The sequence below is a fragment of the Castor canadensis genome, chromosome 7, assembly GCF_047511655.1.
Source record: "Castor canadensis chromosome 7, mCasCan1.hap1v2, whole genome shotgun sequence".
Taxonomy (NCBI): Eukaryota; Metazoa; Chordata; class Mammalia; order Rodentia; family Castoridae; genus Castor; species Castor canadensis.
In genome coordinates, this window is record NC_133392.1 from 136,150,458 (window position 1) to 136,438,815 (window position 288,358).

The 288,358-nt window shown below is 38.7% G+C and overlaps 4 protein-coding genes, 3 non-coding genes and 1 pseudogene across 16 annotated transcripts in view; 2 read left to right on the forward strand and 6 right to left on the reverse strand.

Moving 5' to 3' along the window:
• Positions 1-11,271: 11,271 nt before the first annotated feature.
• Ago3 (argonaute RISC catalytic component 3) lies at positions 11,272-153,142 on the reverse strand. Of its 8 annotated transcripts, none has more exons than XM_074080587.1 (19): positions 153,012-153,142; positions 128,492-128,663; positions 100,700-100,820; positions 95,719-95,927; positions 94,731-94,867; positions 67,165-67,299; positions 62,422-62,509; positions 62,146-62,293; positions 61,615-61,734; positions 57,403-57,525; positions 56,939-57,072; positions 51,905-52,089; positions 47,346-47,505; positions 39,921-40,011; positions 37,383-37,577; positions 36,833-36,967; positions 26,246-26,347; positions 21,429-21,628; positions 11,272-20,283 (listed from the first exon to the last, which is right to left on the reverse strand). In XM_074080587.1, exons 2-19 carry the CDS (start codon positions 128,635-128,637, stop codon positions 20,175-20,177), a joined length of 2,538 nt encoding a protein of 845 aa, XP_073936688.1. In that variant the 5' UTR covers positions 128,638-128,663; positions 153,012-153,142; the 3' UTR covers positions 11,272-20,174. The 8 variants fall into 8 exon arrangements, with proteins under 8 accessions (XP_073936688.1, XP_073936686.1, XP_073936687.1 ...); XM_074080585.1 differs by lacking the exon at positions 153,012-153,142 and adding an exon at positions 146,947-147,820; XM_074080586.1 differs by lacking the exon at positions 153,012-153,142 and adding an exon at positions 141,683-142,013.
• On the reverse strand, positions 20,634-20,797 carry LOC141425063 (U1 spliceosomal RNA). Its single transcript, XR_012450173.1, has one exon. It is a non-coding gene; the product is annotated as a U1 spliceosomal RNA (small nuclear RNA).
• LOC109683639 (ubiquitin-conjugating enzyme E2 C pseudogene) lies at positions 21,643-24,999 on the forward strand (annotated as a pseudogene).
• Positions 60,808-60,992, reverse strand: LOC141425102 (U2 spliceosomal RNA). The gene has a single exon (XR_012450207.1). It is a non-coding gene; the product is annotated as a U2 spliceosomal RNA (small nuclear RNA).
• On the reverse strand, positions 68,916-69,053 carry LOC141425122 (U4 spliceosomal RNA). The gene has a single exon (XR_012450215.1). It is a non-coding gene; the product is annotated as a U4 spliceosomal RNA (small nuclear RNA).
• Positions 148,706-183,779, reverse strand: LOC109683668 (argonaute RISC component 1). Of its 2 annotated transcripts, none has more exons than XM_020159652.2 (19): positions 183,588-183,779; positions 178,517-178,700; positions 175,719-175,839; positions 175,143-175,324; positions 174,609-174,745; positions 174,248-174,382; positions 174,025-174,112; positions 173,240-173,387; positions 169,113-169,232; positions 168,648-168,779; positions 168,391-168,524; positions 164,494-164,678; positions 158,417-158,576; positions 158,149-158,239; positions 156,947-157,141; positions 155,107-155,241; positions 154,476-154,577; positions 153,715-153,914; positions 148,706-153,496 (listed from the first exon to the last, which is right to left on the reverse strand). In XM_020159652.2, the coding sequence occupies exons 1-19, from the start codon at positions 183,610-183,612 to the stop codon at positions 153,388-153,390; spliced, it is 2,583 nt and encodes an 860-aa protein (XP_020015241.1). In that variant the 5' UTR covers positions 183,613-183,779; the 3' UTR covers positions 148,706-153,387. The 2 variants fall into 2 exon arrangements, with proteins under 2 accessions (XP_020015241.1, XP_020015242.1); XM_020159653.2 differs by having other exon boundaries at positions 168,657-168,779; positions 183,588-183,778.
• A 19,007-nt stretch (positions 183,780-202,786) lies between these two features.
• LOC109683640 (protein argonaute-4) lies at positions 202,787-241,859 on the reverse strand. Its single transcript, XM_074080594.1, has 18 exons — positions 241,755-241,859; positions 234,103-234,268; positions 228,003-228,123; positions 226,823-227,004; positions 226,505-226,641; positions 226,273-226,407; positions 224,623-224,710; positions 222,138-222,285; positions 221,789-221,908; positions 221,539-221,667; positions 221,171-221,304; positions 219,705-219,889; positions 218,363-218,522; positions 216,553-216,868; positions 216,278-216,412; positions 209,414-209,515; positions 208,949-209,148; positions 202,787-206,693 (listed from the first exon to the last, which is right to left on the reverse strand). The coding sequence occupies exons 1-18, from the start codon at positions 241,771-241,773 to the stop codon at positions 206,585-206,587; spliced, it is 2,586 nt and encodes an 861-aa protein (XP_073936695.1). The 5' UTR covers positions 241,774-241,859; the 3' UTR covers positions 202,787-206,584.
• Positions 241,860-268,044: 26,185 nt separating this feature from the next.
• Clspn (claspin) overlaps positions 268,045-288,358 on the forward strand; it is a 29,217-nt gene continuing 8,903 nt past the window's right edge. Inside the window, exons 1-16 of one of the 2 annotated variants that reach the window (XM_020159612.2) lie at positions 268,045-268,216; positions 270,609-270,711; positions 271,260-271,708; positions 272,970-273,131; positions 273,817-273,894; positions 274,219-274,291; positions 275,377-275,485; positions 275,772-276,352; positions 280,149-280,340; positions 281,981-282,219; positions 283,129-283,307; positions 283,409-283,467; positions 284,032-284,231; positions 284,570-284,724; positions 285,419-285,645; positions 286,201-286,312. In XM_020159612.2, coding sequence (XP_020015201.1) covers positions 268,193-268,216; positions 270,609-270,711; positions 271,260-271,708; positions 272,970-273,131; positions 273,817-273,894; positions 274,219-274,291; positions 275,377-275,485; positions 275,772-276,352; positions 280,149-280,340; positions 281,981-282,219; positions 283,129-283,307; positions 283,409-283,467; positions 284,032-284,231; positions 284,570-284,724; positions 285,419-285,645; positions 286,201-286,312 — 2,942 coding nt within the window. In that variant the 5' untranslated portion in view covers positions 268,045-268,192. Of the gene's footprint in view, positions 268,217-268,366; positions 268,546-270,608; positions 270,712-271,259; positions 271,709-272,969; positions 273,132-273,816; positions 273,895-274,218; positions 274,292-275,376; positions 275,486-275,771; positions 276,353-280,148; positions 280,341-281,980; positions 282,220-283,128; positions 283,308-283,408; positions 283,468-284,031; positions 284,232-284,569; positions 284,725-285,418; positions 285,646-286,200; positions 286,313-288,358 lie in introns of those variants that run through there. The other variant, XM_074080595.1, reaches the window with a different exon arrangement.

Genomic DNA, 288,358 nt, shown 5'->3' on the forward strand with positions numbered 1-288,358 from the left:
GGTTGGAGGGAGGTGCTGGAGGGAGGCGATCGAGAGCAGGGGCCGGGGTGAGGGGGGAGGGCGGTTCAGGGGGACTCAGACTGAACGCGAATATAGACCAACGCTACGCATCGTTGGGAATAAAAAGTGAACAGCGCATAGGAAGAGTGAACGTCTCTCGCTCGCCTCACACCCCTTCCAGGTCTTCCAGACATGGATGTATATTTGACATCATTATAGAAATGCATATGATATATATTGGGCATCTATTTAACGCATACCTTCCATCCGGTCTTGCCCAGCAGGGATGCTGGAAGGCATACAAGAAGGAAGCGCGATGGGAACAGCACAACCCGGGAGAAAGAGCAGTATTAGAAGCACCGCCCCCAAACCAATAATTTCTTTACAAAAAGAAAATAAGAGAAGAAGGAGGAGGAGGAGGTAGAAGGGAGGGAAGGAGGGAGAGAGAGGGAGAGAGAGACAGAGAGAGAGAGAGAGAGAGGGAGAGAGAAAATTCAAGTGTGCCTTGTCACCTAATTGTGTCCCAGCCTTGGAAAAATGTTCCAACAAATAGAATAGGTGAGCTAGGCATTCCCATTTTCACAGGTAAGGAGAGATGCATAATGCTTGAAGCAAGGATGGAAACCCAGATGTCATGTTCCCTGTGCCCTCTACACTGCTGCATGTAGAGAGGAAAACAGGCTGGCCCTCTGGGATCTGTCCTGAGGGCTTTGCAGAAGGATCCCATTTTCATCTTGCAGATGAGGAAACTGAGGCACAGAACAGTGAAAAGCATGCCCAGGGTCACATAGCCCAGAAGTAGTAGAGCCTGATTTACACGGCAGGCAATCTGTCCCAGGGGCCAAGGTCAGATTTGATGGCTGAAGGAAACAGAAGTGCAGGAAGAGCCCCACAGTTTTGGAACCTCAGGGTAGGCAGGATGGTGTCATTGCTAACAGAGGAGGAAAGGTGGAGACACCAGGACTTGGTGTGCGGGGAATAAGGTTGGCTTATAAGAAGTTGGAGCTGCTTGTGGGGGCACCCCTGCTGTCAGCAGGGCTAGAAATGCAGTCTCTAAGCTCATCAGAAAGACTGAGGCTGGGCTGGGCCCCCAGTGACTCATTCCTGTAATCCTAGCTATCTCAGGAGGCAGAGATCTGGAGGATTGTGGTTGGTAGCCAGCTGGGGCAAATAGTTCCCAAGACCCTATTTCAAAACAACCCTTCACAAGAAAGGGCTGATGGAGTGGCTCAAGGTGTAGGCCTTGAGTTCAAACACTCCAGTACTGGAAAAAACAAAAACAAAAACAACAAAGCACTGTTTCCCAAACTGTTATAGGATGGCTCAGAAAGAGACTGAGAGGGCACCAAACCTTTCAGGAAGCAAGTTTATTAGTAAGCTGGCAGCGACTCAGTGGACTCCAGTCCAAAGGCTGAGCACTGAGAACAAAGCGGGCTTTCCTTGTATACCATGTAGAGCAGGTTACAGAAATAGTGGGGGGGATACAGCTTGTCCCATACATAATAACATGTTATTTCATTGGGTGTTTTAACCTCGGGGGGGGGGGGCGAGGTGACCCTCCTCTGGTCTCCAGGTAGCATTCCCCAACCCTAGTTTTCCTTTGTTTTACTGTAGCACTCATTAATCTCTCTTCCCCCTCCCTGCCTTCCTGACACAAAACTTCTTTCACCATTGAGTATTTTTTTCCTTTTTTTTTGAGACAGGGTCTGACTTTGTAGCCCCGGCTAGTCTCAAACTCACAATCCTCTTCCTTCCTCAGCCTCCCCATGGCATTTTTTTTTTTTTTTTTTTGCAAACTTTTGTACCATAGTGGTGGCACTGGTGTTCATGGCTCATGGGGTTCCCACACAATCCTGGCCAAGGGAAAGAAGAAGGTGTTCTCACCAAAGGTCAACCATCTGATGGACTGGACCAGAAAGAATAGAAAGATAAGAACGAGCAACAGGCTAGGGGTGTAGTTCAGTGGCACAGTGCTTGACCAGCCTGTGCGAGGGCCTGGGTTCAATCTCCAGTACCCAGGAACTAAAGAAAGAGTGATGCCATATTGTATCATTTTGTATTAGAAACACCAAGAAACTGCTGTTATTGTGATGTTGACAACCCTCAGTGAGTTCAGATCACATGTAGTGTGTAAACATGATGAAGATTTTCTAATTTTGCCAAATTCCTGGCATACACTTGTGTACTCACTAGCAAGCTGTTTTTTGCAATGGTGGGTTATGATGAAAGCCCTGAGGTCTTTTGAATGGTCCAAGTGTTATCAGATCCAAAACTCTTCCACTTTTCTGCTAGAAGGAAATTTATACCAGATGGCATTTATCATATGAAATAAAGTGATATCATAGCTCAGTAAATGGCTGAATGGGTAGCCAGGGAGAAAAAATTCAATATAGAATCAAATGACCTGGACTGGAGGCATGGCTTAAGTGATAGAGCACTTATGTAGCAAGAATAAGGCCCTGAGTTCAAATCCTAGTACTGCCAAAAATAAAAAAAATAAAAAAGCCAGGTGCCAGTGGCTCACATCTCCTGCCTTTGCTACGTAGGAGGCAGAGATCAGGAGGATCGAGATTCAAAGCCAGTCCAGGCAAATAGTTTGTAAGACCTATCTTGAAAAAACCCATCACAAAAAAGAGCTGGTGGAATGGCTCAAGGCGTAGGCCCTGAGTTCAAACCCCAGTACCACACACACACACACACACAAAGAAATATATATATATATATATATATATATATATATATAAATATAAAAGAATCAAATGCTTACATATTATCATGGTTTCTTTTTTTGTGTGTGACAAAAAAGTCACGAAACCAAAATACGTAAAGATGTTCAAACAATCTTAATCTTTCATTTGTATAAAGTACAAGAAAATATGGTGTGGATGCTGCTGCTGACTGAAACCCTGTCTGGAGTAGTGTCAAACTATTCCTAGGCTCTGTTTTAATTTTTTTGTAACACAAGGTGCAAATTCCACCTAGCAAGATATGTGATAGTAACTGCCCTGGATTCTGCATGTGTAATCCAGCACTTAGGAGGCTGAGGTGGAAGGCTCACAAATTCAGGCCAGCTTGGGCTACATAGTGAGGCTCAAAAGAAAAATGAGATGATAGTGAAGGAACATTAATGTATATACTTCATAGTTATCAGTGCTTTTTGACTTGGGATGTTTTTAAAATCACTTAGCATAAAATCTATTAAAGTTTTGTTTTAGCTGAGAATCAAACATCATACTAGGCTTCATAATCCTAAACCACTAATGTCTGTTTTGTTTATAATTAAATATTGAATCTAGGCATTTTTCTTAAAGGAATTTTTTTTTTCTTTTTTGGTGGTACTGGGGTTTGAACTCAGGGCCTACACCTTGAGCCACTCCACCAGTCCGTTTTTTGTGATGGGTGTTTTTGAGATAGGATCTTACAAACTATTTGCCTGGTCTGGCTTCGAACTGTGATCCTCCTGATCTCTGCATCCTGAGTATCTAGGATTTACAAGGGTGAGCCACCGTGCCCGACTTTTTTTTTTTTTTTTTGATGGGATCTTACTATGTTGCTCCAGCCATTTTCCTGCCTCAACCTCCTGAGTGCTGGGACTATAGGAACATACCACCATGCCTGGTTCTGAAGGGACAGTCCCTCCTCAAAGGGGACTCTGCTTTGGTTGGAACCCTTGCCTCACCACTAAGACTCCTTCTAGTCTAGCCATGGCAAGCAAATATCATTGCTGGGTGGCTGAGGCTATGGAGCTGCCTACTTCACCCCCAGCTGGAGCTACTACTGAGTTCCCCAATAGCAGCTGTGAAATTGCCAGGTCTGTTTTTCCAAAACAGCAAAATCTGAATTTTTAAGATAATATATTTTGAACACTAAACAAAAATTATTTGCAGACTGAAATTATCTTGCTAACTTGAAACTTCTGTTTTTAGTCCAATAACTTCAACTATAAAATGAAGAAATGTGACATCCCTGAAATTATCTATCTATCTATCATCTAATCTATCTATCTCATCATCATCATCTATCTTTGTTGAAGTGTTGGGGATCAAACCCAAGGCTTTGAGCATGCTATAAGCAAGTACTATGAGTGAGATTCCCAGCCCCATTTTTTTTTAGTATATATTAATTGTACAAATGGGTTCCATTGTGATATTTCTGTACATGCATATAATTTGCTGTTCCTTTATTTTTTCTTTTACAATTTTTAATGGGTTCCATTATTCTAATCTTCATACACTCATATAAAGTACTTTGATTATTCACCCCCATCACCCTCTCCTTTCACCCTTTCCCTGTGGGTCCCCTCCCCTCAACAGTCTCCCTTTTACATTCATGTCTTTGGCAGTACTGAGGTTTGAACTCAGGATTTTGTGATTGTGAGGCAGGTGCTCTGCTGCTTGAGCCAACACCTTCAGACCGCCCCCCCCACTTTTATAAGTCTACGTTCCACATATAAGAAGAAATAAGCAAAGTGTATTTGTCTGAGTCTGACTTGTTTTCTTACCATGGATGGTCTCCAGTTCATCCATTTTCTTACAAATGACATGATTTCATTCTTCCTTATGACCAGTCCTACTTTGTAACCTCTTTCATCTTATTGGCAGAATTTCTAAGGCTGGTTTATTGCCTCCCCCTTTCCATTCCACCCAATGTTTTTAAAAATTGTTTCTATTTTTTTGCAGTACTGGAGAGTGACCCAAGGCCTTGAAGCCCTCTCCTACCATTTGTGAGCCACTGACACCTGGCTGTATTTGGTTTTGAAATAGGGTCTTCCTAACTTTGTCTGAGGTGGACTCGAATTTAAGATACTGCTGCCTCTACCTCCAGAATAGCTGGGATTACAGTCCTGGTCCAGTGTTTTTTATTTTAAGAAGGGAAGGCTAGAGGTATGGCTCAAGTGGTAGAGTGCTTGGTTAGCAAGTTCAAACCCTGAGATTAAACTTTAGTACTTCCAAAAAAACCCCCTAAAAGCCAGGTAGAATGAGTGTGAATGAGAGGTAGGAAACCTCTTTAAAACTTGAGTTTCATTTATATGCCAGCACTGCTAAATATTTTCCATATATTATCTCATTTAATGTTCCACCAGCTCTATTATTTTCATTCTTATTACAGGAAACAGAATTAGAAGCATCCAGGAACTTGTTCAGAGTGTCACAAAGTTTGGACCTAGGGTTTCATGACTCTAAAATCTAAACCTTTCCCTGTATCAGATGGGTTCCCCTTAGTGAGGTCTGAAGAGCTAGAATGATGATCACACAACAAAAAGTTTGGAGCAAAGCTTTTCTTTTTATTGCAGCTATTAGTGGAAATTACACTTCAAACTGAAGCTAAGCAACATGAAAACCATTAATCTTGTTTGAATCAAGGATTAAAAACAAATACAACAGAGAATCCTTACAGAATGGTAGAAAAAAGAGGAGTGATCCTGTTATAGGACATTTGAGTGATGGTTTGGCTCAGAAAGAATCATGACCATTTTTTAACATAAATTATTACAAGTGACCAAAGTGTTTAAACACCAGCTTCCTCCAGCTTCTCAATCTCACCCATAAGACTTTTTATAGTAATTTTTTAGGGGAAGATAGTTTGACTGAAAGCAGAAAATTTACAAACAAATTTTAGTTACTCAAAACAAGCAGTTTTGTTTGAAAACTTTATTTGCCTTCTGTTTATCGTAATTACATATTATCTTCAAGGAGTTAAAATGACAACCAATCCAAAGTCTTGCCTTCTGTTACATAGTGATAGAATTCAGCATTTGGTACTTCTAGTTAAGTGATTACACATCCATGGTACACTTGCCCTCCCATTCACTCCACACCACAAAGCTCCAATTCCTCTCAACACAGTGTAACAGCCAAATTTAGACCATCCATGTGATGTATGGTCCCTTAGCAAATTACACTCTTGGATTCCTTTCCATTTGTCTTAACTGATGTTACCGTGTAACCAAACATTTAAAAAGAAGGACAACAGATAAACATTTTGAAATTCTGCAGCCTTTAAATACTATAGTAAATTCTTCTTTCTTATGAAAAGCCAGCAAAGAAACAACAGGCCAAGCCAGGTATATGACAGAGGGAGATAAGGAAGGAGGTTACAAGACCCATCACTTTGGCAAGAAGAGTTAGTGTGGGAAAAGAGGATGGAGAAAAGGTTACTCTGAATTTATGTAAGCTTTCAGTTTCAAAACATACTATTATTAACCCCCCAAAATAGAAGTTCACATCTGCAATACGAATAGGCACGACGGTCAAGATGACTACAAAGTGAAGTCTAAAAGGCTAGTAGTCCACTTGTAGGACGTTTTGCAGGGGGCTTTCCCCTCCCCATGTCTGTCCTGTATTTCCTTTGCAGAAAAGCTCCTTTAAAAAAGAATGCCTTTTCTTCCTCCAATACAAGTAGGCTTTGAAAAAAGCAGCTATCATTTAAAGTGGGAGCAGTTAGTAATGCCTCAGGGCTGTGCATTTGTGTGTGCATTGTGTATAATAGAAACATTCTCTGGAGTGAGTTGTCAGGTTACAATGAAATGGTCATATTGCAATTTTAGTCTTCCAAACACTAAAGAAAGAACACATTATTCTATCTATATAAACTTAGTATGTATAGTGTCATAAAATATTTATATATACACACATACACACACCATTGCTTTCCATAGCCTACAAATGCATCCATATACTAGTCAACACAAATGATCTTTATTCACAGGACACAGTAATACTTTTATGGGTCTATAACTGAAGAGAGACATTAATGCTACATATCACAGCAAAAACTGTTGACTTTTTGTTTGTTTTCAAGCATGAATCTCCCCAACTCTTCATCGATACTTAAAATTCTCATTGTCGTATAAAACTAATGCCTCCTTCTTAGCAGTGAGTTGGAAAAGCCCCATTGCTTGCAACAAGGGAAGGTCAGCATCAATACAGACAATGTTGAATATATAAATGTTGAATGTATCCATACCCTGTGTACCTAAAATGCATCCTTTTTTCTCTAAAAAAAAAAAAAATCTTCTCTTGTAAAAAGGAATTGCTTGCATTTGTGGTGCTGTGCCCTTGGTGAGTTCTTAGAAATAGGATCCCCTTTCCCCACAAGGAAATGCAAAAGCCTGTAAAAATGTGAGCCCCTGCTCGTGATTCATAAGGAGAAGAGTAACTGGGGCAGATGCCTGATGTCACCTGCAGGTGCTCAGAATTAAATTAACATAAAGAAAAATTTCCCCTATATTTTAACTTCTACAGATACATGATGACTGGAATTTCTGAAGTAAAGCAAAGGTCAATTCTGCAGAGCAACAAGTGAAATAATCACACTTACCTTCTTAAAACTAGCCCTCTACGTCAAAGAAGGCACCAAAACTTGCCAAGAAACAAAGGAAAAACTACCTGCTGAACCAACAGCCTCTGAAGCCAACATGTAGCAGAAGTGCCTGAAGACAATAGGTCAAACTAATATCTGAGTATCTGATGGTTTCACTACCTTAACTCCAAGTACAACTGGAACTGCCTAGCAACACTAAAAGGAGTTTGGGGTTTTGAAAAGTTATGCTTTTGCCAAGGATATTACAAAGAAAAATCCAGCCCATGTGCTGGGTCTCTGGCAGGGAAGAAATAGAACACATGGATAAGAGAACACCAACACTACGATAAGGCCCACATTCCTTTTATATCTGTTGCATAAAATGAAACTGTGATTGAAATACTTTCACAGAGGCAAGCTGGAAAGGAACCCTCCACATCACACTCTTCTATCATTCTTGAACTAACTACTGGATAGCTTTTCCTTTGGAGAACTCAAGCACTTTCACAAACTTGTGTTTCCCCAACAATTTAGTGAGGTAGGTGATATCATCACTACCTTTTAGGGGAGACAGGTACATACAGATCAAAGAAATTGCCTAAGAACAGATAACAAATCAAGGTAGACTTGATTCCAAATTCTGACTCAATTCCAAGTGTCCGGCTCATGTTCTAGAGCCATTTCTACTCTGAAAGGCAGAAATAAGTTCTCAATAGCTTTTTGTTTTGTTTTCCTTTGGAGGTTCTGGAATTTGAACTCAGAGCCTTATGCTTGCTAAGCAGGCACTCTTATCACTTAAGCCACTCTGCCAGCCCATTTTTTGTGTTGGGCATTTTTGAGATAGGGTCTTGCTTTCTGCCTGGGCTGGCACTGAATGGAGATCCTCCTGAGGAGCTGTGATTACAGATGTGAGCCACTGGTGCCTGGCTCAATAGCTTTTTTTAGTTGTGACCTTTTAAAAGTTTCTACATGTGAAAACACCTTGTTTTCCCTTACAGCTCTGTCTTGACTAGGGAATGGGTTGAGCTAAAAAAAACCTGAAAACAAAATTTTTTGTAGACAGGGTCTTTATGTTGCCCAGGCTGACCTTGAATTTGCCATCCTCTTGAGTGCTGGAATTACAGGCATGCACCACAACTCGTTTAAAAATTTTTTTACAGGGCTGGTGGCTTCACTCAAGTGTAGAAGTGCCTGCCTAGCAAGCCTCAGGCCCTGAGTTCAAACAGCTGCCCTCTAATTTTTATAAAATAGAAAATTTCACACACTAAGAAGTCAGATGTGTGAAACTATTTCAGGAATGGGGGCAGGGGAGGATGAAGGAGAATGATGGAGGGGGTGAAATCAAGTATGATATATTTGACATATTGTAAGAACCTTTGTAAATGCTACAATGTACCCTTACCCAGCACAACAACAAAGAAGGAACTTACATAATAAAAAAAAAGTAAAAAAAGAAAAAAAGGTGGTAGATGGAGAGTACAAAAAAGATAAAGTTGGACTAATTTTCTGAGCAAAAACAAAAGTCAGATGTGAAAAATATATCTAGATCACTGAAGCTGAAATAAATATGTAAGAGGAATAGTCTGTCTCCATTCAATATAAACTTTATATGTTTAAGAAGTCATGTGTCAAAAGTCACAAACTTTCTGAAGTTTAAATTTGAGTTGATTTGTTAAAACCATAAGATAAACTAATTTTCCTTAAGAATATGGGGATCTCTGTTGCAGAAAGCTGAAATACTACTTTTAAGAATAAGTTTATCATTTTGCTACAGCACATTACTTGGATATACATTCTGTTCACATTACCACTCTATAGCTAGCAAAAATTCTATCACTAGAGATAATACCTGCAGCAGTAACACTTCAATCTTTCTTTTCCCCTTCCCCAGTGGTCCTGGAATCAAACCTAGGCCCTTGAGAACAGGTTCACTCTTAATTCTCACTTAACTGAGTTAGGATTTCTTTTCATCTATGTTAACTAGAGTTACATGCTCGTGATTCTCATTATGTCTCTTTTTCTTGTGTAAGAGTGTGTGTGTATGGGTGGGGAGAGGCAGAGAACGTGATGATTCATAAATGGCATAAAATGCTGATTGCATTACAAGTAAGAACTGTGGTAGCCAAGTAAATCAAAGGAAGCAAACCTTAGAACACAAATGCGAAAACCACGCTAAGATAGTCTTTTGATCAAGTGGTAGTTTCTGGCATGTGATCCTCCTTCCTCGAGTATTTTAAAGACTCTAATTTACCCACAGTAAAATTCTATATAAACTGCCTCTAAATCCTTTTTTTCTTTTCTTTTTTAAAGAGGGAGGAGGGGTTGTACTCTGGGCTAAGAAGTAAGAAAGTTCCTGGAAAACTTTTTGAGAATCTTGTAGGGAGGAACAAACCTTTAGAACATCAAAGTTACTGCTTGTTGTTCCTGGTGTGTGTTTTTTCAGGGGAGGGGTGGTCTTGTGTATGCTAAGCACATGCTTTACCACTGAGGTAAAGCCCCCTATGTTCCTGGGTTTTTTTTGGCAGTACTGGGGATTGACTCAGAGGTTCATGCTTGTTAGGCTAGTGCTCTACCATTTGAGTCATGTCCCTGTCCCGTTACTTGTTTTTGAATTTGAGAAAGAACACATGCAGATTTGTAGGGCTATCATCAATAGCACACTCTTGTCTGTCAAACAGGGATATTTGTGATAAATCACCATTGGAGATGAAATCTAATACTACTGAAACCAGTTTCCTCTTGCGCATCCTCTGGGACAAAGTTGTATCAGTTAAACAGATGGGACTGGCTAGCCCAAAATTCCTTCTTCATTACAGTCTACCAGTGTTTCTCCCAAATTCTTCTCCAAAAATATTTTCTTTACAGGAAAGACTCCCTTGTCTGGAAAGGTCCACCTGGTGATTTCTAAGCAAAATAGAGAACTGGAAAGCTATGATGATATACAACAATGCCAGGCTGTACTTAAGGATAAATAGTCATTTAATTGCCTTATTATAACGCAGAAGCAACTTCTAAGACCATAATTTGTTAAGAAGACATACAACTCTGGTTTGAAACCACCACCTATGGAGGTGTGGCTCAAATGGTACAGCACTTGCCTTGCTAATGCAAAGCCATGAGTTCAAACACCAGTTCCACCAAAAGAAAAAAATAAGAAAGAATCATTTGTCTAAAAAAAAAAAAGAAACCACCACTTAACATAGGTTTAGATTATAGAGATGCCCTTTTTGACCTCTTCTGTAGGCTCAAACAGCAATGGCTATGTGGCTGTGAGAATTTGGAAAATATTAAACTGTAAGGATTCTGTCCAAAGATTTCAGCAAAGAAACCTTATTATCATTTCTCCCTCGCTACATGCTCTCACAGTCCCTCTACTACTTCTTTACAAAGACCTCCTGTTCTCACAGATTTTTTTTTTTTTTTTTGGGTAGTACTGGGGTTTGAACTCAGGGTCTCATGCTTGCTAGGCAGGCCCTCTGCAGCTTGAGCCATGCCTCCAATTCATCACTGATTCTTATAATACAGGCAGTCACATATGTCACATTTTTGCAGAAAGAACTTTTCTTTTGTTTGAAAAGGACTATTAAAGGGCTAAATTCAGGGAGTTTTGTTTGTTTGTTCCTCTAATGAAATGTCAGGAAATGAAAGTTTTAGTTGTGAAATGCCAGAGTAATTTTCCTTTCTAGTTCCTGATGCAGTCTCTTCAGCTTCAAACAAAAAAGTAGAGCTGTGCATAGGTTTTGGAAAGAATAAAGCAAATGCAAAGCTCTAATGACCAACTCTCCCACCTGTTTTCTACTCACAACACTGTTACAGTTCTTTTTTGGGATGACCTATTACTTACTGCACAGACATTTCTTTTCTTTTTTTCATACTGAGGTTTGAACTCAGGGCCTCATGCTTGCAAGATACACACTCTACCACTTGAGCCACTCTGCCAGGCGCCCCCCCTCCCCCCTCCTCCCCCCGCCACCCACCATTTTGTATTGGGTATTTTCGAGATAGGGTCTTGAGAACTATTTGCCTGGGCTGGCTTTGAACTATGATCCTCCTGACTAGGATTATAGGCATGAGCCACTGGCGCCTAGCTTGCAGGGACATTTCTTACTGAAGGGGCAAACTGTAAATATAAGTAAGCTATCCAATATTTCACTATGTTAATGCAGCACTGATGCACTTGTGAAGTCAATCAGTTAAAAATAAACTCTGTACTAGGTTTCTCATGAGCTCCTAAAAGGAAAAAGAAAGCACAGGAATAGAGGCAGCCTTAAAAAATGGTGGTCTTACAAGAATTGTATGTCTGTCAATGAAGGACAATGTTGAAATATAATAAACTTAGAGTTATAAATACAATAAATACCTTTAAAGGGAACATATACTTGCAGCAAAAACAGTTAACAAATTCCTATAATCATCAGAGTACCAATCTTCAAGTACTCAGTCTTGAAGTAACTCACAATAGTATAAAGCAAATTATGTAACTGGGAAATGCAGAAAGAAATGATATGGCTAATGTCTATATGAAATCATATTGTGACTCATTTTGAATTGTAAAATTTTATATAACATGAAATAAAAATTTCCTATTTATAGTTATTTAAAAAATGGACATACAGTAAAAGATCACACATTGAGCCCCAATAATTTGGAATTTAAACCTCAAGAAGATGGTATAAAATTATCTTTTAATTTTTCGTGGAAGAAAAATTTCTCACCAAGCAAACTCACAGTGTATAAACACAATGGATATGTTATTTTCTTAAGGAAATATGCTTTTTTTCATGCACTTTTATTAAAAAAGTTAACGTGTCAATACAAATAATTTTGATCTATTTACTAGGAAATTGGAATGACTATATGTACTTGAAATTAATATTGTGTAATCATACTTTTCACTGTTTTCCAGTTTTAAATTAATAAACTATTACTATTTAAATTTTTAATTAGCTGAAATAATCTATTAAATAGTCTATATCCTTGGCTCATCCTAGCAACATAGACTCTGTTTCTTCACTGATTCTCAGGGGTTGACTCAACTAAACAATATGCTAGGAAAAAAAATCAGAGTAGCAAATCTTCCATATGATTACTGGGGGACAGGGGAAGCTCAATTTCTTAAAGTTAATTATCAACAATTTCTGGATCATTTGCTATTTGTTTTACTTTCCTATAAGAGTGACATCATAATCCTAAGGCTGAACAATATACCTAAGGCTAAAAAAAAGAAGTACAACTATTATTAATTTGACAACTTTCCCAAAACTGTGATCAAGTAAAATAAACCCAGTGTGTTAGTGTTAGTCTGTTACTAAGGAAAAGAAAGCCTAACTTATAGAAGTCCCACCTCCCTGCCACATGTAGAAATCCATCTAAAGTCTGTCTTTAATGCCAACTATATAAATACCATTGAATATTCTAAGTTAGAAAATAGCATTAATAGTTTATTAGTAAAAATCCAAACTCCATAGAATTAGTAGTTTGGTTGGTATATTAACACACCATCTTAATTTTTGTCTATATTACAAAGAAAGAAGAAAAGCTAGAAATATCTATAAAAATAAAATACCTTAAAACCAACATCTAAGCAAAATATAAAAGTTGCACACAAATTGCCAATAAATATAAACATCATAATAGAAAAATTAATCTTAAAAAAAACTCATAATTGCTATTAAGACATCATAAAAATGAAAAAGTTCAATGTGCATGTATTATTTGCAAACACAGTACACTCCAAACAATTAATGTAATATTACTATTATTATTATACAATGCAGCATACAAGGCTACTGAGGTGAGGTGCTTTTTGTTTGTTCTTATCCTATTTAACTTCTGGAGGAATGCTCACAAATTCATAATCAGCTAGATGACCATTCACTGCTGTTTACTGCTGCCTAGTACAGGGAAAGATGCTTTCTGATACATTGCTAAATTTCTAGTAAGTATGAATGCTCCTGCTATTTTGCTTTCATTTGCTTATCTAGTCCAAAGCCCAGTATCTTAAAATTTTAAATTATTTATTTATATATTTATTTACTTATTGGTGTTCAGGAAATCCAGGCCGCATGCATGCTAAGCATGTACACTACCATAAAGCTATAGTTCCAGTCCCATGTTCTATTTTTAACTAGCTGATCATGCCCTTTTAAATGCACTGCTATCATTTTTCACAGTTCCTTTATCCTTGGAGGGAATGGGTAAAGAATCATTTAAAATATTTGTGTCTAAAAAAGAAAATTTCCCTAAGACAGAGATGTAATCATTTTGCATTCGCTCTGAAACTGATCTCAGTATGACTCAGCTCTCCCTTTGTGAGCACGCTTCCTGAATGATGACTGATTGGAAAAGGTAAGGTCTGGGCAATGGATGCTGAAGAAAAAGGAAAGACAGCTTAAAATATACAATTCCTGGCAAGGTACCTTTTTCTTAGGGGCACTTGCTACTATACTCATTACTTGTTAAAAAAGTTAAGAAGATTTGCTATTTTATGTGCCCCTTTATGTGTAGCATAGACTACCTCAAACACAGCTGAGAATTAAAAGGGTTAATTAATTCTGTTAAAAAAATTTTTTTTCAAATTTACAAAATAAATTTGGTAAGCATTAACCTAGATATTTTACTGCATAAAAGCTTTCCTTGGTTCCCTTGACCAGATTCAGGACAACAAATAGCATTATTTATATGAAACTGTCATATTCTTAGAGTTCTAAAAAAATTTATCTTTAAAAACTTTAGCCTCATGCTATTTGAAAAATAAAAATCTACAGCACCATCTTCTGAAAAGGCACTTTCTAAGAACCACCCTGCTTTAAAAAATGATTTAAAAATCAAATTCAAATTCTACCCTGAAGAACACCTTTGTTTTACTGAGACCCTAACATAGACAAGACACTGGATTTTGGTTATCCAAAGAGGAAGGGAGCCGATGGCGTGGCTGATGATATGAGCAGACCCTAATTTTGCCCCATTGTTTGTTACTTGATACTTCAACAGAGTTTTTCATTGCTAAATTCTCAACTCTCCAATATTAAATTTATCATCTTTCTATTTTCATTCAAATTAAGATCTTTAACTTCCATATTATAAAAACAAAAGTTTTTTTTTTTTTTTTTCTTTTTTTGGTGGGACTGGGGTTTGAACTCAAGGCTGGGAGCTTCCTTAGAGCTTGCAAAACAGGCACTGTACTGCTTAAGCCACACCTGCATTTCAAGAACAAAAGATTAATAAGATTTAATCAACAATGTAATAATGTAGAACACTAGTTTTGATGGATAAAGTAAATTTTAACTAGTAGTAGGTATTTTTTTTCTTTTTTTTGTGGTATTGGGGTTTGAACTCAGGACTTTGTGCTTGCTCTACAGGCACCCTACCACTTGAGTCATGCCCCCAGCCCAGCAGTAGGTATTAGCAGAAGCCTTGACTATTAAAAAAAATGATGACATGGAAAATTATAAACTTAAATGTACCATTTTTAAAAGTAAAAATATTTTTATCACTTTGTGAGATATTTTTAGCTATTCAGATCTCTCCTCCCCATCCTGGGACTCAGCAGGGCTTTCACTAATTACAGTATCATTTCTAACATTGCCAAGATTTTTTGGAGAAAATTCTGTGATACCTATTTTTCTTTCCTTATTATTATTATTTTTTTTGATAAGGTCTTCCTATGTTGTTCAGACTGGCCTTGAATTTGATAGTCTGCCTCAGCCTCCAGAGTGATGGGATTATAGGCCTGTGCCATCATGCCCAACTCTCTTTCTGATTTCTGCATTGATTTTTACATATCTATTCTTGGCTTATTTTTTGACTCCTATAGAATCACAAAAGTACTTTACATGAATTATCAAATGGGAGGGAAATGAGAAAAACAAAGACACAGACTAATTCATGGTTAGGAGCCACTCAGAAAGGCCTCAGGGACGCAAACTATTGTTACTGAAGCTTTAAGATATCTACAAAGTTGCAAAGAGAATGAAAAGGACTAATGCTTCATGTGGATAAAAAACTGAAATAAATATGTCCGGTTAAGGACGTCTTTTTGCAGCCTGACTGATCCATGCAAGGTAATGAAGTACAGATTACTGGTAAGGAGCGCATTTCTCTTCAACAGGAGAACATCTAACGGGATGAGTTAAGCAAACATTTAACTCAGGTTTAACGATACTGAGTGGAAATTATGCACAGTTGTCAGCTAAACTTCTTGGTAAGACATTACTATCAAGGTTTGATATAGGAAGAGTATAAGATATTCTAGCAGTGTCCCAGTGGCTAGCTCCTTGAATTTCACAAAAATCACTGTCCTTGGCAAGTCACAGGAGCCTCTGAAAAGACCCACCTGGTTTCTTAGATAAGCCTTTATCCTGGCTTTGGATCTCTTGTTGGCCCTCTATTACTGAGATCCTCTGCCAGTCCTTTCTACTTGGCTTGGCTTTTATTTCCTTAAACATACTTTAAGTCTGTCACAGTCTAAGATCCATTAGATGACAGACATGTCAACATTAGGTGATGGCAGGTCTAACTCTAACAGAGAGCCTACCTTGGAAAACTAGTACCAGTTTTTGGAAGGGTGAGGGTCCTTCTGCTAGAAGGTAGAGATGAAGCTTATCAAGTGTCTTTTAAACTACCCAGTACACTCCTACCAGAATCCCTTCTAGACTCTCTTCTAGGAAGAAAAATAAATAGGTCCTAAACAGAAATAGTTCCAGAGACTAGTTTTTCCAAGAACCTTGTTTAAAGGAATTATTAAGACAATGGAAAGGCATCTGCCTTTCTGTGATCCTATGCCAAAAATCAGGACTAGGAGGCTGAGGTACCCTTTCTCAAAATTGTAAAAGTCAAAACCTACATTTCTAAAAACAAAGGATATCTGATACTAAACTGACATTAAAAGAGCAGCACCCTTTGTTACCTTGATATTTCATGGCCTTAATCTTGTTTAGAAAAACAACCATAAAAAGGGTCTAATGATAGCCTGGAATCCTGCTCATCTCCTTATTGTCTAGTGCAGTAACTGTCAGACTCTACTGAAATAAATATAGCAGCTACAGAATTATACATGTATGGTCCTCACTGCCAGTAACTGGATACTGTAACATAGTAACATGTATCAGCACTTTACACAGACACATTTGCCATGAAGAGAACATACATGAAACTCCCAACTCTTCTTCAAATGAAAATCAATTATACCAGTTGCTTAGATTTTTTTTTTTTTTGTGGCAGTGCTGGGGTTTGAACTTATAAGTTTTGTGCTTGCTAGGCAGGTGCTCTACAACTTGAGCCATGCCTCCAGTGCTTTGGATTGACATGTTAAAAGTCATTCTTATGAGACACACCATAAAAACAACAGGTCAAAATTTACCATATGGTTAGCAAGGGCAGGGAAGAAACACTACTGTGAGTTTCATGATGCTTAAAAACAAACCCAAAACCCACATTTTTTTTTTAAATAAAAAAGATTGGTAATTCTACCTAGAAGTGCAAAAATAATTAGCACAAATTTTACAAAGTATTTGCCACTTATCAATTTATCTTAAAATTCTAAGCACAAGGTTTCTTGTAATTAAGTATGGTATACCAATTTGTTAGTGAGCAAAATAGAAATATACTCTACATATTCTTCCAAGTTAATTTACCTTAAATTAGCAATGCTGAATAGTGTAAGAGCATTCTAAAACAAAAGAAACCATTCAAAAGGTAAAGCTTTATATTTTAGAAAATGAAATTTTCCTCTTAAGAAAGTCTTTCCAAATAGAGTTAGGTAAGGCTTTCCTTTGGTGTATGTGAGACTAAGTGAATGAAAACCAAGTAGCAAAGTGCATAAACCAAGGGTGCTCTCATCTGCTCCCTCGTTTCCCACGGGTGAGCATGTGCAGCTGCCACAGACCAAGGAAGATGGTTTGTTTATAGTCAGCAAGCACAGATCAATTAAAATGTTTCTTTCTTTTTTTTGTGGTGCTGGAGATTATGATCAGGGCTTTGAGTTTACTAGGCAAGTACTCTACCACTTGAACATGCCCCGGTCCATTTTGTTTAATTTTGTTTTTCAGATAAGGCCTTGCATTTTTGCCCAGGCAGGCTTTGGACTGCAATCCTCTCACCTTCTCTTGCCAAGTAGCTTGGATTAGAGATATGAACCACAATGCCCACCTTGTTTTTAAGATAAGATTTCACTAAGTTTTGCCTGGACTGGTCTTGAACCTTGATCCTCCTATCTGGCCTCCTAAGTAGCTGGAATTACAGATGTATACCACCACACCCAGTCACTCAGTCAAGATTTTACCATTGAGGAGTAGGATGTACTATTTTGTTCTCTTCCCCATATTTCTGACTATATTCAGTGAAATATCAATGTAAAAACACAAACATAGCCAGGCATGGTGGTATGCCCTGTAGTCCCAGTTACTGGGGAGGATGATGTGGGAAGATTGCTTGAGTCAGGAGTTTGAGGCCAGTCTGGACAACACTGTGAGACCCTGTCTTTAAAACAAACAAATAAACAATGAAAATCCTAAGCATGTTTTAAGGAATTATTTTGGAGGAAATGGGAGAATCAGGAAGAAAAAAACATATATACTATACAAATATTATCTTTTGTAAAGTGCTTTCAAACAGTGTTGTAATAAACATATCAAATACAGTACTTCCTTAGTTTTCTGGCAGAGGGACAAAAGATTTCATGCCTGTTGGAGGACATGGGCTCAGATTTTAGGCTCAAAAATACAGTAAATTGGCAATATAGTGGATTACAGGTAAAAGAGAAACTAAAGAAATTAATCCATTGGTCTTCATGTGCAGATGGAATTCTGAAAGGATAACAATGCCCACTGGTGACAATTTACAGTTTGTACTCTGAACCAGTGCTAAAACAACAACAACAAAAAAAAAAAAAAAAAAAAAAAACCCCAAACAAACAAAAAACTCAAAATGCAAGTTTTATGAGTTACAAAGTGCAAATCTCCCCTGAATCCAATATTACTGATAAACTTGATTCTGACAGCTTTATAACATTTTTAATATCTTAAAGTTATTAACTAAAGTTATTGATTAAAAAAATCAAGAAAATAAAAGGTTTGCAAAAGTTTTCCTCACATTTCAGTGTTTTAACCAACTTAACATGATCAAAGTCCTACCTGCCTTTGTCTCTATCACCTTAATTTTAAAAACAAAGTTAACACTGGTGATAAATGAGAAAACAATCTTTAAAAAATATTATCCCATAATTTTCTGATTCCTTTTAGTAAATGAAAATGGGCACCTAGCTAGTACGGTTCTTCAATAAACATGATCCATTTTCAAATAATTTCTAATCTTCAAGGTCAGATTCATTTAGTCAAATTTACTTCTTTTATTATGATTGGTAAAAGACACGCATTAAAACTGAAAATTATGAAACTTTTCTTCTGAAATTAAGGCTGTATTACTTTGCCCTTTTAAAATGATGGAGGTGCCTGTCCCTATTATCTGTAAGATATCAAACAGACACAGCTTTCCTTTAAAACTGCTTATTGCACTAAAAGATAGCAAAAACAGGTTGTCAGTTTTTAAACATGATTATATTTCTATAAAAGATGTAGCCAATACAGTTCTATAATTATTAAAGCACTATTCTAATAAATATAAAAGAAAAGGAAGCTATACTTCAAAACACATACATATATGTTTATATATACACACATACATATATATAAAAATATATATATGAAAATCACATTAAGATATGAGAGGCAGCAAACTAGCAAAAATAAAAATTAACAACGCTTTAAGCACTCCTTCTCTCTTTCCACCCAATTTCAGAGGCCTCAAACTTACAGAGTTCCAATCTTTTAAAATAGTTACCCTTTATAAAAGCTTTAAGGGAGTTCCACGTGTAACTCACAGAAATAGAAGGCTTTAGAATACATATCACCTATCAGAGAGACAGTTAAACTTCTGATAAGGTTTTATATTTATAGCAGCTTTAACAAATTCACTAAAGAAAAAGAATAATTTAGGTTGCTACTGCTACGTACACATTGCACACACAGCAAATATAAGTTCGGAGCAGGAAGGAACAGATACACACTCACACAAAGAGCAGTATCAAGAGTTGAGGACTGAGAATTGTGTATGAGACAGGAGACAGGAGTAAGGTGCGCAAACTAAAACTAGAAGTCTAGTTTGCTTTGCTTCACATTCGAATGAATCGTATATCTGAACATTTGAATGTCACTGGTAGCATCAAGGAAAAAAGTGTAGATGATGAAGGTGAGGGAGGTAGAGAGAGAAATAAAGGTGGTAGTAAGGGGGAGAATAAAAGGGAAAGAAAGTCTCCCAATGGAATGAACTACAAAATATATACACAGACACATATATATATCTACTGTCAATCCAGATCCAGATATATATGCCTATGAAGTATGCATGTATATATTTAAAAATACAGACTCCTCTTACAAGAATATATGAATGCACATTAATTTTTTGCACACATAATTGTGAACAATCACTTTGATTATTCATGGAGGTGTTTTTTTAAACCATCATTTACTTTTTCTTTACTTTTTTTTGCAAAGATAGTTGTGCTGCCAAGCAACTTGAGGTAAAGGCATTAAGAGGGTTAGACTATAAGAAGTGAAAACAAAACAATTGCCATACTTCCTACAGGGGACCGCACGAAAAAGCAGCTGGCTGGTTTCATATTGCATAATGGTGCTGCGTTCCTCCATGATGAAGTAAACAATCTTCCTTGTGTCAACAAAGGACCAGACCCCTACACAGTGTTGGCTTCTGTATGGCTGGAGGCGTCCCTACTGCACTGACACCACTGGAAACATACGCTGTATGTTGATTCATCTTTTAGCTCTTCCTCTCAGAGAACACTCTTGGACTCATTAAGCAAAGTACATCGTGCGTAAGGTATCTTGGTGAATCTGCACAGCCTTGGCAAGAGCCTGTGGATCTCTCCCATTGCTCTGTCCTGAAACGTGGCTTCCTTCAGCACTGTAAGAGAAGTGGTAATGAACACAAAAACCTTCTATTCTGAGGTAATAATTCTGAAAAATATTATTTGTAGAAAATTTCAAAAATATTAGAAAATAAAGACTCCTAATGAACTATATGTTCATCACATAGCTTCAGTAATTAACTCAAAACCAATTTTGCTTTGCTACTCTCATTTCTCTGGGATTAGTTAGAAACAAATCCCAAACCCTATCATTTGTCTACATACATACATCACTTTTATTATCACTAATAGTCTCTCCCTTGGATTAATTTGGTAAAGCAACCAAGTTACTATATCACTCTGTTATTAATAAGCCTACATAGAATATATATATATATTTTTTTTCCAGGGGAGAGCGTGAATGCAGTCCCCCACTACCACAAATTATGCAGTCGAGTTTCCCACATTTGGGGAAATCGCAGGGGTCAGCACATCCGGAGTGCAATGGATAAGCCTCGCCCTGGGAAAACCACCTTCGTGATCATGGTATCTCCCCTGCCAGGTAAGTATAGAATATATATTTTTTTAATGCTGAAGAATTTTATTGCCGTATTACTTCCAGACTTCCTCCTAATCTCTTTTTTTGGTACATTTGTAATGGGTTTCATAATGACCTTTTTACACATGTGTATAATGTACTTTGATCACTGATCATGTGTACTCCACCATTATCTTCTCTTACACCCCTTAACCCCTCCCACTGGTCCCCTTCCTCTTCCCAAATAGTTCCCCTCTTACTTTCATGTCCTTTTTAATTTTTTAAAAAATCTAGATTCTGTATGTAAAAGAAAATGTGGTATTTGTCTAAGTCTGCCTTATTTTGCTTAACATAGTGATCTCTAGTTCCATCCATTTTTCTGTAAATGACATAATCTTGTTCTTCTTTATGGCTGAAGAATATATATATATGCTACATGGCATATTCAATAGAAAACCTTACCTTTTGCAGTCAGTTCTATCAACACTTTTCATAATGGTGCACTGACTCCTCTGATAGCTTGTGAAACTTTAATTCTAAATGGTAATACTTTATGGCAAACAGAGGTACATTCTTATGGACGTGCTTAAACAAATTTTGTAAGTAAATCAGACTATATTTGGATTTGGGTGAGAATCCATATTTGTTTGGCTTTTATATTACCTGTCGTGTTCTTTGTCCACGAGATGATATCTGGCTCTGAATGCCACCAGGTGAGCATAATACGCTGGTGCAGGTATAGAAACAGATCGTGTGCAGCGAACATAAGTATGACAGAGCTGGTAAGTCAGCAGCTGAAGTTCATCAGCAGTAAAGCAGTTATCATCCCATAAAACATGATAATGGGAAGGACGGCTGGTACCCTACATAGAAGGCAATGGCATGTTCTGTTGATTTCTAAACTTTTACATAAATCTTTAGCATAAAACAAATTATATATAAAAGCTTTGCACACTGATTACAAAACATATTAAGTTTAATAATCAATTAAAAATTTAGTTTATTCTGGGAATATTCCCAAAAGGAGTAAAAGCAAGAACAGATGTTTGTATACCTGTGCTCATACAGCACTATGCACAATAACCAAAAGGAGGAAGCAACCTAAGTGTCCATCAATGGATGAATGGATAACTAAAGGCATATACGTGCAAGAACTATTATTTGACCTTGAAGATGCTATTCTAATGGAATAAATAAGTCATAAAAGGGCAAATATTATGGTATCTAGAATAGCCAAATTCATAAAGACAGAAAGTAGAATGGTGGTTGCCAGGGCCTGGGAGGGAGAAGAGAATAGGGAGTTGGTATTTAATCAGTACAACATGGTAGTTGGGGAAAATGAAAAACTTCTCAAGATAAGATGGTGTTGATGTTAACAATGTGAATTACCTGATGCTATACAACTGCTGGCTTAAAAAGGGTTAACATGGTAAATTGCCAGGCATAGTGGTGCATGTCTAAAATCCTAGCATTTGGGTGGCAGAGGTGGGGGATCCCAAGTTCAAGGCCAACCTGGGCTACATAATAAATTCAAGGCCAGCCTGAACTATATAGTGAGATTCTGTCTCAAAAAATCTCGGGCTGGCCAGGCGTCAGGGGTTCACACCTGTAATTCTAGCTACATGGGAGTCTGAGATTGTGAGGATCAAGGTTTGAGGCCAGCCTTGGCAAACAGTTTGCGAGACCCCCATCTCTAAAACAACCACAGCAAAAATGTACTTGTGGTGTGGCTCAAGTGACAAGAGCACATGCTTTGCAAGTGTGTGAAGTCTTGAATTCTAACCCTAGTCCCACCAAAACAACGACAACAACAACAACCACCACCACCAAGGTTGGGGATATGGAGATGTGGCACAATTAGAGTGCCTGCCTAGTAAGCATGAGGCCTTGAAGTCAACCCCCAGTACCACCAATCCCAGCCTCCCCCACTTCCCTAAGCCAAAACTCAGGGACTGGGCAGTCGCAGTTTTGTTCTCTGAGTTTTTGTCTTTCTGCCAGTGCTGCCCAGCTGTTCTCTCCAAACTGACCCATCTGTTGCTAGCATGGCCACCTACAAAGGAGCCAAGCTAGGAAGCAGTGCCACCCAGGACCCTGAAGGCAAGAGGCTATTGCAGGAGCTCATACTCTCATGATGTCTGGTGACAAATTCTGCCTTTCCTGAATCAGACCAACTTTTTAACTGGAGAAGAACTATCCATAAAGCATGTGGCACAGTGTATGAAGACCTGAGGTATAAGTTCTCCCTAGAATTCTTAAAATGTACCCACGATGAAGTTCCTCACACCCTGCTACCATTCCCATGTGGACATCCAAGGTAACATCTGCCTGGACATCCTCAAGGACAAGCAGTCAGCCCCGAATGATATCAGAACCATCCTGCTCCCCATCCAGAGCCTGCCAGGACAGTCCAACATTGATAGCCCTTTGAACACACATGCTGCTGAACTCTAGAAAAATCCAACAGTTTTAAAGAAGTACCTGCAAGAAACCTACTCAAAGCACATCTCCAGTCAAGTGCCGTGGCCTGGGTTGTGCAGCCTTTCCTTGTGTCCTGTGTCTTTTTATGTTTTGCTTAGATGGACTGTTTTGTCCTTAATTTCTGTACAGGACTCTGTCTTGAGTTGTGGCGTTAATTTTGTTTTGTTTCTTCTTCTTTTTTTTTCTAAATTAAGTCTCTGGTTGAGACCTTGTGTAGTTACTAAATAAACACATTTTGGTTGTTTTTGTTAAAAGCAAAGAAAAACTACCAGCCAAGGGCTGAGGATATAGCTCAGTGATAGAGCACTTGCCTGGCATGTGCAACGTTCTGGGTTTGATCCTCAGTATTGCCAAGAAAAAAAAAAAAAGGTAAATTTAAGGTTATGTATGTGTGTGTTTATTATATATAAAAAATTTGTGTTGGTAGTACTTGGGTTTGAATTCAGGGCTTCATACTTGCAAAATAGGTACTCTTGAGCCACACCTCCAGTCTATTTTGCTCTGGGGTCTCTCAAACTATTTGCCCAGGCTGGCCTCAAACCTTGATTCTTACAATCTCAGTCTCCCAAGTAGTTAGGATTACAGGACTGTGCCCAGAAAGGTTATGTATATTTTACTATATATATACATACACATATACCACTACCACCACTAAGATTGTCAAGAACTTACATATGGAATTTGACCAAAATGTTATTATAGGGTCACTGGTAAAGTTAAAAGTAGTGATTAGGAAAATAAAACTCTTATATGATTAGAAATGATTGGGTTTTTAATTTTAGCTAGTAAAAACTATGGCATTTCTTAAAAATTTCAGATTAGTTTGAAGATTTTGATAAAGCTGGGAAGATATATAAAGAACCATCTTTAGTCCCTGTGAACTAGAACAGAAGTTTCAAATTGTTGTCCCAAAGGAAAACTGTTTCTTAAAGGTTTCTGGTTAAATAAAATTGGAGAAATATTTCTGTCTTGAAGATTCACAATGACCATTTGCATATCAATGGTCTCCAAAAGTTTTAGAGTAAAAAACCTGTTAAAGCAGTGTTTCTAAAAATTATTCCAAGTTGGGTGCCAGTGGCTCATGCCTATAATCCTACCTATTTGGGAGGCTAAGATCAGGAGGATCTTGGTTCAAGGCCAGCCTGGGCAAATAGTTCAGGAGACTCCCATCTCCCAAATGACCAGAGCAAAATGGACTGGAGGTGCAGCTCAAGCAGTAGAGCACTTGCTCTAGAGCACAAAGAAAAAGTTAAAACTTATTTCAACAGAGAATCTTTTTTTCTCCCCTGTGATATTAACTAAAAAGCCACAATAGTAGTTAGTACAGGAGGAACACTAGACTAAGATATGCGTTCCAGTGACACTAGTTATATCTCCAGAAGATGCTACACAGATTTATTACAGACAATTTTGACCAAGCATGGCAAATAAATAAAGTAAAATAAAAAAAAAAATTCAAAAACAAAAATTTTTAATTTCCATGTACACATTACACAACTCAGATGATATGGAGAAGCTCAGTCAATCCTGTGTTACTATCTGTCGTGCTTGAATTATTGTGTGATCTGTTGAGTGTTTCCCTGCCATTACGTTTGTGAAAATATGCCTCCCAAAAAGCAAAGTAAAAATGTACCTAATATAAGTGGTAAAGTGAAAGTTTTAGATTGCTGAAAGGCTACATGTTTTTATTGGAAGTTGGGCAGTGTTACGGGAAAATGAATCAAGCATCCACAGCACAGTTGAACTCTGCATCTGAGCATCTGCGGCTCTTCCTCGACTGTGGTCTCCTTAGAATCACAGACCTGCAGGTTCCAAGGGTCTACCATATTAACTTTTTCCCCTTGTAACTAATTGTTACCAACTCACCCTGAAAATACACACCACTGACTGTATCCAGATCATGGATAAATGAGCATGGCAACAGTTTAAAGCTGTGAGACTGAAAGAGGTTAGTGTATGTGGAATATGCAAAGATGTAAGACTCAGGTATATCTTTTTGAAATTTCTATTTTAATAAATGGCAAGTAACCAAAAATGCTCAGATACTCTGGCAATGTGGGTTTATTCTCTGCTGCTGGAATGAATGAGAAGAACCATGAATTAAAGTTTAAATTCTACCAAGTAAAGTGAACTAATGTGAAGATTTTCTGAAAAGAATAAAAGATTTAAAATTACTTAACTGAAACTTAAAAGTGGTAATTCTACAATCATTTTACATGTTCAATATCTACTTCTAAATGTCAAAGTTTTCTTTGAAATATAATCATCAAAAAGAGGCATATCCATAAAAAAAAATCATTAAAAAAACAAAATAAAAAAGTGGCCTAAGAGACATATGGGCTTAGGGAATGGCTTAGTGGTAGAGTGCTTGCAGAGCATTCATGAGGCCATGGGTTTAATTTACAGCTCTGCAAAAAAAGGGGTATACATCAGGCCAGGAGCACTGGCTCCTGTAATCCCAGCTACTTGGGAGGCAGAAGTTGGAAGGCTAGTGGCTCAAAGCCAGCCCAGGTAAAAAGTTGATGAGATCCTGTATGTGGTCACAACTACATAGGATACTGTAGGTTAGTGGACTGCAGTCCAGGCTGGTGCCAGGAAAAAATGCGAGACCTTTTAAAACAATAATAACCTAAAGTATAAAGGGCTGGAGGAGTGGCTCAAGTGGCAGACTGCAAGTGTAAGGCCTTGAGTTCAAATCCCAGTACTGAAAAAAAAGAGGCATCAGAGGAACAATTGGCCACTTTAATTTTTTTCTAAGGTTTTGTGTTAAATTAAGGGCCTATTTTAGGGAGATTTATTATATTTAATTATATTCTGACATTTTCATAAAAATAAGTCCATCTCAAAGTAAGGGAAAAGATGAAACTTATTTATTGGAAGTTTCACATGGAAACAATTTGGAATGCAGAGAAGAGTATTTCTTTGTCCTTTTTCTGAGATTTAAAAAATACACATAAGAACTGTAGTTTTGAATTAAAACATTTCAACCAAGTTATACTTACCTGTATTCCGGCATGGCTACAGAGGTAAAAATCAAACTCATACGGATGGGTAATGTCTGTATCAACTGTTGTTCCAGCTGGGATATTGCCACTTCTTCCAACCTAGATTTTTTGTGGTCAAAGTTTAAACAAACAAGACAAAAGCAAGAAAATATATCTGAAATTATTGATTACTTGCAGCTTGACCTGTTACTTAAGCAGCCAGTACAACTAGAACATTATACAGGTCCCGGTTCCAACTGTTCTTTTTGAATTTTTTTTTTTTTACCCCAAGTCCTAAACCCCACACTACTGTCCTAGTTGTCCAAGGCCTCAGCCTAAACCCCCAGGTATGTCTGCACCCTAGCTGTTAAAGGTCCAGAGCTGACTGCTCCTGCCTGCTGCCAACCACTGCTGCTGCCTGCAAATACCCACCAAGAGCCCTAAAGAACTGCAAGAGCTCCTCCTCACCTATTCACTGTCTATGTGAGTAGAGCAGAAGGACTCCAGTCAGATGGCTTGTAACACTCCCACTACCACATACATGTACATGTGCACACACGGAGCTCACGGTTAGACTCTCGGTGTCTCCCTTTACATGTGAATGGAGACTTTAGGCTCCCAAATATCTGAGGAATGCTTCTAAGATAACAGACAAGCAAACACAAACTTTGGAAACTTGGAGCTGGAGCAGGAGAAGAACTTCTACAAGGAGCAGAAGAAAGGGAAACTAATCATTGGCCTTTGAGAGATTAGAGAGGATTTTGCAATCAAGAAACAAGAACTGAGAGCCAAGCATGGTGGTATACGTAGTCAGAAACCAAAGCAGGAAGATTTCAAGTTCGAGGCCAATCTAGGTTATATAGTCCAGGCCATTCTAAGCTACATAGCAAGACCCTGAGTCAAAAAAGAAAAGAAACAAGAAAAGGGTGCTAGTTTTAAACATTCATAGCAAGAAAGGGCTCCTGCAAATTAAACATATATATGATAGCCAAAAGGAAAAGTCAAAGAGAAGGGTTGGAGGCTGAGCTGAAAGATGAGCAAAAAGATGGAAAAAAAGGAGAAAAGCAAATGAAGTCATTATTCTAGAAGGGCCAGCATGCACACAGGAATATAGAAGGTTAAAAGACAAATGAACCAAGCAGGATGCAAAACTTTTTTAAAGTTACAGTAAAATTTCCAGAATTGAAAGCCACAGCTCTTCAGGTTAAAGACCCTCAATGGCTTGACATAGCTGTTCTAGAACCAGGTGACCCGTGGACAGCAGCATCATCCCCTCTCTAAGTGATTCTGAGGTATGAGAACCAGTGGCCTAGAACATGAAAGTACACCACCAAGTAAGTCCCGAATTTTTTTTTTTTTTTTGGCGGTACTAGGTTTGAACTCAAGGCCTCACACTTGCTAGGCAGGCGCTCTACCACTTCAGTCACTCCACCAGCCCCTGATTTTTTTTTTTTTGAGACAGCGTCTTACTATGTGACCCAGGCTGGTCTTGAACTTTCCATCCTCCTGCCTCTGCCTCCCAAGTTCTGTGATTGTAGGCATGTACCATTATGCCCAGCTCCTATTTCTGATTCTTAAATGTTGCTGAAAGTAAGTGCTAAGAAACAATGAAGGGTTATATAGTCTCTACTACTGCTTAGGTGGTAGGTGATCCCAGCATGGATGGAAGACATTTAAAAAAAATTTTTTTTAAAGTTTTTTGGTGGTACTGGGGTTTGAACTCAGGGCCTCATGCTTGCTAGGCAGACCACTTGAGTCACTCCACCAGCCCTGTTTTTTGTTGGGTTTTTTCAAGATAGGGTCTCATGAACTATTTGCCCAGGCTGGCTTTGAACTATGATCCTCCTGATCTCTGTCTTCTAAGTAGCTAGGATTATAGGTGTGAGCCACTGGAACCTGGCAACATATAAAAAATTTTTAAATTAACTTTAAGTGGTATAATTTATGGTACCTGTACACAGTAGGTACTCTTGATTTATGAAAATTAGCATTTTACTTGGAGAATACTATATATTTAGAGAAAAGAAATGCTAAGAAGGACATCAACAATGATCACCGTTTGTTAACCATTTATGTGTCAGGCACTTTAAATATATTACTTCTAAATCTTGATAACAATCTTGCAATTCACATATTAACATTTGTTTGGGGAAACTAATGCTCAAGAGTATAAAATAATTGCCCAATAGCACACAATAAGGGGCAGAACAGGGATTGCAAAAGCTCTATTCCTTTTATTTGATAGTAGCAGTTTCAATATCATGTAAGGGAACAGAGCTGGCCATTTTTTTGAGTGGCTATGATGTATCTTAAATGATTCAAAATTCCTGATAATTAAAATCTCTTAACAAAACACTCTAAAAAATATTGTACCCACTTCTACCTGCTTGTCCTCAATACATTTAAGATCAGTGACTTAAAAAAAAAGGATGATGGAGTGGCTCAAGTGCCAGAATGCATGCCTAGTAAGCATGAGGCCCTGAGGTCAAACTCCAGCATTGAACAATAAATAAATAAATAGTCATTGACTATAAGTATGGATTTACACAGCTACAAATCAGAAACTATTTTATTGACTCAGACATTATTTCTGGCATGTAAGGGAAGCACATGGTTTGAATTGTGGCTAGATGGACCAACCAGCTAGTCTTTACTAAGATCAAAACAAAGAAAACAGTTCATAATCTACTCACTTATACCTAATCTTAAAAAAAACTTAACTCTAATAAATTAGCAACATGTAACATACAAAAAGTTATATTCTGTTTGGAAGGCAGTAGAATGCCTAGATTCATATCATAGCTCTAACAGTTTCTTCTTGAAAGATCTAAGGCGTGATATTTTAATTCTGTTTTCTCAACTATAAAGAGCTCCCATCTATTATTAATAGTATTATTTACAGCAAGGGTGAAAGAAAAGTGAGCAAATCAATGAGGCCCATTACTAAGTGTCAGGTATTCTTTTTTTTTTTGCAATGCTGGGATTTGAACCCAGGGCCTACACCTTGAGCCACTCTACTAGCCCTTTTCTCATTTTTTTAAATTTATTTTTTATTTTTTTATTTTATTTTATTTTTATTATTCATATGTACATACAATGCTTGGATCATTTCTCCCCCCTGCCCCCACCCCCTCCCTACTCACTCCACCCCCTCCTTTTCCCCACAACCCCCTTGATACCCAGCAGAAACTATTTTGAGCTTATTTCTAATTTTGTTGAAGACAGAGTATAAGCAATAATAGGAAGGAACAAGGGTTTTTGCTAGTTGAGATAAGGATACCTATACAGGGAGTTGACTCACATTAATTTCCTGTGTGTGTGTGTTACCTTCTAGGTTAATTCTTTTTGATCTAACCTTTTCTCTAGGTCCTGGTCCCCTTCTCCTATTGGCCTCAGTTGCTTTTAAGGTATCTGCTTTAGTTTCTCTGTGCTGAGGGCAACAAATGCTAATTTTTTAGGTGTCTTACCTATTCTCATATCTCCCTCGTGTGCTCTCGCTTTTATCTTGTGATCAAAGTTCAATCCCCTTGTTGTGTTTGCCCTCGATCTAATGTTCACATATGAGGGAGAACATACGATTTTTGGTCTTTTGGGCCAGGCTAACCTCACTCAGAATGATGTTCTCCAATTCCATCCATTTACAGGCGAATGATAACATTTCGTTCTTCCTCATGGCTGCATAAAATTCCATTGTGTATAGACACCACATTTTCTTGATCCATTCGTCAGTAGCGGGGCATCTTGGCTGTTTCCATAACTTGGCTATTGGGAATAGTGTTGCAATAAACATGGGTGTGCAGGTGCCTCTGGAGTAACCTGTGTCACATTCTTTTGGGTATATCCCCAAGAGGGGTATTGCTGGATCAAATGGTAGATCAATGTTTAGCTTTTTAAGTAGCCTCCAAATTTTTTTCCAGACTGGTTGTACTAGTTTACATTCCCACCAGCAGTGTTAGAGGGTTTCTCCCCCCCCCCCCATCCTCGCCAACACCTGTTGTTCGTGGTGCTGCTAATGATGGCTATTTTAACAGGGGTGAGGTGGAATCTTAGTGTGGTTTTAATTTGCATTTCCTTTATTGCTAGAGATGGTGAGCATTTTTTCATGTGTTTTTTGGCCATTTGAATTTCTTCTTTTGAGAAAGTTCTGTTTAGTTCACTTGCCCATTTCTTTATTGGTTCATTAGTTTTGGGAGAATTTAGTTTTTTAGGTTCCCTATATATTCTGGTTATCAGTCCTTTGTCTGATATGTAGCTGGCAAATATTTCTCCCACTCTGTTGGTGTTCTCTTCAGTTTAGAGACCATTTCTTTTGATGAACAGAAGCTTTTTAGTTTTATGAGGTCCCATTTATCTATGCTATCTCTTAGTTGCTGGGCTGCTGGAGTTCCATTGAGAAAGTTCTTACCTATACCTACTAACTCCAGAGTATTTCCTACTCTTTCCTGTATCAAATTTAGAGTTTGTGGTCTGATATTAAGATCCTTGATCCATTTTGAGTTAATATTGATATAGGGTGATATACATGGATCTAGTTTCAGTTTTTTGCAGACTGCTAACCAGTTTTCCCAGCAGTTTTTGTTGAAGAGGCTGCTTTTTCTCCATCATATATTTTTAGCGCCTTTGTCAAAGACAAGTTGGTTATAGTTGGGTGGCTTCATATCTGGGTCCTCTATTCTGTTCCACTGGTCTTCATGTCTGTTTTTGTGCCAGTATCATGCTGTTCTTATTGTTATTGCTTTGTAATATAGTTTGAAGTCGGGTATTGTGATACCTCCAGCATTGTTCTTTCGACTGAGTATTGCCTTGGCTATTAGTGGACTCTTGTGTTTCCATATAAATATAACGGCAGATTTTTCAATCTCTTTAATGAATGTCATTGGAATTTTGATGGGAATCGCATTAAACATGTAGATTACTTTTGGGAGTATAGACATTTTTACTATGGTGATTCTACCAATCCATGAGCATGGGAGATCTCTCCACTTTCTATAGTCTTCCTCAATCTCTTTCTTCAGAAGTGTATAGTTTTCCTTGTAGAGGTCATTCACATCTTTTGTTAGGTTTACACCTAGGTATTTGATTTTTTTGAGGCTATTGTACATGGAATTGTTTTCATATAGTCTTTTTCAGTTTGTTCATTATTAGTGTATAGAAATGCTAATGATTTTTCTATGTTGATTTTATATCTTGCTACCTTGCTGTAGCTGTTGATGGTGTCTAGGAGCTTCTGAGTAAAGTTTTTTGGGTCTTTAAGGTATAGGATCATGTCATCTGCAAATAGGGATATTTTGACAGTTTCTTTACCTATTTGTATTCCTTTTATTCCTTCTTCTTGTCTAATTGCTCTGGCTAGGAATTCCAGTACTACGTTGAATAGGAGTGGAGATAGTGGACATCCTTGTCTAGTTCCTGATTTTAGAGGGAATGGTTTCAGTTTTTCTCGGTTAAGTATAATGCTGGCTGTAGGTTTGTCATATATAGCTTTTATAATGTTCAGGTACTTTCCTTCTATTCCTAGTGTTTTTAGAGCTTTTATCATGAAATGGTGTTGGATCTTATCAAAGGCTTTTTCTGCATCTATTGAGATGATCAAGTGGTTTTTGTTTTTTCTTCTGTTAATGTGGTGTATTACGTTTATTGATTTTCGTATGTTGACCCACCCCTGCATCCCTGGGATGAAGCCTACTTGGTCGTGGTGGATAATCTTTGATGTGTTGTTGAATTCGGTTTGCCGTTATTTTGTTGAAGATTTTTGCATCAATGTTGATTAAGGAGATTGCCCTATAGTTCTCCTTTTTGGGGTGTCTTTGCCTGGTTTGGGATAAGTGTAATACTGGCTTCATAAAATGTGTTAGGCAGTTTTCCTTCCCTTTCTATTTCATGGAACAGTTTAAGGAGGGTTGGTATCAGTTCTTCTTTAAAGGTCTGATAGAATTCAGCAGAGAATCCATCAGGTTCCGGGCTTTTCTTTTTGGGGAGACTCTTGATTGCTGTTTCAATTTCATTTTGTGTTATAGGTCTGTTCAGGTGATTAATTTCCTCTTGGTTCAGTTTTAGATGATCATATATATCTAGAAATCTGTTAATTTCTTAAAGATTTTCGAATTTATTTGAATATAGGTTCTCGAAGTAGTCTCTGATGATTTCCTGGACTTCCATGGTGCTTGTTGTTCTCTCCCCTTTTGTATTCCTGATTCTACTAATTTGGGTTTTTTCTCTCCTCATTTTAGTCAGGTTTGCCAGGGGTCTGTTGATCTTGTTTATTTTTTCAAACAACCAACTTTTTGTTTCATTAATTCTTTGTATGGTTTTTTGGTTTCTATTTCATTGATTTCAGCTCTTATTTTTATTATTTCTCTCCTTCTATTTGTTTTGGGATTTGCTTGTTCTTGTTTTTCTAGGAGTTTGAGATGTATCATTATGTCATTGATTTGGGATCTTTCAGTCTTTTTAATATATGCACTCATGGCTATAAACTTTCCTCTCAGGACTGCCTTTGCTGTGTCCCATAGGCTCTGGTAGGTTGTGTTTTCATTTTCATTGACTTCCAGGAACTTTTTAATTTCCTCTTTTATTGCATCAACGAGCCATTGTTCATTAAGTAATGAGTTATTCAGTTTCCAGCTGTTGGTATGTTTTTTGTCTTACTTTTGTTGTTGAGTTCTAATTTTTTGCATTGTGATCAGATAGCATACATGGTATAATTTCTATTTTCTTATATTTGCTGAGGCTTGCTTTGTGCCCTATGATATGATCTATTTTGGAGAAGGTTCCGTGGGCTGTGGAGAAGAATGTATATTGTGTAGAAGTTGGATGAAATGTTCTGTAGACATCAAGTAGGTCCATTTGATCTACTGTGTATTTTAGATTTTGAATTTCTTTATTGATTTTTTGTTTGGATGACCTATCTGTTGATGATAATGGGGTGTTAAAATCTCCCACAACCTCTGTGTTGGAGTTAATATATCCTTTTAGGTCTTTCAAGGTATGTTTGATGAAATTGAGTGCGTTGACATTGGGTGCATATAGATTGACAATAATTATTTCCTTTTTGTCTATTTCCCCTTTTACTAGTATGGAATGTCCTCCTTTATCTCGTTTGATCAATGTAGGTTTGAAGTCTACTTTGTCAGTGATTAAGTATTGCTACTCCTGCCTGTTTTCGGTGGCCATTGGCTTGGTAAATCTTCTTCCAGCCTTTCATCTTAAACCTATGCTTACTTCTGTTGGTGAGATGGGTCTCCTGTAAGCAACAAATTGTTGGATCTTCCTTTTTAATCCAGTTTGTCAAATGGTGCATTTTGATGGGTGAATTAAGTCCGTTAACATTAAGTGTTAGTACTGATAGGTATGTGGTGATTCCTGTCATTTAGTTGTCTTAGTTGTTTGAAGATTTGATTGTGTGTACCTAAGTTGAGGTTACTGTCTAATTTCTTGCTTTTTCTTTTCCTGTATTTTGGTGCTGCCTGTCCTTTCATGGTTATGTTGGGTTTCACTTTCTGTGTGCAGAATCCCTTGAAGAATCTTTTGTATTGGTGGCTTTGTGTTCACATATTGTTTTAGTTTCTGCTTATCATGGAAGACTTTTATTGCTCCATCTATTTTGAATGAATGTTTTTCTGGGTAGAGTATCCTGGGGTTGAAGTTATTTTCATTCAGTGCCCGGAAGATCTCACCCCACGTTCTTCTTGCTTTTAATGTTTCTGTTGAGAAGTCTGCTGTGATTTTGATGGGTTTACCTTTGTATGTTACTTGTTTTTTCTCTCTTACAGCCTTCAATATTCTTTCCTTAGTTTCTGAACTTGTTGTTTTAATGATGATATGTCGTGGGGTAGTTCTATTTTGATCTGGTCTGTTTGGTGTGCTGGAGGCCTCTTACATCTGTATGGGAATATTTTTCTCTAGATTTGGGAAATTTTCCGTTATTATTTTGTTGAATATATTATGCATTCCCTTTGCTTGCACCTCTTCTCCTTCTTCGATGCCCATGATTCTCAAGTTTGGTCTTTTGATGGAGTTGGTGAGTTCCTGCATTTTCTTTTCACAGGTCTCGAGTTGTTTAATTAATAGTTCTTCAGTTTTTCCTTTAATTACCATTTCACCTTCGAGTTCTGAGATTCTGTCTTCTGTTTGTCCTATTCTGCTGGATTGGCCTTCCATTTTGTTTTGCAATTCTGTTTCATTCTTTTTTCTGAGGTTTTCCTATCCTGGGTCGTTTCCTCTTTAATGTTGTCTATTTTTGTCCTGAGTTCATTTATCTCTTTATTAATCGTGTTCTCTGTTTCACTTTGTTTATACAGTGCTTCTATGGTTTCCTTTATTTCTTTTGCTTTTTCAAATTCTCTATTTTTGTTGTCTTTGAATTTCTTGAGTGTCTCCTGTACATTTTGGTTGATGATATCCAGTGTCATCTCTGTAAAATTCTCATTGAGTACCTGTAGCATTTCTTCTTTTAGATTATTTTTGTGGGCTTCATTGGGTTCTTTGGCATAGTTTATCTTCATTTTGTTGGAGTCTGGATCTGAGTATCTGTTTTCTTCATTTCCCTCTGGTTCCTGTACTAATTTTTTGCTGTGGGGAAACTGGTTTCCCTGGTTTTTCTGTCTTCCCGTCGTTGCCCTTGGTGTTGTTATTGTCCTTGTATTGTGTGCAATTAAGTATTTTCTGGCTTGTAATAATAGCACTAGTGATATTTAGAATGGAAGGGTGAGAGGGGATGGAAAGCAAAGAAGTTAAAGGAAAAGGGAAAAACAAATAAACAAGTAGAAAAACAAAACAAAACAAACAAAAAAAGTTTCAAAGATATAAACAGGGAAAGACAGTGTACTAATCAAATGTAAGCTGAAAAGGCATTAGAGAGACAGAGAAAGGATTGAAAATAAAAAATAAAAAGAATAAAGACAAGAATAAAAATAAAAAAAATAAGTAAATGAAAGAAAAAAAAAATATAAAAAAATCTCCAAGTTCAAATGCAATGAAGTTTCAGTCTTAATAATTTTGATGTTCATCCCTCAGACTCCAATCCTGGAGATGGTGCCTCAGATGTTGTTCTGTAGTTGTCTCATCAAAGGGGTAAAATAAAATAGAACAAAACAGCACAAAACAAAAAAACCCAAAAAAATCCCACAAAGTGTCCCAAGTTCAAATGCAATACAGTTTCAGTAAGTTTTTCAGCATGTAGGTGTAGTTTGGTTGTTTTCTCATCAAAGGTAGGGAGAGAGAAAAAAAAGAGTCTGGAGACAGTTCTGAGAATGGTATCTGTGGCTGTGTCTTGCCTGCCCGCTGCTGTCAGCCTGCTGTTGCTGGAGGCGTTATTTGTGCAGCTCTCTGGGGTGAGCTTAACACTCACCTGGCCCCTGCAGGCTTTGTTTACTCATTCCTGTGTGCGAGCTGCTGCTACAAGCTCTTCCCTTTCCAAGCACACTGGGGGAGGTGACATTGCACCTGCTTTCTCAGGCCTGCGTGTTTATTTACAGTTCACATGGGAAGTGGGTCTTCCCCCCTCTCCTGTGGAGTTTTCCTCCCACCAGCGCTTTTACAAGCTTTCCTGCTCCTGATTGCTGGGCATGTGCTACTGCTCCTGCCAGCCAGCGTGTTTGTTTACAGCTCACGTGGGAAGTGAGTCTTCCCACCTCTCCTGTGGAGTTTTCCTCCCTCCACCACTCTCACAAGCTTTCCCGCTCCTGGTTTCTGGGTGTGCACTGCCGCTCCCGCCCTCTCCAGCCAGGCCTGGCTTGTTTATTTACAGTTCTGTGAGGGATTTCCCCTCCCCCACTTTGGTACTCAGGGCGCCCCACCCTCTTTGCTATGTGTCTCTATTGTTCTTATTGCTTATTACTCAGTTTCTCTTTTTTTCCCTGGGTGGGCGTCGGTTAGCCCTTTTCTCATGATGGGTATTGTTGAGATAGGGTCTCGTGAAATATTTGCCCAGGACTGGCTTTGAACCGCGATCCTCCTGATTGCTGCCTCCTGAGTAACTAGGATTACATGTCTGAGCCACCAGTGCCCTGCTACTGTCGGGTATTCATAATCATTCAATCTAATTTAGGTTTTCTAGGTATAGAAATGTACCCAGTAATTTGGGGTCAAAGGCCTTTAACAATCTAGGCTGTGATAAAACTGTTACTATTGCTAGAAAGAGGTGGTATAGCCAAATTGCATTGAGTGCTACCTTTACCAGTTATTACTAGTTTTGTAACCATCTTGAAAAGTTATTTAATGTCTATGTGCAAGATGGGGATGATAACAACAATAACTCTCTCACAGTGTTTGTGAAGAAGAAATCAGTCAAACTTATACAAAATACTTAGATTGGGAATGTAGCTCAGTGGTAGAGTGCTTGCCTACAGGATGCCCTGGTTTCAATTCCCAGCACTGAGAAAAAGGAGTAGGAGTAGGGTGAGGGAGAAAATGAGAGAGGAAGAGAGGATGAAAGGTGGGGAGGAGGAAGAGAGAGAGAGAGAGAGAGAGAGAGAGAGAGAGAGAGAGAGAGAGAGAGAGAGCCAATGAGAACTAGAAGCCCTGATGGTGGCAGAGGGTACTTGTTCCATGAACTTTGTTGGATAAGCATGGCTTATAATAGTATTACGACAGATATAAGATTACCCTTTCTGTCCTATCAGCACAAAATAATCGAGTATGATGTCTCTTCTGAACTACAATGTAGGTTATTCCAGGTTGATAGTCTTTTTCCAAACTGATGCAGGCTTCTCGAATTGCTAGTAGTTCATAATATAATACCTAGAGAAGATGCAATACAAAGATTTAATACAATCAGCTGCTCTCATTTACATACTTTAAGTAAGACAATGATTTAGTGTCATGATTTCTTTCCTTTTTTTTTTTTTTGTAGTACTGGGGTTTGAACTCAGAGCCTTGTACTTGCTAAGCAAGCATTCTACTACTTAAGCCACTCTACCAGCCCATGATTTCTTAATTTTATCACTTCATAGCTCAATATACTTCTATATTTTATTTTAACTAGTAGCAGAGGCTTACATATCCATGGTGAACATTTTAAAGTGGAAAATCTACTGAAGCATCAAAATTTGACTTTAGGAACTCTCAACTTCAGGCTTTCAGCTTTAGAACTAGACACCATTATAAACATAGTACTTGCTTTAACCATAGTCTAAAAAGATCCCAGGCAACCAACCTGTCTAAACTGTCCTTCTGAAACACCATCCCGATAAAAGATGATACGAGTAGGTTTGAACCGAGTTGACTTATAAAATTGGATGAGAAGTTCCCGGACCATGGAAGCCAAGTCCTGAATGATCTCCTGTCGGGGTCTCTGAACTCTTACTGTGGCACAGTACCTGCTTGGATGGGCATCCATACTACCTACAACCTAGGTTGGAAAAAGTAAAAAAATAGAAATTAATATAAACTATAGATTTCATTTATATTTCAGTATAATCTTACCATTTACCTCTGTTTACTTTGTGAATAATTAAAAACAGATAATTCCCAGTGAAGAGCAGAATAAAAGACTCAGAACAGGGCTGGTGGAGCGGCTCAAGTGGTAGAGTGCTTGTCTAGCAAGTGTGAGGCCCTGAGTTCAAACCCCAGTACCGCAAAAAAAAAAAAAAAAAAAAAAGACTCAGAACAGGGTAAAAAATAATTTTCTTTTATGTAAGTTGCACTTTACATTTGACAATGAGATTCTAATTGTTGGTAGACCTAAAGATTAGTTAGGAAAGAAAAAAGACAAAAAGACATATGCAAAGAGAAGAGAAAGGAAGTGTGTACAAAAGAGGACCAATTCAAACCAGTGATTTCTTTTCATAGCTATTCTACTTCTGTAACCTATCCCAGAAGCCATAATTCAGCATCATCTTAAACTGTTATGCTACATAACTTTTACTTTTGTCATACTGGGGATTGAACCACATATGTTAGGCAAGTGCTCCACCACTGAGCTGCATTCCTCCCTTCACAAATTTTAAAATCATGCATTTCTCTCTCTTACTGTGAAGTCCTAGCCAGACATCCTGAATCTACAAGCAGTCTTAGTGTGCGATAGTTGTGCTCTGCATCTGGTCTTCAGAAAAGTTAATCTTAGTTTTAAGACTGGCTATCGTAAGTTTTCTCTTTCTGTATCCTGTTTAACATTGCTATGTATTTGGAGCAAAGGAGACCTCAAAACATGAACTTACAACATTATGGTGATTACAGCCTCAACTGGTCACTCTGCCTCTACACTCTCTTTCTCTTAGAGTAGTCTGTACCATGGGCATGCTTCAAAAACAGAACTTCGGCTGGATGTGTGATCTGCACTTGTAGTGCCAGCTACTTGGGGGGCTAAGGTGGGAGGATCACTTGAGCTCAGGAGTTTGAGATCAGGCTAGGCACTACAGGAAGATTCATCTCAAAAAAAAAAAAACAATTTTCTTTACTAATGAAAATAGTTTCAGGATTTTCAAGTGAAAAATTTGGCATTACTATTATTCTGAATATAAGTAAGATTTATCAGAGTTAAAAATTTAAATTTAGGTAAAGATTATAATAATAGATAACATAAGAAAATATTTTTCCAATTTTTCTTTGTTTATATTTTGACTTAGGGTCTTGTTGTATAAACCTTGAGCTCATGATCCTCCTGCCTGAGCCTCCTGAGTGCTAGGATTACACTTGTGTGCCACTGCCCAGATGCAGTTTAATTTCTGAAATTTATCAAGTATTCCTAAAATATGTTGGCATTTTCAAAATGATTCCATTTGTTAAAATCAACTTTTTTTTGCCAGTACTGGGGTTTGAACTAGGGTCTTTGCTCTTGGTAGGCAGGTGCTCAGCCATTTGAGCTACACCCCTAGCCTTTTTGCTTTAGTTATTTTTTGGATAGGGTCTCTTGTTTTTGAGCAGGCAGGCCTGAGACTGCAATACCTGCCTCCTGAGTACCTGGGATTATAGGCATATACCACCATACCTGGCCAAAATTAAGTCATTTTCAATATAAGAAAAATATTGTCAGGCTTTTTGAAGTTTATAAGAAATATTCCAGCAGACACAAAAAAATTATAATTACAAAGGCTTCTTTTTTGGAGGGTTTGAACTCAGGGCCTCACGCTTGCTAGGCAGGTCTACCACTTGACCCATGTTCCCAGTTCCAAGACTATAATTATAGAAGTGAGCAAAGACAGAATAGGCAGGTGTCGAAAGTTGGAGTGACAGTGATAAACAAATAATTCTGGTACAAAGTACTGAATTGGGTGAAAGCAGAACATATTTTATATTGAAAAATGTAATCAACTTAGTTTATATGTGATGCATCTTTCTGTAGCAAAGACAATACTGAAATATATAAACAAGTTCTTTGAACCATAAAGAGTAACTGAAAATACAATTATAGAGAGAACAAATAGACAAATTAAAAGAGCATATAAAGAGATTTGAGTAATAAAACTGACAAATTCAATAGATATATATGGAATTTATACCCTGAAACCAGAATAATCACTCTTTGCAAAAACCCAAAGAACATTTATGAAAGTTGGTTACAAAGAAAATATCATTAAAATTCAAAAAGTTGAAACCAAAATGTTGATATTGGTCTAGACTTCTTTTTCTCTGGCAGTCCTGGAGTTTGAACTCAGGGCCTCGTGCTTGCTAAGCATGTGTTCTACCACTTGAGCCATGCCCTCTATCCTTGGTCTAAACTTTAGATGAGATAAACCCGACTAAGGAAACTCACAGCAGCTATAGAAGGCTTCTTTCCATCACCAGCAGGTGGATGAGTGACATCTGCTCCCAAAAAGATCACTGGTTGCTGGAACACAGAAGGTCTTAAACACAATTTTTAAAAGGGTTAGATAATTCATTTTTTTTTCAGCATCCATTTATCTGTTTCAAGTGATTCAACATAGCTGCAAGCCATTGACAGCACAGAGGAAGTTCTATGAAGACAGCTTTACATACTGTCTGCTTTATCCTCCAGTCAATGAAGTAAAAGCTGTCTCAACAGGTCTCTGAGATATCTTGCTGATAGCAATTTTTTGTCTTAAACAGTGGGGTTGGGGTTGCAAAGGACAAACTGGTTGCTAGTGTTCTTCGTAATAGGATCAGAATAACAAATTTCTTCATATTAACCCACCAATTTTATCAATTTAAAAAAATTACTTATACTTTAAACCTATGTAATCTCTCAAGGAGAAGAATCATTTAAACTTTAGACTCAAAGGGATTACGACAGTGTACTACTTCTTACTCCTTGGCCAAAGAATAAGTTTTAGTAATATATATTAAACAGTCACAAAGTAGCTAGCATTTCCTTTTATTTTAAAATTATATGCTTTTAAATTCAAAAGATCCAAAGGGAAAAATAAAAGAAAAAAATTCAAAGGACTGTTTCTTAGTTCTTGGACTTGTTGATAAAATTATATATCTCATTTATGAATCTCATCTCACATTTAACAAAGATAGGAAGATAGAGGACAGCATAGAAAAACAGTCAAAAGAGCTTTTATGTCAAATACACATGGGTTAATCTTTGTTCTAAGGCTTGTGTTCATGCTAATCAAGATACTTAACTCTTTTGAGCCTTAGTTGCCTCAATTATTAAAAGTGAACCTGTTGTTAAATGTCCAAATCAGGAGGATTCCAAGATGGCGGTTAGAGGTAGGAAGCAGAAAGCGACCCTCCTATAGTGAAATCTTGGAGAGACGCAGGAGACACACTTTGCAGGCATAATCACCGAGAAAAGGCATAACTTTGACCCCTCCACATCTCCAGCCGGTGCAGAGAATCTCCACCTCACGTTAAACGGAGAAACGAGGAGGGCCCCCGGGGCCACCAGTGGCCGGTGCCCATACGGCTTGGGAAGACGCGGACCAGCTTACTGTCGATTAGTACACTAACACTCCCTGTTTATACCTTTGAAACTCTCTTGTCTGATACCTTGTTCTGCTTTCTCCCTCTTGTCTGTATATTTGTTTTCCCTTTTTCTTTAACTTCTTGCTTTCCATCTCAGCTCACTCTTCCATTCTAAATATTACCATTGTTATTATTACAAGCTAGAAAATACTTAATTACACACAGTACAGGGACAGTAACAACACCAAGGACAATGACGGGAAGACAGAAAAAAACAGGGAAACCAGTTTCCCCACAGCAAAAAATTAGTACAAGAACCAGAGGGGAATGAAGAGAACAGAAACTCAGATCCAGACTCCAACCAAATGAAGATAAACTATGCCAAAGGACCCAATGAAGCCCACAAGAATAATTTAAAAGAAGACATACTACAAGTACTCAATGAGAATTTTATAGAGATGATACTGGATAGGGTCAACCAAAATGTACAGGAGACACTCAAGAAATTCCAAGACAATAAAAATAAAGAATTTGAAAAAGCAAAAGAAGAAATAAAGGAAACACAGAAGCACTGTATAAACACCAAAGTGAAAGAGAGAACACAATGAATAAATGGATAAATGAACTCAGGACAAAAATAGACAACAATAAAGAAGAAAACTGCCAGGATATGCAAAACCTCAGAAAAAAGAATGAAACAGAACTGCAAAACAAAACAGAAGGCCAATCCAGCAGAATAGAACAAACAGAAGACAGAAATCTCAGAACTTGAAGATGAAATGGTAATTAAAGGAAAAACCGAAGAACTATCAATTAAACAACTCAAGACCTGTGAAAAGAAAATGCAAGAACTCACTGACTCCATCAAAAGACCAAACTTGAGAATCATGGGCATCGAAGAAGGAGAAGAGGTGCAAGCAAAGGGAATGCGTAATATATTCAACAAAATAATAACGGAAAATTTGCCATATCTAGAGAAAGATATTCCCATACAAATGCAAGAGGCCTCCAGGACACCAAACAGACCAGATCAAAATAGAACTACTCCACGACATATCATCGTTAAAACAACAAGCTCAGAAACTAAGGAAAGAATATTGAAGGCTGTAAGAGAGAAAAAACAAGTAACATACAAAGGTAAACCCATCAAAATCACAGCAGACTTCTCAACAGAAACATTAAAAGCAAGAAGAGCGTGGGGTGAGATCTTCCGGGCACTGAATGAAAATAACTTCAACCCCAGGATACTCTACCCAGCAAAGCTATCATTCAAAATAGATGGAGCAATAAAAGTCTTCCATGATAAGCAGAAACTAAAACAATATGTGACCACAAAGCCACCATTACAAAAGATTCTTCAAGGGATCCTGCACACAGAAAGTGACACCCAACTTAACCATGAAAGGACAGGCAGCACCAAAATACAGGAAAAGAAAAAGCAAGACAGTAGAGAGTAACCTCAACTTAGGTACACACACAATCAAACCTTCAAACAACTAAGACAACAAAATGGCAGGAATCACCACATACCTATCAGTACTAACGCTTAATGTTAATGGACTTAATTCACCCATCAAAAGACACCGTTTGACAAAATGGATTAAAAAAGAAGATCCAACAATTTGTTGCTTACAGGAGACCCATCTCACCGACAGAAATAAGCATAGGCTTAGGATGAAAGGCTGGAAGAAGATTTACCAAGCCAATGGCCCCCGAAAACAAGCAGGAGTAGCAATACTTATCTCTGACAAAGTAGACTTCAAACCTACATTGATCAAACGAGATAAAGAAGGACATTCCATACTAATAAAAGGGGAAATAGACCAAAAGGAAATAATAATCATCAATCTGTATGCACCCAATGTCAACGCACCCAATTTCATCAAACATACCCTGAAAGCCCTAAAAGCATATATAAACGCCAACACAGTGGTTGTGGGAGACTTTAACACTCCATTATCATCAATAGATAGGTCATCCAAACAAAAACTCAATAAAGAAATCCTAGATCTAAAATATGCAATAGATCAAGTGGACCTAGTTGATGTCTACAGAACATTTCATCCAACTTCTACACAATATACATTCTTCTCAGCAGCCAATGGAACCTTCTCCAAAATAGATCATATCCTAGGGCACAAAGCAAGCTTCAGCAAATATAAGAAAATAGAAATAATACCGTGCATACTATCTGACCACAATGCAGTAAAAGTAGAACTCAACAACAAAAGTAAAGACAAAAAACATGCAAACAGCTGGAAACTAAATAACTCATTACTTAATGAAGAGTGGATCATTGATGCAATAAAAGAGGAAATTAAAAAGTTCCTGGAAGTCAATGAAAATGAAAACACAACCTACCGGAACCTATGGGACACAGCTAAGGCAGTCTTGAGAGGAAAGTTTATAGCCATGAGTGCATATATTAAAAAGACTGAAAGATCCCAAATCAATGACATAATGATACATCTCAAACTCCTAGAAAAACAAGAATAAGCAAATCCCAAAACAAATAGAAGGAGAGAAATAATAAAAATAAGAGCTGAAATCAACGAAATAGAAACCAAAAAAACCATACAAAGAATTAATGAAACAAAAAGTTGGTTCTTTGAAAAAATAAACAAGATCGATAGACCCCTGGCAAACCTGACTAAAATGAGGAGAGAAAAAACCCAAATTAGTAGAATTAGGAATGCAAAAGGGGAGATAACAACAAACACCATGGAAGTCCAGGAAATCATCAGAGACTACTTTGAGAACCTATATTCAAATAAATTTGAAAATCTAAAAGAAATGGACAGATTTCTAGATACATATGATCATCCAAAACTGAACCAAGAGGAAATTAATCACCTGAACAGACCTATAACACAAAATGAAATTGAAGCAGCAATCAAGAGTCTCCCCAAAAAGAAAAGTCCAGGACCTGATGGATTCTCTGCTGAATTCTATCAGACCTTTAAAGAAGAACTGATACCAACCCTCCTTAAACTGTTCCACGAAATAGAAAGGGAAGGAAAACTGCCTAACACATTTTATGAAGCCAGTATTACACTTATCCCAAAACCAGGCAAAGACACCTCCAAAAAGGAGAACTATAGGCCAATCTCCTTAATGAACATTGATGCAAAAATCCTCAACAAAATAATGGCAAACCGAATTCAGCAACACATCAAAAAGATTATTCACCACGACCAAGTAGGCTTCATCCCAGGGATGCAGGGGTGGGTCAACATACGAAAGTCAATAAACGTAATAAACCACATTAACAGAAGCAAAGACAAAAACCACTTGATCATCTCAATAGATGCAGAAAAAGCCTTTGATAAGATCCAACATCATTTCATGATAAAAGCTCTAAGAAAACTAGGAATAGAAGGAAAGTTCCTCAACATTATAAAAGCTATATATGACAAACCTACAGCCAGCATTATACTTAACGGAGAAAAATTAAAACCATTCCCTCTAAAATCAGGAACCAGACAAGGATGCCCACTATCTCCACTCCTATTCAACATAGTACTGGAATTCCTAGCCAGAGCAATTAGGCAAGAAGAAGGAATAAAAGGAATACAAATAGGTAAAGAAACTGTCAAAATATCCCTATTTGCAGACGACATGATCCTATACCTTAAAGACCCAAAAAACTCTACTCAGAAGCTTCTAGACATCATCAATAGCTATAGCAAGGTAGCAGGATATAAAATCAACATAGAAAAATCATTAGCATTTCTATACACTAATAATGAGCAAACGGAAAAAGAATGTATGAAAACAATTCCATTTACAATAGCCTCAAACAAAACCAAATACCTAGGTGTAAACCTAACAAAAGAGGTGAAAGACCTCTACAAGGAAAACTATACACTTCTGAAGAAAGAGATTGAGGAAGACTATAGAAAGTGGAGAGATCTCCCATGCTCATGGATTGGTAGAATCAACATAGTAAAAATGTCGATACTCCCCAAAGTAATCTATATGTTTAATGCAATTCCCATCAAAATTCCAATGACATTCATTAAAGAGATTGAAAAATCTACTGTTAAATTTATATGGAAACACAGAGGCCACGAATAGCCAAGGCAATACTCAAGTCAAAAGAACAATGCAGGAGGCATCACAATACCTGACTTCAAACTATATTACAAAGCAATAACAATAAAAACAGCATGGTACTGGCACAAAAACAGACATGAAGACCAGTGGAACAGAATAGAGGACCCAGATATGAAGCCACACAACTATAAGCAACTTATCTTTGACAAAGGAGCTAAAAATATACGATGGAGAAATAGCAGCCTCTTCAACAAAAACTGCTGGGAAAACTGGTTAGCAGTCTGCAAAAAACTGAAACTAGATCCATGTATATCACCCTATACCAAGATTAACTCAAAATGGATCAAGGATCTTAATATCAGACCCCAAACTCTAAATTTGATACAGGAAAGAGTAGGAAATACTCTGGAGTTAGTAGGTATAGGTAAGAACTTTCTCAATGAAACCCCAGCAGCACAGCAACTAAGAGATAGCATAGATAAATGGGACCTCATAAAACTAAAAAGCTTCTGTTCATCAAAAGAAATGGTCTCTAAACTGAAGAGAACACCCACAGAGTGGGAGAAAATATTTGCCAACTATACATCAGACAAAGGACTGATAACCAGAATATACAGGGAACTTAAAAAACTAAATTCTCCCAAAACTAATGAACCAATAAAGAAATGGGCACGTGAACGAAACAGAACTTTCTCAAAAGAAGAAATTCAAATGGCCAGAAAACACATGAAAAAATGCTCACCATCTCTAGCAATAAAGGAAATGCAAATTAAAACCACACTAAGATTCCACCTCACCCCTGTTAGAATAGCCATCATCAGCAACACCACCAACAACAGGTGTTGGCGAGGATGCGGGGAAAAAGGAACCATCTTACACTGTTGGTGGCAATGTAGACTAGTACAACCACTCTGGAAAAAAATTTGGAGGCTACTTAAAAAGCTGGACATCGATCTACCATTTGATCCAGCAATACCACTCTTGGGGATATACCCAAAAGACTGTTACTCCAGAGGCACCTGCACATCCATGTTTATTGCGGCACTATTCACAATAGCCAAGTTATGGAAACAGCCAAGATGCCCCAGCACTGACGAATGGATTAAGAAAATGCGGTATCTATACACAATGGAATTTTATGCAGCCATGAAGAAGAACGAAATGTTATCATTTGCTGGTAAATGGATGGAATTGGAGAACATCATTCTGAGTGAGGTTAGCCTGGCCCAAAAGACCAAAAATCGTATGTTCTCCCTCATATGTGGACATTAGATCAAGGGCAAACACAAAAAGGGGATTGGACTATGAGCACATGATAAAAGCGAGAGCACACAAGGGAGGGGTGAGGATAGGTAAGACACCTAAAAAACTAGCTAGCATTTGTTGCCCTTAACGCAGAGAAACTAAAGCAGATACCTTAAAGCAACTGAGGCCAATAGGAAAAGGGGAACAGGTACTAGAGAAAAGGTTAGATCAAAAAGAATTAACCTAGAAGGTAACACCCACGCACAGGAAATCAATGTGAGTCAATGCCCTGTATAGCTATCCTTATCTCAACCAGCAAAAACCCTTGTTCCTTCCTATTATTGCTTATACTCTCTCTACAACAAAATTAGAAATAAGGGCAAAATAGTTTCTGCTGGGTATTGAGGGGGGGAGAGGGAGGGGGCGGAGTGGGTGGTAAGGGAGGGGGTGGGGGCAGGGGGGAGAAATGAACCAAGCCTTGTATGGACATATGAATAATAAAAGAAAAATGAAAAAAAAAAGTCCAAATCATAGCCTTTCCCCCAGCGATCTTTATAATCAGCTACTTCCTGTTTCTAGGTTATGATGCTCTAAAGAGGGTGGTCAAACAGTAACTGTTGTGTTTCTCTGACTGCAGTAAGGGTTGATGTGGTTTACTTAATTGACTAGCCACATGCTCCCCCAACCCCTGTTTTCCTCCCTCATATTCTAAGTAATCAGCCTCATGAAACCAGGTTGATGACTATCAAATAAAGAGTTAGAAAGAAGTTCGTTCTTGGTACTGTCTGGCTAGGCAAGACCAAATAAAAAGGGAGGGCATTTACAAGAGTGTATCTTAACCTTGCCAATCTAAACTATTTTTATTTTTTTTGTCAAAATTTCCACATATCCCATGGCAAGAATCACTGAGGTTGTCTTTAACACAAATCTTATAGTAGTTAGATATCATATGTAGAAAAATGAAGATATGAAAAATAATGAATATTTTCCCAAGTGATTAGCTTACCTTTGATGAGGTACAAGAATATTATTGATTCCTCCAAGTTTGACATTTATCTTTAGGCACAAGTTTGAGAGAGTTTGAGGAGATGTTTTTATTACATTCTTGACTTGCACACACTGTGTAGCCATACCCAAAAGTGTATCTCCTACACGTTTCACCTCCGCTATGGAATAAATGCAAATGCCCCTCGTCAGAAAAAAGACCTGAAAATAAATTCACTTACAGAAAATAAAACTACTATGTATTCCCCTTGAAATACATCAATGTTTTATAGGACACTCAAAATTACACCAATACTAAAATAAAGCTATTAAAATTTAAAGTACATTGTCTTGAAAGTTAGCTTAAGTATTTAGTGATAATTTTCCTAATTGTTTTCTTTTTTTTTTGTATAAAAACACAGTATTTTCATTATTGAGGGAAATAAAGACATGGCACCTCAAACATGAAGGATTGTTGAGCTGAAGACAATTAAGATGCAGTTGAACTCTCTGCCTTCCTTCTCTGTTTGATATAAAAACAAGACAGAGATTTACAAAGACAAATTGTCTTTCTATCCTCCCCTACTTTTTTGGCCTAAAGATAGGATGTGAACTTTCCTTTACAACCCATCTAAGCTCAGAGATAGTGCCAGGAGTCTGTGAGAACTTTATTCCATAAGTGTTTTCCATATACTTACCTCCCTCCAATTTCCCCCTTCTGCAACCCTAGGACTGCTTTCCTCTTTTTTGTTTGATTTGGCCACATCTCTAAAATTTATTGTTCTTTATTAGATATACTACATAAACCAGACTCCTAAACCACTGCCTTGAGCTACTTTTCTCCTGTGTGATGTGCACTGCACATATTAACAAACTTAGTTGGGTTTTACCTGTTAATCTGTCTTTTGTTACAGTAGTTTCTCCCAACTATGATCTTAAGAGGTTGAGGAAAAAATCACTTACCCTTCCTTCATCATCATAAAAATAGTATAATCACAATAACTAAAAAAAATAGAGAAAAATATACACAATCTTTTGCTATAATTTTATTACACTATTTTACAGGAATTTTCTCATTTATATTATCTTAATACACTTATAATCATAACACACTTACAGCTTTCAATCCTATTTTCCAACCTTTAGTTTAAAAGAGGCAACTGGGCACAGGGGGCTCACACCAGTAATCCTAGCTAATTGAGAGGCTGAGATCAGGAGGAATGAGGTTCAAGACCAGCCCAAGGATATAATTCATGAGACCCCCATCCCAAGATAACCAGAGCAAAATGGACTGGAGGTGTGGCTCAAGAAGTAAAAAGCCTGTTTTTGCAAGTGCAAATGCCCTGAGTTCAAAGCCCAGTCCCACCTTAAAAAAACAAAACAAAACATGAAGCTAGATGCTAATGGATTATTCCTGTAGTCCTAGCTACTTGGAAGGCTGACAGAGAAAATCATGGCTCAAGGCCAGCCAGGGCAAAAAATTCACTTGATCCCCATCTTAACTAATAGCTGGGTGAGTGCCTGTCATCTCTTGCTACACAGGAGGCTAAGATCAAGAGGATCAAGGTTCCAAGCTAGCCCAGGTAAAAAAGTTTGCAAGACCCCATCTCAATGGAAAAAAACTGGGGCTTAGCATGGTGATACAAGCCCAACATTCCAGTCATAGAGGGCAGTGCAAAACAGGAAGACTGCAGTTCAGGCTGACCTAGGCAAAAAGGGAGACCCTATCACTAAAATAAATAACCACAGCAAAAAGGGCTGGAGGTGTGGCTCAAGTAGTTAGAGCACTTGTCTGGCAAACGTGAAGCCCTGAGTTCAAACCCTGTACCACTAACAGCACACACACAAAAAAGAAACCCACAAAAAAAAGGAAAACATTTTAAAATTGAGAACATGCATCTGCTTTACAAGTTGTCATTTTTACTTAATTATAGTATGTTCTCAATTGTAATATAGAGACTGTTCCTAACAGTAGCAACTATTCTGTTTTCAAATGCCACAATATATGTAACCAGTCATACAGTGGTGGATTTTTAGGTCGTTTTAGTTTTCATTGTTTCAAACAATACTATGAATAATACCTTTATCTTTTTGTTTCATTGTTTATGTTAATAATAAATTTCTGGGGCCAGAAGGTGTATGTGAGTGTGCAGAAAATATTTTTATAGATACTGACAGACTACCTTCTAAGAGGATTCATTTATTCATCAAAATTTTAGTGAGGACCTAATATATAAATACTACTATTATGAAAAGCTCTGTATAATGAGTCAAGATTGTTCCTGCCTCTACAGAGCTTACAGTCTAGTTAGATAAAAGGCATTAATTAAATAACTGCTCAAATTTAACAATACAACTGTGAAGGCAACATCAAGGAAAGTTACAAGATGCTACTTAAGACAAAAAAAGAAAGAATTTGATTTTGTCAGAGAAGTGAGGAAAAGCTTTCTCACTAAAGGAAAGAACTAAAGTTCAAATGAAAAATGTGCATTTACTTGGTGAATGGTAGACAGTGGGATAAGAAAAACAACACAGGTGAGAAGGAAGAAGACACTGAGTCCCTATGGGGATTTGAAAATTATAATGAAAGAATTGCTCACAATGTAGTCAGGATATCACTATCCAAGCAGGACTTATGAAGATTTCAGCTGCTTTCTGGAGTGTGCACTTCGGTCACCCTCACCTTTTGATTACAGGCATCTGGAGTGACCTAAACAACCACTGCAGTGTGTCCAGAGACTGAGACACGTATCAAGAGGTTATGAGACTAGGGAGGATTACAGGTGTGAGCTTGCCTAAATATTTTTAACAGTTTGCAAATATCACAGGTATTATAAAAATTTTGTGCATAGTTTTTTTATAGTATAAATTCTTTTCTTTAAAAAGGATCTCAGAATTAGAAATAATGACCCACAGACTAAAAACACATTTGTACTTTAAATGGGGAAAAAATATATTTTGGTGGCACTGGGTTTGAACTCAGGGCTTCACACTTGCTAGACAGGCACTCTACCAGGTAGAGCCACTCCATCAGCCATTTTTTGTGTTGGATATTTTCAAGATTAGGTTTGCCAGGCTGGCCTCAAACCACCATACTCCTGATCTCTGCCTCCAGAGTAGCTAGGATTTACAGGTGTGAGCCACCTATGCTCAGCCGATATTTTCAGTTTATACTGCCATACTCAGAGCAGTAGGCAGTATAATATTTAAATATGTTTTCTAACTTGGTAGCACAGAAATTTTCTTTTATCGGCTTGTACTTTTAAGTATTGTTAAAAAAACCTATTTTCTCATGTATTTACTTGTTTTGCTCTTCTTGAGAAATTATGGTTTATATTATTTTTTCATTTTAAAGGAAATTAAATTTGTTGAATTGTGAACCAATCTGTATAAATATTTTATAATAAGCTAGTATTTATTGCTTTAGTTTGCTGCAAATATTTGTGCATCCTATTGGTTTTAACTTTAGAACATTTTTGACATACAAAAAATTTAAATTGTGTAATAGTTTTCCCCTTTGTGATTGTGTGTGTGTGTGTGTGTGTGTGTGTGTGGTGCTGGTGCATGCCAGATAAGTGCTCTACCACTAAAATATATCCCCAGACTCCTCCCCTTCTATTATTCCTCCCTCTCTCCCTCTCTTTCTTTCTTTCTTTTTGGCAATACTGGAGTTTGAATTCAGGGCTTCAAGCTTGATAGGGAGATGTTCTACTGCTTCAGTCACACTTCTAGCTCAGTCCTTCTATTATTTCTAAGATAAAATTATTTTATTCTATTCAGTGGTTTGAAAGTTATATTTTTGTTTTCTTTCTTTTTTTGTTTTTGGTGAGACTAGGGTTTGAACTTAGGGCTTTGCACTTGCAAAGCAAGTGCTTGCAAAATTGGCACTCTTTATCACTTGAGCCACACATCCAGTCCCGAAGTTATATTTTCCTTATGTTTTTCCATGACTCAATGACTTACATTTAATTTATTAATCTCACAAAACTTTATTTTGTTTACAATCATTTATTGTTTAGGTGTTATTAGTATCTCAGTTCCATAGATTAGAAAAATTAAAGCTAAGTATGGTTAAGAAATTCAGCCATTATCACACAGGTAGTACAACTAGCAATACTTGGATATTGAGCAACACAGTTTAACTCCAGACTCTGTGCTTTTAAGTTACTACATTATACTGATCCTCAAGTTATCTCAACACAAGTTTTATTGAATAATTCTTAACTATTGTCTTCTGATGCTCTTTTAGCTACTGAAATTTTTCTTTTCAGCATCTCTTCTTGAACTATTTAGTTTACTGAGTTGTCTTACAATAATAATACATGGTTCTAAATAATGTAGCATAAAGTACATTTTAGTATTTGAAATTTTTAAGATATATAATCTTAAGACAAATATCAAGTACTTGGAAAAAAATGCTGTGTGTGTGTGTGTGTGTGTGTGTGTGTATATGTGTACAGATATATAAAATTTTTTTGTGGTACTAGAGATTGAACCCAGGCCCATGTACATACTAGGCAAGCACACTATCTCTGAGCTATACCCCTGGCCCTGAAAAATGCAATTTTAAGATTTTCTTACCATATACTGGTGTCTTCCCTGGCAGGATGACAATAATGAGCTGTAGCCCAGAGTATGTATTCTTGAGATGTCGGAACATGGGCTCCACACTGTCTGCCCCCTGCGCATATTTGCAGAAGCATGGCTGGCCCTGGATGGGCATCCCTGCATCTTTGGAAATTTTACGCAGCTGGTCTGTGAAACCCCTAGAAAGAGAAATTGTTAGATATAAAACCTTTGTCTAGAAATCAAAATAGGGAGGCTGGGCATGATGGCTCACATCTATAATCCTAGTTACTTCAGAGGCAGCTATCAAGAGGATCAAGGTTTAAAGCCAGCCTAGGGAAAAAGTTTGCAAGATTCCATCTCATCCAACAGTTGAGCACGGTGGTATGCGGCTGTCATCTCAACTACAGTGGGAAGCATGGAAGAAGCATAAAATAGGATTATGGTCCAGACTGGCCTGGGCAAAAAAGTGAGACCATATCTCCACAACCAGAGTAAAAAAGGGCTTAGAGGTGTGGCTCAGCTGACAGATTCCCTGCCTAGCATGCACAAGACCCTGAGTTCAAATCCCAGTTCCACCAAAAAACAAAACAAACAAACAAAAAGACCTATAAAATAGATTCTTATTATTGATTTTTTGTAGTACTAGGGATCAAACCCAGGGTCTTGTACATGCTAGGCAAGTGCTTTACTACTGAGTTATGTCTTTGGCCCCAAACCTACAAAATAATAATGAAAAATTTGGGAAAGGAATGAAGGATGAAGCATAGGTTTGTGTGCTCCATATGTAAGAGGTCAGCAAATTACTGACATCAAGGGTGGTAATGGGTGAGTAATATATAGTAGACCCCCTTTATCCTAGGGATATGTTCAAAGACTACCCCGTCCCAGTGGGTGCCTAAAACTATGAATTGCATTGGACCTTTTAAATTTTCACTAAGATTGAAAGTTGCATGGCTATAATTTGTATACTCTGAGGTACAACAGCAAAATTAGCACAAATTTCTTTTTTTTTGGTGGTACTGGGTTTTTTTTTTTTTTCTTTCTTTTTTTTGTGGCAGCACTGGGGTTTGAACTCAGAGCCTCATGCTTGCTAGGCAGCACCACTTTACCACTGGAACCACATCTCCAGCTCTAAATTTCTTCTTTTTTCACAATTTCATGAAAAGAAAAATTCATTCTTACTCTAGATCTTAGTAACCTCAGTATACTCTTCTTTTTCCTTTCCTTATTTAGTTGAGAACGTTAATTTTTTCGATTAACATAAATGCTATGATTTCTCTTTGGGATATACAAATTGCCAGTCTCTCTTGCACTCTGGGGACATTATTAAATAAAATGATTATTGAACACAATACTGCAATACTATGACAGTCAATTTGATATCCTAGATGACTACTAAGTGACTAATAGGTGGGCAGCACATACAGCAAGGGTACATCTGACAAAGGGATAATTCACATCCCAGGCAGAATATGGTGGGATGATGCAGGACAGTGCAAGATTTATCAAACTACTCAGAATAGTGTATAATTTTAAACTTATAAATTTAATTATTTCTGGAATTTTCCACTTAATATTTTTGGGCTGCAGTTGATCGTGGGTAACTGAAACCACAGAAATTAAACCATGGATTGCGTGGGGGAGTGCTGCATTTTGCAATGGAAAATATAGTTATATGGCATTTTGTAGTTTACAAGGGATAGTGACAACGGTGTGTTCTGGCTAAGGCTCAGTTCTAGAGTCAACATAGGGTGTTACAATTCCGGTTCTGCTACTTACTAGCTATGAAATTTTAGTCAACTGCTTTCCTCCTCATTTGTAAAATGATGACAGAGATGGTGTGAAGACTAAATGAGCTAATACATGGAAAACAGCACATTGCTTAAGACTATGGTAAGAATCTCAAAAATTTTTGCTATTGTACATTTTCTATTTTGATCCTGAAAATATTCATTAAGAGAGAGGCAGGTTAGGTATTATTCTCAATTTATAGATCATAAAACAGTTTCAGGGACATTAAATATTTGGCAAAGGTCAAATGATTATTAGCTAAATGGTAGAGCTGCAACTATCACCTACTCCAGAACTTCTATAGTCTTACCTCTTCATACTAGGAGAAGAAGAAATGAAAAAATATTACAACAAAATTTAAACAAAAATAAGGAAGGAACAATTTTAGTGTATTTTCATCTACACTGAAAAAATCAAAGTAATTTCATATGTAAGGAAAATTCTGTATTTAGCATAAATGAGTAATGATGTGGAGGTTTAATAATCATTTCATTTTTTTTTAAAACAAATAAGATACTAAAGTCAAGGATCTGAGTGATCTTTGCTCAAAACTGATTTCCTCAGAACTGAGATGAAGTTTGTAGGAATTCCCTTCTCCTTTTCCTTATTAGCATTTAATTCAAGAAGTGTGAAGGTGAATATTTTCATTCAGGCTGAACATGAGCCATAGGCTCTATGAGTCTAAGATATCTAATCAAACCATGAATAATAAGTTTAAAATGAAAAGAATAACTCCAAGCTTGAAAAACAATTACAGGTGTTTTCTTTGGCCTTTCAAGGTCAAATAAGATAATAGTAACATTATAATAAACCATCATTATGACAGTCTACTACTTATAAACGGGGATAAAAACTTTGGGGAAAATATCTTATAGTGATCACTATGACATACATTCAGAGATTTTTGGATTAATGAAAAAGAGTGAACAGAGCTAAATAGATTTAAATTTTTCACATGAAGAAGGCAGGGCAAATTCTGAATTAACCTGAGGTTAATTGGTCTCTATATCACTCAAGAATTTTTCATTATAGGCATACTTTTTATGAGTTATTAGTGGAGACTTAAATCTGGCAAGAATTATTTTCTTAAGGAAATTAAATCCTAGAGGGACATAAGTTTATAAAATAATTATATCATTATCCTTTGTGCAGAAAGTGGCAAGCATAAACAGAGAGGATACTGATGGGTTGAAAAGCAAAAGGGCATTCCCAGTGAAGAGCTACATGAGTGCAATAGGGAAAAGGCCAAGATGGTGGATGAAACACAGCACTTCGGTTTCTGATCCAAAATATGTGTAAAAGGGGTAATAATAAAAGACTTAAGAGACAGATAGAAGACATTAAATATAATATTGATTATGAATGTCATTCTTTGTCAAAGAGATGCTTAAATGTTTTGGAATAAAGGTACTCACAAATGGAGCTGGGGTTCATTTATTACAGTTCAGCTTCTCAACCAAGGGTGACAGGAGAAGCCCTTGAGACTGTGTGGGAGTCCCAGAGGAGAGGAGATAGAACAAGGAGAGGAAAAGAAGTCAGAAAAAATGATAAAAAAAGGAAGCAGAAGGCTGGGTGCTGGTGGCTCATGCTTGTAATCCTAGTTACTTGGGAGGAAGAGATCAGGAGGATCATAATTTGAAGCCAGTGACAGGCAAATAGTCCATGAGACCCTACTTTGAAAATACCTAATACAATATAGGGCTGGTGGAGTGGCTCAAGTGGTAGAGTGCTTGCCTAGCAAGTGTGAGGCCCTGAGTTCAAAGTGTGAGGCTCTGAGTTCAAATCCCAGTACTGTCAAAAAAAAAAAAAGAAGAAAAGGAAACAGAAGGCAAAAGAGGAAAGAATGTCAAGAGGTAGCCAACTATGTTTACTGCTGTACATATTTTGAGAAAAATAGTGGCCAAGAAGACCATTAGAAGCACAAATATAAGTAAGGCATGGCACTCAAGCTTGCAATCTCAGCACTTGAGAAGCTAAGGTAGGAGAATCAAGAGACTGAGATCAGTCTGTACTATATATCACTATATAGCAAGATTGTGTTTTAAAACACAAAACAAAACAAAAATGAAGAAGGAAGTGATAAGTGTAAAGAGGTAGGAGACCTCCCAGGAACCAATTTTGGCAGGGCTCTAAACTTTTAAGGGAAGAAAGTCTGGAAATGTAAGAAATTAAGTTAGATAGATTGAAAATTATGAATTAAAACAAAATTTGAAGATGTTTGTGGAGGCACATGCCTATAATCTCAGCATCTGAGAGATGGAGGTGGGAGAATTGAAAGTTTGAGGGCCAGCCTGAGCTAACTAAAGAGCACCTGTCTCAAAAAATCATAGAGAGTGGGTGCTCAACAGAAGATTGTTGAGCACTTATAAACTGAAGGAAAGAATCTAAGGAAGAGGTAAAAAGTGATGGAGAAAGATGAAGGCCATACTCTGGAAAGTAAGGAAGCAGAAATGAGTTTACTCATTCAAGAACCCAAACTGAGAAATAAAGATTTTAATTAATCCTTACGTGGAAGGTAGGCACTATTACCTCTACTGTACAAAGGTGAAAACTGAAGAATAATGAGAGTAAATAAATTAGTCATGATAATAAAGCCAAGAAGTGACAATGCTGAAAATTAAATTTAACCTATTGACCATCAAAAGACAATGTTACTGTTGTCGTACCACAAAGCTAGTCATTAGAATGTTTAGAAGCATGAATCAATTTCTTTACTAAGACCAACAAATTTAGGAATATCATCAAATTATTGAGAATAAACATTTTTTCTGAGGTACTGATGAATGAACCCAGGACTACTGAGCTGCATCCCCAGCACTTTTTAAAATTTTAGTTTTTGGTGGAACTGGGGTTTGAACTCAGGTGCTCTACTGCTTGAGCCACACCTCCAGTCCTAGAATTTTATTTTTGAGACAGGGTCTTGCTAAGTTGCCCAGGCTGGCCTTGAACTTGAGATCCTCCTGCCTCAGCCTTCCAAGTAGTTGAGAGTATTGGTGTGTACCACTGCGACCAGCTGAATGGAAGAAAAACTTTTTAAGGTTCAGTGACTAAATATATTCCATGTTGGGGCAACATCTGTTAAATGTGAAATGAGTAATTTAAAACCTAAACACAGCTTGGGAGAATAGCTTGGTGACAGCTGTTGCTTGAACCATGCACAAGGTGTTGGGTTCATCTCCAATGCTACAAACAAACAAAACAAAAAAATCTAAACATAAAAACCCCCAAAACCAAAGTAATGACATGACTCCTTACTTCAATATTTCTTCTCTGCACTGCCTCTGTGTGGCAAAACAAGCTATAGCCCACATTTTGATTTCGACTCCTGTGTGGAATTGTTTTCCCCGCATGTCCCATACTCCATGGCTTGGTGTTGCTACTGTCCGATTCTATAGAAGAAACAGAAACAACATGGCAAAAAATAACAAAAATTCAACAGGTGATATATTTCAATAAGCTGAGAATAAATATTTCAAATTGCTGAACTGATGTATTTTTTATATCCTATATGGAATTGTCAGTTCTAAATCAATTTTATGTTTTTTATCATAAAAAAAACCCCAAAAATTCTACTAAACTCAAGCAAAGACACTCACCATGAAACAAAAAAACATATCTGGAACAATAAAACACATTCTAAATTCAAGACTTAGTTAGGGTGCCATCTTCCATACTTATTAAACTATATGTGTATGATTAAAACATCAAAAGGCTTTTACCCGTCCTCCATACTGAAGCATAGGTGCTGGAAGTACTCGTCCTGTTACATGGGCCATTTCATCCCGAACTTTAAATTGAAACTCCTGAACAAATGGATCTGTTTCATAATTTGCACTTCTTACCTACCAACAGAGAAAAGTTTGTAGTTATAATAGACCCCTGCTATCTGTAGATATATGATTCCAAAGAGACTGCTGTTGAGGAAAAAAACATGAATGCTCAGGATGCATAGAGTTCAGTAGTCTAAAATTACTCAAATTTACCTATATTGTACATCCTATAGGGTCTGAGCATCCATAACTTGAAACCCCACTGAGTAGGTTACATTACTGCTACAAAAATTACTGTTGTAAATACTTACCTTGTTTACCAAAAACTAGATCCTATTTCATGCTCTTTAACATGAATCCTGGGGATGCTTGATTCATTTTCCCATAATGCCACCTGAAATCCACTAAAGACATTCTGCCTTTCAACAAATATAAAATTTTCACTTTATAAACCTAGCTCCTCAGGAGACAATGATCAGGAGGATTGTGATTCAAAGCCAGCCCCAGCAAATAGTTCATGAGACCCTGTATTGAAAATACCCAACACAAAAAAGGGCTTGTGCAGTGGTGCAAGTGGTAGCATGCCTGCCTAGCAAGTAGAAAGCCCTGGGTTCAAACCCCAGTATCAACCCCCTCCCCCAATTTTTTTTTTCACTTAAACATATTATGTGCCATTTTTGGCTTGGGAGGATTACTATAACTTTTATCTTGCTTTTTGGGAGCCATTTGCTTTGGGAGGCATGTTTTCACAAAATTAAGGGCAAGGAATCACTTAGTAGGTTACACAATTTAAATGTACCTGACAATAATGTGGGACTGCCACCAAAAAAAAAAAAAAAATACTGGGGAACTGACATAAAGTGTCTCATCAACTGAGTTACATAATGTATGCAGGAATTTAAATTTGTTTTTGAAATTTCTTATTTATTTTGACTGTGCTTGGTCAAAATCACATGTAATAAATACATGAATAGGATGGGCTTACTGTACTCTCAAAATTCCCCTAGATCTCCCATTTTGCTCATTAGAACCTCCCTTTCTTGTTTCACTATATGTTTTGTAATAGGTTTAATCAATGGTGCCTAATTATACATTTTTTTTGGTGGTACTGGGATTTGAACTCAGTGCTTCACACTTGCTAGGCAAGTGTTCTATAATTTGAGCCATTCCACTACTCTCAAGTAACAGAGACTATTAACCTGGGGAATCATGGGTCATGAATGAACTGCAAGAAATCTGTGAACTTCCTGGTAATCTATATAAAATTTAAATGTATGTAGTATAGTAGGTTGAAAAATAAGAGCTTTGAACTATTTTTATGAAAACAATAACTTTAAATGGCTAAACCTAGTATGTTTTGAGAGAGAGAAACACTTCACCTGGAAAAGGTTAAGAACAGCGGGGCATGGTGCTTACATCTATAATCCTACCTACTTGGGAGGAGGAAATCAGGAGGATATCAGTTTGAGGTCAGGCTGGGCAAAAAGTTTGTGAGACTCCATCTCAACCAATAAAAGCATAATGACAAGCACCTGTCATCCCAGCTACCAAAGGAGAGTAACTAGGAGGATCATGATCCAGGCTAGCCTGGGAAAAACAAGAAGACCCTATTTGAAAAACAGCTAAAGCAAAAAGGGCTGGAGACATGGCTCAAGAAGTAGAGCACCTGCTTAGCAAGTGGGAGGCCCTAAGTTTAAATCCCAGTACTGCAAAAAAAAAAAAAAAAAAAAGTTAAGAAGCTCTTAGTGGGTTGGGGAAGTTGATTATACATATCGGATGGTGAGTGCTTATGGCTTATGCAGTGCTCCGAAGGCCCTGAGGTCAATCCTCAGTACCACACACACACTAAATAAATTAATAAAAACAAAACAAAGCCCTCTGATTATAGAGAATCCAGAAACATATTATTAAAATTTTATGGGGTTGGAAGAGTGGCTCAAGTGGTAGAGTACCTGCCTAGCAAGTGGTATTTAGGCCCTGAGGTCAAACCTTAGTGCCACACAAAAAAATAATTTTATGTAAAGTTTGATAGGAAGTATTAAAAATCCTAATTTTTTCCTAATTACTTGATTTGCAATTTATGTAAATTTACTTCAGTATTTTCAGATAAATAGTACTATATTATAAATCAGTTTATTTAATGGGGTATTCTGGAATCAGATAAGCAAGGCAGTATGAGTTGTAGGTTATAGATTTTACATAATATATCTACACATACAATCAACAAAAGGATTTACAGCAATTCAGTGTTGAGTACTGTCATAATGCAGCTCACAGAACATTATGATAGCTGTTTTTCAAGACACATTTACTTGCTCTCAGGATGAAGGTTAAACAAGGTCATAAAAAGAAGGGAGTGTTCAAGTCTGTGTAAAAGTCCACTAAAAAACTATATAATCTACATATGTAAACAGCATCTCCCCACAACAAGCAGGAAAACGTCATTTTCTAAATTAAGTAGTTATATATCTTTTCCCTCAAGCCTCAATGTCATTTTTTTTCTGTTGTATTAGTGTATCTGTACAGTAAGATTACAAAGAATAAAAACAACTACTATCCACCAAGACATGTTGGTGCTAAGTGCTTAATAATTAATTTTCACAATTATCATATGGTATAAAAGCACGTCCATTATAATTTGTATTTTGCAGAGGATAAAACTAAAGCTTAGTAAAATTAAATAACCTAGTAAAGTTAATGGCCAGATGCTATAAATATAATAAATAAGAGAAACTAATAGTAAGTGGAGAAACAAGACTTCAAATCCAAGGATATCAAGACTCCAAAGCCTGGTTTTTTTTTGTTTTGTTTTTTTTTAAGACAGGGTTTCAGTAGGTACCCCAGACTGGCCTTGAACTTGAAATCCTCCTGACTCAGCCTCCTGAGTGCTGGAATTACAGGGATGTACACCCTGCCTGCATCAAAGCCTGTTATTTTAATCACTATGTAACACTGATTTCCTGAAGAGTTAAGCTGTAGAAGACAAGTTAGGTCTGCTAGTTATTGAGATTTTATAGAGAGAAGACATTACTCTCTTAAAGGGATTGCAAAAGCTTTTGAAACCTTATTACAGTAGAATCAGAGAAATATCCAGGACGAGAAACAGCCTGTATTTTCCTAATTAAATATGTAGTAACTCTCATTCATTCTTTACAAAAGAATAAGAAAAAAGGTCTTAGTAATTGGTTTACAAAATGAAGAAGCCAGTTCTGTAACCCTTTTCCAATAATATTTAATATTGCTTCTGAAAGTGTTACTAAGTTGTTTTGGAGAATACTCATATTTCTAGATTTTTCCTCTTTGCTTAGGCAATTTCAATGATATTCAAGGGGAGAGTTGTTTTGTTTTTTTTAGGAGGGGTATACTGTTCCTGGAGGTACTGTAATATCACGTCTATGCATGGAACAGACAAAGCAAGCTCCTATTTCATCTCCCTGTTCCAAAAATACATTAAATATATTGTCCTTGGATAGAGGATGTACCAGATATTAAACTGATAGGTACAGATACTGCACTCAGTTAAAAAGCCAAGAAGCGATTAAGAGCATTTTTATTTTTAATTTTGCCTTTTTCATCAGTTTTATTTATTTATTTTTTAAATGAAATGGTAACTCTGTATGTTTTTATTTGGTACAACATGATGTTTTTCCATAGTACAGGTTGTGGAATGGTAGTATCAGTTTTGTCAAGTGGTACTGGCAATTCCTCCCCCTTCCTCTGCAAGGAGACATGTGGAGACTTCACATGGTTGAAGTTGTCTTTCCTTTCTTTGTTCAGACTGCACAGTTGCAAGTCTGATACTGGAAGCTACGCAATCCCAGACTGAGGTGTTAAGACTTTTAGTATTTCCACTTAAAATACCTTGACTCTCCCAACCTTTTAGGTGGAGGTTCTAGTTAACTAAATTAAAACATTAATTCTGGCAGAATCTGTTCCCTGGATCTAATTAAAGAGTCTCAGATTAAATTAGAAGGACCAAACTTTCTCATATAACTTAGAAAGGTTTACCCACACTCCCAAATACCACTAGATTATTCCATGATCTCTTTTAATTTTGACAGTCCATGAAATGGTAATAAGGTACTGGCTGGTAAGGACATGGCTCTTTAGTGGCTCTCCCTAATGTGTTTTAAATTTCCAATTCTATGGTTAAGTGCTTACCAATCTGCTGATTTCTTCTTGTCTATCTGGAGCAGATCTTGCTGTGGCCTTGATCATCGTGGAAGTCTGATTGTCCGTTAACTTCTTGATACATCGTTGCCCTGCTACAATATTACAGACCTACAAAATAGAACAGTTTTATACTAGAGTTATATATATTTTTGGTAGCTCTCAATCCCAAATACATGTGAAATAAAAATTTTAAATCTACTTCATCAAACCACTTCATTTTAATATTATGTTAAATAAAAAAGTAGTAAGCAAAACTACTTTAGAGTATGATTTAAATTAGATAAAATGTACTCAGGATAAAAAGACTGAAAGAAGTACACCAAAATGCTACAGTGGTAGCATCCGATTACAGATGAACTTTTTCCATGTTATTTCATTTAATGAAAATTTAGAATGAATTAAATAAAAAATGGTTCAAATTTCCAAATAAATGTGAGAATCTGAGGGTAAGTTATAGGCCACAAAAGACCTCAAAAATGATGCATAGGAAGGTATCCATAAGCAGCTTAAAGACATTACCTCTAGTGGCAGGTAGGTATGCTTTTGCTCCTGCCCCACTTGTAGACAGGGAAGGTGTGGGTACTTCAGCTGAAGAGTGTACTTTTCCCTGAAATACTGCGCTACTGTTCTCTCTACAGTTTGGCCATTTTCTAACTGTAAAGGAAAGCTAGGGAAGAAAAAAAAAAAGGAGATATGAACAATTCTTCTCTCACCATGAGACAACAAAACACCAAACCCACTACCTAGAGCAAGCTGCCTCTCATCATTGCTCTGACAAACACCAGCTTTTCTTACGTTTGATGACTGGCAGGCCTTCTTGTTACATTACAAACACGGTATTTCCGTCTCATTGTTCCACAATGAGTCACTTCAACCTTCAAACCTGTTTCCAATAAGAAAAACAGAGGTTACAGAAATCCCATGTAAAATATTTACATTACAAAGCCTGTTCATTACTATAAAAACTGAATTCTGAACAGAGAATCTGTGATATAGGCAATGTGATATTAACAAAGAATTATATCTATATATAAAACATTGCTAATAATGGCTACAATTATCTTAGACCTAATGTCAAACCTTTTTGCTACTCTATCAAGCTCAATATATTAAAAAATAAAATCATAAAATTTGAAAAGCTCAAAGATCAAGGGACAAATTTCTCCATTAATAAAAAACCTTGTCTATAACAAATTCAGGTATTTATGATAGAAGGAGGAAGGAGAAATAAAAGGACTTGTAATCTTGAGAGAGTTTATAATCTATAATTTTCAAAGTCTTTAAATTGCCCTGCTACCATGTAATGATTGAAGATTAGAATTTCATAAAGCTCAAGAAGGAAGCCCTTCAAAGATTTATAAAGCAGGCAGAGAAAAATATCAGGCCCTTTTAACAGAAGTGGAGGGACGATTTTAACAAAGTGTAATGTAGTAACAGTTTAAAAAAATTTTTTTAAACAATGCTGACTACTGAAAATCAAATGCAACCAAAATAATTCCTAAAGCAAGTGACCCTTTTTTTATGGAGTCACTGACCCCTTTGAGAATCTGATAAAAGCAATAAACTCTCAGAAAAATGTACATACACATAATTTAGCACATGATTTTAGGCATTCCTGGATTCCACCCACGGACCTTAGGGGTTTGAAGATCTCAGGCAAACTTCAGAAAGTGAAGAAATGAGTTTTAAATCATCAGTCAAAATTAATTTTCTTTCTTTCTTCCTCTCCCTCTCCCTCTCCTTTTTTTCTTCTTCTTCTTTTTTTTTTTTTTTGATGGTACTAGGGATTAAATCCAGGTCTTCATACATGCCAGGCAAGTGCTCTATCACTGAAGTATGCTCCAGCCCTTTTCATTTAATTTGAGACAGGGTCTTGCAAAATTGCCCATGCTGGCCTCAAACTTGTGATCCTCCTACATCAGCCTACTGAGTAGGTAAGTTTACACGTGTATGTTACCACACCCAGCATATTGGCTGAAATTCTTTGGGATGCATTTTCTTAAATAGTGTTGTCAAACATAATTTTCTGCGGTATGTTCTATATCTGTGCTGATGTGGGTAATCAGTAGTAAAATGTGTTAGTGAGTACATGAAATATGGCTACTGCGCTTGATGAACTGAAAAATTAATTAAAGTTTTTTTTTGTGGTACTGGGGATTGAACCCATGCTTGGCTAATTTTATTTAATTTTAATTTTAAAATTTAAATATGAACTTGAGGTGTGACTTCAAGTGGTAGAGCACCTGCTTTGCAAGTGTGAAGCCCCAAATTTTTTTAAATAGGTAACACCTGGCTAGTGGATGCCATATTGACCATTGTAGTCCTGGAGCTACATAGAAAAGAGTTAACAGATAGACACATAATAGCTGCCCCACAGATGGGTCACAGATAGGCAGCCCCATTTCTAAAGTTTGGCCTATACTCCAAAGAGTGAAAGTCTAAAAAGGGATAGATGGAGTATGATTTTGAGTTCCCACACAGAATTTATGGTTATTATTCCTTGTATAATTTTCCTTTTACATTTGTGATTTCTACACTGCAATGGTTCTCAACTGGGGTCAATTACACCCACCCCAGAGGACATTTGGTAGTGTCTGGAGACACTAATTTTTTGGCCGTGCTGGAGAATAAACGCAGGTCCTTGAGCACTCTAGACAAGTGCTTTACTGCTGAACTACACTCCCAACCTCTAAGGAGACATTTTTGACTGCTGCAACTGGAAGTTGCAATTGGCAACTAGTGGGTAGAGGCCAGAGATATACTTAAATATCCTACAATACACAGAACAGCACCCCCCCAATCCAACAAAGAATTATCCAGCCCACAATATCAACAGTGCCAAGGCTGAGAAGCCCTACCACAGTATAATTTATTTTCATATCTAATTACTAACTGTAGTACCAAACACTAAATTCACTCATAATAAATGATCTTTTCTTCTGATACATCAGCACAAATTAAGATGTTAAATGGATATACTGTTCCTACACTGGATTGGTATGGGTTTTTCTTGAAAAGTATCCCTAATTGAATCAGTTAGTAGTTTTTCATTACGTCTACCATTATAAAACTAAAATTTCAAATCAGTTAGAGAATTCACTATGCCATCATATTAAAAAGGAGACGAGAAAATACAAGGGAAGACGTTATAAAAAGGAAACAGTACTAATATGAAATAAGCAACATGTAAAAATATTCTGTTTAGGGGAAAAACAGTAAAATAAATTTCTGTTATTTGAACTACTTAATTTGTTTTCAAGTCTTCCCTCTGAATTAAAAAATATTAATATGGTTCTACAAGCTTACAAAAAATAAGCTTTTACCAAAAGTAAACTGGCACATTCACCACACATTTTCCCTAATATTTTTTTCTGTTAACTACCATGAATTATTGGACAAAGAAACCACCACCAAATTATTATTAAATATTTGGGGTTCAACTGGAATAAAATTAATACACTAAAAATACATTCATTATAACATAGTTTATATCAATATTTAACAGCTATCATTAGATTCTGCATGCAAGCTAAAAATTAAATCCAAACAGCACAGAACACAAAACTCTATGCCTTGAATTACTGTGGTAGGAAGGAATACATGATATACTTTAAAGAGTTCTCTTTTAAAAAAAAACAAACAAAAAACTTCTTGACTTTAAGTGGAGAAAAAAAAAATCATTGGTTTGTCAATTAGGTTTGACTCAAATTTTTCTACTCCAAATCTAAGATCATAGGAACCTAACAATTGGACCAAAATCCAGGAGCTAGTAAAAAGTCAAAATTATAAAAAATGGACTAGATAATTCTCTGCCCAGGTCCCTCCCCAAACCCTCCATCCAACCAAAAAAGTTTTGGCTTTAATAAATATTTAACCTATAAACTTGGCTTTACCTTCACTATAACATCAACTTTATAATGCTTTCTAGTCATTTTTTCAGTCATTTCTTTGGGCCCCTGAGCAGTTGAAGTTAAGATCGAGTCCATGCTCTTCGGGCAGCAGTTGAATCCTTGTTCTGTACATCTTGTATTTTCTGTGATAGAGTGGTGATATGAGTTGATTGCATAGTTACCGCAAAATAATGTAAGTGACTTCATGATATCAGAGGTGGTAACTAAGCAGCAACTCTACTAGAAACCATGGCATTTTAGATGATCACATATATAATGGTAGGTAATGCACTAACCTCCTCACAAGGCTAACTGTGTAGTTCATACAGTTATGAAAGGACAATGGTATAGTTGCAAAAACAGTTATATTTAACAGTTTGTTATTTTTGGCACTTTAAAAACTTGAGAAATGGATGCTTATTTTCAAAGCAGGAAGGATTTTCCTTTTAATGTTTTATTACAATGACTACCTCTTTCCTGGTTACTGAATGGCAAAAGAATGAATGATTATTGGAGCAAGCAGGATGTAGTCAGCTACTCTAATTGATTTTGGGGAACTGAAAGATGTTCAGTGAACAAACTTGAATGTTTCAATCAAACCACAAGCTGAAAATAATCTGCAACAAATAGGTAAAATCTTAAAATAAAAACAACATCATTTTGGCTATAAAAGATCTAACATTTAATATAAATAGAATCTATGCTACTCATCCTGATTAGAGAATGCTATTTTTTCATTATCTCTAAATAATACAATAAATACAGTGGAGTCACATCTTACATGAGGATTAGGTACTAAAGTCATGAATAAGACAAGAATTATAAGTAATCAAAATTACTATTTATTTATTTTTGGTGAGACTGGGGTTTGAACTGAAGGCTTCGCGTTTGCAAAGCAGGCACTTTATCACTTGAACCACATCTCCAGTCCAAAATTACTCTTTAAAGATCCCTTAAATGGCTGACAAAGCACAGTATATGTAGGTTTAGACACAAAACTGTGTGTATTTAAGTGTATTTAGAAACGTGCATAAAGAGTAAACATACATAAACTATGAGTTTTATAATACTATTAAAATTATTTATAAGTTAAATGTAAATACAATGCAACACCACTGTACAAACTTTAGCTAAAACAAAATAAGCAAGATTAACAGTTACCTCTAATGTACATTAGACAGTTAAGTTACAACTCTAGAATAACATGAAACAGGCTAGCTTCATATTCACAAAGTTTCAAAAGTATATAACTTAAAAACTTACTATCACTTTAGAAAAATAAGCAAGTCATATTAGAATATGTTCAAAGAATGATTCCAGTTTTAAAACAAAAATATTTTTTGGGATAAGTTTCCTACTTTTTAATAGCATTAGAGAAGCATTTTCCCATGAGACACCCTTATCTCTTCAACTAGTAAGGGAAAGTACCAAAAAATTAGCTGGAATTGATAGTAATTCCACTACCAGCACATCTTCCATTCAAGCACTACCTAAGATGCTGCAGTTATGAATTTAACATAACATTTTACAACTCATCTCTATTTCTCCTGGTAATGTTACATAGATTCTAATTATAAAAACATTTCAATAATGGTTGTTATATCCATGCATTTTATAGTTAAGTTATTCTAAATGCCAATTAATTCACCTTTTATCTCTTTGGTGAATTTTACCCGATGAGAGTCAGTCAGAGGTCTTGGCTGCTCATCAATATTATGAATGTCAAGAACTTCACACATGAACTGAATTACAGGTTGTGCTTTGTAGAAGGCAGTGGCAGAAACTAAGGGGAAAAAAAACATAAATAGTACAAATTAATGTTTTCCTAAAAAATTCATAAACTTCATCTTAGCTTCTATAGTTAACTATGTAGTTAAAATGATCCCTTATGTACACTTATCTATCTTCTATCTATCTATCTATCTATCTATCTATCTATCTATCTATCTATCTATCTAGAGAGAGAGAGAGAGAAATAGAGAGAGAGAGAGAGAGAGAGAGAGAGAGAGAGAGAGAGAGAGAGATTTTTCTCCAAATTAAGCAGCTTTAATTTGACTTCTGAGGCACAAGAACTAAAGGGTAAATACTGAAGTTTTTACAATTTCTTTTATCATGGGTTGCTGAATCATTCTACTCTCTACTACACCTATAGAGAAGTGTTCTAAGTATGACAAGACCTGTATGGAAAAAAGAAGGCCAGAGTCCTTTAGCAGGTAAGTGGTGGGTTATTTCTTTCTTTCCTTTTTTTTTTTGGGCAGCACTAGGGTGTGAACTGAGGCACTTGCCAGGCAGGCACTCTTACTGCTTGGGCCACTGTTAACCTGGGTTATTATTTCTTAAACAAGGCTTTCTATGCCACCCTACACTGTTTATTCTAGTGATAGTCTTCTCTATCTTGTAATGATTTGAAAATAAAGTGTTTTTGTTTTTGCAGTACTGGAGTTTGAGTTCAGGGCTTCACACTTGCTAGACGGGTGACCTACCACTTGAGTGATGCCCCCCAGCCCTTTTTGCTTTAGGCATTTTTCAAATAGGGTCTTCCGTTTATGCCCAGGCTGGACTGGACTGTGATCCTCCTATTTACACTTCCCACATAGCTGAGATGATAAGTGCCCACCACCACACCCAGCTTCACGGAGATGAGGTCTTGCTCATTTTTGCCTGGGCTGATCTTCCTGATCTCCGCCTTCTGAATAGCTAGGATTACAAGTGTGAGCCACCACACCTTGTTTATACCCTCTTCTTTTAATATGCACATTCAAAGATAAAAGTGTAGATACAATTTATAGATGAGGTCAGATGATAACTGTTCTATGACTTTTATCACTATTTTGAATTTAACAGTGTCATAGACATCTTTTCATGACAGTACTTTTTTTTTTTAAACTGTCAATAATCTCGTCAGTACATTCTTTTTTTGATGGTTTCACACTAATTTCACAGTCTGGGTATATAATAATTGACTGAATATATATTCCTTTCCCCCATTAATAAAAAGAACACATGGAAAATGTTAGAAACACTATTTTTGGCCTCAATTTTTCTTTTCTTCATACAGATCTGCCTTTGAGAGAATCTGTACATACCAGTGTGGAATTCTGTCTTTCTACTTCATGGCTGCAGGATATACCAAAGCATGGATGTACCTTATATCCTTAATAATGGATTGTTAGGTTGCTTTTGTTTTTTAATATTACAAATAATATTCCATTGAGTATTTCTATGTATATATATTTTTTGTGCACACCCATGAGTACTTCTGTGGGAAATACTTAAAAGTAATCAATATTTACTGCTAAAGTTTCATTCCAATAAACTTCAGAAACACTTCCAGTTTCTTTCCTTCCTCTCTTCTTCCCTCCCTCCCTCTTTTCCTTTCCTTTCTTTCTTTACTCAGTTTCCATATAGACTGTCAAAAATTGCCAATGCTGACTGTATTGTTAGTCATCACAGCGGGGTATTGAGAAAGTTTTCAATTAGCAATAATCATGCCTCAGATAGGCCTTATTGACTACAATACTACCACAACTCTAGTTTCTAACTAATTAAAAGAAGAAAAGAGACTCACAAGACTCTAATAGTATTCTGGACATCTTATTCAAATTCAGTTGTTAAAAATGTATACACTATATTTTTCTATTGAAAAATTGTGAGAACACTGTGCATAAAAAGTGAAACACATACCACAAAAAGCAGAATACATATCACATTTAAGTTACATGTTTATATTGTGTAAATTCTTAAGCACATACTGATCTGGGTTAAATTTTTTTTTTTTTTTTGGTACTGAGTAGTGTGAACTCAGAGCTTCACACTTGCTAGGCAGGTGCTCTACCACTTGAGCCATGTCCCCCGTCCTGATCTGGGTAAATTTTTTACAAGTAAATAGAAAAAGTACACATATGGTGAGTAACATGCTTATTTTGCCTTTCCTTTAATCCCACAGGCAAATTGTCTTCACTGGATTACTATAACACTACTATTTACAACTAATGTTTCATGCATCAGTTGTATGTATAGTTGTGTACAGTTGTAATTACTACACAAACATACTAGAATTTTTTTTCTGTTTGACCCTCTTCTAATTTTTCTGTTATGCTCAGTACACTCCTAAATATTTCACTGTTTACCATCCTCTAGGACTGTAGAAGGTGTGCATTTGTGGTAGAAAAAAAAAAAGCTCTTATAAAGGATGGGTTGAAATTAGTGAATAGTTTTGAGTCAAGAGTTATCTTCAATAATCAAAGATCATTAAGGCTTTTTTTGTTCCTTGATTGAATCATTAACTTTTTTTTTGGACATATAACACTATATAACACAGGCTGGCTCACTCACTATGTAGCCCAGGATGGCCTTAAATTCTCCATCCTCCTAAGTGCCAGAATTCACAAATTAGCTAATTATTATTGGAAAAGTAATGTTTACATTTAACAATTTAAAATCCAACAATCAAATATACTATAATATGTTAAATAGAAAGAGCCTACAATAATTTTTATAGATAGTCCCAAAATAGCATGTGATAAAATCCTGCACTGTATCAAATACTCTTATTATACTAAATATATATTTAGTTTTATTATACTAAAACTAGAAGGGAACTTCCTTAATGTGATCAAAGTTGTCTATCAAAATGTATGGTAAATTCAACTCCATTTAACAGGAAGTCTTAGCAAGTACAGTAAAGCAAACTAAGAGAAATAGGTTGGAAAGGGAAAATCAAATTATTATACGTTACAATATGACTATACAGAAAAACCATAATAAAATCTATAGACAAATTACAAAATCATTAATACTTTGGGAATCTTACTAGATTTAAGATCAACATACTAAAAATTACATTCTTTTACACTAGCAACCAACTTAAATTGAACTTTTTTTCCTTTTTTGCCATTCTGAGGGTTGAACTCAGGGCTTCTGGCTTGCTAGGCAGGCACTGTACCACTTGAGGCTACTCATCAGCCCAAACTTAAAATGTAATTTAAAAAAGATACTAATAATCACAATTTAAAAATTTAAGGCACCTAACAAAAGACGGGTAAAATCTATAGAAGTAACAGGTATCTTTATTACTGAAAGATTTTAGAGATGATCTAAATAATGTAGTAAAATACCCTATTCATGTAAACTAATCCAAATTGATCTGCAAATTCAAAGAAATTTCAGTCCAATATGACTGAACATATATCCAACAGGATGAAACCTCTTTTCCCTCTGGAAATTAAGAAATTGCTACTATAATTAACATAAAAGAACAGTGAAACAAGAATAGCAAAGGCAGTTCTTAAGAATAAGGTCTGCCCTATATTCATGAAAATCTGTTATAATCCCATTCAAATCAAGACACTGTGAAGATAGGCACAGAGATCAGTGGAATAGAAAGCCTGCCTCATACTATATACAAAATCAGATTTCTGCTCAGAGTACTAAACATGAAGAGGAAAACAAACATTTAAGGAAAATGTAGAATTTTTTAAACAAAATACAAAAACTACAAACAAAAAACTGTAAGAAAATAGACAATATAAAGGAATCTTTAAAAAAATCTATACACTTGGAGAATATGTATAGTATGTATATTACCATCTAGAATATGTAAAGAGTTCCTACAAACCAAGATATACAATAAAATGTGACAAAGGATATGAACAGGTATTTCATAGAAGAGAAAAATTTATTTATTTATTTAGTGCTGGTACTAGGGTTTGAACTCATGGCACTCTACCACTTGAGCCACTCCACCAGCCTTTTTGTGTGTTGGATATTTTCATGATAGGGTCTCTGGAACTATTTGCCCCGGGCTGGCCTAGAACAGTGATCCTCCCGATCTCTGCCTCCTGAGTGGCTAGGATTACAGATATGAGCCACCAGTGCACAGCAGAACAGAAAATCTAAATGGCAAGAACCTTAAAATTTCACTAGTTATCTTATTTGTAATTAAGGAAATATATACAAAACCAGAACTAAGCTACCAATCAAGATTAGGACAAAATTTCAAGACTAGTAAGACAAACTGACAATAAGGCAATAGAAGAATGAAAGGTTTCAGATTATAAAATATAAACTAATCACTTAGGAGAACAAATGGTAATACATAAAAAAATTGAAGATGTACATAATTTTCAACCCAATAATTCTATTATATTAGACATATATTCTTGAGATATTTTTCATCTACAAAAGGGGATATTAGTAAGATGCTTAATGTAGCATGGTTTGCTAGAAAAGATCATTTAAATTTCATTAAGATTTTATAACATAAGCTAAAACTCAGGTATCTTTTATTAGATTCATTAATAATTGATAAAATTTTTATTTCTGTTGGAAATTTATTTAACTTTTACTTGTTAATTATGTGTACCATTTATTTGTTAATTCATTTTTGGTACTGGGAATTGAACCCAGGGCCTCACTGCATCACCTGAGCTATACTCCCAGCTCTTCAGTTTTTATTTTGTTTCTGAGATAGGGTTTTACTAACTTTGGTTGGCCTGGCCTTTAACTCAAGATCCACCTGTTTCCACCTTCCCCAGTAAGCTGGGATTTCAGGCACGTGCCACCATGATCAGCTCCTTTTCTCACTTTTGTACTCACTGATCTACTGATATATTAATTTTAAGCAGTCATACTGTCAATATAAACTAGTTCTCTGAAGAGACTGTATGGAATACTGTTTCATGAAAATGAGGTCAGGATTATTTTTCACTATGTCAAAACTATCTCTTATTAGGATATAGAAAAGCTGGGGGTAGAGTACTTGCCTAGCATGTTGGAGGCCCTGGGTTTGATCCAAAGAATTGCAAAAATAAGTAACTAAATAAATGAATGTGTAAATAAATAAGATACAGCAGAAACAAGATGTGAACAAGTAAATATTTGCCATACTTTAAGATGTAGGACTACATGTATCAACAGAGTCCAGGTCAAAATTAACAGTGTCGAACAGGACAGTGCATAATGTTGGATCCTGGCAAAAAACATTACTATAATTATATTTCGATACTGTACACATATTGCTGGGAGGTGCCCTGAGGTTACACGCTATGGCCATTACTTGTCCCAATGTTGTAAGGTTATTTCCATGGCTCTGAAGCTCTAAGAACAGAAATTATTAGACTATTACACAATGACTTTTATGGCAGCAAATAATAAGCACATTTACCTACTTTAGAGGCTATGTTAAACATTTCTGTATTTCCTATATGACCTAGCAAAATAAGCAGAATACTCAGGAAACTTTTTTTTTTTTTTTTGGTGTTATTAGGGTTTAAACTCAGGGCTTCAGGTTTTGCTAAGCAGGCACTGTATTGCTTGAGCCATGCCTCCAGTCCCTGAGGAAACATCTGTTGACTGGTGAAAGGATTGTTTTTTAACCAGAATGCATAAAACAGAAATGTGTCACTTAAAAAATTATTATAGTGAATATCCATGTAACCATCATTTCAAACAAGAAATACTGCCAGTGCTCCAGAAGCCTCTTCCCTAACCCCTTCTTAACCTTAAAACTAGCTCCTCTCTAAAAGGACCCAAATTCTGACTTCTGTTGTGTTAACTTCTTTTTCTTTATGAATTTACAACATAATACATATCCCTAAACACCAGGTTTTTTAGCTCTTGAATTTTATATAACTGGAAACATAAAAGATGAAATCTTTTTTGAGACTTTAGCTTGTTTTAAGTTCATTCATATGAATTAAGTGTAACCAGTTTCTTCATTTTCATTGTTGCATAACTCTACTGAAGAAATAAACAATTTATCCCCTCTAATAATGGTGGACATTTTTGTTGGTCCCTTTCTTTGGTTACTACAGATAATGATACAAACATCCTAACATATACATCTTTTTCACACACACACACACACACCCCAGAGAGAGAATAGGCTTTGGTTACTACGGATGATACAAACATCCTAACATATACATCTTTTTCACACACACACACACACACACACACACACATACACACACACACACCAGAGAGAGAATAGGCTGTATCTGCGAGTGGATTTGTGCAATTGCTGCATCTGTATCTCTAACTTTCTTAGATAATACTTAACTTTTCCAGTTTTTTTTCCTTTTGAAACAGGGTCTTGTTATGTAGCCCAGGCTGACCTAGAACTCATGATCCTCCTGCCTCAGCCTCCTGAGTGCTGAGATTATAAATGTGCACACCTGTTTCCACAGTGGTTTTAACAATTGACTTTCTCACAAGCAATGTATAGAGTCAGTGTTGTGCCAAATTCCCAACTGTTAGTATTGCCAGACTTGAATTTTAGCCATTCTGATGGGTGTGCAGTCACATCTCAGTTATGAAAAAAATTCTGCAATATACCTTATACATAAATTTTGAATGCAAATTTCAATGATTTTGACAAATATATGCATCTCTAATATACCCCAGAAAGTGTCCTTTTTTGTAATCAGTCCTTCTATATCTGCCCCAGGCAACTACTTATCTGATTCTTTTCATAACAGATTAACTGAATGGGAATTTCATACAAATGAAATTATACTATATAGGTCATTTTGTGTTTGGCTTCTTTTGCACATCTTAATGAGTTGACATTCATCCATACTGCTGTATGAATTAGCAGTTTGTTTTTTTTTTATTGCTGGGTATTACTCCATTTGATGAACATTTCTTCATTTACCTCTTCTTTGCCATTTTGGGTTGTTTCCAGTTTCTAGTTATAATGAACATATAAAACTACATGAACAAATCATTGTATGGACAAGTATTTTTGTTCCTCTTGGCTAAAGTTCCAGGAGTATAATTGGTGGATAATAGGTCAAGAGAACACTTACCTACATGTTTGCAGTGCTAGTTACTGAACTCAGTGCCTCATACATGAAGAAAAACAGCTTTAAAGGAAACTGCCTATTTTTCAAAGTGGCTATAAGGATTGAACTCAGGGCTTCTTGCTTGCTAGACAGGCACTCACAGTCATTTTTTTTTTTTTTTTTGCATTGGCTGTTTTTGAGATAAGGTCTCACTTATGCCCAGTCCAGCCTGGACAGCAATCCTCCCAATTGTGTTTCCATGTGTAGCATGATGAAGGTGTGTGCCACTATGACCCAGCCACTGGTCGAGATGGGACCTTGTGGACGTTTTGCCCAGGCTGGCCTTGAACTGTGATCGTCTTGATCTCTGCCTCCTGAGTAGTTAGGATTACAGGTGCAAGCCACTGTGCTGAGCACTTTTTTTCTGGACAGGGTATTGCTGGAATTATGTAGCCCAGGTTGGCCTCAAACTTGTGATTCTCCTGCCTCAGTCTCCCAAGTGCTGGGATTGTAGGTATATACTACCATGCTCTGCTGGCTGTATTGTTTTACACTTTCACCATTTCTAGTTGCTCAACATCCTTGCTAACACTTGGTATTGTCAGTCTTTTAAATCTAGCCAATTTAGTTGATATGAAGTTGCATCTCACTATCTTTTTCTTTCTTTCTTTTTTTTTTTTTTTTTTTTTGAGACAGGGTCTCTCTATGTAGCCCTTCCTAGCTTGGAACTCATGATCCTCCTGCCTCAGCCTCCTGAGTGCTAGGATTACAAATGGGGGAGTGGCTCACTGTGTTTCTTATTTACATTTCTTAGATGACCAATGATGTTCAGCATCTTCTCAATTGTTTATTCACGTATCTTTTTTTTTTTTTTTGCGGTACTGGGGCTTGAACTCAGGGCCTTCACCTTAAGCCATCCTGCCTATTTTTGTGAAGGGTTTTTCGAGATACGTTTTTGTGAACTATTTGCCTGGGCTGGTGTCAAACCGTGATCCTCCTGATGCCTGCCTCCTGAGTAGCTAGGATTACAGGTGTGAGCCACTGGCACCCAGCTGAAACATATTCTTTATAAATGATTCTGGGCCAGGGCCTTGCACATGCTAAGCATACAACTCTACCACTGGGCTATACCTGTAGGCTGGAGAATTTGCCTTTAAAAATTGTCATAAATTAATTGTACAAAGGGGTTTTAATGTGATACTTCCATATATGAATGTAATGTACTTTGACCAAATTCACCCAAGCACCTGCTTTTGACCATACTTTTTTCTGTTGTCTTAAGTTTTTCACATGTTCTGGATACAAGTCTTTTGTTCAGATATGTTCTGCAAATGTTTTTTCCCAGCTATAGCATGATTTTTCACTTTAACAGTGTTTTTTGTTTTGTTTTATTGCAGTACTAGGGTTTGAACTCAGGGCTCTGTGCTTGCAAGGCACATGTTCTTACTGTTTGAGCCATGTTCCAGCCCATTTTGCTCTGGTTATTTTGAAGACAGGGTCTTGCTTTTTTGCCCAGGCTGGACTGGAATCATGATCCTCCCAATCTCAGTCTCTCAAGTAGTTAGGATTACAGGTGTGAGCCTTCAATACCAGGCCTTAGTAGTGTTCTTAAAAGGAAAGAGGTTTAATTTAGATGAGGTTTCAGTGTACTGAGAAATCTTTGGCTGGGCATGATAGCACACATTTGCAATCATAGCACTCAGGAGGTTGAGGCCGGAAGATCACAAGTTCAAATGAGACTTTGTCTCAAAAACAAAACAAAACAAAGAAATCTTTGCCTACTCCAAGGTCATGAATATTTTTCCTGTTTTCTCTTAGAAACTTCCCAGTTTTACTTGATGTGTGATACAATTTAAGTTATATTTTGTGTATGGTGTAAAGAAGAGGCTATATTTTTATGCTGGGGATGTAGTTTGTGGTACAGTTCTTGTCTAGCATGCATAAGGCTTAGGTTCCATTCCCAGCAATGAAGGGGATTTTTTAATACAAATATTCAGTTGTCCCTATATTATTTATTGAAAGTACTCTCTTTCTTCCATTGAGTTATATTGGCCCTTTTGTAAAAATCAGACAAAGCTATTCTGTACCTTGACTTATTGATCTATCTTTACACCAGTGTCATATTGTTTGATTACTGTAGCTAAATATACCACATTTTGAAATCAAGTAGTATAAATTCTCCAACTTGTTCTTTCTCAAAACGTTTTAGATATTCAAAGTGGAAATGCTAGGTCCTTTACATTTCCATATAAATCTTAGAATTAGCTTATCAATTTACATATTTTTTTAAAAAGCTGGATGAGATTTCTATTATAATGACTTCATAGATCAATTGTATTAACAGATCAATTTGGAGAGTATAAGTATCTTAAAAACTTGAGTCTTTTGGTCCCAAATCCTGGTATACCCTTTTATTTATATCTTCCTTATCTTTTTCTTTTTTCTTTTTTGGTGGTGGTGGGTTTTAACTCAGGGCCTCACTCTTACTAAGCAGGTGCTTTTACTGCTTGAGCCACTCTACCAACCTTTTTTTTGTGATGGGTATTTTCAAGATAGGGTCTTGCGAACTGTTTGCCCAGGCTGGCTTCAAACCTTGATCCTCCTGATCTCTGCCTCATGAATAACTAAGGATTATAGGTGTGGGTTACGAGCACCTGGCTTCCTTACCTTTCTTAATAAGGCTCTGCAGCTTTCAGTGTAGGCTTCTTGCACATTTTTAACTTTCTTTAAATATTCCAAAATATCACATGCTTTTATGATATTACAAATGGTACTTAATTTTTCATTCTTCTAATTACTGAATGCTGATACTGTTATACTGCTAGTATTCATTTTTTCTATATATGCAACTAGTATCCTGTGACCTTGCTAAATTCATCTATTAATGCCAGTGGGTTTTTGGGTAGGTGAGTGGTTTCCTTAGAATTTTTTTATGCAGATATTATGTTTTCTGCAGTTTTATTTCTTCCTTTATGCCCCCCCTCCCTTTTTTTTTGTTGCTTTACCACTGGCTGGACCTCCAGTGTGACATTGAGTTGAAACACTGAGCACAAGCATCCTTGCTTACATTTTGTTTGTTTTAAAATAGGATCTCACTACATAGCTCAGGCTGGTATTGAACTTGTGATCCTCCTGCCTCAACATCCCTTGGGCTAGGATTATAGATGTGTGCCACTATACTTGGCTCCTTGCCTTGCTCTTTATTTTAGGGCAAGTATTCATCTATGATTTTCTAGATGCTTTTATCAGTTGAAGTTTCCTCTTATTGTACTGTAAATTTTTATAAGAATCTTTATAAGTTTGGGATGATTTTCCTGGCTGTCTTTGCTAGGTGTAACAAGTATATGAGCCTCAAAAAATGAGTTAGAAAGCCTTTTTTCCTTCTATTTTCTAAAAAAAAATCATGGTAGACAGGTATTATTTTTTCCTTAAATGTTGGTAAAATTCATCAGTGAAATCATTTGGGACTGGAGTTTTCTTTGTGAGAAGTGATTATAAACTCAATTTATTTGAAACATTCAGATTTTTTTCTTGAATCAACCTTTGTAAAGGTGTGTTTTTCAAGGAATTTGTTTCATGTACATTGTCAAATAAACTGTCATGAAGCTATTAACAACATTTCTTTTTTAACACAACATTCACATCCAAATGATCTTTTGTGTTACTTCCTGTCCTGACACTGGCAAGGTGTTTTTTCTATTTTTTTTTATTAGTCTTGTGAGGAGTTTATTAATTTTATTAAATTTGGTACTGGGATTTGAACTTAGGGCCTCACACTTGCTAGGCAGGTGCTTTACTACTAGAACCATGCCCTGGCCCTATTAAATTCTTTTTAAGAACCAAGAATAGGCTTTCTACACTATTTTCTATTTATTTTTGCTCTCATCTTTTTTATTTCTTGCCTTTTACTTACTTTAGGTTTAATTTGATTTTTTTTTTTTTTTAGCTTAAGTAGAAAACTGGGTAGCAGCCAGTCTTTAAATGGTCCCCAGTGAGTCTCAACTTATGGGATTCATAGCTTTGTGTCTCCTCCCACACTGAATATAATGATCTGTGTAACCAGTAGTATATTATGAAAACGACAGAATATAACTTTCAATGCTTGGTCATAATGTTACAGTTTCTGCTTTACTCTCTAATGATTACTCACTGTGGAGGAAGCCAACCACAATACTAAGAAGATACTTATGCAGTTCTACAGAGAGGTCCATATGGCAAGGAACTGATACCTTTAGAACTAAAAGTCATTACCATATACAAAGTAGCACAATGAAAACCACCAAATACTGTTTGAAAAGGGGCGGGGAGAGAGGAGGGGGCAAAGGGAATTAATACAGGGGTGAACTTGTTTAAGGAACACTGTAGATATCTATGGAATTATCAAGATGAAACTACCTTGTACTATTAATGTATGTTAATAAAAGATAGTTTTTAAAAAGTAAAACTTGTTAGTGAGTCATCTTGGAAGTGGATCCTCCAGGCTCAGTAATGCCTTGAGATGACTGCAGCCAACCAGCTAAGCCACTCCTGAATCCCCGACTCATAAAAACTGTGTGAAGTAGTGTTTATTGTTTTCAGTCACTATGTTTAGGAGAAATTTGATATGCAATGTCAGACAATATAGATGTAAAATAAGACTAAATTGTCTATCCAAACATTTATTATTTAACGTTTATTAAGTATATCATAGATTCTTTAATGAGTTAGAATTTAAAGATGAACCAAAACTCCTGTCTTAAACCCAAATCTGGGCTAATGATATATTTCATTCTTTTCCCAAACCGCACTATAAATATGGTAAGGAAATTTTTTTGGTGGGACTGGGGTTTGAATTCAGAGCTTCATGCTTATATGGTAAGGATCATTATTATTATTTTTTGTGGTACTGGGGTTTGAACTCAGGTCCTCATGCTTGGTAGGCAGACACACTACCATTTAGGCTATTCTGCCAGCGACAAAAAGGAGGGGAGAAGACAATAGGAAATCAGCATTTTAGAAGTGAGAAAGTTGTAACTGTCATAGTGGACAGAAAATGAAATCACAATCCAGCTATGTTGAGAAAGGTAAAGAACCAATTGCATTTATACTATCAAGTCCTCAATGCACAAGAAGTGGCAGCATAAAGTCCTCTGAAACTAGTGACAAAAGGATGGAGATGGTATAGAAAAACAAAGAGGTCAGCAGTGTGAGAAGCAGACAGAGCCCTAGATCCCCTGCCTAGATTCACATTGCTGAACAGCTGTCACTTTTTCCTTGCATAAATCTGAAGGTTTATTCTCTGAATAAATTGTAAAACAAAGGCTCTCTGGATGAGATGCCAGGCAAAGTTGAGGGCATAGGACTGTACCATAAACAAGGGATTAAGTGACTGTAAACATATTAAGTGCTGAATGCAAAATTTCCCAAGTTGGCTTCCAGAATGAGGCAACCAGACTGTTTTCCTCAAGGCAGGAGTTTGGAAGACTCATCTCTGGGTAACTTGACTACCAAGAGAAGAGAGAGAAGGCTCCTAACATTGTAAATTCTCCCAACTGACCCACTGAACTTACTCTAGTCAACAAGCCCATCCAAGCATTCAGAGTTTCCAGTCAGTATTTTAGACACCCACTGAATCATGAATAGATAGTGAAGGATTCAAGACATATGAGGAAATCCTCCAAATTGGAATACAGAGAACAAAAAAAAAAAAAAAAAAGGAAATTTAGAAGCATGACTATATTACATAAAGAACTCCAAAATAAATTATGCTCAGAGAGCTAAGAAAGGATATTGCATCTGTGGAAAAAAACAAAACAGCATACTATAACAAATAATATTCAAGAAATAAAAAGGTTTGTTAGAAATAAAAAATGTAATAACAAGAACAAAGGGTTGGAAGATGAAGCTGAAGTTCCGGAAAGTAAAGCAAAACAAGGGAGGTAAGAAAGACATCTGATGTACACTTAAAATGAATGAATTTTATAGCGTATAAATGAAATATCAATAAAGCTATGTAAAAAATGGAGCAGGACTGGGGATGTAGTCCGATGGTAGAGTGCATGCTTAAAATGTACAAGGCTCTGGACTCAATCCACAGCACAGAAAAAGGACTAAAAATTAGAGCTGAGTATGGTTGTGTATGCCTGCAATCTCAGCACTTGGGAAGCTGAGGCAGGAGGATCATGAGTTTGAAGCTAACCTGAGCTACATGAGACCCTGCCTCAAAATAAATGAATAAATAATTTAAAAAAATTAAAATGGGACAATGCTTTAAAATTCCAGAAGGAAAATTATTTCCAACAAAGAAACTGAGTTCTTTCTTTCTTTCTTTCTTTTTATTTTGAGACAGGACTCTGCTATGTTGCCCAGGCTGACCTTGAACTTTGGGGTTCACATGGCCGTTCTGCGTTAGTCTCTTGGGCAGCTATCATTTAAGTTTCTGGACCAAATATACTTTCCAATATGTAAGGTCTCAGAACAATTTGCTTCCCAAATACTCTTTTCTCATGAAACTCCTGGAGAGGGGAGGGAGGAGTGGAAGGAAGGAAAAGAAACAAGAGATCAATAATTTACCAGCAAGACAAAAGGAATGCCCAAGGCAGCAGTGAAGTGTGATCTCAAAAGGACCAAAGGGCACCAAATATGAAGGGTACAATGAAACAGTGAGTCAAGAAACAAATCTGATGAAGGGTATCACTGATATTCTTGTTGCCATTATACTGTTTTCCTAATGTGGGGACTAACTGCCTGGGCAAGCCTGACCTAGCTATCTTTATGTGGGTGGCTTGATCTTATAAAGTTCCTACAGTACTGGCTGAATCAGGTGATAACCTGCATTTCACCCCCCAAAAAATATTCTGCATTCATCTATTTCTGAAAGGACTAATTTGAATATTATAAAATTATCTCTTAATCTTAGTAATTTTATACCTGAACTCAAAACAAATACATGAAGCAAACAACACTAATATTGTGATTAATAACTTACTAGAAATCTGTTTTCCAAGCCAAGGAAGTATGTATTCAGTGCAAACTTTTCACTTATTAGCAAAAATAAATTATAATTACTAAATTCTGACTACTTTTTTGCTAAAAGCAAAATGGATAGCAATTTATTCATTTATTTTTTGAGGCAGTCTTGCCATGCTGTCCACACTGGTATCAAATTCATGTACTCCTTAAGTGACCTTCCCTCCTCAGCCTCCTGAGTAGCTGAGACAACAGGAATGTGCTACTATGACTGGCTTAATAATGAATGTTTTATAGAGAGCTACTTTTTTTTTTAATTGAAAAGCATAAGAAAATAAATAAAAAATAGAATAAAGGTGGTTTTTTTTGTTTGTTTGTTTTACAGTGCTGGGGATGGAAACCAAGGCTTCACAAATGTTAGGCAAATGCTCTACCACAAAGCTATTCTCCAGGCCTAAAATAAGGCTTTTTAAACTGAGATGTATAGGATCTAAAATTTGCTGTCCAGAAATCTTGCTTTTTTTAAATTGTTTTTTGGCAGCACTGGGTTTGAACTCAAGGTTGGAGTGTGGGGCAGGCACTCTACTGCTTGAACCACACCTCCAGCCCAAAATCTTGCTTCTTCAGGGTTGCATTATACAGTTGTGAATGTTAAACTCATACACTTCAAAAAAAAAAAAACCTGCCAATTAAACCGACAAATCACCAATTATAAGTTATCTCCCAATTTCAACATTCAGAGATGTTGAAATGTGGAAAAATTTTTGAGCCTTTAAAAAACACAGTAAGAGATCTGGGATATTAAATACCACTAAAATAATTATTCTCAAGACAATTTTAGTCACAGAATTAGAACTAAATCCCTTCATGTCTCAAGAGTACTTTTTCATGCTTATTTTCACCACTAATTTCTCCTAGCTCCCATCTGTTACTTCCTTGGGAAATGTTACTCAAATATTGAGACAAGAGTGGATCCCTCTGCTGTATGCTTCGATTGCACCCTGCAGCACTCTTCCCTGTAGTACTTACTATATTGTTCAATACAAGCTTTCTCTAGCTAATTTCAAGTTCAATAAAGCTGTTTTGTTTAGTGCACTTTATCAAATGCAAAGGTTACAAAATCTAAATCACAAAGAAACAAACAAAAAAAGGAATTTAACAAGTAAGGTGGTCAGTGCAATACTTTTCAATTATTGTTACTTTCTACAGCAGCATTACATTTAACACTTTAGGCATTATTTTCATTTCATTAAGATACCATAATCTTTTTTTTGAAAACCAATCTTATTATTTCTTTGCTTCACAATGACACAAATTAAACTTTGTTCACACAAATAAACATATTCATATTTTCTTGAAACTTGCAGACTTTTTGGACTCTTCTCCCCACCCTAGACAGACTATTCTACTCTTATTCTTTCTTTTCTGAAATTGATTATGTATTTGTCCCACAAATATTCTTATAATCTTACTGCATTTGTGCCTATTCAGCATATACTTTTTTTTGTTTTAAATTTATATAAACAACACATCCTTTTGCTATTTTCTCCTAGCACTAACATTGCTTTAATAACCCATGTTGACATATCTACTCATTTAACTGTTATGAAGTACACAGTAACAGTTTACATATTAGTTATTCATTCTGATGTTGGCAGGAATTTAGGGTGTTTCCAATTTTCTATTACATATATCAGGCACATAATCTGATGGATTTGAAATGGTACCTTATTAATTTCATTTGTAAGTTTTTCTTTCTTTTTTGGTGGTATGGAATTTGAACTCAGGGCTTTGCAATTGCTGGGAAAATGCTCTACCACTTGAACCATGCCTCCAGTCTTTTTTGCTTTAGTTATTTTTCAAATATTGTCTCACATTTATGCCCTAGATCCTCTCTATTTATGTTTCCGCCTAGTTGGGATGATAGGTATTCTTCCATGCCCAGCTTTTATTGGTTGAGATGGGTTCTCATGAACTTTTTGCCCAGATTGGGTTTGAACCAATATCCTCCTGATTTCTATTTCCCAAGTGGCTAGGATTATAGAAGTGAGCCACCACCCCTGCTTGTCATTTCTTATTATTAGTGCTATTGGCCATTTGGGTTTCTTCCTTTGAGACATACCTATTTTTCTATTTATCTTCCTTAAAGTTCTATGACCTGTAAATAGTCTCCTAATATTTTAACTTTATGGTTTTAAACTATACAAGTCTTAAATTTTGAGAGTCAAGTTTATTAGTAATTTATAGTTTATACTTTGTATTTTGTTCAGTGGAATTTTTTCTTTCTAAACTAATTTCAAAGTTTTGCGCTTTACGTTTAGGACTGTAATGCACATAGAAATAAATTTTGCAAAAAATGTGAGAAAGATCCAATTATTTTTGCAAATGACTAATAATTATGTAAACCTAACTTTTTAATTCCTTCCACACTAATTTGAAATGTTACCTCAGACACAAAGTTTCCATAAGCACACACCTGTCTAGTCATCCAGGCTCTTTCTGCTTTATTAATCTGTCTGTTCCAACAGTTAAAACACTGTGGTATAATTTTTAGTTTTACAGTAGGGCAATTTCTTTTTATTATTCTTTAAAGTTGTATTGGATTTTCTTGGTCATTTATTCTTCCACACAAATATTAATATTGACTTACTGAGCATCAAGACATTATCTGCTGAGATTTTAATTAAAATTGCATTTACAGATTAATTTTGGAAGAACAGACATCTTAAGATTTCTCAATAGGTCCAACATATTTCAAATTTTTTCTCTTATGTCTTTCAATAAGGTTTTCCCTTTTGGGGGAGCAGTACTTGGATTGATAAAGTTTTATGTTTTAGAGACAGAAAACTTTCATTCCTGGGTACCTATTTTTTAATCCAAACTCTTGGTCTCATGATATTGTTAAAACTTGAGTAAGATAGTTTATCCCTACAAATACTTCTGATTTTTTTAGGCTCATTTGGATGTTCCTCTTCCCTGCTCTTGGGTTTATTTATTCATTCTTGCTTAATATGGCCAACAGTTACAGTAGGCATGGTGGGTACATTGGTGAATAAGACAGACAGTGCCTAGCTTCAAGGAACTTTCATTTTAATAGGAGACAAAGAATAATAAACCCTTACAATTCAGGTACACATGCTATTATAGAGAAAAACACTGTGCTATGGGAATACTTAAGACAAATACCTAACTCAGAGTTGAAGAATAGCTGGAATGGGGGGAGAAAGAATGTAAAACACTGCTTCTCAGAGAAGTAACATGTACATTGAAACCTGTAAGAAGAATAGAAGTTAGAAAACACAATAGTAACTAAAAATCATAGAATTTATATCTTTGTCTTGTTCTTGATTTTACTGAAAAAGGTGTCACTGTTTTACTGTGAAGCCATCGATTCTTTAGTATATTTCCTCTTTTGGTTTCTTTGCGCCATTTTTTGGCTTTCATATTGCCAAATATGTAGTAAAATCATTACTAATAGCCATTACTTGCTCACTGGTTCTCCTTCCCTCATTAAATGCTAGTAATTCCCATGGTTTTACCCTTCTCTTTCCTGTTTTTAACACTATTCCTAAAGACTTTTTCTCCCCGCTTCTGTAGTTTCAAGTATGAATTTATACACTAAGGAGTCTTGGCATTCTTTTCTTTTATTTTTTTTTGATACAGGGTCTCAGTATGTAGTCCAGGTGTCCTTGAACTCGAAATCTTCCTGTCTCCTTCTCCTGAGTATTGGGGTTATAGATGTGTACCACCACGCCTGATTCAGCATTCTTACTTTAAGCTCCCATGACTACACATTTTCAAACCTGAATTTCTAACTACATACTAAATGCCTTTATCTAATATGTTCCATAGAATCCTCACACTTTGGACATGTTAACATATGATCTATCTTTACATGGTATATACTGTCAACTAACCACCACAGCAGATCTACCTATTCAGTTGACAGCATCACCACTCACACCTGGTACAAGCTCCAGAGTCACTAACCTTTATGTGCACTGGAAAGTATGCCCTTCTTGAAAACCAGTTGATAATATATCACAGTCACTGCAACTGAAGAGTCTTTCAAGGATTAAATAATCACAGAAAATTTCAAGCCAAATATTGTTAGGTTTTTTTTTTTCTTCTTCTTTTTTTTTTTTTTTTTCCTTTTTGGTGGTACTAGGGTTTAAACTCAAGGTCTCACTCTTGCTAGGCAGGCGATCTACCAATTGAACCACTCTGCCAGCCTGTTTTTTTTTTTTTTTTTTCTTATTGTGTCAACTTGGCTAGACTACTAGTTGCTATTTATTCAAACACCAATCTTTGTGTTGCTATGGTGCATTTTTGTAGATGTAATTAAAGTCTATAACCAATTGCAGTTGACTTTATATAAGGGAAGATTATCCTGGAGAATGTGGATGGGCCTGTTTCAATTAGTTCAAAGGCTGAGGCTTCTCTGAGAGAGGAGGAGGGAGGGAAGGAGAGAAAATAAGGGGGAGACAGAAGAGGGAGAGAAATTTCATGGAGAGATAATAGCTTCAATTGTGCCCTTGCTGACAGCTCTAATGATTTCAGACTGGCTTTATTGGCCTCTACAATTTCTATGTATCTCCTAATGACTCTACTTCTCTAGTTGAACTGTGACTGACATACTAGGCTTGTAAGTCACTGCAAAGATAATTCTTTCAGAAACCTAGTAAAACTTCTGTTCTATTTGCTTCCAATCAGTTCCATAAATCATTCACTATACTCAAAGTTGTTTTTTTTTTTTTTTTGGTGATATGGGGGCTTGAACTGAAGGCCTTGTGCTTGCTAGGCAGGCACTCTACCACTTCAGACACTCCACCAACCTTTTTTTGTATTGGGTATTTTTGAGAAAGGGTCTTGGAAACTATTTGCCTGGGCTAGCTTTGAACCATAATCCTCCTGGTCTCTGACTCCTGTGTAGCTAGGATTACAGTCATGAGCCACCAGCACCTCACTCTGGACATGGTTCTTAGCTTATTTTTTCACCTTAATCCTTGAAGTGTGTTCCTTCCTCTCCATCCCACATTATACCATCACCATCTCTTACCTGAGCTAGTGATTGAAAAGCCTCCTAACTGGCTTCTCAGATAAGTTTTTTTCTCCTCTATCTATTCTCCACACTGTTGCCAGAGGTCTCTTTCTGGAAAACAAATATGATCATGTCACTATTCTTCTTAAGAACCATTGAAGTCTCCCTACCTAAAGGATAGAGATGTTTGGTTTTTTATTTCACTAATTTGTGTTTACCTTTTATTTCCTTCTATTTTTTCTGCATTAAATTTTCTGTTTTCTGATTTGTTTAGATGAATGCTCAGGTCACTGGTGCTTTTCTTCTTTTACAAGAGGTACTGAAAATTTTAAATTCTCTCTAAGCATTGCTCCAGCTGATCATATCACTTCTGATAGGCATCATTATTAATTACCCTTCATTCAAAATTCAAATTCCCTACTATTTCTTTGACTGATGGATTACTTAGAAATTATTTCTTAATAATTTCCAAAGCTAGACTTCAAGTTCCAATAGGAACATACCAGCAATTTAGTTCCAAAATTTCCCATCTTTTTTCCTAGAACCTGTACAAAGCAACAAAGAGAATGTTAAGGAAAAAAAATACATCTTCAATAAAATTAGGAGATAATTAAAACTAGAAAATGCCAAATTATAAGTAAATAGGACCCAAAGTGCTTGGGACTAGTAGAAACTGAGCATTGGAGAATAGCAAGAAAGTGTAAAGGAGCCTAGGGAGTGGGGTGGGGGGAGAATAGCAGATTTTCACTCCCAGAAAGAAAAGATCTATCTTAAATAAGAACTGCAGTGTTTGGTACGGAGGCTTAATTGGGCAAATCTCAGAAGGAAGTAGAGAAAGTACAGACAGTGTCGTGAGAGTAAGAGGAAAGTGACAGTCTCAGAAAAGACTACCATTCTAAAATGAAACATGTAGTTTTCATTTGTAATTTCTTATTTTCAAATAACTTCAAACTTATAGGAAAGCTATAAAAACAGTACAAAAAACTCCTGCATGCCTTTCACAAATTCTCTGTTAACATATGAAGCAGGCAATTTAAAAGGTTAAAACTGTACCTTTTGATAGTAAAAATTAACAATGACTTGGGAAAATTCATGGCTAGTAATTCATATTACTTAAACTACTTAAGTTACTATAGTTTGAACAATCAATCCATCAGCACAACAGAGGACAGAGGCTTGAGAAGAGAAACCTGGAAAACGACCATGCTGCTAAGGGGAACAAATGTTCCTCCCTCCATCTCTAACAGGTGGTTTGGGAGAATGTAGCCATCCATACAAAGATGCCACACAAGATGTAAAAAAGAAGAGCATCATCTCTGATGAACACTCAACAGACACTGTGAACACAAATGGATGAACATTATAACCTTAATTTTTAATGTGAATTTAAAAATTCTTAAGTTTTGAATTAATTCTTTCTATGAAAAAAATCTCGGAGCAGACACTTAAGAACTTAAGGAAGGAGCCAGGCGCTGGTGGCTCATGCCTGTCATCGAAGCTACTTGGGAGGCTGAGATCAGGAGGATGGAGATTTGAGGTCAGCCCCAGGCATTCAAGGCCACATAGCTCTTGAGACTCCCATCTCCAAAATAACCGGACAAAATGGACTGAAGCATAGCTCAAGCAGCAGAATGCCTTGTTTGCAAGCATGAGCCCTGAGTTCAAACACCAGTCCCACCAAAAAAAACAAAAAACAGAACTCAAGGAAGGGACAATCAATCAATCAATAGGAGGTGCTGAAAGAAGCATGACAGAACTCAGTAAAATGAAGAAGAAGAAAGAAGAAAAAGAAGATGATTTGTTAGATTTAAGAACGAATTTGAAACTGCAATGAGTATAAGGTAAAATATACACCACAAAAAAGCACAGTAAAGGAGCACACTGGATAGAGATTTTTTAAAAAAAGAAAATAGGATGATAGATTAGTAAAGTAGTTTGAAAAATAGGTTTAGCAAGCAGACCCCCTCACCCAAAAAAAAGCAGGTATCTTCTTAGAAAAATAAGATCAAACTAACCTTATATTTCTCTACTGGACATTCAATGGAAAAGTACCTACAAGATACTCAAGGAAATAAAGTGTGAATCAGTAATATTGTATCTCGGTGAACAGTCCTTCAGGAATAAAGCTATAGACAACATGCAAAAACTCAGCTCTTATTCATATGAGCCCTTCCTGAAGAAACAACTTGAGGACAAACTGAAATCAACAAATAAGAGGAAAACTCCAACAAAAGGATTAGTAATAAGCACCAACACATTGAATTGAAGATATAAGATGAAAACAAATGTCCATACAGATGACAGGATGGAATGCAACTGTATGTACTAAAAGAATGTAAGAATATTATATACAAATAAAAGAATAAAAAATAAAAAGGAGAATAAATTCAACAAATACCTTTACATTTAATAGATAAGATTCAAAGTTGAAAGTCAAGTTGTAAAACTTTAAGCAAACTTAAAGAGTAAAATTATAAGGGGTAAGGGCTGGTGGGGTGGTTCATGTGGTAGAGAGCATGCCTAGTAAGTGTGAGGCCCTGAGTTCAAACCCCAGTGCTGACAAAAAAAAAAAAAAAATATATATATATATATATATACACATATATACATATAAGAGGTAATAATACAATGCTGGCTAAAACTAGTTAGTAAAGGGAAGGAGGGAAGGAGGAAAGAGAATGAAATTAATGTAATTGTTATCATTAAGGGAAATAAAAGGCATTACTTTCAAAAAGGATTAAGAATCACATAAAGGTATAAAAGATAACTTCTACAAGGAAAAAAATCTTCCTAATATTAGAAATATAATTTTAAAAGCACAGAACACACAGCACTTGAAAGTTCAAAAATTAGAAATTAATTAGAAAAAAATAACATAAGATAATTTGACAAAACCAGGACCTTCCTATCTATCTGGCTTAACTCATCCATTAAACAGAAAAACAAACAAACTTTAAACTGACTCACAAAACAAAATTATTCTATGCTGCATTAAAATACAGCTAAAATTCAGAAAGTATAAAAATAAATGAAAAGAGGCTGGGCATAGTAGTTCACACCTGTAATCTCAGCTATTTGGGAGGAAGAGATCTGGAAGACTGTAGTTCAAGGCCAGCTTGGGCAAAAAGTTCACGAGACCCCATCTCATCCAATAAAAAGTTGGACAGAGTACTGTGCACCTGTCATCCCAGCTACGTGGGAAGCATAAATAGAAGGATAGTGGTCCAGGCATTAAACAGGAGACCCTATCTCAAAAATAACCAACGCAAAAAGGGGCAGAGGAGTGGCTCAAGTGGCAAAGCACCTGAAGAGCAAGCACAAGGCCCTCAGTTCAAACCCCAGTACCAGCCCTATGCAAAAAAAAAAAAAAAAAAAAGTTTTAAAAATCAAATTAAATGGAAAATTAAAAGATTGGATGAAGTTTATAAAAATATAGATCGGAATCCTTTAATTAAATTATGTATAATTTTGACCAAAAGGTATAAAAATAAAATCACTTTTATCATTGTAAAGATAATTCCCAGGCTGAGAGCATGGCTCAAGTGGTAGTGACTGTACTGCAAAAAAAAAAAAAAAAAAAAATATATATATATATATGATTTGCATAATATGGTTTCAACTTTCAGAAAGCAAAAATTATCAGGGATATAAGAAGAAATGGAAACATTAATAACAAGAAATCAAACATTTTATTTCTCTTAATCCGAAAGAACAAAAATAAATACATAAATTAGTAAATGACATAAACAACATAATCAAAATGGTAGCTCTGATATTAATTTCATTCTACCCTAATAAATGAATATACTTTATTATGAAATAGATATTAAACTACCATAAAAATTGGCCAGATATAAAGCTACAAAAACTACTTCAACAATTTCTAAAAGTAGAAATATAAGCCAGGTGAAGAGGCATGCACATGTATTCTCAGCTACTTGGGGTACAAGGCAGGAGGATCACTTGAGCCAGGGGTTCAACACCAGCTTGGCAACATAGTGACACCCATCTACTAAAACAATAAAAATAAATAAAGAAAAAAAAAACCCACATTCTCTGATTAGCACCACAATTAAACTAGACATTAATAATAAAACAAAGAACAAAAAAGATCTCCAACTAAAAATTTTAAGTCTCTAAAAAACTATGAGGATCATAGGGGAAATATAATTAAAATTTATAGACTTTCTAGAAAATTACATAATAAAAACTACACATTAGAAGTTCTGCAATAAAACTTACAATAAACAGTTATCAGAAAAAAATTCATTATTTTTAATACTTTTACTAATATGAAAAAAATGATTCAAGAAATAGTGAGAAATACTTTGCAAGATCCTACACATTAAATTAAATACAGATAAAATAATTTTCTAGTAAATAAATATGACCTGTGGAAGTGACCCTGGAAAGTCTGGGTAGACTGGCTTTCAGAATTTTAAAAGAATTCCTCACCATGGAGGGAGGGGAGATAAAGAAGATTGAGGGAAGGGGTGAATTCAACTGATACATTGTAAGAATTGTGGTAAATGTCACAGTGTACCCCTAAAAATAATATAATAAGTTAATTATAATAAATATTATTAATAACAATCTTTTTATTATAAAAGATAAAAAAAACTCTTCACAATACAAAATGAAGCAAAAACACTAGGTCACCAGGTTTCTCAGAATTCTACTAAATCTGGTAGGAGCTGGTACAAACAATGGTGTTTTAAAACTGTTGTACATTTTACAAAATGGAGAAATTCTGAATTGTCAAATGAAATATAATATCAATACCAAAACTTGAAAAAGACCACACAAAAGAGAAGGCCACATATTAGTCTTACTTTTACATTTCAATTTAAAAAGTAAAGTTAGCAAAAAGAATTCAGTACCACATTAAAAGAATCTAGGAACTCTAATTTTGTTTAATGCTATAAAAAAAAAGAGAACTGAAATTATCAATAGCTACATAAATGCTATTTATGGCAAATGGCAAAATTTAGCATGCATTCTTGATTCAAGTCCTTAATAAAACAGGAATCAACAAATGTTCCTTAACATAATATGTACAAGCATATATGTATGCATAATGCTTAATATAGAAACAACAAAAACATTTCTTCTAAAGTGAGAAATAAAGATTTCTATTAATCATTACTATTTCATAATGTCCTGTCTAAAATAGTCAATACAATTGGATAAAAAAATTAGAGGTACAAAAATCCAAAAGAAGTAAACCTATCACTATGTGCAAATGATGTATGTGAGTACAACCTAGAAATAACAAGAAAAAAAATCACTTGGAAAAATAACTACAATCAGACTGGGTACGATGGCTCACACCTGTAATCCAAGCTACTCAGGAAGTGGAGACAGGAGGATTGAAGTTCCAGGCTGGGCAAAAAGTAAGTGAGACCCCATCTGAGCAAAGAAAGCAAGCTGAGCATGGTAGTGTAAACCTCTAATGCTAGCTACACGGGAGGTATATGACTATAATCTGGGGCCAACCAGGCAAAAACAAGGTATCCGATCTGAAAAAAATAACTAAAGCAAAACAGGGCTGGGGGACATAGTAAGTGGTAGAACATCTCCCTTAGCAAGCACAAGCCCTGAGTTTAAGTTCTAGTACCACAAAACATAGCCAGTTATAACCTATTAACCTTTTAAATAGCAACAAAGGAAAATATCTAAGATAACAAGAAACGAGCAAAATTTATGTGAGGAAAGCTTTGAAACTCTTCCTCAGGAAAATAAATAGAAAGACTTATGTTTTTGGATGTGAAAACTCCAATACCTTAAAGATGCCAATTTGTTCTAATTTAATTAATAAAATATTGAAATCTCAATAAAAATAACCTGCGCTCTCACCTACTGAATCTACACAAAGCATTTCTAAGGCTTATGTGGTAAAATAAAAATAGTCTTGAAAAACTTGAAAAAAGAAAATGAAATGAGCCTCACATATTAAAAGTTGTAAGAGAAATGATTGACCAATACATACGTGTAAGTGGTGTGCCAACAGAACAAAATTTTATGTAGCAATGAACAAACAAACAAACCACCAACAAAAAAATCCATCATACCAAAGGTTCAAAGACAAATAACAATTTTAGGTTGAATGCTGCAACTACATTTCAAACAAATGGTTGATCTTAACTTATAAAGTGCTCTCAGTAAATGACAAAACCAAAAATCTAACAGAAGAGAAAGGGCAAAGGACATAAAGCAACAGTTCACTTAAAAAGAAACACAAATGGGGGCTGAGGATGTAGCTCAGTGGTAGAGCATTTGCCTAGCATGCACAAGGCCCTGGGTTCGAGCCTCAGTGCTGCCAAAAAAAAAAGAACAAAAAGAAACACAAATGGGCTGGAGGTGTAGTTTAATGGGTAGCATGCCTGGCTCTGGGTTCGATCCCTAAAAACTCAAAAAACAAAACAAAATGAAAGAAAGCAAACAAAAACACAAGTGGCCTAACAAAAGTGAAAAGTGGTCAAATGCAAATTTAAAGTACCTATTTTTTCCATATCTGATTGACAAAAATCTAAGAGTTTGACAATTCTAGTGGCAAAGATATAAGAAAACAAGTACTTTCATTCATTAATACAAAATATTTACAACCTCTATGGAGGGCAATCTGGCAATAATGATCACAATTATAAACACAATTACCCTTGTTGGACAATCAATCTCACCTCAAGGAATTTATCCTACAGATATATCTAAATACTTATGAAACAATATCCAGAAATGGCAAGTAATTAAAAACAGTTCTACCATACATCTAAAGAGGACTGGTTAAACATATCATCTCTTGGTATTTCCACAATGGTAGACGATGCTGGAAAAAATGAGGAAGTTATACACTGATCTAGAAAGATCCAAGTATCCTTGGAGGAACAGCTAATTCCAGATACTAAGCAGGAAATACAGGATGAGTCTTGAATATCCTGCAGTGCCACAAAACAAGAAAGCTATCAATGAATTATCAATAGGACCCTGTGCTTTTCTACACAAGAACTGCATCTAATGTGAAAAGAATAACAAACCTGGAAAAATTACCAGTTGGGAAGCCCTAGTGAAATAAGTAATTTGGGTAACGATGATCAGTGACTAGAATAATAGTACTAAAAGGTTGACTGGGAAAATTGCAACTGAGAAATTTCTGAACCTAATGATTAATCTGTGGATTAATCTTAGCATCACTAAAATTGGGATCACTAATATCATTTGCCACCAACTATGACACAATATAAAGCATTTATAAATATTTTGAACCAGAAGTGAATCAAACATTTAAGGGCTAACTTTCATTTTCAGGAAATATAAGGGAGAGAGGAACAAACTAATGACACAAGAAAACAAAAGGCAAAGTCAAATTTGTGGATATTCTATAGGACAAGTGACCAAGTTTCTGTAACAAGTCGTTATCATAAAAGGGGGGCGGGGAAGAGAGAGAGAGAGAGAAAGAGAAAGAAATAGAGAATCCAAATAAGTAAGAGGGAAGGAAATGGGCCTATGAGATTAAAAAAGACATAATAATCAAATGTGAGGTATGAATCTTGCTTGGATTCTGATTAGAATCAACTAAGAAGAGACATAATTTGGGGTGGGTGTGTGGCCCAAGTGGCAAAGCACCTGCATGGCAAGCCTGAGGTCCTGAGTTCAAAGAAAGAAAAGAAAAAACAAAAGAAAGAAAGAAATAGAGAAAGAAAGAAAAAAAAAAAAGAGACATATTTGAGACCATCTGGGAACTTATTTTGGACAGGTTATTAGAGAATACAAAAATTGTTTAAATTTTCTTCATATGAAAACGGCTTTACTGTTGTGTAAGAAAACATCCAAATTTTCAAAGGTACGTGTGGGGACAAAATAATATGTTGTCCAGAATTTGATTAAAAAATTTAACAGTAGTGGAAGAAATATAGATAAACAAAGATGGAAAAATCCAACCATCTGAATGATAATTAAATAAATGGCAGTTCATTGTGTTATTCTCTCTACTTTTATGTGAACTTGAAAGTACTTGTAGGAGAGGACTTAAAAACAAGAGTACAATTAGCAGCACATTCAGCACCAGCAGCAGGCATAATGCCTGGAGTCCTTATGACCAATAGATTTCTCTTCTTCCTTTAATATGTGTATTTTATGATGAAATGTTGACTTTAAGTTAAAAGCACAAAAGTAGTCATAAGAGAAAATTCTTAGATGATCACATCAGGGTTTTTGTATTTGTTTTCATGTGTTTGCTTCATGTTTAGTATCATTCCAGGAAAAGTTCTAGATAAAGACTTTCCAAATGTAATGTAATAAAAATACTAAGGGTTTTCCAGTTTGTCATGTCTTGATATTACTTTAAGACACCAGTACATATAGTTATATGCATAAAATTCACACGCACATGCCATATAGAAATCAACTACCCAATTCAGAATACAGCTTTTGTGCCCTTACCATCGATATTAAGCATCATTTTCCACATGGCAGGCCGAACAGATTGATGGAATCCAAACCATACTTCCCTGCCCCCTCCCAGAGGGTGGTCATATCCTTCTGGAGCTGAGAAAAAGGAACGCCCCACAGGCGTATATCTATAAAAATTAAAATGGCATGTTCAATCCTCTCTTTCCATAAAAACATTTAAATCTGCAGAACAGGTGAAACTAAAGCACAGACAATTAATTTATCATAATAATGCTTATATTATGAAGGCATGAAGTTATTTTCTGAATTTGTGAAAGCAAAAGGTAGTCATTCAAAATGAAAAAGTCTATCAGCATCCTTTTCTGAAATTCTCCATTCTCAGAACCATTAGTTTACATAAGAATAAATTTTATTTAAAATATTTTCTTAAAAATAGGTTTAAAACAGTTAACAGTTCCAACTTTAAAAATGCTGAAGAAGAGCTAAGGATGTGCTCCACTGGTAGAGCACTTGCCTGGCAAATGCAAGGCCCTGAGTTCAAGCCCTAATACTGCAAAACAAAACCAAAACCAAAACAAAACAACCAGTCAAAGATCAAAAAGCTATTTCTACATATGTGTTTCAAGACAATATACAACATATATACGAATACGCACATAAATGTGAAATGCTAGTGAGTAGTAATTTCAAAACAATTTGATACTATTTTATAGTGAAACTACTTTTAAGACAAAGTAATTTAAGAATAGGAATATATCTGAAACATATCAGCTATTCAAGACTTACAGCTCCCAAGAAAAGGGTTAGACATTTTTCTATAAAAGAATTCTTTAAAATAGTTATGCTAATGATGCATATTTATTTGCAAAAGTCTGAGAATTTTCTACAGCTTAGTTTTGTCAAAGGATTTATATGCATGTTATTATTTAACTGAAGTAATGAAAAATACGCAACATATGAAGATTAACCAAACCTTCATATTTAAAATCTAAAAGGAAAGAAAGCCAGAAGCACCCACTTCATAGAGGGCAGATGTCGTAGCACCACATCAACAGCATGGACAGGGTTAGTGCTGATTGGCTTGTCTAATTCCAGTGGCTCAGGCAATGTCCGTCCTGTCAGTACTTCATGCAGTAGGTGCCAACTTACTCGAGAGATAAATTTGATTGACACCTTGAAAGGTCGATCTTTTCCACCTTCCCCAGGTAACGTAACATCTAAATCTACCTGTTGATGGAATAACAGTAAATATTTGAAAAAATAAACAGAATTATTTAAAAATTAACTTATAAAGCCAACTAAGAGAAAACAAGCAAAAATAAAAAATCAATCTCAATGTTACATCAATAGAATAAAATTTAAATAACTTAGGTTTTCATGCCAGCATTATTTGTCATTGTAAAAACCAGAAATTTTCTGACTGCCCTAACATTAAGGCAGCTCTAAGAGAAAGAAGGAAAATCCTTAGGAACCCCTATGGAATAATTTCCAAACTATATCATTAAATGAACTAAGGAAAGTACAAAAGATTATAAATAGGATGACTCTTTTGAGTGAGAAATAAAGAAAAAATGAGAAACATTCATGTATCTGCTCACTTTTGCAGAAAGAAACACAGGAAGCAGGAACCAGAAACAAAGAAACTGGTTACTTTCAAGGGATGGGATGGAAGAAATAAGGGAGGAACAATTCTGAGTACATTTTTTGGTATAGTTCTTTGCTTGTTGAGACAGGGTCTTGCAATGTAGCCCAGGCTGGCCTTGAACTCACCATCCTTCAGCCTCAGCTTCCCAAGTGCTGGTATAACAGGTGTGGGCCATCACACTCAGCAAGTTTTTGGTATAGTTTTGATATTTGGAAGCATATTAAAGTTATATAGGCAGAAGGATCACTTGAGTCCCTAAGTTCAAAACTAACCCCAACAACATAGTGAGACTCCATCTCAAAGAAATTTTAAAAATTAAAAAAAATGTGTACATATTAAAATATTTCATAAAAATCAGCAGGGTTAAGAGGAAAAGTTAAATCTAAATATAAGGAAAATCAAATGAACACAAATACATTTCAAATGAATAACATAACTACACTGAACAACAACAACAAACGAAAACACTCATGTGAGTAACTATTTTTTTCCCTTTTATTTTATTTTTATTGTTTTTACATTTACTCACATGAGTATACATTGTTTGCCCCTCCCCGGTGAATAACTCTTAAACACAGTAATTTGACTATAGCCTTGGTTTGACAGTTGAAGATGGAGAAAGAGCAGGTTTGGAAGAACAAATGCATATAAAATAAAACCCTGAACTTTTATGATAGGCTTGCTTTCTATAGTGGTAGGAGTACAGTAATTCAGAAATGATTTTATGTGTACTGTAGGACTAAGCAAACAAGAAAAAGTGGTGACGTTTTGGGGCCAAATCTGGGATAAACTGAACAGTAAGACCAATAAGGGTAGAAGGAACTGTTCTCCTTTGTGGCCAAATGCCAACTAATAAGTGTACAAGGAGTGACAGATTAAGAGTCATCAATTATTAAAAAAGAATACTGAGAACCAGGATCCTTAAATATATCCCCTATATCAAAACTACAAACTGTACGTCAAAGAACACAAATGACAAACAGAAAAGGCAGCTTATGGAATGCAAGAAAGTATTTGTAAATCAAATATCTGGTAGAGGGTTAATAGTCAAAACAAGAACACTTGTAACTCATTAACAACAAAACAACCCAATTGAAAAGAATGAACAAGGGATTTATAGATATTCTCCAAAGAAGACACATAAATGACTGATAAGCACATGAAAAGATGCTCAACATCAGTAATTATTGGTTGAAATGCAAATCAAAACCACATTTAGATATGATCCCTCGCCCATTAGAATGGCTATTATCAAGCTGGATGTGGTAATCCATTTGTAATTCCAGCACTCTACAGGCTAAGGCAGAATTGTGAGTTTGATGCCAGACTTGGGCTACATAGTGAGTCAAAAACGCCAGTCTTAGGCTATACAGCAAGATTATCATTAAAAAAAAATAAGAGGCTACTTTTACATCAACATATAAATAGGAAATAAGAGCTGAAACGGATGTGAAGAATTTGGATTTTGTGCATTATTGGTGGGAATATAAAATTGTGCAGCTCCTTTGGAATATAGTAAGATGAATTTAAAAAAATAAAAATAATAATTATCCTATGATCTAGCAATTTCACTTCTGGTTATATACCCAAAAGAACTGAAATCAGAGTATCAAAGAGATATTTGTACACCCATGTTCATGGCACAATTATTTGCAATAGCCAAATAGTTATCTATCAACAGATAAATGAATAAACAAAATATGTGTGTACATACAGTGAAATACTATTCAGCCTTCAAAAGGAAAGAAATTCTAACATATGCTACAACATGGATAAACCTTGAGGACATTATGCTAAGTGAAATATGCTAGTCACAAAAAGACACGCAGTGCACAATTCCACTTAGATTATGTACCTAGAGCAGTAAAATTCAGAGACAAAAAGGAGAATGATTGTTATTGGGACTGAAGAGTTATTTAATGGGTACAGCATTTCAGGTAAAAACAGTTCTAGATATGGATGGTGGTGATGATCGTACAACAATATGAGTGTACCTAATAACACTGAATTATACCTTAAACATGTTAAGATGGTAAATTTTATGTTGTGTATATTTTATCACAATTTTTTAAAGAAAGTATCTCACCTTAAGATACTAACTACAAGGAGAAAAATGTCTTTATAGGAGAAACATGGCAACTTAACCAAGTAATCAAAGTTAACATCATCATTATTGGAACAAATACATATTATGTGTTTCTTGATATAATGAACTAAGAGATGAACACTTTTATGTAATATCCTTGCCAAAATATACATGAGTAAAATATAATCAAGCATAAGACAAATCAGGCTGAGGGACATTCAACAAACTAACGTGCTTGTACTCTTCAGTCATGTTAATGACATGAAAGAAAAAAGGGTGGGGAATTGTTTCATAAAAATGACTAAAGGGACAATGTCCTGGACTGGATTCTGCACCAGAGGGGTAGAAATTGGGATATTAACTGTTAGTTAGACAAAAGTATCATGATCATATCAGTATTAAATTTAATGAAGCTGATAACTATACTATGGTTTTTACCTTTAATCTTAGGAAACACATGAAAAAGGGACATGATATATGCAATCTAACTGTGAATGGTTCAGGAAAAAGTAAATATGTCATCTGCTGTATCTATAGCTATAAAGAGAGAGCAAGGGCTGGGGATGTAACTCAAGTAGTAGAGCTCTCTCCTAGCAGGCATGAGGCCCTGGGTGAGAGAGAGGGGAAGAGAAGGGAGGGGAGAGGAGAGGAGAGAAGAAGTTGGGGAGGGGAGAGAAGAAGAGGGGTGATATACATATTTGCACTAATATGAATTTAAAATGAAAGATTAACTCAAAATGGATCAAGGATCTTAATATCAGACCCCAAACTCTTAAGTTGATACAAGAAAGAGTAGGAAATACTCTGGAGTTAGTAGGTATAGGTAAGAACTTTCTCAACGAAACCCCAGCAGCACAGCAACTAAGAGATAGCATAGATAAATGGGACCTCATAAAACTAAAAAGCTTCTGTTCATCAAAAGAAATGGTCTCTAAACTGAAGAGAACACCCACAGAGTGGGAGAAAATATTTGCCAATTATACATCAGACAAAGGACTGATAACCAGAATATACAGGGAACTTAAAAAACTAAATTCTCCCAAAACTAATGAACCAATAAAGAAATGGGCATGTGAACTAAACAGAACTTTCTCAAAAGAAGAAATTCAAATGGCCAGAAAACACATGAAAAAATGCTCACCATCTCTAGCAATAAAGGAAATGCAAATTAAAACCACACTAAGATTCCACCTCACCCCTGTTAGAATAGCCATCATCAGCAACACCACCAACAACAGGTGTTGGCGAGGATGCGGGGAAAAAGGAACCCTCTTACACTGTTGGTGGGAATGTAGACTAGTACAACCACTCTGGAAAAAAATTTGGAGGCTACTTAAAAAGCTGGACATCGATCTACCATTTGATCCAGCAATACCACTCTTGGGGATATACCCAAAAGACTGTTACTCCAGAGGCACCTGCACATCCATGTTTATTGCAGCACTATTCACAATAGCCAAGTTATGGAAACAGCCAAGATGCCCCAGCACTGACGAATGGATTAAGAAAATGTGGTATCTATACACAATGGAATTTTATGCAGCCATGAAGAAGAATGAAATGTTATCATTCGCTGGTAAATGGATGGAATTGGAGAACATCATTCTGAGTGAGGTTAGCCTGGCTCAAAAGACCAAAAATCGTATGTTCTCCCTCATATGTGGACATTAGATCAAGGGCAAACACAACAAGGGGATTGGACTATGAGCACATGATAAAAGCGAGAGCACACAAGGGAGGGGTGAGGATAGGTAAGACACCTAAAAAACTAGCTAGCATTTGTTGCCCTTAATGCAGAGAAACTAAAGCAGATACCTTAAAGCAACTGAGGCCAATAGGAAAAGGGGACCAGGAACTAGAGAAAAGGTTAGATCAAAAAGAATTAACCTAGAAGATAACACCCACGCATAGGAAATCAATGTGAGTCAATGCCCTGTATAGCTATCCTTATCTCAACCAGCAAAACCCCTTGTTCCTTCCTATTATTGCTTATACTCTCTCTACAACAAAATTAGAGATAAGGGCAAAATAGTTTCTGCTGGGTATTGAGGGGGGGAGCGGGAGGGGGTGGAGTGGGTGGTAAGGGAGGGGGTGGGGGCAGGGGGGAGAAATGAACCAAGCCTTGTATGCACATATGAATAATAAAAGAAAAATGAAAAAAAAAAATAAAACTGTTAATTATAAATTAAAAAAAAATAAAAAATAAAATAAAATGGTAGTAGTTCATTGTAAAAGTATAGCTTTACAATAAAGGAATGCACATCTTACCCCAGTAGTTGCCACAGGAAGTGGGTTGGCTGTATAAAGACTCCTTTTTCCATCATACACTGGTCTACGGTCTCCAAATATAGTTACTTTAAAATGCTGAACCATTGAGTCAACTACCTCCCTAAAGAGAAAACATAATTCATATAATCCTCTGCAAGATGAAATACAAAAATACTAACTGAAAGAATATGACACTGTTTAAAGTCTTCAAAATTCTAAAAGACATTCAATATGTGATACAGATTGTGCTTTCAGAACCATGGCTTAGGATAGCAAAACGACTGATTGCTGGCAGAGGATGACATGCATTTCCCAAAGACAGAGAAGAATGAATCCAATAAATCAGTTAATCATTCTGGGACACAGCTGACCTCAAAAATATTTTTCTTAGAAACAGACTCAAAATCTCTTTCATCTTCTTTAAGCACTTCCTGACATATCACCTCTCTTTTTGAAAAAGTAAGATGCTCTCTGCACTGTGCTAAAATAGCAACTATTAGAACAGCTAGTCTACTATATTATAATTATCTTATTCCAACTGGGAGCTTCTTAAGAGCAAGACATCTGTATTCCTTATACTCCCTAACTTTACAACAGTATCTAATCAGTAAGGATAATATTTCTCCATTTTCATCCAGCAAACCTTTTGATAGAATATAGTGAACATGGAAAGATATTCAAGACTTACCCACTTTTTAAAAAATTACAGACCACAGCAAATGATGCTAAATATCCACAAAGCAATATTTACTTTTGTACACACATTCATAAAAACCAGCGAAAAGATATCTGAAAAGGTATGTACCAAATTGATGCAGTACTTACCTCTGGACAGGGAAGTGACAGGGTCACAGAGTGATTTTAATTTTGTTTACACAATCTAAATATATTACAATGAGAGTGCACTCACATAGTACTGGTCTGATTTAAAATAAAATTAAAAGATTCAAAGATAGCCCAAGTGAAGAAGGCAGAGAAAGAGATCCAGCATAACAACAAAATAAGGATTCCTAGAGCAATATTCTACACACCACAAAACTTCTACTTTCTTCCCTTTTCTAATTTTTTTTTTCACTTATCATGTTTTTCAAGACTAAATATGACAACAAAGATTTGATTCAACTACCAGTTTTTGGGTTTAAAACAACTTTCAATGGTTTCTGCTATTTTTTAAGGGACAAGGGTACTGTGGCTTGAGCTCAGGGCTTACAACTTGAGCCACTCCACTAGCTCTTTTCTGTGACAGGTTTTTTTCGAGATAGGGTCTCATGAAGTATTTGCCTGCGCTGGCTTCAAAAAGGTGTGAACCATCAGCGCCCGGCTGGTTTTTGCTATTTTAAGCTTTCTTTTGTAGCTATCATCACCAAGTATAGTTTCTTAGGTAAAATTATACAGATCTAATTTGTCAGGATGTTTCAACTGTTTTGTCATTTTATTTAATTTAACAACTAAATTGGTTTTAAGCTTACCAATTCTTGGAAACCCAATCAAACAACTCTAAGGATGAAAAGGATGGAAAAGGTTGAAATGGTAGGGTCAAAACATTCCCAGGATAAAAAAAAATACCCTGCTTTGATATCTAGCATACATACATCCTCAATAAATGTTCTAATAGTGGATAATCTACATCAATGAATTTAGAGACTCTCCAATGAAATGTATATAAAATTGAATTCAGCAAGATTTAATTAATTGCACCTCCATCTTAAGTTGCCCAAATTCAAAATCTGGCTCATCTCTTGACCCAATGAGTTGCTGACTCCACCTCTATGCAATATTTCTTTTTTTCCTTTTCTTCCCCCCACCCCTTGGACTGAGGTTTGAACTCAGGGCTTTGCTTGCAAAGCAGGCACTCTACTGTTTAAGTAATACCTCTAGTTCATTTTGCTCTGATTAGTTTGGAGATAGGGTTTCATGAACAATTTGCCCAGGATGGCCTTAAACTGAAATCCTCCTGATCTCAGCCTCCCAAGTAGCTGAGATTACAGGTGTGAGCCACTGGCACCCAACTGTGCAGTATTTCTTGTACCAGTCCTTTACACACCATTCCCAAATACCACTGCCTTAAATTAAGACCTCAGGTCCAAGTACCTGGATTATATTAAATTTTTCATGTTTTATTATTTTTGATGGTACTGGGGCTTGAACTCAGGGCCTTGCATTTGCTAGGTAAGCACTCAACCATTTGAGATATGCCTTCAACCCAGGTTTCTTGGTTTTTATGTCTTTATACACACTGTCAAATAAACCCTTAAGCTGTGCTTTTATTCCTTCAGTACAAAGGCTGAGATATTGGTGCTTTTCAGTTCACGGCACATCACCCTCATCCTGTACAAGACCCCTCTTGTAGCTAACTGAGTTCATTCTTCCCTTCTCCATTTCCCATTCTTCTTCCCCAAAAGTTATTCCTTCTAGCATAGTTAATGATCTCCTTCCTGCCTCAGCCTCCTAAGTACTCATTGTTCCTTTTTCAAAAATTATTTTTTGTTATTTTCAAAAGCTCTATTTGAGAAAAACAGTTGGAAGTAATTTAAAAGTTACTTAGTTCACTGTCTCTGACTAATGCAATGTATTCTATGCGTTATTTATCCACTCCCCCAGGAAGTAAATTTTAAGTATTTTTAACTGCCAGCCACAAAAAAAAAACCAAGAACTGAACTTAATTTTTCTCCATATATTGAGCCTTAAGCCAGTTTCCCCATACCCTCTAATAGTCAATACCTGACCAATTTGTAACGGCATTTTTATCTTACAAAATTCTTATGCAAAAATCAAGTTGGCTCTATGTTCTCTATATTGTTCCAGTGGTCTGTTCTTGTGCTGGTACCAAATGTTTTCATTATTACTGAAGTGTTTTATTATGTTTTACTGTGGGGACAGAGCAAGTTCCTTTACTTTTTCCAAAATAACTAGAACATTCAAAAAACCTTTTTATTTTAGAGTAAGTTCCCACCCTAGAAAACTGTCAATACTGTAAGGAAATATCTCGTGTCCTACATAAAGCAAATAATTATCTGTTGGTTAAAAACAAAACAAAATGATTTGGGGACATGACTAGTATACTAAAAATATAAATTTCCTACTGACAAACTACATCGGTGAACTAAATGAAGAAACATGCTAAGAGTAACTTCAATATCTAAACATTTAATGTTTAAAAACTTCACTATAATTAGAACAAATTAGAGGACCTCAACTTATCCAGTCCTAAAGAGGCTTTAGATGGCTACAAGCCCCAAATGAGCTAACAGCATGATGTGGCTTTCTCAAAATTAAAGAATTTAGGTTACATACCAGATAACGAGACAGGTAACTATCCTAACATACATTATATAGGGCACTAATCTGGGAAAATTTAAGACCCTAAACTTTTTTTTTTTTTTGGGTGGAACTGGGGTCTGAACTTAGGGCTTCATGTTTGCAAAGCAGGCAAACCTCCAGCCCATTTTACTCTGGTTATTTTGGAGTTGTAGTCTCATGAACTATTTGCCTGGGCTGAGAACTGTGATCTTACTGATCTCAGCCTCCCAAGTAGGACCCTAAACATTCAAACATAACCAGAAGAAGGCAATCCTGATAGGAACTCTTATGCTATGTGTAAAAATAAGTCAAACTAAGGACTTTCAGTCTGGAAAAGACTCAAAGGAAATTATAGAAGTCTTTGGCTATTTTGATGTACTGTCATGTGAATAAGTAGAAATCTATCTTGTATGGGAGGACGGAAATGGAAAAGTAGTTGGGAAAAATATAGGGAGGTAGATTTTGGAACAAAAATTTCCAAAATTTTCTAACTGCCATAGCTATTCAAAAGTGGATTATATTACCTTATAAAGTACCTGAATTCATTCTTGCTGTTTAAAGAGCAGTTATGTAACCTATTCTCATGAGAGATAGGAATTTGATTGAAATCCATACTCTCTGCAATCACCTCTGACAGCAAAATTTAACTACAATCATATCAAATAATGAAACACTAAATTTTATCATGCCGTCAGATATAGAAACTCATGAATTATTGCACTGACATTTGATAGTTTACTTCACAGTCTCAATTCAATAGTATACTGGGACAATCTGAACACTCAACTACTTTTAAGTTCATAACTGCTCTGTGATACAGCAGATACTTAGCATGTGTGAGGCCCTGGGTTTAATCCCGAGCACCCCTGTCGAAAAAATTCATAGCTGCCAAAAGCTACACTACAGAGGGAATCAGCTTTCATGACAACAAAAAGTTCCTGCCTTTCCACTTTAACTCTTCAGTAATATGATCGACTTAACTGATATATTTAAATTCTAGTGAAATTTTGGTATGCAATTAACAAAATGACAAATCCAGGGACTGCAAATTCTCATTTCTTATCTCAAAAGATACAATGGCAAAGAACTGTTTATTAAAATGTATATCAGGTATGTGGAACTAGAGGAAAAAAACTCTTCAATAGTAACATATGAAACCATTATGAAGCTACTGAAGCAAAGATACTGTCATACTACAAAGAAAGACTGAACAGTGAAACTGTCAACTTGAGAAACCTTTAAGATATGTAGTAACAAAAATACGGGAGAAAAGATAAACAGACATGAATTTTTGGTTCCACTCTGCCACAAAATTGTTATGAAAGTTACTTAATCTCTCTGACTTTAGTTTCTTTGCCAATAAAAGTGGGATAATAGTCCCAGGGATCAAATAGGGTATTAGTGAAAGTAATTTTTTTTTTTTGGGGGGAAGCAAGTACGTATGATACTAACTTTATATAAAGTTTTAAGCATGACTATCTCATAAATATATATAGACACTATCCAAATAAAAAGTGGGTATACCATAATAAATTGACACCAAGAATGAATTCTGGTAACTAATGGAAACTAAAACTATGTTTTGTTTTTTTTAAATTAAGTTTTCTTTATTGCATACTTGTAGGATACTAGTCTTTTTTAAAAAATAATAATGGAGGTGGGATATCTGGGGTGATACAATCTTTTGATCATTGGTTCAAATGTAGAACCTTTAGCAAAATATGAGTGTATATTAAGTTAGCTTCTTAGCTTACAATAAGAAGTAAAACTGATTAAAAAAATTTAAAATTTTAACTTCTAAAGTTATATTTAGGAGACTAATTTGGGCAAGAAAATTTAAGTAAATGAGCATAAGAACATCTAACCAATATGCAGTGGCTTCCTTTTCATAACAGCCTTAGTCTAAGGAGTGAAGAATTCTTGAAAGAATATAATATGATGCATTATTTTAGAATCTCAAGCTGAAAATTTTAAATTCTTAAGAATTTATCTTACTCCAAAAATGGAACCTACCTGCGTATGTTGGGTCTTATAAAGGGCTACAGCCTATCTTCCCACTCTTACCTCAACCACCACTTCCTAATTTTCTGGTACCAAGTCTTTTGACTCCATCATGCTCTGGTGCACAGACTGTAAAGTAAAATTTAATAATGATTTCAGTAAATTTCACTTTACCACCTTACTCATACAGCAGAAAATGGTAGAAAAGAGAAATTTTAATGTAAAAACCAGAAATCGCTTTTCTGTTAATTATTACTAAAAGCTCATAGAAATCCAGCTTCATCTCATTTTTACATATCTCTTAATACTCTGATCCCAAACAATAAACTAGGAAATATTATTATTCTAGACTATAGAAGATAACATGAAAAGTCTATTCACATTACTTTAAGATCCACAGCTATATTAAATTAATCTGTCACTATAGTAGAGACAGAAAGAATAAGGATCACTAAGGTATTACAAAATGCCAAAATCATCCAGAGGTTTATGAAGCACAACTAAAACTGCTGGCAGTCTCTATCTTCTAAACATTGTATAAAGTAGCGGAGAAGGTAGCCAGTGAATTCTCTGTACCAAGATAAAGTTTAAGAGATGTAAGTACAGAAGAAAGGGGCTGTACTTTAGATCAACATTTTTAGGGGGGAGGGCAGCAGGGATGCCAAACCTAGGGCCTTGCACATGCTAAGCATGAGCTCTATCACTGAGCTACAACCCCAGCCCCTAGATCAACATTTTAATACTTTGTAACAAAATTGGTCATATACCAGAGCATTTTAATACCAACTATCTTTGTAGTTGGTTTTTTTTTTCAACAAGATTATGACTTTCATGTGGGTGTGAACTTTTGTAGTTTTATATAACCATACCAGCGTAGTAAACATTTCTAGTATTGTAGTCACAAATTGCTTCAGTTTAAGCAAAAACAAACAAACGAAAACCCCAAACAAACAACAAAAAATCAACCCAATCTGGTTTATACTAATAACTCTCTTCTGGAACACTTTTCTTTAAGGCCACCAAAGTCTTAAGCCAGGTGCAGTGGTTTCTTTTCAGCCTTTACATTCCTCCTCCTTTTAACATTTGCCACTACAATCAAGCCTTGCTCCCTGAAAATCACTATCCTGCCTTGCCTTTTCTCAAATAGCTTCTACTCTGTCCTTGCTCTTTTACCTTTTCAATCTCTGTGTCTTTCAGACACAGTAACAACAGCATTCTTAGAAATCTACTCCCAGTCCTCTTACCTTGACCTTACATATTTCCCTAGCTTTTAATTATCAACTACATTCTGACAAGTCTCAAATCTTAAGCTCCATTTTGACCTAATTCCTGAAATCTTGGTATTTATTTCCAATAATCTATTGAACTATTCTACTTTGATCTTTCTTATTCAATTCAACCTCTAAATATCCAAAACAGAGGATAAAAACCCAAACCTTTTCAAGGTCTATATTTCTGTTAAAGACAAAGCCACTGCACAAGCTAGGGTGTATGAAGCCACCTGTATCTCTTCCCTTACACACTTAAATTGTTCATTGTTTTCTTAGTATTCAGTCTTAGGGCAAGGGATGTGGCTCAGTGGTAAGCACGTGCTGAGTATGTGCAAGGACCTGGGTTCTATATCCAGCACTGCAAAAAAAATTTTTTAAATAAAATTTTAAAAAATGCATCTCTCTCTTCCCTTCATCCATCACTATTGTCACTAGATCTTAGAACTCATTATGTCTAATCCCCAAAAACGTGTGTCAGAGGTGCCAGGGAGTATTTACGTTTAATTTTCATCTAACAATTAGAAATGCAGATTTGCAAATATTCAGAAATACAGATTGACATTGGTGCCCTCACTTAGTCCACGTCAGATTGTCAGGTGTAGCATCAGATACTGAGAAATTCTGAGAAAATAACAGAGTTTGGTTAACATATGAGGGTTAAGGGTGGGGATGGCTCAGTGGTAGAGCACTTATTCAGCATGTACAAAGCCCTAGGTTTGTTACAGCGCCACCACCAAAAAAGAAATTAACAAAATGGAGCTTGCATTCATTCATTTGCAGCATGTTGCAATTTACTGTAGGTCAAATGTGTAGCACATATTTGATCAATTTTTTGGTACAATTAATCTCAAAATTTCAAATTATTTAATAATATTTTTTAAAGTTTATTTTAAAAAAACTGTTTCTCTAATTTTTTCTGTAGTTATATAAAATAATAGAACAGTGTACCTGTCTATAAATTATAATTTTTAAAATACGTATATGTTGTCTATTATTGAGTACAAGGTCAAATGGGGATGTGTAATCATTGGTTTGAAGACCACTGATCCAGATTACCATGATAGCTTTCCACACATACTCTAGCCTCCAGTTTTTCTCTTCTATAATTAATTCTCCACACTGCCTTTATTTATGGGTTTAAATGCAGATGCTCCTCCTGTTCTTAAAAGCCTCCAATGGCTTTCCACTGTTTCTGCATTTGTAAGTTTTAGAATGGATTAAGATCCTCCATAACCTTGATAAAGAAACCCAGGGGAAAGATCTGAAGGCAAGCTCCCTTCCCTGGCTGGTGAGGTTTTACAGATGTGCTCCCTCCCCCCAGCTAGACCTGTGTTTCACAGACATGCTCCCTTCCCCTGCTGGGGCCCGGTTTCACAGATGTGCTGGTGTGGTATGCTGTAACCTTGTGCTAATGTGATATGTTGTAACCTCCCAGCGAGAGGCTAACTGCCACGTCTGCTTTTGTCCTTCCTGCTTGCTTGCTTCCGCATTCTGAGGCATAAAAACCCTGCAGCCGTGAGCTGAGGGTCCAGTGCTATTTTTGGAGAGATCCAGGGTGCTGGCCCGCTAGTGTAATAAACCTTCCTTTCCTCCAACCACCTGGGTTTGAGTCTTGTTCTCGCTGGTCCAACATTCTTCCCACAATATTTCTGGAGGCTCCAGCGAGATCAGACCACCGAGCCCCATTGGGTAACAGGTCCCTGCTCCCTGGCTCTGCAGCCTGTGGGGGGGTCCCTGGAATAGGGAAGTGTGCACCTCCAATGTGATTCTAGGGTATCCTTCCAGATGACTGAAGGAGGCTGCAGAGCCACCAACTGGGCCCTCGGACTGGTGGAGTGAAACTGAGATCCATGTCAGATGTCCGGACCAGGTAGGAAGCCCCAGGGTAGTCAATGTAAGGAGCCGGCGTGGACTGATCCTCCACAGGGGACCAGCCAATCCCTGAAGAGTATCCAGGGTGATGCATCCCCTTCCTCTGTGACTGATGTGATTTCGGTCAACTGGGACTAGAGCAGGCCAGAATTTTAGGGGAAAATAAATAGGAACTGATTGTTTTAAACTCTGAGTGGAATGGTGTGTGAGTAAGAGGCTTGACTTGCTTGTGTTTCAAGCTCGAATTTGTGGCTCCACGGCTGGGCACCTCTAAGGTCCCCAAAAGGCTACAGAGTCTGAGTGGGCTTGATCTGTGACTTCATGGTGATTGGCATATGGTCTATGGTGGGATAGGACTAGCGTCCCATCGTAAGTCACCCTGACAGGCTGAACCCACTATGGCCAAACTACACCTGACCCCACTGCCTGGGGTTGAGGCCAAATGAGCACCTGTGTGGCCTCTCATTGAGAGGCACCCCCTTCCCTTTGTCTGTCCTGTGACACCAATAATCATCAAGCACATATAAAATGGGTTCTTCTGGGTCAAAATGCCCGACGGTGCTCCAGACCATGCTTGCTAACTTTAGGGATGGCTTCTCGGTTGACTATGGAGTCCAGATGAAGCCAGCAAAGCTCCGAACCTTTTGTGAGGTAGAATGGCCCACCTTCAACACAGGATGGCCCACCGAGGGCACACTGGACCTAGCCACTATCACCTGTGTGAGAGACATAGTTGTTGGGGATCCAGGTCATCCTGACCAGTTTCCTTACATTGACTTCTGGTACATCCTGGCTACCCGCTCACCTGATTGGCTATGTTTTCATACACTCCAGAGACACACAGCCGTTCTGGTTAATGGAAAAGTAAAAGAAAAGAAATTTGAGGTCCACCACACCTCGGAACCTGAGCCGCCAGACCCGCCACCATATGTTCCTCTGGTGCGCCTCGCTGCCCAGGCCTCCCTGAGACCTGAGTCCAGCTCACAGGACCCCAACAGAAAGGAGGAGGCATCAGAGCCAAACCCCTATCCACGTCATCCAACGGCTCCCTCATTATACCCTCTTTGTCTTCGACGGCCCCAGAGAAAGATACGAGCCATTGGGGGAGGTTGCCGAACTCTGGGAGGCTAACAAGCAAGGAGGCAGGAACCCTGGCTGCAGTGCTATGCCCCCTGTGCCAGGCTCCAAGGCCACCATTACCCCAGGCAGACAGGTCATAGGCAGCCGGACCCATGCAATATGTGTACCAGCCCTTCACTACCACCAACCTCCTGAACTGGCTGCAGCACACCCCAGCATACTTAAGAGGAACCACAGGCTGTAATAGAGCTCTTGACCAACATTATGCACAGCCACCAACCCAACTGGGATGATTGCCGTCAGCTCATGTCTACTTTCTTCACTTCTCATGAGCACTGGCGAGTATACCAAGCAACCAGAGCATGGCTAGTTACCCAAGCTCCACTGCAGACTACAAACCCAGAGCGATGGGCAGAGTAGAGGATCCTGGACACCAGACCAGATTGGGATCCAAACACTCCCACTGTGCTCCAATCCATCCAGTGTATGAAACAAGCCATCCTGGAGGGAGCCCACCAGGGGGCACAAGGAGCTGCCAAACTCACCAGGGTCAGTGAAGTCACACAAAAGCCTGATGAGCTGCCTAGGCAATTCTATGACCAGTTATGTGATGCTTATTGTCAGTATACTTCTTGACCCTGAAGCCCCCAAGAACCAGTGTATAGTCAACATTGCCTTCATCCAACAGTCTGCCTCTGATGTTCGCCAAAAGCTACAAAAGACGGAGGGCTTCACAGGTGCCAATATTGACCAACTCATTAGTATAGAGGCCAAGGTAGTAGCAAACCGAGAGGAGATGGCCAAAAGAGAGAAAGAAAAATATCTGGACAAAAAGGCAAAGATCCTGGCTCTGGCCCTCAAGGAGGGAGTCGGGAAGACCAGAGGCTGGAAGCGGCACCCCAACAGGAGAGACCGGAGAAACCCTCTGGTAAAAAACCAGTGTGCCTACTGTAAGGAGGAGGGACACTGGAAAAATGAGCGCCCTAACAAGAAAAAAAAGGAAAAAAGAAAGAGTGACAATGGCTGCCACCAAATCCAAGGAAGCCTGCAACCTAGAGACAAACACAGCCTGGGGAGACGTGTCTGACTGAGGGCGACCAGGATCCCTTTTGATTGGCCCTCAGGAGCCAATGGTCAAGACTGACATTGAGGGTCACCAAATAGACTTTATTTTGGACACTAGGGCAGTCATTTCTACCACGACCACACCAACCAGTAGGCTCACCAAGGACTCAATCACCATTATGGGGGCCACTGGAAACAACAAGAAGTACTGGTTCTGCGAGCCCTGAGAATGCATGGTCGGTGGACACCAGTTTCTGTATGTGCCAGAAACTCCAGGCCCCCTTCTGGGAAGAAACTTACTTTCTAAACTAGGCACCACAGTATCTATGGATCTGGGACCCTCTGATGTGAGCACCTTGCCAGTGCTAACCTTGAAGGTCAGTCTTGAAGAAGAGTGGCGCATACATCCCCCCAGGGACAATAAACCCATCAGTCCTCAACCATTCCTAGATCACCTTGTGAAGCAGTTCCCGGGCGTTTGGGACCAGGACAGGCAAAGCGGGCTGGCAACAGGACATCCCCCAATATTGGTCACTGTCAAACCAGGAGCTAACCTGGTGCGTCAAAGGCAATATCCAATACCTCTAGAGGCCCGGAAGGTAATCATGCCACACATTCAACACCTATGGGACCAGGGAATCCTGAGGAAAGTACAATTGGCCTGGAACACCCCTTTACTCCCTGTCAAAAAGCCAGGGTCCAATGATTATCGACCAGTTCAAGACCTGCACTGGGTGAATGAGGCAACAGAGACTATTCATCCTGTTGTCCCCAACCCATACACTTTGCTGAGTTTGATTCCTCCCACTGCTAGGGCATTCACGTGTCTGGACCTTAAGGATGCCTTCTTCTGCCAGAGACTGGAGGAAGCTAGCGAGCCCCCGTTTGCATTTGAATGGGAAGACCCTGACACTGGAGCAAAAGGACAATTAACCTGGAGTAGGGAATTCAAAAATTCCCCCATTATCTTTGGGGAGGCCTTAGCCAGAGACCTTGAAAACTGTCAACTGAAAGACTGCACTATCTTCCAGTATGTAGATGACATACTCTTAGTGGGCCCCCATCCTGGAGGCCTGCAAAAATGGAACAGAAGAACTACTCCAATTCCTACAGGAGGCAGGATACAAAGTCTCACAAAAGAAAGCACAGATCTGTCTAGAGGAGGTCATATACTTGGGATATCACCTGAGCCAAGGGAAAAGAAGGCTGGGAACTGGGAGAAAAGAAGTGATCCTCCAGTACCCAAGCCCAGAGTCCTGGAGACAGCTCCCGGAGTTTCTGGGCACTGCGGGCTTCTGCCGCCTATGGATTCCTGGATTCTTGATCACTTCTGGGCCACTCTATGTGGCACGAAAGGGGGTCTACCCATTCCAACACTTAGAGATGGGCTTTATTGAGATCCAACCGAGTAAAACTTATCGGTATCACCTGGTCTTTACTTTCACAGGCTGGGTAGATGCATATCCCACCTGCACAGAAAAGGCCACAGAAGTGTCAAGAGTGCTAGCCAAGGAAATTATCCCTCAGTTCGGGTATCTAGCAGCATCAGGTCAGACAACGGGCCTGCCTTCATCAAAGGCATATCTCGTGCAGTTGGGCTGACCTGAGATTTGCAACCCAGTATCACCCCCAATCATCAGGCCAAGTGGAAAGGATGAACAAGACTATCAAGAAAGCACTAGCAAACAATGTCAAGAGACAGTGCTACCCTGGCCAGATGTATTACCCTTGGCACTGTTCAAAATTAGGTGTACACCTAAAAAATGTGGTCTCTCTCCCTTTGAAGTCCTGTATGGATGGCCACCACCACTAATACCAGGACAGGCTGGAGACCTTTGGGAGTATGGATAGATTGGCCTCCACAAGTTCCTAAAAGGCTTGGTGCATGGTTCCAGGGATATTGCCCAGCTCCTAGGACACCAAGAGCCAGCCTGTGACCCTCGGTCCTTTGCACCCATGGAGCCCAGGGGACTGGGTTTGGGCCAAAACCCCAATTAGAGGGATTCGAGACCCCCAACAGGAGGGACCTTACCAAGTTATTCTAATCACATCTTCAGCCCTTGAGGTTGCAGGATTGAAACCATGGACTCACCACACGCACGCCAAACCAGCAGAGGATCCAGGCCAGGAGTGGAAATCCCGAGCCAACATAGACCAGCCATTGAAACTGACCTTGACCTGAGGGAGTACCGATGAGGCCCCAGACAGACCTACTGATTCTACTAACAGCTGTAATAATAATAAATGACTCACAAACAAACCCTCCAGACCCAGCTGGGGCCTCTCATAAACTGATATGGGAGGTCAAACTCTCACAAGGACAAGAGGGAACTGTATTAATTAACCTCACCATCTGTGCTTTGTCAGGCCCTTGTCTTGTCTCCTTTAGGTATTTCCCAGGCCCGGAGGCCAGGAGATGGGCCCAACTGGGGCCCTCTACCCTGACTTGCTCTGGCCCATCCAGAGATCGCCTGTCCAATGTGTATGGCCGAGTACCACGGAACTGGGATGACTGTAGGAGGCCTTCATGGTCCTTTCTACAACACTGGTCATGTGTTGACTTTGCCTTTCTGGGGGCTTGGAAAGGGACACCCCTACAAAGGCCAGGGTGTCAGTATTCAGACTCTATCTTCAAACCTCTTCAATGGGAACGAGCGCTCTAAGGCACAGGGAGCTGGAAAGAGAGACCTCTTCCAATTAACAATAGATGAACCACGATGGGGAACCAGGATTTCGGGCTGGGAGGATTCCTCAAAAATCATTGGGGAGACCCTTCAATCTTAAAAGACCTTTAGGCTTGAGATTAAAGCAGCAAACGTCTCTCGCCCAGTTAGTAAAATTAACTCCCTGGACCCCTGGGCACAGGGGCAAATCCTCCCTCCCTCCTCCGATGAAACTGATCAGCCCCCGTTACAACCTGACACTCCTCTCATTAAAATGATAGCTTTGTCAAAAAGCAGCCACCAGTTAGTACAACAAGCACACCCTGAACTAGGCAGAGACTGTTAGATTTGCCTGAGGGCCGGCCAAGTGTCATATGCCAGGTGGGCCTGACTAACATATCTGAGATACATGAGCTGGGCCTGGACAACTCAACTCAAAACGACAATACCTGTCTCACAGCCCCAGCTATCCAAATAATTGGAGAAACTGAATGCTTTGGTAACAAAAAGAATTGTATCAATCTGTAAAAGGAGCCAAAGCACCTAATGGGACTTATTTTGCCTATCAGGGAGGGATTCACACCTGTTATGGAGGGGCTTGTGCCCTAGTTTTCTTAGTCCCGGATCTGGACATACTTCCCAGGACTGAAGTTGCTCGATACCTAAGCCGACAAGTTGACAGCCAGACCTTTTCTGACAGGACCCCATCCTCCTCCCAGAACTTCTGGGAGTCACCCTGACAGGAGCCACGGCGACAGGAGCTACCACTATGGCCTCCAACAAGTCCAACACAACCAGCTGTCTGAACAAACCCATGAGGATTTAGGATTAGTACAATAGAGCATCATCACCCTACAGAATCAGTTAGACTCACTGACGGCCATAGTCTTACAGAACTGCAGAGGCTTAGACCGCATTACTGTGGAAAAAGGAGGAATTTGCGTTTGTAGGGGAAGAATGTCACTTCTATGCAAACCAGTAAGGACAGTGAGAGAAAACGCCAATTACTACAGAGGATCAAGGCAAGGGAAAGAAACAAGGAAACATTTTGGAATACAGGATGGAAGACCTGGGCCCCATGGGCAGCCCCCCTGGTGGGCCCACTTACTGTATTCCTTATGCTATTACTCTTAGGGCCTTGTGTGATAAACCTCCTCACCAGGTTCATTCACAACCAGATGGACACCATTAGATTACAATTAGTTAGACAATATCAAAGACTGCCCATAGATGACTCCTCTGAAATGGTCATAAGGGATTATGAAGAGTAAGAGGAGGGAATGATAAAGAAACCCAGGGGAAAGATCTGAAGGCAAGCTCCCTCCCCAAGCCGGGTCCCGATTTCAAAGATATGTTAGTGTGGTATGCTGTAACCTTGAGGTAGTGTGATTAGTCGTAACCTTGTGCTAGTATGCTATGTTATAACCTCCTAGAGGGAGGCTAACTGCCACATCTGTTTTTGCCCTTCCTGCTTGCTTGCTTCTGCATTCTGAGGCATAAAAACCCTGCAGCCCTGAGCTGCGGGTCTAGTGCCATTTTTGGAGAGATCTAGGATGCTGGCCAACTGGCATAATAAATCTTCCTTTCCTCCAACTACCTGGGTTTGAGTCTTGTTCTCGCTGGTCCAACATTCTTCCCACAACAATCTACTACCTGGCAAAATTTTCAGACTCACTTCAAGCTGTTCTATTTATACTGGCCTAATTCAGTTATACAAGCATATCATACTTTTGCTAAGCTCTCTCTATATGGATTATTCTTTCTTTTGTCTACGGGGCAATTCCAGATACCAACTCAGATACCATATTATGTACCCCATTCTGTTCCTTACCTCACAGTACTCTTTCATCATAGAACTTGCCACTCCATAGAGACTATAAAATCTTTAGAAGGGGTCATGTCTTATCTACCTTGTCAGTTCTAGAACCTAGCACAGTGCCTGACACAAAACAGGGGCAAAACAATCAGTAGTTAATGAAAACACAAGATGTCCCCAAAAATGATTCTTTTTTTTTTTTTTTTTTTGGTGATACTTGGGTTTGAACTCAGGACTTCATGCTTGCTAGACAGGCACTCTACCACTTGAGCCACTCCATCAGCCCTTTTTCTTTTTTTTTGGGGTGGGGTTTCCATGCTATTTTCAAGATAGTGTCTCATGAACTACTTGCCTGGGGCAGCTTTGAACCATGATCCTTCTGATGTCTGCCTCCTGAGTAGCCAGGATTACAGGCATGAGTCACTGGGGACTGGCTCCAAAAAATGATTAAGTTTAAAAAATTACTACAGGATTTAGAATTGTAATTCCAGTCAAGTCTATACATCCTTTACATTAAGTACAAATGGTAAATTAAGATAATTTGCTTAAATTGATTTAATTTAATCTAAGGGAAAAAACTGGAAAAGACAAAATGTAAACAAATTAAACACATTCATTTATATAATGAAATATAATATAACTGTTATTACAACTTAAATCTACATAAGTAGATGGATATTAGTAAGAATATCTACCAACATCCCTGCTGTTTAGCTATGTTTATTTACCAAAATACCTTCAAATTTCAAACATGTTGTCGGAATATTTTGTATGGTATAGCTTCTCCACTAAATACTTAAAACCATACCATTTTATTTTCACTGGTAGTAATTTTGTTTTGAGGTTCTTTTTTTTTTAATTTTTATTTTATTCATATGTGCATACACGGTTTGGGTCATTTCTCCCCCTTTCCCCCCGACCACTCTCTTATCCCCCCCTTACCCCTCACTACCTGGCAGAAACTATTTTGCCCTTATCTCTAGTTTTGTTGAAGAGAGAGTATAAGCAATAATAGGAAGGACTAAGGGTTTTGGGCCAAGCTAACCTCACTCAGAATGATGTTCTCCAATTCCATCCATTTACCTGCGAATGATAACATTTCATTCTTCTTCATGGCTGCATAAAATTCCATTGTGTATAAATACCATATTTTCTTAATCCATTCGTCAGTGGTGGGGCATCTTGGCTGTTTCCATAACTTGGCTATTGGGAATAGTGTTGCAATAAACATGGGTGTGCAGGTGCCTCTGGAGTAACCTGTGTCACATTCTTTTGGGTATATCCCCAAGAGTGGTATTGCTGGATCATATGGTAGATCAATGTTTAGCTTTTTAAGTAGCCTCCAAATTTTCATCCAGAGTGGTTGTACTAGTTTACATTCCCACCAGCAGTGTAGGAGGGCTCCTTTTTCCCTGCATACTCGCCAACACCTGTTGTTTGTGGTGTTGCTAATGATGACTACTCTAACAGGGGTAAGGTGGAATTTTAAGTGTGGTTTTAATTTGCATTTCCTTTATTGCTAGAGATGGTGAGCATTTTTTCATGTGTTTTTTGGCCATTTGAATTTCTTCTTTTGAGAAAGTTCCGTTTAGTTCATTTGCCCATTTCTTTACTGGTTCATTAATTTTGGGAGAGTTTAGTTTTTTAAGTTCTCTATATATTCTGGTTATCAGTCCTTTGTCTGATGTGTAGCTGGTCTTCAGTTTAGAAACCATTTCTTTTGTTGAGCAGAAGCTTTTTAGTTTTATGAAATCCCATTGATCTATGCTATCTCTTAGTTGCTGGGCTGCTGGGGTTCTACTGAGAAAGTTCTTGCCTATACCTATTAATTCCAGAGTGTTTTCTACTCTTTCATGTATCAACTTTAGAGTTTGTGGTCTGATATTAAGATCCTTGATCCATTTTGAGTTAATATTGGTATAGGGTGATATACATGGATCTAGTTTCAGTTTTTTGCAGACTGCTAACCAATTTTCCCAGCAGTTTTTGTTGAAGAGGCTGCTTTTTCTCCATCGTATATTTTTAGCACCTTTGTCAAAGACAAGTTGGTTATAGTTGGGTGGCTTCATATCTGGGTCCTCTATTCTGTTCCACTGGTCTTCATGTCTGTTTTTGTGCCAGTACCATGCTGTTTTTATTGTTAATGCTTTGTAATATAGTTTGAAGTCGGGTATCGTGATACCTCCAACATTGTTCTTTTGACTGAGTATTGCCTTGGCTATTCGTGGACTCTTGCATTTCCATATAAATTTAATGGTAGATTTTTCAATCTCTTTAATGAATGTCATTGGAATTTTGATGGGAATTGCATTAAGCATGTAGATTACTTTTGGGAGTACAGACATTTTTACTATGTTGTAATCCATGAGCATGGGAGATCTCTTCACTTTCTATAGTCTTCCTCAATCTCTTTCTTCAGAAGTTTATAGTTTTCCTTGTAGAGGTCGTTCACATCCTTTGTTAGGTTTACACCTAGGTATTTGATTTTTTTTTGAGGCTATTGTAAATGGAATTGTTTTCAATATTCTTTCTCAGTTTGTTCATTATTAGTGTATAGAAATGCTAATGATTTTTCTATGTTGATTTTATATCCTGCTACCTTGCTATAGCTATTGATGGTGTCTAGGAGCTTCTGAGTAGAGTTTTTTGGGTCTTTAAGGTATAGGATCATGTCATCTGCAAATAGGGATATTTTGACAGTTTCTTTACCTATTTGTATTCCTTTTATTCCTTCTTCTTGCCTAATTGCTCTGGCTAGGAATTCCAGTACTATGTTGAATAGGAGTGGAGATAGTGGGCATCTTTGTCTGGTTCCTGATTTTAGAGGGAATGGTTTTAATTTTTCTCCGTTAAGTATAATGCTGGCTGTAGGTTTGTCATATATAGCTTTTATAAAGTTGAGGAACTTTCCTTCTATTCCTAGTTCTCTTAGAGCTTTTATCATGAAATGATGTTGGATCTTATCAAAGGCTTTTTCTGCATCTATTGAGATGATCAAGTGGTTTTTGTCTTTGCTTCTGTTAATGTGGTTTATTACATTTATTGATTTTCGTATGTTGACCCACCCCTGCATCCCTGGGATGAAGCCTACTTGGTCGTGGTGAATAATCTTTTTGATGTGTTGCTGAATTCGGTTTGCCATTATTTTGTTGAGGATTTTTGCATCAATGTTCATTAAGGAGATTGGCCTTTAGTTCTCCTTTTTGGAGGTGTCTTTGCCTGGTTTTGGGATAAGTGTAATACTGGCTTCATAAAATGTGTTTGGCAGTTTTCCTTCCCTTTCTATTTCGTGGAACAGTTTAAGGAGGGTTGGTATCAGTTCTTCTTTAAAGGTCTGGTAGAATTCAGCAGAGAATCCATCAGGTCCTGGACTTTTCTTTTTGGGGAGACTCTTGATTGCTGCTTCAATTTCACTTTGTGTTATAGATCTATTCAGGTGATTAATTTCCTCTTGGTTCAGTTTTGGATGATCATATGTATCTAGAAATCTGTCCATTTCTTTAAGATTTTCGAATTTATTTGAATATAGGTTCTCGAAGTAGTCTCTGATGATTTCCTGCACTTCCATGGTGTTTGTTGTTATCTCCCCTTTTGCATTCCTAACTCTACTAATTTGGGTTTTTTCTCTCCTCATTTTAGTCAGGTTTGCCAGGGGTCTGACGATCTTGTTTATTTTTTCAAAGAACCAACTTTTTGTTTCATTAATTCTTTGTATGGCTTTTTTGGTTTTTATTTAATTGATTTCAGCTCTTATTTTTATTATTTCTCTCCTTCTATTTGCTTTGGGATTTGCTTGTTCTTGTTTTTCTAGGCGTTTGAGATGTATCATTAGGTCATTGATTTGGGATCTTTCAGTCTTTTTAATATATGCACTCATGGCTATAAACTTTCCTCTCAGGACTGCCTTTGCTGTGTCCCATAGGTTCCGGTAGGTTGTGTTTTCATTTTCATTGACTTCCAGGAACTTTTTAATTTCCTCTCTTATTTCATCAATGATCCACTGTTCATTAGCAAGGAGTTATTCAGTTTCCAGCTGTTGGTATGTTTTTTGTCTTTACTTTTGTTGTTGAGTTCTACTTTTACTGCATTGTGATCAGATAGCATACACGGTATAATTTCTATTTTCTTATATTTGCTGAGGCTTGCTTTGTGCCCTACAATATGAGCTATTTTGGTCATTGGAGCTATTAATATAAGGTCCGTGGGCTGCTGAGAAGAATGTATATTGTGTAGAAGTTGGATGAAATGTTCTGTAGACATCAAGTAGGTCCAACTGATCTATGGTATAATTTAGATCTAGGATTTCTTTATTGATTTTTTGTTTGGATGACTTATGTGTTGATGATAATGGGGTGTTAAAGTCTCCTACAACCACTGTGTTGGAGTTAAATATATGCTTTTAGATCCTTCAGGGTATGTTTGATGAAATTGGGGGTGTTGACATTGGGTGCATATAGGTTAATAATTGTTATTTCCTTTTGTTCTATTTCCCCCTTTATTAGTATGGAATGTCCTTCTTTATCTCATTTGATCAATGTAGGTTTGAAGTCTACTTTGTCAGAGATAAGTATTGCTCTCCTGCCTGTTTTGGGGGGCCCTTGGCTTGGTAAATCTTCTTCCAGCCTTTCATCCTAAGCCTATGCTTATTTCTGTCGGTGAGATGGGTCTTCTGTAAGCAACAAATTGTTGGATCTTCCTTTTTAATCCAGTTTGTCAAATGGTGCCTTTTGATGGGGGAATTAAGTCCACTAACATTAAATGTTGGTACTGATAGGTATGTGGTGATTCCTGTCATTTAGTTGTCTTAGTTGTTTGAAGGTTTGATTGTATGTACCTAGATCAAGGTTACTCTCTACTTTCTTGCTTTTTCTTTTCCTTTAGTTTGGTGCTCCTTGCCCTTTCATGGTTATATTGGGTATCACTTTCTGTGTGCATAATCCCTTCGCTGGTAGTATTTTATGAGACATGTTCTTTACATTATTTTAATCAGAAGTAAACCCATATTTATTTATTTTTACTTATTCATTATTTATTTATTTACTTATTCATTCATTCATCCATTTATTTTGCAGTACTGGTGCTTAAACTCAGGGCCTCATGCTTGCTAGGTAGGCACTTTATCACTTGAGCCACTCTGCCAGCCCAGAATTATACCAATCTTTAGATGTAACAAAAGAAAACATAAGTTGAACATCATCAAGAAAATGAAAAAAAGAGAACAATTTTGTGAATCATGTATTTGATAAGAGACTTTTTAGATTGCATAATGAACTTCTACAACTCAAGAGTGAAAAGACAAATGACCCAATATAAAAATGGGCAAGGGATCTAAAAAGATATTTCTTCGGAGAAAATATACAAATGGCTAATAATTTGAAGAGATACCCAGATCGCTGATAAGTAGGAAAATCACAATGAGATACCTCACATAACTAGGACGGTGATAATGGAAAATAGACACTCATGCGATGCCAGTGGAATGTAAAATGGTACAGCCACTTTAGAAGTCTGGTATGTCTCAAAGGGTTCAACACAGAGTTAGCACATGATTCCCCTTTGAAATAAACACCCAAGAGGAATGAAAACATATGTCTATGCAAAACATGAATGTTTGTGGCAGCTTTATTCATAGGAGCAAAAAATAAAAACAATCAAAAATATTAACTGGTGAATGGATAAACATAATGTACTATATATTCACAATGAAATATTACTCAGCAATGAAAAGGAATGACAAAATGTATTATGAATGAACCTTGTAAACATTATGCAAAGAGAAAGAAACCAGTTACAAAAGACTACATATTGTATGATTCCTGTTACATTAGATGTCCAAAAGAGGCAAACATACAGAGACAAAGATTAATAATTGGCAGGGACTGTGGGAATGGAGGCTATGGAGTGACTGCTAATGAGTATGAGTTTTTGTTTGGGGAGGATGGTATGTTCTAAAATTAGATTGTGGTTTCTATGAATATAATAGAAACCATTAAGCTGTACTCTTTAAGTAGATGAATTACATAATAGGAGAATTACATATCAAGAAAATTGTTATTAAAAAAGTTTGTCCTTCTAGCATACTATCAAACTATAACATTATGCCAACAATTTTTATTTATTTTTCTTGTTTTGTGTTTTGAGACAGGGTCTCACTATGTAATCCTGTCAGGCCTCAAGCTCATTATCCTCCTGCGTCAGTCTTCCAACTGCTGGGATTACAAGCATGTACCACCTCCCAGTGTGGAAAATATTCTTAATAATAGCAGAGAGTTTCTTCAAACACTTTGTTGATCTGAGATTTCCATTTTAAAAGTCAAAATGGTATCAATATAAATTTTTTTTCTTCTAAAATTCAATCACCAGTATTAGATTATATACATATGCAAACACAAATATTTGGCATTGTCATTAATCATAATAGAATAGTAACAACAATAATAGTACAATAACCATAAAATGCTTAAAAAAGAAAACTTAAGCCAGATGTCGTGGCACACACACATTTGAGGCTAAGGTGGGAGGATCAAAAGTTCCAGGCCAGCCTAGGATACATAGTGAGTTACAGGCCAGCTTGGGCTATACAGCAAGATTCTGTCTCAAGATAAATAAATAAAAGATAAAAATTAAAAAAAAAAAATAGGAAAAGTTAGCCAAAAAAATCCAACCACAATCTACTACCATTTCACAATTCTTTCAAATGTTTATTTATATGTGAAATAGATTTGCAGTTAGAATCATATTGTATGTATAACTCTTTTGCACTTGTGTATAATACCATCATTAATGATTTAGAATTATCATAATGACCTACTCAAGGTTTATCCATATGTATATTTAGTAATTGGACAAACTACCATAAAATCTCATGAAACAGAATTTATATCCTAGGTCATGATGTTTCTAAAAATATTTGGGTTTAGTTAGTTATGACCACTCATTTGTTTAAAAACAAAACAAAAAATTAGTAAAATTTAAAATCTGTTTAACAAACATGTTCTTTTACTAAGTGATCATATTTGACCAAAATAATTTTTATTTTTTAGCAATACTGGGGCTTTAACTCAGGGCCTGGCAAACTGGCACTACAGCAACACGGCTTTTTTGCTTTATTTTTTTCTAATGCAGTCTCACTTTTGTGCTTAGGCGGGCCTGGACCTCCTATTAAAGCTTCCCGAATACCTTGGATGACAAATATGCACCACCACACCCAGGTTTTTATTGGTTGAGATGTAGTCTTGCTAACTATTTGCCTGGAATGGCCTCACCACCATCGTCCCAGTCTCTGCCTCCAGAGTAGCCAGAATTAAAGGCATGAGCCACTGCACCTGGCTATCAAAATCATTTAACAGCCAAAAGAAGGAAGGAAAAACCCCTTTCCCACAAAAAAGGACCAACAAAAAGCAAAAGGTACAGAAAGAAAAATCTAAAGAATAAATTTTCAGAGAAGTTGACTTACAAAATGATTCATAGCATTTCCTGGATATTTTGTCCAAGAAAACTCCTCTGACTAAAGCGGAAACTTGTTTGGCTAAAATATCTCATTATAGTAACATGATTAATGTGTTAGTGCCAAATATTTGTTCATGTGGCTTACAGACAAGAAAAACCTCACACATGTTAAGTATTAAAAACAAGTCATTTAGGAGAGAATCAGTAAGACATTATAGAAAACAGTAACAACAAAACCCTTTACACTGATGAGAAAAAAACAAATTGGCTGTAGTTTTATCCATTTGGGAAAAGTTAAATGAGATACAATTGAACGCTTGCATTTTCATTTTGACCTTTAACTGTTTTGTTAATGTTGAAAAGGAACTGCAAAGGTATTAGTTTTTTTTTGTTGTTTGTTTTTGAGACAGGGATTCACTATGCAGTTTAGGCTGGCTTTGAATTTGCTATGTGGCCCAGGCTAGCCTCAAACTTATGATCCTCCTCCCTCAGCCTTTTTTTAAAAAAAAAAGCAGGGTCTCATTATGTAGTCCAGACTGCCTTCTAACTTGCCATCCTCCTACCTCTACATCCTAAGTCCTGGGATTACAGGAGTGCCACCATGTCCTGCCTCTAGGTTCTTTAACTTCTAGAATTTCAATGGTTAAAGTGTAGTAACACTTTAACACTGTAATCAGTGAACCACTGATTTCAGAAGATCACCAACAGTTTTAACTGACTAGTCATGTGGTAATATTAAAAAAAGTGAAGACAGAATCAAGTCTGTTGAAGAAAATAAATGCAGTAAGTTTTGGAGATATTGATGTTAGATCAACACAATATTATTAAGAAGGTAAAGATGGCCATCCTGTATGTGTGGGTTGTGCATCCAATGGATTCAACCAACTTCAGATTATAAACATTTGAAAAAAAGTGCTTCTGTACTGAACATGTACAGACTTTTTCCTTGTCAGTATTCTCTTAAACAGTAACAACTATTTACACAGTATGTCCATTAGGGATTGTAAGTAACCCAGAGATGAGTTAAAGTGTATGAGAGGATGTACACATCTATACTATTTTATATAAAGGTCTTGAGCATCTAAGGATTTTGGTAGCCACAGGAGCAGGTGAGTGGGTGTGGAGGGTGGTTTGTTCTGAAACCAATTTTCCAAGGAACCAAGCCAGGGATGACTGACAGTATTATTTATGCTATAGTTTTACAGTTCCAAAGAAGTCCTGAGGTTTCTATCAAAGCTTAAGTAATTAGCACAGCAAGTCTCCTTGGTTCAACCCCTAGCACCAAAGAGAAATATATAAGTAAAACTCAAGTAGAAGCTATATGATAAAGGTTTTCCATTTGGAAACACTGAAATTATAGATAAAATTACTCATATTGGCAAATGAAATTACAATCAAACCAACCGCAAGATAAAAATGTAGTTAGAGATGGCAACAGGATCATCTATTAAAATCAGACTATATCACATTAATCTATTACATATATTTTTCTCCTAAACTAAATCAATACAGTTAGCATCTCTCTCTCTATATATACATATATATATACATATGTGTGAAAAATTTCCGCTATGCAAGTTCATACACACGTGTAATATGTAAATTCTCCCTTACTTGCCCCCACCAAAAATAAAGACAAAAATATTAGGTAGAAAAAAGAATGAAGCTAGTGAATGATTCTGTTTTTTCAGTCTAATACTATTGACTGCACCAGTTCCTTATAACTCATCAGAATACTAAAAAACAAAAACAACAATGAAAAAGGAAAACTCTTAACTGGTAAGCCCAAACCTTAATCTCTTACCATTCTCTTAATTCCAACCCATTTTGTTCTCTGATATTTTTATCATATAATATCTTTGCCATATAATAATTCTCTTATTCAACAACTTATAATAATGCTCCACTACATACTGTGAAGGTTAGACGTGACATGTAGGAGAGGCACTAAGGAATTCGGCTGCCTTTTTTAAATGCAAAGGTCTTCCACAGGGTAGGATTATCCTTCCCTCAAATTTACACATTAACAATGGAGTTTTTGGGACTAAGAAAAAGGGAATTTGAATCAGAGTGCAGTATGAAACAGTTAACTTCCTCTAAGTGGAGGATGGCTAACCAACATAAAGACACATAAGAGAAAGGAGGGAAGACTCAAAAACTAGTTTCCAGATCCTGAGAGATAGGAGGGCACTGAAAAATCCACATGCAGGTATACATGATCCCCAAAATATGCTGTACTTTCCTGTCCCCATTCATCTCATTTTACTTTAATAAGCTTTCCATTCACTCTCCTGAGTATTATGTGCCAATCACTGAGCTAAGGTCAGGGCTACAAAGATGATAATACTAGGGTAAAGAAGGAAAAACAACCATAACTTACTAAAAACATCACAACAGAACCATACACCAAGTACTACAAAGTCATAGCAAAATACAAAAAGTTTGTTTGAAGAGTAATAAGTATTTTTTGGTACACAAGAGCAGAGAAGACATTTCAGGTAAGGAGCAGAATATGGAAAAGGATATTGGCCAGAGCCAAACTAAGAAAGGAATTGTATACTAAGTTTGGGATATTATTCTTCAGGCATTAGGGAACCAATTAATATTTCAGAAGTAGGAGTTACAATCTGATTTCTTGTTTAAAAAGATAACTATACCAGAAATGTGGATAATTAACCAGAATTCAGAAAGGGGTTATTAGAGACTAATCAGAAGATCTTCTAATAATCTACATAAGAAATAAGGGTATGAAACCAAGGCGGTAACTGTGCAGATGGAGAAGGGCCAGATTAAAGAACAATTGCTGATTTTGGGGAGTGAAGCTTTTAGCAAGCGGTTTTTACCAAACGCTAATTTTTTCCAGTGTATTGCTCATATTACCAGGAGATATTATTTAAATATGTCAGTTAATTGTACTATTTTGCTGAATTTCCAAATAGTTTTAACTGTATAGGGGAAATTGTAGTTTTTATTGTAGCATTTTTATTGAAGTCACTTATTTTCATGTTAAGTTCCAATTTTGTATGTTCTACTTGTTATATGACACGGTTCCCTTTTAGAAAGAGTTCATTCGTTGACATGCTAGTGGCAAATGAATGTTATTAAATAGTTTGCAAATGACTATACCACTAGGCACATATTTTTAAGGATTTATAATGTGAGATGTTGAATGAATAAAACTTTTAACACAGAAAAATAAAAACCAATTTCTGAAATAGAAGCAGTAAGATTTGATAACCAATAGGAGGTAAAGAAAATAGAAGGTCTAGCTTAGGAGTCTGTATAGTAAAATAATACACTTAGAAGGAGCCAAGTATGGGGATTGAGAGGAAGAATTGTTTTGACTTGTACTGTAAGTACTTTAGGTATATTCAGGTGTCAGTCTGAAGTTTATCAAGGAGGTGTAGGCAAGATTTGGAGTCACCTATTCATAATGACAGTTTAAGGTAGTACCTAACCAGAACTTTCCCCTTACACTTGACTTAAATTCAACCCAAAACTGCAGCACTTTCTTTAAAAAAGAAAAAAAGTGATTTCTTTACTACAGCTATTCTAATTTCTGCCAGTTGTCTCACCATGCAGCCCAGCATGGCCTTGAACTCCTACTCCTTTTGCCTCAGCCTCTCCAGTGCTAGGATTACAAATATACACCACCACAACCTGTTTACCAATTGTTTTAGATTAACTGAATTCCTTTTCTTCTTCCTTACAAAATATTTTATAATGGCTACAAAGTCAGGATATTAGAATTCTGGTTTCACCTGCTAGAATAAGTGTGTAGGTTTTTTTTGTTTTATTTTGTTGTTTGGTGGAGTGGGTGGGATACTTACTGGAGCTTGAATTCAGGGGCTTGCACTTGTTAGGCAGGTGCTCTACCACTTGAGCCTGGCCTCCAGTCCAAGAGTAAGTATGTTCCCGTGTAAGTCCTTTAACCTTTCTGGATTTCATCTAAAAAGTAGTTAACTGATTTTAACTGACTTTTTTGGGGATTCCAAAAAACTGTTATAATCCACTACTATCCTCAAAAAACCTGTATATTATACATTAATTACAACATTCATACAGTTGTTTCAACAGTATCACAAAAATTCCTTAGTGCTCATTCACTTTCAGGTATAACAGAAATATTAATAATTAGGATGGCAAGTCCAAGAAAAATAAACCAGCCTTCCGTATTTCTTAAGTGTCTTATCATCACCACTAAATTATAAATTTCTTTTCACTTTTACCTTGTATTTTATTTAGTTATTACTATTTTTTTAATTACAAATTTCTTCTTTTTGCATTTTGAGTCTTACTATCTAGCCCAGCCTGGCCTGGAACTTGCTAAGTAATCCAGGCTAGCCTCAAACTCTTGAGTTTCCTGCCTCTGCCTCCTGAGTGTCAGGATCACACAGGGCTAAATTAAAAATTTCTTGACAGCAAGAACCATCTATGCATTAAATAAGTGAAGGCTCTTAGGAATACTTGTTGAATAAGAAGGCTAGGATAGGGTTGGGAGTATGACATAAATGGTAGAGCACTTGCCTAGTAAGAGTAAGGCCCTGAGTTCAAATTCCAGTACTGCCAACAAAAGAGAAAAGGCTGGGATAGTACAAACCAAAAGTCTGATTTAAATATTATTTTCAAATCGTATTGTCTTTTTTAAAAATTAGAATATGCTTGGTATACACTATGTCATAAATTCCTTTCATATTTCCTGTATCACCTAATTTACAACCAGGAATAGATACAGCATTCGGGGAGGGAAGAGGAAGCATATTGAAAAACTGCAAACAGACTGACAAATCCTTATATACCATATATAGTTATTCCGATATAAGGTTAAGAAATAGTCAGGAGTTGAGGACAAGAGAACAGAAAACATGAAACTCATCACTGCTACCACCATCACCATTATCCTAAAGGTAGCATTTTTAAAGTGGTAGATGCGGTAAGGAGGAAAAACCAAGCTCATGCATATCACTTAACATCAATAGAAAAGAGATGCTCAGGATGCTCAGTGGGATTTCTAAAACATGTCAACTGATCCAACCTTTTCTATTACAACCAGGAAAACATGCAGGCTCATTTATAATGCACTAATTTCAAGGATGTTTGTGGACTTTTCTTACTATCACAGCTCTGAAGTACAATAAATTTCAAAACAAATTACCATATGTTCTTGGTCAAACTGGTCAGACATTATCAGTTATTCAAATACACAAGACAGACATAAACAGTTACTAAAGCAAATACAAGTAGCAAAGGATCCCCATGACTTCATGATTCTTACCTGTTCACTCTCCTAGGACACTTGTCTGGTTTAATATCCACCTCATAGAGGTAGACATCAATCTTTGGGATTTCAACTTGAAAACAGTTAGCCAGCAGTTTAATGGGTTTCCCCATGGTGCCATAGCCAGGTCTTCTGGGCACCATGAGGAGGGGCTGGGCCCCAACAGGTCCTGCCAGAGAAGGGGGAAAAAAATGTAACTGTTACAAGCAGCATTTGACATAATCTTGTCCACCAGAATATATTAGACTTATAAGAATAACTGATAATGGTTAAAGGTGAGTGCTAAAAGGTGACATCATTCCTAGCACTTCAACTTTCTTTACCCCAATTTCTTCTATTCATTAAAAACAAACAGCCAAAAGTGTGGTAGTGCATACCTGTACTCCCCCTGCTCAAGAGGCAAAGACTGGAGGATCACCAGTTCAATGCCAGCCTGGGCTACATAAGGATACCATGTCTCAAAAAACCAAAAAACAAAATAAAACAAAACAAAAACAATTAAACAACTATGCTTTGAAAGGGGCACAGAGAAGGGAGAACAATCACATAAACCCAGGTGAACATGTAGGAAGCACAAATCAGACCCAAAGAGAGTGAGGCCAATAGCAAATGAAAACAAGAAAATAAAAATTAAAAACTAACAACATAAAAAGCAATATACTCTTATACCAATAAAATGTTTTTTAAAAAAGCAATGTACAATAAAAATAATCAATAAGCACAAAATCAATTATTTGAAAGATAAAACTGAAAAGTTCTTTCTAGGTGCCAGTGGCTCATACCTACAATCCTAGCTACTCAGGAGGCAGAGATCAGTAGGATCATGATTTGAAACCAGCTGGAGCAAATAGTTCTCGAGACCCTGTCTCGAACAAACCCATCACAGAAAAAGGGCTGATGGAGTGGCTCAAGGTAGAGGACCTGAGTTCAAACTCCAGTACCACACACACAAACAAAAGTATAAAAAGAAAAGTTCTAGGCAACACTGATTTCTTTTTGAAAAGAGGAAAAGGACTAAGGTAACCAATGTCAGAAGTGAAAAAAAAGTGGTATCACTAGAATATAAATATTGTGACAATATTTGTCCTCTTCCTCCAGGGCCTCACTGTATAGTCCAGACTGACCTTCTTGCCAGACTGATACCCAACACAAAACAGGACTGGCAGGGTAATTCAAGTAGTAGAGTGCCTGCGTAGCAAGCATGAGGCCCAAATTCCAACTCCAGTATCATCAAAAAAAAAGAAAAAAGAAAAAAAAGAGGTACCTAGAGTGGGCAATTTCATAAAAGACAGAAATGTGGTTGCTAGGGGTATGGCAGAGCCACTAGGGAGTTAGTTTCAATTTTGCAAGATGAAAAAAGTTCTAGAGACTAGTTACGTAATAATGTAAGTGTACTTTAACACTAGTGAACTGTATACTTAAAAGTGTTGAGATGGTAAATTTAATGATATTTTACCTTGATTTAAAAAACCCCTAGCTGGGCGTGGTGGTACATGACTGTAATCCTATCAATTGGAAGACTGAGGAAAGAGTATCCTGAATTCTAGGGCAGTCTGGCTTACAGAGTGAGACCCTGTCTCAAAAATAAAATAAAATAGCTGGGCGCCACTGGCTCATGCCTGTAATCCTAGCTATTCAGGAGGCAGAAATCAGGAGGATGGTGGTTCAAAGCCAGCCCCAGACGAATAGTTCGTGCGACCCTATCTCGAAAAAACCCATCACAAAAGTAGGGCTGGTGGGGTGGTTCAAGGTGTAGGTCCTAAGTTCAAATCAAGTACCACAAAAATAAATATATAAACAAATAAAAAAAAATAAATGAGTGAATAAATAAATCTAAGTGATATGTAACATTAAATCTATTTAGTTTTTTTCTTTCAATTTTGCCTGAATGCATTTTCATTGACACATTAAATATTTTTTGGACTTCTTTGGGTTTTTTTTTTTGGTGGGACTTGGGTTTGAACTCAGGTCTTCACACTTGCAAAGCAGGTACTCTACCACTTGAGCTACACCTCCAGTCTGTTATTTTGGAGATGGGGGTCTCATAAACTATTTGCCTGGGCTAGCCTCCATAATCCTCCTGAGTTCAGCCTCCCTAGTAGGAAGGATTATAGGTGTGAGCCACTAGCAAACAGCTGTGAAACATTAAATTTTTAAAGCTCAAAATGTTGTAGCTGGGCTGGCTCAAATGGTAGACAGTCTGCCTAGCAAGAAAGCATGAGGCACTGAGTTCAAACCCCAATACTGAAAGGAGAAAAAAAAAAAAAAAAAAAAAAAAGCATAGCTTTGTTAGCCAAAATCCAAAGAGTAAATTCAATCAATAACCGATAATTATTATCAGAATGAATTAAAAATTAGATTTACAAAATCCGAAAAGTCCTATAACTATTTTAAAAATTTAAATCTACAATTTTGACTATTTCCAAACATACATACAAAAAAGAGTGAAGATACAGATGGTTTCACTAGAAAATTGTATTGAACATTTAAGAAAAAAATTATGCCAATCTTATACAAAATTTTACAGAGAACAGGAAAAAAGTAAACACACCCCAGTTCAATTTATGATGCCAGAAAAACTCTGATATTAAAATAGGACAAAAAAATTATGAAAAAGAAAATCCTGGGCCTATCTCATCCATGCACACACAAAAAATCCTAACAAAATGTTAACAAGTTAAAACCAGTAATATATCAAAAGGATAAGTTTATACCAGGAATAAAAAATTTTATTCAGCATGAAAGGGCTGCCTGCATCATTTGTTTTTAAATTTGTTTTCATATAGTTTAAATAAAAACCTCTTCTGAGTACATATTCTTTCCTGCTATTCTTCAGAAGAGAGTCTATCTATTCTGCAGAGGGACAATATTATAGAAATTCTAGACCAGGCCATATTTCTGGCTCCACAATTTATCTAATCATTTGACCTTCACCAAATACTTATGGCTCTGAAGCTATTTGCTGATCTATAAAATAGGAATAATAGACTTGCCTTTTTCTTATAATCTTATCAGGATCCACTTGGACATGTACAATGCTTAAATTTAGCAAGCTCTTAGCTATGTCTTGGGCAGTGTGCTAAGTGCTTTACATACATTAGCTCATTTAATCTTTACCCTAGTCCTACAAATGAAAGATAATTTTACACATGAGGAACTTAAACAATATCCCAAAATATCATAGCTAATAAGTAACAGAACTGGAGGTGTAACCAATCACTGTCTCTATTCTGTTCCACTGATATATCTATTCTTCTGCCGACACAGAAATGATTATTGCAGCTTTATATTAAGTCTGTAAGTTAGGTAATATTAGACCTCTGAATTCTCTGTGTTCTGTGTCAAAAGTTTATGATCCGACTTAAATTTTTTAGCTTCTCCATGAAAATAATTATATGTAAGAGAACAAGCAGGGAGACTAGCAGGCTATCTGACAGACCAGGAAAAGGACAATGTTTGCTAGAGTAGTAGCAAACAGGGAAGTGATATGATGGTGAAAAATAGTTAGAAGGTAAGCCTGACAGGAATTGCTAATAGACTGAATGTGTAACAAGAAAAAAAAACTACACTAATGGTGTCTTGGTCTAAGCAATTGTAAGAATGAAAGTATCAGACAGCAGTAAGTGTGGAGAGGAAATCAAGAGGATTTTTTAGGACATGTTAAGTTTGAGGAGTCTATACAAGTAGGTCTCTAGTAGCGAGATGAATGTGGAGTTCACAGGACAGGTCCAGGCTGAAGATGTAAATGTGGGTCACCTTAGCACATAAGTGGTACTCAAAACCACTAGAGTAGGGGAGATCATCCAGACTGTGGTATGGATACTGCACAACACTAAGTTTAGTGATTGGAGAGACAAAGTAAAAACAGCAAAGGAACTCGAAAAGTAATAGCCAACAAAGGTGAAGAAGACCTGGAGAAAGTAGTTCCCCAAAGACTAATTGTGGGGCAGGGGGAGAAACTGCTTTAATAAGAAAACAAATACAGTCGAAATGTCAAATAAAAAAAATATTTAGGAACTGACTATCGGGTTTAATAAATTCTTTTTGACTTTGATAAAAAAAAATTTCCTACTGGAGAAAGATCTAAAAGGTTAACCTTTTAAAAAGCTAGAACATAGGACTTTTAATAAAGATTGATAGATATTTGAGGAGACGGTATGTTAAGTTGTATACCATTTATACATTTATCAGAACATCATATGGTACCCCATAAGTTTGTACAATTTTTATGTTTTGTGTATCAGTTTAAAAAACAAATGCAATTTAAATTAAAAAAAATAGTTTCAATCTGATCAAACTTTTAGCTCTACTAACAGTTTAAAGGAAATTTAAAGCAATGTATTAAATTACATCATGAAGATAGAAACAAGCAAAATCCAGGCTGTGAGAGTCTCTAAAAAGACAATCCATAAATTACAGAGAGAGGAAAAAAGAAAACAGATTAAAAAACACTTAAAAGAAGTCAAGCAGGATGGTGCATATCTGTAATCCCAGCTCCTAGGGAGAAGCAGGAGCTCGAGGACAGCCCCCGGCAAAGTTAGTGAGATGCTGTCTCAAAAACAAAATAAAAAGGGTGGGGACGGGAGATGGATGAATTGCCTAGCATGCACAAGACCCTGGATTCTGCAAGGGGGGGGGAACAAATTTAAATGACATTAATCACATTGTGTAAAACTTTATTTGGATAATAACTCAAAAATGGAAGAATGGCCTGGGGATGGAGTTCAGCGGTAAAGTGTACACTCAGTATTCAAAACTCTGAGTTTGATCTTCTGATCCACATGCACACACACACACACACAAACAAAAAAAAAAAAAGGTAAATTTTTTTTTAAAAAGTATAATATTTGAGATAAGTAGAAGTTTGACCATTGACTGGATATTTTATATAAGGGCTTATTATTATTATACTGTGATAATAATACCCATGTCTATATTTTTAAAAAGTCCATAACTTGCTGGACATTAGGGCTCAATTCTATAACCTCAGGAGAAAGAGATCGGGGAGATCGAAGTTCAAGGCCAGTCTGTGCATAAAGTTGGTGAGACCTGATCTTAACCAACAAATGAGAATGGTGGTATGCCCTGTCATTCTAGCTAGGTGGGAAGCATAAATAGGAGGGTCCATGGTCCAGACTGGCCAGGGCAAAAAGCAAGACTCTACTCCCGCCCTCCCCCCCACAAAAAAAATAAGTAAAAGCAAAAAAGGGCCAGGGGTTTAGCTCAAGTGGTAGAGCACCTCCCTTGTAAGAGTGAAGCCCAGAGTTCAATCCCCAGTACCACCAAAAGAGAAAAAAAGTCCCTATCTTTTATAGATACTTACTAAATGTTTATGAATGAAATCGTATGTCTAAAGAGGAGGGGAAAGCAGAAGGGACATGATTAGATGAGGGTTGATGTTTGTTTGGGTTTGGTTGATAGGGAGTTTATAAACAATTCTTCTATTTGTGTAAACTCCAAATTCTCTATAATAAAGTGTCTTGTTAAAGAGTAGAAAGAGAAGAAGAGTCATTTTCTTTTCATACTTAGTCTCTTTTTACTATCCCATTATAGAGATAAGGAAATTATAGTTAAGGAAGATTAAATGCAGTACCCAAAGTCAAAGCTAATTTTTCAGTAGACTTTATTTTTTAGAGCAGTTTTAGGCCTACAACAAAATTGGAAGGTTAGAGATTTTCTTATTCTCCCCTGCCCCAACATACTCACAGCCTCTAGTCCACATCCTTCACATTCTCTATAATTGAACCTATACTGACACATCACCAAGAAGTCACAGCTAATTTGAGAGCCAGAATGTCTCAGAAACCCATGCTTTTTACACTATATCATACTTTTTTGCAAACTTTTTCTCCAGTATTTTTTATCTTGCTTCATGCTTTTTATTCAATTTGGTAAAAAACAAAATGAATACAACTCTACAGTGACTAATGGAAGAAATAATTCTGTCAGTATGACATATTATATTTCCAATTAAGCATATTTTAGTTATTTAACAAATACATACATTACCCATTAGAGTTGAAAATATCAGAGAAATATAAAACACTATCTGAAATTCCTCACTACTTTAAAATTTTCTTTCAGTAATTATAGTAAGTACTAGCTAATAGCAACTAGCCAAATTAATCTTCAAGTATAAAACCACTTTTTCTTTCTTTTTTCCCCCCAAGGCTGATCTTCAATTCTTGGACTCAAGTGATCTTCCCCCAAGTGCTGAGATTATAGGCCTGTGCCACCATGCCCCACTTGTAACAATACATTTTCAAAGCAAAGGTATACTCTACATTGTTCACTGATCTAACAACCACATTTGAACCAGTTGTAAGTCTGACAGTTTAGAGCAAATATCGGTGATGAAAAGTAAGCAATGAACAAATCAAATTAACAGATTCTACTGACAAATTAACAGATTCTTACTGGGAACTTCCACTTTAATATTCATAGAATAACTGTTTCAACAATTTTACTTTGAGGAACTTATCAAAAGGCAGCACTTGACCAGTACACAAGGACCTACGCACTAGGATAGTTACCAAAGTTTTATTCATACTAATGAAAAAAAGGAAAAAACTAAACCACCATCAATGAGATTGATTAAATAATATATAGACAAAATTAAAAGCTATGCACTCACTAAAAACTATTATATTGGTACATAGATGTAAATAATGACATGGGGAAAATATTCATGATATGTAACTTGAGTAGAAAAAACCAGATTAAAACAAATACTATGATGGCTAGATAGATGGGCTTGTGGGGAAAAAATTAACAATTTCTTTTGGGAAGAGACACTATATAAGCCTAGGTTGATCTTAAACTTGTGATCCTCCTGCCTCAGCTTTCCAAGTGCTGGGATTGCAGATGTCTGCCACCACTCTTGGCTTTACACTGGTTTAATGAAGAGGTTAGGATCATATTATTTTCACTTTCTACTTTAGACATCCCTGCATTGTTTGTTTTTTAAAATAGTAAGTATGTATTTATTAATTTATAATCAGAAAAAAGACTTTTTTATTTGTGAAAAATAAATAAGTTGATCTCTAAATCTAACATAATAAAATATGATTTTACACATCCTAAATCCACAAGGCTAGTTACCAAACACGGGTATGGAACTTTTAGTAAGCTCCTATATGCTAATTCCAAATTCCATTTATTCATTCAATAAATCTGTCCAAACACAATGCAACTTATCACACTTACATTTACTATTCCACTACAGCTACATAATCACTCATAAAATTGAACATGTTGAAGGTTAAATTTCTCACATAGCAGTATAGAGAATTTTTTTTTTTTTGGTAGGCTTAACTGAGTTTAAACTTAGGGCTTTACATTTGCTAAGCAAGCACTCTACTGCTTGAGCCACACCTCCAGTTCATTTTGCTCTGGTTTTTGGAGATGGGGTCTTCCCTTGGCCAGCCTCAAACCTTGACCGTGATCTCAAGCCTCCCAAGTAGCTAGGATTACAGGATGAGCCACCAGCGCCCAGCAAGCACAGCAATCTATTCTTTAACTATTTTTTAAAATTCACAGAACTACCATGTATCTCTTATGTTGTTACAAGATTTCAAAATCAATTAGTAGTAATAATAAATTAGAAGTTAGTATTAATAAAAACAGTACTTATATAAGCCTAAGATTGAGAACATTTTCTTGCAAACTTTTGTCCATATATGAAAAACCTAAAAATATCTCATGTCCATATTCTATAGATATTTCCAATTTCTTAAGAACATGACAACTTGGAAATAATGTATAAAATAACTAGCCAATATAAATTTTTCCAGATTATTTAAGTGGACATTCTAGACAAATGGCTATAATTTCTTATTATAACTAGACCACAAAAAGTCCACATTTATAAGAGAAAGCATTAGTTGTATGACCAGGTTTTGCTTAATATCATAGTCTTTTTTTGTTTTTCGAAGCAGTGGCTAGCCAAAGAAAGTCACTAATATTAACACAGATAATGACAGAAAACCAAAGAAACTCCAAATACAGAAAGGCTGTTCATGTATCCTAACAGCATAACCATTATGGTTAAAAAAAACCCACATTATTCTTTCTCACATCTGTTTTGTTAATAAGCCAAGAATGAGGGTCTATTGAGTATCCTAGACAACTGAATTAAAAAATAGGAATGTCTGGTAAATGCTGTTCATCCCAACATGTTCAGACTAAACAGGTCTGGAAAAGATACTTCCTGTAAATAATCTTTTTAGTTTTACCTTCTTGAAAATTAGAACCATCACTTTGGACTTTTTTCCCCCCTATACATTAATTTTATTTTTTTAATTTTTTTTTCTCCATTGCACTTTTATTTGAATGTAGTATTTGGGACAATTGTCCAAAAGGGCAGGTATTTCCCAACTTAATCAGATCAGAGTAAAATAAGCAGCAAACAGTGTTTGGGATTTCAGCTTCTCACCCTTATCATATTAATTTTATTTTTATAAATTACTTTTTTAAGGCCAAAGTTTTAGCTAATGTAAGACGGTTTTATTAAACAAAATACTGTCTTCAATTTTCCTTAATTTTAACAATATGGAAAGCAATGTGAAAGTAGACAGTTATATTATAAAATAAGATAGCATTCAATTAGAATCCAACAGCTAAAGACAATTTGGCAAGAATTTCTCTCTGAGCTAGGATTTTTCCATATACAACGGAGAACTCTTCCAGGAAATATCTCCTTTTCAGGGCCCCAGTCCCCTTTGCATACTATCAGGCCAGGTTTATAGAACTAAATGCAATGTTCCCAAAGAAAAATATAAACTAAAATGAATTAATTCTAATTTGCCAACTAATTACATAAAATTCTCCCAAAAGAGCAAAGAGAAGTAGCATCTAAATATCTTTTCAAACTGTTTTCCAAAATAACTGTTCCTAACAATTTTTTAAACGATTAATTTAGAACTGGTTTAACAATGTAAAGACTTTACAAAGAATTATGACTTTTTTAAATGACTTCATTGTATTAATCAACTTACATTTGAAGGTTATATATGTTCTTCCCCCCTCTTTTTCTTTAAAGTCATTGTTTAAAAAGAGAAAAAGTGTGAATATAATCAAAGCCATGTATGAAAATATCACAGTGATACCCACTATTTCACATAATTAATATAAACTAATAATTTAAAAAAGAAAAGATAAAAAGATGTTTCTTGTCTCCCTTTCATTTTTCCCTTAGGGCACACACCATTACTGACAGAATTAAATTCTAAAACAAAAGTCAAAATAATTTTGCATGTTTTTGTAAGTTCCACTGCCACTCATGAGTAGCAAATACTAAAAAAAGGTTATTATTGGCCCTGTCTGAGCCAATAACAGACAACATAGTAGAAAAACCTTTCCTACTTTAAAAATTCATGCCCACCAGAGTAGCAATTTGATTTTTTTTCCTTCAAGACAAAACAAACCACAATTGAGAACACTTTCCTAAGTGATAAAGACTGTTGTAAATACTAAAATAAGCACACGATGGAAGGGATAAGGGCATGGTTCAAGTGGTAGAATTTCCCTAGCAAATGTGAGACCTTGAGTTCAAATTCCTGCACTGAAAAAGAAAAACAAAGAACCCAATGACATTATATGTTTTAGTATTTTAAATACACAATTTTTATCCTCCTCATTCAAATTCTATTCTTTTGCTGTTTTTTTTGAGATAGGGTCTTACTGTGTAGTTCAAGCTGGCCTTGAACACTCTTGGATCCTCCTGCCTCCGCTTGCAGAGTACTGGGACTTCAGGAGTGCATCACCATAGCAGTTTCTAAATCTCATTCTTGATTTAGTTATAGCTTCTTTTACATGCAGCTTTTTTTTACTTTGAAAGTAGGTCCCAAATGACTTTTTTTGATTTTTGTTATTAAAGAAAGACAGAGCTCTAAGACAACTACATTAAGAGACAAATTGAAAAGTTTAAGAAATTCAGCTGGGTGCCAGTGGCTCACACTTATAATTCTTGCTACTTGAGAGGATGAGATTAGAAGGATTGCAGTTCAAAGCAAGCCCAGGCAAATAGTTTGCAAGCCCCCTCTCTCCAAAGTAACCAAAACAAAATGGACTGGAGGTGTGGCTCAAGCAGTAGAGTGCCTGCTTTGCAAGCCTGAAGCCCTGAGTTCACACTCCAGTCCCACCAAAAAAAAAAAAAAAAATTGTATTCATTTTTGCAAAATTGTATAAAACAACTACCAAGCATGGCATATTGCTAATATTACATATTACTAACTTATTACTAATTTATGGTAAAAGTAAATGTTTCCCCAATACACTTTTTTTTGGCGGTAGGAGGGGTACTAGCGATCAAACTCAGAGCCTTCCCAAGTACTATATAACTAAGCTACAGGAGCTTCCACAGACTAACAGAATACTTACATCTAAGTAAATACTTATCTCAACTGAGCTGAGCTACATCCCTATCCCTTTCAGAGAGTATTTACATTTAATATTCCTGAACAATAATCAGACTTTACCTAAAAATACAGACTAGAGTAGCAGGTTCTAAAAAATAGGTCCTCAAAAGTGGCATCAATATGAACATTTCCTCTGATGTCCCTATTCCTATTTTAGTTGGAAACAAAACATAATCTAACTAAAGAGTCATTAGCACACATGTTAAACTATTACTGCTATTTAAAGCTATGCCATGTTTTTGTTAAATCAAAGCTCAGATGATACTAAATCAGTAGACTATACAGGACAAACTTAAAAATCATTTACAATGTTTCTGGTGAAAGAATAGACAAATACAAATTTTTATGAGAAATGGTTCACCAAGAAATAATTACATGGTATTTTGTATTTGAAGTCCTCTAATGTACTAAATAAATTTAAGTTTTCTATGTAACCACATAACTAGAATTTAAAATATCCTATCCTTGATTCCTGAGAACCTCCACACAAGTGGAGAGATGAATTTCAGTATGAATCCAATAAACTATTAGGAAACATTTACATCTAAAAATTTTTAAACCAAAGTATGTATCTGTCAAATTCTACATTTAAAACTTAGTTGCACATTTTCCCCAATCTATGCTTTCAACTTTACAATCATCATAACAATTACAGCTAAGTCTCAGGAAGAATGAAAATTTTGTTTTTGATGGTAACGCTTGAGCCAAATTATAACTTTTCTTTAGTATCAGACAACGATCACAAATAAACTTCACTGAAGAATGAATAAACTTTACGTTTCAAAATGGCCAAGTGTATAGTTGATAAATCTTAACTATACTTCTCCAAATGTGAAGTAAGTTAAATGGGTATGTATTTTACCCACAGAAGTCCAAAAATAAGGTAAAATTTATTTTCTGAGTCACACTTGGCTAGCTGACTACATGGTTTGATGTCACAAGTATTTTCTAAGATGTTACCAATATATTTGGGTATAGTTTCATATGAAAAATCCCAAAGGAGAAAAGGAAAAATATTTAAAATTCTTTTGAAATTTTTTTTGAATTTTAGGATGATTAATAAAATGTTTAACTTTCATACTTAGTTTTCAAGGCTTGATAAAAGGAATGTAAAAATCACCTATATGCCTAAATCATCACATTTCCTATAATGTAAGAATAAATAGTATGGTAGAAAATTTAAAAACAAGGGCAGGACAGCTTTGGAAGTGCTCAATAATAAATGAGGGCTTAAATCTTATCACAAGCTAGACAAACTTTAAGTAGGCAAACTTTCTGTTTTTAAGATAGGGGACCTCACACAGTGGCTCCTGGCTACTGGGGAGGCAGAAATCAGGAATATCCCTGTTTGAGGGGAGCCAAGGTAGAAAGTTCAAAAGACCCCATCTCAACCAATGGCCAGGGGTGGTGGCATGCACCTATCATCCCAAACTAGCTGAGAAGCACAAATAGGAGAGTTGAGGTCTAGGTGAGCCTGGTCATAAAGCAAGACCCTATCTCAAAAACAACCAAGGCAAAAAGGGCTGATATAGTGGCTCAAGTTGTAGAGGGCCTGCCTAGTAAGCATGAGGCAGCCCTGAGTTCAACCTCAGTACCACAAAAGAGAGAGAGAGAGAGAGAGAGAGAGAGAGAGAGAGAGAGAGTGTGAAGGCAAAAAATGGAGCACAAAAAAGAGAAAAATGGTAGAAGCTGAGTAGAGAAAATTTCATGCAATAAACTCTCTCCATCCCACTTCTTCAATTTCTGCGCGCCTTCTTGCATCCATTTGACAATTACACTACTCAATCTATTCAAAAAGTTATTTTTTCACTTGTTTCTTTTATAAAGCACCTCTCAAGTTGGCAAAAGTGATGTGAAATCCAAGTGTAGTAACAAGACTACCCCAAAAATATTTTGAAAATTATAAATTAGTGATCATTTGGACGAAGAGTATTTTCAAATTTAACATACAAGCATGATCATTTGGTAAGCAAACCGTTATGTAACACCTACCTAACGTCCCTCAGTTACTTTAGAACCACAGAGCACTTTTTTGTTTTCTAAAGACAAGTATTGTCCATGTTGCACTTTTCCCTCAAGAACTGCCATTTTTCTCCCAAGAGAGAATACAGTTTTGCTAAATTCCAAATTTCCAGGAATGTGACAACTGCTTCTCTAGGGAATAGAGAATGGAGAAAAAAAAACCACTGTCATCAGTTTTAAGATCCACCTCCTCATATGAGCAGTGTGCAGCCTGCTAAGACACTGCCGAGCTCCGCAGAAACTACCTACCATGCTGTCCCCAGGACGGAAAGAGAGAGAGCTCGGGATGGAAGCAATGCCATCTTGCACCTGACGTTGCACTACCACCGACTGCACACTTAAACCCCATCCGTTATCTTGGCAGATCTTCCCAGCTACCTTAAGAGCAGGTAGGGCACATGGCTGGCCGCCCAGCACCCACGGACACACACACAGCCCGGGTAGAGGACACGCACACCGTTCCATCTGCAAGTGGAGTAACCAAAGCCATTCTGAAAGAATAACCCTCTAGAAAAAAAGTGACATCGCCTAGACAACCCCAAACTTAAGCCCTCCTGGCAGTTTCACCAACTCCGCAGCCCTGGGGCGCTGCGCTGCCAGGAGGCCGCGAGGGGGAAATTGGGGCGGAAAGCCAGGGGAGCCCGCACGACGCGCATCTCGCGCACCTGGGCGGAGGGAGCGACGATGCTCGGGACCGCGGAGAGGTGACACCCCCGCCTACCGGGCCCGGCAGCTCTGACTCACTCACCTGCAGAGCCGATTTCCATTCATGGAGCTGGGGGCAGTGCTTCGAGAGAGAACGGCGCCCGCCACGGGGGCGAGGAGGCGGCGAGGAGCGACGCGGCGAGCGCCCTCCCTCCCTCGGCCCCAGGGCAGAGGCGACAACCGCAACCGCGCTCGGAAGCTCTCGGCCGGAAAAGCCGCTATCGGGAGACAGCTCGGGACTTGGCGAGAGGAAAGAGAGACGTGAGGCGCGGTGAGGGGAGCCCCGTCCGGAACTTGCGTCGCCCGCGGCCGCTGACGCTCGCGCGGCTCCCCCTCGACAGCGGGCCGCTGCCGCCGCTCTCCCCGGAGCCGCCCCCGGAAGCCCGCCGGCGTCAGTTCCGCCGTCCCGCTTGCCCGGTGTCCGCGCCTCGCCTCTGGGCCCGAGCCGCGCGGGAGCGACGTCGGTGCAGGCGCGGCCCGCGCGGAGCACGCCGGGGTGGTGCCAGGGCGCGGGAGCCAAGCCGGGGGCGGGGCGGGGCAGAGCCGGCCGGAGACAGCCCCGAGGGACCGGCCTCCTCGCACCACCCCACCGGGATGCGGCGACGTCGCGCCCGCGGAGCTGACCTGAGCGAGGCTGCCCACCTCCCTTCCTACCCTCCCGCCACGCCCAGCCTGGGGCGCCTCACGGGGCCGTGACCATGTCTCCAAGTCAGTGGGGTTCCTTTGACTATTTTTTAAAAGAAAATGTTCGCTAGAGTTCGAAAATAGATGACTAAGAAATAGGACATTACACAAACATCGGATGGAACCTAAACTCCTTGCCAGGCTTGACGCGCGGGGCCCTGCCCCTCTTCCTCCCGGAGCCTCGTCCTCTCCTCTGTCTGCAGCTGAGCCTGTCAGCCCCCGATCCCACCCCCCACCCCGGGACAGGTGCATCTCGGTGACCCGCAACCTTTCAGCTGGCCTGGGTTCCCTTAGCCAGGAATCCTCCCCCAACCCTCTCCCTACTCCCTATCCCATACCTCCAGGTAAGCATCCTTTCCCTGCTTAACCCAACATTTCCTTGCTAATCCTTCGCTCTGTCATGGGGTACCCCTTTCCCACTAAAATGTACTTTTGTAAGAAAACTAGGTTCGGGCATACTGTTAGATCTTTAAAAACACTTGGTGCCTTAGTGGAACCTGATACTATTTTATGCAGGCCAAGTAATGAGTCATGATTTTTCTCTGTGCCCCTAAAGCGTCAGTAAATAGGCTTCTTTTTAAAATAAAAATACATCATTTTTTAAAGGAAAAAAAAATCCTATTTTCAGTCCCCACCCCCACTCACTGTGGGATTTTGGATTAGTCACTTGATCTCTTTGGGCTTCAGTTTCCTCATCTGAAAAATGGAAAGAACAGCATGTACCTTGTAAAATTATGAAGTCAGGGAATGTACAGAAAGCAAATCATCCCTAAATATTAATGAATAGCAAAAGTTTTTACTATGGTTACAATCTCAAAGCACTTAAAGAGATTCACCTACCATATGATAAAATGCCTAATAAATGGAGAGGACTCTGAACCACATCTGACTCCAATTTTGCTTCACTCTTTTTCCTTCACCTTCCTGTGACTGAAAAATACCCTCTCTAATTTTAAAATATCAAATATCACCAGATGAAACACTGCATCTTAAAAGTCATTTCGATACTTGACTATACACAATCTGTACCTTGGTAGCAGAATCTACCAGGGTAAATACCAAATCTTGTGCAAAGAGACCTATTACACCCTCAACTCCACTGATTCTGGAACTAGTTCCCTAAATGAATGCAGACTTATTTGGCTACATTCTCAAATTGGGACTACTCTCTTCTTTTTGAACGTTGGCTGAGGATTTAGACCCTCTGATTCAATAAATGTCTTCTATTTCTACTATCCAGATCCACTCCTCTTTAAAGCAAGCCCATGTGAAAGGCTCATGAATTATATTATCAAGGTGTAGGATGGCAAAATGGCTTGGACAGTTCTTCCAAAGGTGAAGCTGTATGAGGCTCTCCCTTGACCACATTCTGTTTTGGGATAACTTACTCCCAAATGATTCTTCTCAAGTGCAGAAAGCAGGGTCTTTGGGTATCTTGTTAAAAGCCCCAGTGCCCACAACAATTCCTGTGCCTGGCACATAACAGCATTCTTTATTATTTGTTGGATAGATGGATGAATAAATCAATGAGCTTCAAGAATGGGGCTCAGGGTGCAGGCTAAAACTCTGACCTTATCCCTGGTGGCAGTGACTATTCTCAGAAGAACTATAATATAGTACAGTCTCAGGTGCAGAGAAACAGTGCCCTCTGAATGTCAAGGACCTCAGTGGCCACCAAATAGCCAATGCAAATTTTCTTAACTACAAAAAGCATGAACTAGAAAAGTAAAAAGGGTAATAAACAACTTTAAATTAACAAATGGGACATGAAAATCAAAAATTTGTGCTCTTCAAAATGAAAAAACCACAGATTGTGAGAAAATATGTGCAAAACATATATCCAACAAAGAACTTGTATCTAGAATTTATAAAGAGCTTTTATAATTCAGTAAGACAAATAAACCAATTTTAAAATGGGTAAAAGATGTGAACAATTTAACAAAGTTATCAGCATAGCAAATAAACACACAAGATGATCAATACCACTGGTCATTAAGGAAAGGCACAGTGAGATACCAAATACTCAGGTGCACTCAGGGTGAAGTGTACCTGGAAAGACTCCAAGCCCAGCAAGTTAGGCTTAAGAGACTAAGCATAGCCATCTCCTTCCTTGCTGCCACTATTACTCTACTCCACTTAGCACTTCTAAACACCTATGATTTCTGTGTTAGCTAAGAAATATCACCACTGGATAAGAACAGAATCTACCAGCAATTTCTACAAGGCAGAAAGAAACTACTTTGTACTGCAGCGAACACAGTATTAAACATATGGACTCTAGGGACAGACATAAGATTGAAGGCCCTCAGCTACTCACCAATCCTGGAAAAGCCACTCACCCTGACATTCATGTTGCTGACCTATAAAAGCCAGAGTATATATGTAGGGGAAATACTACTGGATACCTACCCAATACCCCTTACCCCCTTCTTTCTTGCTAGTCAGCATTCCTGGTCTTTCTAGTCTGCATGATTCAAAGGGTAACTCCTAACTAATCAAAGCCACTCACAAAGGATGATCTTACTTGCTTTGCTAATGAGAGATGATGAAACATGTCTAGCAAATGAGACAAGAGGCCAAATCTTCCTTGCTTTAAAATCAAACACTGGAGAAATTAGTCCCTCTTCTGATATACATCATTTTGCCATCATTTCCTTCCTGGAATTAATTGCATCTTGGGAGCATTAGATGAACTAGGATGAGGATAAAACAACACAAAGAATATCAAAGCAAAAAGACAGCAACCTGTTTAGTATTATCATTTAGTCACACAGTTAACCAACGTTGGAGCCATATTAATTCAGGACTTCTTGTCATGTGAAATGATAGTTTCCTTATCTAAGCCAATCTAATCAGAATTCTGTAATATGCAATTGAAGGTAACTAGAAAACATGGTCACCATGAAGATGCAATTATAGGCTGGGCACAGTGGCTTGTTTCTGTAATCCTAGTTGCTCAGGAGGCAGAGATTAGGAGGATCATGGTTTGAGGCCACTCTGGGCAAAAAGTTAGCAATACTTCAATCTCAATCGTGTTGGTGCCTTCCCTGTGTTAGGAGGCTGTATGTAGGGATCTTTGTTTGTGGGTCTGAGGCTGGCCCCAGGCAAAAATGTGAGACCCTACCTGAAAAATAAAGCAAAAATGGGCAGGGAGCGCAGTTCAAGTGGTACAGCACCTGTCTAGCGAGTGTGATGCCCTGAGTTCACACGTAAGTACCACCCCACACCCCAAAGAAGCAATTGTATAAAACACTTAGCCAGGTACCTCAAAGTACCTAAGCCCCTCCTTTTGGATCTCACTTTCATTAACAGCCCAAAGACCTTTTCCAAAAATCTGAGAGCCTCTTTCTGCCTTTGGAAGATAGGAAAGAGTCTTTAAGGACTCCCTAGATAGGTCCCTTATTTTCACTTTGCCTTCAAAAGACAAGACAATGCCAAGATGATAGCAAAGCTGCTATAGTTCAAAACAGTAGAACAGTATGTTCCTGCAGCATGAGCCACAAAGGCCTAAAAACCTTGTTATGGTGTCCTAGGAAAGAGAGCTATGACACATTAAGTGGAGAACTTCCAAATGTACCTCGTTCCCCAGAAACTCTATTTTTCCAGCTCCTCCTTAAACAGCTGCCTGAAAGATTACTTGTGTCATGCTGTGTATACCTTTCTAAGCCTGACAGCTTTCCTCAGCCGATAGCCAAAGGAATAAATGTCTGGAAAGCTAGAAACAAACCCAGACAGCTAACTTTCCAAAACTCAACATTACTTTCCATTCAAGCACTACAAACAGCCTGGGATGGCCCAAGCTCAGAACTTCAAAGTACTCTTCTCCTTAAACTGTAATCTTTTCCTCTAGCCACCAAACCCTTATTGCTATTAGATTCTGGGGGTATAAGCCAAGAGACCCCTAACAATACCCAGCCTCACTCTACCCCTCATTTGTCTGCTAGACAAGAATGTGCTATAGCATATTTTGTCAATAGGGCAGAGGAAAGGCTGTTCAATCAATGCTTGAAAAGGGATGTCCAGGGGTGCATGGACAAGACTTCACTCAAAACCTTGAGCTCCACGACCACACAGTACAAGTCCTGGGCTCCAAGTCTCTTTGAGAAAGAACCAAAGGCCAAACTCTGAAGCCTTCAAAAATCACTTCTTTCTAAAACTAAGTTTATAGCAAAATTTGCCATAATGGTCATCCCCACACCCTTTGGTACCAAAGTCTTTGGTCCACTCAAAGTCATAATTTTGTTTTATTTCAACTGGGAGAAATTTGTTTCATGTTCCAACTCACTAAAGTTCAACCAATCCTCCTAACCAGATTCCTATGGGAATCTGGCAGGTGGTAGCCACAGGTTAGCTTTAAGTCACACTTGGCCTCCTGAGGAATGCCAGCCCCATTATATACACACGGGCTGCCAGTGACAATTCCTCACTGGGCCCTCTGCCAGCCAGAGTCTTTCTCTGAACCATGTTCTCCCAGTGTACAGAAATAACAATGCTCTAGCAGTACCAGGCAGGAATGCCAAAAACGGCATGCTTGACAAGTGTACTGCCAGTTTAAGGTACAAAGCCAAGAACCTCCAACACTGGGGTGGAGTGGGAAAATATAATTTGGTTGTTTCTGCTTACCTGAAGATTCAGGAATGCCAAGTCCATCCCGTGCACTTAGTATCATTTCTTGATTCCCCCATCCATAGTCATGAACCACAGATTTCTAGCTCATTTTACTCCTCAAGTATTGATACCTTGGTGTATGCTATTGCCCCAAGGTGACAAAAAATGAATAGAATGTAACGTCTGCTCCTATGGGTTCATATTCTCTGGGGAAGACAAGTTATAAAAATACAGTGAGCTAACAGCTATTTGACGTACTAGAATATCATCTATGTAACTGGTTAAGAACAGAATTAGGTTTGGTTTATTTTATTACTTTACAAGTATCTCCTAATAAGAGGAGCAACTTGGAGGTGGTAGTGGTTGTGGTGAACAACTTGCAAGTCCTAGTGCTGCATTATTTTTTTCCAATGCTCATTTTTTAAAAACACTAGAGCATGACCTCAGTAAATTGTATTATTGTACAACCGCAGATAAAATAGGGAGTAGGATGGTAAAATGAGCAGAAACAAATACTCCCTCCCTGTAGCAGTTCATGTTGCTAACTACTTCTTGTACCACCTTTTATCACTGTTTTTTTTTTCCCTCTCACTTTATTAAACCAGCCAAAGATAAAGTATCAAGTAGTGATTTAGCTGTCACCTTAAGCTATTCTCCCTCTCCCTATCCTTGAGTTTCCTAGGGGTATACACCATGTTTCTGACCTCAACTCTTTTTCTAAGCAACCCTGTTCATGCCTGACTTTAGCTACCATTTGTAAGAGTATGACTCCAGTATCTATAATGGCAGTTTTGTAGTTTTGCATGAGCATCAAACCTATGCTTACTAGAAACATTTAACCTCATTCCTCACAGGAACATCAAAACTCTATCTAAACCACATGTTGTGGCACATATCTGTAATCCCAGCATTTGGGAAACAGACACAGGAGGATTTTGAGTTCAAGGCCAGACTGAGATACATAGTGAGATGCTCAAAAACAAAAGGGTCAGGTATGGTGGTATACACCTGTAATCCCAGCTTCTCAGGAGGTGAAATACGAGGATTGTTGTTGGAAGCCAGCCCTGGCAAAAAGTTAGAGACTATCTCAAACACAAGTCAGGCATGATGGCACATGCCTATAATCTCAGTTACTCAGGAGGTGGAAGTAAGAGGACCTGGGTCCAAAGCCAACCAGGCAAAAGCATAAGACCTTATTTGAAAAACAGACTAAAAGCAAAATGATGGGCTTGTGGTTTAAGTGGCAGAGCACCTGCCTAGCAAGTGCAAGGCCCTTAGTTCAATCTTTAAAAAAAAAAAAAAAAAGCCAAAATCATCACTCTATAGAAGACTAATTATCTTTCCTCACAAAATTCACCATCTTCCTTCTAAAGTAGCACTAGCTTCTATTACTCTTCCTCTCCCATCAGTCATAGAGGCTTAGTAATTCTATCTCCTGTCTCTCAAATCTGTCTTTTCTATCTTCACTGCCATAGCCTTGCACAAATCCCTCGTTATCTTTTGCCTGTATGAGGGGTCTGTGTCGCTAATCACATTCCCCACCAAACTTGAAGATTAAAGACACCCTGTTTTCCTCATTTTTAAGTTGTGCCTAGCTTCTCCCACAATACTGCTGGCACAGTACTTTGCATATTTGTGGAATGAAGAATACACAGAGGCCCTGTGCAGTATGATTGCACAACAATCTATTATTATTCCATCCTAAAACCTATCAGAGATGTAATTAATTCCAACAGTTTATTTTTCTGGTAGGAAAAAAAGAGAGAGACTGCAATTTAGAAATAGAAGCCACTGTTGTCTTTATAAAACACAGAATTGTGCTGCTGCTGTTGCTTGCTTCAGAAGGAACTGTACATTACAGCTGCTGGAATAATTTCACAACGGACTGGACAAGGTACAGCTCAAAGCAGGACACAAACACAAGTCTCAAAGGGAAACAAATGCAAACAAGTACACAGCTGTGGGGCTCCAGGGACATTTCCCCATCCATGCTGGACTTGAAGGGACAAAAAGTTTAGAAACTAAAGTGAAACCCAGAGTAGTCACACATGCCCACCACTTGGCTGCTAAGTGCAACATCACATACCAATCAGGTTGGACTATGTGTACAAGAAAGTAATTTCATTTTTCCTTATTGCTACTACACCAGGGGACTCAGTGCATTCGGACACATTGTCTTTACTTGCACAATTCTTGGAGAGTTTCCTATTTTCCTTTTTAAAGAAGGAAATCTGCCTTCCCTACATTATTCCATTTTGTTCTGAGCCCATTCCTTCCACTCCTTTTCTTGGGCTCCCAAACAGCAGCCAGAGGTTCTAAGTCAGTAGGAGTAGAGTATGGGGAGAGCACCAACCCAGCCTCACTCCCAGCCTAGGGAGAAGGCAAGTCCTAGTAAGTGTGGAGGGGGTAGGGGGAGGAGAGAAAACCAGAGAATCCCTCTTCCCCAGTCTGCTTAAAAGGCCAAGTAGGAAAGAGTGCCCTGCATATCCCTGCCATGATCAGACTTTAAGAAGGAAGAGCTACCATACTAGGTTGACCTAAGCCCAGTAAATAAATAAAAAACAGCTTTCTCCAACATAGTTCCCAAAACTGCCTTCTGGCTAGATTGAGATGACTTTTCTACCCTAAAAGGGAAGGAACATTTATTCCTTTTTGTTATACATGATGCCAAGTATAAAACACTGTCCTTCTAACCTTGCAGATATCCTGTGAGCCAGCTAAGAAAACAAGTGTCCCTTTTGCTGCCCATGATGTATACTGGCATCTTTCATGTATCTGGATAGAAAACTATTCAAAATCACTGCTGCTTAGTCAAAAGGAGGACCAAAGAGGAGCTATCTAGCAGATGGGAACTAGGAGATTTTTAGGGAGGCTTCATACTTTTCATACTCTTCAGCCTTCTTCAAAGCGTAAGTTCCCAGCAACATTAGCTCCAGGATTATCTACCCCAGAGGCCAGCAGTAGCACCTCAACCAATGGGTCGTGCTGGACTGCACAGAGAGCAGTGCTTTCCTTTCCCTTCTTTTACCCAAACTCTCCTTTCTCTTCTTTTTACTCTCTTCCTTCTCCATTTTTTACCCTTTAACCCTGAATACCCAAGTAGTTTGATCCTAGGACATCCTCAGCAAAGGGAGGCCCCGGGTAGAGAGAAAAGAAAGCAGAGCTAGAAAAAGCAATGAGAGAAACCAGCTCCAAGGAATGGCTACGTATGGAAACTGCCAGAACCCTTCCAATTTCATGTCAGTTAGGCAGGCCTGCTGCTCTGTCTAGTATAAGTCTGGACAGTTCAACCCAAGGTTAACACCGCTGGGCATGGGGAACAGGTTCTTGGTCTTCTGCAGTAGAGGAGCTAAGCCTGACCTTGCCAAATAACGTTGGGATCATTGCAGCCATGCAGAGAATTCACCAGCACACAGGCAGACAGGCAGACAGGCAGGCAGGCCAGCCAGCAAGCAAGCTGAGTGAATAGAAAAAAGGAAAAGGAAGCCAGGGAAAGAGAAAAGACAAAAAGGAAATTAAAACAGTAAGGGGCGGGGGGAGGTACAAGAAACCTATTTAGAAGGATGAGGTTGAGGTCCTCCCAGCGCTTCCTCAGAGCTTGGAAAGAAGCACCACTTAAACTAAATCCAAGCAATCCTAAAGCTTCCTGCCAACACCACTTTTCAATGTGATGTATCACTAAGAATAATCAACATGGTCAGGGGTATTTTTTAAGCCTCAAACATTAAAAAAATAAAAATCAGAGCAAGAAGTTATTTTCTTTTCATTGCCCAAGCCCATTCTCTTGCTTGTACTTTGAATCGCATGTACAATGCCAAAAGACTAAAAATGCCTTTTAAGCCCCAGCTTAAAACCCAACTGGAGAGAGTGAGGCAAAGAGAAAAAAGGAGAGAACACAAAATTGTTGCTGGGAGTAGTGACTGCCACCTGCTCCCTATGGGCATTTGCGAATGCTGGTGAATGATTGGACCCTCCAGGAACAGGGCCCTTATCAAAGGCCCAAAATGTACCCAAGTAGACAACATGCAGAGCCCATTGTCCTAGGAGAGCTTCCTCCCCAAAAAGGTGACAGAACATGAAGTAGACTATATATGAAGGCCATGGACAGGGCAGATGGAGTGTTGGCATCACTCTCTTTAGGCACTTGTGTAAGGAATGTAGGCTCTCCAGTGAGCTGCCTCCACCTAGGGGCCTTCATTCTGTCCTTCACTGGGCTTTTTCCCATGGGCCACCTGGGGCTGTAGCCAGCAGAAAGAAGTACAGGAGGAGTGACTTAACAGTCCTTTTGCTTTCTCCATACTATCTGTGTTACACTCTGTTAAGTTACTGAACAATGTAGCAAACCAAAACAGAACCTGGGATAGATTGTTTTGCATAGCAAATCTGGGTCTGTACAAGGGCTGCTGGGAAGAGGAAGAAGTAGCTTTAACTCCACAGGCCAGGCCTCAGAACTTCTTTCCTCTAGCTGGGCTCCAAGCCCGGGCTAGGTCTAAAGTACAATGGCTTCATCACCAGAATAGGATAAACCCAAGCCCAGGTCCCTCAAAAAGAGGAATTTGCACAATGAAGTTGAAACTCCCCATCCCAAGCAGTAGTGCAGGAAAAGAAAAAAAAACAAAACAAAACAGTCAAGGGAAGAGGAGGCCTTGCCTTAATGCCAGCAAAGACCAAGTAGAACTCCCTTCTTCTCTAGTCCTGCAAGACAGCCAAACCCCGTATCACAAGACAAAAAAAAAAAAGAAAGAAAGAAAGAAAGAAAAGCCCATGCCACCCACTCACATGCCCTAGTGGGAAACCAGGAAAAATTCATTTGTGTAAACAGAAGCAATAGGGAGCAGCAAAATTCCTCAGCCTGTCCACAGGACATGCTAGAATCTGGGATAAGTCAAAGGGTCAAAGGACAGTCCAGTCCAGAGAAAGGGAAGGTATACTTGCAGGAAAGAATGCAGGACAGTGCAAAGGAGGGAACCTGTAGCAAGAAAAAAAAGGTATTATCTGCACAGAGGAAGGACAGAGCCTGAGCCCCATCTTGGGGAGATAACCACCCCCTACCTAGCCAGGCCAGAGAAAAAGTCAGGTACATAGTTCCTTCTGATGGCTCAATGTTTCCAGGATGTAAACTCATCAGACATAGGAGGGATTTCCAGATTTTGGCAATAGACTCAAGTTATGGTATAAAAATAACATTTTGTTTTCTTTTTTTTTTCTTATTTTAGACCTAAGGATCTTCTGTTATAAGACAACCCAGTTAAGAAATATTGAAACACAAGAGACTTGACCATCGAGGGGGGCGGGAAAAAGAAGCCAAGAGTGAAAATAACTCCAGACCCGGCAGGGTGGGAGGTGTGGGGAAAGGGAAAAGAGGAAGTGTAAGTAAAGGCCAGGGGCCAGTCATCTCAGCAGCTCGGAGACTTGTCATGTCTGAAAGTGCAAGTGTCAATGGATTTTAACCACCTTGAGGTTGTGATTTTTTAAAAGCTCAATGAATACGGAAGTCAATTCCTTCAAATGGAAAATAGCTGGCATTCTGGCTGGAGGCTTGTTGGGTTGGCATATTTCTTCCCCACCTACCTCCTCTCCCACCCCCACCCAGTCCCACAAAGAAAGGTACAAAAGGTTGCAGTTCTGCAGCATTACCATTACAGGGAAGGCACTGGTTACCCACCAGCAGGCGGAAGGAAGACAGGGTCGTGTCACTTCAGAGCTAAGTGCCATAGTGCCTTAAGTGTTACTAGAGGGGGAAGGGAGGAGGAGTGGATGTCTGGATGTCTGTCCGGGAGGAAGTATTAGGTGGGGTTGAAAATATGGAGAGAGAGAATAGGGCAAAGGTGGGGAGTGGAGAGGTGGCAGCTGGGGGAGGAGCAACCAAAATTATTAGCATTAAAAATCTTCCTACAAACTGGACCTGAACCCATGAAAACATCTAGTATCCTAAAATATTGATCTGGGTCTGGTTTCATTTTTCTTCTTAAACAAATCTAGACCTTTTCTGATTAAGGCTCCTAAAAAATCCTTCCCTCCTCCCACCCACTTTCTCAAGCCCCTCACTTTTCCATCTAAAGTATCAAACTCAAACCTACCAGCTTTTGTCCGAAGGGCTGCAGAGCTGACCTTACCAAGCTGTCAAGCATGAGTCTTTAGCACTGTGAGTCACATGAGACACCTGTGTGTATGGTGGGCACCAGTGCTGCCCCTCTTGGTCCAATGGGGTCAGGGCCAGATGTGACAAGATGGGGTGATGGGCAGAGGACATGAGGTCGATATCAGTGATTTCTGGCTGGTGGTCTGTCTTGCTGGCCCTGTTACCCACCCTTATAGCCCATCTATAGAAAGAAACAAGGCCTGCATTCCTCCCTACCCCACCTCCCTCCTCCTTGCTTCCTCTGGATTTGGGCGGCACAGCTCCTGGGGCTTGGAAAGCTTTCTTCTATCCAGTGAGGTAACAGCGTTCTGCCTTCAAGCGAAGTACATGGTGCGCAGAGTATCCTGGTGGACCTGCACTGCTTTGGCCAGGGCCTGGGGGTCCCGCCCATTGCTCTGTCCCGATATGTGGCTCCCTTCTCCACTGGAAAGGAAAAAAGGAAAAAAGTCCTTCCTGGCGAGCTGAGCTGCTGTGAATTCCCTCACCCATCCCTGGGGTGCCTTATACCAACTTCAGAAAAAGCCCCAATCCAGGTTTAGGCAGATGAGCCCAAAGACACCAAACTGGACAGCATCCATTTCCTTCTGCCCAAGAAACCTGAGAGGGTACAAAAAGGAAGCCAGCCTGATCCCTGGCCTTACCTGTCATGCTCTTTGTCCACCAGGTGGTATCGTGCCCGGAAAGCCACCAGCCGGGCATAGTAGGCAGGTGCTGGGATAGAAACGGAACGTGTGCATCGTACGTAAGTGTGGCACAGCTGGTATGTCAGGATCTGGAGCTCATCTGCTGTGAAACGGTTGTCATCCCAAAGGACATAGTAATGGGATGGTCGGCTGGTACCCTGAGAAGAAAAGAAGGTAAGTGGCCCCAGGTTGGGCGGGGGGTGTTGGTGATAAAAGATTATTAGGAATATGGATGGATTAGATGACCCTCACCCTGGCCCCATGAACAGGCATACAAAACCACCACTGCTATAAAGCACTCTTCTTATGATCAACCAGAAAGTGCACTTGGTGCTTATTAAGAGTACACTCCTGAAGTCAGGCAGTGGCTGCTCACACTTGTAATCATAGCTACTTGGGAGGAAGAGATCAGAAGGATTGACGTTTGAAGCCAGCCTGGGCAAATAGTTCATGAGAACCTATCTTGAAAATACCCAACATGCACATAAAAAAAGGGAGGGGCAGGGGGCTGGTGGAATGGTTCAAGTTAGAGAGCACCTGCCTAGCAAGCATGAGGCCCTGAGTTCAAATGCCAGTACCATCCCCCCCCCCACAAAAAAAATAAAGAGAGCAATCCTGACTTGAAAAATCACTCAGTAATGACTGACATCTTCTAGATGAAGTAGGAATAACTAACTAATTCTTGACCCAATAGAAACCCCAGGACATTGCCCAGCTACCTGGATGCCTGCATGGCTGCACAAATAGAAGTCAAACTCAAATGGGTGGGTGATGTTGGTGTCCACAGTAGTCCCGGCTGGGATGTTACCACTCTTCCCAATCTGCACAGAGACAAACACAACCAAGATCCAAGACCTGCCTGGCCCTAACTAGGGCCATGGTTGAACTCTACTCCATCACAATAAATTTCCAAAGTCAAATACACCTGTGTTCAAGTTGTGATTTTTTGCCATTTATTAGCTGTGTGATTTCAGCAAGTCATTTAACCTTCCCAAGTGTTAAGTAGAGATAATAACAGTACCTACCTCACAGGGTTGATGTGAGGAAGATGCCTTGTACAGTATCTGGCACTTAAGACAAGTTCAGTAAATGGTCGTTCCCTTTCCCTTCCCTGGGAGCTGGTCTATATATAGGGTCTAGGCCAGGGAGCTAAGAGAAGGGAAAGGAAGTATAACGGAAGGAGAGGAGAAGTGACCACTAAGGGAAGGAAGCAGTAGGGGAAGGAAGGAGTCATAGAGGTTGTACAGTAAAAAGGACTAAATTCCCAGACTTTATCTCAACAGCTCCTTCTCTATCAAGACAAAGAAGACAGTTTGAAGGTACTGATGGCCTCAACAATCCCTCACTCACTCGCTCATTCTTGTCAGCACAAAACAGGCGTGTATGATGGCGTTTCTGCACCACAATATAAGTGATCCCAGGCTGGTAGTCCTTTTCCAGTTTGATGCAGGCATCACGAATGGCCAGCAGCTCATAGTGGAGGATCTAGGCATAGAGTGAGGAGGGAGACAAAGACACAGCTCCTCTTCAGTTCACACATCTTACTGAAAGACTGACACTTACAATATGACTTTTCCTTTATAAGCTGATGCTCAACAAGTAGTTTATACTCAGTTCATCTGGTATGTTCCTATAAAACCTTGGCTGGGAGGCTTGGCATCAGAAAAGAGCACCCACCTGTTTCCTATGCGACCTAACATTAAGACACAAAATCAAAGTTCACAGACAAATGACTAAAAAGTCACAATGTCCAAGTTAGGTCAATTTCAGGATCAAGAAGATAATGGAATTCCCCTGTGAGCTTGAAGGACAGACAGGGATTGGAACACCAGAGAAGAGCAGATATACAGTTCCTCAATGTATGCAGAGGGAGTAGATGAATTTACTCCTACAAAAAATGATTAGAAGAAAATGGACCAACTAAGGAAAATACCACAGGTCAGTAATCATAGAAAATAGTTGCCTGTGGCCATGTATGTCAGACATGGGATGTCAAAACTGTAGGGTAGGGACTGAGAGTGCAGCTCAGTGGTAGAACGTGTACTTAGTATGTATGAGGCCTTGCGCTCAATCCTCTGCCAAAGAGAACTTTGAGATCAACTAGGACTAGACGTAAACACAAACTTTATATAGTTGTATTAACTTCAGCAAGTTGGTTAATCCCTAAGTCTTATTTTCACAGAATCTATTAATGCTACTAATAAGAACTGCCTCACAAAGCCACTAAAAAGAACAAGGCACAATTAAACAAAAGCATGAAGAATCTGATAGGGCTTAATAACGGTTTTGCTAAGAAGCTGAATTTTAACCCAAGGTTATGTGAAGCCACTAGACATTTCTGAACAAAGGTCAAAGGTGATATGATAAATCTATCTGGCATCTTATGAATACTGGAGGACTTGGAAGAAACTAAGCATGATGGTTAAGAGCATAGACTATGGACTAAGACCATGTATCTGAAACTCAGTTCCACCTTATTAGCTTGATTGACAATGAAGAATCATTTAACACTTCCAAACCTTAGTTTCGTCACCTGTCAAACAGGAATAATCATTTATTTCATAGAATGATTGTAAGCATTAAATAGAACATACCTGAAGTGCTCAGCATAGCTCATGGCACATAAGATGTGCCAAATAAACAGTAGTTACAATACTATTAAGTGGTAGTCTAGGAGACCAGTTCAGCACACTAGTCTAAACAACAGGACATGAAGGTTTGGCAGTAAGAATGAGTAGGAGGAAAATTGTGAAGGAAGGTCAACAGCAGTGGTTCTCCAAGTATGGCCTCTGGACCATCAGCATCATCTAGAAACTTGTCAGAACTGCCAATTCTAGAGCTGCATCCTACTCTCTTTGAAACAGAAATTCTAAGGGTAGAACCCTGCAAACTATTTTAACAAGCCCTCAATGTGAGGTTGATATATACTAACATTTGGGAACCACTGATATAAACCGTCTTCAACATAAACCAACTAGTAAGTAGACACTAAGAGCTTTTGGTTTCAAAAAAAAGTCTATACATACTTGACTCCACTTCTGAACTGTGATCTCTGACCCCAAGCCCACCTCATTTATCAAAATTCCCTAAGAAGTGGCATGTCTCCCAGTGCCAATAGCTTAGAATACATAGAAGAACCAAGCCCTCTGGCTTCAACATGAACATTTTTCCTACCTACAGTAGGCCTTACCTGGGGGAGCTGGCCTTCAGGGACCCCATCTCGGTAGAAGATAATGCGGGTAGGCTTGAAGCGGGTGGACTTGTAGAACTGGATGAGCAGCTCACGAACCATATAGGATAAGTCTTCAATGATCTCCTGCCGTGGTCGCTGCACCCGCACAGTAGCACAGTATCGGCTGGGGTGGGCATCCATACTGCCTACCACCTGACAATTGAAGAGAAAAGATCAGCCTCTAGAGTATCAGCTCAACCTGTTCTACCATGCATTCAGAATTTACTTAATCCATCAGAAAAGAATTCTCTCCTTTCAATGCCCTTGCAGTACACATAAACTACCTTGCATGAACAAGGTAGCCCTGGAACTACCTACCTCTAACCCTTGGAGAGGGGTATGTAAAGATCTGGCACTACTAAATCAAACAGTGGCTGGATACAGTGGTTCATGCCAGTAACCCCACCACTCAGGAGGTTGAGACAGGAGAATCAAGAGTTCAATGCCAGCCTGGGCTACACAGTGACACCTTATCTTAAAAATAAAGGTTTTTTTTCCCATTCATGAATTCACATGTTAATCTACCCAGGAACCATGATCATGGTTACAGTGTTCTTGTAGTTGATGGGAGTAATACCATTTTCAAAGGGGATAATGACCACAGCCCAGGAGGGATGGCCACAAGGAAATATGGGATAGGCATATTACAGGATTTGCCTGCACTGACCAAGATAAGACCAGTCTGCCTAGAGAAATGTGAGTGTAGAAGAAATAGCAGTGAAAATGAAGCCCTGATCCCCAGCAAATGGGAAGCTCCTAAGGGGCAGGGAGCAGAATAGTCAAGAGAAGAAGTGGAGCAACATCTAATCTACTAGATGGACCAAAGGTGAAGGTAAACCAGAAAAAAGGACAGTCTCAGCAATTAAGTAACTCCCTTAAAAAGTATTTCAAAAAAGAGATGTGAAAAGAGAAAAATTTGAATGCAGAGCAAGAGTGACAGGGCTCTGGGCCAAGTTTCTGGTCACAGATTATACTCTCACTACTCTTCCCTTACAAACGATACCATACATATGGTGTTAGCTTTTCGGGTGCTAGGGATGGGATTTGTAAGTAGAACTTAAGAAGGGTCAAGAGCCAGGGCTGGAGGAAGGAAATCATGTATAGTCTAGAAGAAAAATGAAATTAATCACTTGCAGAGTTAAGAAGAGAGAGTTACTCACTGCTGTGATAGAAGGTTTTTTCCCATCGCCTGCTGGGGGATGTGTAACATCTGCTCCCAGGAATATCACTGGCTGTTGAAAGACAGCAGAGCTGAGCAAGAAGAAAAAACAAAATAGTGAGGAAACGGGTCATTTCTGCCTGACACCATCCAGCATCGTCTGGTCTTCTCCCTCTTGTGTTTGATTCACTCTGCCTGGCCAGGGTCTTGAGTTCATCAATCCCCAGCAAGGTACCTTGACAAGAGCAAGTGGACAACAGAGTTCATACCGCTGGTGTGGGACTAGGATGTTGTTAATGCCACCAAGTTTGACATTGATCTTGAGGCAGAGGTTGGATAGAGTCTGAGGCGAGGTCTTGACCACATTCTTCACCTGCACACATTGTGTTGCCATTCCCAAGAGTGTATCTCCAACACGTTTCACCTCAGCTATGGCAAGGGAGAGAATTTATTAGTGCATTCAACACATCTACTGAAAGCCTACTAGATACCAGACAGTATATGAAGTGCTAGGGAACACAATGGTGACCAGAAACACATAAGGCCCCTACTCTTATAGTGCTTACTATCTAGTGCCTAATTTTAAAAATCATGAACATTGTAATACTGAAAAACGCTACAACAGAAAAACTGCATGGAGCTACGAGAGCATATAATAGGGGGTAATAACCTAGTCAGGAAAATATTACTGAGGTAAGTAATGATTGAAGTGAAATCTGGAGAGGAGGGATTTGAGAGAGAACATACCAGGCAGAGAGAAGGGCATGTAAAAATGTACTCTGAGCCAGGCATTCTGGCACAAGCCTATAATCCAAGTACTTGGGAGGCTGAGTCAGGAGGTTCATGATTTCAAGGACAGCCTGCTACATACTGAGTTGAGGACAGCTTGAGCTACATAACGAGACTCTATCTCAAAAAAAGGAAGAAAGAAAAAGGAAAAAAAAAATTGGCATTCTGCTAGGAGACTATAAGATGTATTTGAGAAATTAGAAGGCCATATTAACTAAGAAGGAGAGTAAGGGGACCATGTTGTAAAAGGAAAAATGTGGTCATTAAGCTTATCTACAGAACAGATAAAGGTACAAATGAAGACTGGGGATGTAACTCAGTGGTACAGCACTTGTGTTTAGCATTCATGAGTCACTGGGTTCAATCCCCGGCATCAAGAAAAACAAAAAGTCAGTTAAGTTTGGAAACAAATAGATTCAAGAGATATTTAAGGAACTCAGTTATAAACTAGATGCATGTGGAGAAAGAGATTTTATGGATAACTTTTAAGTTTCTAGCTTTTCTAGCAGGAATAGATAGATCATAAATTCTTTTTGTGACACTTTGAGTTTGAAGTGCTTCTTTTGTCACCCAGTAAGGATATCATCAAGGCAAATGGATATTATTGGTTGGAAGCTCAAAAGACATGGAAATGCAAATTTGTATAATATTTAAGTACAGGTAGTACTGAAGCATGACCTTGATAAGATCATTCGGGAAGATACAGTAAAAAGAGAAGAAGAATTAAATCTGAATCTTGAGGAACTCCCAATATATGCCGAACAAGAGATAGATGAATGTGCAAAGGAGAAAAGTCCACAGAGTTAAAAGGAAGACCAAGACAGTGTTACAACACAAATGCCAATGGAAGAATGTGTTTCGAGAAGAAGCAACTGGGCTGGTAGAGGGGCACAAGTGGTAGAATGCCTACCTAGCAACTGTCAGGTCCTGAGTTCAAACCCCAATACTGCCAAAAATAAATAAATAAAATAACAACATTAAAAAAAAAGAACAACTAATCAGCAGTCAAATGCAGCTAAGTAATCACGTACAATGAGGATCATAAATGCCCTTTGGATTTAGTGATAGTGAAACAAAAATTAGTGTACAGAAGCAAAAACTGTTTTGGTGACACAAAGTACCAATGAAGAAATGTAAGCGCAAAGAAGGGTTTGGTATATTTTCAATAGGAGAGGCAGAAATATGTTTAAAAAGCCAAAGATCCTTTCTATTCTACAAGAGATAGAATAGTTAGTTGCAGGTCTGTTCTTCAGCAGAGAACACTGAGAAAAGTAAGATAAAATACAGAAATCATCTTTTTGAAGGTAGCAGATAAATGCTGAGACAACAGAGCTAGAAGTACTAAAACTTCAGAGAGGGTGAAAATCTCATAGAGGTGAACTATCATCTGCAGCTACTTATTCCCTGGGTACATTTGTTGATTCTAGCACTAGACAGAAGCCTGAGATTCTAGGCTCTGCAATAGCAGAGGGGCCACTGCCAACAGACAAAAAAAGAAAAGAGCTTTTGCTACTTAGAGTCAGAGTAGTACTAAATGTGAAAGGTAAGAAAAATCATTTGAAAGAAAAGATAGTTGGACATAATGGTACACATCTGTAATGCTAACACTCAGGAGGCTGAGGAGAGGGATCATTAAGTTTGAGGCCAGCATGGGCTACATAGTAAGACTAGTCTCAAACAATCAAAGGGGCTGGAGGTGTAACTCAAGTGGTAGATTGCCTGCCTAGCAAGCATGAAGCCCTAAGTTCAAACCCCAGTACCACACACACACAAAAAGTAAAAAGGCAAGTCACAGAGCAGAGAGGATATGTATAACAACCATACGTATTCAATATAGGAATTATGAAGAATAGCAATAAATCAATAAGGCAGTTGTCAATTAAAAAAAGGTAAAAGACTTGAGCAGGGAATAAAAAGATACTCAACTTTACATCATCAGAGAATCAAATCAAGAACATAATGCATTATCATTAAAAACCTGTATACAAGAGTGACTAAATCAAAAAGATAATCCATGTTTGGTGAGGATGTGAAACATCTAGAACTGTCAAACACTGTTGGTGAAGGTAAAAGTCAGTATACTTAAAATCCACTCCTAGATATACATTTAGTAAGGAAACAGGCAGAAAGAGGTACATATGCTCAAAGGACATGTACAGCATTAGTTATGACAGTAAAAAACTGGAATCAAGCCAAATATGTGTGTTAGTAAAATAGATAAATACGTGTAATGTGCTGTATTCATATGATGGAAAATATACAATGAACTACAATAATGCACAACATGGTAATGTGTATTGGTATCTGACAAACTACAAACCATATAATCCCTGTGATACAAAGTTCGAAAACAAATCTATGGTGTTAGAAGGTGGTAATGTTCTTCTAGCTATTGTTGTGATACTTTGTGAAAAATCAATGAGCTGAACACTTGAGATTCCTATTTGTGTATCATAATTTAATAAGAAGCTTACATTTTTTAAGAAAGTCAATAGGAACAGTTTAAGTGGAGAGAAAAGAGTTAAATATACTAAAGACAGGATAAGTATGGTACTAGATCAGAATTAAGCAAATGTGAAACTGTCCTTCCACACTATCAGGGCAACCATAATAGCAACAGGACTTTGATTTGCCCATCACAGGGAGAATGTTACTCTACCCAGCCTCCCGGAAAGGTAAAGGGAAGGTAAAGGGTCTTTAGAGGAACCTGACTGCTGCTTAATTCTAGGGCAGATGGCCCCACTGTCCAAGTGGTATAACCAAGGAATTGAATGTAAATGGAAGAAAACCAAGACCCTAATAAAGGCATGAGGCTAGAGAGAAGTGTAAATCACTGAGCCCAAGAACAGAAAATTCTGAGTAAGTGCTGCCTTCCTCAGAATGCGTTAGTACATTCTTCTCCTCTCCCCAACCCTCCCTTCCCCTACCCCAGCACCTTTGGCAGTATCAAGGGTTTGAACTCAGGGCCATGCATTTGCTAGGTAAACTGCCACCTGAGCCAGACCCCCAGCCTTTTTTGCTTTTAGTTATTTTTCAGAAGGGTCTCATGCTTTTTGCCTGGACTGACCTTGAACCATGGATCCTCCTACCAACACCTTCCTAATAGCTGGGATTACCAAAATGTACCACCACGTCTGGCTTATTCTTTCAGATGGGTCTCACTAACTTTTTTTGTCCAGGCTGGCCTGGAACTAAGATACTCCTATCTCCGCCTCCCAAGTAGCTTAGATTACAGATATGAACCACCATACCCTTCACTATATTCCTTTTATGTTGATGGTGGGACTGGGGTTTGTACTCCAGCTTGCAAAGCAGGCACTCTACTGTGTGAGCCACACTTCCAGTCTATTCTGCTCTGGTTTTTTGGAGATGGGGGTCTCCTGAAGTTTTGCCTGGGCTGGCCTTGAAACATAATCATCCCAATCTAGCCTCCCAAATAGCTAGGATTACAGGTGTGAGACACCAGAGCCTGGCTCCTTCACTATATTCTTGAAGTGAGCCAAAACACTAGATTCACCCTTTGGAGGAAGGAAGCAGAAACACAGATAAATACTAAAGGCACTTTTCCTAAAAAGCATACCTATCTTTCATCCAAACGTCATCAAATTAAGCCCCCAAAGAGACACATATTAGAAATAAACCAATTTCTCTCCTTAAGGAATTATTGAGCATCACATTAGTGGAAGATTCTACTTTAGAGGTGTATGTGTAGAGGGAAGAAAGTTTCAGAGCAGAGGTAGAACTATTACATGCTCAAAATAAAACCAATTAAAGTAGCAACTGATCAGTGGCCTGGTATATAGAGGAATCTGGAAAGAGACAAGTTTGACCTCTAGGTGGAATGAATAAAAAATAAGTAGCATTTAAACTGGATTTTGAAAGACAGAAAATTTAAAGACAAGATACGGAATTTTAAAACCAAGAAGAATATTTGGATATTTCATGTAAAGGCAAAATAATGTCAGCAAAACCAGAGAATTAGAAAGCACAAACAAGGAATGCGTATTTAAAGTGTTTACTATATACCAGGTGTCTGCTAGTTCCTATTTTTTTATACAATTAATTCATGAAACTCAGAAAAGTTAGTCAATCTGTCTAAGTCAATTGACGTATGCCCAGGATTGAAATTCAGTTCTAATTCAGAACCAGGGACCCTTCTATTTCCAGTATGTGTTAACAACTGAACAGTGCAAGATAAAGCTTACTCTTTGTAGAGGAGATAGAGGACAAAGATAAACAAGGTAGAACAAAGACACTAAGAAGTAAGTGGATGAGGAGGAATTGAGCACAGAAAATGTAGAAAACTCATTCAAAAGGTTTGAAGAAAAACCTTTTAGATAAAAGCTAAAAGAAATAACAAATTTGCATAATATGTTTTAGGATGAAAAATTTAAAGATGTTTAAGGGTTGAAAGGTATGAAGTTTCAAAGGCAGCAGGACTGCATGGGAACAAGAACACAGAGGAATTGAGCAAAGTAAAAAGGGCAGCATTCCTTTTGAAGCAGGAGAGATAGACAGGGAAAATGGGGTGACAGTGCAAATCCAGAAATGTATAGTCATTCCTATTGTAAAAAAAAAAACAAAACAAAGATAAAGCCCGGTGCCAACAGCTCATGCCTGCAATCCTAGCTACTGTTGGGGGGTGGGGGTAGGTTTGAAGTCAATGCAAAGCAAATAGTTCCTAAGACCCTATCTCAAAAAACAAACAAGACTAGTGGAGTGGCTTAAGTGATAGAGCACGTGCCTACCTGCCTAAAAAGCTTGAGGCCCTAAGTTCAAGCTCTAGTAGTACCAAAAAAAAAAAAAAAAAGCACCCAGAGATAAAAGCCAGGTGCCAGTGGCTCATACCTGCAAATCTAGCTACAGGGAAGGCTGAGACCAGGGGCATTACAATTCAAGATCAGCCCATGCAAGGATTGTGGGAGGATCACAGTTCCAGTAAAGCCTGCAAAGTGGTAAAACTCCATTTCAACTGAAAAAAGCTGGTCATAGTGGCATGTGCCTTTCCTCCAAACTACTGGTGGGAAGTGTAAACCAGGAGGATCATGATCCAGGATGGTCCAAGCAAAAAAGAGACCTTAGCTCAAAAATAACCAGAGCAAAAACTGCCAGAGGCATGGCTCAAGCAGTTGAGTACCTGCCTAGCAAGTGCAAACCCCAGTACAAGTGCAAACCCCAGTCTCACCAAATAACAAACAAAACAAAATTCTGCAAACAACCACAACAAAGAAATGTAAAGAGAAGAGAGAAACCAGGCAATGGAACACTAGTAGAACCAACATACATTCTGCTTTGGCTGCACAATGTCTTAAGGACAGGAATCTGACCTGACCCATCCTCTGTATCTGGTTAGCTTAGCACACAGAGGATACTAGTAAATGTTACTAGGAGGGAAAGTGAGCAGGTTAGTAAAATCTGGGATGACTCAATGGCTCATACAGGATGGTATTTTTCTGGTAAGAGGAGTACTCCATTGACTCCCTCATGAGAGTCCCCAGGGAGGGACTATCCTGAAAAGAATCCTATCATCATTATCACTATCCCAAAAGAACTGTACCATACACTGGCGTCTTCCCTGGCAGGATGACGATAATGAGCTGCAGCCCTGAGTAGGTGTTCTTGAGATGCCGGAACATGGGCTCCACGCTGTCTGCCCCCTGCGCATATTTGCAGAAACAAGGCTGACCCTGAATGGGCATCCCTGCATCCTTGGAAATCTTCCGCAGCTGGTCTGTGAAGTTCCTGTAGCACAAGCATGGTCATGACAGGAGGCAGTAAGTACCTCTAACTGAATGCCTCCATCTTAGGTGCCTAACATAAATAAGACACAATTACAGCTAGTGTAAGACACATAATTTTTAGTCAAGTAAAACAAGACATAGCTTGCTAAGTGTTCAACTAGAGAGAATACTAAAGGAGCTGAGGGACCCCAGAGAATTCTCAGGGCTTCCACTTGTCCTGCTTGACTGGGACCTGTGTATAACTTGATCGATTACAGGGTCCAAAGAAATAAGCAGAGCCTAAGTGTAAGGCTTTTGTGTTCAAATTATATGAGGTTCCAAAGTGATGGGAGTACAGGAGATGTTCAGCAAAAATGAGCTTCCTCGGGAGGGGGTGGGGGCAGGGGGAAGAAATGACCCAAGCATTGTATGCACATATGAATAATAAAAAAAAAAAAAAAAGAGCTTCCTCTCCCCCTACTGGTTCTTTGAAATCTAAGAGCCAATTCTTAATGGAGTTTCTTTCCTTTGCCTTTAGGAAAGGAAGAGAAAATAAATAGAGAGGGTATACATGCAGTAGAGTAACAATAAATGTATTGACAGATTAAAATGAGGAGCAAGCAATTTAATTTATCAAAATCTTGCATGTAAATTAAAAGCACTTAGTGGTAGTGTGCTGCCTAGCATGCACAAGACTATGGGTTTGATCCCCACAGCTGAAAAAAAACAAAATTACTTCAAAACAAAATTATACAAATAGACAACAAAAGTGAATATTTACTTTATATTCCATGTAAATATAAATGAATTCATGAGAATTTTTTTTACCTATTTAGTAAAAACACACAAGTTTTTACTAAAATTTATGTTATGCAAAATTTAAAATCATTTATGTAATATAGATAAATAAAATATATACATTAGGAAGGCTTTAATAGTGCTTTATATTGACTGCATCAGAAGGGAGAATAGAGGATATAAAAGAATGCCAAATGTATTTATAATATTTACTTTTGAAAAGGAATGAAGTTAAGTATGACAAAACTCTGGGCGATGGATATAACGGTGTTTGTTATATTATTCTCTATAGTATTTAGAATTTTTTTCTAACATTGGGATTAAAAACTACAACCTAGGTGTTGGAGCGATGGCTCAAGAGGTACAGCACCTGCCTAGCAAGCACAAAACCTTGAGTTCAAACCCCCATACTACAAAAACAAACAAACAAAAAACCTACAAACCTAACCATTGTAAACTAACTCATGTAAAGAGGCAGGCCTTTGATGGATGACTAGCAATATTTCTTCCATTTCTCTCTTTGTATACAACTTCAGTATAGCTGCCAAAAATGCTGGTGTTAACAGATTCCATTAATAGTGGGTCTCTACTTCAAGTGAAGGGGTATTCCCTACCTTCTCTCTACTACCAGACCACACTTGGGATACTGTATACACTGCTGAGAACCAAAAAGTGTTGAGAGATGTCTAGAACAGGGAACGTATTGAAATTCTATCATGAAAGTGATACAACTGAAGCAATAGGTGTCTTTAGTAAGAAAAAAAAAAAAGATTTTGAGGGTTACAAGAACTTCCTCCTCATCTCCAACTACCAAATTTCTCCAACTCCTCAGCAACCTCTGTGCCCTCTCCCTGTTTCTCAGTAAAAGAGTGCCCTTTCTCTGTGTTCTGGATCCCACCCCCTCCTCCACACTTAAGAGACTTTGCTCCGTTTACTTTCTAGTTTCTGTGAGTTCTATTTTCAGACTCTGCTTACTATGCACATTCTCCCTGGACAATCTCATCCACTGCCGTGGCTAAAAATTCAGAAATCTTTATCTTTAACCCTAAATCACCCATCAAATTGGTCCCACTGATCCAGATGCACAAGCCACGTTCTTATCCCCTGTATCTAGAGATTACTGGGAGGCAGGGATGCCCAATGAATTGACCCTTTCTAAGCCTTTGGTTGTAGATTTTCCTTGCACCCCAAAATGGCCCAAACAACAGATTGTTCCCACTCCCCCCCGCCAAAAAAAAAACTAGAAAAGTGAAGGATATGGGAATAAGCGAGAAGCACACAGAAGGCTGGGGGACATGGTTCAAGTGGTAGGGCACCTGCCTAGCAAGCATGAGGCCCTGAGTTCAAACCCCACTATTGCAGAGAGGGAGGAAGGGAGAGAGAGGACACAGAGAACAGAGCTACCAATGAATGACTATGACACAAAGCCAAAGAGCCAGAAGCCCTTCCAATATTACTAAGAGCCAGCCCTTTAGTGCCAGGCCAAGTGCAGGAGCACCCTATGCTAAGCTAAAATCCAAAGAACCCAGGAAAGAGAACCAAAAAAAAATTGTTGAAGAGAAACTATAATTGTGATGGTAGTGGCTATATAGCTAGGTATGGTAGTAAGAGGGGGAAAAGGACAAGGGCATGGACTAGCATCATTGAATCCATCAGGAGCTGCTAAATGTAATTCTTATGAAGACACCATGGCTATGTGAACCCACCAGGGCACATATCTCCATTATCATCACCACAACCAAACTGGTCAGGTCCATTGACTCTTTCTCATTTCCAAGGAACCCAGATCCCACTCCACACCCAGGGAGCCACCACTTTAAAACACAGGAGAAACAGCTATTGTACATTTTCAATGGGTGCATTTTGTGGTATTTTTAACATACTATAATAAAACTGTTTTTAAAAAAAGAAAAGACTGTAAGGGAATGTCAGTGACTTCTTCATTTACTCACTCACTTACTCAAGCCATTATTCCCCTAGCCTGCTTCTTTAAGTCATCAGGCAGTATAATTTTCCTCCTCACTGCCATCTACTCCCAGCCCCTCAGGCAGGATGGTGCCAAGGCCATTTGGATCTGACTAAACAAATTCTTTTTTTTTTTTGGGGGGGTGGGGGGGAAGAGGCAGGCAGTCCTGGAGTTTGAACTCGGGGCCTCACTCTTGCTAGCCATGTCCCAACCCTTTCTGTTTTAGTTATTTTTCAGATAGGGTCTCGTATTTTTGCCCCAGAGTTAGCTTCAGGCTATAATCTTCTTACCTATGGCCTCCCACGTAGCTGGAACAACAGGCACACAATACCATGACTATCTTATTGATTGAGATGGTATCTCTAACTTTTTGTCTAGGCTGGCCTCAAATTTCGAACCTCCAAATCTCCCCCTCCCAAACAGCTGGGTTTAGGGCCCTGACTGAACAATTCTATGCATAAGAGAAAGGACCATCTAAACGAGTGGCTCTTTTTCATTTGTTCCCAATTAGAAACATTAGTTTTGAAGCTCAGCTCTGATTTGATTCCATGTGCAAACTTTGGACAAGTTACTTAATCTCTTTAAGTCTCAGTCACCTGAAAATGGAAATATCACTACCTACCCTATAAAGATGAAATGAGAAAACATAAATTAGGTACTTTAAATACGATGTTGGCATAAATGGTATAGTCATCACTACTACTTTTATTACCAATGACAATAATCCAGGCTTCCCTTAGGAGATTCATACCTTAAAATCATCTCTGATATAGATATGGCCCCTTATTAAGGTCTCCTGATTGCAGGTGGATAGAAAAGGAACAGGTGGAAGTCTGAGCCAGAAAGGACAAAGCAGGCAGATTCAAGACAGAAAGAGCAGACTACAACTCAACTCTGACCCCTGGGTCAGGGGAAAGTAACAGCTCTAGGGATCTTCCCACCCTTCTAACCCACAGTCAACCCTCCTTACTTGAGCACCTCTTCTCGACATTGTTTTTGGGGAGCGAAGCAAGCGATGGCCCAGACTTTGATCTCAATCCCATTGTAGAACTGTTTCCCTCGCATGTCCCAGACACCTTGGTTGGGTGTGGCAATGGCTCGGTTCTGGGGATAGGCAGAGGGGGTGACCAGGTGAGCCTCAGTAGAGCCAGGTGGGTCGGGACCAAAAGCCCCTGGCTATACAACACCACCATCCCATATGCCCCAGAGATGTTGTATGGCCCTGACCCTGCTCACCCGGCCGCCGTACTGCAAGATGGGCGCCGGCAGCACTCGCCCTGTCACCTCCGTCATGTCATCCTTCACTTTGATTCCAAATTCCTGGATGTACGGATCTAGGTTGTAGCTGGCATTCTTCATCTGCAGGGCAAAAGAAGTCATCTCAGGAGGTAGATTGGCAATACAGCTAACCTTCTGGGTCCCAAAGAAAGAGCCTTAAAGAGAAGCTGAAGCTACCAACACAACCCTAAAAAGGGGCAAGAAGGGTAGGAAAGGAAGGAAGTGGGTAACACAGGAAAAGTTACACAGGAAGGAAAAAGGGAAGCAAGAATAGTCCAATGGACTGTCAGGCAACAAATCCAGACTTGGATTTTCCTGAAGGAGGGTCTCTTTGGGACATTAAAGCACGTATGGTACCAAGGGACCCAAAGGCTGAATAAATGAGCATGTGTTTTTCTCTGCAGCCCCACTAACCAAGCGACTGATCTCCTCCTGTCTGTCTGGAGCCGACCTAGCTGTAGCCTTTATCATAGTTGAAGTCTGGTTGTCAGTCAGCTTCTTAATGCAGCGCTGTCCAGCCACAATGTTACAGACCTGAGAAAATGAGAAGGACAGGTAATTCTGGCTTGAGTATATTCTACTGTGTAAGACCTTGACTATCAACCACAGAGGAGACTACAGAATCCCTTGTGCATGCATATATTCTCAAGTTTTACTTTACTTAGAAATTAAAAGATACTAATGCATAAAACTAAAGGCATCAGTTTGTGACTAAGAACTTGGGATCCAAAACCAGACCTGGGATCAGATATTGTGTGCTAAATGAGAATAGTAACAATCTCAGAAGATTCACAGGTTCATCTAAAGATTAAATAAAGTGCCTACTGAACGGAGCACAGTTCTGGGATACAGTAAATAATCAATCGTAGCCGGGTGCCAGTGGCTCACACTTGTAATCCTAGCTACTTGGGGAGATCAGGTTTGAGACCAGCCCGGGGAAAATAGTTCTTAAGATGCCATCTCCAAAAATAACCAGAGCAGGGGGGAGGTGGCACAAACAATGTATACATGTAAGTAAATGTAAAAATCATAAAATAAAAGGAGAAAAGGAAAAAAATAAAATAAAATAACCAGAGCAAAATGGACTGGAGGTGTGGTTCAAGGGGTAGAATACCTGCTTTGCAAGCATAAACCTCTGAGTTCAAACCCCAATCCCACCAAAAGATAAATAAGATATTTAATAACTCAAACATTATTATTTACCTAAGGAACAAGTCCAAAGCCTAGAACAGAAAGTAGAATAATGGGTGCCAGGGCTAAGGAGAGGGGAGGAAACTGTTATTTAGTGGATACAATTTTAGTTTAGGATTCTGGAGGTGGTCAGAGGTGACAGCTGTAAGACAATGCAAGTGTAGTTAATGTAACAGACTCTACACTTTATGGTTAAAATGATAAATTTCATGTTATGTGTATTTTACCACAATATGAAAAAGACTAAAGCAGGAATGAGCTATGATTTGAACATGAAGAAATGATTTTTCTGATCTCAATGGCCAGGATAACCATTTAAGGAAGACATAGACTAGGCTTTGAGGTACTGGCTATTTCTAGTTTCTAGCAGTAAAGATTCAATTAATTCATATTTTTTCTTCTACTTAAAACCTTCCAATGGATTCCTATTATAATTACAATAAAATCCCACCTGACTTAAAACTGGAACCCTTATTCATTGCTGACAGTATTATAAAATGGCATAGTCACTTTGGGAAACAGTCTGGCAGCAACTCAAGATGTTAAACATATTATAGTTATACATGACTTCACTCTTAAGTATACAGTCAAGAAAAATGAAGATGTGTTCACACAAAAAGATGTGTGCATGAATGTTCACAGCAGCACTATTCTTAACAGCCTAAAAGTGCAAACAACCCAAATATCCATCAACTGATAAGTAGAGAAACAAAATGTGATATATCAATGCAATGGGACAAAACAGGTGAGCCTTTAAAACAACATGAATGAACCCTGAAACAATTATGGTAAGTAAAAACCCAGTTACAAAAGGTCCTATATCGTATGATTCTATTTATGTATGTCTAAAATAGGCATATCCACAAAAACAAAAAAGATTAGTGGTTATTAGTAGATACGAGAAAAGAAGGAACGGTGTGTGACTACTAATGAATACGGGCCTTCTTCTGGGGCTGATGAAAATGTCCTGATATTAGATAGTTGTGCTAGCTGCGCAACTCTGTGAATACACTAAAAACCAGTGAATTGTATATTGTAAGAGGATGAATTTTATGGTCTTAATTATAGAATAATAAAGCTATTCTAAAAAAAAACTCCTACCTGGCCACAATATCCTATATGATTTCACCTTGCACCTCTCTCCAACATCATATTACTTTTCTCCTCATACGATATATCCCAGCCACTATGGCTGTCTGTTTATTCCTCAAAAAGATCCAAACCCTGTCCTGCTTTAAAGCCTCTGTACTTGCTATTCCTCCTGCCTGGAAAGCTTTTCCTTGGGTTGTTACAAGGTTGGTAACCTTAATTTGGAACTCAGCTCAAATGTCCCCTAAAAGAAGGGCTTCCCAAAGTAGTTTCCTGTCCCCTTTCACCCTTACTTTTATCTCCTTAACCTACTGGGATTTGAACTAAGGGCCACATGCTTGCTGGCACTCTACAACTTGAGACACACCCCTAGCCCCCTTTTTGCTTTTGTTTTTCAGATAGCCTTGCCCTTTTCCCAGGTAGGCCTCAGATTCACCCTTCTTCCCCTGCTTCCTAAGCAGGTAAAGAGCAGGAGTGAGCCACTACACCTGGCCTGTATTTTGAAATAGGGTCGTAATAACTTTTTGCCCAGACTGATCTCAAACCACAATCCTCCTGTCTCTGCCTCCCAAATAACTGGAATTATAGGCATGAACCATCTCTCCCAGATTAACCTGTTTTATTACTCTTATAGCACTTACTACCATATGAAACTATCTTATGTGTCTATCATTTTATTATCTGTCTTTCCCTTCTAGAATATAAGTTACATGACAGCGGGGATCTTATCTATCATTAATCTCTATATTCCCAGAATCTAAAAAAGTATGTAACATAGTAAATAAACTTTCTTAATAAATCAAGATATAAGTCATTACATAAGTTATTCATCTTGAAAATTATTGCTTAAACAGAAACAATGTTAATTTGCTAATAAACCTCAGCTTGCAATACATCGCACCTAAGCTCAGTTTAGCTGGGATTGACGCTAAAGACCTGTTTTGTTCTTTTGGTTTGTTTTTTGTTTTGTTTCTGTTTTGCAGTACTGGATATTGAAGCCAAGGCCTTGTGCTTGCTAGACAAGTATTCTACCACTTGGGCTACACGCCCAGCCCAAGACCTCTGTTTATACCTCGGAGAAATTATCTTTATCTGACTTTCTGAGCATCGACAGCCATCAACCAAGTCAGAGTTCTTGATTTGGGGGATTTTCTCTGTCTTCAACCTCATTTCCTTGGGTTTATTCTAGAATCCTAGAAACTCAAAAGAAAGCTAGAGGTTTGATCTAAACTATCTGACTTCTTTTGCTAGAACAAAAAGTCTAGGCTAGAGCTTCTCCAATGATTACTAATATGTGTATAAGTCCTTTTTGGAGCTTGTTAAAAGAGATTCTGACTTGGTAGGTATGGACAGAGATTCTGCATTTAAAGCAAGTTCCCTGGTGCTACCTCTCCTATTGATACACTGATCATACTTTTTTTTATTTCTTTGTTCGTTTGCAGTATTAGGGTTTGAACTCAGGGCTTACACCTTGAGACACTCCACCAGCCCTTTTTTTGTGATGGATTTGTTTAGAAGGCTCTCAAGAACTATTTGCCTGAGGCTTCGAACCACAATCCTCTTGATCTCTGCCTCTGGAGTACCTAGAATTATAGGCATGAGCCACCGGCACTCAGAAGACCATACTTTTTTTTGAGAAACATTGGAACACACAATGAAGTATTTAGTAGTTTTTCATTAAATATTTTGCCTAGAGTACACCAAACCAAATTCAACCTAGGGATTCCGTATACATATCCCATGATGTAAATAGCATTACTATTCTTTCTTTAATAGCAGTATTTCAAAGATCTACTGAAGTATAAAAGTACGAAAAATCTTGGGCCCAAAACTTTTTTAAAAGGAACACAATACAGGTAATATTCATCTTCATTTTCTTCAGAATAAAGTACATTTGTCTCTCCAAATGGAGAATCTCAAGTTCCAGACAGCAGGGAAAAGAGAAATTAAGAACAGGAGTGTGACTATCTGAAATCTCTGCCCTGACTGAACTAATTACTTATTAAACAGTAAATACAGCTTGTCCTTCTGCCTAGCAGCTCTGACAGAACCTGAGAGTAAGACTGGGGATAAGAAAATAATTTAGCAAGGAAGAATGAGGCCTACATTTCACATAAGAACTACCTCATATCTTCTCAGAATGTCAACTTTCCAAACTTCAAAATGAGGATGACAGACTATGAATGAACAAACAGACCTCTGATGATTAGTGTTCAGGTACAACACCTGTTCTTAGCTCAGTCATGACTTGGCAGCCTCACCTCCAGGGGCAGATAGGTATGCTTTTGTTCTTGGCCAACTTGCAGGCAGGGCAGGTGGGGATATTTGAGTTGAAGGTTATATTTCTGCTTGAAATATTGTGCCACTGTGCACTCCACAGTCTGTCCACTCTCCAGCTGCAAGGGAAACCTGTTGGGAGAACAGCATTTAATCCAACCTCTCTCTTTTCCACGATCGTGAAAAGCCTCAGACTTTGCTTCATCCTACCCAACCTCTTTGAGCACTGCTACTCATGGGAAAACAAGCAATACAGGGTTGCAGAGGAAAGGCCAAAGATTTGAGGAGCAAATTCCACAACAAGTCAAGGCCATGTCTGTATTTCTAATGTTGAGCATAAAGCCTGACACAGAGTAGGTACTCAGAGTCCAGAGTATCCTTGAGTCAAAAGGGAGATGGAATCCCCCAAGGTTAGGCCAACCTTTTTCCAAGGTTGAGTACAGGAACCTGGCTTTCTTTTTTTGGGAGAATGAATAAATTGAGAGATTCTAATATTTATAGACCATAACAGAAATCAGTGGAACATGCCCACTCTTCAGTAAAGACCAGAGGAGGAAAGTAGATCAACAAAGTAAAAACTGTAGTCAACCAATGGATCTGGGAAGGCTGTGGGAGACATGACACATTCCCAAAGCTTATGTTCAAAAACAAGGCCAGTCCAAGGCCCATTCCCAGGGGCAGTGGGAGAAGAGGAGGTCAAGGGGAGAGTGTTTGGAATCTCAGCCCTCTTCCACTACTGGAGTATGACTAAGTAACCCTGCCAACTTACGTCTGATGGCTAGCAGGGCGGCGGGTAACATTACACACGCGGTATTTCCTCTTCATCTGTCCACAGTGGGTCACTTCCACCTTCAGGCCTGAGATACACACACTACTTGTCAAGGTTGGAATAGGATGCTCATGTGCCCAGGCTTGGCTTCTCCCAAGGGGATTTCCTCTTACAGTTAGAGAAAGCAGCACTGCTTCCCTTCCCCACCTGGTTGGATCCTCACCCTTGATCTCCTTGGTAAAGCGAACACGCTGGGAGTCCGTGAGGGGCTTGGGTTGCTCATCTATGTTCCTGATGTCCAGCACCTCACACATGAACTCAATCACTGGCTGTGCCTTGTAGAAGGCTGTGGCTGAGACTGTGGGGACAGGGTAGGGAAAGCTCAGCTCAGGTTCTGTCTTTAAAATAAATGGAGGCATTGTAATTAATATCCTTTTCCTTACAGGGTACTGGGATGGGGGATAGGGGTGCCAGGGCTATAGGAATTAAGACTAGGAGTGTGGTTGCAGAGCTGGGAGGGATAAGGTTGGGAGTGTAATCACTAGATTTGGGGTGCCCCTGGCTCCATAGCTCTCCCCACTCACCATCAATGTTGAGCATCATCTTCCACATGGCAGGGCGCACAGACTGGTGAAAGCCGAACCAGACCTCGCGCCCACCCCCCAGCGGGTGGTAGTAGCCCTCAGGCGGTGAGAAGAAGGAGCGGCCCACAGGGGTGTACCTGGCAGGGACAGGCAGAGAACTGGTCCCTCGGGCACAGGCCCCCACCCTGTGAGGCATCCTGGGCACGGAGGAGCCCTGGCCTGGAAGGCAGGACACCAGGGCTTTAATGCCAGCTCTGATCTTTTACTAGTAGTATGACTGACCTTGTTCAAGTCTCTACCTTTTCTCTGCCCTGCAGGGACAGATGCGGTGAGGCCCAAAGATATCTAAGAATAGGGTCAGGGCTCTAAACCATCTAAATGTATATGCATACTTGCCTGGAACATGGTATGGCTTCAAGGAAAAAAAATTTTTTTCAGTGGCACACCTGGGACCTTCATGTGTGCTCACTCCCCTCCTCCCCCCACAGCAATTCTGCCAACACTAATAGCCCAGATACTAACTATACCCAGTACCTCATGGATGCCAGGTGCCTCATAGCCACATCCAGGGCTTGTACAGACTCCAGGGGAACAGGAATCTGGCCACTGACCAGGGCTTCATGCAGCATGCGCCAGCTCACAATAGCTAGCCACTTGATGGAGACCTTAAAAATTCGATCTTTCCCTTCCCCAGGGATTGTCACCTCAAAGTCGACCTTCAGGAGTGTTAGAGAAAGGAATGAAGGACTGTCATCAGTTTCCCACAGAACAGCCTTCCCTGTCCTGCCCCAAATGGAATCTGCTCCATAAGTCAAGAGGCTACAATAAAGACCCCAGAATAAAGCCAGCCCCTTAGTTTCCACCCACCTTTGTCCCTCTCAACTTAGCAGGAAGTCCTTTAGGTCTATTTTAAATCTAATCTTAGTCCACTTGGAGGAAGGGCACACAGTAAACTAAGCATCCGTAACTACCCACACCTTACCCTAAAACATACTTTCTCAGCACAAAAGACAAAAAGGATCACTAGACCACCAGATTCCAGATGGGTTTACATTAGCTTTGTTCCACTTCAGACCCCTAACACAGGCCTTCCCTTATTCCCAACCTTACCCGTTCATTGCCAATGGGCAGTGCTGTGACAGTGTAAATGTTCTTCTTTCCATCATAGACAGGCTTGCGATCACCAAAGATCTGAGGCTTGAAATGCTGGACCATGTATTCCACCACTTCCCTGTGGGGGATAGAAGTGGCCTGTGGAAGCCTAAAGACTACCGCTCCAAGTTTTGGGAAATAATTCAAAGTCTGGGCAGTGTCCTACCTATATGCACTGCTTACATATCTACTCTATGGCAGTGCTTCTCAAGCTTCAACATTCCTATGAATCACTCAGAGGTTTTATTAAAATGACCTTCTCAGGCTGGGAGTGTGGTTCAAGTGGCAGAGTGCCTGCCTGGCAAGCACAAGACCCTAAGTTCAAACCCTGGGGGGGGGGTGGGGGGGGCAGAGAAGCATTTTCTGATTCAGCAGGCATAAAATGCAGCCTGAAATTCTGCATATCTAACCCCAGCTGATGCTGCTGGTCCTCAGATCACCAAGGCTCTAAGAGACCTGAAAGAGTGGGTAAGAGTGCCTTCTGAGAAAAGGGAGAGTCTGAGGGGAGAAGGGCTTGATACCAAGGTCTATCCAGAGTTCAGACTACTCCAATCTCCAATCACCAATCTGATAAGCAAAAAAGGTAGAAAGGGAAACAATTTGAACTGGATTAGGAATGAACTATAGATGAACCTCTTCTTTCCACCTCTCTGAAGCCCTCAATCCCACCACCCTGTTTTGTCTCCATCACCGTCTCTTCCTTGATTGCATTTCTTGTCCTTTGTTACTTAGATCCCAGAGTGTCCGTCATTCTTTCAAACTTCCAGCCCATGTAACTATTTGACCTCTCCGCTTTCTAAACCAAACCTCTTTTTTTTAAATATTACTCACATGTGTATACATTGTTTGGGCCACCCACACACACCCCACTAAACCAAACCTCTTGAGTACTATTCCATAACATACACTCAAAATAGTACATTAGGAGCAACTGTAAACAAGACAGTTTCAATCCCAATAAATCAGGGCTATCCAGCAATCTTTTTCAAGTCTGTATTACTTATATCCCTCAAACCTCACAGATTGTCCACCAACCTCTAACTCTAGAAATTATTCCTTCCTTCTATCAGAAAGCAGCTCTAATATCTCTGGAAAGAATAAAGAATAGTAGGCAAGGCCACCTTTGAGTTCCAAAACATATACACAAACATATTTATATATCATGCATCTTTTTCTTTTTCTCCTCCTTTCCTCCTTCTCTGCCCCGTAGGTTTTATTTTTATTATTATTGTTTTTTGTTTTACTGTTTTTTAATTTTATTTATTTAGTTTTTTCATAGATCTGGACCCTTGTGCATGTTAGACAAAAGCACTCTACCACTAAGATACATCCATAGCCCCATGGGTTATTATTTTTAGACGTAAGAAAATACATTCCATTTCATTCATTAAATATAACTTAAAATTAAACCAACATGTAATTATCTACTTATCAAAATGCAAAACGAAAAATCTGATATATACTAGATTGGTGCAGGTATAAGGAATAGGCCCTCTGATACCTTGACAATGGAATAAACACTGGTACAACTTACCTTTAAAAACTGACACTATTTCAATACTTTAAAATGTATTGTGCCAGCAATTCTACTCCTAGGAATTTACCCTACAGATGCACATTTTAGTGCAAAAATGTATCTATATACAGTAATATCCAACAGTTTCAATTTTTGTAGCAGATGTTTAGACTTAATCTAAATGTTCCCCATAAACTTATTAAATAAGTTAAATACAGTCATTCAATGGAACACCTATGGAGCTATGCATGAGGTAGAGCTGCATGGGCTGTTATGTACTATTTCCCAAAAACGATGGTTTAAGGTTTAATGGAAAAAAAAAAGATACCGAACAAGATATATGGGCCCCTACATTTTGGGCATTTAAAAAACATTATATGAACCAAGCCTTGTATGCACATATGAATAATAAAAGAAAAATGGAAAAAAAAAACATTATATATACATATATGCTTGAATATGCACAACTATCTGGAACATACTCAAGAATGATTAAAAAAAAAAAAAAAAAGCCTCTGGGGCCAGGACAAAAAGGAGACATTTACATTGCTACTCTTTTTGCAGTTCTTTAGGTATTTTTTTAATTGTGCAGATGGTTCTCAAGTAATAATAAATAAGCTAATTTTAGAAAGAAATATTGCTTCTTCTGTCTAAGGTTAATGCCTCCAACTATGTATCCTGTGATGTCCTTCTGCCTCAGCAAGGACATCCTACTCTCATTCCTCTCATCTCTATCCTGTACCTTTTAACCTCTCCTTCTCTATAAGTTCTTTTGCCTCAATTTACAAACATACCCCTTTCTCATTCTTAAAATTTCTTCATTATCTATTTCAACAAATATTGAAATGTGCTAGAAACTATCCTTGACCCCCACAGTCCTCCCTAGCCAACATATTCCCTCATTTGCCCCTTTACAGCCAAGTTACCTGGAAAACGTTATCTGTCCTCATTATTCCTACCACAATACCTTCCACTTATTTCTTTACTCACTGTAGTTAGATTAATCAGCCCAACTACTCTACTGAAATTGCTCTGGCAAAAGCCACCAATTATCTCTTAATGGCCAAATACAATAATATTTTTTAGTCATTTATCTTACCTCGCATCTCCTCAAAAGTGTTCTTGGATTTGGTGAACCACCCTCTACTGGTTTTTCTTTTACCTTTAGGGCCTCTCTTTCCAGGTTCTGAGACTCAAAGGAAAGGGTCCCAGACACGGGAGCAGAATGTGCATCACTTACCTGTTGACTCTGCGGGGACACTTATCCGGCTTGATGTCAACCTCATAGTGGTAAACGTCGATCTTAGGAATATCCACCTCAAAGTAATTGGCCAGAAGCTTGATTGGTTTTCCCACAGTGCCAATGCCAGGCCGGCGAGGTGCCTGGAACACCTGCTGCAAAGGGGGCAGGTAGGCGCCCGCAGCTATTAAGACAAAGAGGCCAGTGAGGACAAAGTCTGGCAATCACCTAACAACTACTTTGATCAGAGAAAGCACAAAGCCTCCTAGAACAGAAACAGGAGTAGAGGGGAAGCCTTTTTCCTGCTTCCTTAACTCAGCTGAGGGTTTCTACTAACTTAAAGACATTCCTCCCCCCCCCCACAAAAAAAGACATTCCCAGGCTCATTCATTTCATTTTTGTTTTCAAACCTCTCTCCAATCAGGAAAATGCTTCTTAAACTCATCAAGTAAATATGTAGTAAGCTCCTACTACGTGTTAAGTGAAAGGGTTAAACCTGGTTCCTTTCATCCTTGTACTACATTAAGATTCCTATTTCTACCAGGTATCTAACAGACTAGAATGTCCTATTCTCTGCCAGCCAGACGCTTACTTCACTCATCACCATCCTAAACACAAAATGGCATCATTTGATGGTCCTTTGCAATGTAGACAAGAGGAAGACCCAAAGGTGAACTGGAGAGGGCTGGTGCCGTTTGAGACAGGACTAAGGAAACTAAATGTCTAAAGCTAGAAACAGAGAATGAGAAAGGGCTAAAAGAAGACTAAGGAACAGAGACAGGGTGAAATAAGAGGCTGGAGGAAAGGCTAGAACTGGAGTCACAACAGAAAAAGGCTTGATTTGACCAGAGAAAGGAAGGTGGAGTTAGGGGATTGGGCAAGTTGGGGGCTAGGGCAGGAGGAAGTAAAGCTATAATTAAAGAGACAGTGAGGAAACAGTTAAATGAAGAAAGCGCTAGGAGGCTTAGAGAAGCCCCCAAGAAGGAGAGATAGCAATTAGAATGTAGGAGAAGGAAGAGACAGGCTCTGGGAAAGAGAGAACAAGATTCTTTCCATGCCCCACAAATCCTTCCACCCAAAGGGCCTAGGCAGCAGAAGGAATCAATTTCAAGAAAGAAAGGGCCCTTGGGAAAGGGCTAGGGCAGGGCCAGCCAGATTGCAGCCCCCAGTCTTATTTTCTAGCTTGGGGGGAAAGAGAGGAAAATAGAAAACTGCCTGAGAGAAGCCTTTGTCCTCAGTTACTATTGTTCTTGCCAGTAGAGGACCAGCCCAGGTGGGAGGAGGAAAGGATAAACCAACCCAGAACCTCCCATTACCAGAGCTCTGCTTTTGCAGCAGACAGACTTGGGGGATGGAGCACATCTTCAGCTGGGGGGTCAGGAAGAGGTCAGAACCACTTGAGGGAGGGGCACATTTCCCAGAACTAAACTGCTCTGTCTTCCTCTGACCACCTGTCAATTTCAGCCCCACTCTGTAGACAGGGAAATGGAGTCCCAAACTGGAGGGAAATATAGGAAGGGCAGATGTAGGGCAGTGGAAGCATAACTACTCATAGCTGGGCAGAAATTACACACAAGCCCATAGACAGACACAGAGATATTCCTGTCACACACATCCAAAAACAACTTAGACCTTGAAAGTTTACCTTTGTACACATATCCCTCACTGCCCTCAGCTAAGTTCTTTTTATAAAAGCAGAAACTATACTTGCCTTGGTCACTCTGAATCTCCGTTGCCTGGCACACACAGAGGTGGTCAGTTTGAAATGAATGAAGAAACATTTCCATAGACACACCACAAAAGCATACAAGCACACAAACACATCAACACCTGCAGTTTTACCCAAAAGCTTTCATAGATCCTACTACACAGGACAAACACTCTCCCTTGTGAGCATAGATGATGGTAAGAGACATTTTCCCTTTCAAAGTACTCAGATTCCATTCACCACCTTAGCCTCCCAGGCTGAATAGTCATTTGGGGCCTGGGGAGAAACATCCCTCTAAAGCTAGGGGCTGGGTAGAAATGATGGTGGGGGTGGCACACACGAGCCTCAAAGCCTTCTTTTCACTAGAAACAGGAGGACCCGCCAGACTTAACCTTAGAGTATCCTCCTCTGGAAAGAGGCTTTGGTAAAACGGGGGAGCTTACAACCCCACCTCATCCCCAAACTAGGGAAGGCAGGAGGAAGCGAGAACCTCTCTCTTTTTGTATACCCCAGAAAGCCTCACTGCTGTACAAAGTCCCCCCCCTTACCACACCCTGCCCCCAGCTTTTAGTCAGTAAAAGGGAGACACTTCCCTTCAGAACCAGACAGGGACAGACGGCCACTTTGTGATGCAGATGAGGGCCCCAGCATAGAGGACAAAGCTCCAGCCTAGAGGGAAAGGGGCGGGGCCCTTCCCTGCAGACAAAAGCAAGGAGGGAGGGGCCCTGAAAATGACACTCCCCCTCCCCCATCCCCAACCAGCCCAGAGAAGGAAAAGTAACAGAGCTGAAAGCCCTGGCTCAGGATTCCTTCCCTGCAGCTTGAAGGCCCGCATATATCCCAAGGAGTCAAACTGCTTATTCAAAAGACATGCTCTTAAGGCTAGGTTAGGCAGTGGGTAAGCAAAGACCAAGCAGTCAATCTCTGCAAAAAAGATTTGTCCATGAATTATTACATATCCACATGAGTAAACACAAATTATTGAATATACACATATGCGCTTACCCATATGTTCACACTTGAATGTGATTTGATGCAATTGATAAACATGTACTTTGTGTCAGGCCCTCCACACACTAGGTAGTTGCTGATTCCACAGATAAACCAGATACTACCTCTACCTTCAAGGGGCTCCCAGTTCAGTACATGTGCTTAAAACACACCTGCGCACAGAAGGCACACCTGAACATAAGCACCAATGCCTTAGTTTTCAGTATGTGTCCTCCAGTCTTGTCAGGACACCACACCAACTTCTTCCAAGACAAAAACAGTCCAGGACGAGGAAGAAGGCAGTTATGGGGTCCCTGCACCAGCAGCTTCCAGAATGAATTTCAATTATATCCTCTGATGAGGCAAAGCCTTTCCTACTAGACTTTTCCAAACAAGGCTACAGATGACTCCAGACACAAGGCTCCAGCCTAGAAGCTTCTTTCTTGTTTTTGTTTTTTGGGGGAGGCTGGGGGTTTGAACTCAGGGCTTCAAGCATGCAAAGCAGGAGTTCTTGTGCTTGAACCACACCTTCAGCCCTAGAAGCTTATTTTTTGTAACAAACAAAAAAAGTCAATTTTTTCATCACTCCAGAGCTCATTAGGAATTCATCAGGATAAAATCATTTAGCAGTCTGGAATGGGTGCCAGCTCTCAGCAATCCATCTGGACCTCAGTGTCTTACCTACCCTATTCTAGTCCACAGGTTGTAGGTAATAAGTCACCAGCCTGAAGAAAGGGAAGAAGTAGTTTGCACTGAAGTCACCTGCTGCCTGCACTCTCCACTTAAGACCTATACAGACTCTACAAGGTTCTTTTTTGCTTGGGGGAAAGTAGTCATTAAATACTTATAGATCATTGAATGAAAGACTTGAGAGAGTAGGAGCAATTCTATTTGTCTGAAAGACAAAGATTTTTCCATCAAGGAAAGTAATGCTTATGTCCCAAATGGAAACCCTATTCCTATCACCAGCCCAAATGGAAGGACGTGGTGAGAGATGACCTAAAGGATTCCTGAGTCCAGAGTGTTCTTTCCATCACAGGGTAAAAGACCAGGGACATAACAGGCACCATCAGCCTACAGCCCATCCTGAGGTCTCGTCTTCTTGGGAGCAGTCCTGCCTCAGTTTGTCTGTTGTTACCTCCTTTTCACTTGTGAGTAAGAGAAGTTATGGCTGTGACCTGGGACTCATCAGGGCCAAAGTTAAAAATCACCCCCAAACAAGCTGTTAATGTCAGATAGACTAGCTTGGCAACCATGGTTCTAATGACAAGCCCCTGACAGTTTCTGGGTAGTGGGATGAGAAAGGAAAGATCCACTGGTAGACAGGAGCCATGAAAATATTAAGGTATAAAAGGAGATTAGACTGTAAGGTCAAAAGACAATTCAGTGAAAAAGGTCATTATCCTTGATCAAAAGTTCTTATGTCTTTCTGAACCAGAAACTTGCATACCAGGTAGACCTGGTCTTGTCTTTGGTCCCTCAGTAACCAACACCTTTTCTAAGGCCTATCTTCAGTGAGGTCCTAGTTTTTCCTCATGTGGCAGAAAAAAGACACTTTGGTAGTTTCCTTCAACCCATCCCTAGAAAACTGTGACTGTGTGGCTTAAAGGCTAAGTGTCAGAGCCCCCAGGATGGAGAAGGGAGCAATTTCCATTCGCGCTCTGCCAGTATAACTTTAAAGAGACTACACCCATCAGCGCACCCCCTTTTCTAAGTCGAACTGGGCGGGGGAAGGAAGGGGGTAGGAAGCAGCCACGCCCCCACCACATCGGGCAGCCCCTTTCAGCTGGCACCTCCGCGCATGCTCCGGCGCCACTGCTCAGGTCCCCAGCCTCGCCAAGGGGGAAATCCCTGGGCTGGATCCCCACCCTCCGCCCCCTGACCCTCGCCCCCGCGTCAGGCTGACTGGGGCGGAGCTCACAGCACAGCTCTGGCGCCTATTCCCAAGAGATATTAGCTTAGCCCAGCCCAGCACGACCGAGCCCCCGCCCCCGGCATACAGTAGCTCCCAGCCCATCTGTGTCGCCCCCTCCTCTCCTGGACACCTGGAGCCCTCCCCCTGCCACCTGCCGGGCCTCTCCGTAGGCCTCTCCGGTCTCCGGGACTCCTTCCGTGCGTTCAGGCCCTGCTCCCAGATTACTTCCCACCCCAGGACTGCACACTGCTTCGGTGGAAAAACAGCCCCCCATCTCCGAGCTCTTCACATGGCTCTCTCCCGGAACTGCACGCAGTCCGCTTCAAAATGGGCCCCCCATCCCATGAGAGACCCTCTTCTCACTCGGGAGCCCCTCTCTCACTCGGGAACCATGCTCTTCACGCGGGAGCCCCCTGGTCTTTGGCGCACGCACCGTCCCCCGTCCCGGGGGCCCTTACCTGCTCCCGAGGGTCCCGCTTCCATCCCATATACCCGTGCGGAGGTCAGGCGGCCCGGAGACTGAAGTCCAATGGGAGGGGCCTAGGCACCCCGCGCTCCGGCTGCTTGGGCTCCCGGGCCGGGCTCGGCTCCCACCCCAAGCCCGGCCGCTCGCGCCGCCGCCCCCGCAGCCTCCGTTGCCGCCGCCGCCGCGGAGCCTGCAGCAGCTCCCCCTGCGAGCGCCCGGCCAGCTGCCAGTGCGCAGGCGCGACCGCCAGGCCCAGGGGGCGGACGGGAACGAGTCAAGCGGGGCGCTCCGACGGCAACAAAGGCCAATGGAGAGGGGCGGGGGCACGGGGACCGGAGGCAGCGGCCCCTGGCGGTCACCCGTCGCCTTGCAGCCCGGCGGGAGGGCTCCGGGAGAGGCGCCGCGGAACCGCGCAGTGGCGTAAGTGGGGCGGGGCTGGGTGACACCCCCCGCCGCAGCCTCGGGCCGTCTTTCCCCAAAACTGGTCCCTCCAATCCCACACACAACCCCCGCCTTTCGCACAGTGCCGCGCGCACATCACAGCCACCCCGCCTCACTCCCAGACCCTCTCAAGCTCGAGCACCCCATCCATCACCCAGGGACACTGCCTCCCACCTCTCCTCCCAATCACCCTCATCCTTCAAGCCTTGGCTGCAAAGAGACTGCCTCCGCGAAATCTTACTCCGTCCCTAGTTACTGAACTCACTGACGCCACCCTCTCTTCCTGGCCTTGTGCCGGGCCAGATATGTGAGACCCTGGAAGATGTCAGCCTCAACTTAAGTGCAGCTCTATCTGCCGGACCTGAGAGACACCTGCTTCCACTCCTCATCTTCATACAGCTTATGCCCGCACTGTCAATCTGTGCTCTTACCACCACCACTTAAATTTTTTGTATAAAATCCGAATGATAATATTCAATTATTTCTCTCCAGCATCTGACACACTGTGCCTGTCCTTTCATTTTCCTTTTTTTGAAGACTTCCACTTGGCTTCAGAATTTTCTTCCGTGTCCTAATGCCTCAGTCCTTTTCAGTTTCTTGAATGATCCCTGTTGCATTTGCCCATTAAACAAGTGTTCACTGTGGTTCCAAACTTAGGTCTTATCTTATTCCACTCTCCACACTCCCCTTGAAGGTTTCATCCACTCTTAGGGGCCCCACAGCCTTCCAGTCACATCTCAGACACCAAAGTGCCTGCTGGACAGCTCCACCTGGATAGTCTACTAAGACTTCACAAATACACTTCAAATTTAATAAGTCCAAACCAAACTCTTCTTCCTTGCTGCTTTTCCTTATTCAAACAGTTCACTATATCTTTTATTTATTTTTTCCAGTGGTGCTGGAGTTTGGAGGAATTTGGCCTTGCACTTGCTAGGCAGGCACTCTACCACTTAAGCCACCCCCCAGATCTTTTTTACTTTATTTTTCTTGTGCTTTTTACCTGAGCCAACCTGGGACCACTGATCCTCCTATCTGCCCCTCCTGTATAGCTGGTACTACAGAAGTGCACAACTATGCCCAGCTCAACTGTTCACTATGTCTTGACATGCATACTTCCTTCCTAAACTGCTTCATGATTTCCCTGCCATTCTGTTAGTTCCTTGCTCTGGTATGGACTTTTATTATATCTTTCCAGAAATATCATACTACTTCCTTGCAAGTCTTAACTGTTTCCAGGATCATTCCTCCCATTAAGTTGGCTACACTGATAGGAGAGCAAGAAACCCAGCTCAAACATCACTTTCCAATAGACATATTTATATGTATTCATTCATATGTATTTTTTGACAGGGGCTGTGCAAAGTGCTGGGAACTTAAGAGATGAACCATACCCAGTCTTTATCCATGAGATTAATTTCTGACACTTATTTTAGCATGCCAAGCTTCTCTTCAACAGAGGTTTTCAAACAACCATCAGAATCACTTGGAGAGTGACTGACTTCTGAGCCCTGCCTTAGATTTTCTGATTCATAGGTCTTGTGTTGGACCCAAGAATGTGCATTTCTAACTATTTTTCATAAGAGGCTGATGCTGCTGATCTGGGGACCACACTGAGAACTATTACCCCACAGTATAAAATAGAAGTTAAGAACAAAGACTCTTAGAGTCAGATTATTCTGGTTTTAATTCTGGCCCTGCCATTTGCTGGCTGTGAAACATGGGACAATTATTTAACTTCTCTGTATCTCGATTTCTTCCTCTATAAAATCATGGTGATAATAATACTTATTATCTCACTAGTTGTTGGGAAGATGAAAAGAATTAATATCTAAGAAGACTTTAAAACACTGTCTGAAAGAATGTAAGCATAGCACCGGCTGTCATAATCATTGTCTCCCTCTCACACTGTATTCTAAATTCCTTAAAGTCGGGGATCATACAATCATACCAGATGCATTTCTGTCCTGCTGTATCCAGCACAACTGTGCTTACAATGATCCTTAAGTTTTGGTTTACCTGAATTCAAACAGAGGCCATCAAAAAACTCAGAAATAGCAAGGCCTTTGCCTGGGTGTAAGTGAACTGGAAGCTCAGCATGCCATGAGAGTTTGAATCCCCTTTTCTAAATCTTGGCCTCATGCTTAACTTTGAGGAAAGGAACTGGTAACTATTATGACCCATCTCTGAGGAGGATAGTGGAGTCAAGCTTAGCCCCAGTTTTTAGAATCTTCCTATACTGTGTTCCCATCATCAGTTAAGCAAAGTAGGAAATCCAGATAGCATTCTGGTTTTTAGTCTTGACAAACTTCTTTCAGTAATTCTTTATGTATGTGCCTGAAAATCTACTGGCTCATTCTGTTTCTAATTCAATACTTGCATCTAAGTCCACAGCTAACCTATATCAAAGGGCCTCTGTGAGCCAGAACTCTCTATCTATACACTTTTACACCCAGAATTTCCTTAAGCTAAAACAATAAGAATGACCTAAAAAAATTGCATCTTCATCAATACTTTCTTTTTTGAATATTAAAAAACAGTGTGGGAGCTGGGCACAATGGCATGTGCCTGTAGTCCCAGCACTTGGAAGGCTGAGGCTGGAAGATCACAGTTCAGACCAGCCTAGGGAAAAAGTGAGACCCTATCTCCAAAATAACCAGAGTAAAAAAGGCTGAAGGCATGGCTCAAGTGGTAGAGTACCTAACAAGCATGAAGCCCTGACTTCAAACCCCAGTATTGACAAAAATTTTTTTAAAGTATTATGTGAGCTACATATGATACGTAATTTTAGAACTTCTATTAGCCACATTTGAAAAAGTGAAAAAGGAACAAATGAAATTAATTGTAGTATCTTATTTAACCCCCAAATATTATCAATTAAAGATCTCAATATAAAAATTAACATTTTTATCTTTGAAATTTGTTGTGTATTTTAAACTTATATCTCAATTCAGACTAGCTACATTTCAAGTGCTTAATAAATCTGATTAGTGACAACTGTACTAAACAGTACAGATAATTTCAATGCAACTTTGTGTGTAATGACAGAAGCATACGGATAATATGAGAAGTAAAAGAAGATATGTCTAATCTAGTCTGGAATAATTAGAGTAGGTTTCATAGAGGCCTGGGAGGATGAGCAGGAATTAGCCAGGCAAAGGAAGTATGGGAGAAAAGTGTACTAAGCATGAGAAACACCATGTACGACAGGAATTCTACGGGGTTTTTTTAATCTTCCAGCATGGATATAGAAGCAAAAGAGCAATGAGAAAAGAGGCTAGAGAAGAATGCCAGGACCAATCTGCCCAATCTCTCCCTGGCCCAAACCAGGGGAAGGGCAGCAAAGGCAATAGGAGGAGCTGTCCCTGGTTCTGACATCCAAGGCCCCATTCAGTTCAGTTCCACCCAGTTTCACCCAGGCTGGAACTCAAGTGACCCAGAGCAAGCATATTTTCCAGCATCTTCTGCAGCACACAAGGAAATCCCAACACCCTAAGTGTGGCCTGGAAGAATAAGAAAAACTAGAAGCTTTGGACAGGCTACACCTGAATGGGTTGGAGAAACTTAAGAACATTCAAGTCAGTTAGTAACAAAGTAAAAAAGTTGGTATGTTCTTTGCCCTCATGAAGACTACAATCCCTTTGTCAGGGGACACGGCCAATAAACAAGTAAAAAACAAAATATATTCTAAGATAAAAGAATAGATTGCTGAGCAGGGTGTAGTCCTCCTGCCTCAGCCTTCTGAGAGCTGGGTTACAGGTATGCACCACCACTCCTGGCTTTCAAGCACTGTTATTAAAAATAAAATTTTACCAAATTTCATAAATCCTAAGAATGCAAAAATCTTCAAATGTCAAAAAAAACCAATATGACCATCTCATATATGTAAGAAAATCACTTAATAAAATTCAACACCTCTTCATGACTTAAAAAAAAAAACAGCTGGATCTAGTGGCTTATGCCTGTAATCCCAGCTACTTGGGAAGCAGACATAGAGAGATCAAGGTTTGAAGCCAGTTTAGGTTTATTTTGGAGATAGGGCCTCTCAAACTATTTGCCTGGACTGGCTTCAATGCTTGATCCTCCTGATCTCAGCTTCCTAAGTAGTAGGATTATAGGTGTGAGCCACTGGTGCCCGGCACAAACTTTATTCTTAAAAATGAAACATTAATATCATTCTCTTTAAAATTGGGAGCAAGACAAATGGAATCTTAATTCTGCAGAACAAAGGAACAAAAAAAGAAAGAAAATAAAAAGACTGGAAAGGGAATAAAACTTACTTTTCACAGATAATCTGAATGTCTACAAAGAAAATCCAAAATAAAATAATCTGTAGACAAATTGTTACATATGAAATAAGGAAATACAGCTTTATAGTATACATGTGTGGTAGATATTCTTTTGTAACTATCTGTTTATAGACTAGGCAACTAATTTAGTCTCTCTATACCTTAATTTTTCTCATCTGAGAATCAGCAAAATAAACATCAAAAAAGTACCTACTTCTATAGAGCTGTTGTGAGAATTAAATTTCTTAAACATACAAAGTTGGGGGAGAGGTATAAAGGAGAATTTAACTCTGATATTGTTGTAAGAACTTTTGTAAATGTCATAATGTACCCCCAATACAATAACTTTAAAAATACATATGAAGTGCTTAGAACAGTGCTTCAAAACTAAGTGTGAAAAACATTCACTTAATTAGCCTATTTTCAGTGCAGTACTCCTGACCTCAATTATAGCTAATACTTCCCAGACTAGGACTATTTCATCTTCTAAACCTTCAGTCTTCTAACTGGTTAGATTTAGTGGACAAGGGTAGTCATCTGAATACTGTGAAGCTGGAGGATCTGAGAGTGGAACTGGTTTTTACCATTCTTTCAACCTATCCAATTTTCAGCCCCATCTTCACTAACAAGTCCAGAAACTCTGATCCCTAATTTGGTTGTACCTGGGTCTATGCCTGTGTGAGAGAAAGTGATTGAAAGAGAGAAAGGAGGTTGTCTTCAGGGAAAATTGTTTTGCCTATTGGCTTTCTGGGATGTGCTAGATCAGTCACCACTGACCAAAGGCTTTTCCAACTTCCAAAAATTTGTTTCTGTTTTCTCCTCTCCTTCCTTATGTGTCCTTCTGGATCTGTACCTTTTTTGAAAAAAATCTATTTATTATTGTTTGTATGGGGTTAGTAGAGGCAACAGAGGTAAATGTGGGTGTGCAATCCACCATCTTTGACCACAAGTCAGGTCTCACACTTAAATATTGAAGCACTATCACAACATTTTTTTGGGGGGAGCAGGGTTTGCAGTACTGAAGTTTGAACTCAGGGCCTTGCAAAGGTGCTCTACCACTTAAGCCACACTCCCAGCCCTATGAAGTACTAGAAAATAGAGGTTAAGAACCCCTGTCCCAATTATTGGCAAATGGTGTTTCCAGAAGATCTTGGTCCTTGTGTTCCTAATGGAAGAATCCAAACAGAACACGTGGATGGGGTGAGGTAGAATAGCTTTACTGAGGGAAGAGGAGTCACCTGTTCTGCCAGGTGAGGGAAGAGAAGGGCTGGGGTCTCTTGGAAGGTCATTTTTATTCCACCTTGAACTTGGAGGTGGGGAGACAGTATGTCATCACCTGGGTCCTCTCACCTGTGGGCTAGGGGAAGGAGCCCTTGAGCCAAGGGTGGGGGCATTCCCAGACTATCCCTAACCTAACCTTACTCATCCTCATATTACACACACACACACACACACACACACACAAAACACCAATGCCTTAGAATCAAACCATTTCAGTTAATATATTGGCTCCACCACTTTTCATTTTTTATTTTTTGAAATGTCTTATTATGTTGCCCGGGTTGATTTGGAACTCCTGGGTTCAAGTGATTCTCCTGCCTCAGACTTCCAAATAGCTGGGACTGGGACCATATGTACCACTGCACCCAGCTAGCTCTGCCACTCCAGAGTTGCGCAACCCTGTTTAATGATTTAAGCCCACATTTCCTCCGCTTCAGCATGTTTAAACTGGAGGTGGCACTACTTACTTTATTACTTGTTAGAGGATTAAATAAATTAATATTTGAAAGAGTTTCGCCTATCACACTGTAAGTGCTTAATACATGTAGCTATTGTTACTATTTGAGAAAAGTCTCCAAAAAGAAAATAAAGAGAGAAGTCAGAGAACAAAACAGTTACACAATTCAGAATAAACAGAGACCACTCAAAGACTTCTTTTATCTTTTTGAGACCACTTAAAGATAAATGCAAGAAGTCTTCAACCACCTCTCCCCAAAAAACTTTGTATTTTATGGCCTCGAAAGAGATAGAAAGTACTACGTTCATTAAACAAGAGACCATAACAAAAGGAACAATTGTAATTAAAGGAAGATAACAAATACCAAAAATTTAAAATTCACATATGAAAGACAAAACTGAGGAAATTATCCCAGAAAGTAGGACAAAATCAGAGACAGAAAATAGAGAAGAGCAAATATAGATTTTTTTAGAGATCCATTCACTAGACCCCATCTGACTAATAGAAGATCCAATTCAGAAGAGAGCAATTTAGAAAAGAAAATGGAGAATTATCAAAGATCTAATACAAAAAAAAAAAAAACTTTCTCAGAACTAAAGGGCCTGAGTTTCTAGAGACAAGAGACATTCTGCACTCAGTAATTGAGAAGAAAGCACACAAGCACACACATCAGAACATATCATGGTAAAATTTCAAAACTTCAAGAAAAAACATATCTCAAACTTTCATATTAAAAGTGTTAATATTCTGGGTTTGTTTTGTTTTGTCTTGTTTGCGGTACTGGGGTTTGAACTCAGGGCTTTATGCTTGCTAGGCAGGCACTTTACAATTTGAGCCACTCCACCAGACCTATAAGCACGCTTTTATTATTTTGTATGGGGCAGGACAGGTATATGTGATATACCCTACATCACATGATCTATCCTACATCAAACACAGTGCCTGAAAGAGTGTGTGCACAAAGGTTGAATCATTCTTGTGTAATTTTTTAAAATAATTAACAACTTCCCTAAACCCTTAGAGATCCACCTATTGCTTATGACAGGTATTTTCGAGGTAACAACGTCACTGTAGTGATTAGACTGATAAATACTAACTCTTTATAGATTTTCATTCCTCAGGATTTCATAGATCTAGGTTTAGGGCTGGCAGAGTGGCTCAAGAGTAGAGCTCCTGCCTAGCAACATCAAGCTCTGAGTTCAAACCCTAGTACCACCAAAAGAAAAAAAAAAATCTAGGTTTGGGCCGACTGTGGTGATTCAAACCTGTAATCCTACCTACTCAGGAGTCAGAGATTGGGAGGATTACTGTTGGAGGCCAGCCCAGACAAAAAGTTCGAGACCCCATCTCAACTAATGGCTAGGTACAGTGCTGAATGCCTGTCATCCCAGCTATAGAGAAAGCACAAATAAGAGAATTGTGGTACAGGAAGGCCTGGGCATGAAGTGAGACTCTATTTCAAAAAGAAATAGGGGGCGGGTGGACGGTACTGGGGTTTGTACTCGGGGCGTGGCACTTGCTTGGCAGGTTCTCTATCACCTGAGCCTGTATTTCAAAAGTAATCAATCCAAAAAGGTCTGGTAGAGAGGCTCAAGTGGTAGAGCTCCTGCCTAGCAAGTGCCAGGCCCTGAGTTCAAACCGCAGTAGGGCAAAAAAAACCCAAAAAAGCTAAATTTGAATCCTGGCTTTTATTAGCTGCGTGAGCTGAGATTAGCCAACCTTCAGCAAAAAGAATGAACCACTGGCCAAGGGCGGAGGAGGAGGGACGCTTTGGCGTTCTTTCCCTCCAGAAGACTGACACAGATTTAGGAGCAGATGCAGACATATGGATCCAGATCACCCAAAGCCTGCCGACGGGTCATTCCCCATTCTCTAGAGCCCATTTTCCACGAAGCTTGCAAAGCCTGCTTCAAGATGAACACCCGATTAAATCACTTGCCTGAACACAGTCCTTCAGTGGCTCCCAGGTGCCCTCAGGACAATAGGCCCCCAAGTTTTGCAAGGGCCTCGCGCTCCTGCCGGGCTCCCTCTCCATGGCGTCCTCACAGGTTTGCATTTGGCGCCAGTCTCGTGGGATCTGATTGGTGAGCGCGGAGGAAGGACTGCGCATGCGCGACTGGCCACACACACACACACACACACACACACACACACACACACTCCCCACCCCGCGTAATCGCACCCTCAGATTTACAGAAAAACCTCTTATTTTGTGATTCACCCATGTGGTATTCCATTGTGTGGATGTACAGCATGACAGTTTGTGTATTTATTCCCTATGATGGACATTTGGGTTGTTTTCACTTTAGTACTATTACAAATAAAATTGCTACGAACAAGTCTCTGGACATTTGCTTTAATTCCTCTTGAGTAAACACCAAGGAGTGAAACCAACGGGTCTTACGGTAAGGGCAAAATTTTTAAAGAACTTAAAGGACTTTAAAGAAGCAGCCAAACTGTTTTCCAAAGTGCTTACATCTTTTTACATCTCTAATTGTTCATGTGTTATTGGTAGAAAAGATTGTGTCCTTTAGGTTGACTTGGCACTTGTGTTGAAAATCAAGTGACCATGTATGTATAGACCTATTTCTGTGCTCTTTATTTTATTCCATGTATCTATCTTTATGCCTATATTGTATTGTCCTGATTACTGTAGCTGTAGATTAGTCTTTACATCAGGTAGTATATTAGTTATCTATTGCTACATATCAAATTACCACAAATTTAGAGGTTTAAAACATACATACTTATTATTGCCGTAATCTCTGTGGATCAAGAGTTCAGAGGGCTTAGCAAGAGCCTCTGCTTAGCATCCCACAGGCTTCAATCAAGATGTATGTAGGCCAAGACAATGTTCTCATCTGGAGGTCTGGAAAAGAATCCACTTTAGATCTCACAGAGTTACTGGCAGCAACAATCAATTTTCTGTAGCTGTATAATCGAGAGCTTCAATTTTTGTCTTCTCACAATTCCTTGCCACATGGGCTTCCTCAGCATGGTCAGCAAGGAGGGAAATGAGGAGACAAGAGAAAGAAAGACTCTAGGGTGAATCTGCTAGCAAGGCAGAGCCTTACAGAACTTAATGTAATCACAAAAAGTAACATCCCATCACTTTTACCTTTTTTTTTCCCATGCTGAGGACCAAACCTAGGTCTTTAGATATGCTAGGCCAGCACTGTACCACTGAGTCACATCCCCAGCCTGCTATATTTTATTAATTAAAAGCAAATCACAGGTCTTTCTACATGCAAGGGCAGGGGATTATATAAAGTCCTGAATACCAGAAGGTGGAAATCATGGTGCCTCCTTAGAATCTGTCCTCAACAAATAATATCAATTATCCAGCTATGTACTCCTTTTCAAAGTGTTTTTTTTTAAGTGAGGGGTGCCTATTCTAGGTCCTTTGCATTTCCATATAAATTTTAGAATTATCTATACTTTTTTTTTTTTTTTGCGGTACTGGATCTTGAACTCAGGGCCTACACCTTAAGCCACTCCACTAGCCCTTTTTTATGTTGGGTATTTTTGAGATAGGGGCTTGCGAATTATTTGCCCAGGCTGGCTTTGAACTGCAATCCTCCTGATCTCTGCCTTCTGAGTAGCTAGGATTATAGGCGTGAGCCACCAGCACCTGACTTACATTTATTATTTATAGCCTATGAGATGCTAAGCAAAAAAGCCTGATGGTGTTTTGATTGGGATTGTGTTAGATCTATTGATCAGTTTAGGGAAAAATAACACCTTAGCATAGGTGTTAACACAATGAACATAGTATTTCTTCATTTATATAAGTCTTCTATTTTTCTCAGTAATGTTTTCTTTTTTTTTCCCGCTCTCTCCCTCTCCCCCACCCCCTCGATACCCAGCAGAAACTATTTTGCCCTTATCTCTAATTTTGTTGAAGAGAGAGTATAAGCAATAATAGGAAGGAACAAGGGTTTTTGCTAGTTGAGATAAGGATAGCTATACAGGGAGTTGACTCACATTAATTTCCTGTGCATGTGTGTTACCTTCTAGGTTAATTCTTTTTGATCTAACCTTTTCTCTAGTTCCTGGTCCCCTTTACCTATTGGCCTCAGTTGCTTTTAAGGTATCTTCAGCAATGTTTTCAATGTACAGATCAGGGACATCTTTTTCCAAATTTATTCTTAGGTATTTTATATTCTTATACTATTTTCAATGTATTTTTTATTTCAATTTTATTCCAAAATGCTTAATCAATAATCTTGGGGAATTATGCTCTTTCCCTGTATGAAAAGCCAATGCTCACTGTGACTAGGTAGGTTGACAAAGCAAGGTAAATGAAGAGGAACTGTCTTTGCCTCTAAGCATGTTCTCTTATCTATCTAAGTCTTTTTTCTTTTTTTGGTACCGGAGTTTGAGCTCAGGGTTTCATGCTTGCTAGGTAGGCGCTCTACCTATTGCTTGAGCCACACTTCCAGCCCTCTTATCTAAGTCTTATCAGCAATTAAGCTACTTCTTTTTCTTCCTCCAATTATGTGACATTTATCACATACCAGTTCGGTTCTGAACTGATGTAGGGAAAAGCATATGATTTATTAGCCCCCTAAAGCCACAATGTCTTGTCTATCTCATTGGTGAAACCTTGTATTTCAAAACTCAACTTAAGGCTTCCTACCTTCATGATGACTTCCTGATGCTCCTCCTAGGTGCCCCTTTCTGCACTTCCTGAAATGTATGTGTAATACTTTGCTGCTCCCCTTTGTTGAGCTAGCCTTCCCCTCCTCCTTCTAACCATGTAAAACATCTCAAAAGCATGAAGGTGAACATACTTTATCTTCATACCCCCAGTAGTAGGTATTCAGTAAAGGATTGCCACATGAATTATGGCCACAATTATTATGACCACACAATTTCAGGCTTGAGAAAAGATAACTGTTCCTTATGTAATAGTCAATGAAAATTACAGAATATGAAAGCATATTTGCATGAACATCACAACTATATAAAACATATAAGTATTGAAATATAGGGGCTTATTTGAATAAGAATTTTAAAACTTCACTAATCCTGTTGTCTGAATTCTTCCAACACACACACACACACACACACACACACACATGCACACACACAAAGGACAAAGGTTGGGGAGATAATGTCGCGTGAGGTGCTGAAATTCTGAGGGAAGCCAAGTGATTCAAGCAGGCAGTTGGAGAAAGCAGGACTAAACGAGTGAAACCAAGTTCAAATGCCAAGTGCAGAAACCAGCAGGAGGGACATGGAAAGAGACCCCCAGGGTCTGGAGTTCAGGATTAAATGAGACAGGATCACTGTGAGAAGCAAGGTTTTGGGTGGTGAGGAGTTCACGTATTGCTTCCTTAACCACCTGGGGGAGTCTATGGATTTCATTTGTTTACTATATACAAAGGAGCACTTACCATAAGCTAGACACTGTGTGTTGATTTCACAAGGATGAGTAAGACAAAGTCCTAAGGATTATAAAAGACAAAAATATCTAGGATTAATGTAGCAAAAGTGTTGAAAGTCAAAGACAATGGGAAAATATTAAAAGCAGCCAGAGTTAAAGGGCAATACCTTCAAAGGAGCTGATAATTAAATTCCTTTTAAAAATTAGGGGATTTGACTTAAAAAAAAAAAGACAATAGACATTTCTCCAAAGAAGATATACAACTGGCTGATAAGTTTATCCAAAGATCTTCAACATCACTTACAGAGAGATGAAAGTCAAAACCACAGTATAGATGTCTCTTTATGCTCATTGGCGTGGCTACTATTGAACAAAACCAAGTGTTTGTGAGAATGTGGAGAAATTATATACCGCTAGCTGCAATGTGAAATGGTGCAGCTGCTTTGGAAAAAAAAAAAAAAAAACTATGGCAGTTCCTCAAAAAAAACCCTAGAATTATCATATGATTCAGCAATTCTGCTTCTAGATGTCTACCCCAAACAACTGAAAGCAAAGTCTTTCAAGAGAGATATTTGCATACCCATGTTCATAACTCCATTTATTCACAATAGCCACAATAACTCATGTCTAAAACCTAGTTAATGGATTGTGGTGTATGGAAATACTAGACAGAAAGACAGCAATAAAAATGAACACAGTTCTGTTGGGTACAACAACATGGACGAATCTCACAAATATAAAGTTGAGGAAAAGAAGCCAGAAACAAAAGGTTCTGTTTATGTATACTTCAAAACAAGCAAAACTACCTATAAGTGCAACAAGTCAAGAGAGTGTTTATTGATGGATATGTTTATAAGCTTGATTGTACTGATGGTTTCGCAGGTGTATGCATATGTTCAAACCCATTAAATTGTGTGCATTAAATATGTGCAGCTTTCTGTATATCAATTACACTTCAATAAAACCGTTTTAATTTTTTTCCCATGCTGGGGTTTGAACTCAGGGCCACTTGAACTGCTCCACCAGCCATTTTTAGTGATGGGTTTTTTCGAGATAGGGTCTGACTGAACCATGATCCCCCTGATCTCTGCCTCCTGAGTAGCTAGGATTACAGGGGTGAGCCACCGGTGCCCAGCTAATAAAACTGTTTTTAAAAGATAATGATTCACTTTGTGCAGAATAGGGTTAGGTAATGACTAGGAAGAGGTTCCTAGGGTGTGCTTTCTGGGGTATTGATAAGCTTCTGTTTTTAAATCTGGGTGGGAGGCAGAGGGAATAAAGGAGAAAGATGGAAGGGGTGAATCTAATTAAGACATACTGTAAGTAAGCATTTAGGTAGATATCACAATGTACCCCCTGTACAACTATAATATGCAAATAATAAAAAAAGAAAAGCGAACAATTCTAGGTGGGACTTACATGGATGCTTTTGCTTTGTAAAAAATTTGGGCTATACACAAGATTTGTATACTTTGTTATATGTACATTATACTTAAAAAGAAGTTCAAAAAAAAAGTGCAATACAGTACAGTCCCCTCCCACTTCTTTCTCTCTCTCTGTTTTTTTCTGCTTGGCCATTGGATCTTTTTTCCAATTTTCTTCAAGTTCTCCCTCTATCATACATCTTTTCTCTTTCCAATATTTCCAACTTCTTCTCTATTCACTCCTTTTCTAATGCATGCATGTGTTCAAATCTCCCCCACTCTAAAAAATTAACTACTTCCCACTTCTGCTGATATCAGAATTCGTCCTTTCCCTTTATATACAATCCATTCACTGGAGAGTCTGTCCTAGAGATTCCTTAGATCTCTACAGTTGGGGTTGCTCCCTGCAGACACAGACATTGCTTTCACCAAGGTAATCCCTGACTACCTTGCTATAAATTCCAAAGGACATTTTCAGATCTGTGTTTATGTATTTTTCTGTGGTGTGGGCCTCACACATGCTGGGCAAGTGCTCTACCTCTGAGACATACTCCCAGTCCTAGAACTTTTCTTTCTTTATCAGTATGTGATAGCTGAACTCCTTCGTCTTTGTAGCTTGTATCTAAGTGGTTCCAAGTCTTTACATACATTGTCTCATTTAATCCTCACATCACTAAGATGTAAGTTCTGTATCATCTCCATTTTATGGATAAAAAAAACTAAGGCCACAAGAGATAAAACAACTTGCCGAGTATTACACAGCTAATTCCTTATACTATACATATACTTGAGGAAATATTCTATTCACTTGGTTTCTAGGACAACTGGTTCTCTTTTGTCTCTTTGTCCATTCCTTATTCCCTTTTGGATATCCCTCTTCCTCTGTCTACTTTTAAACATTTGTGTTCCATAGGACTCCATGCTTTTCATCACTTGTCATCTGCATGATCTTTCTGGGCACAAATTAGAATTGTTTTAATCACCACCTACATACTGTTGGTTTCCAATCTCTTTCTCCAATCTAAATGCACCAGCCCTTAAATCTAACTTGCCTGAAACTGAACTTACAGTCTTCCTCTTTCCCATAAATCTTCTTCTTCTTGTCTGTGTGTTCATTCTCCTAGTGACACTTATTGACCCAGCTACCCAAACCAGAAACTGAGAACCCTCCTTCCTAATGAACCTGTCTCCTTTCCCTCACTTTCCATATCCACTCTGCCACCAAGTCCTTTTTCCACTTTCCATTTTTTGTTCATTCCTTCTCTCAACTGTGCTATCACTGCTCAGGTTCAAGCCTCATTAGTTTTTGCTTGGCTATTGCATAATAGTCAAACTTCCTTTCTTCAGAACTTTAGCTTCCACCTATCCACAATATTCCTGACAGAAAAAAAAATTGCACAAATCAGACTCTGCTATTCCCTTGTACCTGTGGGATAAACTGTAAACTCTTTAAAATGCCATTCCTTTTCTTCTTTCTTTCTTTTGCAGGATGGCACCTGGGGTTTGAATTTAGGACCTCAGCTTGCTAGGCAGGCACTCTGACCACTTGAGCCACTCCACCTGCCCCTAAAATGCCATTCAAGTCCTGTATTATCAGGTTCTGATGGGAATTGTTGTCCATCCTTAGTCCAACTTTAGTCACTTCCACTTCCTCCCTCAACCTTTAAAATCTAAGAGTACTAGGCTGCAGGTATAGCTCAGTGGTAGAGTGCCTTGCCTAGGCAGGGCCTTGAGTTTAATACCCTGCATCACACACACACACACACACACACACACACAACTTGTTTTTGTAATCCATCCAAACAAATCATGATCTTTTTTCCCCCGTACCTTTGCCCATGACCAGAATTCCTAGAATACCTTTTCATCTTATTCATTTATAAAAAAATTTTTTAGTATTATTGGAAGGGTTGAACTCAAGGCCTCATGCTTTCTAGGCAGGTACACTGCCACTTGATCCAATTTGCTAGCCCTTTTTGTGTTGGTTATTTTTGGGTTAGGATCTCACTTTATTCCCAGTCTGGCCTGGACTACAATCTTCCTATTTGTGCTTCCCGGGTAGCTGTGATGACAAGCATGAGCCACTGCTATTGAGATGGGGTCTCACAAACTTTTTGCCTAAGTTGGCCTCAAACTTTGATCTTCATGATCTCTGCCTCCCAAGTAGCCAGGATTATAGGGTTGAGCCACCGTGCCTGGTAAAAATCTTACTCTTTATGAGACAGCTAAGTCATCACTTCTCTAAGTCATCATCTTCACTTCTCTAAGAAGCCTTCCTTGATATCCCCCAGTCTGGGTTAAGATCGTCTCTAAGTAATTTCATAGCTTCATGTGTACATTTCTCCTAGCACTTAACCCTCAGACCTACCTGTTTACATATATTGTCTCTAAGTTTACAAGCGAACCCCTCAATGGCCAGAGATTGTGCCTTTCATTCTTGTAATTCTTATACATAACAGAAGCTCCAAAATGTTTGTTAATGTTTCTTTCTAATAATTTCTTCCTTTGTTTAGTCAATCTGTGCTTGGTTTTTTGCCTACCTACCCATCCCCATCTGATTTTGTGCCTCTTTTCCCTTAAAGACTTGCCACTAGCTTCTGGAGAATAAAGTCAGCACAGAGACCAGAGCCAAGAATTGAAGCAGTAGAGTGACTGTCTAGCAAGTACAAGGCCCCACATTCAAATTCCAGTATCAAAAGAGAGATAAGCAGAGACAAAGACAGAAGTGGCACATGCCTTATAATAGTGTTGATCAGTCTGTCATTCCCCTACTTACTGGCCACCCTAACAACAGGAGTGACATGAGTCATTGCTGGTTGGTGCAACACCACACCCTCCCCCCCCCCAACACACCAGTAATTCAGGGATGGACATTAGTATGACCCATAGATGATGTGAGAGTAAGGCCATTTGGGCTCTCCTGAATAACATAAAATAATGGGGTTCCAATCAAAAACAGAGATTACATCTTTCAAAGGAAAGGAAAGAAAAAGCATTTGGACAGGCAAAAATCACAATTGCTATAAGGGAACACTATGTCTACAATCTCCTCACCCAACTGGCAATAGCCCGTTTGTGTTTCATGATCAATCCCCAAATTCACCAACAAAGTTCCTCAAAGTGTTCTGTCATTTTATCCTCAGCAGCAGGTATAATGAAATTAAACAGGACTGGATTCAAATCCTACCTTTATCACTCAATAATTATGTGTTATTTGACCTCTTTGAAACTGACCAGTTTAGTTCTTCTTTTTTGCCGCACTGGGGATTGAACCCAGGGCCTTACACATGCACTGTACCATTGAACTACACCCCCAATCTCATGACTCTTTATCTTCAAAGTGGGGATAACAATATGAACCTCAAAGGACTGTGGCTGGGATTAGAGATACCATACAAAGTAACTGACATATACTAGGCTGACCCCATGCCAGTCAGAATGAACTCTTTGGAGAATTAAGTCTTTACTCTTCTGTGTTCCCAGTACCTAGGTAAAACTTGGCATGTACCTAGTTTGTGATAAATGTTTCATAATTGATAAATATGGAGAAGATACCATGCTAATGGAAAACAAAAACAAAAAAATGTACTTTTAGGCTAATTACTAACATGCAGGACCTTTTCCTCTGAAAAGCTACAAATTCCTTGAGAATAAGGGCCATACTGAGCAAATCTCTGCATTGTCTTTTTTTTTTCTTTTTTCTTTTATTATTCATATGTGCATACAAGGCTTGGTTCATTTCTCCCCCCTGCCCCCACCCCCTCCCTTACCACCCACTCCACCCCCTCCCGCTCCCCCCCTCAATACCCAGCAGAAACTATTTTGCCCTTATTTCTAATTTTGTTGTAGAGAGAGTATAAGCAATAATAGGAAGGAACAAGGGGTTTTGCTGGTTGAGATAAGGATAGCTATACAGGGCATTGACTCACATTGATTTCCTGTGCGTGGGTGTTACCTTCTAGGTTAATTCTTTTTGATCTAACCTTTTCTCTAGTTCCTGGTCCCCTTTTCCTATTGGCCTCAGTTGCTTTAAGGTATCTGCTTTAGTTTCTCTGCATTAAGGGCAACAAATGCTAGCTAGTTTTTTAGGTGTCTTACCTATCCTCACCCCTCCCTTGTGTGCTCTCGCTTTTATCATGTGCTCATAGTCCAATCCCCTTGTTGTGTTTGCCCTTGATCTAATGTCCACATATGAGGGAGAACATACGATTTTTGGTCTTTTGAGCCAGGCTAACCTCACTCAGAATGATGTTCTCCAATTCCATCCATTTACCAGCGAATGATAACATTTCGTTCTTCTTCATGGCTGCATAAAATTCCATTGTGTATAGATACCACATTTTCTTAATCCATTCGTCAGTGCTGGGGCATCTTGGCTGTTTCCATAACTTGGCTATTGTGAATAGTGCCGCAATAAACATGGATGTGCAGGTGCCTCTGGAGTAACAGTCTTTTGGGTATATCCCCAAGAGTGGTATTGCTGGATCAAATGGTAGATCGATGTCCAGCTTTTTAAGTAGCCTCCAAATTTTTTTCCAGAGTGGTTGTACTAGTCTACATTCCCACCAACAGTGTAAGAGGGTTCCTTTTTCCCCGCATCCTCGCCAACACCTGTTGTTGGTGGTGTTGCTGATGATGGCTATTCTAACAGGGGTGAGGTGGAATCTTAGTGTGGTTTTAATTTGCATTTCCTTTATTGCTAGAGATGGTGAGCATTTTTTCATGTGTTTTCTGGCCATTTGAATTTCTTCTTTTGAGAAAGTTCTGTTTAGTTCACATGCCCATTTCTTTATTGGTTCATTAGTTTTGGGAGAATTTAGTTTTTTAAGTTCCCTGTATATTCTGGTTATCAGTCCTTTGTCTGATGTATAATTGGCAAATATTTTCTCCCACTCTGTGGGTGTTCTCTTCAGTTTAGAGACCATTTCTTTTGATGAACAGAAGCTTTTTAGTTTTATGAGGTCCCATTTATCTATGCTATCTCTTAGTTGCTGTGCTGCTGGGGTTTCGTTGAGAAAGTTCTTACCTATACCTACTAACTCCAGAGTATTTCCTACTCTTTCTTGTATCAACTTAAGAGTTTGGGGTCTGATATTAAGATCCTTGATCCATTTTGAGTTAATCTTGGTATAGGGTGATATACATGGATCTCGTTTCAGTTTTTTGCAGACTGCTAACCAGTTTTCCCAGCAGTTTTTGTTGAAGAGGCTGCTATTTCTCCATCGTATATTTTTAGCTCCTTTGTCAAAGATAAGTTGCTCATAGTTGTATGGCTTCATATCTGGATCCTCTATTCTGTTCCACTGGTCTTCATGTCTGTTTTTGTGCCAGTACCATGCTGTTTTTATTGTTATTGCTTTGTAATATAGTTTGAAGTCAGGTATTGTGATACCTCCTTCTGCATTGTCTTTGCCATAACTTAGTAGAAAGGCTTTACTGTTGGAAACTTTTTTAAAAGACATGAACTAGGCAGCGTGGTGCACACCTCTAATCCCAGCACAGGGATTGCAAATTTGAGGCCAGCCTGACCTACATAGCAAGCCCTTGTCCAAAAAAAAAAAAGATACAAGATTGCAAGACTAAAGATCCCCAAACTCGGTGTATTTGGAAAGCTTTTCCTCTGAAGAGCTTAGTCTTATTAAATATAAGAATGTGGTCACACCATTCTCTTGGGACTGTAGATTTTTCTTAAGACATCACTTAAATAGATCTTCCCATTAAGAGCTACACTCCGAATCCTGATGAATATTATAAAAGTTTTCATATGTGAAATGTTACTGAGCAGTTCTTCGAAAATTCCCAAATGGCAACTCCTAAAAATAGGAGACCCAGAAGTTAAAATGCAAAGTTTTTCCACTTTTCCTCATCAAATTTCTCAAATTGAGGAAATTGTTTTTAAAAAGCAACAATGTGTTATGTCATTATACTATATTCCATATTTATTAGACAATTCACAAGAAAAACAACTTTTGGCACAAGAATGCCAATTTATTCTCTTTTTTTTGGACACATGAACACAAAATATCCCTGCAGGCCAAAAAAAATTGCAAAACTTAAACAACCATTATCTTATCTCAACATGGGGATACACCCCTTCATTAATAGCTTAGAAAGTACCTCGTATTGCTAGAGACATACATCCAGTCCAAATTTAATAAAAATACATTTTTAAAACATTACAAGTCTAACAGCATAGAAACAAAAATCACACCATTAGTCAAATGAACAAATGCAAACATTTTCAGTCACTTAGAAAGAGCATGAATATGTCAATAGCAAGGGATAAGAAAATGGTTAATCAATAACAAGATCTTCCCTTTAGTCATACAAGGAAAAATTCTTGGAGTTGAAGCAGTACTGATACAATGCCCTCAGCCTCCACTTTCTTAAAATGAAAGCAGAGCTACCACCTTGCTATTGAGCAAGAAAATCTATAGCATATCCACAAAGGTTGCCGGGGTAGGGTGGAGAGAATGAGCTTTGTTAAACAGCAGGTTACCTTTTCCCTTGGGAAGGGGTAGGTAGCTGAGCCAGGCAGGTAAGCTCTGACATAGGCTGGGCACCAGATCCTAAAATGCAGACCATATAGAACATGTCTGCTTATAAATCATCACCTTTGGAAGCAGCAAATAGCATTTACAGTAAGAAGGAATATGTTCTACCTGCCCAGAATGCTGGCTGCATTAAGCCAGCTGGTTCACTTTAGAAACTGCTCAGGAGTCAACAGCTAACAACAACAAGAACAAAACATAATTGATTCAACATTTGAGTTTTCACCACTCTTACTGCCCAGCTCCTTATCCCCAAATTGTAACTCTTTAGAGTTGTTACATTTAAATCTTTCACACCACATAACAGTGCCTAGATAGGCTGATTTTTAAAACCAAACAGCCCAACACTACTTCTAGAGAATGCACACCTCCCATTGATTGACACATGCATAATGATTCGGTCAGTCAGTCTCGAGGGGGTTACCTATTCGAATGAATGTCAAACGGAATTAAGTTAAAACTATGCATTCAGACTTGCTTGCAATAGCATTGCTGCAACTCTGATTCTGCAGTGATTTCCTCTTAAAGATTCTCCCCTCAGCAAGCTTTTGTTAATAATCCTACTTCTTCCATATTTTTTTCCTTTTGTCCACAATGTCAGCATTGCACCCTAATGGTACTGTTTTCCTATAACTATAGGCCTCCCGGCTTTTCCTCCACCACCATACTGGCCCCAGCATACTATGACTGACAGAGGTCATACAAACTATATAGTTCAAGGTCAAGTGTAGAGCCCAGCTTCAGGCAAGCGGATCAAGGCTTCCTGGCACTTGGCCTTGCTCCCTGCTCCATCAGTACCAGGAGATGGTGAGAGCTTCTTCTGTGCGTTATTAACAAGCAAGCCCGAGGCACTCAAGTGCAGGTGTGGTGCCTGCTGGCCAGCCAGTCAGCCACCAAGAGTTCTTCACATTTTGGACTCCAGAGAGAGAGTCCCCCTTCTCCTAAAAATCTTCTGTTTTTTCTCCTCTTGGGTCCAGAGTAGCCATGCTGAAGGATATTTTCTGTGCTCTCCCTGAACAAATATGAATAAAAGTAGCAGCCAGCCCCTCACCAACATGTCCTGATTTATATAATCCAAGTGAGGTATTTGCAAAAAAGGAAAAAAATCTTAAGAAATTAACATCTGCCATCTCTTTACTCCTGCTATGTGTGCTCCAGTCACAGGACTTGCTTACTTCCCACTATCTGCAGAGATTAAAGACTTCTGCCCTTGTCGCAGTGCGCTATAGGACTTGATAGACAGTATAAAACTCTCTTCAAGACCAGTCTCAGCAAACACTGGTGGTGCCGCCGAGCAACAGCACATGGAAATGTAAACTTCAACGTATTTACAAACTTGTTTAAAGACTGAAGAAAAACAATGCTTTATATTGCTGGGATTTTTGAGAAGGCTAGTTTAAGAGATTTGGACCAACTAATGAGTTCAAGCAAACACCCTTCACCATCTGATCCAGTGTTTCCCACCAGCAGTTTCCAGACAGAGGCCACATCATGTCTGTCTCTTTCCCCAGCACCTTTCTCAGCCATATAGAGCATGGCCTCAGGGTCCTTTATCTCACTCTTGCCATTCCAGGATAGAGACTAGCAAGCCAGTAAGCAATATGTGGGCTGGGAAACACTGGCTGGAACTACCTAGACTATGTAACTGTTGTCCATTACAAAGCATTATCTACACTAATTACAGTATACATTTTCCTATACATTTTAACTGATGCTTGCTTGTTTGCTTGCTTTTGATTAACTCTCTTTGTTTGGATAAGAAAGGAATCCTCTCTCCTTGTGAGTGGAATCCAGAATCTAGTCCAAAAAAAAATCAACCTTTTCTACACAGTTTTAGTTAAATAAAATGAAGGAAAACCTACCAAGTACATTTCAAGTTGAAAGAGAAACAAACAAACAAACAAAAAATTGCACTGTAAGTAATTGTGTGAGTAACCTTGATTCCCAGGGGGGACAAATTTAAATGCTGGTATATTTTTGCAAATGCAGCATCACTCAATGTGCCTTATGGACTGGCAAACCTATCCAATAAGGAAGCATCCTGGTTCTAGCTTATTAAAACAAAGTGATAGGACACCAACTGTGACTATAAAATAGGTTAAAAACAATTCTTTAAAAAGGCATGGAAATATATGTCTTTTCTGACTGGTTTCAGAAATTGCCAGATTATGATATATAAGAAATAGTTGATAAAATCATACCAAAATCTCATCTAGAAAAACTACATCACCAAGGGAAGGAAGAGGAGGAACCTTAAAAAAATGCTTATTGCCAAAGTTAACTTTCTATGAGAAAAGTTTAAAAATCATTTAGATCTAACAAACTACACAGCAGCATAAAATGGGCACTTTTGAAAACTTGGAAAAATACTAAAAGCTAATTTTTTTTTCAAATAGGGAAAAACATGAGTACTTTTACCATGGCAGTGCTATCTGTCACTGTGACATGCATTACATCTGTTTATGTCACACATTCACAAAAGTCAACCAAATAGGAGAACTGCCTGTTTGAATTTGCAGCCAAACATAGTGCAATTGCCTGGCAGCCTGTACTTGCACCAGCACAAGTCTGCAGAGATCAATAAGATAAAGTAGTAAAACTAATAAAACTCTGTAAAACTTTCAAAAAATTAATGCTCATTAAAGGCATTTACAGTGACGAAGTCAGAAATCTCTATTAAAAAGTCTATGGGCCCACCCAATTAAATAGTTACATTGAACTGAAGTAGATTGTTTGGTTTTTTTCTTTCCCACTTTATGCATACACCCCACTCAATGAACACAGAAAAAAGGAATATTCTTCTCTTATAAGTCTAGAGGGATGCGGTGAACACCACAGCTAGCAAAATATTCCATAGAAACCTTTCTTGTAAAGTCCTTTAGAAAGTTCAGGCTGATTAGCCTTTGCACATTGAGGTAAAAATTCTGTCCAGTGCATCATCAGAAAAGATAATCTATGAGTATCTATTATTTTAGAAAAATGGCTCAATTTTGTTGATGCATCAGACAGTGCTGCAGAGTATATTTTCAGTGCAACTATTATGAGCTGCTGGTAAAAGACCACCTGAAGTCAACTTGGCTCTAGCTAGAGGTGGTAGGCATTTGAAACATTTTGAGGCTGTGTGGGGTGCCAGACCAGTTGAGTTCTTTTTCTGAGACTCTCAGGCAAAATACATTGTGTGCTGGGTATCATGGTGGATCTGCACAGCCTTAGCCAAGGCTTGAGGATCCCGGCCGTTGCTCTGTCCTGACACATGACTGCCTTCCGCACTGTAACGAGAATAAAGCAAGAAACCAGATATGTAATAGAAGATTGTTTCAAACTTCACGTGTTTCAAATAGCACAAATAGTACTGGATTCAAGAAGATGTTAGGTTCTATCCAGGACTCCTCAAATCACTTAAGTTTTTCTAAACATCAGTTTGTTCAAGTAGAAAATGAAATATAACTTAATGGGTGGCTATAATTATTAAATAAAATAACATCTTCAAAAAACCAAATCTTTAGTAATACTTACATAAGGACTTCTGATGCCCAATATGTCTAGTTAATTTCTACTCATCCTTAAGGCTTCAGTTAAATATCATTTTCCCCCTAGAAATATTCCCTGACTCCGAAGTCCAGGTCAGGGTCACCTGGCACATACTTTCACAGAATAGTGTATTTTTTTTTCAGAGAATTAAACACAATTGAAATGAAATTGTTAATTGGATGCTTATTTACTTCTCCACTGGAATATAAACTCCAAACTCACCACTTAATCCCTAGTGCTTAGAATATAATACAGTCTCAAAAGCCATTTATTTGTTTTTTTTTTCCCCCCCGGCAGTGCTGGGGTTTGAACTCAGGACCTCGCACTTGCTAAGCAGGTGCTCTACCACTTGAGCCACTCTGCCAGCTCAATAACCATTTGTTAAATGCATGAATCTATGAACCTAGTGTAGTGCCAAAACATGGTAGATACTCAGCAAATGTTCCTGAGCCACTGGGAAAGCAACATCCTCTTGCTTTCCCCTCACTAGCTATAAAACCTTAGACAAGTAACAATTCCTCTGAACTTTGGTCTTTTGGAGGTAACAACTTTCTAAACATCCCTTTTTAGGGTACCATGTTACATAGGAGCTTGGAAAATTCTAAATCACCTTCAACTGACTTCTTTTTTTTCTTTTTTCTTTCTTTTGGGGGGGGTGCAGTGCTGGGGAGTGAATCCAGGACCTCAGGCATGCTAAGCACTGTGCTGTACCACTGTTACATCCTCAGCCTTCTGATTTCTCTCTGTAAATAGTGATGATTATCCTCACGCTCTAGGATCAAAAATCCTAATCACCTTTTACTTCATCCTCTCCTCTGTCACTCACACTCAATTAACTGTGAAGTCCTATCCATTCCATCCTAGGAATGGCTTTTCACATGTAACAAAGGCAACTCTGCTCTAACATACTTTTCCAGACCAATGCCTACTATTCCTGTCAGTATGCTCCAGCCAAAGAAAATTTGCTATTGTCCAAACATGTCACTTGCTTTTCTCCTTTATGTCCATTGTTCTCTCTGCCTGGAAAAACCCTCTTTTCTTTGTTGAGCCAAATCCTACCTCCCAGCTATAAAATCTCTACTTTCCTCTGATGGCCGATTACTTTTATCTATACTGATTGGGCTTGTTGCCAAGTCTATATTTGCTTGTATTGTCTCCCATACTGAAACATAAAATCCCCATGGGGCAGGAAACATGACTTATTCACCTTGGTATTTCTAGCAGCTAGCCGGGTACTCGGCACCCAGTCAACACCTAATAAACATGTTGGATGAATGAATGTATGTTACAGAATGGAAGGTACAAAGCCACAGCTGGGCATTTTCCATAATAGTGTATTTTCAAACCCTTACAGAAATAGACTTGCTGTGGAATGTCTACTATTTAGCAGCTGAATTCAGACTTGGGGGAGAGCCCAGAAACTGCACAGATGGTCATTTGGAAAAGAAAATTAATACAAAAAACTTGTTTAGCTATCTAGTGGTAGCTCAGGAACAGGTCAAAATGTCTGATTCTCTTGAGATCCCTATTTGGGGATGAGAAGGATCTGGCTCCCCTCCCCCACATATACCCAGGTTTACTCTGGTGCATCCCCTGGATTGTACTGAAAGCAAAATGAACTAGTCAGGACTCCCCCTTGCACGAATGGAATCCACAAGCCTGTGATGCTCTGATTGGCGCCAAGGCACTGTGCTGGCCACTTTTTGAGGCTACTCAGGACCTAAGCAGAACTGAAATGCATTTAGCCCTATAGGAAAACCACAGGCAGCTCCAAATTAGACTCCTTTAGAGACACAATACAAGTATAAACAAGCCTGAGCACTTCTTGGACCAAAAGTCACATTATAATCTCTCAAAGGCTCGTTTTATTTGCTCCTTGCAATTTAAACCCTAAAAGGAAGCTTAAATCTTTAAAAGGATTTTCTGTAGTAGCTCATTTTTAAAAACATCCTTCCAAAATAGAAAGAGATTTTATTGCAGCCAAGAAACTTGCCTGTCATGATCTTTATCCACCAGATGATACCTTGCCCTAAATGCAACAAGCCGGGCATAGTATGCTGGAGCTGGAATAGAGACAGAGCGTGTGCACCTCACATAGGTGTGGCACAACTGGTAAGTCAGTAGCTGGAGTTCATCTGCAGTGAAGCAGTTGTCATCCCATAAGACCTGGTAATGTGAAGGACGGCTGGTTCCCTGGAGAGAGAGTTTTAGAATTAATATATTTCTAACATGGGTTGACTACCTAAGAGAAGAGAGGAAACAAAACCTAATCCTTAAACTTAGAAGTATTTCTTCCCAGCATACCTACAAGCAGATACCTCAACCAAAAGATACCAGGTCTAGGATATAAGAATTAATAAAGTTAAGCAGAGTGTTTAATAACAAGTCTGCTCAAGCTAGTTGCTGAATTTGCAAACATCTCCCTATCACCAAAGATTTGGACCAATTTGCAAATTACCTGAATTCCTGCATGACTACAGAGGTAAAAGTCAAACTCAGATGGATGTGTGATGGTACTGTCCACTGTAGTCCCTGCTGGGACATTGCCACTTTTCCCCACCTGTTTAAAAAAACAATGTAATTAGTCATCAGAGTGCCAAGCTGTGCTCAGGCCAATTTTTTTCTTTGGTATGTTAACTGGTAACAAGTTGGTAAGCTGCTCATAAGCAAAGTTTTGAAAACTAGTTTAATTCAAGTGTTGGATCCCACTGTAACTTTCCCTTTGCACAACCATTTCATCCTACAGTATTTTCTCAAGCAAATAGGCCTCAGGATCTCTCTTGGAAAATCCAGACAAAGAAAGATTTTAACTGTGGTTTTGTGCTTCAGTATTATCATTTATTTATAGATGATACACTGGTATGTTCACAGAGGGGGAAAAAAATCAAACAAACATTCATAAAGCTTGGGGTGTAGCTCAGTGATAGAGTGCTTGCCTAGTATGAGTAAGGCCCTAGGTTCCACTTCCAGCACACAAACACACACACACACACGCACACACACACACACGCACACACACACGCGCGCGCACACACACACACACACACACACACACATACACATACACACATATTGAAGACAGATAAACTTCCTGAGGAAAAAAAATCAGTTTTATTCCTTACTTGGGAGGAAAAAAATATCCACAACTTTTAGTAAAAGTTAAGATGAATGAATCTTTGAAGTGGTCACCGGCTTAAGCAAAACTGAGACTTTTATGGTATCAAAAAGAGATCAATAGGTCAATTTCAGATCTGCACCTAGCCTCACAACTACAAACCTTGATCAAAGCAGAATATATGTGTACCTCAGTCTAATCATCTACAAAATTAGGTGGTGGATCTTTTGTACTTCGAAAGCACTCTAAGGTTCTTCTATGGCCTAAACACTAAAATCAAATGCCTAGGAAGGTGGAGAGGAAAACTTCAGAAATGTGTTTACCAGAGTCAGAATTAAATCTTGCTAGTTGGTCACCTCCTCTTTTGCACATCAGAGTTCAGTATGAGGAAATTTATTAGCACAGAGACATAAATTCCAACAGGAGTTTATTTAGCTCCATTTGATTATACAACAATGTGTACAATAACTCTGAGTACTTCCTTTCATCAAATTCATATGTAATCTTGGGTATCTAGCTGGACCAGAGGAAGTATGACAAACAGTAGCCACACTTTATCCTGGTTTTGATTCCCAGTTAAAGGTTGGAGGTGTCAACCAGGGTCCAAAAACCACTATTGCAGTTTAATGAGGAATGAAGATATTTTGAGAAAGAGAGAGACGACATTCATATAACTTTTATTACAATATATGGCTCTACTGTATTATTAGTTATTGTTGTTAATCTCTTACTGTGCCTAAATTATAAATTAAACATTATATAGGTATGTACATATAGGGAAAAACAGTATATATAGGATTTGGTACTCACTGGAGGGTCTTGGAATGGAATCCCCCATAGATTCTAGCAATTTTCCCCAAAATGTATTCTTTAGGAATATTAGTTTTGTAGGATGTGTTTAGGTGTTTTATGGTCAAACCAACTTAAGGAACACCAAGTTAAACCAACGACGTTTAAAAGGCTTTTCTAGGGGTTCTGTGGTGTACTTCAATGGTATGACACCTGTCTGGCATGTTTAAGACTCTGGGTTTGGGTTTGATCCCCAGCACTCAAAAAGAAAAGGAAAAGAAAACGCCAGGGACTGGTGGTTCACACCTGTAATACTAGATACTTGGGAGCCTGAGATTGGGACGATCAAGATTCCAACCAGCCTGGTCAAAAAGTTGGTGAGACCTCCATCTTCAGAATAACCAGAGCAAGAGCTAGTGGAGTGGCCTAAATGGTAAGAGCACCTGCCTAGCAAGTGTGAGGCCTTGAGTTCAAATCCCAATGCCATCAAAAAATAAAAAATAACCACAGCAAAAAAGCTGGAGGTGTGACTCAAGCTATAGAGCACCTGCTTTGCAAGTGCGAATCACTGAGTTCAAACCCCTGTCTCTCCAAAAAAAAAAAAAGGCTTTTTAAAATTGTATAATTTCTCATAACCTTTATTTAGTCATGTATAATCTTTAAGAAGACAACAAAGTATATGGTATTATATGGTACATCTCTAACTTATCTGATCATAGAAATCTCTTCTAAAAGAATCTTTAGGGTTCTTCAAATGACAGCCTAATGATATGATGCCTCAGAGAAAAAGGAATCAGGCACATTCAATTCAACAACTACTGTTTGAGTGCTCGTGTGCTGGGCTCTGCCATGAATGCTGGGGATGAGAGCCAGAAGCAGAAAGAACAAATGCACTTGCCTTCCTGCATCTGCAGGAGATCACAATGAAAGCATTGCAATACAGTGCAATAAGGGCACCTGGAAACCTGGTGTGAAGGGAGTAGTTGAACCATGTTATATAGGACAAGTAGGAATTGAAATGGAAGGCTAAGGCAGGAGAACTGTAAGTTTGAGACCAGCTTGAGCTACATAGCAAGTTCAAAGACAGCCTGGACTATATAGCAACATCTTCTCTCAAAAAAAAAAAAAAAAAAAGAAGGAAGAAGAAGAAGAGGAAGGAGGAGGAGGAGGGAGGAGGAGGAGGAGAAGTAGACGGGGGCCTGGCTGAAGTGGTACAGCACTTGCCTAGCAAGCATGAGGACCTGAGTCCAATTTCCTGCCAATAAAAAAAAAAAAAGGTGAGATAAATATTGAAAACACTCCAAATATTCCTAAACCCAGGAATAGATAAGCAAACTGTATCTCATCCATATCATGAACTACTACTCAGCAATAAAAAGACACACATTATTGATATACACATAATGTGAATGAATCTCTAAAGCATTATACTAAGTGAAAAAGTCAAAGATTACACATTTCTATTTCTACGACATTCTGGAACAGGCAAAATCATAGGACAGAATTCAAAACAAATGCTTGACAACAGTTAGGAGTAAAGGAAAGGTTAAGGACAATAGGTACATGAGATTTTTCTGATGTGACGGAATTTATATATCTTTATTGCGGTGTTGGTTACAGAACAAATAATCATTGTCTAAACTACCTACTAAACTAAAACTATACTCTATTTTTTTTTTTTTTACAGTACTGGGGTTTGAACTCAGGGTTTCATTCTTGATAAGTAGGCACTCTACCACTTAAGCCATACCTCCAGCCCTAAAACTACATTCTAAAAAGTTTTACTGTTCCTATATTATACCTTAATAGAAATAATGAAAAGAGATATTAAAAAAAAAAAAAAGAAACACACACAAAAAGAAGGGGTAGAATAGATGTGGTCATTTTGGGTCATGGTCAAAGCGGAAATAAAAATGTTGTTTGGCTCCCCTGGGAAAAAAAACTGAGGAGCAAAAGAAAGTGATGAGTAATGGGAGAATACATGAAGTGCGATTTTTTTTGTTTTGTCTTGTTTTTTGCCCTACTGGGGTTTGAACTCAGGGCCTTATATTTGCTAGGCAGGAGGTCTACCCCTTGAGCCATGCCCCTGCCCCCGCTCCTTTTTTTATTTGAAGATTTTTGAGCAGTGGGGTGGCAATGGAGTGTGTTTTAAAAACCCATCCCTGACAACAGAATGGAGAACACACTCATGAAGGAGGAATGAAGTCTCTTGCAATGCAGATGAATTCTGCCTAGGGCAGTGGGAACACGCAAGAGGAAATTTGAGACCAGAGAGATTTCAGGGCAGAACACAGAGGACTATTTGACCAATTGGATATGAGGGGCCAAGAGGAAAGGAGAATTAAATGCCAACTCTGAAATTTCCAGTTTATCTGACATAAGATACAATGATGCCAAGTAAGAGAATAAAAGGAAACTTGGGAGAGGAATAGGTTTTGGATGGAGATAAAACAGTAGGTGGAAGGTTTAGATGCGTTTTGTTTGAAATGCCTGTGGTAGATTGTATAACTGGTGCCAAATATTCCTATGCCCTTCCCTGGGGGAGGATTAGACATCCCCACCCAACTATCTCAGGAGTGGCCATGTGACTTGCTTTGGCTGATAAAATGTAACCTGAAATGTGTTACTTCTGAGCAGAAACTTTAAGAGCCAGCACTGGCTTGTCATGTATCATTTTTCTGCTTCTGCCACAATGACTGGCAAGGTTTCACATACACACCTCTGTCAACCTAGGTTCCAAAGTGAGGACAACACAGTCAGCTGAGGAAGAACCACAGTGAATATGTGATGTGAACAAGAACTAAAACAAAAAACAAGATTGCTTTTTTTGTTGTTACCGCTGCAAGACTGTGCAGTGCCTGATACACTGCCTATAGAGCGTCTTCTCCACCCACCCAGAATCCCCTTTGCCCCCTGCAAGCAACTCCTATCAGCCTGAAAGCAGAAGCAAAGGAAATGGTCAGGTGGACTGATTCAGAGATGGAGATTGGTGAGAGGAATGTTCAGAGAACTGGAGATGTTGATAAGGGCCAGGGGTACAAAATAAACCAAGAACTGGGACTGTCAACCTTGAAAGGTTAGTGACACTGGATGGTAAAGAACAGAACTGTAGGACAGTTTGGGATTTTAGAAAGGTAATTCAGGGGCTGGATATGTAGATAACTGGTAGAGAGCCTAGCATGTTCAAGGCCCTGGATTCCATCCCCAACACTGAAAATAAAAAGAGATAATTCAGATCCTAAAGTTACATAGACAGCAAATTTACAGAGTGGTGGAGAGGAAGACATAACAGTGAAGGTTATTTCCTGCCAAGAGTTCAGACAAGCCTTCAGAGAATTTGTATTAGCAAAATCTAAGAAGTATGATTGAGTCAGAATTTGAGCAATTTAGAAGACAATGGTTTTAAATGAAACTGACTGGTAGACCTGAAGCCCAAGGAGAAAAAAAACTTTAGTTCTCTTACGATTCAGGAACCAGAAATAAACTGCTCATTCTTGGAATAGAGACAAAAAAACTAAGGGTGTACTAGAAAATAATGGATGTGACCAATGAGACTACAGATTAGGCAACAGAAAGATCTAGTCTTCCTGGGACAGGCCTGGCCAACATAGAATAATCAAGAATGTCATAAACAATATTGAAGAAGCAAATTTATGTAATACTATGTACTTGCAACTTACCCAGTTTACACATAAATGTCAGATTATAAATAGATAACACAAAAAGTCTCTTATCAAGTGCTGGGAACTATACCCCAAATTAACATTCATTTACTAATTAGTGCCCAGCTGCTAATTTAATCTTTACAATACCCCATGAGATAGGTTTTGTTCTTTCTTTCTTTTTTCTTTTTAGATAGCCTCTCAGTACATAGCTCAGGCTGGCCTAGACCTCTCAATACTCCTGCCTCAGTTTCTCAAGTACTGGGATTAAAAGCAGGTACCACTGAAATAGATGTTATTCTTTTTTATTTATTTATATATTTATTTATTTATGTGAGACTGGGGTTTGAACTCAGGGCTTCATGCTTACAAAGCAGCAGCCCTGCCACTTGAGCCATACCGCCAGTCCATTTTGCTCTGGTTATTTTAGAGATGTGGGTCTTATGAACTATTTACTGGGGCTGGTCTTGAATTGTGATCCTTCCAATCTCAGCCTCCCAAGTAGCTAGGATTATAGCCATGAGCCATTGGTGCCTGGAGTAGATGTTATTTTTAATCACATTTTACAGGTGAGAATATAAGTGCTCCTCATCTTATGAAGGGGTTTTGTCTCAATAAATCCATTGTAAGTTGAAATTTTCATAAATCAAAAATTCATTTAGTGGAGCACAACTGTAAGCTTAGCTATTCAGGTGGTAAAGCTTGGGAGGACTGCAGTTCAAGGACAGCTTCAGTAAACAGATGGCGAGACCCCATCTTAAACAATACAGGCTGGGCATGTTACTATGCACTTGTCATCCCAGCTATGCCAGAAGCACTAATAGGATAGTGGTCCAGGGCAGACAGGGCATTCAAGCGAGACCCTACGTGAAAATGACTAAAGACAAAATAAGGGCGGGAGCACCTAGTAGCATGGCTCAAGGAACAGAGCACCTGACTAGTAAGCATGAGGCCTTGAGGTCAAACCCCAGTATGGCTGAAAAAATAAAAATCATTTAATCTACTTTAACCTTCTGAATATCATAGTTTAGCAACATAGTATGCCACAGAGTATCAATTATTTACTCATGTGATCATTTGGCAAACTAGGAGCTGTGGCTGGCTGCCAGGGCCCAGCATTGTGAGAGAACATTGCACTGCGTATCACTAGCCTAGGAAAAGATCAAGCCTCAAAATTCAAAGCACAGTTACTACAGAATGTGGAATGTTTTCACCCCATCATAAAGCTGAAAAATCCTAAGTCAAACAATTATAAATTTGTCTTATGGCTTAGAGTTAAGTAACTCGTCCATGGTTAATAAGTATGAAATCATAATCATTCAGCATTTGTAACCCCACACTTATATATACAATCTTTTGAGAGAGAAATTCTTCTTTATGCCTTAAAACTGTGGCTTAGGCAATAACAATATAATTGGGCAAACCGCTTATTTGATCCCCAGCAACACACACACATCCCTCCCCTGTGAAGTTGCTTGTCACTATAATGTACCTAGCATGTTTCTAATTAACACCCCTCAAAAAAAAAAAAAAAAAAAACCACAGAAACCAGAACTTCTGTCACACAAGAAAAAATATTCATTTTTTAAACTTGTATTATTCAGAACTGATCATCTAAACGTAAGTGCAGTTGGTTTATGTACTTATTGAGTATTATTTGGCATTTCCAATTTTGAAGAAAAATGTGTAACAGTCCACTCAAAACCACATTGGCTTATCACAGCATCGGACAATGAAGCTTGCACTGTCTTCTTACCCTTTCTGTTTTATCTGCACAGAAGAGTCGAGTGTGATGTCTCTTCTGCACAACAATATATGTTATTCCTGGCCGGTAATCTTCTTCCAAGCTTATACATGCCTTTCGAATTGCTATTAGTTCTGGCCAAGCTACCTAGGAGACAGAAATAGAATAACATGTCATTGAGAACTCACTTACAATCCCTCAGATTTGATGTACTGAATGACAAACAGGAGGAAAGTCCATCAGATTCTCAGAAGTCCCAAAGGGCAACCCTGGGCTAGTGTGAGTACCTGTTTCATTTGTCCCTCAGACACCCCTCCGCGGTAATAGATGATCCGAGTGGGTTTGAAGCGAGTAGACTTGTAGAACTGGATCAGCAGTTCTCGAACCATGTTAGTCAGGTCCTGGATGACCTCCTGGCTGTAAAGGAGCTCCTGGGAGATCTCCTGCCTGGATGTCTGCACCCGGACTGTGGCACAATACCGGCTGGGGTGGCCATCCATGCTGCCCACCACTGCTGCAATGGAGGGCTTCTTACCATCCCCCGCTGGTGGGTGCGTGACATCTGCTCCCAGGAAGATGACAGGCTGCTGGAACACTGAGGGCCTGCTCAGATTTAAGGAGATGGTGCCACACTTACACATACAGGTGAGAAAGTTTGGGTCTAGAAAATTCTGTCACCAGACATAATCATAGGTGCAATCTTAGAAGACAGGACTTGTGTTCACTGAGAGAAAATCTCAATTCTTTTTAAAATGTGAGACTTACAGAAGAGAATCAAATCTATTTTTTTCCTGATTTCATTTCTTCTCCATAGTATTTATAATTTATACTATATATTGTACTTACTTATTTTATTTTTTGTCTACATGCACAAATATATTCTCTGAGGGTAGGAATTTGGGTTTGTTTTCTTTTCTCTTTTTTTTTTGTCTTGGTCACTGCTATACCCCTAGTGCCTAGAACACTGCTTAGTTCATACATGACATTCAATAAATATTTGTTGAAAAAATGAATTCATTTATTTGGCACTGATTTATCTACATAAGGAATCAAGAGAGAAAACAGTCATGCATTCTTCTCGGTAAAAGCCTGCCAAAAAAAATCAGACACGGTAGTACACACCTGTAATCACAGCACTTGGGAGGGTGAGGCAGGAAGACTGTGAATGCAAGGCCTGCCTGGGCTACATAGCAAGACCCTGCCTTAAAAAGAAAGAGTGAGATAGAATATTATATGAAGTTTTTTTAATTCTTAAATGTAGGGGTGGGAGGCATGGCTCATCTGGTAGAGAACTTACTTAGCAAGTGCAAGGCCCTGAGTTCAATTTCCAGTACTGCCGATATATACATACATATATAATAAATTCTTTTGTGTGTGTGTGTGGTACTGGGTTTGAACTCAGGGCTTCACACTTGCTAGACAGGTGCTCTACCATTTGAGCCATGCCGCTAGCCTGATAAATTCTTAAATGTAGCATTTGAGAATATATTTAGTTTTTATTTATTTATTTATTTTGCAGTACCAGGGTTTGAACTCGGCCTCATGCTTGCTAGGCAGCATTGCAAATAAACAAAAAACCCAAAAAAACCCTGTTCATCAGAAGCCACTATTTAACAGAGTAGAAAATAGTAGTTAAAAAAAAAAGACTGAGAACACAATATTAAAAATGGGCAAAGAAGTCAGATGCAGTAGTGTATGTCTGCAGTTCCAGCTACTCAGGTGACTAAAGCAGGATGATCACTTGAACGCACGAGTTCTTGGCCAGCCTGGAAAACACATTAAGACCCTGTTTCTTTCTTACTTTTCTTTCTTTTGTTTTTTTTTTGTGGGCCTGGGGATGGAACTCAGAGCCTTGCACATGCCAAACAAGCGCTCGACCACTAAATTACATCCCAGCCCTTGACTTTTTGAGACAGGGTCTTGCTATGTAGCTCATGTTGGCCTTAAATTCGCAATCCTCCTGCCTCAGCCTCCTGAATGCTGCTGGGATTACAGACATGTGCCACCAACACCTGGTTGAAATGTGTGTCCTTTATCATAAGTTATGTAAGTAAGATTTTTTTTTTAAAGTAGGAAAAAGAGAATTCAGTGTCTTACCTTTGATGAGGTACAAGCACGTTGTTAATTCCTCCAAGTTTTGCATTTATCTTCAGGCAAAGGTTTGAGAGAGTTTGGGGTGAAGTCTTCACTACATTTTTTACTTGGACGCACTGTGTGGCCATACCTAGAAGGGTATCTCCAACACGCTTCACCTCCGCTACAAAAATTAATTAATTTAAAAATGTTTAGTCTCTTAATTATTATTATTATTTTTATTTTTTGGTGGCACTGGAGTTTGAACTCAGGGCCTCACACTTGCTAGGCAGGCACAGTCCCGTTTGAGCCATTCCACCAGTCCTAGTCTCCTAATTATTAAGAGTAAAGAAAAAAAAATATTGACAGAGCACCTACTATGCATAGAGCTAGATGCTTCTCTTGCATTGGTGCTTTCATCGTTAAACTCTCAGTGTAATTTTTCCCCATTTGAATAGGTCCTCTTCCTCCCTCTTACTGCAGGCCTGGAAGCTGGCCTGCCTCCTTTATTCTTTGGAGCTGCCTGCCACCACTCGCTCAGTCCCTTGAGGTTTCTTCTCCCACATGACTTATCTGGCAAAGGAATCAATCGCCCCAGCTTCTCCCTCTTAACACATACATACATACCCGCCCTTTTTAAGTTTTCTTTTCCCTAAGGGCTAGGGATAAACAGAAGGCAACAAAAGGAGCAAAAATAGAGAGGGCTGAAGACATTTAATAAACTCTAAAGCCTAGTCTAGTTCCCACAATCTTGATTTAGCTGATAACCAAAAGAACTTTGTATCACTCTTTTTGTAATGGATACAGACTAGCCAGATCCTCTTCTGGAAGTGGGAGGCTCTGCCATTCCTCTCACTCTGATATTCCTAAGTGCTTTTCACCACACATTCCAGTTCTCCTGGTAGCCTCTTGGACTATGGTAGGATTGTACAGCATTTCCTGTCCCTGTTCCCTCTCCTACCTCCCCCGCAAGTCCCCACAGGCTGGGTAAGACAGAAAAGAAAGTTGGGGACAGGAACATTCCAAACAGTGGCTGTTCTGTCAAGTTGAGTGTCAGAATAGAACTGACAGCATGATAACACAAAGAGGCCACCATCTATCTCACTGGACACATAGGAGGAACAAGACATAAATCTTTGCTGTTTGGAATGTTGTTTTTTGTTTTTTGCAGTGTTGGGATCAAACTTAAGTCTCTGTGAATGCTAGGCAAGTGCTCTACCACTGAGCTCTAACCTCAGCCACAATCTTTGTTGTTTGGAATTATTGAGAATTTGGTCACTTGTGGCTGTAGCATTACCTAGCCTATCCTGACTACCAAACCCACTACTTGAAATCATTCCTCATTCAACATTAAAAAGGTTCATACCATACACTGGTGTCTTTCCAGGCAAGATAACCACTATTAGCTGTAGGCCCACATATGTCATTTTCAGATGTTTAAACATGGGCTCCACACTGTCTGCACCTTGTGCGTACTTGCAGAAGCATGGCTGACCCTGGATGGGCATTCCTGCGTCCTTGGAGATTTTACGTAGTTGATCAGTGAAACTCCTGTTAAGACAGAACCAGTGGCACAGTGCTTTCATTTCAGTGCACATGTCAACAAAGAAATCTTTAACCAGTTGCCAAAAATAGACTGGCAGTTATAACAGAGAAGAATCTGTATTAGTAAGCAATCAAATTACCATTTTGAATTTTTATTTTATTATTTTTTTTATGGTACTGGTAACTGAATCCAGGGCCTCATGCATGTTAGGTGCTCTACCACTGACCTATACCCCAGCCCCCGTTTTGAATTTTTAAATAATTATGGCTCATGTGGGCCTCAGGCATTAGAAATGCATTCTTGGTCAAAGGTGTTTTAAAATATTGAAATCAATAATTCTATATTGAAAAGAGGGCCAAGATTTCAGGTAATACAAATTTTAGTAAGGTTGTACAAGAAAAGTTAGATAGGTTTATTTTCAACTGACAATCAAACTTGTAACAAACTTGGTTCAATAAATACCAAAAGAAGTCATCAGCCAGGCCCCGGTGGCTCACACCTATAATCCTAGCTACTTGGGAGGCTGAGATCTGGAGGATTGAGGTTTGAGGCTAGCTCAGGCAAATAGTTTTTGAGACCCCCCAACTCCAAAATAACCAAAGCAAAATGAACTGGAGTTGTAGCTCAATTAGCTACACCTGCTTAGGAGAGCGCCTGCTTTGCAAGCACAAGGCCCTGAATTCAAACCCCAATCCCATCAAAAAAAAAAAAAATCCTCATTTAAAATCCATTTTGAAGTTTAAAATTTTTGATTTAAGAAGTTACTTCAATAAATGCATAAAGCTGGCAGGATAATCTCTTTTGTATATTTGCCAGAATCTTGTAGGATTCCTTTTTTTTCATCCCAGTTCTGTTTTCTTGATTTTTTTTTCATCCTTTAATGAACCTCCTCTATATAGATGGCTGCAACTGATGTGAACCAATACTCTTAGCTAGTAACCTTGAAGTAAAACAAGCTCACTAGTAAATTATAATGATTAAAAATCAACTAATTTTTTATCCTTATCTGAAAAAATACAATTAATATCAAAGAAAGCTTTTATTAAAAACTGAAGGATTTGCCAAGTAGCATTGCTTCGGGTTTGCTACTCCCAAATTTCTGCTCCTCATGTATGGAAGCTGAGTCCATTTCTTATTGTAAGTCCCAAGTTTGCAATTTACTGTAATACAAGGTCTTGTTCACATGGCCAGATGGCATCACTATGGGAGTCAGGGATTTTGCACCAGGGTACACAGCACATTCACATGACAGTATTTTCATAAGCTGAAAACATGAAGATACTCACTTTAGTAAATCTTCCCTACATTGTTTCTGAGGTGCAAAACAAGCCACTGCCCAAACTTTAATTTCAATGCCAGCATAAAACTGTTTTCCTCGCATGTCCCAGACACCCTGATTGGGAGTGGCTACTGTTTTATTCTTTAAAAAAACAAAAAGAAGAAACAAAAGAAAAGAGAAAAGGCATTATAATGAAAGGCCATTTTAATGTTGAGAAGGGAAAAACAAAGTTTGATTAAGTTTAAACCAGAAGACAAAAGACAACAATGAGTACAACTCTGGGTACATTCAATGTTGCATACTAGAAAAACTTTGGATTTTAATCTTGTTTTGACTGGTGTGGGACAAGCTTGCTGAGATAAATAAAAAGCTTACCCGGCCTCCATATTGCAGCATTGGTGCTGGAAGTACCCTGCCTGTGAGTTCTGTCATTTCATTGTGGACCACAATCCCAAATTCTTTAAGGTATGGGTCAGGTCCACCCACCATGCTGTTGCTCTTCACCTAAAGAACAGGAAAGCCTGCATATATAAAACCAAGAGTAACCGTGTCCCGTCAGGAACGTTTTACTCTTGTGTTTTTCCAGACTAGAGGTGGCAAACCCTGAAGAACATGCCTTACTGACCAGCCTACTGATCTCCTCCTGTCTGTCAGGAGCCGATCTTGCTGTGGCCTTGATCATCGTGGAAGTCTGATTGTCCGTTAGCTTCTTGATACATCGCTGTCCTGCCACAATATTACAGACCTGCCAGAGACGGAGAGAAATCAGTTTGTGTACCCATGGATTCTCTGTCTTAAGCCTTTACCAAGCTATTGTACATCCTCAATTCATGGAAAACTAAAAATTGTTATACACTGACGTTATCTCCCAGAATATTATAGAAATCCACAGGTTTAAAATTCTATATTCTTTTTTTTTTCTTTTCTTTAAGCTAATTCAAGAGATCGGCAAAAGAAAATTTAATGTATCTTACCTCAAGTGGCAAGTATGTATGCTTTTGTTCTTGCCCCACTTGGAGACAGGGAAGATGGGGATATTTCAGCTGCAGGCTATACTTTTGCTTAAAATATTGAGCTACAGTACATTCCATAGCTTGACCATTTTCTAGCTGCAAAGGAAAGCTACAGGAGAGAATATTTTTAGAAATCTAAGTTCTCCTTTTTTTTTCCCTAAACAAATAAATGAACAGTCACTTAAAAAATAAGGGTCAGTCAGGGGGAGTGTAGCTCAGTGTGGGTAGAATATACTTAGCATGCACGAGCCCCTGGGTTCAATCTCCAGCACCACCAAATAAAAAAAGAAGTAAGTCAATAAATAACAAAAACAAAGGTCAATCTTTCATTTTTTCCCTTGAGTCATTTTAGTGTTGTACAGAACAATTCCATTGAAATTTACCATATTCATTGAAGCTTAAATGAGAAAAAATTTTAATTTAAATAGCTGGCAGAGTGACTCAAATGGTAGAGTGCCTGCCTAGCAAGTGTGAGGCCCTGAGTTCAAACTCCAGTACCGCCAAAAAAAATTTTTTTTAGTTAAAATTTTAAAAGAATTTGTAATGAACCAGGAGAATAGACTGAAATGGTAGAGTGCCTACCTAGTAAGTGTGTGGCCCTGAGTTCAAACCCCAGTACCACTAAAAGAAAAGATAATAATACAATCTCTTGTTGGCTTCTTATAGATGATTAAATTCAAATTAGGACTTGGTGTCATCCACATAGGAGTTGTATTTGCTGAAGAGAACTTTTTCTCAAATGAGTGTAACATGGTTGTTAGGGATACATTTGTAAATCTCCAAATTTTCAGATTCCTAAACCAGGACAAATACATGTAGATTTGGAGGCAACAAAACCAAATACATGAAACTGAGATTGTGCCATAATATGTAGCATGAACTGGAGGGCATGATTTAAGAGACTCTTCATTTGGCTCATCTAAGTGATTAAATTATCTCAAATACTTAGTACTTAAAAATCACAAATACTTAGTACACATGCTTTCTTAACCATTTCAGACCCACAAAGGAACAATGCTGTGAGGATTATCTATGTGATATTTAAGTCTATATGCTTCAAATCTTTGAGCAAAGACTATATAGGGCTGTATATCTAGCTATTCTGACAGGATCATGTGAAGTAATTCATAACAAAGACACAGTTCTTCTTGAAACAAATGTCACAGTTCTCACTAGTGACTTCAAAAGGTTTTGATAACATCTTTTTCCTAGAGAATGAAGTCAATAGAATAATATGAACAGTACATGAATACTGCTGTACAATTCTTTGGAAATTTATGTACATTTGTACATATGGTAATTTCGAAGAGTTTGTTTGAGCCGGACTGAATAAAAAGACCTCATTTGTCCAGAAGGCATCTGAAAATTTTGACTTTCTAGAACAAAGCCCTCCAGATGATCTTGATATATTCTGAAGTTTGAAAATTAAGAACCATGGACGTTAAAACAAAGTTAGAATATAAGGACAGAGAATAAAAGAATGTCTGAGTAACCAAAATAACTTAATACCATATACTTAGAAAAATCAATATTTATGTTTCTGCCAGACACAAGTTTAATGATCTTGACTATAAGAATAAAACTTACGTACATAGTAATTTTAAAGGATTTTCATATATATTGTCTCACTTAGGCACATACTCAATGGATTAGAAGTTGGGTAATTAGAAAAGTAACACTAAGGAGGTGGAAAGGAACACATGCCTGGAGGCATGCCATACATCCTGACATCAAGAAGAAGTGACAACTACAAAGAGAGGGAGAAAAATCTACACAAAAATGCAAGCTTTTTTTTTTATGGTAGTACTGGGGTTTGAACTCAGGGCCTCACACTTGCTAGGCAGGTGTTCTACTACTTGAGCCCCTCCTCCATCTCCTCTCCTGACACTCTTTTATGACCTCTAGTTCTCAATACACCCTTCAGGCCATGCATTCAGAATTATAACAGTGTAATACATGATGCTGCACCCTTAAACAAAAGTTGATCTACGTTTAGCACACTCAGTTTAAAAGGTGAACTGAAGGTGGGTGCTGGTGCTTCACGCCTGTTATCCTAGCTGAGATATCCTAGGCTGAGACTGGGAGGATCAAGGTTTGAGGCCAGCTCAGGTAAATAGTTCAGAAGACCTCATCTCCAAAATAACCAGAGCAAAATAGACTGGAGGTGTGGTTCAAGAGATTGAGTGCCTGTTTTGCAAGAGTAAAGCCGTGAGTTCAAACCCCAGTCCCACCAAAAAAGGAAAAAAAAAAAAAGCTGAAGAACACAGAAACATATTTTATAAATATCTCTATCAAAAATATCTAAAACATTTTTTAAAACACTGGTGATAAAATGGAAGATTCTGGTGGTCTTGAAAATTATAGTACAGTATACTGATTTCTCAAATGATTCTAGCAGCTTCTCTGTTATCAAATTATTATATTATTTTAGATGAGAATAACATACGTTTGATGACTAGCTGGCCGTCTAGTCACATTACAAACTCGGTATTTTCGTTTCATCTGTCCACAGTGAGTCACCTCAACTTTGAGACCTGAAGTTAAAAAAAAAAAGCCAAAATACTAGTTTTAATAGAAGTAATTAAAAAATTCAAATATTGTCTTCAAAAAGTTTTGACACTGGACAGCAGGAAAAAAGTTGCAAGAATTTAGCCGGGTGCCAGTGGCTCATGCTACTTGGCTATTTGGGAGGCTGAGATCAGGAGGATCACGGTTAGAGGCCAGACTCTGTAAAAAGTTCATCAGCCCTCATCTCAATGAAAAAAAAACTGGCATGATGGCCAGCACCTGTCATCCCAACTACAGTGGAAAGTGTAAAATAAGAGCATAGAGGTCCAGATTAATCTAGGCAAAAAGCGAAACCCTATCTCCAAAATAACCAGAGCAAAAGGGGCTGGAGTTGTGGCACCGACCTAGAAAGTATGAAGCCCTAAGTTCAAAGCATAGTACTGAGCTAGGTGCCAGTGGCTCATGCCTGTAATCCTCGCTACTCAGGAGACAGAGATTAGGAGGATTGAGGTTCCAAGGCAGCCCGGGCAAATAGTTCAAGTGACCCTATCTCAAAAAAACCATCACAGAAGAAAAAGGGCTGGTGGAGTGGCTCAAGGTGTAAACCCTGAGTTCAAACCCCAGTACTGGAAAAAAAAAAAAAAAACACACAGTACTGAAAAAAAAAAAGTTCTAAGAATCTGGGAATAATTTTGTCATTTTTGTCATTTATAGGCAAAAAGCCTCAGCTAAATAGAGTAAGTTAGGACCCAGATGATCTTAGATACTCAAACTACTTACTTTCTTTTTTCTTTTTGAGACAGGGTCTTACTCTGTAGCTCACGGTGACCTTGAATTCTTGATCCTCCTCCCTCAGTATCTAGAGTACTGGGATTATAGCTATGTACCACCATGCCTGGCTATTCAACCAACTTTAACTTATTAATTCATTCAATAAATATTAAGTATTAACTATGTTCTAACATTTATTTTCAGAACAGGTCTAGAGCTAGTTCTCATGAAGCTTATTCTCTAGTGAGAGAGGACAGCTTATAACAAATAAAGAGAAAAGAAAGTCTTTTGGTTTTTTTTTTCCCCAGGCTGACTTGGAACCATGATCATCTGATCTCAGCCTCCCAAGTAGCTTCGGATGGCAGGTATGCACTACCATGTTCAGCTATTGAAGAAATTCTAAATGAATAGTAAATTTACTTGTTATTTTATTAAAAGAGAAGTTTTTAAGTAGGTATGGGTAATATTTCCTGAGTGATAGGCTGGAGGCTTAGCTCAAGTGATGGAGTACTTCCTCCCAAGTGCAAGACCCTGCATTCAAACCCCATATGTGTACTGCCAAAAACAAACAAAAAACCTCAACTGAGTGATACATGACATGTACTAAGCTAGAGAGCTTTGCATTGAATTCTCACAACAACACTGAAAGGTACATATTATTATCTTTTTCTTTTAGATGAATAATTTGAATAAATCAAGACTCTTAGTAGTAAGGAATATGCCCAAAGTTCCATTGATAAAACTAGCTAGGCTGGCATGGAAGCCCGGACTATTTGCTGAGCTGCCTCTCCAAGATGGTGTCATTGCAAATACCTACCTCTGATTTCTTTGGTAAACTTGACACGCTGGGAGTCGGTTAGAGGTTTGGTCTGTTCATTAATGTTCTGAATGTCTAAAACCTCACACATGAACTCAATGATAGGCTGAGCCCGGTAGAAAGCAGTTGCAGATACTAACAAACAGAGAGGAAGGGTACTTAGCTTCAGGGTAAAGGGAAGGACCAAGAAACCAACAGCCAAGAGTTAATGGGTAAAGACATTCTAGCCTACCATCAATATTGAGCATCATGTTCCACATAGCAGGTCTCACGGACTGATGAAAGCCAAACCAAACTTCTCTGCCCCCTCCCAGAGGGTGGTAGTAACCTTCAGGAGGTGAGAAAAAAGAACGGCCCACCGGAGTATACCTGAAGAAACATGTTTGCACTCTTCACAATAAACTCTTAAATGGTCTTTCACTTCATTTTCAAATTTACAAACTGAAACCAAGTTTGAACTATGACTAATGCAGAAACCTTCCAAATGGTTAAATACAACCTACCACAAAGTCTGACATTTGTGGGAAAGGATCTAAAGCAAGGTACTAACCTCATAGAGGGAAGATGCCTTGTGATAACATCAAGTGCTTGTACTGAATCATCCGGGACTTCATTCAAGTGCCCAGCTAAAGCTTCTAAAAGCAACTGAAGACTTACAACTGATACCCATTGAACAGATACTTTGAAGGTTTGGTCTTTACCCTCGCCTGGAAGGGTTACCTCCATGTCAACCTAGGGGAAAATATAAACATATGTGTTTACAAAGGCTGTGGGAAAGATCCCAAGAATATCCAATATGGTATATGCATAAGGATGTTTATCTTAACAGTATCTGCAATTTCAAAACATTGGAAACAACATAAATGTCCATAAATAGGAGAAGAATTTAATATGGAATATTGGTTTTGGTGGAACTGAGGTTTGAACTCAGAGCTTCATGTTTGCAAAGCAGGTACTCTGCTGCTTGAGCCATACCTCCAGTCCAATATGGAGTATTATTCATTAGTTAAAAATAAGGTAGATGCTACAACATGGATGAACTTTGGAAAACTTATGCAATGTGAAATAAACAAGAAGGATAAATACTGTATGGATCTACCTATGAGGTACATAAACTAGTCAAATTCATAGAAACAAAAAGTAGGATAGTGGTTGCCATGGGCTGGGGCAACAAGGTATGGGAAACTATTGCTTTGTGGTACAGAGTTTCTGTTAGAGATAATAAAAAACTTCTGGAACCTGGAGTGGTAGCACACAACTATAATCCTAGCTTCTTGGGAAGCTGAGGCAGGAGGATTGAGAGCTTGAGTCCAGCCTGGCTACACAGTAAGACACTGTCTCAAGAAATGAACAAACAAAATTCTAATACTTGCATCATTTTTGTTGTTGCTTGTTTGTGTTACTGGGAATTTAACTCAGGGCCTCAAGATTGTTAAGCAAGTGCTCTAACATGCCCCCAACCCTTGTGTTTTTATTTTGTTTTTGAGATAGGAACTTGAGATCCTCCTTCCTCTTCTTCCTCAGTAGCTGTGATTACAGATACACACAACTATACTCAGCTCATCTCATGTTCAATTATCAGTTAACTAAAAGCAATAAATATGGAAGAATAACAAACCTATCATCACTATGAAAAACACTAAGAACTGAAGTGTTACTAGAAAGAGAAACATTTTGTCACATGTAATTACTACTGAATAACCTAAGTATTTCTTGCTGGTAACACTTACCCTATCCCGTCCAATTGGCAGTGGGTGTGCAGTGTACATGTTTCTTTTGCCATCATACCCAGGCTGCCGATCACCAAATATTTGCATCTTGAAGTGCCGCACCATTGTGTCTACTACCTCCCTTAACAGTAATGGAGATAGTGGTGGTTAGCTTTCAGAAACGGTGAACCATAAGGAAAGTATTACCATACCTTAAACATCTCAATTCAGTTCAATACACTGGGAAAAAGTAAGAATCAAGATTGTAATTGATTTAAGTAATTAAAAATTAGATAACTAAAAAAAGGTAGCAGCACGTGAACAAAAGTAACTATAAGATGATAACAGAAGGAAAGAGTATGATATTGATGTCATCCTCTCAAATTCCTCTCTCCAAAAACCTCTCCTATCCAGCCTTATGAGAATAACCTGGGCGAAGTATCTAAGTTTAGCATTGATGTTCATCACCAAAGGATAAGTTTCTTATGGCATCAACATCCTTATTCAAGAGTACTGGTTTTGGAAAAGAGAAAGGAATTCAGAAGTCTGAGGATCAACATATCTAAGATGCATGATATTCAATGAGTAACTCTACCCTTTTGTCTAATACAAGTTTTATTGTTTTGGGTTTTTTTTTTTTTTTTGGTAGTACAGGGGTTTGAACTCAGGGCCTCATGCTTGTTTGTCAGGTACTCTACCACTTGAGCGACTCCACTATCCTTTTTGTGTTGGGTATTTTCAAGATAGAGTCTCTCGAACTATTTGTCCAGGCTGGCCTCAAACCACAATCCTCCTGATCTCTGCCTCCCTAGTACTAGGATTACATACATGGTCACCAGCACCTGGCTGGTGCTAGTACTAGATTTATTATTCTTCATAATGTCTTGTTTTATTCCAAAGAGCTCCCAAGTAGGAAGGGAATTCCCAACAGGGGACTATTGTAAAATATCCTTATTTCAAACAGATTACTGATATAGTTACTTTCAGAACAAAATTCTTTCTTTCTCTCAATCAAGCATGCAGAGTTTTATTTCAGTGGTTTTGCAAATATGCCAGGTTACACTGTATGCAGACCCTGAAATAAATGCAATGGCAAGGAAATTGGAAGGTGCAGTTTAAAATATGGGCAGATTTGGGTCTGAGATTTTTGAATGGTACAGTTAATGAAAAGTTAGGAACATTGTCTTATCAGTATTCGTGAGCTCCACGTGTGAGGACTATCTCCTAGCCAAAACAGCTAGATAATGCATCAATACGACTGCAACAGAAATCTTTGGGAAAATCACATTTACAAACCATATCATGCAACTAAAAAAGATGGATGGGGAAATATATCATATATTCCCCACTTTAAAAAAAAGGCTAACTTAAGAACTATACATTCTTTTCGCTAGAAAAGGATAATTTTTCATCTTACATTCTTTTTGGCACGAATGATGTTTGAACTCAGGGCTTCACACTTCTGAGAAAGGCACTAAACTGCTTGAGCCACTCCACCAGTCCTCATCTGATATTCTTAAATTATGACCTTAAAGTGAAATATTTTTCCCTCTATTGTCATTTCTCTTTCTTCTCTCTCCCCTCTTCCTCCCTCTCTCTCTCAAAATTTATCTATTTATTTTTTAATCTTAGTATGTTTATTTGGGGGGATTTATTTTAAATCTGATGCACTCTATAGTTTTACCATGTGTTTTTTTTTAAACTTTTGATTAGTATATGATAGTTGTACAGGGAGTTTTGTTGTGACATTTCCATGTATACACATGTTGTACCCTGATTTGGTTCACCCCTTCCTTTATCCTCCCTCTTCCCCCACTTCCCTTCTTAAAATGACTTCAACAGGCTTCAATGTTCTATATTCATACATGTTTGGAAAGTACCGCAACCATATTCCCCCTCCTGCTATTCCCTCCCCTTAACAAGACCTGTTTTACATTCCTGTCCTTTATTGTTTAAGTGTCTGTTCATTGTTCCATGGAGTTTTCCCTTGGTTTATTTATTTATTTATTTGGTTGTTTGTTTATTTGTGGTGCTAGGGATAGAACCTTACACATGCTAGGCAAGCAATTTACCCTTGATTGTAATTTAAACATCACAAGATCCTTGAGATAAGCAGGGCAATGATCATTGTCCTCAAAAAAGAAAATTCAGGCTGGGGAATAACTCAGAAGTAGAGCAAGGCCTAATATGCCTAAGTCCCTGGGTTCAATCCCCAGTATGGCAAAAGGATAAAAAAGAAAGAAAAAATTCAGAATGGCAAGTGAATTATCCCTGGTCACTTGATGATTAACTGGCAGAACTGCATGGCCTTGGACAAGTGACTAACTCTTTCACATATCTATTTTTTCATTTATAAAATTATGATACAATAATAGCACCTACCTCAAATGGTGGTGACACTAAGCAAATAGATACACAAATATTTAGAAATGTGCTTGTCACACAATAAGCCTACTGACTGACCTGCTCACGAATATCCTTCCAGGAATTTCTCTTTCTCTTAAAGCATCAGTTTTTCTCTTTGATTATTCTCTTCAGCATACAAATACTCATAATTTCTCTTATCTTAAAAAAAAAATGAATTTTCGACCAGGTGTCAGTGGTTCATGCCTATAATCCTACCTACTCAGGAGGCAGAGATCAGCAGAATCACAGTTCAAAGCCAGCCCAGGCAATAGTTCATCAGACTCTATCGTGAAAAAAACCCATCACAAAAAAGGGCTGGTGGGGTGGCTCAAGCTGTAGGCCCTGATTTCAAGCCCCAGTACTAAAAAAAAAAAAAAAAAATTGAACTTTCTTAGTTGGAAGCCAGTGGCTCATGCCTGTAATCCTTGTTACTTGGAAGGTTGAGATCAACAAGATCTCTGTTCCAGGTCAGTCCAGGCTGCTGAGACTTCATTTCCAAAATAATCAGAGCAAAACGAACTAGAGGTATGGCTCAAGTGGTAGAATACCTGCTTTGCAATGTGAAGCCCTGAGTTCAAACCCCAGTTGTATCCTCCCCTCAAAATTAAACTCTCTTGACCTAACTTTCTCCTCTTCTGAACATCCTCTTTCTCTGTTTTTTTGTTTTGTTTTGTTTTTTGTGGCACTGAAGTTTGAACTCAGGGCCCCATACTTGTTGCTAGGCAGAAGCTCTACCACTCGAACTACTCCACCAGCCTCCTCACTACTCCTCTTGGTATCAAAAGCTTATGAAGGAGTTACTCTTCCCTTTCTCTTTCAAACCTTCTCAGTTGAATCTTTTACCAAAACTCCTCTTACCAAGGTCCCCAGTTAGCTCCACATTGCTGAATTCAATGATCCTTGAATATTTCATAATACATCTTTCCAACTTAAAATTTCTTCCTTCACCTCCTAGGCACCTCTTTCCTGACTTTCTCCTATCCCACATGCATTCTCCTTGCTGATACTCCCTCATCTCCTCAATCTTTAAATATTAGAGTGCCTTGGGGCTCAGTCTTGGAGTCCTATTTTTCTCTACCACTCTGTCTTCCTACATGGATCTCATCCAGTCTCATGGCTTTGCCACCAGCATGCTCATGACTCTCAAATGTCTCTCCAGCACAGATGTCTCTTGTGAATTCAATCTCATATATTCAACTTCCTGCTCAGCAGCTGCATTAGCATGTCTAGAATAGCTCTCAAACTTGACATGTTCAAAACACATGGTATATGTCCCAACATGCCATCCCTGTAGGTTGCTCAGAGTCTTCCCCAGCTGATAAATGGCAACTCCTTTTCCACTTGCTTAGGACAAAAGCTCTGGAATTAATCATGACCTATTCCTTTCTTTCACACCACTCCATATTCAACCACCAGTAAATCTTACTGATATTACCTTCAAAGCATTTTCAGAATCCGGGACTAGATGGGTGTAGTTCAGTGGCAGATAATACTTATCATGCATGAAACCCTGGGTTCAATTCCCAGCGCAAACGAAAATACTCTGATCACTATTACTTATACTACCCAAATCTCAGCCACCATCACTTTTCACCTGAATCATGACAAGTGTCTCCTAATTGATCTCCCTGCTTTTCACCCTTCTTTGATAGGGTCCACTTTCAACATAGCAGCCAGAGCAATCCACCAAAAATCTTAAGCTAGCAATGAAACCCCTCTGTATAGTTAATATATACTAAAAAAGGATAAAAAGAAATAAATCATGTTATATGTTTATTCAAATCCCATTTCACCAGAATAAATGATAAATGCTAAAATGCCATGACTGCCTGCAAGACTCTGCATGATAAGGGGCTTTCTGGAGTTTCTCTAATCTCATCTCCTATCATAGGTTTACATGCATATATACACATATATATGAATATATAATGAATATATCTCAGTGGCCCACCCCAACCTATTCTTCTTCCCTCCCTGCTTTGTTTGTTTATTGCCAGGGCCAGGGATCAAACCTAGGGCCAATGCATGTAGGCAAGCACTCTACTACTGAGTTACATCCAGCCACCATTCCTGCTTTATTTTTCATCACACTTACCTCTAATCACCAACTAATAAAAGTTATCTTTTGTTTGCTTATTTATCTAGTTTTGGTCTTTTCCATTAGAATGTAAACTCCTCAAGGGTTCAAACTTTTTACTTTTATTTATTTATTTATTCATCCTTAACAGTCTAGAGGTCATTTAATTCCTTATTTTTCCCTATGTAGTGTGCTTCTCTGGAAGGAGCAGGCTGATGCTTCAGCTGAACCCAGGGACCTTTCTCTTTCGCTTCCTTCTTTTTCTGATGATTTTCTTTCACACATTTTCAACAAGCTATCTCAGCTTTTAGAGTGCTTAATATGCTCTATATACACCCCAGTTCTCTTGACAAGAACCTTATCCTTGTTTGCTTACGACAATGCCAACAGCATGGTGAGTGCCACTGCAGACTCTTCCGGTTTGCCATGGTAACAGCTAGGGGTGTTCCTTTCAGAACAGCACCTATTCCTCTAATGTCTCAAATATCACCTTTCCCATGGATTCACATGTATATGGCCCAAGGAACAACTCCATGTTTTCACAAAGGCCTAGAAAACATATATAGGGTACCTCTTCTCTTTCTCTTTGTGTTCATCGTTTTGGTGAATTAAAGGAAGGTGTTGGTTCCAGCCAAAAGGCAAGAATAGATACTTCTGCTTGCTTATTTTGTTAATGTCACATTCCCAAAGCAAATAACAATACGTGGCACATGGTAAGCACTTGACATAGTATTTGTTGAATGGATTGAAGTTAAGCCATTGTATGTATGTATGGAAATATCACAATGAAACCCCTTCATACAATTGGTAACAAAATATAAATACATAAATAAAATTCTAAGTGACAGGAAAGAGAGGGGGAAAAAAATCAGAGTTAGCCATTCTAACCACTTCTGCTGTGACTGATCTCAGTTACACCAGCCAAATAATTATAGGCTTACACAACACCGAACTATACCAGAAAGCCAAATTCTTGCTCTAGAATGAGAAAAAAAAAATCAAGTAGCACAAAATAGTTCACTTGACAATAAGAGCTTTCTTAGGAAAGCAAGCATCTTAATATCAAAGACTGAGTATCACTGCATGGCAATAGAGAAAAGGAAAATGAGTGTAAACTTACTTTTGCTACAGGGCATATCTTCATAACTGGCAAATTCCTGCTATACCAACTACAAAATTTATATCACCTCATTAGGTCCCCTCTTGGATAATGCTAGAAATAAACAGAGCTTTTCTCTCTGCTTATTTTTTTTCAGTACTCCAAGACAATTTTTTACATCTCTTACATATTTCTCATGTCCAATACCAACACTTAATAAATAAGATTTGAATTTCTAGAGAGTTCCATTTCCCACAGACATTAATGCCTTCATCTATTTTTATAAACTCCAGTACCCTTGATCATTGAAGAGTAAACTTTCTTTTCTATTCAATATATATTTTCTGGTTGATCGATGATATATACATCACTCTGACAGAATAACCAAGTAGGATAACTACATAAGAAACTTATCATCTTAGATTAAAACCAAAGCCAAAATGCTGAAAGAATTCAGAGGACAATATGAAACATCATAAATAAGTTATATAAATTATATACACTTAGATATCCAGAAGTCTACTCTTTTTAATCCTTACCTGTTGACTCTACGAGGCCGTTTTTCTGGTTTAATATCCACATCATAGTGATACACATCTATTTTAGGGATCTGAACCTGAAAATGATTGGCTAACAGTCGAATTGGTTTTCCAACAGTTCCAAGACCAGGACGGCGAGGCGGCTGGAAGAGGCTGGCTGGAGGTCCTAAAGAAATGAAAAGACATATGCTGTGCTATTTGGTCATGAAAGAGAATATTCCCTGCATGGAGATAATGATAGCTGGATTATGAGATCTTATTATTCACTGAACATACTCTGATATCTAGATTTCTAAATGTTTCACCATGTTATTATTTTGAATTAGAATTAGCCATCAAAATTAGACAGTGTGATGAGCTCCTCACAGACATATACTATGTGTATAAAATTTTTTATAATCATTAGTACTCATAGCTAGGCTTATAAAATTATATGCATTTAAAAATAAAAGCTAGGGCCAGATGAGTGGCTCAAGTGGTAGAACTCCTAACTAAGCAAGTGTATGGACTTGAGTTCAAACCCCAGTACCACCAATATATACATACATATATAGAGAGATAAATAAATGAATATATATATATATATGTATATATATAAAACCTAGCCAGGTGTGGTTGTACACACCTATTTTCTCAGCACTCAGGAGGCTGAGGCAAAAAGATCAAGAATTCAAGGGCAGCAGGGCAGCCTGGTCTCCATAGCCAAACTCTGTCACAAAAAACCCAAACAAAAATAAAATAGTTAATTAAATAATAAAAATAAATAACAATTAAAACTAAGGTTGGGGATGTAACTTAGTGGCAGAGTGCTTACTTAACATGCACAAGGCCCTAGGTTGAAATCCCAGCATGAAAAAAAGAAAAGAAAGAAAGTTAGCATGTGCAAGGTCCTAGGTTCAATCCTTACTATCACAAAAATTAATAAATAAAAATTTAAGATAAACTAAAACCCTCTGAACTCTGAGAGCAATCACCTCATAGTTGGAGATGACCCATGTAATCCCCCTATAAATTAGACTTCATTATTATAGGTTGTACAGACATGAGATTGAATAGAAACTATATTTATCACTTTATTAATGTTAATACTGAAACAATATCAGTAAGGCTATACTTTCTACTCTATAATCTCATATTTTTTAGAATTGAGATAAGCTAGCTGGGTACAGCAGTACACAACTGTAATCTCAGTACTTGGGAGGCTGAGGCAGGAGGAGTGTTTGATTCTAACGTGGTCTACACAGTGAGACAAAGGGAAGGGAAGAGAAGGGAGAAATTAAGGAAGGGAGGGAAGAAAAAGGAAGGAAGGAAAAAGGTACAATCTGAGATTTCCTTATCATAAGGTTTAGTTTACTTATTCAATAAACATTGATTCAATTCTCTCTCTCTTTCTCTCTCTCTCCCCCCCTCTCTTTCTTTCTTTTTTGGCAGTACTGGGGTTTGAACTCAGGTGCTTGTGCTTGCTAGGCAGGTGTTTTACTACTCTAGCCATGCCTCTAACCAACATCGATTTATTTCTTTTGCACCTAACCTACATTAGGGACTCAAGAAAAAGGGCCCTTGCTATCAAGTTTACAGTCTAGACCAGTGATCCAGACTGAACATTTGGCAAATACCTGAAACATTTCTGTTTGTCACAACTTGCAGAGTACTAGTAACATCCAATGAATAGGAAGGAACCATTCAGTTCTAAATATCAACAGTGTCCAGGTTGAGAAACCATGAACTAAGCAGAGTAATCTTTTCAAAAATTCTAATGATGATTATTTACAAGATGTTTCCCAAAAAAGAAAGAATGCCAGCTGTGTGCCGTGGCCTGTAATCCTACTCAGGAGGCAGAGATCAGGAGGATCACAGTTCGAAACCAGTCTGTGAGACCTTATCTCAAAAAAAACCCATCACAAAAAAGGGTTGGTGGAGGGCCTCATGGTGTAGGCCCTGAGTTCAAGCACCAGTCCCACAAAAAAAAAAAAAAATATATATATATATAGGGATATATAGATATGTATCCAATATGAATCAGAGCTGGCAAAATGGCTCAAGTGATAGAGCACTTGCCTAGCAAACATAAAGCCCTGAGTTCAAATCCCAGTACTGCCCCCTCAAAAGGATACCAAAGAAACCTTACATATTCTCTCTCCTCTTAAAATTAATGTATGTTGTCATATTAAATTCTCTAAAAAGTCTAAAAGTAATAAATAAACCTGATTAACTTTAACTCTTCATTTACCCAGCTTATATTTCCACAGGGTATTCTCTTTCCCCAACTCCCTTTCCTCTCACAAAACTGAAAATATATTAATCTTCAGCAGGAAAGGATTTTGTGGAACACAGTCTGGAAGGATATCAAGTAGACACAGGTAAACATCTTTTCTACTATGAATAGGTGTTGAGCAAAGTAGGCTGTGGTTACAATGGAAAGTTACAAGCTCTCTTACTCAATGTCATTTCATTGAGAACAAACTCAGTAAAGAGAGAAAGCTTTGAAGCAATAGGCTGCTCTAGTCCAGCATCATTTTGGTAAACCAGAGGGGGAAAAATTGTTTTTTGGCGGGACTAGAGTTTAAACTCAGGGCTTCGTGCTTGCAAAGGAGGCACACCTCAAGTTCATTTTGCTAGTCCATTTTCCTCTGGTTATTTTGAAGATGGAAGGTCTCACAAACTATTTGCCCAGGCTGACCTCAAACTGTGATCCTCCTGATCTCAGCCTTCCAAGTAGCTAGGATTACAGGTGTGAGCCACTGGCACCCAGCTAATCAGAGTAAATATTTTAATGAAATTTGTGTTGGCAGATAACCATATATAAGAAGTTAAAGTACTGAAAATATTTTTTCATATTAAGTTAATTGTTCGTTTTCCTAAATTCTACTAGCCCTTCAAATCTCAGTTCAGATGTAACCTCCTGGGAAGTCCTCTCCTAATTGTTTCAAGCTGGGAGTTCCACTTTCTGCATTCCAAAACTCTGAACAGGGAAGCGCTTAGCACAAATACAAGGACCATGTTAAACTACCCTGTCTCCTCTACTAGACTTGTAAATTCTTAGGAGCAACGAACTTCCAGTTCATGATTCCCTCAACACCTAATTCAATATCCACTGAACTGAGCAGCACCAATAATCCCAGATAAAGACTTTGTCCCTATTATGCATTTTTGTCTTTTCTGGTGGTACTGGGGTTTGAACTCAGGGTCTCACGCTTGCTAGGCAGGTGCTCTACCACTTGAGCCACTCTGCCAGCCCTTTTTTGTGATGGGTTTTTTTGAGATAGGAGCTCAAGAACTATTTGCTCCAGCTGGCTTCAAACCTTGATCCTCCTGATCTCTGCCTCCCCAGTAGCTAATACAATAAGCCACCATACGTGGCAGCAATTATTTTTCAATAGAGCAAAAGTACGTAATTTGTATATACTAAAACTGTTATGGCTTAGAGTTGTTACACTTTTGGTATACCAGGGGATCTACTCTGGGTGTGATAGGACAATCACAAACAAAGTAAGAAATAAATAACAAATAACATTATAGGTCATACTCAGTCACCACACCTAATCATGTAATAAGTCAGCCATGCATTTTCTAAGCTACATTTCATCAATCATTACAACATAAAATTAGAAGAAATCCAGTTCTATACTAGAACTTGGATCAAAATGACATGCCTAAGAATTTGATTTTTTTAAATTGATATTGGGGTTAGAACTCAGAATCTCCTGCTTATTAGGCAAAAGCTGTACCGCTTGAGCCATGACTCAAGCCCTTTTTTACTTTTTTAGTTATTTTTCAGGTAGGGTCTTAGGTTTTGTGCAGGGCCAGCCTCAGAACACCATCCTCCTTTGTGACCATGCCTGGCTTATTGATTGATACGGTCACAGTAACTTTTTGTCCAAGCTAGCCTTGAACTACCATCCTCCTGATCTCTGCCTCCCAAATAGCTGGGTTACAGGCATGAGGCACCTCACCTGGCCTCTGATTCTAAATAACGAATAGAATCCAGGTCTCCCAGTCCAGTGCATTTTTTTTCCCCAGTAGACTTCACAATCCTATGTATACATACGTATACATTTCTGAAGTACCTAATGTCAAACAGAGAAGGCAGAAATAAAAGGGAAAAACAAGTTGAGGGCTGAGGGTAGCTCAGTGGTAAACTATGTGTCTAGCCTGTACAAGATGAGGTCTGATCCCCAGCACTAATAATAATAATAACTAATAAAAATATAGTAAAATATTGTATTGTCCTTTTCCTTGACAAAAAAGTTAGGTAATGATCATTTCTGATAATAAGCTTAGATTTATTTTAAAAATATATTCAAAAATTTTCATTTCAAAAGCTGATTTCTTTGAGTTGAGCAAACTTCTTTTACTTATTTTTTTGGTACTGAAGTTTGGACTCAGGACCTTTTGCTTGCAGCCAGGTGCTCTACCTGCTTGAGCCGTATCCTCAGCCTACAGCTGCCCTCTTGATGAAGCAATGAAGCTCTGGATTCCAGTCCTGGTTTTACTATTCCTAGCTGCATGGTGTAGGGCCAGATTCTTACTTTCTCTGTGTCGGTTTCCTCATCTACAAAATAAGGGTGTGTGATAGCCGGGTGCTGGTGGCTCACACCTGTAATCCTAGCTACTCAGGAAGCAGAGATCAGGAAAATCACGGTTTGAAGCCAGCCCTGGGCAAACAGACTCTATCTCAAAAAAACCCATCACAAAAAAAAAGGGCTGGTAGAGTGGCTCAAGGTGTAGACCCTGAGTTCAAACCCTAGTATCACATAAAAATAAAATAAAATAAAATAAAAGGTCTAACATGGTGCCTTGCAACAGAAAGTACTCAATAAATATTAGCTATTGTAACACTTGCATAAAGGTTATAGTTAATGCTCAAGCCTCCCTGGGTTTTAAATTGGTGACATTCCCAAAATTTGGTGATAGCCAGAAAATTACATTCTCTGAAAAGAAAACATATGTGATTTAACCCAGAATGCATGAGATGAGTCTGAAATGAGGAGGAGGGCATTAGATTAGGAGTCAGGTGTTCCAGACTCTGGTCCTCATCAGCTTCCAGACCTTGATGAGATCATTCACATCCTCTGACACTCACTTTCCTCATTGGTGAGATGGGACTAAATACTTGCCTACTTCCCAGAGTATGGAAGGAGCTAGTAGTTAGGAAAGCACTTTCCAAACTATAAAGGGCTGGGGTTGGAGCTCAAAGGTAGAGCACTTTTCTAGCATGCATGAGGCCCTGGCATCCCCAACACTGCAAAAGAAAAAAAACTCCAAAAAATTATAATCAATATAACCAAAATAATGGTAATTTCACTAGTTCTATTTCCCAGTTACTGTCAGAAACTGAACCTGAGTGGTAGAAAGGGGCAGAGCAAGACTAAGCAGACGGGTTCAAGTGAAGACAGCACATAACACTAGATCTGGGTATGCTCTTACAGACAAGCAGGAATGTTTCTCTATGTTGTAAAACAATCTGGATGCAACATCCCCAAGACTGTCGACTCCCTTTGTTCTTAGTCCATGCTCAACAAGTAGCTCCTTGTTTAAGTGGATTTCCAAGGTACTGTGACACCAAAACAGGAGTTTGCTAGACACAGTCAGGTAAGTATTACACTCAAAAGAGATCTATGTGACATTTTGGCTTAATTATCAGTGTCATACGTACAGGAAATTAATGTGAGTCAACTCCCTGTATAGCTATCCTTATCTCAACCAGGAACACTTGTTTCTTCCTATTATTGCCTATACTCTCTCTTCAACAAAATTAGAGATAAGGGCAAAATAGTTTATGCTGGGTATTGAGGGGGTGGGGGGGAGAGGGAGGGGGTGGGGGCAGGGGGGAGAAATGACCCAAGCCTTGTATGCACATATGAATAATAAAACAATTAAAAAAATTATTAGTGTCATAAATGTGGTTCATGAGAATGAATTTTCCACAATCTGAACAATCCTGAGTAAGTGATAAATCCTCAAGCCTCCAAAAGCTGAAATCAAACCAAAAGTGTGGCAGCAGCTAATCACCGGGCAGTTCCTGGGCATCACCAGGCTGATCCTTTTCATGAAACTCAACTTGTATACATAGTTACATAGTCTCTTTCCATATCAGCTAATAAATGCAACAATTGCTTCAATTATGAGCATCTCTGATGCTGTAGTCTGGACAGTAAGACTTCACACATATATTATCTCATTTCATTCTCATAATAACGGTGAATCACATAACAAATATTATTATTTTATAGATGAGGAAATGGAAGTTTAAAGGAGTTAAGTAATTTGCTGAGGGTCATACAACTACTAAATTACTAGACTGGATTTGAACAAAGGTTTGTTACATTCCTAAAGTCCTAATAATGCTGTTAGCTGGGGGACATATCTCAAGTAACTTAACATAATACTCACACTGAAGTTTATCAAATATTAACGTGACAAACCTTTTTTTTTTTTTTTTTTTTTGAGACAGGGTCTTTTTATGTAGCCCAGTTTGGCATAAAACTCTTGATCCTCCTGCCTCAGCCCCCTGAATGCTGGGATTACAGACATGCACCACCACACCATGCTCAAATCAATTTATTTTTAAAAGGCATATGAAATTTGACTTTGAGGGCCTTGAAAACATTTAAAGCAGCAAGGTAAGGTGGGATCTAATCACTCAGCTATGCAAACAAGTTCTAAGTAAACAAACCTGCAAAATTTCCAAACTCAAATAGTAAACCTAATTTTCTGTGCACTAAAAAAGTGAAATAACCTTCCAACTAAATCCACTATGGAGATAAGGTTTGAATACTAAAATTAATTCCATCACTGCCCCTAAACTCTACCCTACTTAGCCAAGGCATTAAAAACCTGTTGGGGCTTGAGATGGGAGCACCTGGCTCTATTCGCAGAACCTGGAATGCTTCTTCTGGTTGGGGCGGAGTGAGATCCATACCCACAGCGGGTTATAGTTTCCAAAGCACTTTCTCCTTTATTTGATCCTCACAACCACTCATAACCCAATTTGAAGGGAACTAGGGGCATTAATGCCAATGCTGGAGCGGACTGGCTGGTGACTACCGTCACTCAAAGGCTAGCCCAGACCTCTCTGGGGTTGGCAGACTGACAGGCCAAACTTCGGGGCCTTGGAGAAAGAAACCTTCAGGTGTCAGAAGAGACATTTGGAGAAGTTCACCTTCCTCATCTTGAGGACCTTCTGCCAGTGCGAAGAAAAATAGGGGTGTGCCCCCAAAACCACGAACACCCTTGGTAGTAGGTGGGGAGCCTTCCTGGTTTGGACCAGGCCTCCGCGTGCACTAGACACAGACCGTCCCCCTCTGAGGCCCAAAGTAGCCTCACAGCAACCCTGGAACCTCTTGAGGCTAGGTCATGTCTCCCCGATACCTAGGGGCACGGGTCACCTTCCGGGGCCTCCCTCCCTTAAAACTCGAGATCAGCCCCAGTCTCCAGGTTGGGGCGCGGTCCCCGCCCCACCCCCTCCGAGGCTCGGGTCATCTCCCTCTGCCTACTGCAGGAGGACAAGGGTCCTCTTCCCTGAGGCCTGGTGGCCCGAACCCGGGTACGCGCGCGCCGGTAGGGGTGACGGGGCAGCGACAGTCCCGCCCGCCCGCTTGTCCGCCTGTCCCGAGATCAGGGTGCAGCCCCGGTCCGAGCGCGCTCCTCACCGGGTCCCAGAGCCTCCATGGCGGCGGCGGGGGCCGCCTCGTCCCGGTCCCCGGCGCCTCCCGCTCCGGGCCCCGCCGCCGCCGCCGCCGCCGCCGCCGCCGTCGCGTAACGCTTGATCTCCGGAATATTGGCGCTGGAGCGGCGCCGCGGAGACGCGGGCGCAGGGTAGGGGGCGGCGGCGGCGCCCGGCCCGGGGACAGGGACCCGGCTCTCGCAGTTCTTCCGGCCTCAGCGACAACAAAAACAATCCCCGCCGTCGCCGCCGCTGCCAGCGGGAGCGGGAGCGAGAGCGGGAGTCAGCGCGCGCTCTTGCCGGGCAGGGAGGGGGCGCCGGTGCGCGCGGCCCGAGGTCCCGGCTGGCGGAGGGGGCGTGCGCGGCCCCGGGCGCGGGGTTCACCGAGCCCGGCCGGGGGTAGGGGGCGGGGTGCGGCGGGGACGGGCGCGCGCCCGGAGGGGCAGTACCCAGAGGACGTGTCGGGCGCGCGCCCGCCGGCCCTCTCTGCCGTATCTGCCTAAGGCGGCCGTCCCCCCCAAACACAAACGGCCCTTGGGAGGTGGGGGTTCTGTGTGCGATCATGTGCGCTGCGACCCTCGAAAGATCTGATTACTTCCAGTGTTTGCAGTTCTCCACTTCTGTCTATGGAAAGTGTCCTGACAGTTACATCAGGAACCTGACCTCCCTCCTCCCACTTCAAATCGCTTCTTTCTCCTCTTTCTCTTCCTGGGACAGAGAACACTAGGGTCACCTCAGTTGCACCAGTTCTCCTTCATTCCTTCATCCAACAGAACACATCCAGTCACCCTTCCTTCCCCATGTACGGAAGGCACATTCTCTCCCTGGTCCCATGACAAGCATCTCTGGTCAGCAAGTCACCAGTCAGTCACCTTAGCAGCCAAGAGCCAAGGGAGCTGCCCTCTCCAAGGTAGCATGGTCAGGCCAGCAGGCCCAGTATCCTTAAGACTTTCACTTTGGACTTGGAGTTGGACAGGGGAGGACCACAGGCCAAGAAGCAGCTTCTATTCAGCAGAAAGAGGGAGTCCTACCCCACAGAGTACCACAGAGTGCGTGGCTTACACAACAGAAATTTGTTTTCTCTCAGTTCCGGAGGCTAAGAGTCTAAGATCAAGGCGTTGGCAAGGTGAGTTTCTTCTGAGATTCCTCTCCTTCACTTGTAGGTGATGTCTTCTCCCATGGTCTTCACATGGTCTTTCCTCTGTACTGTCTGTCCAAATTTCCTCTTATAAGTACACTAGTCATACTGTGTTCATTAGGGTCCATCCTAATGACCTCATTTTAGCCTAATAACCTCTTCAAAGACCCTATCTCCAAATACAGTCCCTTTCTTAAGTACTAGAGTTAGGACTTCAGGACATGAATTGCTGTATTGCTGGGGGAGGTGGCAAAATTTAGTCATTCCATGTGTAGTGAGACACTCATTTGAGTACCCTACTTTTCTATATAGTAATAAAAAAGTTAAGGTCACACCATGGTCAGGGACTATATTCAGGCTTCACATGTCATTTAATCTTCACAACCACCTGTAAGATAGATATTATCAAGAAAAGCATTTGTACACATGAGGTAAGGAAGGCCCAGGGGAGTTCAATAAGTCAGACTCTACATTATTTGATGCTGCAATGAAGCTGGAAGTTCTAAATCCAGCAGTGGAGTCCTGGCTGATCCCATCTCTGACTGGCTAGCCAATTAAAATTTTAATCTAGTTACTAGAGTCTAATCTACTAATACCATAGTTTATATTCTTCCCACACTATCATGTGACCTCTCTATTAAACCAGACACCAACTGGGAACCATAATAGAGGGCAGAAAGTTGGAAAGGGAGAAAATATTCACTAAATGAAGACTAGTATACAACTAAGAGGAAAAGAAACACCAACTAGAGCTTAAGTTTTGAGTTAAATCTAGTAGCCACCTCCCTTCTCCACCCCAGAACTAAGTTCCTCACACAATTTAACTAATGCTGGTGGCTCAAATAGCCTGGTTTGAGGCTGGCTCCTAGCCCCACTTCCTAACAAATTTTCTCCTTATTCTGTTTGATATCCTGAGCAGAGATACCAAACAAGACATGGTATCTCTCTGGCTTGTTCTCTGGATTAAAAATTGTGTCACCACCAAGCCTTGAAACTGGAGTATGAAATGTGCAATATTTACCCATGGTTCCAATCAGAACTGCAATGTCTCACTCCCTCAAGTCTCTCAATTCTGTCATTCTTGACCACTCTGATTATCTCCATTCTCATTTGCTCACTCACTGTCACTCAGGCACTGTTGCCCCCTTCCCAGAAACAGTTCCTACTGAGCCCTACAAAACCAAACTTCTGTAGTCGATAAACTTCCCTAACCCTTGATCTGTTTAGCAAGCCCTTCCTCTACTTCCTGCTGTGGCAGAGAAGGAGCCATGCCCCAGAATACCACTTCCCCTTCAGCTCTCTCTGACAATAGCTAGTCATCCTCCTACACCCCATGCACCTCCAGGATAGGAGAGATGTATACAGGGATGTAGAGAATTGACAGTATATTTTCCCCCATTGCACCAAAATTTGAATCCTATTAAACCCTTCACGATCTAGCCAAACCACTCCAGGGGCCTCCCTTGGTGGTATAATTAGCTCCCAGTCTTATGTCTCAGTCCAGGCTTGGCTCCCACTGTACTGTAAGTCCTTGAAGTCAGAGTTCATACCTTATTCAGGCTGGTGGAGTGGCTCAAGTGATTCAGTGCCTTCCCAGCAATTGTGAGGCCTTGAGTTCAAACTCCATTATTGCAAAATATATACATATATTATTCAGATATTCAGATTTGTGTCTCTGCTGGCTAATAACCTATCAGGCATCAAATGTTCTTTAGGGGAAATTTGTGGAATGAATAAATGAATGAGTGAGCAAGTGAATGTGTGAATGGTAGAAGCTAGAAATGTCCAATGGAGGGGTCTAGGTGAAAATCTTGAGTGAAGTCCAAGCATCTCTAGAGTACACTTTTGAATCACATCGTCCTGGATTCAAATCCTACTAACCAGTTCTAAGTCTCCCTGGCATGTCCCTCACCCTCTCAAGGATGTCTAGAGAAGGAGGTTAAATCCTGTGCAGGTGTGTCTGGTACAGAGTAAGCAGGAGCCAAATGGTTACTAATTCTCCTTCCTTCTTTCCCTTCCCCTGACACAATGCAGTTCTCTCTGCTCCTCCGAGGCCGACTTGCTGTCCCTCGAGAGACATTGAGCTCAAGATCTCTATTCAATGCAAGAGAGTTGAGCAGAGCCATCAGAGACTAAGCATGTTTACACAGTCTATGCCTGAGCCACTTAAGGAAAAGGATTTGGTTCACTCATCTGGAGACAAGAGCAGGCACAAAGAACATACCTGTTTAAGGTTGATGAATGAAGTGAAACTTCTGAATGTGTACGTGTCAGTGCACTCCTGAGAGCACAGAAGGAAGTCTGTTCCAGGGGGAGCTTCACTAGTGGACCCTGTGCCCAAACTCAGGCATCCTTTTTTAAAAATTTTTTTCAGTGGGATTGGGGTTTGAACTTAGGGCTTCTTTAGCCACTCTGCCAGCCCATGCTCAAACTTAGGCCTCCAGCAACCAGCGCTGCTTGTGGCCCTGCAACTCTTGTTTTGGCCACTGGTCTGTTGATGTGTTGACTCTCCAGCCTCTCTTTATACCAGCTTTCCCCAAAGTCCAGTGCTTAGAAGAGGAAGAGGAGCTTCTCTGCAGTTGACTGTATGGGTCAGGGGCTTTCACTTTTCTTTAGCTAGGGAACCCCTTACTCAAAAATCTTAAATAGAAATTAAAGTGGAGCCATTTTGACTAAGGGGAGCAGGGACCTGCTTTGAATACCCAACTATACCAGTTTGACAAGTGCCACCACCTGGCATCTACCTATCTGCTCCTACTCCATGGACAGCCTTGCTCTTTTGTATTTTTTAAGGGTTACAATTTAGTGGCTTTTTGCATATTCACTAGGTGCCACTATCACCACTATCAAATTCCAGAACATTTTCATAACCCATTAGCAGTTCCTCCCCACCCCCTTCTCCTCCACCAGCCCTGGAAACCACTACCCTACTTTCTGTCTCTATGGATTTGTCTTCTCTGGACATTTCATGTAAATAGAATCATATAATATATGACTTTTGCATTTCTTTCACTTGGCCTGTTTTCAAGGTTCATCTGTGTTTAGCATGTATCAGCACTCCAATGCTTTTTATGCTCATATTCCATTGTATGGATATGTCATTTTATTTATCCACCTCATCAGGTGGTGAGTAATTAAATTGTTTGCATTTTTGGCCATAATACTATTGTGAACCTTGGTGTATAAATTTTTATATGGACATAAAATTTCAATTCTTTCATATATAACCGAGGAATGAAGTAGCTGGGTTGTATGGTGACTCCATGTCTAACTTTTTGAGGGACTGCCAAACCCTCAGTGGCTACATCATTTTACCTTCCCACTCATAGTCTATCAGGGTTCTAATTTCTTCACATTCTTGCCAACACTTGTTATTTTTAGATTTTTTTTTTTTAAATGTAGAATGATCTTTGTGGGTGTGAAGTGGTATCTCACTGGGGTCTGGGTTTGCATTTTCCTAAGAGCTAATGATGTTGAGCATTATTTATGTGCTTATTGACCTCTTGTGGAACTTCTTTTGAGAAATGTCTGTTCATATCCTCTTCCCTGGGTTCTTTTATTATTATTATTATTATTGAGAGAGAGAGAGAGAGAGAGAGAGAGAGAGAGAGAGTTCTTTACATTCGAGATACAAGTGCCTTACCAGATAGATGAGTTCAAAATTTTACTTTGTGGATTACTTCACTTTCTTTATGGTGTCCTTTGAAGTACAAAGTTTCCTAATTTAGATGAAGTCCAGTTTATTTTTTAAATTGGTTATTTTCTTTCTTCCTTCCTTCCTTCCTCTCTCTCTCTCTCTCTCTCTCTCTCTCTGTCTCGCTCTCATTTTCTTTCTTACACAGGGCCTCCCCTTTTAGCTCAAGCTGCCCTGGAACCTGCAATCCTCCTTCCTCTGTCTCCCGAGTCCTGAGATTACAGATGTGCTCCACCACACCTGACTGAAGATGTGGATTTAACACAACCCTCTTTCTTCTTCCATTCTCCCATTATGGTTATATCACTGTCGTGATTTAGATATAGCTTGTCCCTTCTAAAACTCATGTTGAAATACAATGCCAATACAGGATTGAGGTGTTGGGGCCTTTAAGAAGGATTAATGCCTGTCTTGAGGGAAGGATTAAGCTCTCGGGAGTGGGTTAGGTACTGTAACATGAGGCTGCCCCTCATGTTTTGTCTCTTCCACATGCACCTACTTGCTCTTCCACTTTCCCTAGAGGAAATGAAGTAGTGTGAGGCTCATCAAGTAGCTGTACTATTGGACTTCCCAGTCTCCAGAACTGTAGCTAAATAAACCTCTGTTCCTCATAAACTATCCAATCTTGGGTATTATCTTATAGCACCAGAAAGCAGAGCAGGCTATGACAATCATTTTTTTATTAAATTTTTGCCTTATTTTTTTTACATTGATCTATTACCTACTACGGTTTGAATGCCAGCTCTCCCCACCAAAAAGAAGCATATATTGTAAACTTAATCCTGAAAGTAATAGTTAGACCTTTGAGAAGTGGTTAGGCTATGAGATTCTGCCTTCATGTTTGAATTAATGCCATTATAAAAGGATTTGAGACTGTGAGGGTTTTGTTGTCTGCTGTGCTGGGGACTGAACCCAGGCCCTTGTGCATGCGTTGAGTCACATTCCTAGCCTGGGGCTGTGAGTTCTACTTGTTGTTTTCTCTCACATCTTACCTTCCCCATCATGGGATGATGAAGCAAGAAGGCCCTCACCAGATGTTGGCCTTGATATTGGACTTCCCAGACTCTAGAAATATGAGAAATAAATTTCTTTTTTAAAATAAATGACCCAGCCTGTGGTAGTCTATTGCAGCAAACAAAATTAATTAAGCCACCTACCTACTATGACTATACCTCCTCTCTTGCTTAACTTTTGATTTTCTTACAGTTGCTAATTGTCTTGTTTTTTATTTGCATGGGTTTCGTTCATTTTTTTGAGATAGGGTCTCTGCATGTAACCCACTGAATTCTCCTTCCTTCTGCCTCAGTCTTCAGTGCTAGAATTACGGGTACATACCACTATACTCCAACCTTATTTGCATAGTTTTCCTTTTTTCAAATGATTTCCTTCACTCTTATTTATTTATTTATTATTTATTTTTGATGGTACTGGGGTTTGAACTCAGGGCCTCACATTTGCTAAGCAGGCATACTACCACTCGAGCCACTCCATAAACCCTCACATAGTTTCAATGTGACAATTTCTTATTCCTCCCAACTGTCCAACACAATTATAAAATATCTCTTTTTAATTCATCTTTTTTTTTTTGGTGGTACTTGAGTTTGAACTCAGGCCTTGCACTTGTTAGGTAGATGCTCTACCATTTGAGCCATGCCCTCAGCACAAAAATACCTCTTAAAAAATAATTTATTGAGGTGAAACTCACATAACAGAAAATTAGCTACTTAGTGAACAAATAAGTCTCATTAATATACTCACAATGCTTAAAATACTTCTATTTTCTCTTGATCAAACACATCAGATAAGTGATCAATTCTATATACCACCTTCCTTGTGGGTCTCTTATCTTCCTGCCTCAATCTAGGCTATGATACAGAGGTTGTTCTGGATCTTTCCTTTGCCATCTCCTGTATTGCACCTGTTTATTAAATCCCTCTTTCTCATATTACTCCCTTATTTATGTGGAATACATCCTTTAGGAGCTACCTGAAAAAAGGTGTAAGAAAGATAATTTATATATACATGCATACATACATAGAGATATATAGATATAAAAATTCTGGAAATTTCTCATTAAGCCAAAACTCTTGAGACTGAGGGATCTCTGAACTAAAAAGGGTTTAATGAGCCATTGCAGATGCTAGCCAAAAGGACCAGGTCCGTGGAGAAGTTCCTACAGATACCAGCAGCAGGAAATGTCTGCTTGCCAGAGCTCAGAGCTTTTTTTAATAATGAAAATTTAATGAAGGAAAGAAGGCATAAGTTGTTTACACTGAGCATGCATTGTTATAGATAAGTTTGATGGAATTACCCTGAGTGGGGGAAGCTTTGGGACAGGAGTGCAGTTCCTAAGTATTTGTTGCTTCTGGTTTGGTTAGGGTTGTAAGCAGGGTGTGGTGTCACCTAGAGGATCATGGTGGAATTTCAGTTAAGATTTTTAGCATACAAAAAAAATTTTTTTTTTATTCTTTAGCTGAGACAGCAGAAGAGATGATTTATTGTACACATATCACATTCATCCATAGCTGAGAACAGAACTAAATCAAGATGCCAGAGGTCCAGGGCAAAGGACCAACAGGGGCTGTTTGGTCATGAGTAGTGTGGGTCTCTCAGAACTGGTCTTAGCTATGGGATGGCAATGTAAGCTCCAGATGCACTGAGACAAATTCTTTTTTTTTTTTTTTTGCGGTACTTAGTCTTGAACTCAGGGTCTATATCTTGAGCCACTCCACCGGCCCTTTTTTGTGATGGGTTTTTTTTGTTTGTTTGTTTTTTGAGATAGGGTCCTGAGAACTATTTGCCCAGGCTGGCTTCGAGCTATGATCCTCTTGCACACTGCCTTCTGAGTAGCTAGGATTACAGGCATGAGCCGCCAGTGCCCAGCTTCACTGAGACAAATTCTAGCCTGTAGCATGCAGTCCAACAACGAGTAACAGCGTCCTGCTCTCCAGCTTTCCTTATTCCTGCTCCTCTGGACTCCACGGGTGCACAAGTTATTTACTTGGACCTCTGCCTCATCTTCTTTGGTGCTTCGGCTAGCGCATTCACTTCTTCCTACACTTGGCTCTCATGGCACAGAGGTTTCTAAGAAGATTGCACTAAGGCAGAGAGCTAACATACAAATTCAAAAGAAAAAAGTAAGAGCTGGTGGAGTGGCTCAAGTGGTAAGACTGCCTGCCTAGCAAGTGCCAAGTTCAAGCCTCGGTATCAAAAAAAAAAAAAAAGTAAATAAAAAAAGTAAAACAAAACAAAAGATTTTAACATACATTCAAGAATGTGCCTGGCACTGGTGGCTCACATCTGTAAGCCTAACTACAGGAGGCAGCAATCATGAACATCACAGTTCGAAATCAGCCCGGGGCAAATAGTTCTGGAGACCCTATCTTGAAAATACCCAGCACTTAAAAGGGCTGGTGGACCGGTAAGAGTGCCTGGCAGGTGTGAAGCTCTGAGTTCAAATTCCAGTGCTGGCAAAAAAAAAGCTGGGTGCCTTTGGCTCACGCCTATAATCCTAGCTACTCAGGAGGCAGAGAGCAACAAGATCGTATTTCAAAGCCAGCCTGGGCAAATAGTTTGTGAGACCTATCTTGAAAAAAAAAAACACATCAAAAAAAGGGCTGGTGGAGTGGCTCAAGATGTAGCCCCTGAGTTCAAGCCCCAGTACTGAAAAGAAAAAAAAGAGAGAAAGAATCTGAACCAGGGCGAGGAGAGTGACTCAAGTAGTGGAGACCCTGCCTAGCCAGCAAGAGGCCCTGAGTTCAAACCCCAGGATGGCGAACAAAACAAAAAGAAGGTGAAATGGTCTTTCTTTCTCAGCTTGTTGACTTATTAACCCCCCCACTCTCCCACCCCGTTTTTTTCTCCCCTTCATTCTCAACCCTTGTAGTTAAATTTAGGATGTCTCAGAAATTTTCTCTTATCAATCTGTACTTCATTCTCACACTTGACTGATAGCTGATTATATGAAGAATTCTGGGTTAGACATAATTTTCCTTAAGAACACTAAAGGTTTTGCTCCAGTGTTTTCCAGTTTTGCTGCTGAGAAAGGGAATTCTGATTCTTGATCCTTTGTATGTGACCTATTTTCCTCTGTGGAATTTTTTTTTAATAGAATCTTCTCTTTATATCTGGTGTTCTGAAATTTGAAAAAAGTATACCTGACTGTAGATTTCTTTTTAAAAAGTCCTCATACACTTTAATGAACACTTTTATTCTAAAAATCTTGAGCCTGGTGTGATGGTACATGCCTGTAATCCCAGGAAACTGATGTGTTTGAGGCTACGAAGTGAGACCCTATCCTCAAAAAAATCTAAATAAACAAACAAATAAATCTTCTTGTTTAGTTCATGTTTTTTTTTTTCTTACATTATTTCTTTGATAATTTCTTCTCCTGGTTTTTCTTTTCCTCCCTTTCTGGACTACCTATTAATTGACTTTTAAACTTAATAAACTGATCTTCCTTTTTCTTATGTTTTCTACATTTTTTTTTGTTCTCTCTGGAAAATTTCCTCAACTGTATCATCCAACACTTCTATTGAATTTTTAAAATCTCAGTGAATGTATAGCTTTCAAGGGTTCTTTTATGGTTTCATGTACTTGTTTTATGGGCTATATCCTCTTTGGTTGTCTCTGGTATGGCTTTCTTTTTCTCTCTTTTTTTTGTAGTTTTTAAAGTTTTCTCAGCTTCCTGAACTGATTCTGTTTACTCTAATCTCTTCTGTGGGTGATCGTTGTTTTTCATTTTGGGTGCTTTTTTTATTCTGCTGATCCTTTTTTTTTTTTTTTTTTTGGTGGGCCTGGGGTTCGAACTCATGGCTTTACACTTAAAAAGCAGGCATTCTACCGCTTGAGCCACACCTCCAGTCCTAGTCTGATGATCCTTGATTATCCATTCGAATTTTAGAGTGAAGCATTTTTTTAAAAAAGTTAATTGGAATTTTTGTAGGTATAGGCATGGCTTATTTTCTGGTGAGCTTCACTCATGAGGTGATCTGGTTTCATTGGAGGACCTCCAACTATCTGACTTTGTTAGCTTTTCTCTTGGCTTAGTCCATGGCCCTGGGGAAGATCCTTCAACCTCCAAGCTGGCAGACATGATCTTGGCAGCTGGTATTCTCAGAACTAAGTGAGAGAAGGAGGCTGAGGGTGTCACCAGTCACTATACAGACTTTCACTTAATCCTCTGAACATGGTTCACAACAGAAGTGTAAGGCACAGGAAGGACTGGACTGAAATTGATTGAACAAAGAGAATAATGAGAGATGAAGGCAGAGAGGAGCTGAGGGTGCTGACAATGAGGGCTTTGTAGACATTTTAGGAACTCAGATTTTGTCCCTGAATTATTGGGAGATTTTTGAGTAGAAGTAACGTAACCTTACTTGTGTTTCAATAGAATCAAAGTAAACTATGGGATGAGCAGGAGTGTCATGGGTTAAATCATGTCCCTCAAAAAAGAAATGTTGAGAAGCTGGGTGCCAATTGTTCATACCTGTAATCCTAGCTACTTGGGAGTCAGGAGGACTGTGGTTTGAGGCCAGCAGTTCTCAAGACCCCCCCATCTCAACCAACAGCTGGGCTCAGTGGTGCACACTTGTCATCCCAACTACACAAGTGGTTGAGATTGGGAGGATCATGGTCCAGGCTGGCTTGGGCAAAAAGTGAGACCCTATCTCCAAAATAACCAGAGCAAAAAGGACTGGAGGAGTGGCTCAAGTGGCCGAGCACCTGCCTCATAAGCGTGAAGCCCTGACTGAGTTTAAACTGCAGTACCACCAAAAAAGGTGGGATCACAGCGCTTGCACTTACCTTGCTTCCCACCTCCAGCAGCTGGGCTGCTCCCCAGACCTTCTGCAGTACTCTGCTATGCTCTGTGCCTGCTCCAGGACCGAAGTGTCACCTAGACCCCAACCTGCTGAGCAGGCCATGACCCACACTCTCAAGCAAGCCTTAAGGCCTGTGCCTATAAGGCTCTGGTCCTTGCCTTTGTGGCCCTTCCTGTCTCTCTGGTGCCTCACTGGGGACTCCTGGCTGAATCCCCCAGGGAATCAGGGACAAGCTTCACTGGAGTAGGGGGCAGCCTGTCCTTGCTGTCTCTTACTCCCTCTCTGAGATAAGCCTGAGCCTTAGCTCCCAGCTAGGGGGTATTATTTATGGATCACTTTTGTTTATTAACGGACATTTGTTTATTGGGATGTGAGCCCCAGGGGCTCTCTTCTTACAATAATAAACTGTTTTTCAAGGGGAAAAAAGGCACAGGGAGAACACCATGTAAAGGCAGAGGGTTGGAATGATGCACCTACAATCCAATGAATGCCAAAGATTGCTGGCAAATCACCAGAAGCTAGGAAGAGGCAAAAAAGCTTCTCCTACAGGCTTCAGAGGGAGTGTGGCCTGCCAACACCTCAATTTCCAGCCTCCAGAATTGTGAAGTAATACATTTCTGTTATTTTAGGTTATCCAGTTTATGGTGCTTTGTTATGACAGCTCTAAGAAACCAACAAAGGGAGCAAGGGTGGAAACAGGTCAGGAAGCAGGATTTTCAGTGATCCAGGTGATTGTGGATAGTGCCTGAGTGAGGCAGTAGCTGTGAATTCTGGCCATGTTTTGAAGAGAGAGCTGACAGAATTTGCTGATGGACTGACTATGACATATGAGAAAAGGAGAGACATTAAGGATAATTCCAAAATTTCAGTGCTGTCATTGTCTCAGGTATCTGCATCTCTGTGCCTGAGGCCTTTTTCAGAAGTAAGAAAGGAAAAGCTCTGAGTTCAAATCCCAGTCCCACCAAAAGATAAAAACAAAAACATGCAGGTGGGATAATTCTTCCTTCCTTCTTTCCTTCCTTCCTTCTTTCCTTCCTTCCTTCTCCTCCTCCTTCTCCTCCTCCTTCTTCCTCTTCCTCTCTCCCTTCTTCCTTCCTTCCTCCTCTTCCTCTTCCTCCTCCTTCTGGTGGTACTGGAGTTTGGACTTAGGGCTTCATGCTTGCTAGGCAGTGTCTCTACCACTTGAGCCACTCTGCCAGTGGGGTGGGATAACTGAGGAATGTGCTTTACACTGTTTCCCAGAATATCCCCATAGGATTAAGATCCTGTCAGTCAGTGTGGCTGACTTACTAACTACCCTTATTAGCTGCCTTCTATTCCATGTATCACTTCTCGCTCTCCTACCAGCAGCTCTTGCATCTCTAAAATAAGTTTCCTATACTCTATTCTTTATCTCAGAGACTGCTTTAGGGGGAAACACAATAAACAAAGCTTTAGGTTTAAGCCACTTCCAAGTCCTTTATCAATATTTATTTATTAGTAAGTTGACATTGATTTAGATGAAGGAGGCTTTGGTAAGTAGAGATTCTGATAGGGTAAGTCAATAGTATATTTTGAACACATTAATTGAGGTAATTCTTACATGACCAAATAGAGAGGTTGTGTAGGCATTGAAATAACATTCTGGGGTCAGGAAGAGAGTGGTCTGATTAGGGGGTGGGGGCTGGTCTTAGTGGTAGAGTGCTTGCCTAGCATGCACAAGGTCCTGGGTTCAATCCCCAGCACAGCAAAAAATTTAAATTAATTAATTAATTGATCAATTAAAATATATTGGGAGTTTCTATAGTTTGAATGTATCTCCTAAAAGTTCATGTGTTGAAAACTTAATCCTCGAATTCATATATTGATGGTATTTGGAGGTGAGAGTTTTGGGAGATAATTAGGGTTAGAAAAGGTCATAAGGGTGAAGGGCCCTTGATGGGATTAATGGATTTATAAGGAGAGACCCACACGATGTCCTCCATGTTGTGACCAGTAGAAAGGCTCTTACCAGCTATTGGCACCTTGATATTGAACTTCCCAGCCTCCAGATTTGTGAGAAATAATATTTTTGTTTTTATAAAGTACCCAGTCTGCAGTACTCTATTATAGAAACACAAAACAGGCTAAGACAGGAGTCATAGCATATAGATACTATTTAGACCCAAGAGGCCAGATTGTATCACTAAGGGAGTGAATGCAGAAGGAGAAAAGAGACTGTAATATTGAGTTCTGGGCACTGTAACATTCAGAGGTCAAGGAAATGAGGAAGATGCAGCAAGGCTGAGGGAGAAGAATAGCCAGTGAGATTGAAAGAAAGGAGGAGAAGATGAAAATCCCAGACACAAAGAGGGAGGCAAGCCTTATATTAGTCTTTTCTTTTCTTTCTTTCTTTTTTTTTTTTTGCAGTACTGGGGCTTGAACTCAAGGCCTACACCTCGAGCCACTCCACCTCAGCCCTTTTTTGTGATGGGTTTTTTTGAGATATTTACCAGGGCTGACTTTGAACCTCAGTCCTCCCAATCTCTGTCTCCTGAGTAGCTAGGATTACAGGCATGAGTCACTGGTGCCTGGCTTCCCTTTTCTTTTTGTTTCTTTTAGTCTCCCTCATTTATTTTGGAGGCTTTCCTCAAATGCCTAGTGATCCTTTTTGTCCATTTACCCTAATTCAGGTATTAAAAGGTTAATTGGAATTCTCTATAAAGTTATAGCCTTTGTCAATTGGTGGCTTTTCATCATAGACGCTCCAACTTTAGGTCATTTTTCTGGGGATGTTCATTTTCTCCAGAAAAAGCTTCCTCATTATCATGCCTAGGAAAGGAATAGACTAGCCACAGCATAAGGAGCCTGTGGAGCAGGAATGGGAGTACAGTGTGTTTTCTCATCATTCGGTATGCAGATTTCCAGTGAATCTTGTTTCTTAAGTGCTCTACAGACTAAAACTCCAGATTCCTGCAGGGAAGAGTAGTCCATCTGACACATGCTAGATTACAGAGGAGAACTCAAGTGTTCCTTCAGATCCTTGTAGAGACTTTCTACCATTCCTGTTGTCTTCAATCCATTCTTCTCCCTGGGTTTTTCTGCTTGACTTTCTGGGTCCTCTCATATTTGAGCTTAGCTGGAGGTCTAAGCTTGGCAGGAAGTGGCTTGCTTCTTATTAGAGCCACCTCTGCATACTTGGTATACCGCTTTCTCAGCACTGCTGTTTTTTTCCACTTAGCTTTCCATCTTCTCATTGTCTAATGCCTCTCTCCCACTCTCTTTATTCTTGTGGGTTATTCTGGTTTTATTCATTTGCTCTCATTTTTTGTGGGGCTCCAGGAAGGACAGGAGACAACCATTTGTGTTCAAACCATCATTTTCCTCCTCCACAGTAGTATTTTGCGCTGATCAACTGCGTAGCAATTTTCTAGGTTCTTCCTTATAGAAGTCACATTCCTTGGAATTCTTGGTATGTCTGGAGAAAACAAGTATTCCTTGTTTTCTTTTCCCAGAGCCTAGAAGTGAGCCCGAAGTATTTCTGTCTGATACATCTGCTATTTCCCAGCTATCTGATTTCAGCGGTATCAATGAAACTGACTAGTTGTCAAGCCTTATGAGACTTGTCACATAGTAGGACAACATGCACAACTGTATTAAGTCTTTTAGGTAATGATAATTATGAAAAAGGAATCTCCAGAGTATATGAGGAAAGTATTTGGAAAGTTTGGACTGAAAGCATGTTTGGAGTGAGTGATGATGCTATTTAGGCCATACATTTAAACATATCATTATCCACACATTCTAGTGTTTCTTCCATAGCTGGTGCTAATAAAAATTGAAAATAAATAATTAGGAACAGATGTGATAGCTAACACCTGTAATCCCAGCTACTCAGGAGGCAGAGATCAGAAGCATCAAGGTTCAAGGTTAACCTGGGTAAAAAAAAAAGTTAGGGACACACCATCTCAACCAACAAGCTAGATATGGTAGTGCTCATCTGTAATTGCAGCTATACAGGAGGCGTAGGTAGGAAGATCATGGTCCAAGCCAGCCTGGGCAAAATTTCAAGACCCTATCCAAAAAAATAACTAAAGCAAAAAGGACTGGGGGTGTGGTTCAAGTGATAGGATGCTTGCCTGGCTGAGTTAAAATTCTAGTACTGCTCCCCTACAAAAGATAAATAATTATATATTAACTGTATGCCTTTCAATACCACTATGAGGTAGGTACTACTAATATCTGTAATTTACTGCTAAAGGAATCAAAGGATAAGGCTGTAACTTACTAAGCAGTAGAGTACTTGCTTAGTAAGCACAAGGCCTTGAGTTCAAACCCCACTACAGCCAAAAAAGAAATCAAAGCACAAAGAAGTTAAATATAAGCCTAGTATGTATTTCCTAAAATAGATGAAAGATAGAATAAATAGAATACACAGATCAAAGAAACTTACCAAATCCTAAGCAAGACAGATACATACAAAGTCATGCCTGGACACATCATAGTCAAGCTACTGAAAAACAAAGATAAAGACCGAATATTTAAAAAGTAACCAGAGGAAAGAGATTATATACAGGAGAACAACAATACAAAGGATGAATGATTATTATCAGAAATGGAGACTGTAAGACAATGGGTGATATCTTTAAAATGTTAGAAAAAAATTCTTCAAAAATAAAATAAAAACATTTGCAGGTAGACAAAAAAAAAATTTTGCTTCAGACAGATCTGTATTATAAAAAATGCTAAAACAGAAGCCAGGCACCGGTGGCTCTCACCTGTAATCCTAGCTACTTGGAGGGCTGAAATCCAGAGGATAGGAGTTCAAGGCCAGTCCAGGCAAATAGTTCAAGAGATCGTACTTTTTTTTTTTTTGTGGTACTGGGGTTTGAACGCAGGACCTACACCTTGAGCCACTCCGCCAGCCCTTTTTTGTGATGGCTTTTTTTGAGATAGGGTCCCTCAAACTATGCCAAAGCTGGCTTCAAACCAAGATGCTCCTGATCTCTGCCTCCTGAGTAGCTAGGATTACAGGTGTGAGTCACCGGTGGCCAGCAGAGAGACACTATCTTGAAAGTACCCAACACAAAAAAGGGCTGGCAGAATGACTCAAGCAGTAGAGTGTCTGCCTAGCAAGCATGAATTCAAAACCCCAGTATCATTTTAAAAAGAAAGAAAGAAAAAGAAATGCTAAAAGAATTTCTACAAATTGATGGGAAATGATATCCGATGAAAATCTAGATCAATAGGAAGATATCTATAGGAGGAGTACCAGAAATGGTAACCATCTGAATAAATATATTTTAAAAACCTTTTTGTGGGGGACAGTACTGGGGTTTGAACTCAGGGCCTCATGCTTGCTAGGCAGGTGCTCTACTACTTAAGTCATACTACCAGTCCCTAAAAAAACTTTAAAAACTATCTCTAGGGCTGGAGGTATAGCTTAGTGGCAGGATGCTTGCCTAGCATGTTCAAGGCCCTGCATTCAATTTCCAGCACCACATGCAAACACATTTAAAAAAAGTAAAAATTGTCTCTAAACACACATTATATAAGATAATACTTACATATTTATATATGTATATTTGTGTGTATAATGTTTTGTGGGATTTATAGAATGAAAATATAACTAGGACTCAAAGGGCAGGGGTTTGTAAATGAAATTATTATTATAATATTTATTACCTTATTCATAACACAGTACAATATTATTTGGAGATAGACTGTGATAAGTTAAAATGCATATTATGAGAAGTATTAGCTAAAAATCAATAGAAGAAATACATTTAATATTAAATGAACATAAAAGAAAGCAAGGAAGGAGAAACAGATGAGACAAAGAGAAAGAAAAAATTAAAAAGTGAAAATAAACACTACGATGGTAGACTTACACTTAAGTACATTAATAATTGCATTATCTGCAAAAGAACCAAGCACCTCAATTAAACAAGATTTTCATACTAAAAAAAAAAGCAAGAAGGGTTTCTAAATAAAAGAACTTTAAGAAGGGTATTTTTGCTTGTATTCATTTTCTCTCCATGTAGACATGTCTACGAAGACATAAGAAATGGCAGAGGGGCTGTAATAGCTATACCTTAATTAATGGTCATGATGAGAAGGGGAAATTATAGATTGCTCTTAGGTATCACATTCAGTGATTTTCTTAGCATTACAGTAGTATCTGGGCTTATTCATCAAATTTATATTCTTATATCAGGAACTCATATCCAACTCATACCAACTCATATTGGTATGTCTCTTAATGAGGTGACAGGGCCCTGCATCTGAAGCAGTGGAAGGAATGTTGGACTTGAAGTTAGAGAGACTCTATTCAAATCCTAGCTAAGCTGTTATTTAGCTATGTGATCTGAATAATAAATTCTTTTTCTTCTCTGGGACTCAGTTTCCATCTGTAAATATGGAGATAATAAAAATACTACCTTGTAGGTTTGCTGTGTTAGATAAATAATGTATATAGTGGGCTTAGCCTAGTACCAGGCATATCAGCTGACTCACATCAGCTTTTTTTTTTGAGAAAAAAAAAAAAAAGTTGAGACTGGGGGCTGGGGAGGTAGCCCAGTGGTACAGTGTTTGCCTTGCATCATGAGGCTCTGGGTTCAATTCCCAGCACAGCAAAAACAAAATAAAATAAAATAAATAGTTGAATCTAATGTCATAGCATTCAGAATGCTAGTGGTAACTCAGAAGGGGGAGTAAGCATTAAGAGACACAAAAGAATAGTCAGACTGGAAGCTCCTTGAGGACAGACAGTACCTTTATTTCTTTATCATCTCAATACTTTGACTACAACTGTTTTATTTGTTTGTTTTTAGACATGTGCTCTACCTCTTAATGCCCCCAGTTCTTTTTGCTTTAGTTGATTTTTCAAAGCAAGTCTCTCATTTTGTCTGGGCCAGCTTCAGACCATAATCCTCCTACCTTGCCTTCTGACTAGATGATAGCTTACTTGTTTGTTTATTTGTTTATTTGCAGTACTGAGGTTTGAATTCAGGGCCTTGTGCTTGCTAAGCAGGTGCTCTATCACTTGAGCCACACCTCCAGCCCTTTATGCTTTAGTTATTTTTCAAGTAGAGTCTCACATTTATGTCTCAATTCTCATATTTATGCTTCCCTTGTAGCTGGGATGACAGGTGGGCACCACTATATCTAGCTTTTTGTTAGTTGAGATGGGATATCAAAAATTTTTTACCTAGGCTGGTCTCTACTGCAATCCTCCCAATCTCTGTATCCTAAGTAGGTAGGATTACAGATGTGAGTCACTGAGCCCAGCCCCAGTTTATTTTATGAGAGAGCGTCTTGCTAACTTTTTTTCTTTTGGGTGAAGGCTGGCTTTGAATCCCATCTTCCCATCTCTACCTCCCAAGAACTGGGATAATAAGTGTGTGCCACCACACCAGACCTAATTGTTGATTTGAAATGATCTTGTCATGATTGAAGAGCAAGAGAGTTCTAGCAAAGTATGGCCCAAATATTGTTTCTAATATTCAGTGAGAGATAAGTGGCTAAACCTAAGATTGACTAATCTTTCTCCTTTCTTTTTTCTTTTTTTTATTTAGTTTAGTCTTTCTCCTTTCATTCCATTGTTCCATCTTATGGTTTAGTGGTAGTAGAAAGAATTAGCATTTATTTAGTGCCTTCTAAATTCCAACCAGTGAGTTAAAGGCCTTAATGTGTACATTGTATCTCAGTAAGTGTGTGTGTGTGTGTGTGTGTGTGTGTGTGTTTATATTAAATTTGAGAAAAGAGAAGTGACTTCCTCACAAGCCAGCATCTGAACAAAGACCTCTCTGATGACAGTGCCTGGGTTTGTTCCATTGACTTTTGCCCCTCTGACTTTTGTCTCATGTGGACTACATCAATAATCTCCTCACTGGTGTTCCTGTATCTGGTATATTCCTTCCTTCCCAACCCATTCTCCAGATTGCAGAAAGCTCAACTTCATCAAACACTGTGTTGTTCAACTTGACTCAACACCGACTGGCTTCTCTTTGAGAATGTGGATCCAAATTGTTTGGTTTGGCATTTAGTGACCATAAGAAACAGCTTGTTATGCAACTTGAGGCAAGTTTTCTTCTGGTTCAAATGGACCCAAGCCAATTTGTTCAATTATTACTTATATTCTATTAATACATATTTATTTATTAATTATTGAGTAGGAGTTTTTGTTGTTATTGCAGGGGTAGAGGGCAGACATCAGTAACCTCCAACAAAGAGAGGTGGGCTACATGTTCTTCAAATCTTAGTAATAAATGGTGTATTAAAATGAAATAGGTTGTTGGACTGAAATCTGCCACATGCTCAAATATTTATTAACAAGCAGGCAAAACCTGTCATACAACTTGGAAGCTCATTGAAATCTTGGTTCTTGGTCCTTTTATCCTCTTTGTTAAAGCCTTGCTTCAGGTAAGTAAGACATTGCAGCAGGATTCATCTATTCTCCCAGTCAGAACCAGGTGACAGGATTCTTCACTGAATAGGGAAAAAAGTCCTGAATGGGTTCTAGTCTGTATCATCACTCTGAAGAATCCAGTTGCTGGGCTCACAAGATTCTCATATCTTAGACATACAAGGGTGGAGGTGCCTGGACAATACAATACTTCTAGCCAAATCACACATCTCAACACCATTCATTTCACCCATGAAACACCATTGAACAGCCTTGTAGTACTGATTGAAGTTAAAATTCTTAGAGGAATTGCTACTGAAGTGTAGAATTTCCAATATTGCTTTCAATTTCTCAGATTCAGTCTAAACACTTCCAGTATATATATTTCTTCTTAGGGTATTTTAAATGGTAACTAATAGCCTCAAGGATTTACCCAAAAACTAGTTAACACACACATATATCAAACTTCATAGTTTTAAATATTTTAATGCATATTAATGTATCAACACATACATATATTATTTACAGCATGTATGTAAATATATAATATACTTTATATTATATAATTTATTAGAATATTTAAGTAAACTGCAGACAATATAATGCTTTCTCTGGATTCAGTTTGTTTATGTGAAGAGATAGGATGAGCTAATTTCTAAGATTTCTTACAGAGGTGATCTGTGATTGTATAAATAGATTTAAATGCAGTTGGAAGGATCTGGATTAGGATCATGGAAAAACTAGCTAGCCGTTGGTGGAGAGTCATTAAACACAAGTGTCTCTTTTCTTGAATACTTCCATGTTTTCTTCAGACAATTTAGTTCTCTTCAACTACACCTGCCATCCTCTAACCCCTTATTATTCTTTATTTTTCACTATCTGCCATATATTTGTTTGTTTATTGCCTATATTCTGCTACAAGAATGTAATGTCCTTAAGAGTAGAAACATTATACAAAATGACAGTCATTTATTTGCCCACAATTCTGTAATTTGTCTGGGCTTAACTGGTTGATTCACCTGGTCTTACATTTGGTTATTTATATGGTTGTGTTCATCTGGAGGTTCAATGAGGCTGGATGGTCCCAGGGAGTCAAGCTTGGCAATTATTATTATCTGAGGTGTCTTGATTTTCTTCCACGTGGCCCACCCAACTGAATAACTTGCAACAATGTTCTAAGACAATGAAAGTGAAGCCCTTTAAGGCTTAGTCTTAGAAGCAATACAGTATTGTTTTGACTACTTTCTGTTAATCAATGAAAGTAATGAGAATAGCCTGGATTTGAAAAAGAGAAGACACAGAGAGCTGTGACTATTCTAATTATCCATCATAATGCTCAATAAAGGCTTGTGGAGTGAATGAATAACTGTATTCTACCAAGTCTAAAATTCTATGCTTGGTTCTGCTCTCAGAGCACAGATCTCTTACTTTCCTGAGGCACTCATCACAATCTGCTCCATAATTTATTTACTTGGGAGTATATTTTACCCTTGAAAGAAGGTAACTTGTTCTGTCTGTATATCCCAGGTATCCGGCTGATATTCAGGTTCCAAATAGACACTCTTTTAGCAGCTTTCTGAGAGGGATTTAATTCAACAACTTTCATTTACATCATATCCCCTGCCCTCCTTTCCCTCATAATCACTACTCCCTCCCAAGTCACTAGTTGAATGATTCTTTAAAATCTTACCATTCTTCCTGTCTCCATGCCTTTACTCATTTCAATTTTCAGTCTAAAAATACTCTCTCTTTTTCTCTTTGCCTATTTCAGTGCTTCTTGCTGACATTTAACAATCTTGGCCTCACCCACTAAGTGCCAATAGAGTCTGAGTCATTATGACAACTGGGATTAACCTCCTGGTTGGATACCACTGGTAAAACTATCCTTTGGGCCTATGGCGGTCATACGTTGTTGCTGTTTTTGAGACAGTGTTTTATTATGTATCCCAGGCTTGCCTTGAACTTTCAGTCTTCCTGCCTCAGCCTCCTGAGTGCTGTACCGCCATGCTTGGTTTCACAATGGTGTTTTGTCTGTCAGGTACTACCCCTTGTAATAAGAAGTGTTCCTTCCCCCACTCCAACTGTATTGTGTTTAAAAGAAATATTATGTTCCTGTAAAATTCTCTTCTTCTAGGTACAGTTGAGTTATCTGGCATGGCTGAAGGGAGGCACTCATTAGTCAATCCATAAGCAGGTGCTGAAATTTATTAGAAAGTGGTAGACTCCTTTTCTCCAAACATATATACCTGGGTAAGTCTCCCCAGATTGGTTGAGGCATATATGATTGAAGTATAATTAATTGGCCAAGGGCTGGGGATGTTAATATCTAAATAAATACTCCTAGTAACCACCAACTCATTAAGTTTCTATAGGATTTTAGGGGAGAGTCAGGTTATGAAAACACTTGGATTTTTTTTTCTTTTTTACAAAAACTGATATAAAAAGCCTGAGGAAATAATTGAAGATAGCAAGGCAGAGGAATTTCTATTATACACATTTCCTGGGTAAATAACCAGGAAGAAAAGGGGGGAAGTGAAGAGAAAAACATGTGAATGGAATACATAAAGCTGCTGAGTTAAGATTTTGGGTACTTGGGAGGAAAACAGTTTGGAAATGGAATGGAGAGTTGGGCTAGGTCTGGGGAGTAATTTTTTAGTCACCAGAGAAGCTAAGGGAAAGAGCTTCAATTTGGACAATGGTTGGATAGGAGTGAGCTAGGAAGGGAAAATCTTTCATTCTACATGCTAATTTGTGCCAAGCTAAAGTGAGTCTGAATTTTTATTTTTAAAATCTTATTTATTTATTTGCTGGACTGGGGTTTGAACTCAGGGCCTATACCTTCAGCCACTCTACCAGCCCTTTTTTGTGTTGGGTTTTTCCAAGATCGGGTCTCTCAAACTATTTGCTTAGGCTGGCTTTGAATTGTGATCCACCTGCTCTCTGCCTCCTGAGTAGCTAGGATTACAGGTATGAGCCATTGGCACTTGGCGAGTCTCAATTTTTAATTAGTGACCAGCATTCTCAGTCCTGGCAGATGGCATCACAATCCATTCACAATCACTTGTCTGGAAATGTGGGCATCACTGGGGTAGCATTGACTCCACAGCCTCTCACCCCTCAAGGTTAATCATCCAATGAGCCCTGCCAGTTTTGCCTCTTTTCCCCAATCCATCCTCTCCACTTTGTTGTTACTACCATTGACCTAGTTTAGGTTCCCATAATCTCTCACTTAGACAACTGTTCTTTCTGCCTCCAGTCTAATCCCCTTTCAATCCATCCTTCATATGCTGCTAGACTAATCTTTCTCAAGCATATATCTGATCCATCTCACTCTCCTTGAAAATGCCCACTCCCTCTCCCCAGCTCATTTTGTCTAAACTCTGATCATAACATTCCAAGCCTTTGGTCTTTGTGTAACTTCCAGATTTCTTTCTGGTCCCTCCCCCAACCCATAAACACACACATACCGTGTGTTACACTGACCTACTTTCAGTTACCCAAACACAACATGCTTTATCAAGCCCCTGCACATACCTGGAATGCTTTCTCCTCCCTGTGCCAGCCTGAAGAACTCCAATTCATCTTTGAAATTCAATTTGTGAGTCACTTTCCTCTCACTTCCCCCAGTCATAGTCCCTTCCCTCTTTCTCATGGAGCTGCAACTTTCTGCCCAAAGTTGTGGTAAAGAAGCTTCTGCACACAAAATAGCTGATGGTTCGTGTGCCTTGGGATACTTTTTTTATTAGGTCACAATATATTTTTGGCTTAAATGAGACCGTGATATTTGGATCATTCATTCAACAGTTAGTTATTAAGCACCCACTATGTGTCAGGTCCTGTGCCATTGTTTAGCGATCAGGAGGTATTACATTAAGCAAGAAAAACTGTTCTGGCTTCCCAGCAGGATACTCCAAGAGCTTTAAAACTGTTTGGAATTAAAATATGAAATTAGCTTTGAAATAAGATGCTTGAAGAACCCCCCTAATACAACACACACCCAAAAGTGTTGAGAGTGGCTACAGACAATAGATGGACTGACATGACCAAGATATGCCATATGGTGGCAGCACTTCTCCAAGGAGGAGGATTTAGAGGCTGAGGACTTCAGAAAACTAGTTTGTAAACTTACCTTCAGAGGAATAGTAACACCTGTAGTAGAAATGTAACGTGGTAGGTTTTTCTCAATTTTCAGAAGAAGAAGAAAAGATAAGGGCTGGAGGTATATCTTAGTGGTACAGCACTTGCCTAGCATGTCTGAGGCCCTCGGTTCAGTTTCCAGTCTGTAAAAACAAAAACCGAACAAGTTAAAGATGTAATTTAGCTTCAAACTTTCTTAAGCTCTACTATGTACTTTTGTTTGTCTGCCAAGGAACAAATATAAATAGAACACTTGAGAAAGGGCTCAGCAAGCTAAGTTCCATGACTTATTTTTTCGTGCACATGTACTCTTAGAATTGATTTTTAAGTACTGACTTTATGACATAATGATATATCATACTAGTGAAAATGTTTCCTAATTTGTGTGATCAGATTAAGAGTGTCATTTACTACAAAGTATTTCATGTGCAGTACTACATACTTCCAGGTACTTTGCCAATAAAATCCATTGAAGTCTTTGTTTTTGTTTTTTTCAAGTGTTGGGGATTGAACCTATGCCCTCAAGCAGGCTAGGCAAGTGCTCTACCACTGAGCTATACCCCCAGCCCAAACCTATTTGAGAATAGTGATCTGAGTCAATGTTTTCCAGTTACAAATAAGGAAAACAAGGCTCTGAGAAAATAAATGACTACCTAAACTCACAAAGCCTCTATAGAATGGGTTAGGGCTAATACCTATAAAGTAAACACTTTAAATGTTTCCTTCATTGCCATCTCTCAACTTCATAAACTTGGCTTGTTGGATGCCTAAACTTGAGGGGCAAGGGACAGAAGATTCAAGGGTGACTCCTAGGTTTCTTGGTTGGTAAGTGATGGATTATGTGCCATTCACCAAAACTGAATTTGGAATTGCTAATTCCAAATATTGACCCACCTCAGTTCAGCACAAGTTTCTGTATAGAATAAAAGATTTCCTGGGAATAGTAGAAATGAATTATTGTTTACTGGGTACAGGGTTTCAGTTTTGCAAGATGAGATTTGGAGACTGGTTGCACAACAATGTGAATGTACTCAACACCACTGAACCATACTTTAAAATGGTTAAGGCTGGGGGTGTACCTTCATGGTAGAGATGTGCTATGCCCATACCAAGTCTTGGGTTTTCAATCCCCAGCATTGAAATCAATTAATTATATAAAATTATTTAAATGGTAAATTTTATGTTATACATATTCTACCACAATAAAAAAATGAATTACAGGTTCCTTTTTCTAGCTCACCACCTCATCCACCCATTGCCCAAATTGAAGCTTTCTCTCTCAGCTTCTCTAATGAGTGAGTGAAGAACTGCTCCCCAGAGATCTGAAAATACCAACACAAGGAAATTATTTCATTTATTTACTTTCAAAAGGAACTTAAGAAGAAGAATATAATTGTCAACTAGATTAATTAATTGAACAAATATTTATCAGTTTCCTTACCATGCAGGGTTGCTCCATGCCCTTGGTTCTCAAAGGTGGTCTCTAGATGAGCAGTGCTTGCATTACTTGTGCACTTGATGGAAATACACACCCTTGCCCCCCACTTCAGACACACTGAATCAGAAATGGTGGAGGACGTGACCTGTGAGTCACATATTGGGCTGGCAGAGTAGCTCAAGTGGTAGAGCACCTGCCTAGCAAGTGTGAGGCCCTGAGCTCAAACCCCAGTGCCACCCCAAAAAACAAAATACAAAATTTAAAAGTCCATTTTCCTCATCTACTAAAATGTAGAGAATCATGTTATTTACCTTACTCTGAAGATTGATGATTATAAAATTCTGGCAACTCTTTGTTACCAAATAAATGCCCAATAAATGTTGGCCCTTCTGCTATAGATGTATATTTGGGAATCACCAGTGCAGAAATGATAGTAAAGTGGATGAAGAGGGGGTAGATTCAGACATAGGGATGGAATTTTTGTTGTTGTTTTTGAGATCCTTGGAATTGAATCCAGGGCCTCATTCATGCTAAACAAGTGCTTTACTACTAAGTTATAAAGCCAGCTGCAGATTCCCAGATGATGGGATCTTGGTGGGGGCAGAAGTGGATTGAGAGGTGGTAAAGAGGGTGGTAAGAAATGAAGATGAAAAGAGTAGCTTTTTATCTGAACCCAGCTAGGCTAGAAATTTGAAGAGTCCAGAGGATAGGGCAACCGACCATCATCGTATAGCTCTGAGAAGGTTCCTGAGATGTGAGACTTTCTGTGCTAAAACTGGGAAAGTCCTGTGCAATCTGGGCCCAGTTGGTCACCCTACAGTGGATATGACCATAGAGGTGAAGTTGAGCAGTAAATACGCTGACCTTTTCCCCTCTCCTTCCTTCCTTTTAGTGGCCTGACTCAACAGAAGCCAGAGGGCAAGGAAACTGGGTAACACAATCCAGAGAGGACAGCCTTGTCTGGACACAGACCAAGGCAAAGAAAGGACAGAGAATCGACTCAGAGAGGCAAAAAGATCGTAACTCACATAGTGGCAAAACTGGAATTAGAGTGGTCTAGGGTGAGTCTGACCTCAGAGCTTTTCTTCTTTTTCCAGCCTTTCCAAAGGTAGAAAGACTTCTGGGGGGAGATAGGTGCTTTCTGCATCCTCGAATTAACTCTAAATAAACTTTTATAAAAATTACCCAAGGATTTTTTTTGGCATTTGAGCGCTTGCAAAACTGATGTTTATGTTCAATATTGTGTGTCATGTACAAGAAGAGGAAGACAGGATCTAACTGCTTCAGGGGTGGTGGAGTTAGTGGAGAAAATCCCCACGGGGTTCCGACTCCCTCGGAAACGATTCGGGTACAGGACACCCCGGGTTCCTGGGGACCTATCCTCAGTTCACTTCCTGCCTGGCTGCTCACTCCTCAAATTGCGCTTGGTGAGAACTGTCAAGCTACAAGAGGGATCAAATGTCAAAAAACACCACTCACAAAATTCTGCCTTGCTGGGCCAGAGCGCCAGGCCATCCCGCAACGAGGAACCACTAGCCACGACAAGGGGTTGGTTGACAAGAGCGACGACCACCCGCCAAACCTGCCCAGATTATATTTGCAGGGCCGGCCGAAGGCGCTTCGTGATTGGAGAGACGAATGGGGGCGGAGTGTCCACGGTGACTCAACCTCCGGATTGGTGCAAATCATCGAGGGTGGAGCCTCCACTGCGGCTGGGCGCGAAAGCTCGAACTGCACTGCCCGGCCAGAGTCCCAGAGAACAGCTCATTCGCAGGTTGAGGAAACTGAAAACGGCTTCGTCTGGAGCCGAGCGCTGAAGAGGCCGGAATCATGTCGAGCGAGGTGGGCTCGGAGGTGAGTGTGGGCACTCGCAGGGGCTGCGGAGGCTGCACGCCCAGGGTAGGGTAGGATGGGGTGGGGTGGGGTGAGGTAGAGGTAGCACCCGGCAGAGCGGGCGCTCCGGGTCGGGAGGACTACAGTTCCCAGCATGCACCGCTCTGAGGCCCCGCGGCCCGGAGTCCATCCCGCCGCCCAGCTTCCCGCGCTGGATCCCCGCGACCCCGATGCTCCCGGGGTCGGCGGCGCGCGCTGCTGGCTGCCCAGCTGGTCTCCACAGCCCGCCTTCCCCTTTGGCGCGTTTCCTGCTGCGCAGGCTCCTGTTACAGCGTCCCAAAAGAGAGGAGGTCCTGGCCCACCCGGCCGCGGGGGTGCGGGGCGAGGGTGTGGCAGGTGGGAACTGGGCCTGAGAGCGGCCTTGGCCTTGGGGGTCCCCGCGCGTTTTCCCACGCCGTCCCGAGTAGGGAAGGAACACCGGAGTTCCGGGCGGCTGACCGTCGGTACACAGCCTGAATTGGGCACAAAAGACGTGTTTCCAGATCTGTGTTATTCTTTGGGGCCAGGAGTAGAATTTAAGGGGGAACACCAAAAACCTAGTCATCAAATGCAAATCATATTTTATGCAAAAAAAAAAAAAAAAGCCCATGATTTGACTTTTGTTTTTGTTTTTTTTGGCGGCACTGGGGTTTGAATCCAGGGCCTCAGGCTTTGAGCCACTCTGCCAGCCCCCAGGATTTGATATTGAACAAAATAGCAGACTTTTAAATAAAGACAAAAACGGACCCCGGCACACCCTGTCCCACCTTGCCTTAATCCAATAAAAGTCCTGGGTTCCAATAAAACTATTTACAAAAGGAGGGTCTTTTTGAGACAGGGTCCCGTTATATACCCCAGGTTTTCTGCCTCAAACCGCAGTGCTGGGCATTTGCCACCACACCTGGCTTTTGTGACTTTTTAAAAAAATTAATTATTCATTTATTTTATTTATCTTTGCTTTTGTGACTTTTAAAAGCGTTTTTATTAGAAATTTTCAAGTGTGTACAAATGTAGAAAAATTGGTGTTATGAGCCCAGCACGCATGTAATCTCAGCTATTCAGGAGGCAGAGATCAGGATTGTTGTTTGAAGCCAGCCTGTAGAAAATACCTGTCACAAAAAAAAAGGGCTGATGGAGTTTCTCAAGTGGTAGAGCACCCATCTAGCAAGGGTGAGGCTCTGAGTTCAAACTCTACCTAGTACCAAAAAAGCCACAAAAGATTGGTGTACTGAACCTAACTTTGACTATTATCAGATAATGGTCAATCTTTGTTTCAGTTCTACCCCTTCACTTTTTCTATTGCTGGAATATTTGTAAGACAATTTCAGACATCATACTATTTCATCCACAGATAACTTCAGTGTGCATTTCTAAAAGGCAGGGCTTTCCAAAAAAGGACAACCACAACATTATTACCACATCTAGTAAACATCTCATTAGTGTTCAGATTTCTTTGACTCATATATTTTCAGTTTTTGTTTGGATCAGGATTTAAATAAATCTGCATATTTACACTTAAATATATACACATACATATCTTTATATTGTGTATCTCCTGTATATTAACTCCCTTTATTCTATAGGTTCTCTTTTCCTCTCTTTTTTCCTTGTAATTTATTATTTCAGAGACCATCCAGTTTGTCCTGTAGAGTTTCTTACACCTAGGTTGCATCTCTGTAGTGTTATTTAACATGTTCCTCTGTTCCATTTAGTATAAATGGGTGTTTAGATCTAGAGATTCAGATCTGATTGTTCTACCAAGAATGCCTCCTGGATGGTGTTGGGTACTTCTATTAGGCTATTCATAATGTCTGGTTGTTTCTCTTTTGGTAATGTTAGCAGCCATTAATGATCATTGCCTAGGTGTAATGTTCAATGAGTGAATTAAGAAAATATGGTGTATGTACACAATAGAGTATTATTCAACCTTAAAAAAGGTTATTATTTATAGCAAAATAAGTCAGACACAAAGTAAGTAAAACACATGTTTTCTCCCATATATGGAAATTAAAAAAAAAAAATGGACCTGAAAGTAGAAAGAGGTACCAGGAAGTGGGGGGAGGGGTGAAGTAGTAGAAGTATGTGTTGGTTTCATGATGTATATATAGATATGGAAATGTCACAATGCATGCCATTAATTTGCACAATTAATATACTTACTATATATAACTATAATAAAGAGTTAATTCATTTGGCATCCTGAAGTGATTTTGTTTTTTTGTGCTGTAATCCTAGATGTCATCCCTTCATTAAACCATTGTATCAATTCTTTCCCTATTTCATCTTGAGGATTCCATGATGATTTGTGTATCAGTGGGTACTTGAAGTTCTAGCTCTCCTCCTGGCTAATGGAAAGTTTATTCTCATTTTCTAGGTTCACCTAGAAATCAATGATTTCATTTCACAAGAAAAAGTAGACAGTCCTTCAGACAGTGGACAAGGCAGCTTTGAAACAGCTGAGCCCTTAAGTGAAAGAGGTTTGTAATATTCAGTACTTTCATTTTAGGAATAGAATGTGGGAGCCCAGCTTTTAAGTGTGTTAGATTGATTTCATTATTATCTTGGCTTATTAAATTTTTAATGCCCCAACCGTTTTGTTTGTTTTGTTTATTATAAAAGCAAAGTAACAGTGCTTATACCTTTTTGAAAAATATCCATTTCTGTTATATTACTGAGTGTATAAAATGTCCAATAACTATCACAATGCTTGATTAAATGCATTCATCCTATAATAAAGGGATTTTTTTAAACACCTGCCAGATGGATTAGAACAACTTTATACGTTGTAAATGTATATAATTATACTTCTCAGCAAGAGACATTTTTCCAGGGAAAAAGATTTTCAAAATATATTTTTAGATAGGCTTTGCTACAATCAGTTCTTAATGGTAGTTACATAATTTCACAAGATGATACATATTTTCACATGTATAATTGAATATATTTTTGAGGAAGAGTGGGACTAGGAGGAAGGACAATTGATTATGTACCTTTTTATTTTTTTTTTGAATTATGTTTCCTCCAGATTCAGACGAGGAGATATTTGTGAGTAAAAAACTGAAAAGCAGGAAGGTACTACAGGACAGTGATTCTGAATCAGAAAACAGAAATGCCTCTCCAGAGAAAACTACTTATGACAGTGATGAGGAAAATAAAGAGAACTTATATGCTGGAAAAAGTGGAAAAAACAAAAGGATTCACAAAACACTGGCAAACAATGATGAAAGTAATAGGGAGGAGTCTTTGTATCAAGAAAATCTTGAAACTCAGGTTACACCTGGTTCAGAGCTGATTCTCCAATTTGGAAACTCTGTAGACTTTACCACCATTGACAGAAAACCTTCTAAAAAATCCATAAGTGATAAAGAAGGAAATGAAGGAAAAGCAAAAGTAAAATCAAAGAGAAGACTTGAGAAGGAAGAAAGAAAGATGGAGAAAATCAGACGGTTGAAAAAGAAGGAAACAAAAGATGAGGTACATTATAATTTTTTGAGCCCAGTAATGTAGTCTTTATTCAAAATTTTTAATTAATTAATTGTTTATTTATTTTTTGGTGGTACTGGAGTTTTAGATGGGAGCCTCAAGCTTGCTAGGCAGGCTCTCTACCACTTGAGCCATATCCCCCAGCCCTATATTTTTATTTTTAATTGACACTGTTATTGTACATATTTGTGGAGTGTGATATTTCAATACATGTATACACTGTGAAGTGATACATTAGAGCAATTGGCAGATCTATCACCTCTGGCATTTAGCATTTATTTGTGTTGGGAAGATCCAAAGTCTTTTTTACTGGTTTTTGAAATATTCAATTAATAGTTTTCAATTCTAGTTATCTTAATGTGCTGTAGAACATTAGGAGTTATTTCTATTTAACCACATCCCTATATCCTATATTCTCCTTCCTTCCTCCTCATCCCCTTGCCAGGCTCTGATAACTGCTGTCTAGTCTCTATTTCTATGAGATCAGTTTTTTAACTTCTACGTATAAGTGAGAACATGTGGTATTTGTCTTTCTAGGCATGCTTTATTTCACTTAATGTCTACCAGTTCCATCAAAAGTTGCTGCTAATGACAGAATTTCATTACTTTTTATGGCTGAATAATAATTTTGTGTATATATGCCATATTTTCTTTATCTACTCATTGAGGTACATTTTTAAAGACTAATTTCCCTTTTCTCAGGTAAATTAATATTTTAGAAAAAGTGACTTAGTTTTTGAGGTTGTTTCTATACTTGGAACATAGCTTTGAAGTGACTGCTTTGTGCAGTGTAATAAGTACATATTTTACAGTTTATTGATCTTATTTGTTATTGTGGATATGCAGAGGACACTTCCAAATAAATGGATTTCTGTTAAGTTCATGGAGTAATTCTTTGCTACTTCTAACCTGATGAAAGTTAACTTTGAAAGGAGAATTTTTAATGCATACATCATTCAAAAGTTTGTTTGCTACCTAGAAAAATTACTCATTTTATAAACTAGTTGCTTAATAAGTACTTAGCTGACTTTTAAAAATTTTTATTGTTTACTAATTTATTTCTGGATATTTGGATAAAAGTCTTAGCTTGCACTTAAAAGGCTAACTGTGACTGTTAGGAATCAGAATGTTCTAGATGAATGTCTTATTGATGAAAGTTGGATTTTTGCTTGCCTGATCCAAATTGGCATATAATGTGAAATGCTGGGCTTTAAAATGATTGGATTATGTTTTTTCTTTATGCATTGTCCAGGAAAATAATGTGGAACAGCCATTTAATGACAGTGGCTGTCTTCTTGTGGATAAAGACCTTTTTGAAACAGGTTTGGAGGAGGAAAATAACTCTCCATTGGAAGATGAAGAGTCATTAGAATCCATAAGGGCAGCTGTGAAAAACAAAGTAAAAAATCACAAGGCAAGTTAAGAACCATCATGTTTGCAATAAGAGCTAACCAACTACTTGTAACCTTTGCTTTATTTTTTTACTTACTGTTACAATCTTATTTTTTTAACTGAAAAAAGAAGTGTTGATTGATGAGTTTTTCAGCTGTTAACTTTGGAAACTTGCAGTACAAGTGATAGACATGCTAACTTCTTTGAAAACTAGTATTTTATTATTGCCCTTTTAGGAATGTTGGTCAGGGGAAAATGTAAGGTACTTTATGTTGTGCTTAGAAGCAGATAAGTAACGGGGCAGAGATATCAATTTTACAATTCTGTGACCTCTGGAAATAAACACTGTAAGGTTTAAGGGATAGTGTTAAAGAGAGGCACGGGCTCAGGGTGTAGCTCAGTGGTAGAGTGCTTGCTTAGCATTTGTGATTACCCAAACATAATTGTTTTTCTTAAGATTTTCTTTAGCCACTGGAAGTCATTGTCCCTCCCTAGGGAAATATATAAGCAGAGATACAAGAAGGGAGGGTCCAAATTCTATTTGAAGATTTGAGGCATCTCATTTTTTTTCTAAGCATAAGAGGATGCTATATGTTTAACATTTTCTATTTGATAATTATTGAATTATTGGTAATTAGTATGTAATATAATATCCTTTTATTCAAATTTAGTTTTTGTCCTCATAATCTACTTGCATTCTGTTTCAGAAAAAGGAATCATCTTTGGAGAATGGTATCTTTTCATTCGAAGAAGAAAGTGAGTCATCCAAAGGTACCATGAGGAAGGTAAGGTAGAGCCCTATATAGTATTCACATTGATCTCTGTCCCCAGAGGATTGTGCTTTTATCAGGAATAGATATCTTGTTTATCTTGTTTTCCTGGGACCCAACATATTGCTTTGTACATAGCAGGAACACAAATACGTATCAGATTGAATTAATTTTCTGAGACTTGCCAATAAATGAGCTCCTTGGATTTATGTTATATTGAGTAAATTAGTGTTTACTATTCCTTCTCTTCCTCTATTCTTAGGGAGAACAAACTTGAGGGATGAATATATCTTTCTGGATGACAACATTAATGTAGTTTCACCTTTTGTTTTCTTTAAGGAAAGAAAAGCAGCCAAGTTAAGTAAGGAAGCATTAAAAAAAATGCATAGTGAGACTCAGCGCCTTATTCGAGGTAATACAAACCAGTATAATAAGCTTTGCAGTGAATCACAATGTTTTTTTGTAAACTTGTTAATATTGTTTTTGACATTCCTAATGTAAACTCAAATTATAACATGAACTTTAGAATTGATCTTGGTAAGTGACCGTTGTTCTCAAGCCCTTGAATATTAGTATAATCAGAAAAATTTGCAGAAGTGTAGTGGGGTAAAGAGGAGATTTTTTTTTTTTTCTTTTGTGGTAATGAGGATTGAACTCAGGGCCTTGTGTTTGCTAGCAGGCCCTCTACCACTTGAGTCATGATCCCCAGCCCTTTTTTGCTTTAATTATTTTTCAAATAGGGTCTTTTGTTTCTCCCCTAGACTGGCCTAAACTACAGTCCTCCCATTTATGCCTTCCAAGTAGCTGGAATAACAGGTATTTGCCATCATACTCAGCTTATTAATTGAGATGAGTTCTCACTAACTTTTTTGCCAGATTGGTCTCAAACATGGTCCTCCTGATCTCTGCCTTCAGAGTAGCTGGGATTACAGGCGTGAGCCACCATACCTCGCCAAGAAAAAACTTCTAAATGGTTGTCTGTGGACTGATTGTATCAGGGTCCCTTTAGGAAGTTTCAAATATATAAAGATTCTGATTCAGTAGATTTGAAATGGGGTTCAAGAGTCTGTATTTGTTTAAAAATTCTGGATTATTTTGTACTCTGTGTGTGTGTGTGTGACTGGGGTTTGAACTTGCAAAATAGGTGCTCTACCACTTGAATAATAAATCCCACACCTCTGGAAAATAAGTCCCTCTCTCTCTTTCTTTTTTTGGTACTCAAATTTGAACTGAGGACTTTGTGCTTGATAGGCAGGCACTCTACCTATCAATCCATGCCTCTGTCCCTAAAAGCTTCTGGATTATTTTGATTTCACAACTAGGTTTAAAAGCTACTAGTCTTCAGGAAGCTCTCTTATACTTAGTTCTTGTCCTTGTTAAAGCCAGGATTATTTTCTGTTTCTTGTGATAGCTTTGGTTTTACTGTTTGGTGGACTGACTATGAAGTGACATTTCAGAATATACAGTAGGTGTGTCTGCTTATTTTCTATTTTTTAGAGTCTGCACTTAATCTTCCATATCATATGCCTGAGAATAAAACTATTCATGATTTCTTCAAACGTAAACCCCGGCCCACCTGCCAGGGAAATGCCATGGCACTACTCAAGTAAGAACCTTTTATCCATGTGATTATAATCTTCGTTCTTTGTGAATATTTAGTTTTATAGCCAACATCTGGCATAAAAAGTCCATGTTCCTTTCTCTCTTTCTTTTTTTTGGTGGGACTGGGGTTTGAACTCAGGGCTTTGTGCTTACAAATCAGGTGCTTTACCACTTGAACCATGCCTCCAGATTCCTTACTCTTTTAAAAACTTAGCTGATTATGTGTTAAGAGATAAGAATGTTTCATATTTAAGATACTTTTCAACTTTAGCTCATTGCCTTTTCTCTAGGTCATCTAAGTATCAGTCAAGCCATTGCAAAGAAATCATAAATGCTGCAGGTACAACTGAAATGAATGGTGATCACCACAGGAAAAGTTTTGAGCAGACAACAGGTACAGAATATGAAACGGAAATTCACGTACTCCCTATGGTTTCAAAGGAACTTCAGATCACAACTAGATCAGGTGAGGCTTGCAGTAAGGATCCAGTAAGAAACAAAGAGCTGGAAATTCAGGAGAAACAGAAACAAAGTGATGATAGTCCTTTGCTTGGGGACACATCAGTGTTGCAACAGGAATCCGACATCCTCAGGAACAAGGCCAGTGAGGAGCATCAGATTGGAGGGCTCATAGCATCTGACGCTCATGCCTTGGAGGAAGAAGATAGACTGAGAAAAACAGAAGACACAGATGAGAAAGTGGAAGAACCTATGCAGAAAACTAAATCATCAGCAGTTGTGCCACCTGAAAAAGTGAGACGGTTCACTCTGGATAGACTTAAACAGCTGGGAGTAGATATTTCCATTAAACCTCGGCTGGGTGCTGATAAAGATTCCTTTGTGATACTCGATGAACCTGAAACCAACAGAGGTAATCCTTTAAATTGTGGGGAATCTCCTTGGGGTGCTTTATCCTGTCAACTGTTGATTATTTGCTACTGTGAAGGGCAGGGAACATGGGAGAAGCCAATAACCACACATCTTACTTTATAGCTGTACCAGATGTGTGCAGAATTCCACTTAGATAAATTTGGCAGAATGTCAGAGTGATCCCAACCTTATTTAAAATGGAAGCCTGATGATAGTTAATATATCAAAGAGGTACATTGCTATTGTATTATGGTATTTACAAATTTATTTCTGCCTGATCTTTGCCTCCTGAGTAGCTGAAATTAAGATATGATGTAAATTGTTATGTAAATAGTTGTACTGTATTATCTAGGGAATAAGGACAAGGAAACAGTCTGTACATGTTCAGTGCAGATGCAGTTTTTTTCAAGTACTTTCAATCTGAAGCTGGTTGTATCCACAGATACAGAACCTATGGATATTATTGATAAGTGGAAAAAATTAAATAACATGAAAAAGAAAAGTATTCTGAAAAAAATTTTTTAGAATAAAGTATTATGAGAGTTCAGAGGAGGGATATTTCTTCCAATGGCTGGTTAAAGTAAGAGTGTATGGATGTTATATTTGTTCCTTGCCTTTTGTACTGTGAGTTGAGATCTCCTGCCTTGTGCTGTGCTCTATCTCCAGAGCTACCTCAGTGGATGACACATGATAGCATTTCTGTTTGTTGAGTGGATGAATGAATGAATGATCCTTCAACATTGAACTCAAGCATTATCACATTTAGTACACTTCTTGACTCAGGTAGAGTTGGGTGCTCTTCCTCTTTGTTAAGGCAGCGTGGTATAGTGATTAAAAGCTTAGACTCTAGCAAGACCAGGGTTTGAGTCTGAACTACACAAAGAACTGTTTAACCACGGGTATGCTAACTGGCCTCTCCAGCTCATCTTTATTGTTATTGAGACAGGATCTTGCTATGTAGCTCAGGGTGGCCTTAAACTCCTGATTCTTCTGCCTCAACCTCCTGAGTGCTGGAATTATAGGCATGTGCTACCATACCTGGCTCTTTTTAGCCCATCTTTAAAAAAAAAATGAAATAAGCACTGTATGGCTCAGGAGCTATAGTGCAGATTTATTGAAATAATGCATTTAAGTGGATAGCATAAGAACACTCAAAATAGTGATTGCTGCCTAAAATTGCTTATATCAAGACTCCTTCATTAGATAGCTTATTGTTGGCAGGTGCTATGTCAGCCACTGTGTGGTGTATAAAAAATGCCTGGCCAGATTTTGTTGATTGAATGGACTTTGTGGAGGCAGAAAAATGACATTCTTGGAAAGGACAGAAAGAACTCTGCATAGTGCATTTTGGGAAGAGGTGACAGTTTGATTGGAAATGGAAGTACAGTGGAGGGGTCATATAACAGAACTAGCATAGCTCCATTAGCTAAGAAGCATGAGAATGTGCTGCTGCCCATAACTCTGAGGAAATGTTTTGTTAAATGGAACAAAAAGTTATCTAAACAGTTCTGGGCAAAGGGATGGGGAAAAAGCATTTTTTAAGTATCTACTATATTAGATACTGATAAATTCTTTTTTTTTTTTTTTTTGGCGGTACTGGGGTTTGAACTCAGCCTCACACTTGCAAAGCAGGTGGTCTTACCACTTGAGCCAGTCCACATCCCTGATAAATTTCTTATTAGTTATCTTGCTTAATTCTCATAGCCCCAGATACTATTTTGCATAAAGAAGAAACAGGCTCAGTGGAATTGGCAATTTTTCCAACATTATACTTGGTTTATAGAAGAACCCAGCATAGTGCCTGCCAAATAATGGACACTTGCTTTTACCACAAAACATGTTTTGCTTTAGAAATAATTGACATGAAAGTTGTGCTTACTTTGATTAGGGAGTCAAGGGAAGCTTCTGAAATGAGCTGAGTCCTGAAAGTTGAGGAGACACTGAGGCAGGGAGGAGAGGTAAGGATTTACTAGTGAAGGGGACAGAACTGCAAGTGATATAGATAATAGATAGTACAGAGAGTTCTGGCTGGTGGAAGTGAAGATTGCAAAGGGATTCATGATAAGAGCCTAGCTCATGCAGGCTTTTAGGCCATGCTAGAGCTTGGACTTTAGCCTTTTGCTAGTAGAAGACCATTGAAAAGTTTTTAGCAAAGGATATCAGATACTTGTTTTAGGAAGTGTAACCAGGTATCTGATGTGGTGGATGCCTTGGAAGGAGTTAAGAGTAAAAGCAGTAGGAACAGCTTAGTTTCCTTACCTCATGTAGAATAAGGTTTTCATGAAAAATTGCATGTAGATTAAACTTAGTTGCATCTGAAATATATTATTCTTATTCTTTGCAATAGCACAGGAAATAGTCTCTACCTTTAATTCCCTTACTCTGATCAGAGCAGTGGGAATGAGAATAGTTAGAGATACAAGCTATTGGTAGAGACTTGAGCTGGGCAGAAATTATTTACTTGGAGAAATGATGAAGTGTGGAGGGAGAGGAAAGTGATGGTTGAGCTGTGTAATAAAGAGCAAAGGAAGTGGTTGCTCCCATAGATTAGAGGATAAAGAGTTTCGAGAATTTTGCTTTCTTTCCAGTTATGGAATGATGACACCTCCTTACTGTTATTTTAGGTCCTTAATAATCTTCCTAGACAACTGTTTCTTTTATTCTGTTGGCATCAATAACCATCTACCTTCTTCTGTTCCCTTTCCACTGCCACAACCTGTTGCTTCCAACTTTACTGAATCACTAAAATGGGAAACAGACTTACAGCTTCTCTCCCTATTCTTTTGCTTGAAATGTAAATATACCATTGTTTGGAGTTGGGTTTTTGCTGCTAATAATGTTAGGGACTCAGGGTAAAAAGATTTTCTTTTAGTTCTCTTTTTCTATTTAGATCCTCTAGGAAGAGAAAAAAACACATCTATATGATAATCACAAAGCTACTAAAGTAATTTGAGTACATTTGTTAAAAATTAATAAACTTGGAGACCTTAGACCTTTTATCAGGGAAGAAAAATGGCTGCATGAAAATATCCAGAGATATTTCCTCTCATCCCCAAAGGAGCTTTTCTTTTTTTCCTTTCCATTCTCTGTATAACTGCCAGCTGTCTTGCCAGCCAGCTCTCTCATGACAGATCCCACAATGGTATGAAGTGTTCAACAGAGTAAGTAGGAGATGGTGCCAGGTAACAGCTGGCTGAGGGAAAAAAGAGAAGGAAATTCTAAGCTATAGCAATGAAGATGAGAGGACAGACTCTATTGCAGTGGAGTACTGAGCTTTCCTAGCATATATATACAAATTGAGTGTGTGGTACAAGGGATTTCCTTTCTTATTGTAGAACAGTTTCATCAAAAAATAAAAACCCAAAAAACTTTTTCCAAGCCTGCTGCTGAGTTATATCACTGACATTGCTAATGGTAAAATATTCAAAACAGGGAATTGAAAAAAACAAGGTCCATGAGAAACTCTTGATAATTGAGAATTAAGGTATTTTTCCTACTTGTTTAATACTTAAAAAAAAAAGAATGCACATATTTACAAACTTGTAAACAGTTGTAAATTCTGTCTTAAAAGTCTGATTTTTGAAACACTGGGAAAGATTGTTGCAGCAGTCCATTAGTTTTGGTTAAGTTATATGAATTTGATGCAAGTATTAGTAGCACAGGGATTTTTGGTTTCTCTCTATAATTTTTCCTCAATGTTGTTGAGCTAGGAAACTTAGTTTATAATTCTTAACTGGAATCTTAAAGGAAGAGCTTGAGTATGGCAAACTGACAATTTGGTTGGCATCTGAGTTTAGAACTGGAAGCCTTGAAGCAGCGTTTCTGGAAGCATGCTAATCCAGCGGCCAAACCCAGGGCTGGTCAGACGGTGAATGTGAACATCATAGTGAAGAACTTGGGTAATGATGGAAAGGAAGAGCTAAAGGCAGATGTGGTACCTGTGACTTTGGCAGCTGAGAAGCTGGACAGAGCAAGCCACACAAAACCAGGTATTTGTCTTTACGGTTGCTGAAGACCCAGTAGTACAAAGCTATAGAATCTTTTCCCTTGCATACTTTGGAGATTGGACAGCAAGATCTCCAGCATGATTCACATGTTGCACACCTAGAGGCGTGGAGTGGTCAAAAGTAGCTTTATTTCTTAAAATAGTATTTGTCTTTTTATAAAAAGCAATAAATATCTACTGTAGAGAAATACATAGAAAAAATAAATAAAAAACTTAATAGTCTATCAGGTATACGTTCAATAACTATATTGTGTATCTATCCTATAAACTCTCTTTGTATGTACATATGTATATGTTGAAAATAAACAAAAGCCAATAAATAGTAGGCTGAGGGATGTAGCTGAGTGGTAGAGAACACTTGCCTAGGTTCCCATCCACAGCACTGCAAAACAAAACCAAACAAAAGCAACCCACCATGGTATGTGATCATACCATGCATTCTGCTTTGTAATTTACTTTTTTATTTTAGCAATATATTAGAGACAGGTCTGTTGTTCCCACACCCACTTTGTGAAATACAAGTAGTATATCACATGGAAAAAAAATTAAAACTCTGAAAAAAGTATCAAAAAATTATTCTTCTGAAAGATAACTAAGAAAAAAAACTTTATGCATATTCCATTTTGTTTGTATGTGTGCAATATTAAACATTTACTCTGCCAGGCACTGTTCTAGCTGTTTTACATGCTTTATGTCATTTAATCCTTACAACCCAAAGCAAATTAGTATCCTTATTTTATAAATGGAGAAACCTATATGCAGAGCATTAGAATGACTTGCTTGAGTTTACACAGCTACTAAGTGGTATGACCAGCAGCCTAACCTAGACCATCAAACTCAGGGGCTCAGATACGTATTATATTACTCTTGAGGCTTTTTTAAATGTTGGCATAATACTCCATTGAATGAATACAACATAAGTTGTTTAACCATAGTCCTTTTGATTGACATCTTGTTTGTTCCAGTTTTTAGTTGTTACATCCATTCCTAGTACCACATATGAATTGATGTATCTGGATGCAAAATTCCTGATAGTGGAGTCTTGAGTCAAGTTTTGATATATATCATCCAATTGTCCTTCAAAGTAGTTGCACCAATTCACACTCTGAATCAGTGTATAAGAATTTCTGATTCCTCCTGTTAATAATAGATATTATAAAATCCAATTTTTGCCAAGCCAATGTCAAAAATTATATCTTACTATTTTGACTTGTGTCACTTTAATTAAAATTGTAAGTAAGCTTTATTTTAGATTTATTTGTTTTTCTATGAACTACCAATTCATATCTTTTGCCAATTTTACTTTTGAGTTGTTTCTTTAATATAAGTAAATTTATCAGTGTTTTCCTTCACGGCTTCTGAGCCAGAAGAGACTTTTGCAGTCACTTCCCCCACACACACACTTTAAATAATTATTTTATAATCCCTGTTGTAGAATTTCTCTCTTACACTTCAGTTCATAATAATTCCCATGTGTTAAAATAAACCCTTGAGTACTAAGGTCCTTGATTTTCCTTTGGAATATTACTAGAACACTTCTGGATTTGCCTAAAGTGCATACTTAATGATTTTATTATGTAGTCAATTATTATGTCTAAAATATGTCAACATATTTCTTTTCAGGTGAAAAGCTACAGGTGCTAAAAGCTAAACTGCAAGAAGCCATGAAACTCCGAAGGTTTGAGGAACGGCAAAAGCGCCAAGCATTATTTAAATTAGATAATGAAGATGGATTTGAAGAGGATGATGAGGAAGAAGAGGAAGAAATGACAGATGAGTCTGAGGAAGATGAAGAAGAGGAGGTAGAGGAAGAAGAGGAGAAAGAAGAACAAGAGGAAGAGGAGGAAGAAGGCAATCAGGAGGTTTCTGATAATTTTTCAATTTTGTTACATATTCATGATAAATAAGAAAATCAGATTTAAATAAGAGTATAATAAGCATGTCAAATATGTAAGAGTTCAGAAGCATGGATGAAGGTAGCTAGTTCATATGTACCTAAATCTTAGTGCATCCAGTTCTGTCAGCAGCATTGAAACCTGCAGTTCACAGAGCTGTATCCTTGTCTTCTACTTGTTAGTTTACATATTTTAATATTGAAAATGTCTTTGTATTAATAGGGATCTTTACGCTTGTTGTTAATTTAGTTTTCTCTATTAGATTAAAAAATAATCTTAACCTTGGCTAGTTTGAGGTTTGGAATAAATTCTCAGGCAAGCAGAGGCCTTCCTAAATTAATCTCATTTTTTTGTTGTTGTTAAAGAGGGCATTTGTAGAAGGTCCTTTTGCTTCGTTCTGTATTGTTGTTTTCTGTCCCAGGAAGACAAGTGATTATATATAACAGTGAGGTATGAAAAACCTTTCTTATTTATTTCCTAGGGTCACTTGAGTTGGTTAGTATTTAACCCTGGGTGAAAAAAAAGAATATGGTCAGCATATCTTAGTCTGTGGTTGGTTTGAGGTCAGTAGTCATCCTGCAATCTTAAAATTATGATTTAACCTCTTATTGCCTCAGTAAAATGATAATCCAGTCTTCCTTTATCATTTTGTAGCAATTTGGGGCAGGTGTAAGATAAAATGAGTGTAAGAGAGCTCTAAAAGTATCAGGGAAAGTTTTTTAATGATAATGATCAGACTGAGCTTCCTTCAAGTGTACCTTTTCAGATTTAAGATGTGGCCTATAGTCAAGCAGCCATATTTCAGGCTAACAGTTGATGTGTTTTTAAATGTTGTGACTTGTATTATTTTGTTTTTGGGTTGCATGTTTGGTAAAGATTGGAGAATTCCTTCTTGGTAGTAAAGACGTAGATACCAAAGATGAGAAAGAAGTGGATAAAGAAAATAATGATGGCAGTAGTGAAAGTGCCAAGTCAGTTGACCTTCTCTCTGTCCCCAAGCCTCTCTCATCAGATTCTACCTTACTTCTATTTAAGGACAACTCTTCCAAGATGGGGTAAGTAATTCTTTCTAAGGAAATATAAAATTCTCTTAGATTTGCTGCTCTAGTAAGAAGTAGGAACAGATATTTAAACACCTTACCTTCTTATTTTGTAGTTTCTTTCCTACTGAAGAAAAAACAGATGAAAACTTAGGCAAACAGCCTAGTAAACTGGGTAAGTAGTGATTCTTGTGTATAATGTAATTTTTCTTTAGTTCTCCAGCTTGATTCTTAAAGGAGTATAATCTCATAAAGGTTCTATTTTTTTTTTTAATCTAGTGACTTTTCCCAGTCTTACGTGTGGCAACAAGAGGTGCTTTTGAACTAGAATATTTTTTTCTTTGCCCATTTTTTGAAAACTTACATGCATTTTCTTTATAGTGGACCATGGACATCTAGTAGGTTCATAGTGAGTGAGTGTTGATTTGTTGAGTGAAACATGAAATATTTCTATATGTAGATCAAAGGAAGGTGTGTAAATTATTGGATAATGCAGAATGATTATGGCATCATGAAGAGTGAGAGAAAAAAGAGAACTTTCTCTTTCTCAGAGTAATAAACCCTAATTTATATAATGCTATCATAGTAAATTAAAGGTCTTTTACCTTTCACTTGGAACCTATAACTTGATGAGTTTGCCTATCAATTTTACTTGACAGTTTTGCCCTCAACTCTTTTCCTAAACAAATCCACTTTATTTCTGTAGTCATGCACTTAAAAGGTTCTTCTCTTTCTTTAGATGAAGATGATTCTTGTTCATTGCTAACAAAAGAAAGCAGCCACAATAGCAGCTTTGAGCTGATTGGCTCCACAATTCCATCCTATCAGCCTTGCAACAGACAAACAGGTCGAGGGACCAGTTTTTTCCCTACAGCAGGAGGATTCAGATCCCCTTCTCCTGGGCTATTTCGAGCCAGTTTGGTCAGCTCAGCTTCTAAGGTAAGGTGGTAATAATTTTTCTAATCTCCTCCTCCCTTTGCTTCCCACATTGCTAAATAAAGTGTGTCCCAACCAACCAACTCCCACCACCTTAGTACTGAGCTTATATGTGTTCATCTTTAAAAATCCACCCCATTTGTATATGAGAAACAAACTGCATCCAGCATCCTTACCTTCTTGGAGGTATTTTTCTTTAGGCTTCTTTTGGCTATGCATTGTCTTCAACTGCAGTTGCCTGAAGAACAGATGAAATATTACAAATAGCAACTTCTGTTGTCATGACACTGAATGACATTTGTAAAATGTTTTGTTATTGTTTGTTTTTGTTTTGGTGCCAGAGTTCAGGGAAACTGTCTGAGCCCTCACTTCCCATAGAGGATTCCCAGGATCTGTATAACGCCTCCCCAGAGCCCAAGACACTTTTCCTAGGAACAGGAGACTTCCAGTTCTGTTTAGAAGATGACACTCAGAGCCAACTGTTGGATGCAGATGGGTAGGTAGTTTTGTGTTTCTGTGGGTGGGAATGGTGCTGGGTACTGCTTAATTTTGTTTAAAAATAAAGTGAGCTTCTGTTACTCCATCTGTGTTTTCTCTTCTGAGAAAGAGAAGGTGTACAGACCATTAGTATTACATTCTACAAGTTTGAACAAAGTCTCTCCAGAAAATAAAATGTAAATAACTCTTGCTAACATTTTGATCCTTTGATCTGTTCTTATTTGAAGTATATAGATCTTGGACTGGGGGCATGGCTTAAGACCCTGAGTTCAAATCCCAATACCACAAAAAAAAAAAAAAAAAAAAGAAAGAAAAACAAATTCATCTGAAATGCATAGATCTTGTAAGGGCATCAGATTTCCCTGTGTTCCTCCTCCTGTGTTATGATTGTTGAGTAAAATTGAAAATTCACAGACTGGTGGCACAATACAGGACATAACCCCCAGCCCTGCTCTAGTGCCACTGGGGGGCTAACAATTATCCTTGATACTTTACCTTCTGAATATCATCATATTCTTTTACAAAACTTTCCCTGCTCTCTTTTATATTAGCATGAGACTAAAATTTGAATCTTTTGTTTTCTGGTTTGAGATTTTCCTTCTGACTTTGTTGTTGGAAATAAATTTAGAGTTTTCCACCTGCTACTTACATCCTCTCTGGAGAATTTCTTACACTATTTGTTGTGCTCGTAGATTTTTAAATGTTAGAAACCACAGGAATCAGTACCAAGCTTTGAAGCCTCAATTGCCACTGGCCAGTATGGATGAGAATGCCATGGATGCCAATATGGATGAGCTGTTGGATTTGTGTACTGGAAAGTTTACATCTCAGCCTGACAAATGTCAACCTAAGAAGAATGACAAGAAAGAGAACATGGAGGAACTTCTGAATCTTTGCTCAGGAAAATTCACTTCTCAAGGTAAATATTCAACAAAGAGTATCAGGCAAATATCTAAGTCAGATGAAAAGAAGGCCCTTGCCCTCAGGTGAAAAATCCACAGAAAACACAGCTGTGATAGAATCTTGCATGTTGATTGAATTCAGCTTAGCCCCTGATATTTAGAGCCTTTTCTTGGAATGGTCAAATATTAGCTACAGACTGCCTTAGCTTTGGCCATATAATAATGTCATTTATCGTTAATCTGTGTACAAAGCTTAGAACAGTGTCTGGTATATGGTAAAATTTATATAAATATTAACTTATCTTTGCACCTGGCCCCCTCCCCCCACCACCACTCTCACACCTGCTAGAATCTAAGCTCTGTGAGAGGATTGGGATCTTTGTTCTATTGTCCCTGGTGCTCAGCACATACAAAGCATAAATAAGGATTTGTTGAATGAATGAATGAATGAATGGTGAGATTTTTGGCAAGCTTACTTTAGAACTGTATTGAGCTGGCATGTCTTTAGATAGCTGGGAAGAGAGGATAAAGTTGTTACTCCTTGGTGACAAATCTTTTCCTTGTTGATGTAGATGCCTCCCCTATGGCTTCATCTGAATTGAGTAAGCCAGAAAAGGAGAATAGCATGGGTGATCCAATGGAAGAAGCACTTGCTCTTTGCTCAGGTTCTTTCCCAACAGACAGGTGAGTATCAGTGATTCCTGGGAACTTAGAAAGACCTGGTCTTTTGATAACATCTTACAATAAGTTTCTGTGGGTTTAGCAGTAACTGATCATCTTAAGGGCTTAATATCTTGTCAGAGTCTTACAGAGTAGATTTGAATCTCATGTTTGCATAATAAATTATACTTTGGTGAAGAATGGGTTAAAAAAAATGACAAGAATAAACACATGAAAGATGTTTAAAATCATTAATCACAAGGGAAATGCAGGGCTGGCAGAGTGGCTTAAGTGGTAGAGTGCCTGCCTAGTAAACATGAACCTGAGTTCAAACCCCAGTACTGCAAAAAAAAAAAAAAAAAAAAGAAAGAAAGAAAGAAACAAGGAAATGAGGATTTCCTTGTTTTCTGGTTTGAGATTCTCCTTCTGACTTTGGTGTTGGAAATAAGTTTAGAGTTTTCAACCTGCTACTTTACATCTTCTCTGATCAAAATCACAATGAGATACTGCCTTGAATGCATTAGAATAACTACAATTAAAAAAAAATAACAAATGTTGGAGAGGATGTAGATAATTTGTGTATAGAAATTTGATGAGAATGTAAAATGGGGCAGCCTCTGGAAAACAGTGTGATGTTTCCATAAAAGGTAAAAATAGAGACAGGCACAATGGCTCTCATCTGTAATCCCAGCTACTTGAGAGGCAGAGATCAGGAGAATTGGAGGCCAGCCCGAATAAAAAAAAGAAAGTTAGGAAGACTCCATCTGAATCAATAAAAGGTAAGTGTGGTGTCACGCACCTGTCATCCCAGCTAAGCGACAGATGTAAATAGGAGGGTTGTGGTCCAGGCCAGCCTGGGCAAAAACACGAGACCCTATTCAAAAAATGACTACAGAAGAAAGGGCTGGGTGTGTGGCTGAAGTGGTAGAACATCTGCTTAGCAAATTCAAGGCCTGAGTTCTGAATTCAAAACCCAATATTGTCAAAAGAAAAAAAAAAAGAATTCAGCTGGAATTAGCATTTTTTAGTAATTCGCCAAAATAAATGAACATAAAGGGAAAGAAGAGAGGCACCTGGTATTTGTTCTCCAGACCTTTTAGAAAACATGTAATTGTTCCTTTGGCCACATATATGCAAATCTACAAAGATGGTGTTGTAGACATCAAGGAAATAGCTGTTGTTCAAAAAGGAATGTCTCACAGATGTTACCGTGACAAGTTTGACATTGTTATAAACAAGTAAGGTAAAGGCAAGATTCTTGCCAAGAGAATTAATGTGTATATTGAGTATAGTAAGCACTCTAAGAGCTAAAGATAAGCTTCCTGACAAGTGTGAAGGAAAATGATCAGAGAAGGAAGGAAGCAAAAGGAAAGGTTCCTGGGTTCACCTGAAGCACTAGCCTGCTCCACTCAGAGAAGCACACTTTGTAAAAAATCAGCAGAAAAGAGCCCAAGCTGCTGAAACCATTCCCTATGATTCATAGCACAATAGATGAAAAACTGAAAGTCTTTTAGACTGTCAAAAAAGAAAAAAGAATTATCGTCTGATCCAGCAATTCTGCTTCTTAGTATACACTCAAAAAAAGTAAAAATAAAAACTCAAAACAGATATGTGGACACACATATTCAAAGCAGCATTATAAGTAATAGCCAAAATGTGGAAGGAACCCAACAGTTTGATGACGGATGAATGGATAACAAAGTGTGGTATATTCATACAATGGAATATTCAACCTTAAAGGAAGGATTTTTTTTTTTTTTTTTTTGGTTAGGGTTCTGCTATGTAGCCCAAGCTGACCTCAAACTCATGCTCCTCCTACCTCAGCCCCCCAAGTGTTGGAATTATAGGCAGTCAATCAAAATGCCTGGCCTGAAAGGAAGGAAATTCTTACATATGTCACAACATAGCTAACTTGAAGATGTTATGCTGAGAGTAGGATGCTAGTCACAAAAAGACAAATATTGTATGAGTCAAATTATCTGTGATACTTAGAGTAGTCAAATTCATAGCAATAGAAAGTAGGATGGAAGTTGCCAGAGGTTAGGGGTAGGGAGGAATAGAAAGTTGTTT

Bases quoted from the DNA above. Each gene is read 5' to 3' on its own strand.
- Ago3 (XM_074080585.1), bottom strand. From the start codon at position 146,992: ATGATACTAAGTGCACGGGATGGACTTGGCATTCCTGAATCTTCAG. The intron at 128,664-146,946 runs GTAAGCAGAAAC...CTTCTCTGGCAG, and splicing joins TGGCATTCCTGAATCTTCAG to GACCTGTTGGGGCCCAGCCC. The intron at 21,629-26,245 runs GTAAGTATAACT...CCTTCTATGTAG, and splicing joins GTAGCCATGCCGGAATACAG to GGTACCAGCCGTCCTTCCCA.
- LOC109683668 (XM_020159652.2), bottom strand. From the start codon at position 183,612: ATGGAAGCGGGACCCTCGGGAGCAG. The intron at 174,383-174,608 runs GTGAGTGGGGAG...CTGTCCCCACAG, and splicing joins GATGATGCTCAACATTGATG to TCTCAGCCACAGCCTTCTAC. The intron at 164,679-168,390 runs GTAAGGAGGGTT...CTTGTGCTACAG, and splicing joins TGTCGAGAAGAGGTGCTCAA to GAACTTCACAGACCAGCTGC.
- LOC109683640 (XM_074080594.1), bottom strand. The intron at 221,909-222,137 runs GTAAGATACATT...CGTCTCTGGCAG, and splicing joins ATACATACTTGCCACTTGAG to GTCTGTAATATTGTGGCAGG. The intron at 219,890-221,170 runs GTGAGTATCTTC...CTGTCTTAACAG, and splicing joins TGTAGGGAAGATTTACTAAA to GAGTTTCACTGATCAACTAC.